Source organism: Lathamus discolor, chromosome 1, assembly GCF_037157495.1.
Source record: "Lathamus discolor isolate bLatDis1 chromosome 1, bLatDis1.hap1, whole genome shotgun sequence".
In the NCBI taxonomy this organism is placed as follows: domain Eukaryota; kingdom Metazoa; phylum Chordata; class Aves; order Psittaciformes; family Psittacidae; genus Lathamus; species Lathamus discolor.
Window position 1 is genome coordinate 62,796,949 of NC_088884.1, and position 218,470 is coordinate 63,015,418.

Sequence of the window (218,470 nt, forward strand, 5' to 3'; positions counted from 1 at the left end):
AGTAGCCAACCACAGTTAAAAGTTGGAAACTAAACCTGCAAGGAGAGGGTTGGTTTAGTTAAGGACACCTTGAGAACACTGGGCAAGTTCTACCAAGTGGAAAAAACCTTCTCAGTGTGCAGAAAGAAAGACCACATCATCCACCAGCACCAGTGAAGAGCAAGCTGCGGGGCATGGCACACTAGCAAAGGATCCCCTGTCACGGGCAGGGCCTGCACATGGGAAAATTCAGACCCCAGTGTTACAAATGCACATGGGGCTATAATGTTTCAGTTGGTTATGTTATACCCCTGTCTAATGATACTCCCTGATAACATCTGGAATTTCTGAGCACTACAGGGACTTTGTAAATGAAGTCGCCACAACAGTGTTTGTCCTAGACTGAGTATGCCGAGGCAGACAACTGATAAGGGACCTACAAGCTTGACATCAATACACAGTTGTGCTGTCATAACAATACAACCTCAGCCTCTAGCTTAGGACTTCTCAGAAACATGGAAAGCTCGTTAAGGGGAAAGATAATTGGGAGCGGTTTCCTCGAAAGGAAAGCCACTCCAGGCAGCGACAGTGTGGAGGGCAGGCCTTCACAATGCTGGCATTGTTTAGAAGCCACTGACGTCTGCAAACAAAAATCTACTTAACTCGGTGTTACAGTCTAAGAGAGAAATATCAGGAATCTGTTATCCCTCTGCTCCAGAGTTGGGGGAGATTCAGCAGAGCTGCCTACTCTGTAGATAAAGGAGGGTCATGTTTCTGAAGGCGTTAGTATGAACACCACAGATTCCCTTTGAGGTATTTTCTCCTACGCTGGTAGATGTGTGACTCGGCTATCTTGGCAAATATGATAAGTTATGTGAGGCCAGACCAAGAGATATATTTTTCAGCAATGACTGTAATGCAGAATACCGTGGTGTCTTTTCACTTGAAAATATTTATATTTAGGTTTAAATGAAAACATTTCTTTGAAATCTCCTAATCATCATATGTCCCAGATTCTTTGAATTTTACAGGCAGAAGATGAAGCCGTTTTTGTAAAGAACTTAAAACTGAATAAAAAGTGTTTAACATGCTGACAAATACCTCTAATATAGAGACACAAAGATGGATGATCTTTACCCTTGAGCTCTTTATATTAGATCTAAAAAGCAGTGTCTGAAAAGCCTGCAAGCCAAGCAGAGATATCTCACATCTCTCAGCTTTATTTGTAATTATTTTTTCCAGTGCTACAGTGGAGACTGCAGCCATGCTCTTTGGGCCATATCCTGCACATGCTCAGTGTCTAGTGTAATTCCTTTGTTGACTTCTACACCACATAATATTTTAGATCTTTCATTATGTGGAAGGTAGAGAAGAATTTATCTTTGGTTATTAGAAACTTTATTAGTTGAAGGTGTGACAGACAGAACCTGTACGGCATGTGCTACTTTCTTACAGAATGGATGAATTGGAGCATTTGTGGTGGTATTCTAAATCTGTGCCCTTTTGTGCCACTGTCTCTGTCCACACTGATCAGTAATTAGCACCTCGGGGAGAAGTTTCCACCAAGAGAACAACTACCCAGACAAGCAGCTCAACCCTCCTTCCCCAGTGGCCCTCTCCAGAACCTGCAGAAAAAAAAAATCATATTTGTGAGGCCACACTTTAATTTTGTCAATGGTATAAGTTATGTTGTGGGGCATCTGTGATCACAGGCTATCTCTGTTGTTTCGGTAGAGCAACTCTCTTATTTCTCGCCTCATGCCTATGGAATTCCTACTGAAATCAAAATTTGCTCATGATCTTGTATGTATGCCAAATTAAATTCCTCTATAAGAAATACCAAGACAAACAATAGCTCTTCACATGCAGAGGAGTGTTGAGTTAGAACGTCAGTATGTCCAACTACATACACAAAGCATGCATCTGTGTAGGTCTACTTCATCCTTTTTTATGTTAAAGTGAAGTTGATTCCTTTTTATCAAATTAAAATAAATAGGGGAGTGGGGAAGGATTTTAAATAAACCCAGTTATGTCTGTATTTATTCTAACTCCTTTCCTCTGTCTTTCTCTCCTCCACCTTCAAGGGCCCGCTCCCTTCCTCTCTCCCACTCCTTGCCTCTAACATGCATGCATTCACATACATTATAGTCAAAAAATGAGAAGACAGGAGTGAAAGAAGCCTTAGGAAACTTCTGCATGTTTCAAACAGCAAAATTAAGACAATTTAGTGCCTTTGTGGAAACAACTTCCTTTTCAGTTTTAACATTATGGGATTCGCAGGTACGCATGTTTCCTTGTCAGAAAAAAAAAATAGGTAATGGGAAAAAAAATCATTGATAAACACCAGTTGCGCATCAGGAGCTCCAGTATGCTCAACACTTATGAACAGAGAGATAGAAGTGAGGTATAAGTTGTTTTGGTGTAAGACAAATAACCATAATTATGAGAAGAGATAGTATTATGACATTAGAAAATCCTTTCTTTTTCTGTCCCGTGGTTTTTTTTAGTGGCTGTTTCTGGAATAAGAAACAGAAAGATGAGGAAAACAAAAAGGAAATCCTTCAATCACATCCTTTATTTTTAATCCAATCTGTATGACATGGAATAAATTATTTAAAGCAGAAATTTGTATCTGAGGTGGCACTTTCAGTTCTTGGTGGGAGAGCTGTGCTGCCTGTGCTGACCAGGGGTGATATTTCCCCCTGCAGTCACACAGTACACTGTGTCTCTGCACTACAAAGCTGGCCAGAACAGTCAAACTATATCCAGTGATAGCTAGATCTATGCCTGGAAAAAGTGGGGGGTTTTATTCTTTCAGCTTCCATTAGATTAATTATGGAGTTTTATGGGCTGCTTTAGACAAAATATGCTCCTTGTTATGAAGATTTCATCTTCTTATATTCTTTCTCAAGGCGTGTTAATGGGTACAAAAGGGAAGGATTACTGTGATAACTCCACAGCAGGAAACCCTCATAGCATAAATTTCTGAGGCAGTCTGGATATTAAAGCAGCCCGTATCTCCTGCTGTTTCAATCCTGCTGGATTTATATCACACACCTCAGCGACCACACATTACTGAGGAGTTCTCTGAGTAAACACAGGCGACTTCAGTCTCTGGCAGTACAAGAGACATTGCTGAGCTGAAACTGTTGTGACAGCAGCCAACTCCTTTCATTTCCATTTCTGACTTCTGCCAGAATCCAGAGGAAGTGCCTTTATCATCACTGTTGTAGTCACGTACTATACAGCCTGAGGACTGAGAGATGCTTTTGCTGGATCCAGGGCTTCCCATCTTTAATGGTGGCTTTTACCTGTCTTCACTGGCCATAATCAAATCTGAGCTTGATCTTACAATACTCTTGCACTCTTAAATGAGAACAGAGAATTTCTTAAATTACCTTTTAGTCAGAAGAAACAAGGTGATTATATGGAGCCTAGCAACTTCTACAGTACCTGTGATTGATGGATGGAGATGATTAGGAGAAGCCCTCTCACTTTAGATAGCCCACTCTTCAGCCTCAAAGCACGGGTCAGTGACTGAACATAATCACTGCATTTTGTCTGGCTTTTGAACAAGCAGTCAGCACTTTGGCAGTAGAGAAATTAATGTACCTGAGTGCCAGCCACGGAACAAAATTACCACATCTGAACCTGTGAAGGAAAAATGGCATATAGATATAGCTGGTTACCCAATGGGAACCAGAAGAGGAAACAAATAACTTCAAATACAAATAAGCATGTATCAGTCTCTGTCTGCAAGACTGGGGTTGGAACTAGATGATCCTAAGGTTCTTTCCAACCCTAACTATTCTATGAGTCTCTGATTATCTATCTCACTAACTTATCATGGACAGCGGGAAAATCACGCAGAATGAACACAACTGGAAATGATCTGAACTCAAAAGATCAGGTCAATTCTAATTGAAAGTGCCTGATCCCGTTCAAAAACAATTCTTTCTTTCAGCCACCCTGCTTGGGAGGTAGAACAATACACATTCTGGGCTACATGTCTCTTCTACATATGGCATATGAGCTAAGATACTGCAAGTTTTGTCCAGTATTTGCATCAAATGAAGAGTAAAGCATGCTGCTTGCTTATTAATTAGCATAGAAATTTAATGCTGGCTGGCTTACTGGCTTGTAAATAAATTTTGGCAATTACAAGGACCTACCGTGTACACCCACAAGGTGATATCCTGAGAATTTTTCACTTAATTTAAATAAAGACAAAATTGACCTTAATTCAGTAGAAGGAATCTGACATTTTTATTTTGAGCATCCTTCCACGTTTTGAAACCTCTCCTCTTATGTGTAGTGTTTCACATATGAATGCATATAACATCTTATGGTAAGCTCTTGGTGTGTTTAATTTTATCTGTATTTTTGAAGTTTACAATAACTGGACATATGGAAGTGCTTGGAAATAGATGAACTTGCATAAGCTCAGTGTTCCTGATTTTCTTCACTTACGAAATGATAGTAAATATGCCAGTGAAACTTATGCTCAAATAATCTCTGCTGTTCTACTACATTTAAAAAATGCAATACTCTTGTTCCTCTCTGTTCACAGTACAGGCATTGATTTAATCTTATCCTTACAGCTTTTATTACCAAATATAATTTGTGCTCCAGGTTCTGATAGCAGATACTATTACCTTGGAAAGCATTGGATATACATAAGGGTAACAGCCAGTTCTATAAAATGTTTCATGAGTTCCTGTGTTCCCATGCAGCATTGACAACATTTAAGTAGGAAAATCAGGTCTGCCCAAGGAGGGAGAAAAGGCTATCAGTATTAATAATGGCAAGATCTTTCTTTCATTGCCTCAATCACACTCTTCATAATAAGGATCACAAAATGATGTTCTTTGAAGTATGGAAAGAAAATGCGTTTTGCCAGGCATCTGTTGAGCAAGGACAGAGAGGTAATATGCAGATTGTGATGAGCAAAGTATTTGTTATCTGAAGTGGACATACAGCAGCACAAGCTTTCAGACGTGATTTCAGGCTCTAAGAGGAATTATGAGACAGCTCTGCTCTCAAGAACTGGTCAGTGTGGCCCTAGCAGTGAATATAACAGAGCTTTTCATTTATGTGAGGCAGCTTTCCTAAGAAAGGAAGACACTGATGTCCAATTTGCAAGCACACAATAAAAGAATAAAAATATGCACATGGCAGAGCCCACAGGGTATGTGATGATCGTTGATGTCTTTGTTTTTTTAAAAGGAGGGTTTTCAGATGATACCAACAACGCTGTAAGGAAATACACCAACTTGGAAACAGCAAGGCACCAAGATGTATTGAGGGTACCAAGCGTTGCCTTTACAAATGTTGTAGGAAGGGAGCGAATAACCCAGGTGGAGGATAAACAAGAGGAATCTTTGCGGAAGCAATTCAGGCAGCATTTGCTCAGTAGCACCAGCAGATTTTGAAACTGATGTGTATAACAGCAAGGATCTGTGCTGGTTATTACCTTGAGACTTCTTTGTTCAGGAACAAAGGAATGGGGGAGCAGCCAGGCAGTACGGGTCTGGGTAAATTCTCCTGTGGGTGAGGAGTGGGGAAAGCCTTAGCAGCCTTCCTGAAACTACAGGCACTTGCTTCAGGGCAGGAGGGGGCACACAAATCCCCCTGCAGCAACCTTTGCCAAGAAAAATACACTTTCAGTTTGCAGCATATCACTTTAATGCCAAAATTTATTTTACAATGAAGCAATGCTTGTGGAATAAAGAAAAAAACCCCAAAAACGAAAGGAGTCAGTTTGCTCTACAGCAAGACATTATAATCCAAAGATAATGGGAGGATCCTAATCAAGGTTTCTAAGCTATTGTTCCAATAATCAGTTACAAACTACTGTTTTTCTACATTTAGTCATCTTTCCATATCTATTACAAATTCCCCAGAATATCCCGTTTGACAGTGGTGAGAAAGGTGGTGCACACAGATTTTGCTTGCTGCAGAATTTAATTGTGCCTTATGGGGATTCCCTTCTGTCAATGATTAGTTGGATATTGATCCACATAACTGGAGGACCTTTTTAAAAAAAATAATTGATCTATAATTGGATATTTGAAAGAAAACACACTAGGAAAGGAGAGCTTTCATCTTTCCAAATTCTGCCAGTAAAAATCCAGCTAATAATCTGTCAATATCTTGACCATCTCCTTTGCTGATAGAGGAAATTGAATATTTTTTCAGGGAGTGAACTGTAATCAGAGTAATGGCTTTGGTTAGTGTTTTTTTATTATTTTATAAGACATCCCATTAATTTTGTGGCACAGAACAGGTTCAGGGAAGATTATTCAGCCAAGGGGAGAAAGACCTTAACTACAGGGCTGCTGTTTAGATGGTACCACCTTGATTACCAAATGTCAGGGGGACACTGAATATGTTTGCATAAATAAGGCCTTTGTTAATGGTACTGCTTTTAAATGTAATTAATAGCTTTATGGGGATACTATTATTTTGAAAAACAAGGAGATTGTGGCAATTGAGGTTCAAATAATGGCAGTAGAATCAACGAGCTAGGGTGAAATGCATGAAGAATTATGTGAAATATTAATTAATGAAGAAATATGAAGCTATCATTAATTTTTGAGGCAGTCCTGGAGCAGGGGCTGGGCAGGAGGGACACAGAAAGGTAGCTTTGTGTCCAGTACTGTTTGGAAATATAGTCCATCTTTTCATATTCCCACATGTAGGCAGAGATGGCGAAAGGGAATTTATGTAGATGCTCCAGGAAAATACCAGGGGTAATAGGTTTTTGCAAAATCTTCAACTTTTTTTGCCTCATTTTAAAAAATAACAGAGAGCTACTGTTCCCTGCTGGGGCCAACATCTGGTGGACAATTAAACCCTTTTAGACTCCAAGAGCAGGGAAAATCAGAGGAACTGGCCCTTTTCTACCCTATCCTCTGAAGGATTACAGATAAGAGAAAAGATTTTGCAAATAACTAGGCACGTAGATAATTACAAAAAGGTCCCTTTGATCTGTTTTTAAATAAATTTGGTTAACAATGAAGTTTTATTTTATGAAAAAGACTTATAGATATTGCCACTTGGATGTGAAATGCAGCACTAACAACTTTGTCGTGTCCCGCTTTGGTAGGAAGCCAGATCTAACAGGATAACCAGCTGAACAAATCCTTGGGTTTTATTCATCAGATTTCACATGAAATGATTTATCAAAACTTGATTCACAATAATATGACACCTAAAGCTCATTACATAGCATTCTGGTTTACTTTTTGAAGTATCTCTTATTTTCTTATTTTTTTTGTCTTTAGCCAGGGCTAGGAAACTGATACAGAATGTTTCTGCAAGGTATTTTCTCTAACTAAAGTTTATACCTGGGATTATAATTAAGAAAGGGACTCCAGACAATGAGGGGTGCCATTATGATGTGAGTGATTTAAATGTGCAGTGAGCTTGGTCCCTGTTTTAATGGGCTTAAAATCTAAATTAACATGAAAAAAAAAAGGAAACTGAGGAGTGCTGCAAATGGAAGATAAATGAAAAAGACACAGTTGCAGACACTATTTTGATGGCACTTTCTACTGAAAAATGCTTCTGTCAAAATTATCCTGACCCAAGGCTGTGTATTAACAGCTCTTAGCACTAATCACTGCACTGGCTTCTTAGTGCACATACTGTTCTGTAGAAACAGAAGTCCATGCATTTATCAAATTGCATTTTGTTCTGGGAAATGCCCCCCAGCAATTCCAGGTTTCCAGGCAAACAGGCAGATTAGCTGTGGTTCTCCTTCCCCACATCCACCCTGTCAGCCTGTGCTCTTCCTCACACTGCAGGAGGGAACTCAGAAGAACTGGTGGGTGCTTAGCACACAGCGGTTTTGGCAATGCTTGGTTCATTTTGAGATGCAGAGGTTACACTAAAAAAAGTACTGCCTTCAACATGACATGACAGTGTGTGACACCTCCTACCAGAGAGGTGGCCTTGACAAATTCTGGCCGTCTCATCCCTGGAAGTGTTCAAGGCCAGGTTGGATTGGGCTTTGAGCAACCTGGTCTAGTTGGAAGGTGTCCCTGCCAATGGCAGGGAGCTGGAACTAGATGAGCTTCAAGGTCCCTTCCAACACAAATCATTCTGTGATTCTATGATACATACACTGCGAGATGCAGACCTTGCCTCTTATGACACCATTTTTTTAATTTTTTTTTTTTTTTTTAAAGCCCAGTACTAGTGGCACAATGTCAAGAATTGAGGTTTATGCTGCTTCAAAATTGTCAAGCTCAGTACAATTCTCTACATAACACTTCAGATTTGAAACAGCCTGAGAAACCCTACTGGCACAGATTGCATGCAGGAGCAGTTTGCCCCCTGTGCTCTGAGCAGACACTTTCAAAACTGATTCACCCTGCGAGGCTAGAAACATAAACATAGCAGTTCACTCTAACGCCAGCAAAACAAAACTACCCCTACAGAGTTCGCATAGGAAATGGAAAATGGTAGGCATTAAGACAAGTCAGGCTATTTCTTCTTTTTTTCTTTTTTTTTTTTTTTGTGAACTTCAAGAAAATGCAACCTGCAGCAGGAACAGTTCAACAGTGAGAAACCCCAGGGCAAGGGAGGGAACTATCTCTTTGCTGTGGTACTGCACCTGGCTCTCTGCCCCAGCAGCCATTTGTCCAACACCAACATTTCCATGTTACAGAAAACTGGGGGCAGAAATTGGGCAAGGGCTGTGCCATTCGCTGGCCAGGGGCTGGATGCCAGCTGCAGCAAGGCCACCATAACACACTGTGCTCTTCTTCCAGGCACACAGAGCAAGGAAGTTGTGCCCAACCAAAGGCTTCTCTGCCTTCATGGGTCTTCTGTATCCCTTCCAGGCTTTGCATCCTATTTTAAGGCCATTGCTCTGTCACAGAAGTTATAAAGTAAATTTGAAGGTAGAAGATAAGGTATTTAATGTTTGGATACATCCACCGCATAGCCTGCGCTGTCACTAGGACAGTGGATATGCTGGGGTAGAGCAAGCTGCAAACCTCACTGCCTGCAAACCTGAACTGGGCTGGCAGGAGCACCCCCAGAGAGAACAGAAGCCCAGAAAGGAAGAAGAGTTTACTTATAAATGCACACCCAAACCTTCCTTTCTGAAAGCATGATTACGCTTCATATTTAAGCATCCACCTCAAATGCAGGCTAGTGCACAATAGCAGCATGACATGAACCGATGGTTTCAGGAGGCACCAAAACTGGAGCAACGAAAATTATATGAGTGTGAAAATATGGGCTTTCCTGATATTTAGTCTGTATCTAACTATTTGTTTCAAAATGTGGCTCCGATTATAAAGACAAATATTTTAAGAGCAAATAATTGTTTAATTAAGTTTGCACACCAGGTTAACTTCATAACAAGATTTATAGAACATGTAATTATGAGTGTCACCTAATAAGTGATCACAGGATGAAAGAACACCCCTGCCAAAGCAGAAACAGCCAAAACTTAGGCACCTGCAGTGCCTCCCCATGATTAAGCATCTGCTGTCCCTGCTCTGGGCGAGGACTCTGGCTGAGGGACCCTCTGCTTGCAGGTTCAGTGTGTGTGAAGGATGTAGTTATGTTTGTTTTCATGAAGGGACTGAAAAGCATTATGACTCTTCCCTGCTGTGCCTTGAAACAGCGACTCTTAAATCAAACACAAGCTTTCGGGTGACAGATGCGTTAGAAAGGGGGTTCTGGTAGGTTTGCTTTGTAAGGAAGCCAATCCTTCTGGTTCTTCCACTGACCTCCAAGATCAGACAGGCCAAATACAGATGAGAATGTGCCTGTACAGCTCCGCATGCCACACACAGGCCATCCACTGCCGCTGCAATGTCAGCTTCTACTTTTGCCAGAGCTTCACAGGAATAGAGGCAGCTTTAATCCTTTCTCTCTTCAGTGTGAGTTTTGCCTTACAATTCCTACCGATTCCCAAGCCTGACATATATAGGAGGCATAATGGGGAGTAATGGAAAAGATCACAGTAACAGAAACATCAACAGCGGAGATTTTCATTCTCATTACCTCAAAATTAAACGGAAGCAGTTAACTGGAAAACAGAGGATGAGTCAAATGTAATATCCAGACATGTATATGAACATCCTGAACAAATTTCAGGAGAAACTTCTTATTTTGCCCAACTCCAGGTTAATCCATCATGTTGGTATTTTCAAATTTCTCTCATGCTCCAAGGGGCAGTTCTGTACAGAAAGGTTAGAGCAATGTTCTTCTAATCAGAATATACCTATTTCTTCTCAGATCACTGCTCCCAGGAGTGGCTGTTGGCATTTAATATGTAGTCAGTTGTCTGCTGTGAACAGGAATGACATTGCTGGAGAAAGTGGCTCTCAATCACCCTTTGCTCAGGACTCAGCCACCCTTCTAAGGAAATATTTCTTATCTTTTCAGTGAAACTGAGCTTGAAAGTGTGTGCGCAAAGGGTGTTGTGTGGCTTTTCCACAGGAAGCCCACTGTTGTTTCAGGGATGTGAACTGCCCTGGTATCCCCAGTGGATATCACCTCGCTGTAACAGCACTGTTACAAAGGTCAAGGCATTGCTCTTGAAATGTTGCACCGTTTTGCCCTGGGAGAGGATCAGTGATTCCCTCCAGGTCTGTGCGGCTGTTCTGCCACGGGGATTCAAGATCATGGGATGCCACAGAGGCATTACAGCTGCTTCTCCAGCGAAAAGTAGTCATTCCTCATTTAAGGTTACCTCATGAGAGTTCAGCTTCCCTTTACAATTCCCTTTCAGCATTTAGTTTGTTATAATTTACTATAAGTTAATTAAAGTACTTTCTACGATGACGTTAAGTAGTGAAATAAAGTGACTATGCCTTGCCCTTAGGGTCCCTTCAAATATGTTAGAATTTTAATATCACTGGCATTTTTTGTAAAAATACAGTTCTATCTTAGTTACTTAATCAGTGAAAGATGAAACATTTAATTAACATAAGACATGATGTATTTTGCCTTCTGTACAGCCTGAAGGCTCCAAGGTTTTCCCTTTTAGTATCAAAAAGCCTTCATAGCAAATCATCATATGATACTGAAGTGAAGACATAAAAGGCATGTTCTGTGCTATTCTGAACCCAACTTAATTCTGAGATCTTTATTCTTTTATTGAGTGTGAAATACAGTAAATTTGCTTTAAGGTGCTGTAGCATAAGGCCTATTCACCACTCAGATCTCACACAACTTGGTACACAGCCTGCGTGCTGCTTGCACTTGAATGTTTCACAGCTTTAATAAGGTATTTAAAAAAGAAACTGAGGGAGGTGGGGTTTTCCCACCCCTATAGAGAGTGCACATTTCTGAGTGTTATACACGCTTTTGCTTAAATTTAGTACCTGCTTGTTCTTTACAGATTATTACCTATTAGAAACTGGGGTTGAGCAACAAAATATCCCAATGATGAGTCTGAGGAGATAATCAGCAGGGGCTGAGCCCTGTTAGCTGTCACTGCTTCAACAGCTCAACATGCATTCATTCAGTTGGGTTTATAAGCAGGTGCAAATAGAGCCTTGTAAAAAAAGGCTAAGCTAGAGGTTTTGGTTGTTTTGGGGGCTTTTATGTTCTGTTTTACAGTATCTGACCGGAGGATGTAGGATGCTGGGAAGTGGGGGCTGCTTCTGGATGTTGCTCTGTGGCTCAGCAGTGCAATGACTGGTGGAGACAACCCTTAGCAACTTCAATTGCGGTAACGAAGGTCAAAAAACTTTTTGGCTATGCTTTTTCCTATTTTTTCATACTTTATCCTCTAATTTTATCCATACTGAAGTAACTGTCACTGTAGGCCAAATTTATGCCAAAATTTTATGAACTTGAAGTTGTTTTGACATTAATGGCTTTACTGCTTCAAACACAGCATTTGAAACATTATGGGTACTTTATTTCTCTTCCTTGAACAGATAGCATCATAAGAGAGTCAGTAAAGCACCACTTCGCATCAGGAAAATTATCAGTAGAGCTGTTGGACTCCAAGGAACAGGTTTAACTTTCAGATTTGTAGATTTGCAGAGCTGTTTTACTGGATAATAGGCTGTATTTCTGATTTAGAGACAAGGGGGAGGTTTAATGAGGACTGAGTAAAAGCCCTGCATCTTCACAGTAACTGATGTTCTAAAATGTATTACAGATCAGTGTATTCCAGACAAATAGTCTCTTTTCTCTATACTTCCCTGTCAGTAGCTGCATCCCAAACATTACCAAACACATCAGGTGAGAACTCTATCCAGAGTATGGTACAGATATGCTTGAAGGAGTAATGAGATACATACATGTTCCTTCACATAGTTAGAATCATAGAACAGTTAGGGTTGGAAAGGACCTTAAGATCATCAAGTTCCAACCCCCCTGCCATGGGCAGGGACACCTCACACTAAACCATGCCACCCAAGGCTCTGTCCAGCCCAGCCTTGAGCACCACCAGGGATGGAGCATTCATAACTTCCCTGGGCAACCCATTCCAGTGCCTCACCACCCTAACAGGAAAGAATAACTTCTTCCTTATATCCAAACTTCCCCTGTGTAAGTTTCAACCTCCTTGTTCTGTCACTACAGTCTCTAATGAAGAGTCCCTCCTCATTAACAATGCAAGCAATGAAAACATCTCCAAATATTTACAGAGATTTTGAAAAAAAAAAAAAAAGTTAAAATTGAGCTGCCGGGGCACTGGCAAAATCAGATAATAACCAGTTAACGATGCTGTGTGCACATGGTTCAGGCAACACTAACGGAGTGTAGATTGTCTTCTCAGCTGAACTCTACCATCTTGTGGGTTCCCAGGAAATTACATCTTCAGTGTCAAAATCATCTTTGTCAGCCTAAATTGCTGAAAGCATTGCTATTTTTAATGAATGAGTGACGTACTATGAACAGAGCACTATTAAAGCTTTTCTGTAACTCGTGTATTCCATTTCTGACTTTCCAAGCCACAATAATATATATATATCCTGCATTTTCCGCCCATTTTCCAAATTTTTAACTTAATCTGTGGAAGTTTCACAGCGAAAATAGTGAAGAGAATGATGCAAACCTTCTGCTGCTGTTTGGGCTTTTAAGTCTTGTGACAGAGAAAGCAGAACAACAACATAAGGAAGAAGTGAGCAAAAAAGAAATATTAGCAATCATTTGAGAATCCCCTTCTTTCTCCTGGCCAGTTAAGTTGTCCTTTAAAGTGCCAGAGATCCAGTACAGTTTTGCCTGAGAACTGCAGGATTTCTACTTGTTTAGGGTTTGGGAGGACGGGGTTGGAGATGAGGTGGTGGTTTTGCTTTTTCCTTTTTCTGTTCAGAAATGATGGGACTCTTCTGTTTATATGTTGGGAAATTGATTTTGAGTGGGATAATGCTGAATTTAACACTCGAATTTTAGCGGAAGTTTTTAAAATCCTTTAAAAATGTGGCAGCTGCTGACTTCAGGAGGTTTCACCAGCAGCCAGGCCATGAGCTATAAGAAAAAAACCCAACATTTTATGTACCAAAAAAAAAAAAAGCCCCAGCCACAATACACATTCAAGAGCACTGGCGAATACTGTAGCTGTTAAAGGCAAAAGAAAACATACTGTTGCAGGCAGGTGTTGAAAAATAAAACTACTAAGTTCAGACTAGTATATTCCTAGACTATAAAATATGGCTGGAAAAACATTTCAATGTTTTTTTTCAAAGCACAGTGGGTCTATTAAGTGCTAAATATCTAAAGACTGATTCAGCTTTCATTAGTGTGACTGGGAAGGCAACCGAGCATTGAATCGGACTCAAAAGAGCTGATGCTGCTGTCCCTCTCTGGGATGACATGATCCTCAGTAACACATTACAACTATCGTTGTCTAAATTCTTTAGTGTCAGAGCAAGAAAAACTTGAATGTTATGAGAATGAAACATGACATATCAATAATGGGGCTTCATTTATTTTTATCAACACTCCCACTTAGTGATATATGAGCCATAATAAGTTCCCTTGAAGCCTTGATAAGGAACAAGTGCACTGATCTCTGCCAGCTCTTTCTGTAATCAATGAGAAGTGGGTGTGCATGTTGAAAATAAGAATGTTGACTACATCTGCAGATAGGATTTATCGTATTTCCCATATCATATCAATTTCCAGAAAGATTTTCTGCACTGGGGTCATAGCTCTGAGACCCGTGACAGTGTTTATCAAAGGGCCTGGGGTTGAGCTGGTTATGATGTCTGTTCCAGGGAACCAACTCTACCTCTCCTTTCCAGGAATGTAAGCAATTGTGTATCTTCACATTTACAGATTTTAAAATATCTTTCACCTGATGACATGTGGATCTCAGGACATCCATGAATGATTCCTGAAGGTCCCCGTGAAAGGCAACTGCAGAAGAGCAATCCTCGGCTGAACTGCATCCTGAGAAAAATATTGTATTTCATCCCCATAACATCAAAAGAAAAAGCAATGGAGCCAAGGAGTTTTCCACTGTATCTGCACCTCACCAAAACACACAGTGGTGTTACAAATTTAAACACAGTTAGTAAAAGGAACCAATGGAGAAAAAGCTCAGTGAAAGAACCGAAGATGTTCACGCACCTTCTTAAGAAAGGTCTCGAGGTAGAGGAATAAACCAAATCCATTTTCAGATAGAAAGCTAGGGGAATATTCTAGGAAATCAAAACTTTGAACAAGTAGGTAAGAAAAGGTGTGAAATTCTTGTCCTTTACAACTCTATATTTAGCAGAATACAATTAATAAAACCCATGTTTGCCATCAAGTTTCTAGAGGGGAATTCACAGTTTTATAATAAGGCCTATAATTTCTGATTACCGTGCTAATACAGGGCCTGAAATGACACTTCTGGGGGAAACAGATTCCAAACTATGCCTGTAATAAACCAGTCTGAAGCCTGATCTCTTAGGCTGCTTTGAGGATGTTCACAATTCTCAGGCAATTTGGTCGTCATAGCACCTCCAAGAAAGTCCTGCCAGAACATAGCAATATCACCTCTGAGGGGTTTTATAGGCCAATAAAACAAGCTGGCTTGGACAGGTATTGAGACATGGAATATAGGTTTTACCAACCACAAATGAATAATTATCAAATGTTGCTTTATGTGAGTAATGACAAGACAGGTTCTGTAGTAAAATCTCCTGGAAAAAGACATACTAGACCATTGATGAGGAAAACGTTTGTTTTCTTCAAACACACACAGAAGAAATATAGCAGCAGTATTTCCTGTACCACTAACGAACTCTCATCTCAGCTGCTGTAAAATGACAAAGCTTTACAAAACACACAAAATGCTAGTAAGCTGTGTAAACGGAAATCTACCCTGTCCTGGATTAATTCATTCCCTCCCCCAAATTTGCAAACAAAAATGAAACTAATTTCCCCAAATCAAAGGAACATAGACAATTGACTTCAAACGTGGACCTACAAAGGCAACTTAAATCCAAACCCCAGTACCAAGTGCTACTTTAAATCCTCGCATTGTATTTAGAGATCATAAAATTAGGCTTATTGGCTTTCTACTTAAGACTCTAAGGCAGCATGGCTTGAAGAAATGATTAATGGATGTTGATACAAGTATGTGCTTTATATTTTGACTGAGGTATAACTCTGCCAGAAAAACAAATATTTTTGTTAACTGCTTTCAGTGGCCTGAAAGATCTCCTCCATTCTTGGCAGCTGCTGTGGACCCACTGTACAATTTGCCTCTTTTTCCTATCGTCTGGTGGCTGGATACAATAATGTCAGCAAAGCTGCTATTCTGGGTTCTGTGCATTTAAATAAAAAAAATAAAAAAGAGTGGGGGGGCCGGGGAGGGAGGGAGGGAAGAACAACATTGAAATAATCCTTGGCTTCCAGGACCTGGAATGCACATTTTAAACAAATCCTTGAATATACCAATGAAATGCTAAAAGGCAGTCAACTATTAATACCATACATTTACACAGGCTGGAGAGGATAAACTGGTTAGTCTGTTGTGTGTCATGAAATCATGGAAGGCTCCTGTGGTGTGCAAGCACAGAATTTTAGTGATGAATGCCAAGCTGGTTTCTAATGTATTTAGTAATAGGATTTATCTAAGACAAACATATAATAAAATGTGACTTTGATACTGGGTTTGCAAGTAGTGATACTACGATTCTTTAGAGTGTTTAACTTAATCCCATATGAATCTGATAAATTATCCCTGCTCGTGGAGCAGACTGTGTCCAATACACTAATGCAAGTGGACTGATAGACCTAAAAAAAAGAGCTAATGAGTTATCCTCATCCAATTAAGGTGTTTTTAGTGGCTCTGGCAGGAACCACATAGTCTTGGTCAAATACCATTCCAGATCTTTATCGATGGTCTAGACGGAAATAAAATTAATTCTGATAAAATCATCAGCTGATAACAAAATATGTGGTGTAGCAAAATGGTAAGTTAGTTATTCAGAGCAATCTGGGATGCTTTTTGTCTGAGATACAGCACACACCATATAAAAACATAGAAATGAGTTAGAAACGTCCCCAGACAATCTGCGTTATTGGTTATCTTTACTTACTGGGAAGCTGAATTAGACCAAAATGCATTTTAATACAGCATAAAGCTGTGTAAATGGAGCAAGAAGCATAGCGCACACTGAGGGGGTAGCAGTTGGTATATCTCTGGGATACACTAAGATTTTAAAAGTTATCTGCTGAATTTCCTGACTACAAAGTTCTCCAGCGCAGTGATGAGAAGTAAATGCTGCGTGCAGGAGTACAAGGGTATCTTCCCGGAGCTGTGTAGCGATATTTTATTCACAAATCATCCCAGTGAAACTAGAAATTACTTCCTGAGAAGGCCTAGTTGGTCCTCTGAAGAGCTTCCAGCTCTACCATGTTCCCTTGCAGGAGTGACATTAGGTGGGTGAGAAGATCAAGTCCATCCTGAAAGGACTCTGACATCTCCTACCACAAACAATGCTGGGGTCTGTAGATGATCACAGAATAATTCAGGTTGGAAAAGACCTTTAAGATCATCCCATCCAACTGTAAACCATAATGGTGCAGGGGTGAGCAGGATTCCAGCTGCCTGCAAGGAATAATGAAAATGTCCAATGCCAAGTCCCGCACTACTCAGGAGTACATCAAACAGGGCTTTTGCTGTTTCGCCTTCAGCTCATCACATACAAAATAGAGAATACCTGCCAGATCTGCCCAATTCCAGCTGCAGAATAAAATTCTCTGCCTGTCATAATATCTGATATAAGCCTGAGAACTCTGAGGACCGTGTGAGATAATAGGTACATGTTCAATTTTTGTTCAGCTTACATGTGAAGAAAATGTGTAAGATTGTGTTTCTTTCTTCCCTACAATGCTCCTTATTACATTTATCAGCCCTTCACTTACTTTTCTACTTTCTGTGCCTTCCAGCACAACATTTCAGCAGCATCCTTGGCCACTTTTAGGCAAAGCAACATTGGAAACACATTAAGTGTGACAGCCAGATGTGTTGATCTGTTGACACTGGGCACTGTGAGGTTGCTATTAAGACTTTGCAGTGGAGTGTGAGCAGGACAGTGTTGGGATTAGATTGCTTGTTCTGTATCTGAAGGTGAAAGCCTGATGAAGTGTTGGGCTGTGTTATCAACAGAGCTGTAGGCAAGACGAAAAGTGCAAAATGACCTTTTCTTCACTTTATTTCTCTTTTTACAAGTTATGAGTGGTGGAACGCTTCCTAGCACAGCCTTAAATGTCTGAATTTATTTGTGTTAATCTGAAAGGGGTCAAAACTCTACCCAGACTTATGCTGATGTATCACCAGAGTAACTGCAGTAACAGGAGCAGAACTACTCCAGACTTAGGCTAATGCTGTAGGAAGAACTTGGCTTAGGATGTCTCTCTCTGTCATACTTTAATTAGTCTCTAAGAATTGCAAAGAGGACACAGATCTATATGTAATGTTTCCAGTGGGCTTCAGGGAAGCATTTGGGAAGTTTCCCTGAGTTTTAAGGCCTTTCTTTTTTCTTCTCTCTTCTTTTTTTGTTTAGCATGAGGGTGATAAAGACTTTCTTAAAGTGCAAAGAATTTTAGGGTTTTGAAGCAACTCAGGTAGCACTTGCAGTGGAGATGGTCATGGTTTTCACAAGCTTTGGTTCTTCAGCACTGTTCTCATCTGAGCCGCTCAGTGACAGATGGAGATGGAGAGCCACTGGCCATGACCCCATGGCAGGCAACACAAGATTTCTTTATTGCCTTTGTCTTTTTTCCTTCTGTCCTGGCCTGTTTTTTTACCACTGATATGTCGAAATAATGCAGTGCTTGTGACAGTCACATCCAAATCTTCACATAAGCAAATTGTTCATCTCTCAGGAAGCAAAATTAGGGGCACTGACAAAGGAGAGAATGGATCCTGACGGATTTATCACTGTTCCATGAAGGCATTTGAAACCCCTCTTGCTGGCAGCACCAGTGACAGCATAGGCAGATTTGTGTTGATATAGATCTCCTGTAGCTGCTTCAATTTCAACAGATTTTTTTCTTAACCATTAAAACAACTTCCCTTCTCCACCCCCCAAAAATAAAGTAAAACTGTTATTCTTAAATCATCTCCTAACTTTGGCTACATTTGACATAGAAGCTCACACTAAAAATATAATACAACAGTAGTGAGTGTTAGAAATTGACTGAAATTGTTTTGGTAAATTAGAATTACTTGTAAATTTTTATATAATCTTCTGTAAACATTTTGATTTTAAAAAGTCACTTCTGAATCCTAAGAAACGTAAGTTTGATATCCTGAATCATTTCAGGAATTTAAAGGTTGTGATTTTTTCTTTTGTAGGTGACTCATACCTAGAAATACATCTAGGCTAGCTTTACATCTATGAATACAAAAGATTTAAGCAAATTCTGTTTCTGAAACAACTTGCTGATATTTACAGTCATCATATTAGATACGTGATATAAAAGCCAATGTTAAATTACACAGCCTGTAAATTGACAAATAGATATTGTTGGGCTCATTATCATACGTGGGATGAAAATTTTTGCAATGTATCTTTTTGTGTTAATATAATGGGCATGTATCATAGTTCTGGTATCAAATATTGACAGGTGTTATTTGTGAGTGTCTGGAATAGCATAAATCTGGTGCTGTAAACCCTATTGTCTAGATTTTCTCCTCTTTTCTAGATGTTCTTTTTTCCAGAATTTTATGCAATGTGCTTACCTCAGGTGTACAGAATTTAAGAGGCTGATGTTCAATTTTCATTTATTTGAATTTCCATACTTTTATAGTAGCACTTTAAAGTTTCACACATGAGAGAAGAGCCCAGAGGGAAGTGCAAACTGTGGGTGCAGAAAAGCTTGAATAATCAGAACAAGATTTTGCCTGTTGCACACATAAAATAGTTGGTTAATGATTTATTCTGACCTATTCATTAGTGAATGGACCAAAGTCCTTTCAGGGGTGTCAGAATGCCCACTATGTTTCTCAGTGCTGTGTTTTCAACTCAGAGCTCAAGTTTAGTTGGCAGGTGTGGAAAATCCCATGTAGTGAGAAAAGCCTCTAGTGATAAAGCCATGGTGAATGCTTGAGGAGTTATTCTAGCTAGGACTGATGTTAATTTATGATGGTAATCCTCCCCTTTTACCCCATATAATCTCTTCTCTTTTAAAATACCCTATTGCTGTTGTTTTCTCATCTAAACTGGGGGCATTTTTATAATACAAATAAAGACACCTACATGCATAAGGCTGCTTTTGAGAAGAGACAGTGAATTGCTGACTGCAAGCAAAGGTCGATGTACGCCTGTAGATGGAGTTAAATATCAAAGAATTGGTGCAGATTTTGAGAGCAAGATGTGATTAGGGAGGTCAGACAGGACTAATGATCTTTTCTTAATTGCCCCATGGTTTACTGTCCAGGTACCTGTGAGAAGGAAGGAGGTGGTTCTACTAAGGTATGTAGGTTTGTAAGGTTTGAAGGTATACTTGCTATCTCCTGCTGAACCAATTCATGCAGCTGGCAGGACGCTTTCAGGCACAAAACTCATCCTCATCTGTAGCAGGTACAGCAAAGTGAAGAACTAAGTACAGGCTGTGGAGGGCTGCCCACAGGAGGAAATGTGCCCCGTGGTGATGGAGCTGGCAGGGATTTGTTTAAAAAGCCACCGTGTCAGGGCTGCCAAAAGGGAATGGGGATTGAAGGAGTTAAGGGCCTGAAGTCTGTTTTGGGGTTAGATGACAATACTGTCCAGGGGCATCTACCTCACCAACCACTTCCAGTCAAGACCCCTGCTGATGTTTATTTGAGCTCTTTTTTTTTTGCATTACACCCATCTTTGACACCTTACCCCTGCAACTCTTCCAACTCCATGTTACTCAGACTCTCCTTGTTTCTTTTCACCTAACTTCTCTCTTTTCTTACTTTTCCGTGTTGGAAAATTCACTGCCAGGTTCATTAACTACCTCACAAGGATAAACAAACTCTCGTGTTTGTTGATTTGTTACATGGCTACGCTGGGTTTACTTTGTCAGCTTAATTGCTGCCCGCAGGTTGGTCGACTGCCGTGTTTGTGCCTGAGCTTGCATTTAAAGGTTGACAAACTCAGAATCAGACTTCTGCTTCCACTGACACCCCTGGCACCGGGGCTGTCCCTGCCCTGGCGTTTGACGGTGGCCGGGGGCAGGCGGGGTTGGGGCTCTCCGGGCCATTTAAAGGCTGTTTTGGGATGAAGGAAAGCATGGGCCCGTGAGGACGGGGAGCCCGCGGCATGCTCCACCTTCCCCCCCGGCACGGAGCGGGGGGAACGCCCGCTCCCACAGCCCCCACTGCTTCGAGGGCCGGGCCGCGGCGAGACAGCAGAGGGCGCTCGGCGCCCACGCTCGGCTGCCTCGGGCCCCTCGCCACCCGGCGCCGTGCTGGGAAGTTTATCGCGGCGCAGCCGAGCGGCTTCGCGGAGACCACACGTCCCGGCCGCCGCGCTGAGCAGCCTCAAGCTCCCTACGAGCTGCTTTACAAACAGCTCCGGCCGCCACGTCCCTCGGTGTGCGGGACAGGCGCGCCGCCGCAACCCGGCCGGCGGGGACCCCACCGCCCAGACCCCCCTCCCGGCCGCCGGGGCGGACCCCCAGGTACGCGGGGCCCCCGCCGGGCTGGGCGGGCCGGTGGGCGGGCCGGTGGCGGGCGGGGCGGCCAATGGGAGGCCGTGGGGGGAGTCGGCGGCGGGCGTCAAGAAGGAAGGGATCAATGAGCGCCAGGCAAAGTTGGGGTCGGGCCGCGGGGAGCGCTCCGGCCGTGGATTACAAACCCGGCGGCGTCCCGCACCGCCGCTGACCGCCGCGCCGGCACCGGGCATGCTGGCGGGGCGGCGGCCGCTGCTGCCGAGCGGCGAAGCGCGGGCACCCCGGCGGTAGCGACGGCGGCGATGCGGCGCGGCGCCCCTGGGCGCCCCCCGGCCCCGGAGCGGCGGCTGCGGCGGGCGGAGCGGCAGCGGCTGCAGCAGGAGTGGAGCGCCCCGTGAGCGCGGCGCGCCGGCGGGTCTGCTCCCGTCCGTGGCGGGGCAGGGTGAGCGGAGCCTCCGTGAGTGAGGAGAGGGAGAGAAGCGGGAGCGGCCGGTGGGAAAGTGGAGCCCGGGGGGCGCCGCTGAGAGCGGCAGCGCCGGGACCCTGTCCCGGTGCGCTATGGGCCGCCCCCCCGCCGCCGGCAGCGGGGCCTCGCCGCCGCCGCTGCTGCTGCTGCTGTCGGTGCTGCTGCTGCCGCCGCAGCTGCCGCTGGGCGCCGCCGCCGAGCCCCGCCAGGTCTTCCAGGTGCTGGAGGAGCAGCCGCCCGGCACCTGGGTAGGCACCATCGCCACCCGACCCGGGTTCACCTACCGGCTGAGCGAGCAGCACGCTCTCTTCACCATCAACGCCAGCTCGGGAGCCCTGCACACCCGCACCACCATCGACCGCGAGAGCCTGGCCAGCGACGTGGTGGACCTGGTGGTGCTCTCCAGCCAGCCCACCTACCCCAGCGAGGTGCGGGTCCTGGTGCTCGACCTCAACGACAACGCACCCGTCTTCCCCGATCCCTCCATCGTGGTGACTTTCAAGGAGGACACGGGCAGCGGGCGACAGCTTATCCTGGACACGGCCACCGATGCCGACAGTGGCACTAATGGTGTAGACCATGGCTCCTACCGCATTGTGGCCGGCAACGAGGAGGGGCGTTTCCGGCTCAACATCACGCTCAACCCCAGCGGTGAAGGTGCTTTTTTGCACCTGGTTTCCCGGGGTGGGCTGGACCGGGAGGCCACCCCCACCTACCAGCTGTTGGTGCAAGTGGAGGACAAGGGTGAGCCCCGGCGGCGGGGGTACCTCCAGGTCAACGTCACCGTCCAGGACATCAATGACAACCCACCCATCTTCAGCCAGACTCTTTACCAGGCACGAGTGCCTGAGGATGCGCCTGTTGGGGCCAGTGTCCTCCAGGTCACGGCAGCTGATGCTGATGAAGGAACCAATGCTGACATCCGCTACCGCCTGGAAGGAGGTGATGGCAGCGGTGGTGGTGGGGAGGGGGCTGGCAGCCTCCCGTTTGAGGTGGACCCTGAGAGTGGGGTGATCCGCATCCGGGAGTGCTTGGACTATGAGATGCGACAGCAATACTCACTGACGGTGCAGGCCTTGGACCGAGGGGTGCCAGCACTGAGCGGCCGGGCTGAGGCCCTCATCCGCCTGCTCGACGTCAATGACAATGAGCCCCGGGTGAAGTTTCGCTATTTCCCAGCCACCTCACGCTTTGCCTCTGTGGATGAGAATGCAGCACCTGGCACAGTGGTGGCCCTGCTGACAGTGAGTGATGCCGACTCCCCTGCAGCCAATGGGAACATCTCTGTGTCGATCCTGGCTGGAAACGAGCAGCGTCACTTCGAAGTGCACAGCAGCAAGGTACCCAACCTCAGCCTTATAAAGGTAGCAGCTGCGCTGGACCGGGAGCGCATCCCGGCCTATAACCTTACGGTGGCAGTGGCAGATAACTATGGGGCCCCTCCACCACCCCCGGGTCCCCCTACTTCTGCCTTTTCCCCTGATGGAGTGGTGGCAGCTCCTGTGAGCCGTTCATCAGTGGCTAGCCTGGTGATCTTTGTGAATGACATTAATGACCACCCCCCTGTCTTTGGGCAGTCGGTCTACACTGTGAACATCAGTGAGGAGGTGCCCCTGGGCAGCTACGTGAGGGGCCTGAGTGCCACAGACCGTGACTCGGGCCTCAATGCCAATCTCAAATACAGCATCGTCTCAGGCAACGAGCTTGGCTGGTTTCGCATCAGTGAGCACAGTGGGCTGGTCACCACAGCTGGCCCCGAGGGTGGCACTGCTGGGCATGCTGCAGGCATGTCCACCTCCAGCAGGCTGGACCGGGAGACTGCTTCTCAGGTGGTGCTCAACATCAGTGCCCGTGACCAAGGGGTGCAGCCCAGGTTCTCCTATGCACAGCTGGTGGTGACCATCCTGGACGTCAATGACAATAAACCTCGCTTCAGTCAACCCGAGGGTTACCAGGTGTCCCTGGCTGAAAACTCCCCATCAGGAACTGAGTTGCTGGTCCTGAGTGCCACAGATGGGGACTTGGGGGACAATGGGACAGTCCGCTTTTCCCTGCAGGAAGCTGAACCAGCGGTGGCTGTGGTTGGCCCCTCCTCGGTCACCCCTCGCCGGATCTTTCGTTTGGATCCTGTGTCAGGCAAGCTTAGCACCATCTCGCAGCTGGACCGGGAGGAGCAGGCTCATTTCTCCCTGCAGGTCCTGGCCACTGATTTAGGCTCTCCTCCCCTTTCTTCCATAGCTCGAGTTAACGTGAGTCTCCTAGATGTGAATGACAATAGTCCTGTGTTTTACCCGGTTCAATATTTTGCCCATATCCAAGAGAATGAGCCAGCTGGAACCTATGTGACCACAGTGTCTGCCACGGACCCTGATCTGGGACCCAATGGGACAGTCAAGTACAGCATCTCGGCTGGAGACACCTCCAGGTTTCAGGTTCACGGCCAGACAGGGGTCATCACAACAAAAATAGCTCTTGACAGGGAGGAGAAGACTGCATACCAGTTGCAGATTGTGGCCACTGATGGTGGCCATCTTCAGTCGCAGAACCAAGCCATTGTCACCATCACTGTCTTGGACACCCAGGACAATCCACCTGTTTTCAGTCAGGGTGTGTACAGTTTTGTTGTCTTTGAAAATGTTGCCCTAGGTTACCACGTAGGTACTGTTTTTGCTTCTACCATGGACCTCAACACCAATATGAGTTACCTTATTACTATGGGTGACCAAAGGGGCATGTTTGCCATCAACAGAGTGACAGGGCAGATCACCACAGCCAGTATTATTGACAGGGAAGAGCAAGCATTTTACCAGCTGAAGGTGGTTGCTAGTGGTGGGGCAATAACTGGAGATGCTGTGGTCAATATAACTGTCAAAGATTTAAATGACAATTCTCCACACTTTATTCACGCGGTAGAAAGTGTAAATGTGGTTGAAAACTGGAAAGCTGGGCATACCATATTCCAGGCCAGAGCTCTTGATCCTGATGAAGGTGTTAATGGTCTGGTTCTTTACAGCCTTAAGCAAAACCCGAAGGGCTTGTTTTCAATCAATGAACAAACGGGGGCCATAAGCTTAATAGGGCCACTTGACATAAATGCTGGGTCTTACCAGGTTGAAATCCTGGCCTCGGATATGGGGGTGCCGCAGCTGTCCTCTAACTTTATCCTGACTGTATCTGTCCATGATGTAAATGATAACCCGCCTGTGTTTGATCAGCTTTCCTATGAAATTACTATTTTGGAGTCAGAGCCTGTGAATTCCAGGTTCTTTAAGGTGCAGGCTTCTGACAAAGATTCGGGAGTGAACGGTGAAATAGCTTATAGCATAATTGAAGGAAATACTGGGGATGCCTTTGGCATATTCCCAGATGGTCAGCTGTATATAAAAAGTGAACTGGACCGTGAACTTCAGGAAAGATATATTTTACTGGTCGTGGCCTCTGATAGAGCAGTAGAGCCACTCAATGCTACTGTGAATGTTACTGTAATTCTGGAGGATGTAAACGATAACAGACCCCTGTTCAACAGTACCAACTATGTATTTTATTTTGAAGAGGAGCAGAGAGGTGGATCATATGTAGGGCAAATAAATGCTGTAGATAAAGACTTTGGGCCGAATGGTGAAATCAGGTATTCGTTTGAGCATATGCAGCCAGATTTTGAGCTGAATGCGGTAACTGGGGAAATAAGAAGTACTCATCAGTTTGACAGAGAAGCTCTTATGAGACAAAGGGGAGCTGCAGTATTTAGTCTCACGGTAATAGCAACAGATCAGGGATTGCCAAAGCCTCTAAAAGATCAGGCAACCGTACAAATCTACATGAAAGACATCAATGATAATGCCCCCAAATTCTTGAAAGATCTCTACCAAGCTACTATATCAGAATTGGCAGCAAATCTGACACAGGTTCTGAGAGTTTCTGCCTCAGATGTTGATGAAGGGGTTAATGGATTGATTCACTACTCTGTAATCAAGGGAAATGAAGAAAAGCAGTTTGCAATAGATAGTAGCACAGGCCAAGTTACATTAGTAGGCAAGCTAGATCATGAAGCTACTGCATCGTATTCGCTTGTCATCCAAGCAGTAGACTCTGGAGCGGTTTCCCTAAGCTCAACTTGCTTGTTGAGCATTGATGTGTTGGATGAAAATGACAACAGTCCTTCCTTCCCTAAATCAACCTTTTTGGTGGATGTCCTGGAAAATATGAGAGTTGGTGAACTTGTGTCATCTGTCACTGCCACTGATTCTGATTCAGGCGACAATGCTGAACTCCACTATAGCATTACGGGGACGAACAATCATGGGACCTTTAGCATCAGTCCCAACACTGGTAGTATTTTTCTTGCAAAGAAACTGGACTTTGAGACACAATCGCTGTATAAGCTAAATATAACAGCAAAAGACCAAGGAAGACCACCACGGTCATCTACAATGTCGGTGGTAATACATGTTAGGGATTTCAATGACAACCCTCCTAATTTTCCTCCTGGGGACATCTTTAAATCTATTGTTGAGAATGTACCTGTTGGTAGCTCTGTCATTTCTGTGACTGCTCATGATCCAGATGCGGATATTAATGGACAGCTAACATATGCAATCATCCAGCAGATGCCAAGGGGTAATCATTTCCGTATAGATGAAGTGAGAGGGACAATATTTACCAGTGCTGAAATAGATCGCGAGTTTGCTAACCTCTTTGAGTTAACTGTCAAAGCCACAGATCAGGCTGTTCCTGTGGAGTCCAGACGATTTGCTTTGAAGAACGTGACCATTTTGGTGACAGACCAAAATGACAATGTTCCTGTGTTCATATCACAAAATGCTCTCGCAGCCGACCCTTCGGTTGTGATCGGTTCAATTCTAATGACAATTATTGCTGCAGATCCTGATGAGGGCGCCAATGGAGAAGTGGAATACGAAATAGTCAATGGAGATACCGAAACCTTCATTGTGGATCGCTATAGCGGAGATTTAAGAGTAGCGTCAGCTTTGGTGCCTTCTCAGCTCATATACAATCTCATAGTTTCTGCCACGGATCTTGGCCCTGAAAGGAGAAGATCCACCACTGAGATGACTATCATTCTGCAAGGGGTTGACGGGCCTGTTTTCACTCAGCCAAAATACATAACCATCTTAAAAGAAGGCGAGCCTATCGGGACAAATGTGATATCTATTGAGGCATCAAGTCCGCGGGGCTCTGAAGCTCAGGTGGAATATTACATTGTGTCCATCCGCTGTGAAGATAAGAGTCTTGGGCGCCTCTTCACCATCGGGCGCCATACTGGTGTCATGCAGACCGCTGCCATTTTGGACAGGGAACAAGGAGCACGTCTCTACTTGGTGGATGTTTATGCCATTGAAAAGTCATCTGTTTTGCCCCGCACCCAACGAGCAGAGGTAAAGCTTTTATTCAGTAATTATTTACCTGTTTGCTTTCTAAATGAGCCGTTTTATGTATTTTTTTTTAGCTGCTTTACAGACAGTAGTGTACAGCAGAAGACAGGAAAGCTAAGTCTGCTGATTCATTAGTTAAAGATGACCTTTCAGTTGGTATCCCTCGAACAGTTTTCCTCAAAGCTGCCTCTAGAAATTTGAAAGAAGATTAGGTGGAGTGCTTAAATTGGCTACGCTAGGCCCAGGGTTGGTCAAACAAATTTTAGGGACTAAATAACTGTAACAATATTTAATCATGTCTTGTGTTTTGCATGTGTTTTCTTTTTAGCAATCGTTAATTATTTGAAGTCTTTCTATTCCTATGTGAATTATAACTAAACTTTTTTCACTGCAATAATCGTGTCAGTATTTGTCTGAGAACTGACCAGTAGGGTATTGCTCCCTGAGCAGTGCATTGAGTGTCTCTAGTCTTGGATGTGCTTGGCGTCCCTGCTTGGTTAAGTCTGTCAGATAGGTCTCCTCATGCACCTCCAATTCAGGCCATTTCTTTGCACACATGGATGAGTACGAGAATGAGCTTGTTTCTGTTCTTGGGTGTGACAGACAGTACAAATGCAATGGTTTAGCTGGCAGTGTTCCTTATCATAAAGATATTTGCCTTGACTGAAGGGTCCTTAAATGTTCTCTGCCTGATTAGCTTGAGGACCAAAGGGTGGAAAACACGTTCGAAACACACCTGTGTAGTATGAATATTTTATTCGCTGTCTAGTAACTGAGCCACAGAGCTGATCATTTAGGTTGTTCTTGCTGTCTTGTGTAGGAATAGTGAAAAGCTTGGTGTGAAAGGGAGTCTTGTGTTTGGTTTAAGTTGTACCATGTTCTAGAGCTGCGTCCTGCATTTTACTATGAGCTATCTAACTTGCAGTTCCTGGAAATTTGGGGCTGGCACTGCTGAGTGGGTCAACCTGCAGAGGATGGTGGTAGTGTGTAGTGATTCAACTATTTCCCTTGCCAGCTGAATGCTTTGCCTCAATACTGCATAGCTTGCACAGATCCCAGCTAGACTTGCCCTTCGGAATTATGTCTTAGCTTTAAGCCATCAAGGATGCTGTGGTGGTTTGGTTTCTCTTGTTGGTTGGGATTTTGTTTTCCTTTTTGTTGTTTGTAGATGTGGTATTTCTAGTTCTTTAAGCGCTGTTCAAACTCATATTTCTTAGCACTTATGAGAGAGCTTAGCTTTGTGTGCTGTGTGCTGTTGATTATCATGTTTTGAAAAGCAGTAGTGTATTGGAAAGAAGATTCCTGATATATGGGTCTCTGTATCACTGCTAGAAATTTATAAAAGATTAAACCTTTATCATTTTTTTTCTTATTATTGCATCATATTTTGTCTTGATGGACAGTGTTTTGAGGGTTCAGCCTTTGTCAGTGGGTGTTTAGATCATAATCTTTCAACTCTGTGTCTGTCCACATGACCAAAGAGTTTCTTGACTGGAGAAGACTCAGAGGACGCCATGTGATTGCAATAGTCTCACACAATGTAGAAGTATTTAATATGAATATTTGGTGAGCAGGGAAGAGAACAGCCTTTGAAACTTTAAGCAAATTTTACATTGTTGAATACAAACCACTCCTGAAATCAAAAGCAAATGTTTTATTCTTTAAAGGAACATTGAAAGCAATAGTTGGAAGCTAGGATTTCATATTGCTGGTTGTATCTTTACAGCTTCTAAAATGCTGCTACTTCCAAATGTAATTAGCATACTGTGCTTCTTTAGAAATACATTATAAATTATAATCAGCTATCAACTTTAAGAAACTTAACCATATGCAGTCTTTCTCTTGACTGATGGGATTTCTCTGGTACAGCTTTTGCTGTCCTACAGTTGAACAAGAACTACTAGAGTGACATTCTTTGTGCAAGCTGACTGTCAGTGGGGCTGAATAAACAATGCAGCTTTTTTCCATGTTTCTTTTGGATGGTAACTTTTGTTTTGTTTTTAGCTTGATGTATGTAGTGCAAAAATTGTTGGTCTTCATTTTCTGCCAAGCTACTGTCGTGAAAAATCAGCCTATATCCAAGTGTGTAGACACTATCTCTTATCTTTGTAAAGCCACCTTAAAGCACACTTTTGCTAGAGTTTTGGGGAATCAAATGTGCAATTTGGAAGGTTTAATGTTTTTTTCCAGTTTTTAAGGTGATAGCTTGAGTGACGGCATAACCACAACACTGACAAGAGACAGTGAATGTGTGTGGACCTGTACAATATCTAAAACTACGAAGCTTAAGTGTTCTTTTGCCCACAACGTCTTAAACTTTTCTTGGTATATACATGGCAGGGTGAAGACTGATTTTTATTATTTGTTTTTTGAGTCCTGCTTGAGAAGTAAGTTGTAAAGCATTGATGCAGGTGTGCAGACAAAGCCTAGGAAGTCTGGTACCTGACAGCTTTCTGAACAGATAAACTGGATATAAACTTTGTTTTTTCAGGAAAAAGCTCCAGTATTGTATATTTTCTTTGTTCCTTCTATGCAGAGTATGTTGGATTTAGTTTCTGAATATGGTTAAAGAAAAGGGAAAAACAGTAACAGGATTTGCTTAACGACTTCTACTTTCTTCTTCACTGCCTGCTATGCTTTCTGCCCTGATGCCAGACATCATCCTAATTGCACTGTGGCATGCGAGTGAAACATTGAGCACGCAGCCACCCAGTGCTAAGCTTGCTGGCTGAGACTGAAGAAAGCAGAAATCAAGACAGTTAATAGTCTTTTGTCGAACGTACGTTTTGGGAATCATTTTGGGTGGCAGATACCTGGTGTGAAATAGAGATATTTACAGCTTTGAAGCAGTGGCTAGTCTTTGTCCGGCTGGCAGGCAGTATAAAAGAAGAGCAGGCTTGCGTGAAGCCAATTGCTCTATAAATGAATCAACCGTTGTCCCTGGGAAATGGTGTGGTGTTTTTGTTGTTTTTTTTTTGGGGGGGGGGGGGGGGCGGGGGGGGTTGTTGTTTTCTTGTTGTTTTGTTGTTGTTGTTTGGTTTTGGGGTTTTTTAGGTTTTTTTTAGGTTGGGTTTTTTTTGGGGGTTTTTTTTTTTTTTTTTCATTTTAAATTTATATCAACTATAATGAAAAGATCCACCTGTGCTCCAGGTGAAAAAGTCTCTTTCCAGCCTTTCTCATCCATCCCTGGTGCTTGCCCTTTAGGATCATAGGGCATAGCTATGGGGGTTGTACACTGCCGTTTTCTGAAGAGAGGGTCCAAGGGAAGAGCTATGCGACAACAGGACTGTGGAGAATCCTCTTCTGACCCAAAAGCAGCTGGCATGCCTTGTAATTGGAGGATTACATTTTCAGTAAAGCAGCAGCTAAAGAGTTTATGAAACAAAGAACAGTTTATTTGCAGTTTGTGGATTATTGTTTTTTTAGCACTAGGTTTCATATTTGTGTATTTTTCTGTGCTTATTATTACTATATGGAGAGAAGGGGGGGTGGTGGTGGTGTCAGAAAAGTGCAAGTTGCGAGGTATTTATGCTCAAAGTACCAAATGCTTTGAGACTTGCAAACTCAAGTAGTGCCTGTTCTATTTTACAGCAAGTGGTGTGATTTTAGATAGTTATTACTGAAGTAGAAAGCTTTTTTTCTTTTGACATTAGCCAATTTCTGTGTAACCTACAGTGACAAAACAGGTGATTTGATGTTGTGTGAGTGTGTTCTGTGATCAGTCTTGTTTTGCCCTGTCTTGTGTTAATCGTTAGGTGTGGCATTGTTCTTCTCGGATAAGAAAAAATAATGTAGGTGTTCCTGAAGCTCTTCTGTTTGCCATTTTATGCCTTTTTATGTGTTTCTGCTGAAAGAAAAGATGCAGTAATTGCTTAGCTCCTTTCTCATGGCTCTCCAACAGAAATTATCTTTTAACCTCTTCAGGCAGGGCTGAGGGTTTCACCATCATGATTTTATACTTAATATAGAATGACTAATGCATATTGGCATCACTTGGTAACCATGTGACTTTATTCAATCCTGCCTCCCAAAACAATGATTGTATGCTGTGGGAGACTTTGGGTGGTCGTGTGTTATACCCTGCTTCTTAGCTGGCAGTAATAATAGGAACCCAGGGACAATACCTCATCTTCTGTGCTCTGTTACTAGGGATTAAATGGAATTAGACAGGATTTCTAGCTTGCATGTTTAACCCTTCAGTGGGCATGTTTGCATGTTTAACCCTTGAGAAGAGCAGTGGGTTTGCTAGGGATCAGTGGTGCTACCATGTATGTTGTATATGATGAATGAGAGGATAACAGATTGGGATGTGAATTATTTATATATGAAAGATGTTTAACTGAACTTTAAACAGGTTCATAATTTCCAAGGAAGGGAGAGAAGGGTATAAATATTTATTTATACACTTCATACCTTTCTTAATACCCTGGAAAATGTATAAACTTTAAATGAAAGTTTTATTGATGGTATTGATTTGAAAATGGAAATACTTGGAGAGGCATATCAATGATCCTATGAATGTTAACGTGCTCTCAAAACAGGGGCAATTCCCTTGATTTTCAGACAGGGAAATATGAGGCACCAAGTTTTCTTTTGCATCTGTGCATGCATAGCTGCTTCTTGTGGTATGTTTCATGACTGGCACTATTGGGAAACTTGGACTTCCAGGTTGGCAGAGGCTTTTATCTCCCAAATCCATAGTCTAGGCAAAATACATGCTTTCTTTTATCAGGCAAAATATGGGGATTTTAGACAATGCTTACTGGTGGCATAGTGAAGATCTGGAATTTAATGAAGACGGAAAGAATGAATGGTCCTCTCCTCCTGGAAAGAAAATCATAGGACATTTTGCCTTGACCTGGTGTGAACTGCAGCCATGACCATAAAACCATGACTGCATGGAATGACTTTATGTGGAGCTTTTAAAGTCACCCCAGCCTAGGTCCTGTCACTCCTGTTACTCCTCCACCCACTAAACCTGGGAGGGAGGTGGAGGTGCTCAAAAACTGTCTTCTCTGCGGCAAAGAGCTCCACAAACCCAGATTAAGAAAGGGAAGATGCTGCTAAACAGAAATGACAGAATATGTTGCAGGAGAGGCTGCCCAAACCGTAGGAGCACAATGCATCCCTTGTGCTGTTTGGGTTGGGTACCACTTCAGGGGTGTGGGGCTAGCCCTAACGTCCCTGAGGGAGGAAAGGGATAGATTGCTGGGGCAAAACACTGATGGTGTTACTTCTCTAACCGAGCTGGCTAATGGTGGAGGGCTTTAAATTTAGTAAGAGAATTTGAAACCCGCTTCAAAGAAGTCTGTTATCTGGCATATTTACCCGTACGAATAAGAACAATGGGATATTCCTTGTATTCATACTATTTATAAATCGTTTTATTCTTTAATGATACATGGCACATTAATTATAGCTTGACAAAGGAAACTACATATGAAAAGTTCGAGTAAACAATGAAAATCTGCTGCCTTGTCCAGCTACAAAGCCAGGGTATTTTTCTTCCTAGTGCTGATATTGCTGATTCTGAGTAACTTACAATTATTTAAGTTATTGCTGTCATTTGCACTGATCTGAAAAGGGATCTCTAAGTTCTGCTTGAAGTGGAGCTGGAGATGAATGCACCTTATGTCGAAAACTGTTCAAAACCAATTTGTGGGGTTTGGTTCAAAGTTGTCTCTTTTTTTCCGTCCTCTAATTTCATTAATGATTCTGCCTTGCTACGTTTTCTTAATATCTAGAATTTCTCATTTCTTTGCTATTTTAACAGCCTCTGGGCATTTTTGCATGTGAGGTCACTTCATGATTTTTATGTTAAAAAATCACTAGACTTTAAAAACAACATTCTTTATTATGGAAAATAGTTTTTCATGTGTCTCTTTTGGCTATTATGGCTAGTGTTTGCATTAACCATAGCAAAATTTTCATGTGCTTGTTTTTGCTGAGTGTTAAATTCTTCATACAAATCTCTAAATTATTCTTGGGTTCTATTGATGTTAATAAGCAAGTCCTTTTCCATGTAAAATGATACCCCACAGAGCTGCTGGAGTCCAGGTTTCTTTCCATGTTTTAGTCAGGTGAAGCCAGCCAGTGGCTGTTCAATTTGGATAACTCCAGAAGTAGGTCACCAAAGCCTGCTTATCCTCTTGGTGTCTCCAGCCCTCACCACTGGCTTTACTGGGGCAAGATTAAGTTGTTGTTGGCTCCTGAAATCTTTGCTATTGTCTTTTCCTATTTCCTGTGCATATCTTGAACCTTGAGATTGTGTCTCATCAGAGGATGTTGGTACCCTTTTGACTGATGGAAGAAGGCTCCAGATGTTTCCATGGTCTCATCTGAGTCTTTTCAGAGATTGGATTTTGTTGAATCACCACTCTAAGGGCCACTTCCCACCCTCCAATAACAAGATGCCTGTTTAATTTACATCAAAACAACCCCTTAGCATGAAATAGTTCTATTGACATAGTTGTTTTAACTGTGTCTAGGATAGGGAGTAGCATTACTGTGAAGTTAGTTTGGTTTCTTACCCATGTAATTGTGTCTGTGCAAATCCTGTGTGTAGACAAGCCCTAATACTCTTGGGTTTTAATTAGAGAAGAAATTTATGATGACTAAAATTGAAGTAAAACAAAGAGTTTTCCTAACGTATTCCTGCAGTGAGGAAAAGTGATGCCAGATCAGTATGGTACATCAGTACTATACAGATTTGTTTCAGTAAATTTATAGCCTGACTTCACTTTGCCAAGAATAATAGCAGATACGTTAGAGAAACTGTGTCTTTGTTTTACTATGATGTTTCTCTCTATTCCAATAAATCTTATTTTTAATTAGACCCTTAGTCTAGACTGTCACCCAGGTTTGTTTTTGTAGTGATCTATTTTTGTTTACTTCCTCAGAGCAATAACATACCAAAAGGACAGTAGAACAGATGGAAACTGATAGCTGTGTTTGCACTGTAAAAATACATATAGTTGGGTTAGTTAATGCAAAAGAATTTCAAAGAACCTATTATGAAGTGGTAATTTATGTGCCAACAGCTATGCAAAAAAGAAATGAAAACAAGCATTTGCCTTAGCGTTTTATGTTCTGCAGTCTTTGCCCATATATGCTGTTAATAGGCTGTCGCTAGTAGTGACATAGTGATATGCAATTAGCGTATAAGGGTTCTACTATATTTAACACAGCCATCCAGACATCCAGCTCTACAGACAGAAAGGAGTGCTCACGGTGGTGGAAATATTCAGCTGGCTCAGACAGATGGATGGAGCTTTGGGGGCTCTTTCTTCTGGAGAAGAACACCTTCTTGCAGTGTGTCGCCTTCCACCTCCACTCTCCCCTGTGGCCCAGAGGTGGTATCCCCTGGCCAAGTCTGGGTCCCCAGCAGTGACCTTGGGAAGGATGCTAACTCCTAAATGTCCCATGAAATTGCTCTGGATACCCTATTAGAGGTGAGATACAAAGAAAGGATTTTTCTCACAGCTCTTGAAGTGAAAAAAAAAAAAAAAGAGTAATAGCTTTGAGATGTGCCATTATGGCCAGTAGGTGAAGTATCATCAGCATTAAGATAAAATCGTAACTTTCTCAATTTCACATATCCTCATTTTCCAGCCTCATGGCTAGCTGTGCTCTTCTAAATATGCATATACATGCATGTGTCAGAAAAATTCTGTCTTCAGCCACTCAGTTGGATGTGTCTGGAAGGCAACCAAACCGGATCAAGCAGTGTTGTAGTTTTCTTTGTAGGATCTGCCTGTACCATTTTCAGTTCTTCTCCGGTACCTATTGGACTGCTCCCAAGCCTGTCAAGCCTCAGCTTACCATTACTAGCAGAGAATTACAGAATCACAGAATGGTTTTGGTTGGAAGAGACCTTAAAGCTCATCCAGTTCCAACCCCCTGCCATGGCAGGGGCACCTGCCACTAGACCAGGTGGCTCCAATACCTGTCCAACCTGGCCTTGAACACTTTCAGGGATGGGGGCAGCCACAGCTTCTTTGGGCAACCTGTGCCAGTGCCTCAGCATCTTCACAATAAAGAAGTTCTTCCTTAGATTTAATCTGAGTCTACCCTCTTTCGGTTTAAAAGTGTGTAAAAGGTGAGAGAAACGTGGCAGTGTGATTCTTTAAGTTAAGTTAGTTTTCTAGGAGATTCACAATTTATCTATTGTTTCTTCCATAGCACAGTTACTGGCTACAGTTTGTAGCCAGTAACCTGATTTCTGGGGTTTTGAGCAACCTGGTCTAGTGGAAGGTATCCCTGCCCGTGGCAGGGGGTTTGAACTTGGATGATCTTTAAGGTCCCTTCCAACCCAAACCAGTCTGTGGGTCTATGAATTTTTAAAATAACTCATTTATTTAATAAGAGAACACTAAAGCTGCTGTGCAAGGATTGGCGTTGGTGTCAGATCTGCTGGGCCTGTGCTGCACATGCACTGCTGCAGCATAGTAAGGTGTCAAGTACTCCTGCCTTCCCTGGGAGGGAGATGGGGTTTGTACCAGAGCTGTACCAGCGTGCCCAACCTACCATGCTGTCCATGGAAGGAATGTCATCTACTTACTTAATTCTGTATGGGCAGCACTGATAAAGCTGATGAGACTTTGGGTCTTAGAAGTTCCTTCTGACTCATTTCCAACCCCTTAGTTGGAGGCATCTTTTATGGGGCAGATTATTATATTAGTACAGAGCATAACAGTCATTGTCACAGATGGGAAGGAGGAGTGGATTTAAGAGCTGTGCTATGGGAGTAACTGCTTTTGGAGGTCTCTGTCAGAGCTTTGCAATCCACTTAAGACTTTTAAGTGCTTCATATCTAGTCCTCTTTGGGTTTTTAGGCAAAAGTTTTATTTTTGGTAGCTGCAGCATTTCTTGAAATACAATCCAGGAAAAGACTATTAATTCTAAGAATGTGTATAAGATGTTTCACCCACCTAAGTCAGTAGTCTTCTTTTTAAGCTATGAATAGAATTTTTATCTGCTTGGACTGAATTAATTTAAATAGCATCCAACTCTAGATAGTGCAGGATTAAGTTCAGCAATGGCATTTTGCTATAGGTATATTAAGATAGAAGAAGCACTACTTAAAACTTTTAAGCTGGAGGGGTGGGTTTGCCACAGGCCCTGTGTGTGGTGAAATACGTGATTATGTTTCCCTTGCAGTGTACTGGAAGATGAATTGTTCCTTGGAGAGCTAGAAGGAAAACTGAGTTGAGGGCTTTTCATGTCAACTCCTTTTTGGATCATTTTTGATAAATAAAGAGAATTATACCCAAATAGTTCAGAAGAATAAATAAGATGTCTGAGCTATGGTACACATCTGTAGTGTATGCGCTTAAAGCTTGAATTTTCCGTAGGGATTTTGTTCTATATTACACTTCAGGTTTCCTGGTGTTTTTCCCCATTCCTTATTCTTTTCAATACAGCAAATCTTTTTAATCCATCAAAATGTCATTCCGTCTGAAATATGAAGACATGTTGCAATTACAAGGCTGTTTAGAAACAGAAGGCAAACTCAGTAGTTTATTGCACTCTTATTCTTTTGAGACCTGCATTTTTGTTTGTGTGATTTAAATGACTTTTTTCTGAGCACGATTCTATTCCCTTTGAAAGTTGCCTAATAAACTTTTTATGCCTGTCTGCTTTAGAAAAGAATTTGAACCTTCATGATTTCAGGGAAGAAATGAATGAAAATCCAGATTTTAACCCCAGTAGGGTCATGTCAGATTGTCTGGAAAATAATTTATGGTGGTGGTGATCTTAGATGAAGTAGAGGTTTTCTTTCCACTGTTTTCTCTCTCTAACAGCACTCTTAGCTCTTGCACTTCTGACTTGTAAGGGGTTGGCTTATTTTCTTTTTACATATAAATTTCTTAACTCCAAGTAATTTCTATGGCCAGCACTGAAAGTTGTGTGGGGTTTTATCCACCTGTTTGTTTCTCCATGCTGTGTTATCAAGCTGGGATGTAGCTACTCAGAATAAGTTTAAGTGATCATGTTGAGATCATAATTAATTAAACGTAAGCTCTGATACCTTGTTATTTCAAGACGTGCAATCAACAGATGGAGAATGCTGCCTGACCCACGTGCTGGTGGAGAGGGGAGGAAGTGGGAGTGGACTTCTTGCAGGGCAGGATGATATTGGGTAGGAGCAAGCTGCACTCATGCCTGCCAAAATACTTGGATCAGACTAAAGGAACACAGATGGCTGAGGCTGATAAAGGTGTCTTTTATTGTTGGTTTGGTTTTTTTTTTCTGCTCAGTACTGTTTTGAGTTTGTGTGTGAGAGGGGCAAGAGGGGAGGAATATGACTGTGAATATGTTTGTTTTGATACATTTTACAGTGTAGGAAGGAGTTGCACAAATTCAATGCTCCTGCTCGGTAGGACGCCAAAGGCTGGAGCTAAGCCCTCCTTTTAGGTTTCTGTAACAAATGAACAATAATGTGTCCTCAGGGATTTATGTCATGCTGTCCAACCTTTGGCTCTTATCTGCTAATAGAAAAATCCCGATGCATTGCTGAAAGTAGCTCCTACAAATTGGACTGAGAAGCCTTAAAAGCACGCAACTGCCTCTGCTCATAACCAACCTCAATGTTAGCTCTCCCCTGTCATGGATTTATGTGATGTGTGTGTATAAATAAACCAGTATATATGTATGTGTACATATGTATGTATAAATAATGTCTTGCCCTGGAGGAGGTAGCAGTGCCTAAGTCTTTCTCTGACAGAGGAGGAAGCCAAGCCACTGCGGGACAGGGGCATGTAAGGGAAAGCATGTCCCGCAGGCACTTAATCTGAGGAAAGTCCTGTTCTTCTTAGCATTTGTTATTTATTGTTGTAGAAACTGACTGGTCACTACTATCTAAAAATGGTATGTCTGAACTCTCAAGTTGCTTGCAGAAATAAATCATTGTCACCAGACATAGCGGTTGTTCCAAGTCTGTTGGATCTGTTACACCCATGGACAACACCATCCGTCATGGCAGGGCTGAGGAGAAGGGAGTAGAAGCAAGAACTTCAACTCCATCTATTTGAAGCAATCTAAACCAGGCAATTTCATTAGAAAGCCTTAAAGATTCTTGTTTTGTGAATGATGGCAGTAATGTTCTCCTGCTAATGACAGCTGGAAATCCACAGGATATTGTTGCTGGTAAGCATGAAAGAAAAATGGTACATGAGACTTCATTCTAGGGCAAATAAATTTTATTTTGAGTAGCACTTTCAATTTGTAGTCATTAAGTTGAGCTACTGCAGTCATTTTTCATAGAAACAAATATATTAAGAAATCTAGTTGCAAAGTCATGCTCCTAATGGTATACTGTAAATGACTAAGACCAAACTTCATTCGAAACAGTGCTGTTTTGGTCTATTGTCTTCAAAATGTTCTTTCTCTCCTTCCTTGATCACCCCATATTTATATGTTTTTTAAACAGACATTGAAATTTTTTTATTTTATTTTTCTTTTGTGAAGCAAAGCTGCCTGAAATTGGTGGAGGGAGACATTTCATGCTGAGGTTCGGTGCTGTAAAAATGAGTGTGCTTTCCTGATGCTTTGTGGTCTCACATGTGCAAACAGCTTTTCTATAAATACACCATAATATTATGAGTATTAATTGTGGCTACTGCTATACAAATGGAAAAATAAATGCAGCTACATTCACCCTGAGGGGGAAAAAAAAACAAAAACAAAAAAACCTTTGTGGGAGCAGGAAAATGCTACTTTTTTTTTTTTTTTTTTTTTTCCTGCGAAAATGTATCATTGTTATTACACTTTGGCTCTATAAAGGATGTATGAGCATGAGAATCTGGAATTTATAAAAGAAATTTTTACAAACAGTGGGCTGTCTTTTTTTTTTTTTTAATTGTCCTGATTTTCCATTGCTGTAACTATATTTTATTTAATTGAATTACTTTTTTTTTATACCAATTATATTAGTATAACCAAGCAGAAAATGTGGCCCTGAGTAAATAAGACTGAACTTGGGTTCATGTAAATTGAAATCTATATTGAAAGTGACACAGGGTAAACACTAAACATACAACAAAAATCTTGCTTTTGCCAAGGCAATAAGGAAATCAAGACATTCTGCAATCTATAATTAGGCACATGGATGTAGCTCTGTAAAAAGGAATATAAGACGATGGTACTCAGTACTCCAAGGGAAAGAGCAAGTGATAAATTACTGTGCAATGTGGGCTGCAGGATCACTTAATAGAGTACAGTTTTGTAGGAGTGTCCATTTAGAAGTCAGTTTAAACTCTAGACATTAATCGGTAAACATGTATTGCTTGTTCATATAATTTAAAAATAAAGGAGAGCTTTATCTAGTATTAATATAGAGTGCTTTCTGTTGTGGCATAGTTTTAAAAAGACAAAAATCAGCTGCTTTATCTGACCTAAGTCAGGGGTAGGTACTTGACGTTTACTTAGGCTGGTAAAAAGTAGAAGATGTCTAAAGTAGTTTGCTGGGGCTTGTAAACAGAGCATGTTTTCTTGCTCAATATTAGCTTAATGTGGGGACTATAATGTCATGTTGAGGCATTTCCTCATTTGGCTCTCCAGATGCATGGTTGAATTCAGAGCATGTAACTTCAGCTTTGAAGACTAATAATCTACTTTTTGAGGCTTTCAGTATCTCCTCATGGTAGGACGATAGATCACCTGGAGACTGTCCTTCAGGGGAAATCAAGAACAGGAATATGCACATCTACCATGGGGTAGGACACTCCCCCTCCCAAAGTGTCCACGCAGGGACCTGTGTGTCTTGCTTAAAGTAAGCCACCATATTTGAGATTTGGTTAAATTTGTGCAGTGAATCGCATAGCAGATGCGAGGTTTTGTTTACATCAGGAAAAGCAACTGCAAACACAGCATGCTTGAGAGCAGGTTGGTGCTTACAGGTCTACCTTTCTATGGCCCCCAAGCTCACCTGCAGGTGGAAGGGTGTGAAATAGATGTGCATTCAATGGTTCATAAACATGCAAACAGGTTTACATGTCAGCCTCCTCTTTGAAAGAAATTGAGTTTATTAATGGGATTTTAATTTTCATTCGAGAAAGTTGCTTTGAAAAGAATTACTTTCACCACTACTCCAAAATATATTTTAATATGGTTATAGCAAATACCTAGCTGTCTGCGTATTTCTTAATTTAAAACAGAAGTCTGGCATTTAGAATAAAGGGTTCTGATACAGAAACAGAGTAATAGACTTCCTTTGCAACTGCCACAGACATAGATTAATTGGGACAGTCAGCATGGCTTGCTTTTAGAAAGAAAGAGCTTAATGATTAACTAAGTTCTTTTTCTGTGCCCCTCACCGAGCATATGAAATGATTATAAAAGAATATAGAAAAGAGGCAGTTGGAGTTGTTGTTGTGTACAATTGAAACACAGCCAAATATTTCACAATATACTATATATAGTGAGAAACATTAATTTCCATGTGCTAGCTGTCAAGATCTGAGTATAGTAATGTATGCTCCAAGTCATTCTGTGTTTTTTGGAAAGAAAACCCTGTCATTCTCCATGGGTTGTAGCTGAAGTAACACCTATGCTGAATGATCTACAAACACTTAGTTTTGTGTGTGTTGCAACACTGGAATGGAAAACCAGTGTTTGATAAGTTCTTATCAATTTTGAGCCAAATGATGGCTTGATGTTTCTAAATGCTTACTGAGAGGTAATGAGACTTGAGATATGCCCTCTGTGAATGTGTGATTTTTTTTTTTTTTTTTCATTCGTGTTATCTGGGGAAATGAGAAATTTGTTCTATAAGTAAGGGAATGGTCAGGAACTCTGTCTAATGCAGTTAGCAATGTCTGTCATGTCCCACTTGTAATTCTGTGTTCATGGTGACTGCCAGCGATGATTGCAGCATGCTGCAACGTGTAATTAAGCATCTCTTGAATGAAGCCTACACAATATTGAGTATTTCTTTTACCTGGATCAAATTCAACTCTGTTGAAATTACATTTTCAAACCTGAGTAACATAAAATTTGGGCATATGCTTTTTCAAAGCATGTTCTTGAGATTTAGTATATCAAAATATTTATCTTCTTGTCTCTCTAAACTGGGATTTGATTTTTATCTGAAGGGGTAGTGGAATGATAGCTGAGCTTCTGTTGTGCTTTAGGAAGTAGTTTGCTTTTACGTCACGTAAATCTTCCAATATTTAATAATGCCCCCTTCACGTATGGGAACCTGCAGCGTCAAGGTGCATTCAGGACGGAATGGGACAGAAAGAGCATCGATTGGTCTTGTGTGACTTGGATTAAGCAGGAACAGCCCAATATATGTAATAGATGCAAAGCTTTCAGAGATACTGTGATTTGCGGGGCTCCAAAGTTTTTGCTCGTGTTCAGTGACATTGGTTGCATTTCTCTGTTCTGGTTCCCTGGTTTACCGTCTGGAAACTCTGTTTATTAGGATATAGCTATATGATTCATCAAGCTTTTAAAATACAGAAGTTTATGTAACATTGTAATCTTGAATCCATTTAACAAATGTATAGATTTATGTGAAATTTACAGCAGGGTAGTTTCAATGTGGTGACTTTGATTTATATGTTTTGAAAGATAAACTGTTTGTAAAACTACTTTATAAATATGGCATTTATATGTGGGTTTAAGCAGTCAGTGCCTGTCAGTAGCTTCCAGCTCAATGTTCTCATCTTCTGAATCCCCGAAAAGTAATTTTTCCTGTGAGTTATTAAACTCAGCAAGTGGCAGTTTTTTAACTGCCAGCTCACGCACACCTAACCATTTGAAATTTAATATTATCTTGATGGGTGCTGGAATTAGGTCTCTTTCAGCATGTGAATAGTATCGTCAGAAAAATTTACAACTTCAAATCCAAGCCTAATATATGCTTTTGAGGGAAGGTTTTGTTACAGGCTGATAGGTTTTGCCTGGCTTTCCAAAACATTGGTGGGATGATGACACTGCGATGTGATGGTCTGGTAGTCTCTCATCTCGAGGATTTACTTCTGTGTGAGGAACATAAATTCTCCTCCAGGCTTTGTATTAATATTTATTGTGACAGTAGCTTTATTTTCTGAAAGTTGCCTTCATTGGGCATTAGTATAGCTTTCAATAGGCTTGGAGTGTCCAGGCATCTTCTGGGACTTGGTTCATGCGTTTTGGGTGAGAAGGGGTACCTCTGTAAGGCTGGACATTGCTGTCAATGGAAAAGCCACCATATTGTGTCCTTGACGTAACTGGAGGCACAGAAATCCCATTTTCTTTAGAATCTTCTCTGTACTGAGCCTTCCTCTGTTTTATTATTTTCTTTCAGCTTTCTATAAGATTGTTATCTGTCATATATATATTTATAGATTTTTGTATTTTTCTTTAGCTAACAGAAAACCATGTTATTCACATTTAAAAACTTAATTTTGTGTTTAATAGTTATAATTTTGAAGTCAGAAATGTTGTAGTAGTCGAGTTTTAACTGTCTTGCAGCAAGTCTTCCAAAAAAATAAGGAACTTATCAAAGGATTTAATTAGTAGTGCAAGTGCTTCCTTATTTCAAATGCAGACCTGCATAGGTGGATAATGGGTTCCAGGAATAGGTGGAATGAAAGAATGCAGCTGGATCCTGTGGCTCCAGGGCAAGTCAAGGTCATCCAGAGCCAGGGCTTTGGTGGTCCCTGAGGATGAGCACTTGGCTGATTGCAAAGTGATTTTCTCAGGCACAGAGGTGTCTTGAATATTGACTGTCCTGGCAGTGGAAGTGGATAACCACCCTTATCCCTCTTGCACAGTATAGAGAGCCTCTGTACTGTGGCGAGAGAGGAGAGAGGAGGTCAGGGAATGGGATGATATGTCACCTGCTCTAAGGGCAATGGTGAAGTGGAGCCCCTGAGCCAACTATGTATCATTGTTCACTCTCTTCTGCATCCTGCTTTTGCCCTGGCTCAAAATCCTGTAGCCCACATCTCTGAAGCATCATTCTGGGAGGAACATCAGGCCATGAACTCACTGTGTGCGTGATGTGATGGTGCTACAGAGTGGAGAAGGCTTGCCCCAAGGGTTCCCACCATTGCCAGCCTCTCACTCGCACTTTCGTGAACCACTGACTGGAATGGTCACCCGAATTGAAATCATTGCAAGGTAATTCCTTGTGTAGAATTCAAGTCTTGAATCAAGAGGATCACTCAAAACCAGTAAGGTAACATACCTTTACTTTAGAAAGCAGGTGCTCGTTTTTGCTTTCTATTGTACTCTAGTTTTCACTGTCATTGACAGCACCCATGGGTACTTCACTCTTCTGTTAATTTCCAAATGTTAATTATATGTGTGTGTATGTTTATTTTAGTGTGTTTATTGTTTTTATTTAACATTTCTTCCTGCTCTATTACTGGCAGCAGTATTTGATTTATTTATGTGATTAATTCTTTTCCCTTTGAAATCTACAGAGCATTTAAAAAAGAAGAAAGAAATCCTAGCAATAATAATTGCATTCAAGCTCCTTTATCTTTATTTTGTTCCAGTGCAGTGGTGGATATTCCAAATTCTCCATGGTAATAGAGAAGTATTTCAGAAGCAAATATCTTGCCAGATCTTTGCATTTTCATTACAATTATTGCTCAGGAGCACAAGTACTTTATCAGCCATAGGCTTTGTAGCATTGAAACATGGATGTTTAAAGCTGATGCAAATGAGCATTCTCTTTTCATTGTGAGTTTACTGCTGAAGTAATGCAATTTTTAAGAACCAAAGATCTTTTCTTAGCAGAACTTCACTGGCATCTCTTTGGTAAGCAAGAGGCGCAATGCATCCCCGTGGTTTCTTACAGGCAGAACAGAAAGTTCTCCTTTACCCAGCCTGTTTTGTTCCTTGCGGATTATGCGCATTAGTTGTTATCCCATTATATGGTACATTCATAACTGTTCTGTTCAGGATCTGAAGTAACCAGGTTGGGACTGTGTATAGTCCTGCTGACATGAAAAGAGCACAGACAAAAAAAGACCTGAGTGTTTGGCAACCGCAGGGACAAGTAATTAATGAAAGATTTTGATTTACTTAAATCAGTTTGATGTTTATTTGTTCGTGTATGTTTACCTGCCCAACTGCTAGTCTCAGGCAGACATCTCCCCTCTTTGGTTTCACATATCACATCTGGCCTCAGCTGCAAATAGGGAAATAATTTGCTGCTTCTGAAGGTTCCGCCTGATCTGATGATGTTCCTACGCTGTAAACCTTACAAAGAACAAGGTTGGAAAGTGCGGAGCTTCTTTCCGAATTAATCAAGGACACAGTCAACTTGCAGTAGCAAGTACGTTTCTTTTCCTATAACAATGTTGTACTTTAATTTTGTTTCATTCTCTTATATTAATACTGTAATTTAGGCCCTATTTTGGGCTGAATTTAGGATTGGTACTTGTAGCATTAAACCATTTTAATATACACTTATTCTACTTAGGGAATTTGTGGTACAAACACACTAACATTTCAAAAGAAATATTTTTATTTTTTTAATCTAAGCTTTCTTAGACCAAAAATAGTTTTGGTTGAGTAAAGGCTTGGAATGAACACAGCACTGTCCTTGACCGGGCTAATTACGGAATATTTCAAATTAAGGATCTTGCTTATGTAAACTCACAAAAGAAGTGATTTAATAAAAAATAATTCTTGAAGAGCTTTCACCTCCAGTGAGATTACTTGCATGAGTCAGTTGAAAAACATTCACCGTTGTTCACCGACATTTAAGAAATTAAGTAGCTTGGAGCTACTCCTTATGTTGTATTTACTTGCGTAACTACTGACTGATGCATCTGTAATACAGAAGATTAATTCTGTACAAATCACATAGGATAGCTAATTTGATATTTAAGATTTCCTTAATTGAGAAGCTATATAATTGTTAACAATGAAACTTTAAAAAAAAATAGTATAATAAAACTGTTATGCCTGTGAGGCAATAGAGCTTTGGGAGGCTTGGGCAAACATTGGATCTGAGCCTCTCAGTTATGCCTGGGGCAAGTATAATAAGGCCAGGCAGAGTGCATGGATTTGTCTGCATTTGAATTAATATATTAAGTGCCTTTTTATTTATTAGACTGCTCTTTTCATCAGGGCTTGTTGTCCATTCTTGGCAGCATAAGAATATGTATGTTGGTGGGAAGAAGAAAATTATAAATTGTTTTCTGCAGTTCTGAGACTTGAGCCTAGATGAGAACATTGCAGTGAGGTCTGTCATGTATGTGTGTCCCTGTATCAGCTAAATGTGTGGAATAATATATAAGTGAAGGGCTTCATACTTAGGAATTTTCATGTTGGATTATTTTTGAGACGTCCTTTTTAAGTAGATAAAAATTTCAGTCCATATGGTAGTATCTGCTGCAATGATGTAGCAGCACACATATGTATTATGTAGAGGAAGCCAAGGAATGGATGTAATTATCCTATCGTCACCCATGAGAAATCTGTATGTCACTGCTGTGCTCCTGAAGACAATAGCGTGTCTTCCTATGGATAACATACTGGTAACTCTTGAAGGTATTGCTGAGTAATCCTTGAAATGTTATCCTGATACCTTTCTGTCATAGCTCAGGAAAATTGACAAAGCAGAAAAAAGCTACTATAGGGAAGGATACGCTTCTGGTTGAGGTCTGTGACACTGGGCATAAATTTCAGTGCCAGACTCTGTCACGCTAAGGAGGTTGCTCAGTCTGTGGCATAACAGTTCACCCAAAATGTTTTGGAAGTATTAGTCACCTGTTAGTTTAGGTTAATGAACTTTACAAATTTGTATTTGACAGGTTTGGATAGATGGTGCTATTTTTTTATTTATTTATTTTTTATCCTGTAATTTGAGAGGTGGTAAGTCACACAGAAACATGTCCCATGGGGCAGTTTTGTATACCAGTACTCAAAACCTCTACATCTGTCCTGTTAGCTGGGGCCTGGTCAGTAAAGATCAGAGAGCCACAGTATTGCCCATGGTTCTGTCTGAAGGCAGTTTTCTTCCCCTCTGACTCTTTAAACTGCTTTTCCCTGGTCATTCTTAATACTTGCGCACACCTTTTTATTTCACAAACCCTGCCTTGCAGGTCCTCCACTTCTCTATTCACAAGCTCTCTGAACAGTAGGAAAACTACCAGTTCTTATTAATTTCAATTCTTAATTTTGATTGATTCCAATTTTTACTACTTTGACCTGAAACGAATATTGGTACTAAAGGTTCCCTAAAGATTACAGCTCTATTAGTTAGATACCGTGCTGCTTTGCTGCTTGGTGTAGGTAGGGAGCTCCCATTACTAAAATAAAACCTTGCTACTGAAAAGGAAAACATTGGTGTGGTCAGCATGTTTGTGCCATGCTACTTCTGAAGCACAATGAAGACATTTGAATAAACAAACTAAATTTGTTGCTACCTTCTGTGTCTTATTCAGTACCTGCTTGGCACTGAAGCATATTGTTAACTTTTTAAAAGGAACAAGGTTTCTAATTAGTTGAAAGCAAAATTGCATTTGTCAGATGATCTTTGTGAAGGGGGATGTTTAGTTAGAGCAGGACGTGCATTTGTGGGTCCAGAACAGGTAGAGTTAAGTCCGAAACAGTGTGGGACAACAGATGAAAGTATGTAAGTATATGTAGGCATATTCCTGCCATGCTAAATGCAATGGGTTAGGTAAGTGAAGTTAGTTCTTGCAGTGAGATAGGATACTGCATCAGCTTCTGCATATCAAGAGCGTAAGTCTGTGCTTGTCAACAGGAACTGCCCATCTTTTCTTGTTTTCTCTACTAGCTAAATTCAAGTGTGCATATACCTCTTCTATCGATACGCTATGCAGGGTTTTTTTCCAAGGTAAAAAAATTTGTTTGCTTCAGTAAATCAAAACAAAAAGTACCAGCACCCCCCCATTAAACAAACAAACAAACAAACAAAAAAACCCACAAAAAACCCAACCAAACAATAAAACCCCACAACCTCCCCCCAACACCTCCCCAAAACAAACAAACAAAACCAACCCCAAAAACACCAGCTAAGAAACAATGGTAAAAATATTTCACTGGAAGCATTTAGAAAGACTTGAATAAATAAAATGGAAGGAAGATGCAGTAGTTAAGGTTCAAAAGGATGGTGTCCTTGAGAACGATCTTAGCTATAGAACTGCAAGAACTGATCAGAGGGGCAGGGTGTTGTATTGCGAGCATTGTTGTAACTCTGGAGACAAAACTGAATGAGAGATGCTGGGAGGAGCTGTGGTGCCTCAGGTGAGTGAATATAGTCAGTGAGCTGTGATTCGGATAACCTTCTGATTGATGACAAAAGGTGTCATGTGGATGTAACTAATTTTCAGTGACTTGTCAATGTCTGCTTGTGCCTCCCAGCTGCTGATATGGATAAACAGTATTTCTTAATGCAACTTGTTTGATATTTGTCCTTATGCTCATGTTTCATTACATTCATTACATTCAAATTAATATTTCATATACTACATTTAAAGATAATCTTAAATCATCACAAATAAGAACAAGTGCTTGGTTGTCCTCGTATGATATTTAAAAGTTTTGGAGTTTTCTTAACGCAAGCTGTATCTTACTGTTTTCAGAGACATAGTTCAGTTGTGTTCCTGTGAGCTGCATGGGATTACTCATTTCTTAGAGGCAGTCAAGTTTTCCCTGTTTAACTTGCTGTTGACAAGAGCTGGTCTGCTTTTTTGGGGGGATTTTTTTGGGTTTTTTGTTGTTTTTTTTTTTAAGATTAACTCTTAGAAGGTCATTTGACTTTTGAGGGTTATTCACTTTGTTAGCCTAAACACTAAAACCTTGTGTCCTTGAGTTCTGATTAGTGACACTTTAATAAAGTCATTTGAAGTTCAGTAGACTGAATTTTCCACCTTTTCTAATGTTTCTATGGTCACAGGGAAGCGACCTGTATTCAGTCTTTAAAATGCAAATCTTTTAAAAGTTTCTGTGCAATTTTGTGTACCAGACTTCTTCATGGGTTGTAAAAAGTCCTTTTTATTTTTGTAAACAGCTACAGCAGTGTCTTTTATCTTTCTCTTCTGTTTTCCTCCTCTCTTTCTTTCTGGTGATGTGACAGCAATTGACTAAACTTGGGTCTTTTTGGATAACAAAGGATGGAGAAAAATCTTGAAGGTTTTTATCACTGAACTTTTTTTTTTTTTAGTTGGACCAGGGCAGACAAAGACCTTTCCACTTGATTAGATAATAAGGCTAACATGGGCTTTGACTGAAAAATATCTTTGAATTGTGCTCTTCTTTTTCCTCTCTAGCTAAAAAAAAAAACCCCAAAAACCAAAAAACAACAAAAAAGAGGGGGGTGGGGAAAGAAAAAACTATGCCTAATCAGCCACAATTAAATCTTTCATGGTGAACTCACTTTGGAGGAATTAATGCATTTTGTATTGCCTTACAACTCGAGTGAACATTAACAACACGTGAGAACTGAGGGAAAGAAAAATTATGGCTGTCTTCTTTTGGTTCTCAAGGAATAGGGAAGGGCAGGTCATTGACTTGATTTTCATGGGAAGATTGACTCTGGAGCGCTCGCATATCCAGGAGCGGAGCGAGGGGCATTGACAGCTGGGGTTTGGGGAGGGGAGTGTGCGAGAACAGTAACTGTGACATGGATTGTTGGGGAAAAACAAGGGAAGAGGAAAACAAAGCCCAAAGGGAGAGCAGTATCTGCAGTGTCTCAGGGCTGAGGGACTCCTTGACAGTGGATACTTGTGCTTGGACTTGAGCAATTGTGGCAGAGAAATATTAATAGAGTGAAAGGGAGCTACCATTACATAAGAAATAATTCACTGCTAAGGAAGCTGAAGAAGTTGTACTGTGCTCCTGTGTGCATACTGTGAGAGGGTACAGAAGATGCTCATTCAGCCCTCTCGCCTCCCTCACTGCTGAAGAACAGCTCATGCAAAAGAAATTTGGGAATCCAGATGTGTTTTTCCAAGATTTCCTAAGTACTACAGGCCAAGAACAATAACTGAAAGTGATCTTTGTTATTTTAACGATTTCTTTCTTTTGACACCTATTTTGTTCATAACTCTGTGATTACAAATAATCTGGACACTGAGGCGTGTTCACATGAATACATCAGTCCACTTTCACCTGCATAAGTCCTGGGCTCTGATACAAGGATCCAAACAGACCTTTTGCATGCTTGGAAATTTAGCTAGTCATACAGTCTTCTCGCCCCTTCTCCTCTGAGGGTCACGTGGACATCCCGTCCACTGCTCCTCGCGCAACCATGTCTCGGACCTTTTCCTACTCCATCTCCACTCATGTGTGCTCATTCCCAAAACTGTCACAGCCCTGTTTACTCATCTGCAAGACCTTGAGTCATCATTTTCCTCCTTTCACCTGATTAATCTCTTGTCTTTCTTATCCCTTCCTCCACCTCTACCATCATTTCCCACGCTTGGTGGATGCCAGCAGCTCTACCCCCAGCTAAGGTTCCTTCTGTTGCAGTGGTTTTTCCAACTTCTTCCAGGGGAAGGTTTTTGGTTCGTTTTGAGCATCACACGCAGGATTCAAGGTTGTCATTCAACGTATGTTTTTCCTTTAAGAATCCTCTCTTAATGTTGAATTGCAATACAATAAAGATTGATCTTGTGAGTTATTAAAATAACATAAACCAAACCAAAATGCAAATTGTATCTGGTATTGTAGGTCAGAGAAACATGGCAAGAGCCAAACTAGCTTATTCCATAAATGCTGCCTGAGCGAAGGCTCTAGCCTGTTCTTAAGGCTTTTATCTGAGCATCCAGCCTCTAATATGGGCTCTGAAAGGTGGACATACCCCGTAGCAGCCAAGCCAACATCTATATTTTCTTGGGGTCATATGCCTGGTTGTGCAGCCCAGTCCTGAAGGTTTCATCCCTGCATACAGAAGAATCAAGGGTTTGTTTCTTTAAATACTTAACCAGGTTTTGGCAGCAAAACCACTGTCTGCTACATAAGTTTCTTTAGTTCATTCAACTAATCCAGGTCATTTAGAACTGGGAAAATGATTGGAAACTGGGAAAAAATCAAGAAAGCATACTTTCCTTATCCAAAAATAATGACGAAACTGTGAGAGAATGAGATCTGCTAATTGTGGGTTTCTGGAGAGCACAGTGATGGAGGTGATGGCTGGGATTTTCCTTCCAGTCTCTGAGGCCAGAGGCTGCTGGCTCACCATGGTCTGCTGTAAGCTTTTGTATGACTAGCAAAGAAGTAACTGGATTTTATTTTTTATATTTCTCTGTGTTTTCAGACCTTCTCCTAGCATGTGTTGTGGGATTAGCACGTTTTCACTGGCTGTGACTTCACAGGTGACAACAAAATTAGCTATAAGTAAATCTTCATAGTCCCATTTTACAGCTTTCATTTAATTCTTTTCAATTGCTCCTAGTGGGCTTGTGAATATGTTTCAAGATATGCAAACATATGAAAGCTATTTGTTTTATTTAGGTGTATAGATGATGTTCCTCTGGGATGAGCTACCTTGTGGTTTTTTTTTTCATTGCAATACTTACTGCTGTTTGGGGATTTTTGGTTGGGGTTTTTTATTATTCTTAATTGCTTAGCTGGTCTTTTGCAAGTACTTTTGTTTTTCTGTTTTATTTTTAAAAAATTTTTCTAAAATCCATTAGCCGAATTTTCCTTTTTGGAAGGCAGGAGTTACTGTTCATGTGTGTAGCTCTTAGTTTACAAAGTTGCTCTGAATTTGAACAGCCCTCTGCAATGGCATATCGTGGCTATCCAAAGCAAAGTCCACAGGTTTTGATGCTGACTGAAAGCAAACCGACCCACACTCCCCAGCATCCAAAAAGCCCTGGGGTTAGTGCTGCACAAAGATCACTATAGGAAGTGGCTGAGGGTTTTTTTTACCACTGGCTTTTGTCTGAATCCCCGCTTTGCTTGAGCTTTAGAAGTCAAATGAGCAGAAGAAATGCAGTAGATGATTTTAGATGTGTGTGGGAAGAATGGAAGCTGAAAGATTGCCTTTCTGAAGGCTTCGCTCAGTTCCTGCCTTCCCAAAGAGACTGCGGGGAGTTTATTCTTCCTGACTGCCTCTCTGCAGCAAAATAATTGCCTCAAGGATGGCACTGTGGAAAAATGCTTATTTCTGATTATCTTTGTTTTAGTGGAGGCTAAAATAAACAGGGGTGAAAAATACAGAGGTAGGGAATAGTTTTGGATAAATTTAAGTGCTTTATGGATAATTTAATAATCATGAATGGCATCATTAAAATCAAACAGAAGTGTGGATTGCTAAACATGATGGCTTTAACTGACAGGCTGTATTTCACAAAGCGGCAATTGTGAGCTGGAAAATAGCTGTGCTTTGCGAGCTCCTTAGTCCAGATGGGAATGGGGATATCTTTATGCTTTTAATGTGTTGGTGGGGAAATTGTGCAAGTGAAGGAGGAGGATCAGGTAGCAGGAGGTCCAGGTGCACTGAAAGGTTGAGGCAGCCTGTGGGCACCACAGAAATGGGACTTGAATGTGGAATCTGACAGCAAACGACTTCTACCTGTGTTGGATACATCTCACTGGACATCTTCCACTGATCTGCTTGAAGACCTGGGGCAAGCCTGGATCTCATGGAGGCTTGTTATGCTCCTGCTCACCCCCACCAGATCAAATACTGCTCTCGGCTTAGGCCTCCAGTGCCTTAATCAGTTAGTCCTGGGAAGCACTTCCGAATGTAATTGATCTTATCTGTAATCTTATTACCTCACCTGGCAGATTATCCATTTTTAGCTGATTTTTGGGCCAGCAACCTACACGTCCCAGTAAGCCGGTGCTTCCAGGTCATTCCTCCTGCTTGCAGCACTTCGATAGCTGCCTTCTTCCTTTCTGGCAGTGCCCCACAAAATTAGGGAAAAGAATTGACTGAAAAAGGAACATGAGGAGAAGATGACATTTGAGTATTCAGAGAAAGCTATGTGTTGTTGCTACTTATTCAAGCAAAAGGAAATATAAATCTGCTTTCACTGAATTCAGACCTAGAATATTCAAATGTCAAATCATGGTGCTGTGTGTTGTAGAAAATGTAATGTAGTGACATTGCATTCAATGCATCAATATCTGTAAAGAACTAAAGGCACAAAAAATGTAAATTCATTCTTGTGTTTTAGTATTTCTGCAGGCAACTGTCATTTTAATTCGTAAGCTGTTTCATAGTGTTATGGCTGTTATCCACTGCAGTTCTGGAGTCGTAGCCCTTTTGTCTGAAGTTAAATGAGAAATCTCATTTCCAAGCCACTGTGCATATTTAATGAAATTATTCCAACAGGAGGGTAGGGTGGAAAGTCATTCCTAGACATGTGCTTTCTTCTTAGAATGTCAATGATTCGCCGCACCTTCATTTCTGCCCCAAATGCAAAAGCATTTTCATTGCCAGCCCCGAGCTCTAGACCTTACTGCTGGCCTTTCTGCTCCCCCCGCTTTCTGACTCTTTGGGAAGCCTGGGTTTTTTGTGTTTATATCGCTTCCTAACCTCATGAGCACTGAAAGGGTTGAATCTCTGATTTGTCACTTCCGTTGTTTGTATTACTCTAAGCCTTGAGTAGATCTATTCCCTATCTTCAGCTTTTCTTACTGACAGTTTTCCCAAGTTGCTTGGCGCTATATTTAGTGGTGAAGTTTAACATGGGGTATTTCTAATTTTACTGAAGTTAGTAAAAAGCCCATTGCTGTTGGTTGCAGTAGGATTTCAGGATCTCAAAAACCAAGCTGATTCCCTATGTAGTTTCTCAGCTTTATGCGTTATTAGAATAAACACACGTATATCTACTTGCAATTTGGGACAAACAATTTAGATGATGTAGTTCTTGTAAGTTAGACAGCTTTTATTTAAAATGCATGTAACTAATTAAGTAGCTTGGCAGCCTGTCCGAGTGATTGCTTAAGTACTGCAGCTTCACAGTAACTTTAAAATGGAAAACCAGACAGTAATTTAGTGTAGTGCTATCGTTGAGAAACATAGCATTCTCTCAAAACAAGCAAAGATGTTAAACACAAAGGATAGACATCATCCCTGCTTTTGGCCATTGCTGGCTCATACATTCATACACACTGCTTTGCTCCATGTTAAGCAAAAATGAATGTTGAGTATTCTTTAGTGCAAACTTTCCACCTGCTAAAGCCATGCAAGATCTTAGCATGCATGCACCCTAGAATTAAAACTCTTGGTTTGTGCTGTCTTAATTGGATTAAGTTGTTACTGTTTTATCTTCAAGGAGAAGAGACAAAGCTCTCTGATAGTGTTAGTATGGGACATCTTATGTATATAGAGCGGCCGTAATTGCAGTAATTGTTGGGAAGCTAATGAGGAATGCTGGCTTGCAGGGGTGATGCATCTTTCTGCCTACAGAGAACAGTGCAGATTATGATCCAAAATCCTTACCATTCACAAGATCAGTAGCAGCATGGGAAGACACAGGCACAGAGAAGGGAGTCTTCTGAGTCTCACTGCAGTGCTGTCCCCTAGTTTTGTGTCATTTTATATTCCTACTGATTTTGTTACTGCAGGTGCTGTGCAGCATGGTCCAGTATGGACTGGAGAATTTGTGTTCTAGCTGCAAAACCCACCTCGTCTTTCTGCAGTGTTGCTCTAATTGCCCACTGTTCATTTTCAAGACAAAAATGAATCACTGTCAGGCTTGCACGTAATTGCATGTTTCGTCCTAATACAGTGATTGAAGAACTTGGCTGTACCCACACACATTTGTATCATGGGAAATGTATTTTCTTAAAAACAGACAAGGGGAAGCTAACAAACCACAGTTTACTCCAATTTTCTTTTGCAGAAAAGCTTAGTTGTATAAATAATCTCTTAGAAGCTACTGTCTGGAGGCAAACATCAGTGTGTACCAGTTTAACGTGTTGTACACTCCAGAGAGGATTGCTGCAGGTCTAGCAGAGGCTGTGCCAAAGGCATTTGGAGTGGGTTACCTGGTTGTGCTTTGGAGATGATGGCACGCTGCTGCCTTCCTCACAAAACAAAGTAGCTTTTAGGTCGTGCCTGGCACAATTCTTAGGTCTTATTATTCCTAGGAAGGTAAACCTGTCTAAAATTGGCATGGGCAAGCAGGCAGGAGGCCAGCTGCTTTGTCAAAGTGCTGCCTGCGTCGCAGCTGCATCCTGTGATTGACGCAGTCACATCCGGAGAGGAGCAGTCCTGCTCCTTGGATCACAGGGTGTTTTCAGTCCATGGTGTGTCTCACGCGCTCTCCTCAGTGGGTGCTGTGGACCCTGAGTTGATAAAAGGCTTCTGTACTACCATATCCATCTTTATTTGGGAGATGAGGTGGTAGCTGTGGCAGTGGTCTTGTTGCCCCCTCCTCTCCAGTATAGCATTGCATATCTCTAACTCACATCTCCACTCTCTGCTTTATTTGGCAACAACTGGAGACACCAATTACTGAATAATTTGCTTTTGCTTGAGAGAATGACAGATGAGATTTGTGTGTGTTATGTTTAACAATGCCATAGCTTTAGGGGAGGGGATGCCAATAGTTAGATGATCTGTTCTAATTTGATTTCAGATCATGCTTTCTTTCAGATCAGGGCTTGCTTTCTCTGTGTGGCTTACAAGGCAGAGCAAGGGGTTTTGGGGAGCCTGGTAGTAGGGTATGGCCTCTCCTTCACTGCCTGGGGTTGCTTGCTGCATCCCCCAGGATAGTATCCGTCATGGGAATGCTCTGCTCTGCTGAAGGCTGAGGGGAGCAACTGACCCCAAGGGGTTTGAAAATTCCCCCAGAGGAGTTCCCATAAGTCAAGGAGCTCTTCATGGTTCTGAGGGCAGGAGTCAGCTTGGTGTTTAGCAAGTTAGTGTAATCCAACCCTCTATGTTTACCAAATGCCACTTGCTGTGGTTTTGGTCTGTGTGATGTGCGCTTCCTTAAATTACACGTATTGAGGGCATTGCGATAACTTTTTTTTTTTCTTCCCTCTGAATGAAGGTGTTTCCTGAGACAGTGCCAAAAACATTCCCGTTTGTTTGATAGGAAGTGTTTGTGATGTTAGAGAAATTACAGCTTTGAGCATTCAGAGCTTGTTGAAAACAGCTTGCTCTTGAGAAGATTTCTTAGCAGTATAAACTGTTCAAGCGCACAAGTACCCTCAGTAGTGACAAGTTAAGAAAAATGCCCAAATCGCATAACTAGAAGACAAATTAGGCAAGAATCTGTTTCTGAAGCCCAGTGCTTCCAGCTGATGATTTGCCTGTAGTCAGGGGTATCAGGCAACCCCTACCAGATGGCAATATCCTGAGAGCTAAAGCTGTAAGGAAAGTTCTTGGTTTTTTTTTTTCTTCAATAGCATGGCAGATTGCATCTGCAAACCACATTGCTAATGTACTGCCATGGGGCAATTTGTTCTGAAGAAAAATCTACCATGTAACAGACAAAAATGAGGAAAAAAGCTAGTTTAAGGCACAACTTTTCATCCTCTGTCTCACAAGTTGAAAGTACTAACAGAATAATTGACTAGCTACGTACCAAAAAGACCTTTTATAGTCACTTATATGACAAAAAACATGTGATCATACAATATTAACTTGCTTTAAAAAGAACAAAACACTATCATAGCAAACTTCTTTAACTCGAGTAGCCCTCTAGCACTACTGTCATTCTTCTTTCTATTAGCAAAATGAAATCTTTAGACCCTTCCTCCAGCTAATGTTATTCTTCACATGGCGACATTCAAAAAACCATTGACAAGCTGCAAATGATGTGTGAAGCAAACTCCAGGATTAAGTTTATAACCTTTCCCCAGGGGAAAGAATTTGAAGGCAGGAATGAACTCAGGATAGTGAAACAAAAGGGCACAACTGAGCTAGATCAGGAGAACTCATATTCATATTTAGCTAAATGAAAAATACCTTCCAGTCCTAGTTTATGTGGTATACCACGGGTTATCCGCACAGGTACGCAAGACATTATTTTATGGCTCCTTCTCACAGGTTTTACTGCTCTGGCTAATAAGAAACTGCATCTCTCCCTCTCTCTTCAGCTTTGCATCTGGGATTTGAAAGCGTGATAAATAAAATATAAACGGTAGAAGATGGACGGCTGTGGATGTGTTTGCATCCTGGGTTTCGAAAGGCATGTACCTTCCTCCTGGGGGATTGTCATTTTCTACTGAGTTTGTTGTCAGATGGGTGTGAATAAGATTTGTGGGCCTTAAGACACTGTTAAATTGCAGATGTTAATGAAGTGATGGAGCTAGAGAACTCCTTCTCCACAGTAATCAAAGAAACAGTGAGTTCCTTCACATATCTTTAAGATTATTTCCTTTCATCTGCCAGTATTACTTTCTTTTGAAGTCATTTAATCTTTGCTCCCTATAAATTGAGAAAAGTTATTTTAAGCAGCTCAGTGGGCAAAACGGTCTTGTGACCGAGCATTCACAAAAAGAGGTCCGACCACAGGAGTTAAGCCTTGTCAACCTGGCATCTGGTGCCAGACAGAAATGTGGCTTTACTTGCAATAGGTAATTGTGGAGAACCATAACATAAAGGAGTATAAGGCTTATCAGTACTGCCACTTCTTAAAAATATAAAAAAAAAAACCAGAAAAAATCAAACAACAGCTTGGGTTGTCAATTCAAAATGGTGCAAACTGGGCTTTGAATAATTCCTAGGAAAGCTGACAGAAACTCAGCTTTACTCAGATAAGTAATGAAAGCCTGTGAGGTTAAAATGGAGTTCAGCCGTGCCAATAAAGTGGGGAGTGCACTTCAGTCATAGAATCATGCAATAATTTGGGTTGAAAGGGACCTTTAAAGATCATCTAGTCCAGCCGCCTGCAGTGAGCAGGGATATGTTCAACTACACCAGGCTGCTCAGAGTCCTGTCCAACCTGATCATGAATGTTTCCAGGGACGGGGGGCGTCTATTACCTCTCTGAGCAGCTTGTGCCAGTGTGTCACCAACCCTTATCTAGTCTCTCTCCTCCTTTAATTTAAAACCATTACTTCTTGTCCTATCACAACAGGCCCTGCTAAAAGTCTGTCCCTGTTGTTTTTACAAGCCCACTTTTCAGTACTGGAAGGCCACAATGGTCTGACCAGAGCCGGCTTCCCAGCTCTCTTCTGTGCACATACTTTACTCAACAAAGTTTGACACTTGGGCTTTTGGCTTGGTTTTGTTTCCTGACGGCACACTTATGAAAATGAAAAATCATGATGATTTGCTAATGGCTGCCAAAAATGCAGAGAACTCCTATATAAAGCTGAGGTCCAGCAGCAGGACAATGCAGCAGGACAAATTCCTCTTGCCAAATTAAGATGTATGCTTAGAATGAGAGGTCAAGGCTCTGTATCGTTACTCCTTCTGAAGCTGCGTTATCACCAATATGATGAATTATTGTCCTCTTAGTTAGCAAGCATTGCCTCTACAGGCAGCAATGCTCCACCTTCTAGATTTCAGAGCCATGGGCCATGTTTAGTGTATCTTCATTTATAAGGAAATTATCACTTTTCCTGTTTGGGTCACTGCATGCTTTTGGCACTTTTGCTCCTCCTGCATGGGTCACTTTTTTTAAGGAGGGACTATAGTTTAGAAAGACCAGAATATGCTTGTTCAGGAATTCAAGTCAGAAAATGTTTGGCAAGGTTTTTTGTTAGATATCCTTTGGAAATATGCTAGTTCAAAAGTAAATAATAAAAAAAAAAGTCAGAAAGGGGGCTGGAAAGTCTTTTGCAAGTAAGAATGAAGTTGTTGGTATTATCTCTCTTTTTAATCTTAGAGCATGAGTTCATGTTTGTGTTTCCCCTCTTTCTCTCGACTCTCAGCATCCACAGCCTGGATCACAGGCATTCCTGCTGTGTCCACATTAGGCATGATGGAAAGAGGCAACAAATGATTTACAGAAGCTAGCCAACTGAACTATGGAAAATATGCAAACACACGTGTGTTTTCTGCCATTCCTCCAAGTACAAAATAGTTCCTTGGAGTTGTAATGCCTCTCAGAAATCAAGAGCTGGGCTCAGTCTTGGTGGAACAGTTTGCTGTGGACTGTGCAAGGTGGAATGTGAGGGTCCTGCCCTCAAGTCTGGGTTGTCTCCTTGCCGAAATGTGTCTTAGTGTTTCTGTGGTCAGCTGAGGTGTTGAGGTGTGGAGGCTTGGGATGACATCTTACAACCTTTCACTTAACTAGGCTTGTGTAAACAGTTTCAACTTGCTGGTTTTCAGAGAAAGGAGCTTACGTTTGGGTATCTGCTGTTGTGAGTGTTGTACATCCTGAAAAGAAACTGAGTTATTGCAGGGCCTGCTGGGTTTTCCTTCCCACCAGTTCTGATTCCTGAAGTGCTCCTTAAAAAAGTCAAAACATACAAGTGCAGTCTTTGGGAAGTTAATATACTTGAAAATAGGCTTTTTTTTTTTGTTGTTGTTCCTTAAAAAAATAAAAACCGTTGTGCCATCATGCTTTGTAAGCACTCTTTATGGCTGAGATTTATTTTGTTAAATATTAAAATGTCTTCAGCAGTTGTAGGTAATTCAGCATCTGTGTTTCTCAGTCTGTGGCCCCTGGAGTGCTGTGGCTGACCTTCTCCTTGGGTGTCAGAGGGTGGTGGTTTCCAGTGACCTGATACCTGGCTGGTATCTCCAAGTGGTGACCTGAAGGTGAACAGGCAGGCTAAAATGAAACTGCAGGAAGGGAAATTACATCAAAGTGTAATACCATGATCAGGGAAAACAGCTGAACACTGGGTTTTTGTTTAGCACTCTGGAACAGCTTGGTCCTACACCCAAGTATTTTTCCTGTAGTGATTATTGAGCCCTGAATGTGATGATTTGACCGCATTTACTAAACACCATGGTAAAAAAATCTCAGTTGTGTTGAAAAGCATGATTTTTGTTTGCACTGTTGTGTTGGATGGTTGTGTGTTATCCTGTGGCTTTGAGCTGCAATATCCATCAAGTGCTTCCTTATTATTACTTAAACCCTTACACAAGAAAACATGCACATTCCTTAGGCTGTTTCTTTCAGGTTTTGGTGTTGTTGCACCTGCTGCTATTGTCTAAACCAGAAGATGGAGATGATGGTAAAAGCAGATGAAAGCCACGGCCATCCAGAGACATGGCAGCAGGCAGCTGTGAGATTTCCTCAAGCTTGGCTGAGAATCTCATGTTGGTTGCCTGGCTGCCTTGTTTTCAAACACACTTTGTTTTTCCTTGCTGTTCATTTGTAGTCCTGTTTTATAGTAGAAATAAAAGAGCAGATTACTGTTCTCCATCAGGAGAAAGGAAGGGAAGAGGAGACTCCTGTGTGGTTCTTCTTTGGAGGTCATCTCAGATGGTTTTCAGATAATCGTAGAAGCGGAGTGTGCCAAAAAGTTGAATCACTGCTGCAGTGTCATACCAGAGGCTTGTCTTTTCCAGAATACTTTTGTGTCACTCATAATGCCCACATTTTGGATGCTGAGCTCTGAAATGTTTCCTCGGTGATCCTGCAGTGCTTTGATGAGAAAAAGTCTTTTTGAATTACAGGGGTTGGTTAGCTGTCTTTTAGAAAAATAAATTCCAAGTGGTCTTTGTTAACCGCTGAATGATAGGTTATTGTGGCACAAAATAGAAGTTCACTTAGACCGCACATTTTTGCTCTGAAATCTGCAGGAGGAGGAAATGTTGATATGGGTGTATACATGGGAGGAAGATTTATCAAAGCAGCATACATTCACACACCCTCTCTTTTTTAAAGTTATGGTCAGTAAATGATAGGCTTCCTTCCCTTGTGTTTGAATGCCAAATAGATTTCTAACGAAATTATTTATATACACATCCCTTTTACAAAAATATAAAGCATGTCTAGGTCATGGCAAGGCCTCAGTGTCCAGTTTGAAGTGGGAGATGAGAAAAATTCAGGCACAACCTTCAGCCTTCCCTGTCAGCACAGTTTTTCTCCAGGAAGGGAAGGTGGATAATGTGAACTTAACATTTTCTTATTTGCTTATAATTTTCTTTCTGCTTATTTGAATATGTATCAATTGCAGCAGATGTTTGGTGCGGTTGGATGGCTTAAATCTGACTGTTTTAACTTTGACTGTCTTTATGGCTTTCTTGCTGCTTCTATGTAGAATAAGGTTTGTGGTGGCAATGACGGTAGGGTTGGGTGTGTATGAGCACAGCGGGGTGTGGGTGCTGGTACCTGCTCCCTTGCAGCATCTCCTGCCTCCTCCATCATTATGTTCCCTCATGAGTTATGAGGTACCTTAGAGTTATTAAAAAAAATAAATAAAAATACAAGCAAACACAGAAAGGAGAAAACTATCCAACCTGCAGCCCTAAAATTCTAGATTCTGAGGGAAGTATCTCTTCCAGACCAAGCAAAAATATATGTGTAGAAAGCTTGTGCTTCATTGCTAGACCTATTAGATGTAGGCTATTTTTATTGTTGAACTCCCTGAGACAGTCAGGATGTAAGTTTCAAAGCAAATGAATGTGTATGTGTGCTCCCATGGCCTTCCTTCTTCGGCGACATTCTTCCTGTTTCCTTTACAGTGTTTTTCCTAAAATTAGTTTGTTTAAAACAGTAAACACTGTTAGGTTCTTTTAGATAAAATATTACAAGTAAAAGGGGAAAATGTTGCTGGTTTGAGTAGTCTTGCTGTGGGTCTGAGTGGTACTGGCAGTGATTAATTAACACAAGTGCCACTTGTTTTACTTGGTAGTGTTTAAGTTGTAGAAACCAAGGGCATGCTTAACCATAAATGATCAAACCACCTCCTGAAAGGCTTTGTAACTGGGTTGAATGATACTTTATTCTGCAGAAATGTTTCTTTCTTTAGACTTTGTTGCCAAGCTTTAATGGGCAACTGTAATTAGTTTTATGGTTACCATTTCTCTAAAGTTTCTGAACTTCTTCCCTCCCTTCTGCCCCTAACACATGGTGCCCCTTCAGGGAATGTGTCCTTGCCAAAGGCAGAAAGATGGTCTCCCCAAATCACTGCATTAGAAATGTGCCTGCAGCAGCAGCAGCTCTGCAGCAGCAGTGAGTGTTTTGCAAGTTCAGGTCCCTCGTACATGCTTTGACTAGCTCTGCATCCATCCTGGGGAGGGGACACATAGATCCCCAGTGCATGTCACCTAACACAGCTGGACCAGAAGGACTTTGGGGTCCTGGGCAGTTAGGCCCCAAATTGGATCTGTCATCTCAGAAACCGTTTTATTTAAGACCCTTCGTATTTGCATACTTCACTACTCTGTTTTATTATCTCCTTCTCTTCAAAAAATTGAAGGGCAGAAAAATTTGTGAAATAGAAAGAAGCGATTGACAGAAACCTCAGTAATCTTTAGGTTCGGTCAAGCTGTATTTTGCTGTACTGCACTGGGAGCAGCAGAGGGAGCACAAGTTAACACATCGTTCCTTTACCAAGAGCTGTACTGTCATCACTGATGATATTTTGCTTGATTGATGAAGATCAAGAATGAAAAAAAAAACCAAACCAGCCTAGTAAGCTTGCCATAGGACAGGAGAAAATGTCCTCTATATTAAGTCTGGAGGGGTAGCAAATGAAAATGTATCCTATTACTACTGCTTCTGGTTTAAATTTTCAGTTGTGCTCTCCATGGAGCTCTCAGTACGGTTTCATGCCAGGATGCAGCCAAGGGTAGACTGATACTGTGTGGTTTCAGAGGGCTGTGGTGCCATCCTGCTTCACGATATTCTCCTGGTAGACCTGAAGCAGCAGATTAATAATTGTAGGCATTGAAAAAAAAAGATGACAACGGCAAACAACCAGCCAAGTTGTCTTTGGTGAGTGAGATCAGAGCCATGACCTGGTCAGGCTCTTGCAGCACATAACAGCATGACCTGGCTTCTAGGCAGTATTTAAAGCAGAGTTTAATTTTCCTTGAGTTTATAATCAGGTACAAAGAATAATCTTTCCCTTGAAGTCCATTGTGTCCTTTCAGACCTGGGCGGTGTGAGCTCTCTTCATCCACACAGCCCTTGCCACCCCGTTAGGGCAGGCACGTGGGCTTTCGGAGCAGATTGCCATCATCAATGTCACCAAATCACATTTATCACTGTCATCCTAACCCTTAGGCCTGCAGTTTTGTACAGCTGTGTTTCCCATAATCAAGACTTTGGACAGGGTTGAATTTCCTCTTGCCAGTCCCCAAAGCAAAGTCCTGGATAGGGTCAAAAAGTATATATATATATATATATTATTTTGGGTTTTTTCCGCTCCAGGACTTTTGATAAACAAATGCAAGCTTTAAGTTTTTCATTCCAACTATGGATTGCCAATAGCACATTTTTGCTTTGTTGAATTATTCAGAAGTAAAGGTTATTGAAATGTGCATAGAGAGGTGGCTGGAGACCCAGAGTAATAACTTTAAAAAGCCTTGGCAACTCTGGGGGTGGAAACCATTTTTGGTCTCAGAGAATAGAAAGAGTAGAAATGTCTTTGTGTGGAAAAAGTAAACCGCTGGTGTACTTGCACGAATTTGCCCTTCCCACTATGCAAACACTCCTTGCTGTTTTATTCAGTGGTCCACTTTGTTTCCAAGGCCACTGCTGACTGTACACCGGAGATAGGCATAGGCTGCTAAGAAACGAGAGGTTATCTGAGCAAGTCAGGCAGCGAGTTCATTGTTTTCCAGGAACACTTGTCCAGCGTGCAGTTGCGTAATGCTCAGAGCTAGAAGTTGGATGCACAGATGGTGGCCTTTGTTATTCATTACCTATGAAATTAATGGCCAACTCCGTAGATTTTTAATGTCATTTCCTCAATGCTACTTTTAAATACCTTCTGGAAGTGGCTATTTATGCTTCTAAGTACTGATTCTTCTGTGGCTGTGAAGACATGAGTTGACAAACAGCTTCAGGACCAAAGGGACCAACACTGATGCCCAGCTTTATCCCTGTCTTTCACAGGCCACACAAAACTCCTGCTTATCCTAAAGATATATAATCTTTTCTAAAAAGCTGTGTAACTTCAGCACAAGTAGGAAAATCTTGGCTGTTTTTACTTATTTCAGTGGGGGTTGTTTTTCTTATGGGCATTTGCATAATAAGGTAGACCAAAGTGAGATGCTGTTACTGACTCATGAAGAATCTGCTTCTAAAAATGTTTCAGGTCTAATGCAAGATGTCTTGCCTTACATATCTGATATGAAGCAAGCTTGCTTGTTGTAATCTAATTTAAATTACTCCCTCTCCTTCACCAGAAGCAGGTAACTAGAAATCAGAAGCCACAAATAAGCGTCACCATGGCCATCCCTGTTACCAATGATGGACAGAAAGGTGACTTTGTCCTGTATTGGTACTTTTTTCATCTAATACTCTTCAATGTTAATAGTTTTAAGGAGAACCTCCAGATGCTGATATTGGAGAGGTAGATATATATTTTTTTCCTTTAAAATGGAGTTGGCTATATTTCTGCCATGAATGTGAATATAATTTATCATATGCCTTTGGTTAGCTTCAGCCAGCTGTTTTGTATTGAAGAGCTGATCATGTTTCACCAGCAGGATTGCTCAGAAGTGATGGAAGTAGCACCCAAAGTGCAAAACACAGAGTCTAGTATCATCTGTAAACTTTGAGCACTGGCTATTTTCACTTCTAACCTTTCCTGTTTGTTTAATATAAAAGATGGAGATTGATCTGTGACATTTTTGTGTGAGTGAGCTGTGAAGGTAGTTCTCTTCATATGTGCCTCTGTCTTACCAATATCCTGTGTGGGAAGAGAAAAATGTATGTTTGCAATGAAAAACCAAAATCATCGTAATTTGTGACTAATTTATTTTTTGAGGTAGATAGTGCGAAAAGCAATATATGAGCATGTCCACCTGTGCAGATGTAAAACAATTCAGAGCTTTGGGACTAAATATATGCAGATATTTTTGCAATTGAAAGACATCTGCAAATAAGGAGGCAAAGGCAGTCAGGTTGGTCACTTCTTGCTTCTTTCCATTCTTCTTCTTCTCACCCAAGGAGCAGGGTTTGGTATCCAGAGCTCTGCTTATGTTCAGTGTTTAGCAATGTTCCTCTTGGTGCTACTTCACCAGTGTTAAGTGTCGATAGGTTGGTCTCTTCTGTCAAGTCCCTGGATGGAGGTGTTTAGCTATCTATGCGAAGAATTAAACAGTTGCACACCTGCTAGATCCATTTATTTTATTTTATTTTCTTAAATCTGGAGAGTAGTTTGTTTTATCCTAATCCAGTATCCATCTGGAGGGATGGGGAGGAGAATCGAAAGAATGTAACTCCCACAGGTTGAGATAAGAACAGTCCAGTAACTAAGGTATAACACAAATCACTACTGCTACCACCAATAATAATAATGATAAGGGAAATAACAAGGGAAGAGAATACAACCACTCACCACCCGCCAACCGATACCCAGCCCGACACGAGCAGTGATCTAATCCTTCTGGGTATCTGGCCCCAGTTTATATACTGGGCATGACGTGCTGTGGTATGGAATACCTCTTTGGCTAGTTTGGGTCAGGTGTCCTGTCTCCGCTTCCTTCCGGCTTCCCTTCCTCCCTGGCAGAACATGAGACTCAGAAAGTCCATAGTCAGAGTAAACGTTACTGAGCAACAGCTAAGAACACCGGTGTTATCAGTGTTGTTCTCAGGCTGAAAGTCAAAAACACAGCACTGCACCAGCTACTAAGGAGAAAAATGACTGCTACTGCTGACCCCAGGACAAATATTCAGTTTGTAATTTCTGTTGAGGCATTGATCCTGTTTCCAAAATGATTTTCCTGGGTCTTGAGGGACAGACCATCAAGATGATTGTAAGACTACTTGGTCTGTCAGAACAGTACTTGAAACACCACCTATCGTGCCAGTTTAAAGAAAAAAAAAACCATGGTACAAGGAGCTAGCAACTTGTTTCATCTGCAGAAGAGATGGAAGGAGGTGCTTCTCTACACAATTGATGGAGCTCCCCCCCAAAAAGCATTGTGCAGTAAAGTCAACATAGGTTCAAGGGGATGTTGGATGATAACTACATCCTGAGAAGCCCTTAAACTGAAAATGGCTGGAAACTGGGGCAGTGCAGGAGGAATTATTCTTACATGTGTCCATGTGCTTTTTTTATTTCCATAGTTTTAGACTTACCTTTTCAGCCCCAGCTTAGGGGAGGGAGATGCAGGAGTAGGGGGGTGAGGGGAAATCCAACCCAAACTCCAGCAATAAAACATATTTTACTTAAAAAAAAAAATTCTATGCATGCTTTTCATACATCACAACTTACATAAAGAAAAAGATGTATGGAATGAAATCGGGTGCTTGCTTACAGCAGTGTTGAAGGCTTGAGCAGGTGGAAATTTGGTATGATAATACTCATGTTGTTACATAGCAGTGCAGGCAATGAAAAGACTGGAAGGCACCAGGAGAGGTACAACCTGACAAAATGTTTAAATCAACCATATTACTTTGAGAGCATCTATAGAGTAAGCAAAGGTCAAAGAGCTTTTGATCATCATTGCTGTTTAAGATGAAAATCACATCAGTGTTCTGCAAAGACAATGTTCAAATAATTGTTGTTGGACTGTTTGTGTTGAAACTGAAATTATTTTCATTCCTACTAGTGGAGCAATGCCATTTTTGTGCCTGTCACCTATACAACAGCAGACAAGAGAAGGGAAGACTGAGAGGAGATGTGCCAGCCCTCAGAAACCAAAGTGATTCCTGCACCTCCATCTCTTTACTGGACAACAACAACAACAAAAGCTATTTTTGGCTTGCTGTGTCAAGGGAGGGATTGCTTAGTCACTTGAACAACTTTTTAACAGCAAAGTTAGTAATGCCTTGTAAGGGTATGTCCAGAGAGTTGGTAAAATTTGTTTTAGTATTTATTTCTTAGAGTGGTTACAGAAGTGCCCGTCTGGGATACCACAGGTACAGCTGATCCTCTCTGAGCACAGGGATGAACCAACTAGTTGTTTTCCAGATTTTTCCAGCCTTATTTTTTATGTGTTTGCAATGCAGGACAAAATAACTTGGCATTTTTTTAAGGAATGATAATCCTAGCAGGGTTGAATGACTCAGACATACCCAAATCTTAGGCTGAGCTGAAGTACAGTTAATAAATAGCAAATCAAGCTGCAGTGCCCCAAAATAGGAACAAAAGTATTCTGAGCTGGAAAATTAATTAAGGCATTTACAAATGAACTGCTGTTAATTGTAGGAATTTTTTGAATGGCAGCTCACCTTCTACCTACTAAGGACTGTTGGTCCTATAAACATTCTAGGCAGGTTTGAACAAGCAAACAAACAAAAAAGTACAAGATTATTTTTTCTCCCCTTTTCCTCTTCTCCAGTAGATTTGATGAAAAGCCATGGCTCACTTCCAACTGTTTGTCTTTCTCTAGCAAACACCTACCTGAGAAGTGCTGGTGGTCTGTTAAGGCATGTGCTTTCTCTGCAGCCCAGGGCATTGCACTGTTCTGGTGAGAACAAGGACTGCCAAAACAAATACTGAACTGAGATTTCAGATTAATTTCTTATCCACTGTTGCCTTTTTGGTGTGCATCCCTTTCTCAGTTAAGAAGGATGTGTTTCACAGTGTCAGGAAGGGCAATGTGTTTCTTGCCTCTGGGTTGATGTCTGAATCTTTTTGGTCTGTTAGTAATGAAAACTTCATGCAAATGTGTATTTTGGGTTTAATTTACAGTTCTTCAGCTGCTGCATATTATGTGTTTTGCCATTTGCAAACTCATGTGGGGATAGAACAGAAATGCATTGTTTCAAAAACATGGACAGTTAACTGGCTCCCTTTCTCATAGCATCTTCTTGAAGGTAAAACCAAGGGTTGCTAAAATATTCGTGTGCTGCCATACCTCAAAGGAGGAGGATACCTCACCCAAAGATGTCAAAGTGTGGATAAGTAAAGAAATAATACACATTTAGAAGCTGTTGCTGTTAAAGGTTCAGCAAGCCCTAGGTTTTATTTGGCTAATGTGAAGTTTATTATAAAATCTGTAAATTCTGTGGTGGGAGATCTTTGATCTTTGCAGTGACAGGATTTGGTCAATATTGTGTCTACAAACTATACCAATTCGTAAATTACAGCTGTAACATCATAGTGTCAATATTTGCTTTTAAAGCACATAGGTTTTGAAAATACTTGCAGGTACATTTATATACAGTAGCTAAAGACAGCAAATAGATTTAAAACCCACAAAGGAAGAACAAAAGTAAACCTGAGATAGTATTTATGTATTCTCTTTGCATTGCAACTTAGTCTCTGTTTCTTTGATTAGAAGTGGAAGAGGTTCTCTTCCATCATGTACTCTGTCACCTAAAATGATGTTAATAGTTTCAATCTTGAGTAAAGTAACAATTTGGAAGATTTGTATTCTTGTGAATGTTTTGTCACAGATGCAACTGAAGCTAGAAATACTAATGTCCTTTACAGGTGGTGTGCCAAAATAGATGAATACTGTTCTATGAGCTTTACAGATGATAATCTGTCTGCCAGGGACAGAATTCATTAGGAAAGTGATGGGGGTAATTAGAATGAAGGACAGACTTGCAGAACTGGGAGACATTTGTTACTAAGAGCCCTATAAAAATATTTCCTTCTGTAAACACAGCTGCTGTATGAAATGTTATTTTTAGATACATTGTAAGTGTCATGTAAACGTCTAATTGACAGCTGAGGTATTACAGAATGTAATCTGTGTGTATAGGTCAGGAAAAGAAAGTGATAATTCAATGATGAGATTGTTTTTGACACAGTAGTCACAAATTCAAACTTTATGTATGCCTGTTGTTTACCGATTTGGATAATAGGTACCTTTTCTTATGGGACTTAAATCTTCCAGGACGTTCTTCCTTCCAATAACACTGGTTACCGTTTCACCAGGAGGCTGTTTAAGTTAGTTAGTTGCTTGTGGAGGGGAGCAGATCAGTGTTATTTCCCTGCATTTTCATGGCCAGTCCTGGCATAAATGCCTTCAGCTGACCATGTGTAGGTGGCAGCATTTACCTACTTCAGGTGATGGGGAAGATTAGTTCTCAGTGCTGGAATAAATATTCTTAAAAAATAATATACTTTTATATAAAATAAAAGGATAAAAACTGATTTTGTCCTAATGACTGAAATAAACTGCGTAGGTGAGCAGGAAAAGGATGCATATGCACCCCTGATGGCCTCCTTATGTTTGCTGGAAAGACAGCTATGGGGATGGCATTTTTTCTACAAAGAAAAAATCAAAACCACTGTCTGCCTTTGAGGGTTTGGCTATTTGGGCTAAAAAAAGGTCAGTGCTGGGTGTTGGTGGGTCCTAATGAGAAGCGTGGCCTTGGGACCTTGCCCCTTGGCTGCCATGCCCACAGCAGTGGCTTGCCTTTCCCAGAAATAGCACTGCTATCAGTTTGGGTCTCATCTGAGTCTCTTGTTGGTTTTCACTGTGAAAAATCTATCTGTATTCTCTCCAAACTGTTTTCACCTATTTTGAGGTTTGACTTTTATATTAAATGGCTTATTTCTTGTTATTCAAATTTAGTTTGAATAACAAATGTGAGTAATACAGAAATTCTTAGAGATCCCTCTGTAGGATTTTTCTTATTTAGAAGAAAATCTTGCCATGAAGTCTGACTTTTGGACAACTAGGATGCAGTTTTTGGAAAGTAAACATTATATGGTACAGAGTTTGAATGGCTGGCAAGCACTGCGTTTTGCAGCACTGTGAAGACTTTTAAAGGAAGAATTCAAATTGTGTTGTTATTTGCTTTTGACCTAGTTTATTCCTCAGCTCCGTAACATGCTTATGACCTGTTAAACTACTGTTATTTTTCTTCCTATTACCTTGTGCTAAGCAATCCACTGCAAGCAGTATTTCCTGTGCTTGTGGAACATGTGGCAGGCAAGGAGTTGGTACATGTGTGATGCTGTGAGAAATGCTCTGTGGTGATTGTAGGGTCACCTTTTACTCTGGTGAGCTGTAGACTCAAACTTAGCCTAGGACAACACAGGTCAAAGGATGAAGCAACATTTATTGTGTGCTAGCAAGGATCACAGTTCAGTATTCTAGCTTCTTCTGTAAACTCAGATAAAGAACATACAGTATAGACTGCCTCTGCCCCAAGGAGTTTGCAATATAAATAAAATAATCAGAGCAGAGTGCCCTGGGGAGAAAGCAAAAAGGAAATACCTAAGATTGAAAAAAAATTATCTTCAAATTATTATTGTTGACTCATATTTCTGGTTATTATATTAAATATAAAACGAGATGAGAACAAAAACAATACCTGGAAACCCCACAGTGTCCAAAAGTAGGAGGAATCTCACTCTACAGAGTTTTAGTATTATAAGATTTTTATAAGAGCCCATGACTTTGCAAGTTCTGTAGCCATAAGGATTGGCAGTGAAGCATAGTGAAGTAATAAAAGGGCAAGGCGTGGAGCCAAATACTTCTGTTTGTAATTGTGGTGGTGATGTGCAGAGCAGCAGGAAGACCAAATCAAATGCAGATGTTTTTTGTATGAAATCTTGACTTTTATTGGTGATAGTGCTCAAGGTGGTGTTGATACTGAAATATCCCTGAATAAAGGCTTAGCTTATCCTGCACATTGTGGATGGTTCCATTCTGCAGCCTAAAGCTTCATTTTGGTTGCCCTCTCACTTTTCTCACTGAGGTCTCTACCAGGTTGGTCTTATCAACTGCTGGCAGTAACTGTTCAGCTAAACTGCTTCCTGAACTGTTGTAGAACTGTATTGTGGAGTGTTTTCCAGCATGGATACAAGACCTGGTGTGCCTTCGTTGGTCCAGGCAGTGGTTTCTCCTGCTGCCTCCCTTCCAGCACTGCAGCAATTCCTCCCTAAGTTGCTTTTATTACCATTTAAGCCCCCTGTTTTTCAGACATGCAGGATAATTTATTCTTTATTCTTTTTCATACTTTAAGATTATTTCCATATAATTTCTCCCAGTCTTCTTTTTCTAGACTGAATCTCAGCTCTTTCAATATCATTCAGTTGGTGGGTCAAGTTTAATGATGATGTTCATCATTGTTCCTCTCTTCTGAGCTCTTTCCTTTGGATCTACACTGTTACTGGATTTCTGCACTGCAATTTGACCCCCGTTCTGTAGATAACGTGAGCCTATAAGTAGCAGAGCAGAAGGATTATTTCTTATGCCATACATATGGCACTCCTGGTTTTATGCCGTAGCATGTTGTTTGCCTTTCCTACAGCTGGGGCATGTTATTGGCTTGTATTCAGATGGGAAGACCCCCTCTAATAGAAAGATATGACATGTGTGGCTTTTCCCCTATATGCATGGTCTCCATCACTGGAAGAAATTAGGCCTGGTTTTTGCAGTTGGCTTTCTGTTTTTTTTATCTCCTTGTTGCTTGGGAACCTAAGCCTTAGCTGGTAATCAATCTGCCTACTTATATACAGATATGTAAGATATAACAGTGATAGATATATATTAATGACAGTGGAATAAAAGTAGCGAGGTTAGGAAGAGACAGTGGTACAGCCAACAGAAGGAGATCGGTAGGGTTTTGGAGAACTGTACCTTCTGTACAAGGGGACAAGGGGGAATGACTTTAAACTGAGAGAAGATAGATTTAGACTAGATACTAGGAAGAAATTCTTCCTGTGAGGATGGTGAGGCCATGGCACAGCTTGCCCAGAAAAGATGTGTCTGCCCAGTCCCTGGCCATATTTAAGGCCAGGTTGGATGGGGCTTGGAGCAACCTGGTCTAGTGGAGGGTGTCCCTGCCCATGGCAGGGGGTTGGAACTGGATAAGCTTTAAGGTTCCTTCCAACCCAAACCCTCCTGTGATTCTGAGGTACTGTTCCTAGTAGTGGGACGAAAGGCTGAGAAAGTTGGGGCTGTTCAGCCTGGAGAAGAGAAGGCTGCATGGAGACCTCATAGCAGCCTTCCAGTATCTGAAGGGGGCCTATAGGGATGCTGGGGAGGGACTCTTCATCAGGGACTGTAGTGACAGGACAAGGGGTAATGGATTAAAACTTAAACAGGGGAAGTTTAGATTGGATATAAGGAGGAAATTCTTTCCTGTTAGGGTGGTGAGGTGTGGGAATCGCCGGGAGACGAGCTCATCCGATGATGACCGACAAGTCTCATTTATTGCTAAGCAGATGGACACTTATATACCCTGCATACAGAGATCATTGGCTCATAGCTTCCACATGTTACAAGATCATTGGTCTGTAGCTTGTACATGTCACAGGAACATTGGTCAGTAGCTTCCACATGTCACAAGATCATTGGTCTGTAGCTTGTACATGTCACAGGAACATTGGTCAGTAGCTTCCACATGTTACAAGATCATTGGTTTGTGATGCGGTAACAGAGTACATCAGAACAGGGTAAAAAAAATAGAACCAGGAACGAGTCTAGTAGTAAGATAAACATTAAACAATTTGAAGGTCACAAACTTAATTATCCGTTTGCTTCTGCCGCAGTCTATCTCCAGGGCGCGCTCTTCTTGCTCCCTCGTACTTCTTCATCTGAAATCTACTCCAGCTGCAGTATGTCACTATGACCTTTATCTTTTAACCATTCAGCAACATAGCAACTCTCCACAGTGAGGCACTGGAATGGGTTGCCCAGGGAGGCTGTGAATGCTCCATCCCTGGCAGTGTTTAAGGCCAGGTTGGACGAAGCCTTGGGTGGGATGGTTTAGTGTGAGGTGTCCCTGTCCATGGCAGGGGGTTGGAACTAGATGATCTTGAGGTCCTTTCCGACCCTAACTATTCTATGATTCTATGATTCTAGGAGGAGGGAATGAATTGTGGGTGAAGTTGGGAGTGATAACTCGGGTAATCTTTTCTTCTCGTTTCCCTAAGAAAGTATCAGACCCTGCAAATCCCACATTCCAGTGTGCAAATAGGTGAATACTCTGCCAAGGAAAGCAGTATTAAACTCCTCCCATGTAAATCAGATTTAATTAATACTGTTACATTCATAAACCCATAGTCATGTTAACCTGTTTATAACTCTGCAGCTGCATTTTGAGCGAGCTACAAACAATGGAGGAGATCTTGCCGCATTTTCCAAAAAATGGGATATATTAGCAAGTAGAAGTTGTACCGCTGCTGCCTCAGTCAGATGAGAACACAGATAGTACAAATTGCACATCTAGCAAAATATTTGGACCTCCTCCACTTGGTTGACATGGACTTTTGGCAGAGCTGAGACTGAAACTGAGATAAAAGCTCTCATTTGCCAGCCAATAAATAATCTCAGGAGTGGGCACCTGGGGGTGGGAGAGCAGCCATTCCTGCAGGATAACACTTGGTATGGAGCTGGCAATGGGGAATAAACAGGTGGTCTATATTAAATACCAAAATAAATTTTACCTTCTGTTTGAAATCATATTTCTGAGACTTTAGGCTTTGAGGATATTCAGTAGCTTTCAGCTTTGAGATATGTCACATTTCAAACTCCCACTGAAATAACTCAGTTATCCATCCCTCCTACTGAGATATCCCTGCAGCTGGCCAAGGTTTGCTCTGAACTAAGTGTTAATTTGAGACCTTCTTCCTAATATATCAGAGAGGGTTAATGTTGACAGCTCTTTTTGGTTTAAAAGGTGGCACTTAGCTTTTCCTTACCCTTACATTTTTGTTTTGAGGAGACTTTTTCCTAAAGTGTGTTTAACAGAGCATTTTTGTTAAATATTTGTTTGTAAAGTACCATTGTTAGCCGATGAACACTTACGCTGAAGCTCTCCAGCAGAGATTATTCTTTTGCTAATACATTCCTGGAAGGTGGCTCTTCCAGTTTTGTACAAACCTTTCTGTATCTGGAAGCGTAAAGCCCAGTCCTTCTACACACACCTTTTTTAAACTGAACTTTTGTCCAGTGGATTATTAACTTAGTCCCATCAGTGGCTTCATACCCACTACATGAACTTAATATATTGTTTTCCACTTGGCTTGAAGAAGTGTGAGGTGATGTCTGGTCATGTGTTTAAGGTTATTGTTGACAGTTCTGGTGCACGCAAGCATATGGAAAGGCTTAAGAGCAGATGCTGCAATTACGGAATTACAAATGTACTAATTCTTGTTTTTAAGATGTGCATTGATAAATTGTTAGGAATTATATTTACCTTTTTTTTCACTTTCTTTTAAACTGTACCCTCTATCTGCAGTGTATGTTCCAATAGGTTCTGCTGAGAGGATGGCTCACCTTAAATCACTGCCCTGAATCCGTTGAACTCTAAGGCTGTTTCTGCTAGCAAATGCAGTAACAACCTGGTTTTGTTTTTTGTTTGTTTGGTTTTTTTTGTCTTGTGCATCAGCTCTGTAGAAGTTATCTGGGTTATTGGAGCATTTGGCACTTGGCAAGCCTCACCAGGCCTTATGCCAAATAAGACACGCAACTTTTGTTGCTGTGGTGCATAAATTGTACAAATAAGAAGGTTTTTATGCCTACAGGAAAAAAACACGTCAATTGAAATTCTTAGTCATCTTTCCTTAGTCACATTTTAGAGAAACGAGATGGTATCATAGCCATTGTACAGTGTTAGACAATTCACGGGGGCCTGTGGTAAGAGTAAAATAAATCTTTTTAGTTAGCCTGATTTTGTTACATGGTTGCTGTTTTCTGTTTTGTAGCAGATGACTAACATAACGGACCATTTTCTGTCATAGCTATTGAAGTCAATAGGATTTACACCAGCAGGAATTTTGGTGTAATTTAATTATGATTTCAATACCAGGAACTAAGCTCAAGCTTAGAAGAAAGGCATTTAAAGTGCTGCTCTGTTTCTGTGTAATATGATGATATTATTTGTCAAACTGATTATTGAATTTGTGGTGTTAATGAAGTTACTCTTAATCATGTGCACTCATACATGTACTAAAAATCAGAGGAGCTCTCTGCATAACTATGTCTACATAACAAAGCTCTAGTTATGTCTACATAAGTTAGCAAATTTGATAATCTCTACTATATGAAGTGTGGTACAGAAAACTTAATTAGGAACTGTACAGTGAAAAAGTGCAGCATTTGATATGCTTTCTGTGATGATTTTATTATCATATACATATACAGCATATACAAATACAGCAATGTATTTGTAATGTTGTAGCTGTGTTTTAAGTTAGAGAACTACAAATACTGGAAATCACAGTTTGCAACACATTTCCTAATCTGCACAGTACATAGCTATTAAAAAGACACTATGTACTGAGCCCAAGAACTGTAAGTTTAAAGTTCATCAAGTGCTTACAGAAATACAGTGGATAAATATGATTTTGAGGATCCTTGCATGTTCTTAACGATCTTTGATGCAAAGTAAGTAATGACAATATGCTTCATAAGCTGTTTTCTAATGCTGTTCTGACATCTGTGGTGTTTTGCCAGGGACTGCGAGAAATGTAGGGAAATACTTTTGTCTAACATTAATGGAAAAAGGATGTCTTCATATGTGTCAAACTACTTTAGATAATTATCTGTCAGTAGAAAATGAAGTTAGGATTCCTATTTGCATTTCTACTATTCATTAAATACATGTTCATCAGCCTGAAAAAAAAGAGTTGGGGCAGCAGGTTTGGATTTATCAGAGGTGCCACCAGGACTTTCACACCCCAGGTATATGGCTTGTATCTCCTAGGTGTGGGAACACCCTGAGACCCCAAAATGCTGCTTGAAGGGGTGTCAGAGCTGTTGGACTCCACTGGTGAGTTTAACACTCCCTTCTGCTCAGTTGGAGCCCACGACATGCCCCGGAGTGTTATGCTGTGGGTTTGGCCTTGCCAAGCCCCACTAGGAAGGTTATTCTGCTTCTGAAGGTTTTTCTTTGTAGAATTTGGTGGGGTTTTTTCATTGGCTTGATTTTTGTCTAAGGGCCAAGATGGGAAAAGTTTAAAGACTGACATAGGGTGTAATTAGTGTAGGCCTCAATTATGGCTTTGCTGCTCCCCTACATGAAAGGTATTGCTGTCTGAAGCCTGCAGATTGTGGGGGAAATGAAAGGAGTTTGATTTGTCTGGTTCCCTCCAGCTCTGGGTCAAACCAGTGTACTCAGAGCTGTGGTGGCATCACTTCAGTACATACAGTAGAGTTTTTTGGAAACCTCCTGCCTGCTGTGATCTGAAATTATGGCATAAAGGCTGCAAGACTTAATGCTGCTCTTAGTTACAAAGAAAGTAGGAGGAATAACATTGGCTAAAAGTAGCTGAAAAAAATTATTACTGAAAAAACCATAAAATTTTAAACCTGCTTAATCTTGAACCTGCACCCATCTTTAACAATGTTCAAACAAACAGTTTTAGACAGGAAGAAAGTTAATTTAACTAAGCATTCAACAACTAAACATAAATGCAGACATTCATTGTTTATTCTGAATTCATACAAGCTATTGTAGCTGTTAGTAACCTTAATGCTTTGCAAAGCACACACTCCCCTTATTTTACAATACCGAGACAAGTGGGTAGGCAGAAAATTTCTTCAAGTATAACCTATTGAAGTAAAGCACTTGCAAGCATTTGTAGGTTTTAAATCACCTCATGAAAGCAATACTCTTAATAATAATTTTTTTCTGTTTGCCTTTATATAATGTCATCTTCCATATGGCTTAGAAGTCACGTTATGTCAGTGCTCTAAGTGTAAAGTAGGTAGGTGGTGTGTCTCATGGTAGCTGGCTCTTGGTTTCCTTCACTTTATCATTTTCAGTGTATAAAATGGGTTAGAAAGTGTACTGCAATTGCAGCTGGACTGTTGCCCCAGAATACTAGCAAGTTGCACCCGTTGTTTTAGTAGTGGAGGAGGCTGGCAGAGCAGTAACTTCTCATGAAAACTTTCTGTTCACGCTGAAGCATGACAGTTGAAAGGAAGGCTGATGAACATTAAGTGCCAGAGAAGAGTATCAAATGATTTCAATAGAGTATAAATTAATAAGTTCAAATATGGAATGATCAATATATTTTTTTTTATTCGGAAATTTCTAGATCAATATAATGTAGTGACACAGCAGATGAAGAGCAAGTAACATCAGAGTCGATCCTTCCTCTTTGACCAGTGTGTTGTGAGACTTGACGTTATTGAGGATGATTGCTGGAGACTCAGTAGACTAAAGATGCAGGGATTCAGGGTGGTACATTGCTGTGAGCCAAGTACTAGAAAAATTAATTATTAGTCTCCCAGCTGTCTCCTGCTTGCTTCATACCTCCTGGGCTTCACATCTATCTTTCCCAGTGGAGAGAAATGACAAGGGTGAAGGGGATCATTCCAGTTGCAGTCAACTCAAGTGAACTTGTGAGTTCTATATGCTAATGTCTATTTTGCATTTGCACAGAGGTTCGAAGTTAAATCAGCTTCTGGAGGCATTCCCAGTTTGTTCAAGCCACATGGGACTGGTGGACAGCAGGGCCGTAAAGGAACAGAGCTTTATAGGAAGCAAGGCTGTGTGACTTAATCGTAACTTTACAAATTAGTAGATTCTTTCCTTACCATGAGAACTATTTTCCCGTGGATGCATTGCTTTGAAATTAATATCCATTACTTTTTTCTAGCAGATAAATAAACTGAATAAAGTTATCCAGCTTCTCAGCCTCAGTGCTGTCTTGAGACTCTTCTGAGCATGAGCACAAGTTTGTCTTCTTGCTTGCCTGGTAGCAGCCCAGACCCCAATTTGGATGTTCATTATTTTTGTGTGCATGTTACTAAAAAGTCTGGAGTTTTACTGTGGCCTTAAGAGTGTGGGTTAGCAAAGATGATTAAAGCAGTGGTGGGTTCCATTGCTTGATGAAGTCCTCTCTGTTGCATTAAAGGGATAGCAGACTGTAAAATATAAATACCACAGCTAGAAGAAAGGGACAGATTTTCTATAGCATTTATTAATGTGAGGCAGACTGTAGGTTCTGGCAGTCTAGATGGGAGGACTGTAATGTTTCTTCTGGTTTTTCTCATTAATTTTGACAGTTTTGAGGGCCTTTCATTTCTGCACAAAGAAGTTTCAATTAACCCTTTAAACTTGCCTGTATCATAGGCTCATTTTGGTTCAAATACAATAGTCTGTGCAACACATGCAGAGAAAGGCATTAACCTTGCTGGAGTCTCTCAGGATTTGTTTTGGGGGTAACTAAAACCAGAATGTGCATCCAGTCATCAATTAGCATTGCTGCAAATATTTCTCCTTCATTTCTTTTTACTGTTGTTATTTTAACCTGATTACTGTAATCATAACCTGTAACTTTCTCCCTGAAGCATAGTGCAAATACTTACAGCATTTTGCACACCATTTCATGTTGGGGAGTTGCTATGGCCTGTTGGAGAGCATTTGCGAATTACTGGTTTTCAAGAAGTAAGAAAGTTGTGTGGAGTTTGGGGATGCCTGTGTAAGGAATATGCTTGAAAAAAAATGCAGAGGTAATAGCTATCTGGAAGATGTTTTGAAAATACCAGCAATCTATAGTTCATAATATTAAGAAATCTTTAGAGACAAAATACAACATGAGCAGATGGCACACAGCAGGGTGTGTGCTACTGATTCATAAAGGAAAGGTAAAGGTGACTTTAAACAGGCATTTAAATACTGTATTGAAAACATTGGGAATAAGCAGGTAGAAACCACAAAGCCAAGGCAGTGTATCTAAAGTTATGAGAAATTTATATTAATATTTGTAAGTCAGGATGGCAACATAAATGCTGGTTTTTTTTTATGTTAAATGCACTGTCAAAAGCAACCTCAAATATTTGGTTCTGTTTCAGAAGAGAATTTTCTGGCTATTTTTAATTTCTGCATCCTTAAGTCTCATTTTAATGAATTTCTGGTCATTTCCACAACTAATGCTAATGATGAGTTGAGAGTGTTAATGATGAGGCTGAGAACCAGGCTGTGCATTTACTGTATTTGTTCCCATTTCAAACTTCCCATTCCTTGCCTGTTTCATGATCAATTCAAATTTATAGCTTGCTACTAAATGTAACAGATGAAAACATTTCTACAGTACTGTAGAAAAAGAACAGCACTTAACTTCATTATTTGTAGCTATCAAAAATCCCCTGGGGAAAGCTATTTTAGATTCAGTTGACCTGGAAGATTAAGACATTAAGAGTTATGAATATAATTGTAATTTAGGCTGCAGTGTAGAGGAGGGACAGGTGTTTTCCAGCTTGTCAGGTGCTTAACTTTTGCCACATGACATTTGCAGGGGTTTTTACAATTTAGGACTTTCATTGTATCCATTATGTCCAATATAGATCATGTGGTCAGAAGTCACTAAATGCTGAATTCACACAGAATTTTCAAAAATGCTAATGATCTCCCCCACTTCTTTTTTGTTCCATTGCACAGTAGTAACAGGTAGTGGTAATGGTATCTATGTTTAATCAAGCAGAAAGATTCAGATCCATTCAGATCCAGGTGGAGGTACAAGCTCAAGCTCTTGTGTTATTTGGTTTGTGACGATATCAGTTAAGACGCTGGATATTGCTCAGCAAAACAAAGTCAGTTTGCTAGTGGATTAATTGAGCCAGTTCACAAAAAGTTTTTGCTTTGGTTTGTTTCTTCAAATGGTGTTTGAAGAAAAAGAACTGAGTAAATTATGGAAAAACACTGCAAAACATTTAATGTATTCTGAACTTGTCTGTGCCTGTATACATGGTTACTTAATAAATGGCGTAAAAGTGTAATACGGTACACAAATTGGGATTTTATTTTGTTCTATAAATAGAAAAGCTTGACAAACTTCTATCAGCTTGATTTTGAATATATTTGGGGATTGGGGGGAATTTTAGCTAGCTTCTTTCAATGTTGTGGTCATCACTGTAGCAATAGACAGTGAATAAACTTTGACCATGTGATAGTACCTTTCTATGGTAGTTTTACAAATCTGAAGTTACTGTATGATTAATTTCTCTTCTTTTTGCTGCTTGCAAAATGTGGGGTTTCAGTTTGTGGTGGTATGTAATTTTTTAGGTGATGTACCTCAGGATTCCAAAATGAGGATACTTTTTATCTTATCCCTTGAAATATTTCCAGTATTAATAGTAGATTCTGCTTCTCTGTGCTGTAGTTTGGTCACCGAAATAACTAAAGGAATAACTGTGTTATACGCACACTTCTGGGGGCTCTCTAGGGGCTGAGATTAAGACAGATTTCTTGTCAGACGTTTCTTTCTGCCCTTCATCATTAAGTGTCCACACAGCTTTTGCATTATGTCACATTCTGACTGTGAAAATGAGAAATGGTGAGGGACTCTAGGTCAGCAGCTGTATCTGCCATAAACTGCAGTATACCAGTCAAGTCACCTTATTTCTCTGTCCCTTATTTTTTTTCCCCCAGAAGATAAATACAGTAATCATTTCACTACTACAGGGATGTCTTTAAATCATGTTTCAGAAGTCTGCTGGAAGTTTGTAGTAGGCAGCTACTGATAAATGAAGAATGCAACATTATTAACTCCTTACAAATACTAAAATAGTGCTTTTCAAACTCTATGTTTCTAGATAGGTATCTATGTTTTGAATTATACACTCTTTCTAAGCAGAGCGTCCGCAACCTCTGCTTCCTATGCAATTACTTGTAGAAATAGTGTGCTGTAAAGGACACTATGATGTCTTTGAGGCATAACGCTTTCCCAGTTTGCCCTATCACCAACTGCTCATTATGAAATCACATTGCTAATTAAGTTGTCACTATTAAACCTATGAGCTAGCAGAGACTTCTGAGTTGTTGGCATGGAAGGAACAAATGAGACTGAGATTTGAGTATTTTGTATGGTGGTTGGGGAAACAGTCTTAAAAAGTGGTGGGGGGTGGGGGGAGACTGGGGGTATGGATATGCAGCATTACTTCCTAGACCTCCCCATGATGCCCAGGTTTGTTGCTGTGATTTTCTTACTGTGAGTCAATGTATTGCTTTCTTTAGTTTAATATATTAATTTTTGCTTACCCTCTGTTACTATTTTCCTTCCCTTTAATATAATATAATTTCACTGTAAACTATTCTATTTTTGTCCTCAAAAAAATTAAATTTTTTCTTGATTGTTTGTAAAGCTATTGAAATGCTGCAGTTGTCAACACACAATGAATGATCATCCTCTAATCTGTTCCACGTGGATAGTGGGCCAGTTTGTACATCCAGTACACAGAAATTCTTGATTCACTTAAAACCAGCAAGACTGATGCTGTTGCAGTTTAACCTACAAGAGCACTTAGAAAAAACACGCGTTTCTTAAAAATCATATGCCACAGCATAAACACCCTATTGAAGACATGATGTACATAATCACCTATGAGGAACAGAGAAAAAAACTAAGGATAAATGCAAAGAAATTGAGCGTAGGTTCAATCTTCCAAAGAAAGAATTATGGTTTTTGTCACGTCTTTAAGGGTGCTTAACTGTGCAGAATTTCTGACTCTCTTATGGTTACATTTGAATTCTGATTTTTTTTTTTCCCCTATGCTCCTTAGAAGGAAACTGGTGATTCTCAGCACTACTAAAATTCTTCCCATACGTTTTTTAAAAATCCAGAGGCTTGTAGTAATGACCAGTGGTGGTGAACTTTCAAAGGATCAAAGATTTGGCATGATCAGGATAAAAGCTGGAAAACCGAAGTGCTATAATGCAGGGGAAAGCTGAAGGCACCTAAGCAAGAAAAGTCTCTGGTTTCACTTGTACTGGAAATACCATGAGAACTGTTCTTTTGTGGTGTTTCTGCTTCCTGCCACACTGAAATTAAGATATGCAGAAATGCCAGTGTATTTCTCTCTTCTTTTTTCTTTTCCTTGAAAGTTTACTAAGATTATAAAAACTCAGAGTTAGTTTTGACTTGATTGAAGGGAGGCTTTGGTTTGGTTGTCTTTTATCTGGAGTAGTCCAACTGGCCTTCCAAACAGCTGTGTTTGTATTATAATTGTCAACTGCTGGTGATATTTCTGACTCGGTAGTCAGCGCTTGCTTAGGACTACCTGCAATAAGACCACATTCTTCTAATGTTCTTTGGGAGCAGGTGGCTGTGAAGTGTCCCCAGGTCAGTCGTGGAGTGTTCCATAGGAGGGCTGTAGGATAGCATGTGCCCTCAGGCGTTAACCTCTGTCCTCTCCTCCCACACACCCTACAAGTGTACTACACTAAAGCTAGAAAAAGAATAAAAGCATACCAGCCAATCCTTTGAGGAAGGAATTAACCACAGAAACCAATAAATAAATTCACTCCGCTCATGTGTTTATGTATATGTAGGTCTACAGTCTCTCTTTGCTCTTCTGTTAAGGTGTCGTCTTTGAACACGTTGAAGTCTATGAGAGACTGACTGTGTTGCAAAACCATTAGTACTGGTTGAGAGAGCTGTCATATAGCACTTGGATATTGATAGAGGATTTGGACTATTTTAAAGTTCTCATTATTGACTGTAGTGGCCAGAGAGTGTAACTTCATAAGTGGAAGTAGGTTCTACATATAAGAAAAGATGTAGCAGATCTTTAGGAACCAATAAAAGTCAAAACTCTGAATTTATAGTCAAATAAAACACTTCATATCCATTATTAAGGAAGATGACTGTAAGAATCCCACATAAGCGCACTGTTTGAGCTATTCCAGTGATTTCTGTGAATACCTCTTGTCTTTTGCTTCATTTTTCTTCAGTGCACAAGGTCGTATATATTTATAAAGTGATGAAACTGTAAGTTTGAAAGGTACCTTTTAATTAGTCTTTAATGCTTGATTTTCTAATTTTTCTATATCAAATCCAAAGTCCAATGGCTTGGTAAGAAAAAAACTAAAGAAAAGCGTGGGGAAAGCCTGGATGGTCAGCTGGGTCTGCTGAGTGCAGCTACAATGAGAAGGTCTGTCTGTGGCCACATGAAAAAGACTTTTTGGCCACAAGTGGCCTGTGGCCACAGGGAGGGAAGCCCATCCCCAGCGCTGCAGGAGCAGATGTGAAGCTGCTGCAGAAGAATAAGATGGGGTGGTTTCCTGGAAATTCGTAGGAGGATGCAAAAACTTTTGGAGTTTCTAGCCCTGCAGTTCCCTGGTAGCAGCCTCTAATGCTGGGGAGGGGGAAAGCTATTAGGCATTTCTAGAAAATTGCGGTGTTCTAAGTGTGAAACTAGAAAGTAACTTTGGCCTCATGTGGTTTATTTGCTAAAATCTATTAGACTCATACAGGGTTTCTTCTCAGAAAGGTGTGCCACTATAAAGCCTTCATACTGCTGCAAAACATCAGTCAGTCTTCAGTCCTACATGTTTAATTCCCTTCCACTCACAGAAAAATCCCTATGGTTTCTTAAGTGACTGAAGCAGCACTGCTTCTATCACGGCTCTGGGTAAGGAGCTTTTCTTCTGCTATTTGGGCAGCCTTCAGTCGGGGGAACTGGATTTTTCCGATTGTCCTGATCATAGAATCATAGGATATTTTCAGCTGGAAGGGTCCTTAAAGATTATCTAGTTCCATTCCCCCTGCCATGGGCAGGGACACCTTCCAGTAGACCAGGTTGCTCAAAGCCCCATCCAACATGCTTTGAAACCAACCTTGAAGCTAGCCTCCTTCCATACAGCTGCCCATCAGACCCATACTATCCATGTTAGGATTGACTGTGTCTTAAATGTCACACCTGTAGGTTTAACTGATTCATTTAATTTGTATGTGTGACATTTCCATCCTCAAACTGCTAATGCTTACTTTTTCTTTTTTTCTTCCTTTTTTTTTTTTTTTTTTGTCTGGCATGGACAGGAATGTTCTTACCAGTTCAATCCATTTCTTATTACATGGCAGTAGACCTCATTTAATTAAGTGCAAAGTTATAAACTAAATGGTTCCCAAATGTATAACATTTTTTAGTATTTAGAAAAAAAAAAAAAGAAAAAAAGGAAGCCAAACCAAAAAAGAAAAACCTCATGAGCAAGTGTTTGCCAAGTGTTTGTATTGGTTTAGCAGGTGTTTGGAATAGGTTTTGTAGCTAGAGGTACTGCTAGATACAGAAGAATTAATGTCTTTATGAGGAAATCACCCATTTTATCTGAGGAGGTGACACAGGACTGCATGTGTGCACATGGAGGGAATTCTTTACTGTGAGGGTGGTGAGGAGCTGGCACAGAGTGCCCAGAGAAGCTGTGGCTGCCCCATCCCTGGCAGTGCTCAAGGCCAGGCTGGACAGGGCTTGGAGCAACCTGGTCTAATAGAAAGTATCCTTGCTCGTGGCAGGGGGTTGGAACTGGATGAGCTTTAAAGTCCCTTCCAACCCAAACCATTCCATGGTTCTGTGTCCCAGCAGCCATGGGTAGGCAGGGAAAGGATGGCTGGAGGAGTTTTTCTGGTCCATGCTAAGGCCAAGCAGTGCTGCTGATGGAGCACTTGAAGGACAGATGGATGGAGCTGTTCTGCAATCACTGCCCTCCTTGCCATGCATAGTGCCCTGGCAGCAGCAAAGCATGAGGCTGTTGTACCTCTCATCTTCTGCTGCAGTAAACTGGTTGTGCTGGTACCCATAGTGGTTGTTTTTGTAAACTATGTGAATATTGGCGGAGCTACACATGTTAGTCGTTTACCAGTACTGGCAAACTCACCTGTATTTCATTATGGTTTTGGTGGTGCAAGAGGGAAAAAACATGACTGCTTGTAGCATTTCTTACCATTTGTATTCCTTGTACCATTTTGATGTTTATATCTTATTTATTGTGAAGCTAGATTACTTTGTATTTCCATGTGTATGCTTATGTGTTTTGATGTGTTTTAAAATCAGCGTGCTGTTGCTTTCTTAAATTAGCCAAGGTTTGAATAGTGCTTTCCTTAACCTAGTCTTAATTCCCTCTGTTACATGTGAGACCTTGCCTATCTTTAGAGAGCAGTAAATAATGTAACACTTAAACAATTACTTTAAAATACTGATTTCAGGAAGAGCAGGAATGGCAAAATGGCTTGCTTCACCTTCAGAAAAACTTTTTTTTTTTTTGTGTTCTGGGTTTTCAAACAACATAGTTGGGCCCCAAAGCCCAGCTCAGTTGTTATTGCACCCCATCTTCCGTGAACCAGCACAGGCATTTGGAGACTGGGATAGGAGGTACCAATGTACTGTCCTGACTTTGTGGCCTTCTGTTGGTTGGCAGATGTAGTTGCTTTTGCTGTAGGAATGCTATTAGCATGGCTATATGCACGTAACGTGCCCAAGCAATAAATAATTGGTAATTGAAACAGCCTGAATTGTTTGCTTTACTTGCATTTGGATATCTGACCCTTCATTTTCCTATGCTGTGGGCTGCATAACAGCACATCATAACAAAGTCTGGAGTGACCCAACATAGGGTATCTGAAAATGTGAATGGTTTGGCTGAAGTGGAGGCAGTCAGCCTGGGAAGCGCAGAGAGCATCTTTGCTTCTGACTTGGGACCACAGAGCCACTAAGCATCAGGGACAAGTGCCTGGCTCCAGTGCTTATTTTGTTAATGGCTGTGTCAGGTTACCACTTGTGTCCCCTTCTGTGATATATGGTATGCCTGAGAGGAGCAAGTGCTGCAAAGAAGTTTCTGAAGTTAATTTCTCTATGCTGCTCTGGTGTTTATTCATCTGTTTCTGTGAGCATGCAGAGGCACACAATTTGTCAGCCACACGTGTCTACTGACAGGCTAATAATGCTGTTTCCCACTTTGCTGGGTTTTAATAAATATTCTGCCCAGGTACTTATGGACCCCTAGCACAAATGGATAAATCATACTGCATGTCTACTAAAAGCAGTGTTTGCAGCTCTCTCATTACAGCAAGCCATTTCTTTTTCAGTGGCAGTATCATCTGGACTTTCCTGAGAAGTTAGATGTAACCACAGTAGGTACTGTTTCCAGACAATGCCTTATTGTCTGCACAGGCTGGATGCAGAGACCTTGCATACCTACTTAGAATCAAGATTAAATTACCAGCCTTTTTGGCATTTTTATGTAAAATGTTCTTTATTATGGTCTTCTCATAGCTAAAGCATGAGTCATTTGCAAGCCATAATAGATTTTGGCTATGCTGCATGATGAAGTGTTCTGGATGCAGTGAAACATTTAATCAAGACTCCAGGCAGTGCAACTCCCAATGGTCACCTTTAAAATAAAAAAGGGGAGTGGGCAAGGGCAGGAAGGAGAGAAAAAAGAAGTAAATTATGGCGCCTTTTCTTTGCAGCACTAAGATGAGTATTTATTTCAGACAGCACAAGAAAGTGACATCTTTTAAAATAATTATGAAAGCAGATTATGCTTGATTTAGCTTAGATATAAGGAAGAAGTTCTTCACTGTGAGGGTGAGGCCCTGGCATGGGTTGCCCGGAGAAGCTGTGACTGCCCCATCCCTGGCAGTGTTCAAGGCCAGGCTGGAAGGGACTTGGAGCAACCCGGTCTAGTGGAAGGTGTTTCTGCCCATGGATTTTAACTCCAGGAAAGTTACACTGGGTTAAAATACTGGAATTACAGCCCACATTTTAAAATTACTGGGAAATTCCAGAATTACATATAAATCTTATTAGTCATATTTCCATGCGTATGGAGGCTTAATGGAGAAAATGAAATATGTTGACAAAATGCATTGATCCCTAAGTTTCCAACCAGTTTCAAGGTTAGCTATCAGCATTAATTCCTGATTTTGTGAGAGGTAAAAAGAAATATCACTATAATCCTTCTTCTAAATGGGCTCAAACTGTTGTCTTTTGCTGGGTCAATATTTGGTCTGCATTGGGGGGATTGGAGTGGGCAGTCGTGTAGCACAGCACAGCTTTCACATCCTCTTTTTCCTTAAATTACTCTTGAGCTCAGGTATCAAAATTAAGTCTTGTGACCTGATCTCCTTCTGTGGAGAGATCCTAAATGTCTAAGGGTAAGGCTGACACATCTGTTTACTGCCTTAGTGCTTGTCTCTGTCACCTAAAATTAGGGACTTTGACTGTAATGTACTAGAAGGAGTTTGGATTATATTCACTACACTGATTTTTGTTCAAAGGTGTTACCCAAAAGCTCAAAGATCAAGTGACTGCTGCTGCCTCTGGACATTCAAAGTGGGATTCTTAACAACATTGTATTTCTGTTTAACAGGTTTGCTGGCCTGCAGCACGATAGACTAATGTGATTTTTATTGTACTAGCATGCACTGGGATTGTTTACCTGCTGGAAAATGGGATATTCAGATGCCTCATTCAACTTCTCTAAGCAAAAAGTGAGCAAAAGCTATTGCCTTGTCCCATGGCATTTCTTTGTAAATGGGCTTTCCATCTTGTTGTTGAAATTGTAAATATGCGTGTTCTGTAGTTCAGGTTTTCCACCTTCCTGAGCTCTGCTATTATTGGTTATTCAACTAATTCTAAAGTTTAAGTGTTTATTTTTCACCCCCATGCTTAATGTTTCCCAGTATTTTATTAGAGCAAGGTGGGAAACTGGTTCAGGATAGCCTGTGGGTTTTTAGCATCATTAGAAACTATTTTAGAGATATTCTAGGAATATCAAGATATATATATATATATATAAAGTATTTTTCTTCTTTTATTTCTGGAAACACACTTTTGCTTGCTTGCACTCTTGATACTTAATCTTTCTGTTCCCTTGCCTTCACAGTTTGCAGGACCAGTGCATGCATGATTCTTCAAAGTGCTTAGTATAACCATAACTTCACTGATGCAAGTAGCCGATATGATTACTCACATCAATAAAGAAGGAATCTACCCATACATGTGTGTTTACTATCATTAGCAAAGCACTGTTTGCTGGATGAACAAAAAGGCCAAAGTGGTAGAGGCAGGAGAAAAATTACAAGTGTTGGCCAGGTTCTTCAGTTAGCTACATGGATGTGATAAATTAATAGTTGAATTTTTCTCTTTTATCAACATGACAGATATTATTTAGAATGTTTATCAAGGGATGAGAATCCTTTCACTTTGATTCTGTTAAAATTGGTAGCACACTACTGCAGTCTCCAGCAAAAAATAAGCTCCTTAAATTTGTTGGGTTTTTTTTTTGTTTTGTTTTAATATGAAGGATCATATGATGACCTAGGCATAAACAGAAGTCTTCAGGGCAGCATGTGCCAATGCTGCCTGTAGACTATTAGATGGTATCTTGAGAGAGGCAGTGAACTTCATGGCAGTGAGCAAAGGGAAGAAGAATGACTCAACAATGTACAAATTAAAAGTTGTCGCCTTTCCACTCTGTTTGATCTTTTAATCAAATAGCTGTAGCATTTGAAGAAGTATTGAACACATGAGACATCTGGGAGTTCCTTTCTTAGGTTGTGTTTCATCTATAGATCTGTGATCAAGCATGAAATGCAGACAGGGTGGCTGCAAGCAAGAATTTCTGCATGCGTTTTGGGGCTCCCGGTGAAACTTGCTGCTGCCATGTGAGCTCATTCAGGTTTTCTGTTTTCTTTTTTACCTCTTATTTTCATTTGGTAGATGTAAGAATTTGAGAAAAGTGTTCTGTCTATAAACCTTCCTCACCTTGAAATAAAAGAAAAATAAATGTTAATAGGTGTAAAAAGTCAGAGGGATAGGTTCTGGCCAAATGAGCCCATTGGTTTATAGAAATCATAATGATTGGATAGACTTTGGCATGTTGCCTTCCAGTGCAGTGTTTTATTTCACATACCTTTGTAGCTCATAAACCCGGTATGATTGGTCACTAAAATAATTCCTTGTTCCAGAATTAAACTCTCATATTAAGCTTTTTATGTTTATGGAATTTGTCTAGCCTGTTCAGTAATAATTGTCTGGGGTACTAGTATTTTTGAAGAGGATTGGTTCTTTTCTAAGAAATGAAACTGTCATTTAACAACTGCTTAATTCAACAAATTTTTTTGGCTAAGAATTGATTATTCAAATGCAAACTAATTTTGGCTAACCAGAAAAAAAAAAAAATCTTTTTGTCTTGATTTCCATCAGAATTGAGTTTCTCCTTCTCCCTAACCTCTGCCCCAAATAAATGTTTTCAGAACCGTGTGCAAAGTATGAAGCTATTGAAGACTTTACACTGCAGCATCACTCTTTGTAAAGAGTCTCTTTCACGTACAGTCTTCATAAATGCCATCATTTACTTCAAAGAGGGCATTTTCTACTTTCTTCAAAGTAAAGACAACATTTTGAAACAGCAGCGAGTTGCCCAGTGACTTCTTGTGTTCAGTTTCATACTTAAATAGATACTGTATGCTTTATGAAGTGAGGTCCTGGTATGGTTCCTGAAATTTGTTAAGACCTGAGGTTTGTCTGAATAGAGAAAAGAACTCGTATTTTTCTTACATCTACATTTAATGTAAATTAAGTCAAAACTGTTTGATGTGTGTGCTGCCCTGCCTCAATCTGTTCTGAATTTGTTTATGAAGAAGAAAACACAAGAGGCAAATAAGAATCCTAACAAGATCGAGGTAAGTAATACATCCTCTACTTTACAAATCTCCATGACAGCAGGCAGAGCAATCACATTCTCACAAATGAGGATAGGTTGACCATCTGTAACACTGGCAGGGGCATGATGGTTTTGTGAGAACAAGAAATTGGATTCAGACATGGGGAAATCTGTGGTATTGTTTGACTTGCTACTTTTGCTAATCTCTGTGGTTTGTAGTTTGTATTTTTGCATCTTAGTTTAATATAGGTTGAAACAAACATAAACACAAAAAACCCCCTCGTGTAAAGATAGTTTGCATAGAAGTTGGTCTGGAAAATGGTTGTGTTTACTTTACAAGGCATAGTAAATAAGCAACATGTATTTTTCTGCAGAACTTTAATTTCCAGTCTTTTTTTTTTTTTTTAAGATTTGTTAAATGTGAAGGAAAAGCATTATATTAGAAATGTACAAAAGTAGAGTGATTTTGTGGAGGTTTACACACACATGCACATGGATAGAACAAAGCTTTCTGTTTTTTGGCTTGTTTTTTTAGTTGCCCTTGAACAAATAAAGCAAGGCAATATTTTGAATCTATTCATCAGTTTTCCATCACAGTCTTTACAAATTTAGAAGTGTCTGTGACTATTTATATTCCCATAGCTTCTGCAGAAGTTCAAGGTTCTTCAAGGGAGCAAAGCCCTCATCAGTGCCTGGACCACCAGAGGGTCACGCTGACTGATGGTTTTGAGGTCAGGCAAAAATACTGCCTGTGCTGAATGGATTTGGAAAGGGGGGTGGTGGTTATCACTTTCCATGTAGTCTGGGCATGTTGCTTCCTAGAGTTGTACAGATGTTGTCACCTAATGGTTCCTTCCTGTTCTAGGGACCAAGGTTTGGACAAATCCCTTAAGGACACTGTTTTTCTTCCTGTGGCATATTTCAGGTTTACAGGTCTTTGGTTTTCTAGATGTTTATTCTTGTATTGATTTTTCTCAAGTCCTTCTCAGAGATGTATTACTCGAGTGAAATTTCTGCAGACGGGAAGGTCTCAGGATCGTATTTCTTAGGTTTGCAACAGTCTATAAGCTGAAGTAATAACAGAAGTAAAAAGATAACTTTACACAGGGAAGCCAGTTAGACTTAGCCAGCAATGAATTATGAAGGAATATGCATTATCTAAGCCCTGTGGACAAATAGTGAATCATAGTGTGAAGGTGTGCTAAAAATATTGTGGTCTCTTTCTAAAAAATTCTCTCCCTTATTTGAGAATTTCTTATTTTTCCACCGTCTGAAGCAAGTCTTCAGTATAAAATACAGTGTTTTTTTCACTTGTGAGCTGATTTTTCAGGATAAAATTACTTCTTCTATTATTCTTTCTTCTTTTTTCTTTTTTCTTTTTTCTTTTTTTTTATTTTTTCCCCCAGTTGTCTGGAATCTGACTTTATTTTATTTTGTCCCACAGCCGTGAGCCATCTGTATTCTTGGATTCTGGCTACTCTACATCGTGTAAGCTGTAGGCAATGCACAGCTCCTAACCTGAACCCCCCAAAAGTTGTCGTATATTTTTCATATGATTTTTACAAAGGGTAATTTCTTGTCCTGACAATGGGTTCTGGTGGTGAAATATCACCTGCATCTGAAACACTAGCTCTGTGTGACACATATGGTATGAATAAATAAATTGCAGAGCTGTGCAGCTGCTTTACCTTGACACCGTATCTGGGGAAATGCTACACTTAGAGCATAAAAGCACACATAATATGCTGTGCCAGCTCATGGGGCAGGACCCACTTGCAAAATCCTTCCTCTGTCATTTCTACTGCGTCTCTTCCATTTCTGTGGTTAATTGTCACCCAGATGCGTCAGTCACCATGAAAACTCTTTTTTTTTCCTTTGAGAGTTTGTGTCTGGTTGGTTAGTTGTCAAATCATTGCTTGCGATGCTCCGGTCAGCACTTCTTTGGCTTCTGTTGTCAGGGATTTGAATTTAACAATAAAACCTTCTGGGTTAATCTGTCTCAAGCTATGAAGTGGTTTTGTGTGTCATTTGTGAACAGTCAAAGGAATTAGAGATGGTATAAATACATAATGGTCTTCTATAAAAGACCATGTAAGGCTGATAGGACCAGCGTTTTGTCTGCACTTCCAGCAGATATATCTGTAATATTAATGTAATATTTCTTCTGTTTTTAAAGACACTTCAGTTCTCTTTAGTATTGTGGGAAAGTTCTGGCAGGCTGACTGTAACAGTAACCTACTGTGGGCATTAATACTGAACACAAACCAAAAAAAGATGAAAATAAACATGGTAACTTACTCGAGGTGACTGAGGATGACTTAGATCCCAGGGTGGAAGGTGTCTCCCTTTGTGGTGACCAGTGCAGCCACAAGGTGTTCATGACAGTCCACATCTCTCCACTCTCTGAAGAACTCCTGTGGGAGGAAAAGTGTTTATCAGAGAAACAACAAAGCTCCTTGTAGCCTTTTCTGCATTAGAAACATCCTCTGAGGCAGAAGAGATGGGTGTGCCATGATCAAATATACTTTCAGAGTATTTATGGATCTACAGCAATTTATATTTTCAGGGTGCTTAATGAAGGAGTATAGCATGCATACCAAATCTGTTCCATCACAAAGTCTAGCACTGGTGGAAATGTTAGGCTTTCCAAACCAGTTGCCTTTGGGAAGAGGACAAAAAGATGAAGCACCCCTCAGGATGTGGTCTCAGGATGCGCAAGGAGGACCAATGGCCCTAGGGTGCAGCCAGTGAGAGCTTGGGGAAAGATACAGCAGATGAGCCTGGGTGACTCAGTTGCTCTGTAGGGACAGCCAAACTTTCATCACCAAACTGCTTATCTTAGGGATCGTCCTGTTGATCAAGTCCAAATGGCTTGCCGATTGGTGGTCTGTATGAAAACAGCATGAAAAAAGAAAATATTGTAGCAGGTGACTGGAAAGAATAGAAATTACAGATTTCAGATTCACCAGAAATGTGTGTGTTGATTATATCGAGAGCAGTCTAACCCGCACATTTTCAGCTAAGTGCAGGGAGATCCGTTGTGGGTAATGGCATGGTAGGCACGGTAGGCACTGTAGTATACATAACATTTTGCCTGTCAATCTAGATATCTTTGTCAAGTCATCCATACCTTTTCCTACCTTCCTGTGCAACAGCTTTAGTTACCTTTCTCTCTTCTTTGAAGAGCCATAAAGACAGACTTCCTTCAGCTCCTCAGTTTTCCTATTAGGTCTTCAGATTTTGGTGGCCATTTAATACTTTAGGTCCAAAACAAGCTGCCTTTTTGCATGATGAATGTAAGCCAGCTGTGTCCTCTCTTTCTTTCTTTCTTTTTTGCAATGTTACGTGCCGTACCCAGCAACAAAGCAAAACAGAACTTTTTGAATTAGCATCAGCAGGGCAGCAATCTTGCTTGTGAAAAACTAGGAATAAAGAGCACAAAACAACTTTTCAGGAACTATCACTACTATTTGGAAAAGCATACAGATATTGTGCGTAAAAAGAACTTCAGTTGAAGTGTTCATGGGTAAGGAGGTGCTAGTGGGTGCTTCTAAAGTAACACTTACGTTTGCATTTACAGCAAGAAAGAAAAAGTGATTATTTTTTTTTTAAACCTAAAGAGCAAGGGTGTTTTTTGCTCCCTCAGAACGGAGGGTTGCCAATATATAAACATTTCAGGGAGAATTTTACACCATCTCATCTTTATGTCAGGCAGCATTTTATGGTTGAATGATCTCCTGCCCTGGGACTTGGCAGCTATACTCCAGGGGCCGACTTTGAGGCTCAGAGTGACAGTCTATCAGTGGATCTTTTCCAATATAAACTAGACTAGGAGAATTTAAAATCAGTTGCTATCATCAAGTCAAATTAACTTTATTTATGTTAGAGGCTTTCCTATGAGTATTTTACAAGAACGTGGAATTTTAATATCCGGAGGGACTTTTCCTATTGTTGGTGTGATTTGGGAATGTTCTAATTCATGTGATTAAGAATAATTTTCCTGATTTCTTTCAAAATTATGTGATTTGTAACATTCAGGTCCAATCAGTGTCTAATTCACAGTGTTCACACAACTTTTTCCTATTCCTGCTTTTTACAGGTGGAAATAACACTTCAGGATATCAATGACAACCCACCAGTATTCCCCACAGATATGCTTGATCTCACTGTAGAAGAGAATATAGGAGATGGATCGAAAATATTGCAGCTGACAGCCATGGATGCTGATGAGGTGGGAGTGTGGCTTCATATTTGAGTATCTGTACTAAAAATGCTATACTGAGAATACGTGGTTTTACCTGTTCCCTTGTTGCCTTTGTGAGAGCTTGGCCTGGGGAGTCACTGTGGTCATGCTTTGAACTGCAGCTGGCCTATTCACAAAACTGCGTTCGGTATCACGGAGTCATGCAGAGGCAAACACACACGAGCAAGTGAGATAAATACTCTGTTACTTGAAGGCTACTCGCTGGTTTGCATATCATGAGTTAGTGTTTTTCTAACATCCCTTAATGAGCAGTTCCGCTAATGGCAAAAAATCACAGAGTCATAGAATGGTTTATGTTGGAAGGGACTTTGAAGCTCATTCAGTTCCAACCCCCTGCCACAGGCAGGGACACCTTCCACTAGACCAGGTTGCTCCAAGCCCTGTCCAACCTGGCCTTGAACACAGCCAGGGATGGGGCAGCCACAGCTTCTCTGGGCACCCTTGCAATAAAGAATTTCTTCCCAATGTCTAATCTGAATCTACCCACTGTCAAAGGCCATTCCCCTTCATCCTATCACGACATGCCTTTGTGAAAATACCCCACATTTTCTTTTAAGATGATTTTCTTGTTTTCAGTCTTGTCTTACACCATATTTGATGACTTGGCAAAGATGCTGGGATTCCCAGCTTGGGATAAAGATATATTGACATTCAGTTTAAGGCCACAGCTTGAGATCTAAACTAGATTTGAAGCAGAGCTGTTGTATTTGAGCCAAATTTCAAGGTGTGTAATAAAATCAATATCGGAGGAGCCTTGGAGAGCAGGAAAGCTTTTGATAATGCTTGCTCACCCTTGGATTAGAACTATTTAAAACCAGTATTATCCTTTCCTAAAGAAGGATTTATTTCACTAAAAAAGGGGGAAATAAATAATGGTAAAATATGTGCTCTGTGCATGAACCTATTTGCAAAATAGTTTTGCCTCCTTAGATTCATTACTGTGAGGACCCTGCAACCAAAGGTCTATTAAGAAACTGGCAAAAACCTTTGAGCAACTGATGTTAAACAGTTGGCCAATCGCTTAGTTGGGGGATATTGCAGTCTTGTATGCGTCAGGCAAATATACACACATAAAATTTGGTGTATTCATTTCTTCTGGAAAGTAAGTTATAAGAATGTTAATCATATTGTTTCATTCACTTGAACTGATTCTTTCCACTGGAGAAAGGCCTAAAATATCAATATGAGCATGCAAAGAAGTTGGTGTTGTCATTAAAATATAGGGTTACACTTGACAACAACAAGCAATTCTTCCATTCAAATAATAAGGTAATTCAACCTCCTCAAGAGAATTTTATTTCTGACCTATTTTGTGTTAGCTTGGTTAGTTGTCCTGTGATTGTTAATTGATGTACTTAATCTTACTGCTACAGAGGGAACCACTGGAACACCCCCAGGAATGGTACCAATGTAATCATGAGCTTTTTGTTCTTCCCTTTATTTTCTGGTAGCAGCCTGACAGACAGACAAGAAAGAGGATTTTGGAAAGGTGCATATTTGTAACAAAAATTCAAGCTGCTTGTATTCAGATTTGGAAGTAAATATTGAGCTACCACTCTCTGCTGTGATATGGCAAACAGATATCTAAGATTTTAGTAATGTTATGCTCCAGCCTCTTCTTAAACATTACTAAAATGCACCTGATATTTTATCCATTCTGAAGCACTCCACACAGTGGGAATTGATTTGTTACCTTAGAAATCAGTTGAGCTTTTTATAAAAAAAGAATTATTTCAGTTTCCCTACCAGAACATTTGTAACTCAAAGCCTTTACAAAGAGTCCAAGGTTTTTTAGCAGTGTGCAGTTTAGGGTTGAGATCCTTACTTTTTCTTTCATACAATATTCCTGTGACGTTACGTTTTTCTGGCTTCCTTCTTTGCACCTGCAACCCATATATGCCCCTCAGTAAATCAGCATGCAGCCTTTGCTACATGCACAGGTACTTTCAGAATCCAAGTTTTAGCTTCAAAAGGGTAAATGAGCCATTAAAACTCATGGCTGAGTGGTGTACAAGAACTCTCTTACAAATATTTTAGAATGGTAGTATGAAGGCAGAAAACTTCAAACCCTTGTCTGTTGTAACAGGGACATTGTACAGAGCTGAGGAAACATGTAAAGACATTCCCTAAGTGCTAAGTGGTACTAAAAGCTTTCACAACAGCTTCTAGCACTTTGCAGCTTTTTTAAAGTCAGTTGTCAATGGGAAGTTTTTATACAGCCTTTTAATAGGTTTTACATGCCTGTATTTTGTTTTGCATCTCACCGAACTCATGTAAAATTACTGCTTTGATAAAACAATATCACACATGGCTGCATTTTTAGCTGCACTGTCTTAGGAGGATACTGGTTAGTCAAACAAGAGATGAATGTGGTCACCTCTGAAATTCTCATCAGATGTTTTCTGCTAAGCTGCACAATTGGAGGAAGGCATGGGCCATCCCCAGGTACACCTGGGCACACAGAGGCTGTGTACACTGGAGCCCTGTGAGCAGCAGTTCAGGGCTGGTACTTGCAGAAGCTTGTTTTCTTTCTAAATTTCATTTTATCAGTTAGCTCAGGCCACCTCTTTGAAACAACACCCCAGACAAATGGTTTGGCACCAGGCACTCCCGTGAGGTCAGGTATGTAACACATGTCTCCCATCTCACAGATACAAGTGGGTGTTTATCTCTGTTAATTTGCTTTTTTAGGCAAGAGTGTTTGAAACAGCTGCAGAATTTCCTTCTCTCTGGTCTCTTTGATCTGTTGCTTACCTCAGAAGTGCCACTGGTGTGCAGGTTTCAGTTGTGAAATCTGAGGGGTGCCACAGTAAATATCTCCTGTCCCACCAAAACACATAGCACATGGGGTATAGGTACATGTGTCCGATGCTGGAGGTTACCAAAACTTCAGTTCCCTTAAGCCTATCTTGGACATCATAGATCGTAGGTCTCTTTCTGTTTTCCCTTAAAGCTGGTTCTGTGTGTTCTAGCCAGCCCCTTGTATCCCCTGGACCACCCGCTGGCTGCCAGAGCCAGCTTTAACCACCTCCCCAGCCCCAGGAGGTGGGTAGAAACAGATCTCAGGTAGCATTCCTTTTCCCAGGAAATCTCAGTACTCCTGTGGGCTAAGACCTGTAAGATGGGTTGATTTTGTTGTTAATAATCAATGATACAGACTGGCTGCAGGTGACTTTTCTCAGTGTTTGGGACAGAGCAGGGCTGAGGCAAAATGCAGTGTGTCAGTGTTTTTTTAATTGAAGTTTCCATATTTTTTCCCCTAAGTTTTAATTTCAACCTGTAAGGGGAAAAAGGGAAAAAAAACCCCAAACAAAACAAGTATTGATCATTTTTTAATGTAACATTAATTTTCCTTTTAACCAAAATGCTCAAAGTTCGTATGAATCCTTTTTTTCTGCAGATGAATGAGATGCTTTCTTTGATGCAAAAGCTGATGCTTTTGACTTCCAGCACAGCCCAGAACTATGATTTTAATGGCAGATGATTTGTCACTCTGAGGCTGATTATTTGCAGGGGTAAATGTATTTCCATGCGGAAAGTGGCCTTTGAGAGGCTGCTGCAAGCACAGCTCCCATGAGTTTCTGCTGACTGGGGGCTGCAGCTCTGGTCATGCTCTGGTGGAGCTGCTGTGTGGCCATCCTTGGTCCTCCCTCTTTTCATCCCTTCTCCCTCTGCTCCGTCCTCCATCCCACCTTCAGAATGCGAGAAAAGCAGAGCTGATCCCACTGGCAGGAGCAAAATGTATCTGGGTAACCTTGTAATATGTCTCATAAGTAAAAACCGTGTGCGCATGTATCTTTACTTGGGATCTGAAGTAGGGACTGGGCAGGAAAGCTGTTTATTAAAGGAAACTGTTCTGACAAATATTCGCCAAGTACAGTTACTGGAATGTTTCTTGTCTTACAGAAAATTATGGTGTGGTTTCCCTGGCAAATATCTTGATTTGACCACTTCTGTTTTTACTTAGGGAGCCAATGCCCTGGTCACATACACTATTATCAGCGGTGCGGATGATAGCTTCCACATCGACCCTGAGTCAGGAGACCTGATAGCCACCAAGCGCCTGGACCGGGAACGCCGCTCCAAGTACTCCTTGCTGGTTCGTGCTGACGACGGCCTGCAGTCCTCAGATATGAGAATAAACATCACTGTTAGCGATGTTAATGACCATATCCCCAAATTCTCCAAGCCAGTGTATTCCTTCGACATCCCAGAAGATGCCACTCCAGGTAAATAGGAAATTATTCTAAAATAGCCTTGAAATTTTCTTTTTGTCAGTCCACAGGGATTTGAATGGGAAGGGATAGCCAACCTGTCTGACTTGGCCAGGAGGCAGAAGATGCTGAAGGATTTAGATGGGACAGGGAAACAGAGGGAATCACATCATGCTGTTTGCTAGGAAATCTGTATCACTAGTGGGTTCAAATTTCTTTTCAATGGGAAATGGGGAAATGATTGCCACTCGAATAAAGCCTAGGTGCAGAATATCAATTATGCCTGTATCCCAATGGAAGTCTCTGAGTGAAATTATTTTCAAAAATAGCAAAAAGAAAAGAGGATGAACAACTTACAGGATACAAACAGTATAACCTGCCACGAAGATGCAATAGTGATGCTAATACTGATTTAGGGAGCCATCTTCAGTGAAGGTGACTTACAGTGCTTAATTCATCAAGTGTAGGATCAGATAATGGGTGACCACTGAGCAGCCAGTAATATACTGATTCCTTAAGAATAGTCCCTACATGACCTCAGTTACTAACCCTAACATCATATTTCCTTGATCTTAGCTCTGACTCCTGTTTTTGACATGCTTTATTTTTTGTAGAAAATCTAACCTTTGCGTAATTAATTGTGGTTCCTAAATCTGATCACCAATCTCTTAAGTTGTTGTTTTCTCCTTGTAAATCTTGTTTTGTATCCAAGAATGCTTTGATATTTAAAAGTTAGTTCGTAAGCTAGAAAATATTTAGACCACAAAAAATTTTTTGAAAGATGTGCTGTATTATATGTCTCCAGAAATTAATATTACTGGCAATAGAAATTTTCCAGTATTTTATACAGACTGCTCATATAAAAGCAGTGTCTGCCAGTATTAGTAACTGAAGCACCTTAGAAGCTTGTTCTAAAATGTGAATAAACAAAGGGGATACAAATGGCATGGTGATAGCTTTCAACCTTTTAGTTTAGGGCCTTAACTTCTAAGCATGGGAGGTTCAGCTTGGGATAACCAATATTATCCCCATGCCTCCCAAATTTTGCACCCTGTCCCACGCTCACAGTCCCATAATTCAATGGTGTTTTGTGTTAAAGGATTACATTGCAATCAGCTGTACCTCAGGAATCTGGTATAATAGTAATTGAGATGTCTGTGGAGCATGGGCTGGCTTGGTTGCTGATCCCCAGCTATGCTCTCCTGTCTTATCATGCAGAGTCTTGAGACTCTGTCTGTTTTAACAGGAATAACCCTGGAAATGGCAAGCATAATTCCCTCCACATTAAGATGAGGCTTCTCTGTGATCATTTATGGGGTGTACATTTGTGTCCTAATGCAGCTCAGTGGTGATAGGTTCTGAAGAAGAAAAATCTGATTTTGTACTTTTAAGTGCTGCAGCTTCTCCCATTCCCCTTCAGGGCTCTGTTCTCTGTCCCAGAAAAGAATCCCTGTTTTCCTTGAAGCCTGGCAGCTGAGACTGGGAATTGTACCTTCCTAGGGCTTGTACCTCTGCTGAGCCTCTCTGATCGCACTGTGATCAAAATTGCTGGAGGGCTGATAATCCTGACCGGCTTTTGGACAGTCCTCTTTACCAATTAATGTGCAATCACACAGAATCATAGAATGATTTGGGTTGGAAGGGACCTTAAAGCTCATCCAGTTCCAACCGCCTGCCATGGGCAGGCACACCTTCCACTAGACCAGGTTGCTCTAAGCCCCATCCAACCTGGCCTTGAACACTTCCAGGGATGGGGCAGCTGTATCTTCACAGCAACCAGAATTGTTAGAGCATGAAGTGATCAAATGGGTGTAAAAGATACTAGCATATTCAGCTGGGTTAAAGGAAATTGTAGCACTCCTCTTCATCCTGATGATAAGTAACTTTCATTGTCATGTTGCTTGAAAATGGTTAACTGTGGTACAAGTTATTTGTCTGGTTCCATGGAAAAAAAGATGAAATCTTTTATTTTCTTGGAAATTAGCTGATCTTAATTATAATTACTGTCTGAAATACTAGAGAGTGACATTTCCAAAATTTAGTAAGATAGTGCAGTCATGTGAATGCAGCTATGCAGAAATGAAAACAATTCACAACAAATCCACAAGGAGCTGAATTTCAGAAAGCAGTGAAGACAGGACGCCTATAAGGTTTTTAAGTTTTCTAACCACAGTTACCCTGAAAAGGCACTTTTTCAAAAGTGGAGCTGGGAAATTTGTTATGTACTGACATTTCAGTTTCTGCATTTAGAAAGAAATATCTAGAAGATTTCAGAGCTGCTGTTTGTTGGTGAGGAGGATAGGGTCCTCTGAGTTGTAAAAAGAAAATGCATAGCAGGATAAAAGGTATTTTTGCCCCAGTTAATATCTAATCTGGTTATGTTCCTGTTTAAAGATAAAAACAAATATCCCTTGCCATTTCTTGGGGTTATTTAGTAGCCCTTTAAAATAAACATCATGCTGAATACTGTTCCTTTCAGCTTTCAAAAACCTTTTATAGCTGGTAATCATACATTGTTGGGGCTCAAATCTCTACTGGAGGACGCCTCTTATTCTACAGGGGTCCTTGATGATGAGCTGGTTCTGACCAGACCAGTGAGCTGCCTTTTGAGAATGACCGATGTTGTTGTCCTGTCATGCTGTGCAGGTTCCTTAGTGGCAGCTATTCTAGCCACTGATGATGACTCTGGTATCAATGGGGAGATCACGTACACTGTAAATGAAGATGATGAAGAGGGTATCTTCTTCCTCAACCCCGTTACTGGAGTCTTCAACCTGACCCGTGCGCTGGACTACGAAGTACAGCAGTATTACATCCTTACTGTTCGTGCAGAAGATGGGGGAGGCCAATTTACTACCATCAGAGTATACTTCAATATACTGGACATCAATGATAACCCACCAGTGTTCAGCATGACCTCATACAGCACATCTTTGATGGAGAATCTGTCTCCAGGATCTGCTATTCTCAACTTCAGCGTCACTGATGCAGATGATGGTAGGTGTTTCTTCGTATTCTGTATCACTGATGGTAAATACATATTTCACCTTAGCACCATATTAGAACACCTAGTAGCAAAGGCAAATTAAGGCTATCCTTTGGATGCCAACATACGCTTAAATGCAGTTCTTGCTGTGTAAATAGAAGTTAGTTTTCTCACATTTCGCATTAGGTTTAAGTGGGTGGTTTCTTCCTTATTTTTATTTGTGGTAAATTAAAAATCCGTTCAAATACTGCTTTTAACTGCTGTTGCAGAAATGAGTTGCAAAGCTGTATTTTACCTAGCACATATTACAGCAGTTGAGCACCATGATTTCTCTCCTGGTGCTTAGGCTGCACACATTTAAATTAGACCTATGTGTACATGTGGCTTTGTCAGGGATTTTAGTGATAGGAAAAGGGGCAATGGTTTCAGACTTAAACAGGGGAAATTTAGATTGGATATAAGGAAGAAGTTCTTTCCTGTGAGGGTTTTGAGGCACTGGAATGGGTTGCCCAGGGAAGTGGTGAATGCTCCACCCCTGCCAGTGTTCAAGGCCAGGCTAGACAGAGCCTAGGGCAACACGGTCTAGGGTGAGGCATCCCTGCCCATGGCAGGGGGTTGGAACTAGATGATCTTGAGGTCCTTTCCAACCCTAACTATTCTATGATTCTATGATTCTTAAAGTTTATACTAAATAAGGTTCTGGCAATAAAAGACATCATCTGCCATCATCTTAAATGTGTAAATTTAAGTGTCTCATGAAGAGAATTGTGATCTATAGGGTAGGTAGTGGGGGTTAAAAAGCTGATTTAAAGAGATCGTGGGAAAAATTTCTCATTAATATAAGCTTTGATCTTGGGATTATTCATGGCATCCAGAAGGTGTTAATGTGCTGCAGTGTAAAAGATACAATTTTTATCACTTGCTTAACCATTTTGCCATACAGTTTTTGTCCAGGCAAGAATAATTATAAAATATGGCCGTAAAATACATAAAAGTCATTCCATAGGATACTGACATTAGTCAGTGTGACCTAACACAAACTTATTCATAACACTCATAGTGACTTTACAGGTAATTTTTGTGACATGTTAAGCAACCTTGTCTCCTCTCAACTTGACACTGGCTCAGCAAAGCCCATAGAAATATCTTGGACTGAAATGTGTGCTCCAAGCACAAAGCACTTACGTGCTTTGAGGAATCACAGTTCATGCACATAAAATGACTGAGCTGGTCAAAATTATTCGGTAAAGCAATTTTGCCTCAGGAAATGCTTAGTTATTGAACTCAAACATTTTTGTGGGAACATAAATTTTGTTCTGATGGATAGAACTTTCCATGGTAAAAATTGTGCAGCTGGTTTTGAGATCAAACTGAGAAAGTGAGTGAGAAGTGATTCCATCAGATAAGCCAACAAGTCAGAAATTATAGCCTGGTGGCACTGGCTATTCTTGCATGGATCTCTTTCACGACTCTTGTTAAAGCTTTTACTTTACATAACCTACCTATAAGTTGGAGGAGGAACTTGTGCTTGTATCATGCATATCCAGGGAAGGGATTGTTCCTTCAGACCCATAGCTAAATGGGTTTGTGTGAGGTGTATCTCCTCTTTTATTTCTTATTTTCCTGTTAGGAGTACATTTGGTTTAAATCTTCTTGGAAGTTAATTTCAGTTAACCATTATGGATCTGTTTTCCTTTTCTCTTCCACCTCATACATTAATTTTCATCTGCGCACAGTGGATGGGAACTATATCATAGCACTGACATATCATTTTACATTCTCCATGAGCTCAGTTATCAATGAAGTAAATGAGTATTTGAGGAGTAATGCAATGAAAAGTCAGATATCTTGCCTTCTGTATTTTCTGGCACACTTACTTTTCTAACAGGCTGGATTTAAAATTAATAGGGCAGAAATTTCATTCCAAGAGTGTGCCAAGTTGAGTTCCCTCATAAGACTGTAACTTCAGGAAATGTTATGATCTAGTGGTGTTTCTGTTTCAAGCCCAAGCTTGTTATCCTCTGTCATCTTATATTTATCTGGAGTACAGAAATAGCTAGTACTGTATTCTTCTGCAAGTGGCTCACAGATGATGCACTCAATGCACACAAATATAATTCTGTTGATTATTCACGTTATATGATTATATATATAGTCTGAAGGAGCTCTGAAAAGACATTGTTTTATAGTGAGGTATGCCTGTTGTTTTAAGATAAACACTGATAAAATACAAAAGCATGGTAATAGTGAAACTGCTCCCATTTTCATTTTCTTTTCCAACAGACCCCTTGGGAAACTAGCTGCCTAGCTCAGCTTGGGCAATTTCATATAGAGATGCATGGTAGTTATAAGCAACAGCTCCTGGTTATTTCCAGGGTAATAAAGAAGTTAGTTTCCTTAAACACATTCATTTTCAAATCAGATTTTACTTTTTTTTTTTTCCACATTGAATTAACAGGAAAAATCTTAGGCAAAGTACGAGCTTGTCTATTTGTTAAAAAGTATAGTAAGATATTCCTCCAGGCAAAAACTGGTGGGATTTCCCAGTTAGACTCTACAGGTATTTACAGAATAGGGGAGGGTGTAGGATATTATGTCTTGTTTCATTAGTAAATAAATAAAAGCAGAAACAAGACCTTTAAAAGAGCATCATCGTGAAATTGCTTGCTCCGTATCTGACCTCTCACTCAGAGTTTTAACAAATTAACCCTCAGATTAAACAAAATCAAAGTTAAGCCAAGAGACTGCCCCTACATTCTCCCTAAGAAAAGCCCAGCTCCAAACCTGGGGAGAGAGGATGGATGAGCCACACAATGTGTTTAAAAAGAGCACTTAATTAAGTGGCAGTCCTGGCTCCACTGATACTTAAGCAACTTTCCTTCTGCTTCACAGTTAAACCTATATAAACATTAGCAGCCTCAAAACTTATGAGTACAGGACAAGGTATGAAAAGGTACAGGGAGGTGAGATGAAGAACAAGCAGTAAATTTTATAGGAACAAACACCACCATAGAAAATTCTGGGGGGAGGAGGAGAAGAGTATTTTAAAGTAATTTTCTTCATTAAGACCTAATTCCTACCCATCTCCAAAGTCAATTGACAAAAATCTTGAATTGCCAGAAAGTGCTTTACTGAAGTCAGAAGACTTTCATCCATGGAATTAGTCATTTGAAAATACAGCTGACCAAAAATAGACTGGCATTAAATTTTCACGCTGTTTCACTTGATCAAAGTAATGTAGAAACACTAATATCTGGCCTATAAATGTATTAATTTCTTTAATTGCATTGAAATATTTTGTCTTTCATGTTTGGTTCTATTTGTTTTATAATTAAGTTCCTACAAGAGAAGAAAAGAGAGGGAAAGATGCCAATTAGAGTACCCGTTGGGGGAAAGATAATTAAAACTAGTGCTCCTGAATCTGAGCATAATCAACAGCAGAGATTAATAAATCTAATGCAGGAATAATTTTGTTATCTAAGCAATTCAGTCAGAAGGGAAAGAGCTTCTGAGCAAAATGACAAAACGCACAGCAAAGTAAACATCTGCTTAAGCAGAGAGCTCAGTTTCTTTGCATGAAAAAGCACATCTAGTCGTGAACAGTCTGTTAATCTACTAATCCTAAATCATACTCCTTATGATCCAGAACAAGAAACCAATATTTTCAACACTAATTATAATAGGAATAAGATAGATATTTTTATATAGATATAGTTATCTTGAAAGAGAGATATATCTGTGTGAAAGAAGACTCATTCCAATGGGGAATTCCCAAAAATGAGCCATTTAGAGTGAACTCTGGAGTTAAAGCGGTAACATACATTTGTTTCCTGTGTGGCATATTTAAGGTGATATTGCAGCCTTGTCAAGATTCAGGATGCATTTCCCTTACCAGAATTATAAATCTCTCCCTAGACTATAATTGCTAGTTATGTTTCGATCACAAGATGAGGGCTGTTTATCTAGTATTTTGGAATACCATGCCGTATATGGGAAGCATACCTCTCCCCAGTATTCACACTTGGCTTGCTCTAACTAGGCTTGGGAGTTTCTGGTTGTGGCTTTTTTTAATTGGGTGGAAGAATTCATGGGATAGTTACATGAATAATAATGTTGCTTAGATGAACTGGGAAAAAGAGAGGAAAACAGCTGTTCAGTGAGCAGCAGAACCGTTGAGTCTTGGTTTCCCAAGGAAAACCCTTCAAAACCTTTATCCCTAGCCATTGTAGACAGGGAAGAATCATGCTGGTTGCCACCATGCATTTCCTGCTGAATGAAATGCAGAGACAAGCTCAGCCGGCTGCTCCCTCTGTGGCTGCTCCAATTAAAATCCTTCCCTCTCTCTTTCTTCAACTCTTGTCAGAAAATAATTATTTCAAAGGCTTCTGCTTCACTCTGAAACTTGGCTGAAATTAGCTGATGGATTCAGAAATGGTCATAAGGAGGCGGAACAGGCAGCACAATTATACAGTTCTCATTTCCATAGAAAATGAGGCCAGAAACACATATATCTGGGACAGTGGGAGGAAGTCATGTTCTCTACCTTTCTTCTCCCTCTACAACAGGCTCCAACTCACAGCTGTCCTTCAGCATCGCCTCTGGGGACAGTGCCGGGCAGTTTGGCATTGACAACAGCGGGGTGCTGAGCATCAGACAGCCTTTGGACCGGGAAAGCCAGTCTTTCTACAGCCTCATTGTGCAAGTCCACGACATGGCCACTCTCCCGGCCTCCAGGTACACAAGCACAGCCCAAGTTTCCATTATTCTGCTGGATGTGAATGACAGCCCTCCAAGCTTTATCTCCCCGAAGCTGACCTATGTCCCAGAAAACACGCCAATAGACACGGTTGTGTTTAAAGCACAGGCGACCGATCCCGACAGTGGCCCAAACAGCTACATCGAATACAGTCTGCTCCGGCCTCTGGGAAACAAATTCAGCATTGGCACTATTGACGGTGAAGTGAGGCTTACCGGGGAGCTCGACAGAGAAGCTGTGTCCAACTACACCTTAACCGTGGTAGCCACAGACAAGGGCCACCCATCCCTTTCTTCATCTACAGATGTAGTGGTTATAGTCCTGGACATTAATGACAATAACCCACTTTTTGCCCAAAAGCTTTATAAAGTAGAGGTGGGAGAAAATACTTTAACAGGGACGGATTTAATCCAGGTGTTTGCTGCGGATGGAGATGAAGGTACAAACGGGCAGGTCCGCTATGCCATCGTGAGTGGAGATGCCAATAATGAGTTTCGGATCGATTCTGTGACAGGTGTGATAACAGTTGCCAAGCCTTTAGACAGAGAGAAAAACCCCTCCTATACCCTGACTGTTCAGTCGTCTGACCGCGGGAGCAGCCCCAGGACCGACACCACCACTGTCAGTATTATTCTGAAGGATGTCAATGATTATATTCCCACATTTGAACTTTCTCCCTACTCTGTAAATGTCCCCGAGAATTTAGAGACGCTCCCAAAAGTTATTCTTCAGGTGCGTATGTTCAGCAAATAAATATCTATCTCATATAATACTATTAGCATGCCTCAGGGTATGTTACTAATATATAGTGTTTTCCTCCAAAATTAAAAAGGTGGGAGACAAGTTGCCTCTTGGCTGTAATCTGATGTGCTGTGGTTGTTGGCTCCTTTACCTTTTTGTTTGTTTGGGTGGGGTTTTTTGATTGGTGTGGGTTTTTTCAGGGTTTTTCGCTTGGCTGGTTTTGGGGGGTTTATTTTGGTTTTGGTTTTGTTTGGGTTTTTTTTTTGCCAGAAGTTTATATAATGATTTGGAGTTTCGTTTGTTTTCCCTACCTATCTTCCTGCCTACCCCAGGACTTAAAGAATTTGCTTTGTATCTCAACTCAGTCTCAACTTTCATGCAACAAATCTTTCAATCTGATGATCATTGCCTACTTGGGATGGGGCTCTGTGCCAAACACTGGAAGAGCACTAAATGGATCTAGCCAGCAGGACATGCAATTTTTGCTTTGATATGGGGCTCAGCCTATACCAGATCATCTGTGGTTTCCACTGAGCCCCAGCACAGGCATTACTGTATTTACGCTTGAGAAAAAGAAGTAATCAACTTTTTAATATTTTCAAATTATGCTTTTAAGTCCATCATCACGGTTTTAAGTAATTTTTATCATTATAGCTAATTTTTACTAGCCCTTAAAGCATTTGTATTAATTCAATCTGTTAATTTGGGTTATAGATAACCTTAGAATCATATAATGGTTTGGGTTGGAAGGGACCTTGAAGATCATCTAGTTCCAACCCCCTGCCATAGGCAGGGACACCTTCCACTAGACCAGGTTGCTCAAAGCCCCATCTGGCCTGGCCCTGAACACTGCTGGGGGTGGGGCATTTATTTCTTCTATCCCAGATTTCACAGACCCCGCATTCAGTGGCTCTTGATATTTCTTCCCACTTTGTTTGCATTGCTTTTATAGGTTGTAGCAAGAGATGATGATCAAGGCCTAAACAGCAAACTCACTTATGTGCTGGTGGCTGGGAATGAAGAAGGAGCCTTCACCCTCTCTGCCAGTGGAGAGCTGCGCTTGGTGCAGAGCCTGGACCGGGAGGCAAAGGGGCAGTACATGCTGCTGATCACAGCTGCTGATGCAGGTAAAGCAAAGTGGTCACTTGAAAGCATTGCATTCAGGATAGAAAAGAAATATTTTCATGATGGTTTGAAATTTTAGTGGATGGAGATTGGTACCCAAACTGCAGTTTAGATCTCTGTAGGGAGAGGTGGGCTTACCTGATGTCAAATGATTTCTGGAAATCAGGGTTGTTTTTCTCCTTATCTTTAGTTTTCTGATAGTAGGACTCACTACAAATTTAGGTAGGTTGGTTTCTTGCCCTTCAGTAGTAAGTGGTCCTACCTAGGTCATAAGAGCCTCATGCATTGCAATAAAAAAAACCAATGTAAATAACAGTAAAATCCAATATAATGTTGTCATCAGAAATGTGCAAACAGGTCAAATCAATGGCCAGAAAACAGCTATGGACCACTCAAATAATCTTACCAAAATCTTATGCTGAAAAGTAACATAATTTACTTATCAAATTTAAATTTTCTGCTTTCCTCAGCCTCCAAGTCATACATTTGCTCCAGAATCCTAAGTATAATACAGTTTTTCTCAGTTTAAAATGGGATGTGGATTCATGTTATGAAGATTAATTACACTTTCACTTGGGGCATCAGAGCACAATATTCTGTTTTCAGTTTTGGTATGAATATTAGTAACAAAGTCATCCTGAATCATATTCTGGATCTATCTACAGTCCCCCACGGTCTGACGGATTTAATTTACTGCGGAGCTTGTTCTTACTTTCTAATACCAAAAATAGAAGGAAACTTGTCAGCTTGTTGACAAGTGGATACAGTTCTGTTTTCTGCCATATTGTGTGCCATATCTTGTATCAGTGACAATAAGTATGGCTTATATTTTCCTATTGCAGCAGCACTCAGGTATTTCACAGCCTGAGCACAGCTGAATCTGCAATACACGATTTTAGGACTGGATGTATCATTTATCTTGCACTTCGGATAGAGATAACTGTATGCTTTGTATTTTTTACACTAGCTTTCCATTACTTTATGGTTGCAAACTGCTCACTTGTGACTTTGACTTGCTTGGGCTTCAACCACGCTTATTATTCCTTCAAAAGCTGAGGCTGGTTTCGTAAGGGGGAGCATACCCTTGATGTCTGTTTACTCTCCCAGTCCAAGTCAGCAGGAGTCAGTTAGGGCTGTACATTACTAGGTCTACATACAAAATATCCGAAGGCTAAACTGATAAGGGGTGTCATACAGCCAACAATTATTATCCTTGGAAGAAGGATGGGAGCAGAAGGCAGTTGCATTCCATGCCTAGCACTGTAAGCCAATAGTCTGACAAGAGCACAATCTTTTTTCCTAGAGTATGGTTCCTAAAAATTATGAAATCCAGGAGGTTACCCAACCATACCAAATTAAAGTATTTATTTGTGTTGGGAGATCTCTGAGTTTCAGATAATCCAGGGGAGACTAATACATGAAGTGACTGAGGCATTTGCCCTAAGGGGCTGACAAGAACAGCAGCAAGTTTTATTAGTTCCTGTGTTTAAACATATAGATATTATGCTGAGTAAACACTGTATGAAGCTCCTTTTTTTTTTTTTGATTTTGCTGTGTTCTCATAAAGCTAACTCATGTTATTATTCCCTATTATCAGTGTTAAAAGGTGCTAGCAAATGTATTCAGAAGCAGATGTTCAGTAGTAGCTTTAAGTTAAATTTAACCATTCTGCTGTGTTGAAGTTTGCAATCTGACAAATCCACGCTTGGCTATAGTTTTCAACCAACCTGGTGAATAACATAACATCTTCTAATTAGACTGAAGACTTGCTCTGCATGTGTGCCATCAAAGAATACCAATATAAAATCATTTTAGTCACAATTTATCTAAACTCAAACATCAGAGGTAAATATCCAGCTTCAGCAGAAGTCGGTGCCAGAACTTCCCTTAATTTCATGGAAGCAAGATGTGGACCGTGGTCATAATGAACACTTAAAGTACTTTAAATATATTACATACTTAATAAATTAAAGTGCATCCCTGCCATGTTGGAATTAGTCATATGGAGTTCAAGCAGTCTAGATGGTAAAGAACACTCTGGTAGTTTGTTGGGGACCTCTTATAAAGCTGTGTATGTCACAGTAATGTGGAACAAATGGACCAAGTTACAGGTTCTGGGATTTCCATTGATCTTTATGTCTCAAAATTTATATTTCTGTAAATTACTTTATCATACATAACATGCTCATGTATTTCTGTAGACATTTGGCACTGAGTTAGAAAAATATTCTGTGGGAAGAAGCCTTTCTAAAAGAATTGCAGCTTCTGAAAGAAAGATGGCAATGCCACAATCTAGAAATGGGTAAGAAAAGTGTTTTGACTACTACATGCTTGAGCAGCTGCTAAATATTTATAAAAGAAGCTCACTGGTGTGTCCAGCTCTTTGCCTAATGTAGCTATTTCTTTAGAGTGTCTCAGTTTGTATTTGTTTGATTATGCTTAGAAAGAAGGATTTTGTGTAAAGACAATACAATCTGAAACACACACGGAAAGCTTCCTTCTTTTTTCAATGAAGCAGACACAATACGTACACAGAAGGACTTTTAGACATAAGAACTGATGGATTTCAAATTTGGTTTTGGCTGTCGTCCTGATCTCCCTATAGATAATCAAGGACTTCTTAATTTTCTTATGTTTAATGTCACTTTAGCAACTTGTGACTGTGGTTCTTACAGTGTTACCCTAGCCTGTGGGGAAGCTGATGGAAGGGTTTTTGATTTTTCATTGTTTTTATCTAGAGGTATCAGTCCAATGTACTGTAGACAATCTGTGGCCTCAGAAGGGGCAGCTGCTTTGGTAATGGTTGTTATTTCATCCTCGGTACCTTATGGGCTTTATAGCCTGTATTAGCAGGGATGCATAAGGTGCAGTGCCTGCGATGGCTCAGAAATCTCTGTGCTTTATCATGCCGTGCAGCCATGCTCTTCCAGAGGCCAGATCTCAGCCCTGGGCACTTGAGAAGAGTTGTTGCGTTATTAACAGTTAAGCATGCCAGTCAGATCAGATGGGGAATGCTGGTGGGACCACATGCACCAGCAATAGAAATTCGGTCAGTAGTTGAAAAAAATGCTTTCCCAAGCAAGACTCCCCTCAGGCCCAGAGAAGTCAGTCATGATATATGCATATTCCTGGCTCTGGCCCAACTATTCCTTGGCCCTGCCTGCTAATCCTCCACCCGATCCTCAGGGTAGATCTTGGGTCGGCAGAGAGTCTTCCCTCCACTCTGGGGGAGGGAGAAGACTGATAAAACGTTTTTCTAGCACTTGGCTCAGTGATCTGTGATGCAGCCTGCTTCATGCCCAGTTTCCACAAGACAGCCTGCACAAAAGTTCTTGATTTCAGTCTTGTTTTATCATCACTCTTCCCTCACTTCTGCGCTTCCAACCCTGCTCTATCTACCACTGTGTCTCAGATACAAGTCTTCCACTCTAGACAGTGGGGATTTACAAAGACATGCAAAGTGTACATCTCTAGGAATTCATAGCATCTTCCAGAGTTGGACACCTGTAGCTCTCCTCAAGAAGTAAAGCATAATTCAATCCCAAAGTTCAGCCATCCCAATTCAGAGACCCTCTTGCAGCACAAGCAATGAATTATAAATATGATGACAGGCAAAAAGATGGACTGTGGAATAACATGATAGTGTTTAGATTGCAGATGCTCCCCCAAAATGTTTGCTAACATAAACGCCAAGAAACCTACATATGACTGTTTGAATGTGTCTTTACAGGTCTGTTTCTACCACATAAATCATTTATGCTATGCCTTTCTTTATGGCAAAATGGTTGGGAAAAGAGACTTTCTAAAGTTTGGGGTTTTTTCACCCCGTCTGGTGGGGATGCAGTGCTGGGTAAACATTCAGCTCTGGCAGCATGACAAGAACTGGTGCAGCTGCTTTTATCATCCCTGTCTTTAACTCTTTGAGCAATTTTCTGGACAAATGTTAACATTCCAACAGTCCTCCTTTTATTTATTGGCTGCAGGGATGTTGAGTAGCACATCTGGAAGCCTGCTAGCTGCCTGGGACTACTGTTTAAATAAACTGCAGCCACCATCTCTTGATTTGGTTTGTCAGAATGCATGTTTACACAATAAAATTAAAATCAAAATGTGATGTTTCTAATTAGAATCTGTGTTCCTGTGGGTATTTTAATATATTTTTATAAATAATTTAGTGATTTAGATAAAAAGCTCTGAAAGAAATTAATTAGTGGACTGATTATTATATTTAGTTAGCTGCTCTGTGTATACATCCCTGGCCTGTATATAAAACAATCATGTGTTTTTTTTCCTTAGAAAATGGTGGTCCCTGACTTGTGTATTCTTTCCTTCAGTAATGCAGGAAGGCAATCAAGCAGAGAGGTTATATTGTTCTCAGGAATTGTCTTCCAAGTTCCCTTCAATCCTAAAATCAAATGAAATCTGATAATGTGGTTGTATTGGGGTTTAACATATTTTCATATATTTCACAGTTTGGGGTGACAAGTAAAGGACTTGTAAGCAATGTTAAGTAAGTAAAGTATTTTCTAGTAATGGTAAGAAAGAATCTTGAGGGATAACATTGTGTGAGATTTATGTGGCTGGGCTTAAAAGCATTTATACTCGTAGTGTTTTCTTAACATGCACTGTATTTCTAATTTACAGGCAGTCTTCTGTGCAAAAAGATGTTGCCTGGAAAGACTAAGTTGTATTTTTAGAACAAATTCAGGTATTTTTAAGTCTTGGTGCTGTCAAATGAAACAAGCAACTCACAAATTTCAGTTAGAACTGTCCTGTTCTCCATGCTTTCTGTGCTATGTTTAACTGTACACATCACTTTAGGCTTTGGTGAGCTGCATGAACTTGACATATGCTTACCTTGATGGTTAGCAGGTGGCATAATGATTTCTCTCTTGTATGGTCTTGTTTTATGCTTTTTTGCTTTATTATTAGTTCTTAACTTCTTGGTATAGTTTGAGGGGTGAAAAAGCTGTTATATCCCTGAAAATTGTTTCAGGTAGATTTATCAAAACTGGAAAACAAGCTAGAATATAATGCTTTATATGAAGGATTTAGTACATAATTGAAAATATCAAAGATTAAATTGTTGTAAATTTTCAGGCTGTTACCTTTCTTCTCTTATCTCTCCATTCATCTGTCTTGCTATGATTAGTTTAGAAATTTTAAACAAAAATTAAGTTAAAATTATTATCCGCCTGATAACATCACTTTTATATGAAATTCTTTTTCAAATGCACTGAATTCACTGAATGTAATCTGTTTTGTAGAAGAATAAAGTAACTAGAGCAGTCATTATGCTATGCAATTTCTCAGCCTTAGAGAAATACTAGATTTTTTCCAGTCTTGACAATCTTAAATAATTTTTAAAATTAGGCATTGCACCTAATAGAATCAAACCCTGCTAGCTCTTTCTTCAAACACAAAGCTACGATTTCGAGAAGCCTTAATTGCAAGGATAAAACAAGTAAAACGTGTACATATGGCCCAAACACTTACCCTGCTGGTTAATCTTCACTATTTTTACAGGGTGGTTTTAAAGCATAATTCAAAATTATGCATTACAGGAATTTCACTGTGGGATATTCAGGAGTCACAAGCACTCAAAAATTGCCTCAGTCAGCAGTCTCTGCAGGAGCCAACTTCTCTCTTTTTTCTATTTACAGCAATAACTTATAACAAGGAGAAGTAATTTGGTGGTTTTAAGAAAATATTTTTTAAAATGGCTTTGCCTTTCTAAGTCGTGGTTCCCCTTTCTTTGAATCTTGCTTGGGTGGCCAGAGGCCTTGGCAGTGCCATCCATGGTCATGCCCATCCTCCCGGAACTGCCTGCACTGCGGGCACAGGGAGATGACCAGTCACTCACCAGGTTTTGTTATGAGCTTCATATGCAGCTGTGAAAGAGTTTCCTTAAAGATTTATGTTCTGAAATGTATTGGGAAGAAGACCGCTTCTTGCTCTGAAAATAAATGCAGTACTGGCTAAGAAACCAATGATACCTACATGTGTCTTTTCTGAGCACTGTCTCCAAGAAGCTGTACCTTTGATGTTAATAGATTGCAAGTGTATGTCAAAGGGTTATGGCAAATGGGATTAGTGCTTGTGTCTTCTGTGGAAGGAGAACACAGCCTGACAGCCACAAGTCGCTAACTGCCATCTGCTAATGTCAGGAATCCTGTCTCCAGCTCACACAGAGTGTAGTGAAGCAGGACTCTTTTGGCCTTTCCTTCATGCATTTTGAGATTTGCTAAACAAAAGCAACAATGGGGAAAAACACTGCACTGGAGGGATATATTAGCTACCATTTTTAAGACGTCTAAGTGGTGAGCTTATGATAATGTGCGTGTGTATGTGTAGAAAGCGATTGTTAAATGGAACAGCTTGAAATTGTGCTAAATATATACTATGCATTTGCTTTATTGCAAGTGTTCCTGTGTTCCAGTAGGTCCAGCTCTGTAACAGTGCCACAGTGGGTTTATTTTTATTTTCCTTTTCAGGTAAACAGCTGCAGGTAATGTAATGAAGAGGTCAGAGGAAGAGAACAGGGATAAGGAAATGTATATCCACACTAGAGGACTGAAACCGGTCTCTGCGTGGGGGTGCAAGTCCTACCCTTTCAAAAGCACTTTAAATGTCTTGCAATGTAATGTTGCTCCTGTTGTGACATTGCAAAGTGCGGTGAATTCATAGGATTGCAGTCATTCAGGAATTTTGATACGAAACTATCCAAATTTAAAAATCATGTGGATAGGAAACAGATAAGAGATCCCATCTCGCATCATTATTTGAGACAAAGATTTCTTTTGCACTGTCATAGCCTTTGTAAGTATGTGTGTTTCTGCACGAGCATCAGTCTAAGCACGGCTCAATGTCATTGCTTGAATAAGGTTAAACTCTTGTTCTAGTGATTTTTTCTTTTTTTTTTTCCTTTTTAATGGCTTATGTTCCCAAATTTAGGTCTGCTTTCTGCCAGCTTATTTAGGCTGGTAGATGAGGGAAAATATTGAGTTTTCTAATGAAGTACAGAAAACTTTTTTTTTCTCTTGTCAGATAATCCTTGCAAAAGTACAGCTCTATCCCAAGAGGTCTCTTGTTTTGTTTTTTTTTTTTTTGAAGTACAAGTTCTGTTAAATCAGCTTTGGGAATAACTGTTTTGTTTCTAACGATGAGAAAACCCTCAGATTTGATGCACTTGGAAATTTTGAAAATCTGGGTTCCTGCAGACTCTCGATCACCAGTCGAGAATGAACTGAATGCGAGTAGTGCTACCTTCTAAGCTTCTGAATATGTTTGTTTCTTAACTACCTATATCAAGTTCTGTTTCAAAATATACTATGTTCACCAGTTTTTGAAGACTTAGTATGAAAGCCTGTAGTGAAAAATTGAGTAAGAAGAAAACAAAATACAGTCAACATATCCATTCAGCCCGGATGAATATTTGTGGTACAATCTTGTAAAAAGAACTACTTATTTTTCTCATTTTGCAAATATGCCATCTTTTGTGTTCCCAGTAATAAGTTAATTTACGATTATCCACGTTTCAGATTAAGCTTTGTGTGCACTAGAAGTCCAAAGCATAATGCAGGCTAGTTGCATTTCAACTTACTCTGGTTCCATATTTATTTTAAAACTCAGCTGTTGTGTCAGGCTCAGCATGCTTTGTCTGCGTTTAAATGCATTTAGAAGGTTTGACCGCTTTCTTTTGAGAAAGGCCCTGTTTACTTGAGTGAAAAAGTTAATGCTCTGTAATAACACACACAACTTTTAGTCCTGGGACTCATTCATCGAGTGTTTGACTGGAGAAGTGAAATCCGATTTGTTGCAAAGGAACACATTTCGGCGAGGCAAAAATTCCATTTCTGTTAAATCATTTTCCAATTTTCAGGATAATGATGTGTTTAATTTACCACAAAACATGGTAAACTGCCTGCAGTATGAGTTTTGATTAGTCATTTAGATTCATTTTATTTAATTCTAATCCCTTTTCTTCATTTTGGTGAAATATATCTGTAGTTTTTTTGCTTTATTGTTAGTTTTCTATCACTTAATTTTGATATTTTAATGCCGGCAAAGCCTTTGAGTTCCTGGTTTCTGAAAGGAATGATAGTTTTACTGTCTGCTGTTCTAACAATGGCATGGACAGGACTAAGAAGCCATTAAAGCGTCAGACAATATGTGGATAATGTGCTGAACACATTCTCCTATTTCTAATTTTCACTGTGAGCCACACAGTACTATGCAGCCAAGATAATTTCCAATAGCATCATCTTTTTCTGAGCTTTTTTTAAGAAGTTTCAGGCTTTGCAAGTTTCCTTCAATTGTTTTCTTTTATGACACCAGTCCACTAAGTACTCTGATCATTCCCCACTTATGCTAGTGTCCAGCTATGGTGTGGAGAGCTGAACATACACTGGAGCAGATCGTGCCATGCATTTGGGGATACAGGGAGCCCCAAACCTTCCTTGTTCCCCAGGAGAAGGGCAGATGAAGACAGCAAGTGGCACTCCCTTCTTTTAAGGGTGCATGAGTAGCCCTAGGCAAAAGTGAATGCAGTCTTCAGGTTCATCCTAAAAGCGCAAGAGCCACTTTGTGGCTCCTCAGCATTAGCACAAATTAGGGGAATGAGTGAATTACGATGCCCAGAAATGCGTATCGTCCTCTCTTTGCTGGTTATCCTGCATTTGAGGAGTAGAAATCGTCAGATTAAATGATACTTCTTCCCACTGTCATAGAATTGTAGAATCATGGAATGGTTTGGGTTAGATAATACCTTTAAAGCTGATCCAGTTCCAACCTCCTGCCACAGGCAGGGGCACCTTCCACTAGACCAGGTTGCTCCAAGCCCATCCAACCTGGCCTTGAACACTCCCAGGGATGGGGCAGCCACAGCTTCTCTGGGCAACCTGTTCCAATATCTCACCACCCTCACCTTCCTGCATTTAGTTTCCTTTCTTCTACTTGCATTGCTGCACATAGCCAGTATTTCTCATCTTCCCTCTCCTGGACAGAGGGAGGAAAAACTTGAAAGGGCTCATTATAACTTCTAAGCTAAGACATATTTGCTATCATCATATTTTTGTGGTGATCAGTTGCATCAAGCATTGGTGAATAGGGTGGAAGACAGCTTGTAGGTCTTTTCCCAGTTGCTGGAAGGAGATGTTCTGCTTTTGTGCTGCTGCCTGCCCACCCCTGAGCCCCCTGCAGCCATTTCTTCATGTCAGCTCCTCAAATGTCCTGGCAGTGAGGGGAACCACAGCCCAGCACTGGCCAGGCCTGAGGTGGCCTCTTGTAACCTCTCCCTGCAACTCATCTTCCACCACGGGCCTCCTAGGAGCAGGCTCCCAAGATCTGCTCCTTCTCTTCGTCCCAGACACATGTTTACTTGCAGATGTAAGCAAAAAGCTTAGATTTTTGGAAGAACATCCGTGGGAAGCAATTTTCTTCGTGAACTCAGCGTTACTATTTTGACACTATCCCAGGTTAATCTTTATTTCCACAATGACGTGTGGACTGTCTGCTTAATGTATATGTATGGCTGTCACCTTGAAAATAAACTGCTCAGTTCATAGAACAGACCACAGCACACAGAGATGAGAGAATCAAAATAATAATAATAATAATAGTCATCATCTTTTAAATTTTAAAGATTTTATATTCACTGAACTTGAACATCTTGAGTATTTGGCTTATATTTCAGGATTTACACAAAATTTGCTATGCTTCTTTATGCAAAGTATTAAGTGCAGTTTGAAGAAGAAAGGGGTGATGCTCTAGCATGATAGGAATAACTGACTTGGGGAAGATTTGCTATCGAAGCAAAACTAAGAAAGCTGGGAACCCAGCTTGACCGTGGAAACTACTTCTCTCACCACAAATATGACATGTACATTTTATGAAACCTACTTATTACCAGGGTCCGAATTCTGTGGTCCTTATGCAAGCATAACTTTCACTGAAAGTTCACTGAGGACGGTAGAATCAAGCCCCAAGCCATTTCTTTTCTGTATAAAATTACTTCATTTGTAATTTCCTCTTCTTATATTTCTCGGTAACTGCAGAAATGTGAGCTAGTCATTTCAGTTCCAAGTGAATAAAAGCATTGAGGACTCTGTGTGAAATCTCAGCTTTATCTTTCAGTGTAATAGAGTGAAGGAGTAAATTTGTGGACGTGATGTTTTACTTAGAGGAATAAAACTTATCTGGATAACTACATAGACAGGAAACCAATGTAAATATGTGAGTCGTTCCATCTGAGCAAAATTAAAAAGATTTGGGGGTTCGAACTGAAGAGCAGTGACTTGGGATATTACAAACAGCTGAATTAATATTGCACTTCTGGGATGTTTCTGTGAGCACAATGCAGCCACAAGCTGGTGCTGAATGGGAGCTGGGTTACTTATATTACTCTAGCTAATTTTATTAGTATGGTGCTCAACTGTGGCTGGTTTATTCACTTCTCTGAGGCTAAATATAAATATGTCCATACAGTGCAGTACAGCACCTTGTAGGTGAATCCAGTCAGGAAGGGGAGTCGAAGAATAATGGAATGGAATATATAAGGGGCTAAGAGGCGAGGGATGGGATTTGACCTTTGGAGCATTTGTTTGGTGTCCTGCAAATTCAGATTTCTCAAAGAGGAAGAGGGGACTGGAGATGGATGGAGTCAAATGGCCGAGTCAATAGCTGCTGCAGCTGGTCCCATTGCCCCAGTGTTCTGTTACCTTTAGAGGCACTGCCACTGCAGTTCATTTTTGTGAATAAACTGACAGTGCGAATTTTCCAGTGGTGGCTCTTTGTGTTAGCAAATACATTTAAAACAATGAGTTTCAGTTTTTAGCTGCCATTTAACCTTCTTTTCCAGACTGAATTGCATTCCTGATGCTCTTTGAATGGGACTTACCCAAGATTAACTTCTGAATTATATATAAATTATTTAATCATCTGTGAAATTTAACAACTTTCAACTTTTCATTTCATTAGCTGCAAGATGAATGTCAATTAAATGTGTTTGGAAGGACGGAGTTTGATGACACATGCAGCAAACACTGCTGAGGACTTTGTTTCATTTAATGCAGTAATAATAAACACTCCACAGGCAATATTTCAGCAATCAAGAACGTTTTTGTGGTCTTTTCTATCTATACGTGCTTGGCTAAATGACAAAATTGTGGTGGTGGGAAGGGTAAAAAATGAGTAAGACTTATTGCCTTAATGTAACCTTCCTGGCTGAAAGTATATTAATTGGGAAAATGAATTACCTCAAACTAGAGCAGAGAAAGGCCTCCATTGTGCATGGCCATGGCGTGAAACCTATACTGTTTGGCTTGCATGCTCCTTCCTTGGCATCATGATCCATCCTGTCCAATTGGCAGGCTTAAAGTCAGTCTTGTGAGATTTATAGCACCTTTCAATTGGAAGCTCTTTTGTTCAGTCCATTTGTTCATTAAGCCAAGTTGCTTTGAAGTATTTCACAGCGAAAAACCCCCTTCCTGTGCAGGAGCTGCTCTTGGCTTCTTCCCTCAATGCAGCATCGTGGTACTTCCCTGCAAGGGTTAATGTGTAGGGAATGGGTCATTATTTCTTCTTTTCTGCAAGAGCTTGGTGTACAAGAGCCCTTGGCAGGACCATATGAGACCTGAAAGCAGAGCCTGCCTCCTTCCCAGCATTAAGGTTGAGGTACAGCAATAACCTCAGGTAGCAGTGACCTGATCATCGGCGGGGTTGGAAGGACTAGGGCAGTCCCACGGGTGCTGACTGTGTTCCATCAAATGACAGCTCCATGTACTGTGCTTGCTTGCAGCAAGGACTTGAACCAATCTCTGGCTCTGAGCATTTCATTATCATCACTTTTTTTCCCAGTCCAGCAAATGCTGAATTTTGTTGTACCTGTTTGAGATTGAAGGGGAAAGTGACATAATCTTGGGTGAAACAGGCATGGTCATCATCTGTGTTTTGAGTTAAAGGGGACATAACTCAGGTGTTTTATGTTCCACTCCTCCTTTTTGTTTTATTTTCACAGAAAGAAATGATCCCCCTTTTTTCAGGGATGAATTTGGTTAACAGAAGATGTCTTGCTGATTCTTGCCCAAAAATAAGTATAATAGACGTGAAACTAATATGAACTTGTAAAACTCTTCCATTGACTTTTATTTTTGGATTTGACAAAGAAAAAGCTTAAGGCAATAAATACTGAGAGGTTACACATGAATAAACGTGCTATTTCTCACTCCTTTTCTGCTCCTCGGTTAAGTATTAGAATAAAAAGGAGGATGAAAGCCATAGGTTAAATAAGTTCAATCTGATTTCCTGTAAGTCAATATCCTATCTGAGAAAGCATTATTTGCTGCTATAGATGGTTGTTTCTGTGGAGAGATTGAGTCAGAATAGGGCTGGAGTCTCTGCAACCTTCTCACCCTGTCAGAGAAGGTCTCCCCAGGTCAGGGGTGCAACCAGCAGTGGAAAAGCCATGCGGAAAACTCGGGTTTGCTGCTGTTTCCACTCTATTTGTTCTGTGGATAAGTAAATTGAGGGCTGGAGTCTTCACGGCTGTCAGTGTGCCACCTTTGAATGTCTTCTCTCAGAGAAATAAGAAGGACAACCACATGTTCAAATTGGTCCTAATTGTTACAGGAAGGCTTCTGAGCAGTTCCAAGACCATCTTTTTTCCACTGAGCTAGTGTTACAAAATATTTCTGGAATTATATGGAGCAAGAAAAATAACTTCTTTTTAGCTTTATTCTTTTTTTCCTTTCACAACTTGTATTTTGAGATGCCTTTGAAACAAATCTGCCCTGTTCTGTGTGTTGAATTGTCTTTCTTGTTCTGTGAACTGTGACATGCTCAAGCGTGAGGCTTTAAATCAAGGATGGCAGACCTCGGATTAGCATGGTGGTATTTGTAACCTCTAGCATTTTGTATCCCGCTTTTCCTGCAGGCTCTCCTGCCCTCACTGGCACTGGAACCATTGCTGTCACAGTGGATGATGTCAATGACAATGTCCCCACATTTGCCTTTAACATGTATTCCGCCACTGTTCCTGAGGATGCTCCTACAGGGACAGATATTTTGCTCGTAAACTCCTCAGATGCTGATGCTTCTACAAATGCTGTCATTAGGTAGGTCATTTGCTGTGTGTAAATATTGCCTCATACCTTGCCTGAAGATTCTTTTTTTCCCCCGTTGTCCATCACCACCATGCCATAAAGCTGTAAAACACAAATGTACAGCTGTATGTGTGCAGCTATATAATTTTGGCGTATCTGTTTTTTGGGGATTTTAATTGTTTGTAGGCTTTTAGAATTATATTAAGGACAAGTATAGTTGCAGTGTTGTTTCATTTTTTCACTAAGTAAAAGCAAATGAGTTTAATTTGCACCTGAATGTGTTGGGATAGATTTATATTTCTCAGTAAGTGTAGAGATAGACGAATTTAAAAAATACAAAAGCTAAGAAACCCTGAAACTCCAATAATGTCATAAATGGATTAAGCACTTCAACTTGCAGTCTTTCTGTATACCTTCTCTGCATAAAGAAATAGTATATAGGCTGTGAATGATTATTATTACTGATGCTATCATCTTGTGTAGCCTTTGGAAGGGCTTTTGCACTCTATTTAGCATAGCTTTTACAGTGAGGCCTTGTGATGAAGGATGAAATTAACAGATATAAATACTTTAAGATGTATTTCTGAAGAACCTAGAAACTGTTGTTCTTGGAGGCTGACAGACATCTTAAAAATTAATTGAAGGAGCTTTCAGGAAGGGATCGGTGGGGAAGAGGAAGATGTACTTTTCAAATGTCATCAATGACGTTGCTACAAAAATTGACTTTGGGGCAGAGTTTAATTTATTATTTTTTTTAACTTTTGTTCAAGTGAAACCACTCAGTCTAAGAAAAGTACAGAAGGTACTGTTCAGATCTAGTCATCTTTACCTTTTTTGTTCATAAGCTAGGCAAATCTAGAAATCAGTATCTGTTTTTTGCATGAAAATGTCCAAACTGGTGCATAGTATCAATTTTGTGATAGCATCCATATGTCTGGTTGAAAGGCTTTAGTATTTTATTTTGAACCTTAAGTGGACTTTCAAGCCAAATTGTAGTTTAGATGACTGCTTCTGCAGAGTTGGATGTATTTATAATAAACTGTCTGAGCCAACCTGCTAATACACGTTATGGGAGATGCCACAGACTACTGAACAGTCAACAGAAAAAACTACCTGCCGTGCTGCTGCATTTACATCTTTTCATGTAGCAATCAATTTTCAGTGAAAGCCAACATGTTCTTTGGGTAAATTTATAGTCAGTTAATGTCTTCAGTTTAGAATGAAAATTCCACAAGGCAAGGCATAAAGTTTATCCCATTCAAAAAACCAGTGAAGTTATGATTTGATATTTTTGCTTTAAATGCCAAATGGTTTGCCAAGCGCAATCAATGCAACTTAACTGGGCACTAAGCTGAACACTGTCCATTTCCAGTTTCTCAAACAATGGTAATGAAGATGCTGAGTGGCAGTGGCAAGCTGAAGATATCCACTGAGGACTGATTTATTGTGAACACAAAGCAGATTTATATAGTTATTAATCAGAAGGAAACGTAGGTAATCTCATCACACTGTACTATTGTGACTGCAAACACCGGTCTCTCTGATTCCAACCTTACAAAACAGGATATAAAAGTAACTTCTTTGTTTGTCTCTGTTGGTTCACTTCAGTCCATTGTTAAAACTGCGTAAGAATGTTAATAGGATTGTCACTTTTTTACAAAAAAGAAAGTAAAATAAAACAGAACCATGTTATGGCAAAGCAAGTGTATGTAAAATACTGTAATACTCTCTTTCCAGCTAACTACAGGCCAAAAATAGAAACTTGGTGTTTTGGCATCTTTAAATATTTGAAAAGCATCCAAAATTAGCATTTATTAAATTGTGAAACAATGAAGCTTTTAATTTTATTCACTCTTATTCTAAGAAACTATTTCTGGCAAGCTTCTTTAGAAAAAAAAATTCCATACAAAGCATAAATGACTGTAATGATTGCATCCCGTAATCAGAAATTATCAGGGTGCTCTCAGATTTCTTTAGTATGGCTGAATAACTTTAATATCTCGGTTATTAGTCTTTGTCATTCACTCAGTGCTTCATAGTAAAACAGTTGATAAAAATATCTTTTTTTTCTTTGTAAGTAGCTATTCAAAATTGTTTTCAGGTTTTGTTTTAGACTCAGGAACATACTTTGTTTTTCTTGGACAGAATTTGTCCAGATTCAGCATTTAGAGTAATGCAAATCTTAAAATATGAGCTGTATTACAAGTCTGGGAAAAGCCAGAGGGACCAGAACATGCAAGATCATCTTGTCAGAGGTGTTGAGTGCTCAGAACTCCTTTTCAGTCTCATTAGAGCCTGTTTCAGACTCAAATCTTTGGTTTCCAAAAGTAGTATGTAACTATGCTGAGACACACATACATTGTCCAGTTGGTTTGCATACAGATGGACTCATATAAATCAGACTATCCTATAGAAAATGTTGCTTGTCATTATTCTGGGAGGGAGGGGTTGGTTGGGGTATTTATTTTTTTTTTTTTTTAATTTAGTTTTTTTTTTTTTTTTTTCAAAGATTTCATAGCATCTTCCCAGTGCTGAAGGTTCATATGGATATATGTGTATATATGGATATATGTATATATGTATATATGGAAGAAGAGGAAGCCTCTGTCTTCTGCAGTGCTTCACGCAGGGTTAAAACAGCACAAATCACAGATGAAATTTGCACATGCTGCTGGTATTTAGGGAGATTTAAGTGGTGCTTTAGGCTTTGTGCATTCTTTCCACCCTGGATGCACATTCCTATGGCTCAATAATAATTACGTATGGCCATCATATTACAACATAATTAAGCAATTAAAGTATGCTTATGGCATTCTGTAGAGATTAATGATTGAACAGGGAAAGTTGCCACAGCTTATTACACAGGCTGGCTATCAGTCCTGTAAGTAAAGCTTCTGGCCTTTGTTGTTATTTCTGTCATAACCTGCTCTGATTTTAAGAAGGTGAACATAGGAATATTGCTCTCTTTCATAAAAGCCATTTTCTTCTGAATCTTTTATAGAATCACGTACCTCAAAAAAGCTGCTACTGTGCTGGACCAGGCTCCACTGAAGAAGCAATAATAATCACAACTCTGTTAATTCTTCTCAGGATTAAAATATTAAATAAGGGAATTGTTCATTTTAGCCATTTTTTGTTTCATTTGCTTTGTAGAAAATCCGTAGTCTGAATTAATAAAATACGTAATATTAACCAATTACCTTGTAAAACGCAACCTAGGGCTACCCATAGCTTTGAGATCCATTCTGTATGAACATAAGCTGTGTAAGCATTCAAAGAGAAAGGACAAATTCTCTTGCGCTAGTAAGGCAGAGGTAGCCTGTAAAATGCATTGCAGTAAGCACAGAGTTAGTTCTTATCAAATCACATTTCTGCACACACATGCAAATGTGTGCACATACATATACACCAATCAAGGGTTAAAGTCTGGTCCCAATTAGTCTCTATTAACATAGATCTGTAGTTACTAATTTGCTACGAATTTCCATGAATTAACATTGAAATCTTGAATAGCAAGAGTCAGTGTGGGGAAACAAAATATGCATTATAAAACCTCTTAGTAGCAGAATACAATATGAATTATAAATCCTCATATTATTTTGTAAATTCACAGTCCTTTTATTTGAGAGTAAAGTATTTTTTCTTATTATATTCTGCAGATTTAGTTAAGAGGTATGCCAGCCTTTTGGAATAAAACTTAGTAGATTAGGTCAGGGAAATCAGCACTAGAGGATGCCTCCAGCAGGCTATTTTGATAGTATGTCTGACTGCATCACCAAAGGTACAAAGGCTCAGTCTGCTCCTTATTTATTAGAAATCTGTGTTAAGCAGCTACACTTGGAAATCCCCAGAAATGTCATTTACGATAGGTCTTGAAATACAGAATAAAAAATAAAAATAAAAATGAAGACAGATGGACAGTCAGAGGAAAATCCTCATGTTGATACCCACCATTACGGTGTCTGAAGAATACAGAAAATTGTTATAATCTTAAGGCAGCAGGCTGCCTATGAAATACTAATTGAATTTTTCTTCCTTTTTCTTTCAAACAGCTATAAGCTTACTGGTGGCAATTCGCAATTCACAATCAACCCATCAACAGGACAAATCATCACCAGTGCTCTCCTCGATCGAGAGGCGAGGGAGAACTACACTTTGGTAGTGGTGGCAAGTGACGGGGGCTTCCCCAGGGCTCTCTCCAGTTCCACCAGTGTGCTTGTCTCTGTTGCTGATGTGAATGACAACCCACCCAAATTTCATCACCATCCCTACGTCACCCATGTCCCTTCACCTACCACTTCAGGTAACCCTGGCAATATTTGGGATGTTTCAAATTGCATAAACATCTTAATGAACTGTAAAGCTGTGCTACAAGAAATGTTTCTCAGATGTTCCTCTGTAGCTGTTTTCCATGGTTTATCTTCATGTTGTATGGGAATGAATAATGGCAAGGATTCATATGTGACCTGCAGTTCAGCAATGTGGTTTTTTTTAGTTTGCTCCTTCCATCCAAATTCAATTATTTTCCTGCATTTATGTAAAGAAAACATAGTGTAAGTGAGCATCGACTCAAACAAGGGATTTGACTATTTTGACAGGGTTAGTAAGGCAATGGCTTCTTTTTTAACTCTGAAAGTCTCCTGAATGTAGATGTTCTTTTTCCACCCTGATTTTCTTGAAGAGAACTATGTCAACCTCCTCCAAACAGGCTGTATCAGATGCTGATTATGTTGCTTCTCCTTGAGCCAAGTGGTGAAGTAAAGTAAAATAAAAATAAAACCAAGCAGCAACCTTCCTATTGTGGAACCTGAACCCAAATTCAAGTGACTTCACTAAATGCAGTTAATTAGTTTCTGATTCAGTTTGTTTTATCAAGCCTGATATTTAAATACATTAGAAATCGGTAAGTCCCAAATACTAGTATATTCTGTTTAAAGAATTGGCATTGCAAGGGGAAAGAAAGGCGAATATGTGTATTTGCATGAGGGTGGAGAAATATTGGTCTATTTTGAGATATTTCCCCCCAAGATTAAAATGGACTAATACCATGGCCTCTACTATCTCAAAACAATAAAATGATTTTATAATATGATGACTGTATTACTGTAGATTCACCAAACCACAGTCAGAGTGGTTGGCTGTGGAAGGCGGTGATGCTGAGTGTTTTCACATGCATACACATACATGGATATATGATGCCTACAGAGAGGATTCCAAGACAAATGGTTTGCAAATCAAATTTTCCTTTAAAAGAACAAAAATAAAGGCTTGTTTCCATGTCTTGGGTTTTCTCTCTAAATTTTAAACAATTGCAAATACTTCTCCTTTTTATGGAAGAGTGAATTTGTTTACATTTCTTCCCTGTTTCCAGAACAACATTATGAAATTATTGTATTATTGCCTTGGTGAATCTTTGTGTATTCTGACTAAGGCGCAGTGCCTTTGTGTGGTTCTTTTGGGGGTATTTCTTTAAATGTGTCTAATAAGGAATACACATAGGTTTAACTGATATTTTCTGATCTTTTTGGATGCTTTCTGTATGAAACCCTTTACAACTAGCAACATGTAGAAAACCTGAGCTATGTTTTTGACTTAACAAAATCCTAGGGATGCATGCAGTTTTTTATTTGCAACTCCTCAGTTGATAGTTCACTTTCATTTAAAAGGAAATGTTAATATATTTTCACATTGTTTTGAGAGGCTGTTGACAATGATGTTATTAGCAAGCATGGCATCTATTTAAAAAAGAAAAAAGACCCACAACTTTATTGCAGTCCAGTGTAGCATCTGAAATAGCTTTTCAGAAATACAGAACAAGCCTTCATAACTTGATCAAGACATTTGCATTTATTCCAATCACAGAATATCTCATGTATGTTTTGAGAGAAAAAGCTTAATTTCCTTGTTTTTTTTTAATCAAATTTAAAAGGGGAGCTAGTACTACTAATAATTAATAATAATAATTTGCTTAACTGAACCAATTTTTTTTTTCCTGTCCCATTTCTCACAAGGGTTTGAATACTGTTGTTGCGTAAATATTCCTCCCTGTGGAGTACAAATTATTGCACATGACGAATAGTGACATGAAGTACAGTTTTAAGGGGACGCTGTCATATTCATTCCTGCCTGTAAATGATTTGCCTTAAGATGCTGAAAACAACATGATTTTTATATACAAGTGGGTACTTTCTATATTTCAGTACCAGTAAAACATCAATAGAGTGTTCTGCAGATTGGTTGGACAGTGTCAACTTGGAAAGATGTTTTGTGCATTAGATCTCTAAAGTCTAGTGCAAAAGAACATCCTGGATTCTCCTTGCAGATAGGCACCTATAGAGGTTAACGCAAATGGTACCTGTTTGTTTGAGCTCATTGTGAAGAATAAATTTGAAAGACCTAAACTGTAGTATATTCAGGTTATTGCACTAGTACAAATAGTTTTGTGTTTCTATGCAATTTTACCCCTATCTCAGAGTACCAGCTTGCTTTTAAAAATGCAGTCCCCTTAGTTACTGTCCTCAGAACACTTTCAAAATCAGGAGGAGCAAGCTGTTGGGGACAAAGGAGCATCATCTAGGGAATATGAAGAGAAGGAGCTGCAAGGGCTTTGGGTGTGTAGGGTAAATGACCATGGGTGCTGCCTGTTCACTTGCATAACCTTACTAGTCATGGAATTACAGGCTTTTTTTAATGATGTGCATAAATAAACTACAAGCAATTAAAAAAAAAATAAAAATCAGTCTGGTTAGATTTCTGGCTTTCATAAGGTGAATGTTCTAGAAATAGGATGCCATACTATCAAAAAGTGCAGATGTGTGTGCAGCCAGTGACATTTGCACCTGCAGTGACATTTTTGGCTGTGTGCATGTCTTGCAGGCTCTCAAACTCACCTAACCCCTTGTTGAACTTAGCATCTTACGAAAAGAGCAGTTCATCTTCAGAGCATTGTAAGGAAGTGCATTTTGCTTCAGGATGTGCTTCCGAGTGAGAAGCTGGCATCGCATTTCCTGCAGTCAGTGCATTGATTTAAAGAACTGCCCTAACTTTGTTCTCCATTTCAGGCTCATTCGTGTTTGCTGTGACCGTCACTGATGCAGATGCTGGCTCCAATGCCGAGCTCCACTATTCTCTTGTGGGGAAAAACTCTGAGAAATTCCACATCGACCCAGCAAGGGGGGCCATCCTGGCTGCGAACCCGCTGGCAGGAGAGTCCGAAGTCACCATTTCTGTGCATGTAAGGGACAGCGGCCGGTACCCCAAGACAGACTCTACAACTGTCACCGTGAGGTTTGTGAACAGAGCAGAATTCCCTCGCGTTCTGGCTGATCAGGAGACTTTTACTTTTCCTGAAAACCAAGCAGTTGGTACACTTGTCACCACCATCTCTGGATCTTCAGCCAGAGGAGGCTCCTTGTCTTACTACATTGCCAGTGGTAACCTGGGCAGTACCTTCCTGGTTGACCAAGTGACAGGACAGCTATCTGTTGGGCAAGCTTTGGATTTTGAAGCCATACAGAAATATGTGATTTGGATCGAGGCCAGAGATACAGGCTTTCCTCCTTTTTCCTCATATAAGAAACTGGAAGTGATGGTTATAGATGTCAATGATAATGCACCAGAGTTTGAGCAAGATCCCTTCATTGCAGAAATAGTGGAGAACCTGTCCCCACGGAAGATTCTGACAGTGGCTGCTGTTGACAGAGATAGTGGGCTAAATGGACAGCTGAATTATGAAATAGTTGATGGCAATACAGAAAACAGCTTCAGTATCAATCGAGCCACTGGTGAGATCAGAAGTGTCAGGCCCTTGGACAGGGAGAGGTTGTCTAGATACACACTGACCATAAAAGCTTCAGATAAAGGCACCCCGCTCCAGAGCACGACTGTCAAAGTTATCATTAATATTTTAGATGAAAATGACAATGCTCCAAGGTTTTCCCAGATATTCAGTGCTTCTGTGCCTGAAAATGCACCTCTGGGCTTTACGGTAACCCGAGTCACAACATCAGATGAAGACATTGGGGTGAACGCAGTCAGCAGGTACTCCATCAGGGATACAAGTCTCCCATTTACCATAAATCCCAGCACCGGGGACATCACCATCAGCAGACCACTGAACAGGGAGGACACAGACCGCTACAGAATCAGGGTCTCTGCACACGACTCTGGGTGGACAGTGAGCACAGACGTCACCATATTTGTCACGGATGTTAACGACAATGCCCCACGATTTACAAAGCCATCCTATTACCTGGAGTGTCCAGAGCTTCCTGGGATTGGGTTGAAGGTCACCCAGGTTTCAGCCACCGATCCTGATGAAGGGTCTAATGGCCAAGTCTTCTACTTCATAAAATCCCAGTCTGAGTTCTTCCGAATTAATGCAACCACAGGGGAAATTTTCAACAAGCAGTATTTAAGGTACCAAAACTCCAGCGGTTCAAGCAATGTCAACATAAATAGGCACAGCTTCGTTGTTACCTCTTCAGACCGAGGCAGTCCTCCATTAATAAGCGAGACAACCGTCACCATTAACATCGTAGACAGCAATGATAATACACCACTGTTCCTTACTCAGAAATACTTCACTCCTGTTACAAAGAATGTGAGGGTTGGCACAAACTTAATTAAAGTTACCGCAGTGGATGACAAAGATTTTGGCTTGAATTCTGAAGTGGAGTACTTTATCTCTGATGAGAGCAAAACTAATAAATTCCAACTGGACAGGAGTACAGGCTGGATTTCTGTGTCATCTTCACTAATGGCTGATTTGAACAAAATCTTTCTGTTTAAAGTGAAAGCAAAGGATAAAGGTAATCCTCCACTCTCATCCGAGGTAGCTGTTGAAATAGTGGTCACAGAGGAAAATTACCATACACCCGAATTTTCTCAAAGCCGCATGAGTGTTACTATCCCAGAGAGTCACTCTGTTGGAACAGTGGTCAGGATGGTTTCAGCCCGAGACAGAGACGTGGCTATGAATGGGTTAATCAGATACAATATTTCCTCTGGAAATGAGGCTGGCATCTTTGCTATTAATACAACTACCGGTACACTGACACTAGCAAAACCACTTGATTTTGAGCTATGCCAAAAGCACGAGCTAGTTGTTACTGCCACGGATGGAGGATGGGTGTCCAGAACAGGCTACTGCAGTGTCACTGTTAATGTCATTGATGTGAATGATAATTCTCCAGCATTCAGCCCTGAGGACTACTTTCCCAACGTGTTAGAAAATGCCCCCAGCGGGACAACTGTTATTTGTTTAAATGCCACCGATGCTGACTCTGGATCTAACGCTGTGATTGCATATGCTATTCAGTCCTCAGACAGTGACCTCTTTGTCATTGACCCCAATACAGGAACGATCACCACCCAGGGATTTTTAGATTATGAAACAAAGCAAAGTTACCATTTAACGGTAAAGGCATTTAATGTTCCAGATGAGGAAAGATGCAGCTTTGCTAGTGTCAACATCCAGCTAGAAGGGACAAATGAATATGTGCCCCGGTTTGTGTCTAAGCTTTATTATTTTGAAGTTTCTGAGGCAGCCTCCAAAGGTACTGTTGTAGGTGAAGTTTTTGCAAGTGATCGTGACATGGGAACTGATGGAGAAGTCCACTACCTTATCTTTGGCAGCAGCAGAAAGAAAGGCTTCCAGATAGATGAGAGAAGTGGTCAGATCTACGTTTCAGGACCTCTTGACAGAGAGAAAGAAGAACGAATCTCTTTGAAAGTCCTTGCAAAAAATTTGGGGAGCATTCGTGGTGCGGATATAGATGAAGTAACTGTTAATATCACTATACTGGATGCCAACGATCCTCCTGTTTTCACCTTGGCAACCTACAATATACGAATCAGCGAGGGTGTTCCTCCAGGCACCCACGTCACATTTGTGAGTGCCTTTGATTCAGACTCTGTTCCTAGCTGGAGCAGGTTTTCCTATTTCATTGGGTCTGGCAATAACAATAGCGCCTTTTCCATCAACCCACAGACAGGACAGGTGACAGTAACTGCAGAGCTGGATCGAGAAACATTGCCTGTGTACAACCTGTCAGTGCTAGCCATCGATTCGGGAACACCATCTGCTACAGGAAGTGCCTCTTTATTGGTAACTTTGGAAGACATCAATGACAATGGTCCTACCTTGTCCACCAGCCAAGGAGAAGTCATGGAGAATAACCGTGCAGGAACTCTGGTGATGACGCTTCAGTCGTCAGATCCTGATCTCCCTCCAAACCAAGGTCCCTTTACTTATTACTTGCTCAGCACTGGCCCTGCAACCAGCTACTTCAGCCTTAGCACCACTGGTGTGCTGACAACCACTAGGGAGATTGACAGAGAGCAAATCAGTGATTTCTACCTGTCGGTGATTACAAGAGACTCTGGCGTTCCTCAAATGTCTTCCACAGGAACTGTGCAGATCAAGGTAATAGACCAAAATGACAACCCATCTCAGCCCAGAACAGTAGAAATCTTTGTTCACTATTATGGCAACCTCTTCCCAGGTGGAATTTTAGGCAATGTAAAGCCTCAAGATCCAGATGTGCTAGACAGCTTCCAGTGCTCCCTCACCTCAGGAGTCACCAGCCTTTTCAGTATTCCTGGCGGTACCTGTGAGCTGCACTCACAGGCAAGGTCCACAGATGGCACGTTTGACCTGGCTGTCCTCAGCAATGATGGGCTGCATGGTGCCGTTACTAGCAGTGTCCGGATTTTCTTTGCAGGCTTCAGCAATGCCACCATTGACAACAGCATCCTCCTCCGCCTGAGAGCCCACAGTGTGCGGGATTTCCTGACCAATCACTATCTCCACTTCTTGCGCATAGCCAGCTCCCAGCTGACGGGGCTGGGCACTGCCATCCAGCTCTATGGGCTGTATGAGGAGAGCAACCACACCTTCCTGATGGCAGCCGTCAAGCGTGGCAGCAACCAGTATGTGAATCCCAGCGGCGTGGCTACCTTCTTCGAGAGCATCAAAGATGTCCTCTTCCGCCAGAGCGGGGTGCGGATTGAGGCTGTGGACTACGACTGGTGCCTGCAGAGCCCCTGCCAGAATGGAGGGAGCTGCCAGAGGAGGTTGGCCGTCAGCCCGGCTCTGAAAAGCCATGAGAGTGTCCCTGTCATCATTGTGGCCAATGAACCCCTCCGGCCCTTTGTGTGCCGGTGCATGCCAGGGTACGACGGGAGTCTGTGTGAGACGGACATTGACGAATGCCTCCCTTCCCCCTGCCACAACGACGGGACTTGCCACAACTTGGTGGGGGGCTTCTCATGCAGTTGCCCTGAGGGCTTCACTGGCATGGCCTGTGAGAGGGACATCAATGAGTGCCTTGCCAACCCATGCAAAAACGGTGCCGCCTGCCAGAACTTCCCAGGAAGCTTCAACTGCGTTTGTAAGACCGGGTATACAGGTATGCTTTTACTTCTCTAGATCTTACAGTCCAGAAGAGATGTAAAGAGGGCGGATGTCATGCAAAATGAGCTGTTTGTAGCTATGAAACTCAGAAGACCAGGTGCCCACAGCATTATTTTATTTTAGTTCTGTCTTCAGGCAAATCTACTTACCTGATTTGCATTAGAACAGAAAGATTTTTTACAAGAGCTATTTTAATTTATTAAATATGTAGAATCCATTTCCAGTGCGTAAGTATGATTTTTCTGTTCCTGTCATTGTTCTGCATTTCAAGTCTGCTAGGAGTGTGCCAAGCAACAAAATTGGCCTCTGCCCCCAATTGCTTACAGTCATACAAGAGAGAAAACAGATTAAGGATATGGGAAAAAAAAAAAATAATTCAGGCAAAATGATCAAGCATTTCTGTTACGTATTTTGTCCCTTTGTAATTATTTTTTTTCATTAACAACAGAAATATCTGCAGTATTCCCAACTCTTCTGAGTATTTTTTCTCTAACATTTATTACACTTTCAAACATAGCAGTATTTTATCCCTAGAAAAGCAGGCTGATACTTGCTTCTGTCATGAATCTTCAAGGAAGGTTTGAACAACTTCAGCCATTGCTTATGACCAACTTTTACAGATGTCATTAAAAAAATCTAACCAGAAAAGATTAAGCAAGGCTTCTGGTACCTTTTTCTGAAGAATAGTTCTCTCCTTATGGTAGGGTGGGAATTGTCTTGCCACCACTGATACCAAAACTCATTTGTAGCTGATGGAGTGACCAGGAGGTTGATTATTCTTTTTATTTATTTATTTTTTCTTAAACCAGATTAGGACATGAGATGTGATACACTTTATTACAAAAGAGAAAGTTAATCAAAATAGAGGTTTTAACTACTTCATTTAAAGCACAGCTACAGCAGTAGATGCATACTCAGTTTGAAAGGACTGTTGATACAGAAGTACACTGATGTGACCTTTTGCGTGGACCTCACAAATGTGCTACTGAGCCTCAGGTCAGGAGCAATTACTGTAATTGACAAGCAGTTCTAATTAAGTTACCAATCCAGGATTTTATTTCATGTTGTATTAGTACATCAAATTATTTTGCCAGGAGCATGGCAAATAATTCTAGGGCACCTATCCTCTCTTGAGGTCATTAGCACCAAAGATTACTTTGGCATATGTTTGCTGTTGCAATGAAGCAAAACACTTCATTAGCTCTAGCAACATGTTGTAGTATGTGCCTCTAGCCTATAATTTGAAACATTAAAGAAATGTCCAGCTTATTTTTTCTGCTGTTAAAGCTCATATCTTAATGTTCAGCCCTCATGTCAGCTAAAAAAACAAGTTCTACATGTGACAAGCTTGAAAAGAAGAACGTTTTAACTAAGATAATGCAATGAGAGACTCCTACAGTTTAAAATGTTTGATTGCCTTCACACCATGAATTAAATGTGGCATCTGATATGAGCTTTCTTAAACTCCTTGTCAACACAAATAAATTTTAAATAGACTACCACTGAGGCAGACGTTTCTACCTGGGGGTCAGATCTTTTTTAATCTGTTGGCCGTTGCAGAATCAAGAATTATTTAAGTGTCTGAAGATTAATTGATCAAGACAAAAAACAAATGGCACCAAAGTATGTAATTAAAACCCAAGATATCTTCGGCATTGAATATCAGCAGAACTTATTAGATAAGATCACAAGAAATATTCAGTATATTTAGACATTTTATGTCTGCAAAAGCATGTTTTAAATTCTGCAAATGTAATATTCAGTAGGTTCTGCAAACAAATGTCAGAATACAGATTGAGAATACTTGACATGGCGACTATTATGTCGTTATACTGCCAACAGAAGGAGAACACAGCTGCTTGGACATTTAATCCTGATTCATGTATGATTAAAGATAGTCGTAGTGAATGTAAAAAAAAAAAAAAAAAAAGCTTGTTTCTTTATGAATACAAACCTTAAGTGCCTCAGAACAAAAAAATGAAAAGAAAGAAAAAAAGAGACATCCAAAATAATATATTTCTAATTCAGTTTACCATGTTCATAGCTTTGTTGCTTCTCTTGGAATAAAAATACAGGCTTATAATTGAGTTTGCATGCTCAGTATAAAAGTATGATTTACATGGTGCTGCATATAAATAGAAATTACTGTTTTCTGAGACATACTCTCTGTTCACAGTAAATTAGAGTACATATAGACCTTTAAAATGGCCTACCTGGAAACCTAAAGTCTTACTTTTCCTTGATTTATTATGTTTTGTCAGCTGCATTTCATTTCATCATACTGTAAAGGTAATGTACTTCTTTTCACTGAATAGGATTATAAAGACTGATTACCTCAGAGCAACATCATTAACAGGTTTAAACAATCTGTTATAATTACATCTCTTAATGATGATCAGGTTTTGGTTTTAAAATAATCACTTCCTGGAGGGAATATACTTTATGATTTACAGTAGTTGTCTGCCCTTCCTTTAAACCCTTTGGTTCCTGTTTTCCAGGACTCATTAAGATGAAGGAATGTAGGTTTGTGAAATTGCTTCAAATGCAAGATTAAAATATTAGAACAACCACTTTAAAAGATGGACACAGAGAACCACAAAACCTAATACTCTCAAATCAGCTGAAATCTAACCCCAGAGCATTCAGCTGGTACCTGTTCGTGTTACATTTTTCTATTAAAAAGGAAAAAAATTATCAGGAAGTTAGATTTTTGCATAAGCCCCTGCATGTGATGATATCAGCTTGAGGTGATGAATGCTGAATGCTGTCTGTTATCAATTATCCAGCATTACCTTAATTTTCATGGTCTTCAGAAAAAGATCTTTCTAACACAAAAATGAATACCCCAAATCTTTCAACATTATATTTCTGGAAAGCAGTAAAATGGAGCACTTGGGTTCAGACGAGGATGCTTTTGTGCATAGTGGCAAACAGTTTCTTAGTTTCTTACCCTCTTCAATCGAGTAAAGTTCTTTGAATGATTTGTTTTATCTGTGCAAGAGAGAATTTCAAAATAGATAGTAATCGTATAAAATCTCTACTCAGGAAGCACATTATTTTTTCTAATATTGAGATAAGACAAGAGGTAGTGGCTTTAAACTGGAAGAGGGGAGATTTCAACTAAATATAAGGAATACATTTTCTACAGTGAGGTTGGTAAGATACTGGCACAGGTTGTCCAAAGAGTTGGCAGAGGCCTCATCCCTGGAAACATTCAAGGTCAGGTTGGATGGGGCTTTGAGCAACCAGACTCTAGTTGAAGGATGTCCCTACTCATTGCAGGGGAGTTGAACTAGAGGACCTTTAAAGGTCCCTTCCAAAATAAACTTCTACGATTCTAAACACAATTTTATTAGCTTCATGAATTATTCAAACAGTTGTTAAATATGAAGATGCTGTTATTCACCGGTTAAAATATGTACAGCTCAAATAAACATCCATATTCTGTTGCTGGCTCAGCAAATATGCCAGCTTTAATGTTAGCTGAGAAAAAGAAGAGTAGTTAGATTAGATTGCAAAAAAAAGTTTAGTAAGCCTTATTAGCTACACTTGATTTTTGTGTAAATTAAGAATCATCAGTGAACTATTTTGAGCATCTCTGCCTCACTCTTGCTACATATTCTCCTCAGTAAGTCAACAATCTGTACTATTCACCATAATATTGAAACAAAGAAAACAGCAAAATGTAAGATAAAAAGTTAGCTCATCCTTCAGTCATGCCCATTAGAGAATAAAATATAAATAAATACCCCCAAAGCATAATTAGATTCAGACACTGGAAATGTTCCCTGGATTTATGATGAATCTACAAGTTATGTATTAACCACAGAAATCCTCCAGTGCTCTGTTTCCATCCTGCTTGCAGTTGCACATGGAGTTCTGCTCACTCAGAACTGCCTGCAAACTTCTTTAGGTTACACAGAAAAGTAGAGGGAGGGGAATAAAAAGAGGCAATCTTAATTAGGTGACCAAAGTTGTGACATTCTGAAAAAGCTAGCAGAGTTAATATAGCACAGTCCTGATTTTCTACAGTTTAGGGACCAGCAATCCCTAAGGACTGCATGTTGTGCATTGTTGTCATGTGAGATGTAAGAATTATGTGTGTGACATATAAGAATGGACACCCTTTCTGCAAGCTCATGTTGTACTTTTAGCTTAAATATATGTTATAGTTATATGGTGTGAGGAATGCAGTAATTCATTATCAGTGCAATAAGTATTAAGGCAGTATTAGCCATTGCCATAGATGAAGTTCAGGGAGAGGTCTGGAAGAGTGTGGCTGATTTTGCCAGGTTTTGCAGAGAAACATGAGGGATAAACTTCATGATATTTCCATGTTTTTGCTGAGCAGGCAGCAAAGGCGGGCACTGTTGGCAGAAGAAAGGAAGGCAGGCTCCAGGCGTGGTGTATAGGTGAAGTGTTCCTAAAACTGATAAAAGCTAAGCAATGGAAAATGCAGAAGAGCAATACTTCTATAGTTAATGTTTCCATGCAAAGAAAATTTTAGGTTTGTACAAAGAATCCCCTTGTCGGTATTCAGCATCTGTTAAAATCTTCCCTTTTTCTCCTGGTTCCCTTCCTTGTTGAAGTGAATTATCACTGAAGTTATTTCAGTTTATTCTCTGGTGAATAATATTTACCACACGTGACAATGTCTGCTTAGAAAAGCACTGTATCCAGGGTAGCTTGTTTTAGCTCCAGAGGACTGGTGTCCTTCTGAGTCAGGAAGGAGGTTGTAATGGATGAGGAAAAATAAGAAAATCATATAATGTACAATGGCAGCCTGTGTTCAGTGTGCCATGTTGATACAGGGTCCAGCAAGGGCTGTCTGTGTCTCTGCCACGCTAGAGTACATTGCATTCAATAGGGGGGGGAAAAGATTATTTTTTTTTTTAGTTCAGCATCTCCTTTCATTTCATGTTCTTTTACAGACACCAGTTAATAAAAAATCCAATTAAAAAACAAACCACCAATACCTATAAGAGATAATTACAATGAGACACTTGAAAAGCAGAATTAATTTCTCTGGGCCATGCATAACGCAGCCCAGTATCGTGCCTGTGTTTCTCTCTCTATCCCACAGCCGCAGTGGGTTCCTGCACCCTCCCTCCTGGCTGTGCGTTCAGCATTGGTTCATAAGCTCGTTACCTAAATACCAGCCTGAATTTCCTATCGACCTGAATACTCTGACCTGGAAATTGCTCTTATTCCCTAATCGCAGGGAAGACGTGTGACTCCACTGTCAATTACTGTGAGTGCAACCCCTGTTTCAATGGTGGATCCTGCCAAAGCGGGGTGGAGGGCTATTACTGCCACTGTCCCTTTGGTGAGTACACTTCTCCCCTCTGCTCCATCTTCCCTTTCCCTATTAATATTTCTTAGATCTCTGTTTTTGTCTGCATAAACCCAGTGGGTGTCTATATGGATCCCAATCTGTGGGCAAGTGTTGGTCATCTCCTCTCTATTTTCCTCAGCTGCAAGAGGGAGAAACCAATATTTCTGGCAGCATGGCAGGAGATGGAAGCATGAGGCAGTGTGGGGGGGTCACTGTGGCTTATGGAGGGCCACACCAAAGGCTCAGAGCAGTGCTTGGGTCTCCTGCCTAATAACAGATGCTTTTAGGAAAGCTGAGGAGTGATGTCGCTGTAAATAACATTAGTATTCTTGCATCAAATTGCAAGGAAGTCACATGTTAAACTGGAAAAGGGGACTTTGGGATGATATTGAGCAGAGAGGACTTGGTTTTCTTCTGAAAAATTTGAATAATTTGCCAAAATATTTGTAAAGCAGGAATTGGAGGGCACCCACATTTTTCTGCAGTTGAGGAGCACCACATTAGATGTTGGCACTTTCATATTTGATAGATTTGATTAAGAGAACTTGGCTGAATCAGAACAGTTTTGCTAGACTACACCAGGACTTGCCCATTTCATTTATTGCATATTAATAAAGTTCTGAGTTCCAAAACCGGAGTACTGTTCCAAGAGTCAGAAAAGCATATAGTACTGCCAAAATTATTAAATTATTAGAATTTAATTGTCTCAAATTTGGTTTGTGGGATGAACCCAATAAAGACATAAACCAGTACATGTATTTTAAGGTGTCATGATATAATTGCAGCAATATTGGTTCTGAATGCAGGTTTGTCATTGTTTGTATAGAAAAGCAGGGAAGTAAATGCAACTGTTTAACCGAAAACCAGGTAAACCTGAGAAATCATCTAAAATGTTTTAAGGCTGCTGAAAAGCATCACACACAAGTATGGTTCGCAATACACACTTGTAACTACCTCTACATATGGTTTTGTACTAACATGTGGAATAACTTTTTTATTCTGTTTTATTTCCTTTGTTTTATGTTTCCTCAGAGTTTATTCATTTCCTATATAGTACATTGTAAATGTAACTAATAGTCATAAATTAAGTCTGAAATCTTTTCTCATTGCCACTGCAGTAAAAAAAAATTGCAGAAAATTATGTGACAGAGATCCAAAAAGAAATACGTAGGATGCACCAAAATATTCAAATCAATAAAAATACAGCAAGGCATAATGTTTTAGTCACACGTATGCTTGTATCGTAAGTAATGAACCACTGATTGAGAAGCAGTTCATATAACAGCTGAAAAGAGAAAAATAAGATCAAGTCGCAAATTTATTTCCATAACTGGGTTAATAAATGCCTGATAATAATTAACAACCCTGTCCAACATAACTGTGAAACTCACTTTTTTTGTTGTTTTCTAAAGAAACCATAGGACTCAATGAAATGTACTTTGTGTTTCAATAGATGTCACTTGTAACTCAATTTTTAAGTTTCAATATATGTACTTCAACATTCATCTGCGAATAATAAGAGTCTTCTGTTCAAGCTGGACATTTTTAATCATGCATTAGAAGTTTCACAGAGAACCTGTGTGTCACAGCCATGTCTAGGGCACATCAGTGCTTTGTTTTTGGGAGAAAGCACAGGAAGGAAAAAACTGACACCAGATTTTACTTTTCATTTTTCAGGTGTTTTTGGGAATCACTGTGAACTGAACAGCTATGGATTTGAAGAGTTGTCCTATATGGAGTTTCCCAGTATGGATCCAAACAATAATTACATCTATATAAAGTTTGCCACTATAAAGAGTAATGCTTTAATGTTGTATAACTACGATAACCAAACCGGAGACAGGGCAGAATTTCTGGCTCTGGAAATAGCAGAAGGGAGGCTAAGATTCTCCTACAATCTTGGCAGTGGCACATACAAGCTTACCACAACTAAGAAGGTGTCTGATGGACAATTTCACACAGTGATTGCCCGACGGGCTGGAATGGTAAGAAATACTAAAATGAGAAGATGGAATTTAAGACAAGTTTTTAAGCCAAGTGACTTTGGCTTCCATATGAACTCAGAGGAGCATAAAATTAGTAACATTGCATTTACTAGCAGAACCTCCAGCTTTGGAAAAAGCCTCCTCGTTTCTGTCTTGCTCCAACTGACTCAAAGGACTATAATGGTTTGTTTAATATGATGGTGATAAAGAATAATTAAAAAAAATATGCAATGCCATGTACTCTAAATGTGAAAAATGAGAACCAGGAGTAACTAATGAAATAAATTACTACACGTGAGGCTAATTCGCTGATGCAGATTACAGGGATGATTATTAGGGAAGACTAATTAAGGCTAAAACCCTCAAAATAATTTTTCTCGGCATTTGGAAAATACAGACAGACAAACTTAGCATTCCTTGAGGTGATTTTACCAGTCTCATCAGACTGGAAGCCTGTTTTTCCTCTATAATACACATGTAAAAAATTCAAAGGTGCTACACTGAGAGGGGGTACTGGGGGGAAGGTAGGAAGTTACTTTTCCTTTTGCCCCCAGACAGCATCTGAGGGGAGGAATTCTACCAGAAACTGGACTGGGACAACTGATTACTGCATGCGTGATACTCTGACCCCTCTCCTGCCTTCATTTTTTTTCAAGTAAATGTTTTCTGTTCCTCTTTTCTCATTTTTTAATAATATTTCCAAAGCAGAACATAAACCAAATGCTCTTTGAGTTCAAGCCAAGCTTTTTGACTCCACAGTGTTTGAGTTAGAAATGAAACAAAATCTATTCACCATAATCAGTAACTATTGCCCAACAGCTCCTTTCTCAGGCAGAAATGGCAAGCATACGTGGAATCCCATATTCTTCCCATGTTTGAAATTGAAGTTATATAAGAATAATATATGGCTGGGGCTTCACATCTTGTTTTATATATTTGAAGCCAGAATTGATGTAGGGAATAAAAGAATAAACTGTTCTACCCTAGAACTAGCTGTTCTATTCAAGAGCTTCAGATCCGGGGTGAGACGTCTATAGGCACAAATGTCCTGAGAGCAGCAGAGGAATGCATTACCTTTTGGTCTGTGGTTCTTTGTAGGATCAGGGTTGTCTGTTGACCTGGTGCTTTTTTTCTTCTCTCTTAGAGTCTTGAGCCTGAAACTGCGTTTCAGTTGTGTAGTGCAAGAGCTGATTTCCCCATTTATTAAAGGTGGATGGTTTAGTGTACAGCTGGATTAGAATCCAATTTGTGTGTTTACAGGAGTTATATATCCGAATAAGATGAAAGATAATTGTGATGTTGAGTCATGACTTAATGCGGATACTTCATGATTTGCATCACAGCTTCCAAATGGAAAGCCTAAATCTTGAAAGGTACCAGGTTCCTATTTTAGTAATTAAATTAGGGTGATATTTCTATCAATAAGATTTAAATGGCTAAGTATAGGAGCGCACATGTAACATTACAATAAATAAATTGTACTTCAGAAAAAAATTGAGCAGTAAAATGTTTTACTTGTAGATATGCCAGAGGGCTAGACTATAGAAGAGATAAAAAGGGCTATTTACAGAAAAAGTGAGTTATGAATACTTCTCTCTGAACGCAGACACTTAAGACAACTTATACCTTTGTGTGATTATTTATTTTCAACATTTAAACCTTCTCAGTAATGTCAGCTGTTTACAAATACAGTATGTGAAAAGAATCGCCTTTGTCTTAGATATTTCTGCTGCAGGAAAAATGTCTCCCAGGTGTCCAAAACTGTATAAAATAGCCCCCCTTCAGGATTCCAAATCTGTCATTTCCTACGGCACAGTGGGGTTTTATCGGAAACTGGTAAAATCATTAAGTTGTCAGTCCTGAGCTATTGAGGAGTGACAGGATAGAAGTCTCATAATGCAGCAAGGTAACCGTAGAGTAATGCTTAAGTAACAAGCAGGAGCATTTGACTAACATTAGAAAATAAGTGAACTCTGGTCCAAGTAAAACATACTCTCAAATATCTAGCCTTTGAGCTGGGGTTGAAGTCTGGCTTTCACAGTGCATAGCAATGTAAGTTAGGGAGATTACACTGATTGAGCTAAGAACAAAAAACTCATTTTCTGTTTTTGATATTCTGAAGGAAAATATGGATCCATTTGGTGGCATACAGACTAGCCACCTTATTACTCTTTCTATGAATTGTTTCATCTATAATCTGCTTTGGAACTGCAGACTGATGTTTCTTGGGAGAAGCAGTTTGCTCATTATTTATGGAAAGAAATTCAAGATAAGCTTTCATTAAAATAGCAAATTGAACAATTTGGGTGTGCTGTAGGGCATGATTTAGGGCTAAGAGCTATGAATTTATTTGGTCAATACAGTGCATCAGCTCACAGTATGTATTTGGAATGGACATGGACGATCTATGGGGATTTCAACAGGATGCAGTTAGTGAACTTAGTTGCAGGCAGAAAGAAAGCCATTGCAGATTAATGAAGTACTGATAGCTAGTGCTGTTCGCTCAGCTCCAATAGAGTAAGCTAAATCAAAATATAAACCAAGACATTTTTAAAAGTGACACTGGATTTAAATTTGCTGCAAAACAATACCACACATTTAGTTCAAACATGAGAAGCTGATATGTACAATTTGGATATTATGTTTATTTTTCTGAAAATTTGTTTTAAGGAATAACTTTCAGCGAGTTTGGTTTTGGGTTTTGTTTTGTTTTGTTTTCCAGTGCATCTGTTATTAATATATCTCTGTGGGGAAAATTCATTGCTAAATAAGGAATAAAATAAAAGCTCCTTTTTAAATCAGCAGAAATTATTTCATGATTTTAGTGAAAGCTTTGGTTAGACTTTTAGAGCTTACAAATAAAAGTGCCATGATTCACTTTAGTGTGAATGACTGAGATTGGTGATGAGGTAACCCCAGTGTATGGGGCTTGATGGCTTGGGGGTAATAATAAAGAGGGAGTGCTGGCAATGCTTGGTACTTTTCCAAACATCAGCTTGGTCCCACTGTAGGTATCCTTATTTTTCACCATTATTAATGTCAACAAACATCCTTCATGACACGTCAGCCTAAGGGTTGCCTTAGTCACATCCACTTGGTTACTCTTGGAATATTGTTGAGTGGTTGGTTATTATTTTTAACTAGTAATCTCAGTGATTGTACTCCCTGCTTTTGTAACATGTTTTTTATCAAGTTCAAGCAATATGTTTAATGTCATGGTCGAGCCGCTGAAGGAATGCCCTTTGTGTTTGGAGGGAGCAGCTCTCTGTTCAGATCAAGAGCAGGATACAGTACAAGCCAAAATAATGCCATTTCAAGGAGGAAAGCAAACAAACATGAAAGAAACCCTACCTCTGTATGAAGCAGTCAATTACCTCACTCTCTGCTAGTGTCCACTTCTTGGTGTTCACTATATTGATGCAGATGATGCAGGGAGTTGATCAGTGGCTCTGAAGCACCCTGCAATGCTGAGTGACAGTAATACACAAGTGCTCCATTCTAGCCAAGTTCTTGATATAATGTTTTTAATCAGTTAATGTGGTCGGTGACTGCAGCCTTGTAATATTCAGCATATGTGTGTGTGTGTGGCTTTTGCAGGCAGCATCGCTGACGGTGGATTCCTGCTCTGAGGATCAGGAGCCAGGCTACTGCACTGTTAGCAATGTTGCTGTTTCTACTGACTGGTAAATAATTCTTCATTTTGTGGGGATTTTTTTTTTTTTTTTTAGTAAAATTTAAAAGAAATCACCCTCTAAAGCCAGAGAAATTTGGAGTCATGATGACATGCACTTAGCCCAGCCTCAAGCAAGGGATCAATACCTCAGCTGCTCTCTGTCAGAGGCATGCAAAGCCAAGGATCCCAAGTGTCATTTCCTCCTCTCTTTGCAGAAGCAAATTGAATTTTCTACATGTATCAGTACTTGCTAATTTATGCTACATTTCTGCGTAGAGTTTATTCAGAAATCCCCAGTTCTTGGCTCCATGTCTGGCCCCAAGCTTTTGTGGGACACAAGAAATGTATGACCATGGGTAGTCTGCACTGTGGTGTAAATGGGGATAAGACTTATCGCCTAATGATTTGGGGTCCTGTGTTTGTTTATTTATTTAAACTGCACCTCTCCTTTCCTATAAAGGTGTGAGAGATAACATCACCTGATTATTTCTTAATAATAATAATAATTATTATTATTTTGACATTGTTTTCAGTCATTTCCAGTTGCCATCTTTTGCAGTTTTCATTTCTTAAGCATTGGCCAGTACAGAAAACAAATCTTATTTCTTGTGTTTACCCTAACTAAGCCTTTCTGTTGCATCTTTAGATCCTCTTTGGAGATAACAATAGCTTCAGTCCCAATCACTTTGGCTAATTTCTTACAATAATCACAATCATATTCCCTGTCACATGTGATATCCCTAGCAAAAGTGTTATATCTTTGTAAAATAATGAATCCATCTTCCAGCTATGTCAATATCATCTACAATTTAAGAATAATTGAGTAAAAAACTTTATGATTTCATGCACACCACTCAGTCAAGTCAATAGAAATTTTGACATGTAGTAACTGAGCTGGAATTTAAAGTCATACCCATTAAAACTCTTATTTCCAGCACTACGGATCTGTCTCCCCTTCTAAATATGAAATGTGAATTTGGAAGAGGAATTTTAGCTGCATACCATAGCTGATGGCTACGGTTCCTGTGTTGTCACTGCTATCTTAATGTCTGATGCTGATAAATTGTTTTTCTGCCTCTGTTATAGGACTCTTGATGTACAACCAAATCGGGTTACTGTTGGTGGCATCAGGTCTATAGAGCCCATCCTGCAAAGGAGAGGACAGGTGGAAAGTCATGATTTTGTGGGCTGTATAATGGAGTTTGCAGTCAATGGACGTCCCTTGGAGCCCAGCCAGGCTTTGGCAGCTCAAGGAATCTTAGATCAGTACGTCTGCTATATGTGGTATCAAATGGACCGCATTTACAATAAAGGAAGCTGTCGTGAAAGTCAGATAGTGTTCCACTCAGACAACATCAGTTATTTCTTGTTTAAAAAATGACTTTAGAATTTCTTGTAAATTGAGAAAAATGTAGGAAGAAATGAATTTGGCTGAAAGGGTCACGAAATATTACAGAGGCTTCAAAAAGCAACATCACTATATTTCTATTGCCAATTATTATTAATGGTGCTTTGAAGGCTGAAGTAGAGTAGCCTTGTTACTGAGTTTCTTTATAAATTACACCTGGGTTTGACTATACTCATACTGTTTGCTAACCCTCCGTTACCTCTTATTTCTTTTAAATCCACAATGTCTGCTGTATCACTTTGCCTCTCAAGCGTCACTGAATTTCCCTCATATCCTCCAAGCAGTCTTTCATTAATTATGAACCATCTGATTCTATCAGTTTTTCCATCTCAGTATGTGAAGTCACAAGTTGTAGCAATAATGTCAGTCTTCCATCCAAATTTGCTAGCCCCTCTTTCAACCCCCAAGCTTGTGCTGTTCATTGTGATATGGTCTCTGGGGGAAGGCAGATTAAAAAGCACCTAAAAGGCTTTCTTCTTTTCTTGCATAACAGGAAATAGGAGCTTCATTGTCTCTGAATTCATTTCTCTTTCAAAAGACTGTTCTAAATTGTCACACTGAAAATCAGGATCTGTTTAGAAACATGATCTGTTTGAGAAGAGCCTCTCCATTTTCGCATCTCTGGGGGGAAGAAAGGGAGTATAGTTCAAACACAGGATGCTTCCCAGTGCATTTGCTCCATTTATTTGTGCATACATTCTTCAGCATCTACGTTTCTGTTTTGTTTCAGGTGTCCCAGGCTAGAAGGTGCTTGTACAACCAGCCCCTGCCAACATGGTGGCACCTGTGTTGATCACTGGTCATGGCAGCAGTGTCGTTGCAGAGATGGACTGACGGGAAAGCACTGTGAAAAATGTATAAAGGAGGTTTTACTGTCTTTCTCTTTAATGTAAACTCTGGTTTAACCAGATGCCATTAAGAGTTCCTTTTCAGGGGCATGAGATAATGAATTTTATAAGCTCAGGAAAACAAGCAGCGTGCTTGCCTCTTAAATAATTTTGAAGGAGAAGCGCACAATAGACTATTTTCCTTCCATAAGCTAAATAGAGCAACAAGTTACATATATTATGTTTTGTGGCATGTATATCACATTTCAGGTAACTTGCACTCATTTAAAACTGCTGCTTCCCGCTAATGTATAATATCAGTACCTAAAATAAAGCTATCCTGTAGGATGGATTTGTCTGCTACAGGGAGGTAAGATGGTAAGGGAAAAACCCTTCCTTTCACATTAGCACTATGTGAATGTGCTTATGTCTCCTCTGGACTGTAGGACTTTTTACCAAACAACCATCAGATTATAGGCAAGAAAATATGGTAAATGTAAATGAAAGCAAGCCATTTACACTTTGGGATTATTAACTTGCATGTGGATAACTCTGTAAATCAATATGGAATTGTCTAGGAGAGCAGAGAGATTTATTTCCGTGTAGTTGTAGTATAATTTTTGGGCTTTGTTTTCTTACATGTCCCATTATTGTTTAGCTGATTTATATGCTTTTATTGTGCCGGTTTACAAAATAATTTAACCATAATTTTAACAGCATTTGGTAATCAAGGCTCTGCATTTTTTATTCTTTTTTTTATGCCATAACAAATAGAGAGTCATTATCTCTCCCTTGAAGAGCTTGCAGTTCAATATATCATGAAACCCTGCTTGCAGTAATGGAAACAGTAACATCCCTGGGAAGGAATTACAGTTGCAGGAGCCAAATTTTTTTCCCTACTCCCTCACTTGTTCCCTAGGGAGTTTTAATTTACTATTGACTGATAGCAGCAGTAAATTACCAGCACACTCCTACTCTCAAGCACACATTCTGGTTGAAGCCAGAGAACAGAGGGGCTGAAATTGCCATTCACTCCTGCTCTCCCCTGTGACCTGCTCTGAACTTGATCTCTGGATCAAGCTCTGGAAGACGATGGTTGTTAATAGGCAGATGGTGGCTATGGCTGTAACAAGCTATGTACTCAGCAGTTTCCCATCCTTGTCCCAGATATTACTGCCGACACTGCCTTATCACTAGAAGGCAAAGGACGACTCGACTACCACATAAGCCCAAACAAGAGACGAGAATACATGATGAGGCACAGCACTAGAGGCACCAGCCTGGGACCCCCAAATGTGGACCGCTTGGAAGTGAAGTTCAGGACAAGGAGCGAGAATGGTGTTTTAGTTCATGTCCAGGAAAGCAGCAACTTCACTACTGTGAAGGTAAGATTACAGCTAATGCTGAGCCTGATTTGACTGGACTGCTTCATATATGGTGATAAAAATCACATTTTTCCATTACTCTTGCTGTTTCCTTTATAAAATATTAGGTCTTTAACTAGGCACTGCTCCAATATCATTCATCTTCTCAATAATTCCCTTGCTATTTGCCAAGGTATCAGAAGATCTTGATGGTTTTTTATCTAATCAGTTTTGTCTAGACTCCAAATAGTGACAGCAAGAGCAGTACTCATTGCCATATTTGTTGTCATCATTAAATTACACTCTATAGAACAAATCATTTGTTATTGGCGTTTTATCTTCTGATTTTTCAGACCTTGAACCCAGACCCTCCATAAGCTAGCAAACAATTGCCATAAAGTTTTCATTAATTCCTGCTAGCATGGCTCATGTTTATCAAACCAGGAAGTGAGGGATAACTTGAATTCATGAGGTTACCCATGAACCAATGTAAATTTTAAATTATTTTGAAATACATAGCTGAATTAATGCTTCACATGCCACACAGTTTTGGTTTTTTTCCCAAAGAGTTTATTACTGCAGAAGTTACCTTTCTCAAGAGAACGCGATGGTTCGGTTCCTGGCTATGACTCAGTCCATTTACTCATAACTCTAAACGAGTACAGCAGTGATTTTGGCAAGCCCCTTTATTGGGTTGGTGTAAGCTCCAAGTTTCCTTGACTGCTGTAAGGCTTTCCAAGTTTTTTTCCCTGACTTTTAAAGAAACTCATACAGAAATTCACACTTTCTAAGCTTCAGCCCCATGGACATTCTCCACCTGCCTGATCAGAGGGACAGAGCTTTCCTTACATACCAGCTGCATTTAAGAAGCAGGCCTGCATTACTTCCCCAGTGTACAGATCATTTGATAGGAAGTTTCTGCCTTGGTCATTTTAGCAGATAAGATCTCATTATTTTGAGTTGTAGAGGGAAAACAACTACTACCTTTTTCTGTAGTAGAATTTGCTAGGTGAGCTCTACAAGTGTTACTTAAAAAAAGATAAAGAGAGTTGCCTTTCTTGGCTGAAAGCACTTGTGGTGTGTTTATGCAAGCACTCTTCTTATTGTTAATATTGGTGAAGTTATACAAGCAAGCAGAGCGTGTCAAGTCCCAGCCCCAGCTGTGCAGTGGAGAAGAGCAGAGGTTTGTCTAGTAACAGATGCAGAAGTCTGAGGAAAGAGAGGTAACATCACTGTGCTGATTATTGCTAAAAAGTTCCCAGATGATGATAGTTAGTAAAACTGTAGTAATTTAGCTGTAGTTAGTTCAGCATGGCTTTTACACCACCACTCATACCCAGAGTATGAGCACTTCATCACAACGAGCACTTCATCTGAAGTGGCCCAAGATACCAGTGAAGCCAACACGCTTGTCAGTCCCCATGGCATCCCAGCCTACTCCCAGTACAAAAGATGAGTTTTAGGGTCTTCTCTTATCCACTCTGGTCAGTCTTCAAACCAGACAATTTTATAATTTGCTTTTTTGGATTTTTTAATGTGCTTGTTACCCAAAGTGTAAGCATTCAGAGAAACCATGCCATGTGTTTTTAATATTAAATTGTGCCAAGGTAAATCTACAAGTCCTGCGGCTATTTTCATGCCTCGACATTTTTCTTCTCATAGTTAACTGTTTTCAGTGTAAGGAAGATTGGGGTAAAATTGGAGAAATGGTAATAAATCAGATTCTCCGAGATTGCAAGCAGCTGATTCACTAAATGATAGATGTAAACTAAAAGATGAGAGGTCTTTATAATCTAAAGGGATCCTTAATCCAGGAAAGATAAAAACCTAGCGGATTAAATTAAACAGCAGTAAAATTCAGATAGAAAGTAACCCTCTCAGAAACCCACGAAGAAGAGGAAGGTAGAGGATTCACAGCTTATTTTCCTAAAAATACACACTGCAACTAATTTAATTAGAAGTAATAGGACAAATACAGCATGTTAAAGGTAAATTGCCTGCTTTGTTTCATTTTCCAATCTCATCTGAAATCAGATTAAATTAGCATAACTGTAGCTCTAAGATCTACTAATTGCACAGGTAGAGAATATGCATTGCATATGACCTATATGAGCTAACATATGTATATGTGAGGGTGGTGAGACACTGGCATGGGTTGCCCAGAGAAGCTATGGCTGCCCCATCCCTGGTAGTGTTCAAGGCCAGGTTGGATGGGGGCTTGGAGCAACCTGGTCTAGTGGAAGGTGGAACAGGATGAGATTTAAGGTCCTTTCCAACCCAAACCATTCTAATCACATATTGAGCTATAGAGCTGCAGGAATAAATCACAACATAACTCCTTTAAATGATATCTCAGCCAATCTTCTATAAATCTGTAAAAGGTAGTGCTCAGACTTAAATACGAAGCAATATGTTCAGTAAAGGAGACCTAGAATATTAGTAAAGTTGAATCATCCTTGTAGTTAGGAATATGTTTGCTCTAGTGGTTCATTCTTTTCATTATATTTTACATGTCAGTTGCTCTGCCATTTAAATAAAATGCAGAAATGGGTGTTACTCAATAATGTCAGCATCAGCATTTGTTTCAAATTTAGTTGTGCTTCAAGGAACCAAGAAGAACACTCCTTATTTTTTCCTGCTTGAAGAAGTCATGGACCAGCCTTGTCTCTGGAAATTTTGTTTTCCAAATGTCACTAGCATTTATGATTCTGTTAGTATTAGTCATATGCAATTTTAAAGAAACAGAAATAGAGCTAGAAAGTCATAAATCTGTATGGAAAAGATCAGTTGCTGACAGGTAAATAATTCTACAGTTCCCTCTAATGTGGAATTCAAAGTTACAATTCTGTGCTTAGTCTTCCCATAAGTTTAGAGGATGTTGTCTGATATGGTATATTTCTTTTCATTTACATAAAGGCCAAAATGCAAGGCAGTACTTTCATGGAGCATAAAAGGCAAAATAAGATGGAGAAACCAACTGCAGATTACAGACATAAATATATGTATATATCCAGCCCAGTTAATCCTTTTATGAATACTTTTGATTGTGGCAGATGGTGTTTAGTATGTTGTAATTGTCTGTGTGACTGCACTTACAAATTTCTTTGGGCTGTGTGATAGTTTAGATGTATGCCACCTGTGTTTGCCAGTAACAAAAGCATCTTATCTTCAAGGGGCAGCTTTATCAGAGGCACCCTCAAGCAGTACATTTTCAAGTAATCCAAATTATTGCATTTATAAATGAAGTGCGTGCACATATTAACCATTGTAGCTCTTGATCCAAGTGGAGTACGTGCTAGATACATGCAGTTCAGGCTGCTGCCAAGACATGAGCATGGTCTTACAGCCATGTTAAAGCTGATGTGAATGAGCAAAGTCCTCAGCTTGCATCACTAAAGAAGTAAATCCAGAGCATTGAACAGTTTCTGGAAACGAGAGCAGCATTCCTGTAGCCAGTGTGTCACCTCACAGTTCTTCCCAGGTTAACATTATTTTTCCTGGAACAAAGCACGTGAAGCTTGGAGAGCTTTCAACAAACCTGGGGCTTCAACCTTGCCTGGACTATCTATGTGTGTGCATGTTCTGCATATGCATGCTACAGACTGACTGAGAGGAACACAAGAGGGAAAACAGTCATCTTATTTAAGGTGTATGACCAAGCCTGCAGAGTATGGAAGGAAACTTGCAACAAGTTGCAGAGCTACTCTATACAAGTTGTGCACAATGTGGACACCATTAGGAGGTCATCTGACTACCTGACTTTTCTGCAGTATTTGAGAAGCTGGCAGATTTTCCGATGTTGGGGTTTTTTAAATCTTAAATGCACAATTTGCACTGATCTCATTTTGGGATCGTTTAATATCGAGCTATAATAAGAGGTTTGAAATCCTACTTTCTCATGATTCAGTAGAATTGCGAGGTGTCATTCCTAGATGAAAAGCCAAAAATATTTTCATGGAATATAATAGTACCTTTTCTTCTTAAACAGCTCACAAGTTTAAAAGTAAGCTCACGTAAGCCCCAGTTGAAAATTCACACAAAATAATACACTTTGCAACACTTCAAAGAACACAACTATTTTCCTGCAAAATGCAAATTAGCAGGAAAAACAGATTATGAAGTGGGAAACCTGCTCAGTTCCTGCCATGCTGTATATATTCTTACTGTGTGGTAATGAAAACTAGCTGCAAGGTTTTAGGGCAAGGACAACATATGTTTACTCAGCAAAGCATTTTCCACACTTGAATTGAAGAAGGAGGAGAAATTATTCTTTTGACAGATAAAATGTTTTGTCACATGCATGCCCTATTTGTTGGCCTGTTTCCTCACTTCTGAGGTTATCCAGGGAATGAGTGGAGGGCACCTCTTAAGTTTTCTGCAGATGCAGTGGCATATTTAATTGCAGCCAAAATTTTAGTACTAAATTATTAATATGTATACAGTCTTAATATATATTAATATTTAGCTTCAAATAACAAATAAATAAATATGTAATTGATACTTTTCCAGTACAAAACAATTATTTCGGGAAAAATACTCCCAGGCTTTCTATTGTAACCAAAGCCATGTGCTTTTGTACCTGTAATGAATTGACATTGCATTGGTTATGTGTATATATTAGTGATTATGCCTATATCATTTTAAAATCATGCCTTTTGTATTCTTCTGGTCAGATAAAAGGTGGGAAAGTGCATTACATATCCGATGCTGGAACTGCTGGGAAAGTGGAAAGAAATATCCCAGAAATATACACTGCAGATGGCCAATGGCATTCGGTACTCATTGAGAAGAACGGGTCTGCGACTATCCTGTCTGTCGACAAGACTCATAGCCGAGACATTCTCCATGCCACGCAAGACTTTGGTGGACTAAATGTTCTTACAATTTCTTTGGGAGGGATCCCGTCAAGCCAGCCTTTCAAGAGCACAGTTGCAGGTGATTTCTATTAATTTGTTTTAATATAGTGCAGATAAACACATTTGAACAGACTAAAGGTCTCTGCTTAAAGGTTGTAGAAAGTACTGTAATTCTTTTTCAAGAATTAGAATACTTCTATCCTTTGCCAGAAAAATTGCAGTATGAATGAGTAAGGATTGCAGACTTTATTCCTTCAATGCACATTGCACCCTTGTTGTTTCCAAAACCAGGCACTCCATCTGCAGGGCTTTTTGGAGGCAGGGGGTGGCTGTGCTTGCTTGTCTGTCAATCAGTTGTTATCACTTTGTTATGCTAATGGAGAAGAAAGGACCTACTCTTTACCTAGGTCAGGATCTGAAAAATCAAGGCAAACCCTTCACTTGGACAAAAATACTAAATAAGAACTTCGTCTCTGCAGGGTTTTAGTAAGTACTGCAGAATTTAGCCCATTATTAATATGATTAAAATATATTCTGAAACTCTAACTTCCTCCTGCCTTATCCTGCTGTCGAATGAAGAATCAGATTTATGAGTAACAGAAACCAAGGACAATAAGGAGCCACCCTCTTGACTGACATCTAGCTGTTAAGAAGTAAATCAGTCTCTCTGAAGAGTTAAAGCAACCATCCTAAACCCTGGCAAAAGAAGTAGATATCATATGTTTGATATCATTCCCCCAATGACAAGTAAAGATGGAAGTGATTTCTAGCTACAAACTCTGAGATACTCCAGACAATGCAAACATAGGTTATACAGAGTTTTTATATTGAAAAAAATCTTCCTGACATCAAGAATTATGACCAGATAAAGTATTTTTGGGTAGAGCAAATTCACACTTCACATTTGTGTATTTTGGATATATGGATGCTGTGACCTTTACACTTTTTGCATGTACATTTTATGAGTAATGCATGCATAGAAAAATTGGAGGCTTTTAGGAGAGCTGGAACAAAGGAAAATGAGGACACTAACTTCTCACCACTGCCCAGTGCTGTGGCAAACAAACAAATTAGGAATGTCTGGCTTCCATTAGGAATACACAATCCAAAATTGCTTATTCATGTGATTTTATTTTATTTTAATACTGGATTACATTTTGTACAACATACCAAGGATTTACAAAGGGGTAGAATAAAACTCTTCATGAACTCAGAGTCAACAATGTCTGCAGTACTGTTAAAGGCAGACAAAGACATATATGGGTGACAGTTCCAGTGCTGTGAAGCTGGAATATCCAGTAACATTTTCAAACCCAGGCAGACCTGACAAAATCCCAGTTGCTGTTAATCACATCATTGCTGCAAGGGACCACCAAGCACACAGCAAGCTAATCGTCCATTTTGCTGGTGCTTCCACCTGAACCTAAATCATCAGTCTGGAAGGCTATAAATCTGTAATATCACCTCATACAACTTGAGTATATTTGCTGTTTCATGACAGAGTAAATATTCATACTGAAGTTGTGGCTGCCCCCTCTGTGAAAGTGTTGAAGGCCAGGTTGGATGGGGCTTTGACCAACCTGGTCTAGTGGAAGGTGTCCCTGCCCATGGCAGGGGGTGGGAATCAGATGAGCCTTAAGGTCCCTTCCAAAACAAAACAGTCTGTGGTTCTGTGATTCATAACATTTATCTCTGTGCTACCCAGTTTTACAGAGATTCCCACAATTACTCACAGAGTTACTGTTCATAGCAGCTGTTCTTCCATTCCAGCAGTACTGGAATGGAAATACAAAAAGGTTTGCAGAAATAAACCTTTCTCTGACACTACTAATGCATGAAAAATTTTCTCCTGTTTGTTTTACCACCCAAGTGTGATGCTTCAGAACTTTCCTTCTCCTTGTTGATTAATTTTATTGATAATAGCTGATACATTTGGTCTTTAATAATATAATCCTGTAAGCCTGGCACCACAGATAGCATCCCAAGGGGAAAAATCAGAAGTTAAGGAGGAATAAAGCATGTTTCCTACAGCAACGACACATGTGAACACTGAGTACATAACTTACAATCACATTTCTGCATACCATTTTGTCACAGCTCTGAGAGGTCAGCGTAAGGCTGCATAATCCTAAAACCCTCACAGAAAGGAATAAGTATGGGGGACACAGAGAATTTTTAGCCTGGCAAAAGGCTGGATTTTCCTGTGACCTCAGACACAACCACCACACAAAGGCCAGGGATAATCCCAGCTCCCTAGGCTCTCAGGCACTGAAACTCCATGTCACTGCTATCAGGGTAGCACCACAACCAAGCTACAGGAAGTTTGGAACTTTGGGCCACTCCAGATTGAGAGACATGAAAGTATTGCCATGATTTTAGGAAACAGTAAGACAGGAGGCTTAACTGAAGCATGAAAAGCAACTTCAGCTCAGAATAGGAGAGACAGCAAAGCACACAAGTAAAGGGGGATGGAAGCTGATGTTCACTGCTAGCACAGCCAAGCCAGCTGCTCACAGGTCTCTGTATGGATGATAAGAAGTTTTAGAATGATGGGGAAAATAGGAACCAAAAGCATTTAAGTATATTGAATGTAGTCATTAGGAGGAATATTTGTTAAGATTAATTCTAAAGACATGAAATACTATTAGAACAGATGTCTCCCTATGGTAACCATTTGAATCCTTGGCTTATTTGCTGAACAATAGAGCCTTTCATTTAGCTTCAGTGAAATGGGTCTATAAATTGAAAATTGAGTCAGTTTAACAATATATTTTTAGAAAATATAATGTTACTGTGAAAACAAACCATTTGCTCATTGCTTAGTATTTTGGCAAAATAATTTTGCTTCAAGGGGAAACTACATTATAATAAAGATCTGAGAATATAACCTTCAGACTTCCTTCAATGAGTATATCTGTAAGATAAGCACACTACAATCACAAAAAATACCCATTTGCATTCCAAACCTCAGGTTTAATCTGCTCAGTGAGCAGCAGAGTTGAGTCTGTGTATGAGGAACCTGGTTTTACCCAAAATGCATTTTTTCATTTAATTTTATATTTTCTCCTTGATTTGAACTTCATTCCCAGTCTCCAAGCATGAAGTAGAGACTTCCTCATGGGACAGTAGCTCCTTCTCCTGTGCAGCCTATATAATTCTTAAAAACCAGATCAATGTTTCAAAATACATTTAGGCTTCTGCTTACATTTGCCTGTTTTTTTTTCAGATTTAATGAAAGCAAAGGGAGTGCAAAATGTCTTATGGGTCTTCTAGAAAACCTGACGTTAATTTCATCTTAATTGCTGGGTTGATACATTTTATGTACTTACCTAAGAATGTTTTTGTTGTTCTGAAATCTTAGTGTGGAAGTTAAAAATACTGGTCTCTTTCAGAATTCCTGTTTGGCAAACTTGAAAGAACCAGATACTTTTTACAAGATATATTGGTATCATTTATGTAAGTGCCACGCACGTATCTTCAGAGAAATTAGTTACTTTCTTATCTTTAATCTCCATTTCTAGATGTGAAAATCATAAGTTTTGAAAGGTGCATATATAGAAATTATGTGAGGAGCTTCAGGCATGCCAAGCCTTTGCTTATCTTGCTCTGCTTAAAAGTAGATTTCAGTTCCTATCTAATATGAACCCCCAAAAATTATCAAAAGTTTATGAACAAAATAGTCATTCCAAACTAAGAGGATATATTTAACAAAAGCAACAAAATGTAACATTCCTTACTCCAGAATCTAAAGGATTCAGATTCTTAAGTACTGAAATGTCTGTGAATGGGGTATCCTGCTAGCAAAATGTGAAGCTACTCAGATATTCCACAGTTATGTGGTTAATATTGCAGATATTTTTACATTAATCACAATACAAGGTAAAAATGCAGGGAAGCAACTGCAAGCTCAGTACCCTTAAGATTCAGTCATGAAAATATGGAGTATCAAACAACACGATTTACCACTGTCCTGGTTTTGAGCAGCAGCAGTCATTTTTCTCCTTCTTAGGAGCTAGTACAGTGCTGTGTTTTGATCTTTTGGCCTCGGAACAGTGGTGATAACGCCGATGTTTTCAGTTGCTGCTCAAATGTTTGGTCTGGCCAAGGACTTTCTGAGCCTCATGCTCTGCCAGGGAGGAGGGGAGGCCGGGAGGGAGCAGAGACAGGACACCTGACCCAAACTAGCCAAAGAGGTATTCCATACCACAGCACGTCATGCCCAGGATGTAACGGGGAGTTACCCGGAAGGGTTGGGACTGCAGGGTTGGAGGAGGTATCGGTCGGTGCTCGGCTGGGGGGAGTGGGGTGAGTTATTGGTTGGCTGGTGTTGAGGTGTTGTATTCTTTCCTCTTGTTATTTCCTTTATCATTATTATTATTGGTGGTAGCAGTAGTGATTTGTGTTATACCTTAGTTACTAAACTGTTCTTATCTCAACCCGTGGGAGTTGCATTCTTTTCGATTCTCCTCTCCGTCCCTCCAGAAGCAGGGGGAGGGCAAGAAGGGGGGGGAGTGAGTAAACGAGGTTTGTGGTTGGGTTTAAACCACGACAACCACTCATGCTGCTTCAAACGACATCACAGAGTAAGGGTGTCACCTCCATTCTAGCACTGGGGTTTCCATTTTTTTTACTTCTGTTTGTATTTCCCTTTTCATTTGAGGGGGCAAGAGGCACACCATAGATCTGGCCATCTGCTGATCCAAAAGGTTTTCTCTTTAGCGTGACATTAATGCTTAGTGACTTTGGACTCTGTTGACAGTGCATTATCAGTATTCAGGTCCTGACGTGACTGTTGCTTTTTCTCCTAGGCTTTGATGGCTGCATCTCCTATATCAAATATGGCAGGGAGAGCCTTCCCTTTGCTGGCAGGCACAGCCTCGCCACTCTCTCCAAAACAGACCCCTCGGTGAAGATTGGCTGCCGTGGCCCCAACGTCTGTGCCAGCAGTCCCTGCTGGGGAGAGCTGATGTGTATCAACCAGTGGTATGCCTACCAGTGCGTCCCGCCGGGTGCCTGTGCCTCCAATCCCTGCCAAAATGGGGGCAGCTGTGAGCCCGGGCTGCACACCGGCTTCACCTGCAGCTGCCCTGAGGCGTATGCAGGACGGACATGCGAGGCAGTGGTGGCATGCCTGGGGGTCCTGTGTGCCCCAGGACATGAGTGTAGAGCAGGGATCAATGGTGGCCACATCTGCCTCCCAGCCCCACACCCCACCGAGCTGTCCCTGCCCCTCTGGGCCGTGCCGGCTATCGTGGGCAGCTGTGCGACGGTCCTGGCGCTGCTTGTCCTCAGCCTCATCCTCTGCAACCAGTGCCGAGGAAAGAAGTCAAAAGGTCCGAAAGAGGAGAAGAAAAAGGAGAAGAAGAAAAAAGGGAGCGAGAACGTGGCATTCGATGACCCTGACAACATACCACCTTATGGCGATGATATGACTGTTCGGAAGCAGCCTGAAGGAAACCCAAAACCCGATATCATCGAAAGAGAAAACCCATATCTCATCTATGACGAAACTGACATCCCGCACGCCACAGAGACGATCCCCAGTGCCCCGCTGGCTTCTCCCGAGCCTGAGATTGAGCACTATGACATTGACAACGCCAGCAGCATTGCCCCCTCTGACGCTGACATCATCCAGCACTACAAGCAGTTTCGGAGCCACACGCCCAAGTTCTCCATCCAGAGGCACAGCCCGCTGGGCTTCGCACGGCAGTCCCCCATGCCACTGGGAGCCAGCAGCTTGACCTATCAGCCTGCCTATGGGCAGGGCTTAAGGACAACGTCTTTAAGCCACTCAGCATGCCCTACTTCCAACCCCCTGTCTCGGCACAGCCCCGCGCCCTTCTCCAAGTCGTCGACTTTCTACAGGCACAGTCCAGCAAGAGAGCTGCACCTTGCCATAAGGGAGGGGAGCCCACTGGAGATGCACAATGATGGCTGCCAGCCCGGCATTTTCAACTATGCCACTCGGCTGGGGAGGAGAAGTAAGAGTCCGCAGACCATGGCGAGCCACGGCTCCCGACCAGGAAGCCGCCTGAAGCAGCCCATTGGGCAAATACCTCTGGAGACTGCTCCCCCAGTGGGGTTGTCCATTGAAGAGGTGGAAAGACTGAACACCCCTCGGCCCAGAAACCCCAGCATCTGCAGTGCAGACCATGGCCGGTCCTCTTCTGAGGAGGACTGCAGAAGGCCCCTGTCCCGCACAAGGAACCCAGCCGATGGTATTCCCGCACCTGAGTCTTCCTCTGACAGTGACTCTCATGAGTCCTTCACCTGCTCAGAGATGGAGTATGACAGGGACAAGCCCATAGCGTACACCTCCAGGATGCCCAAGTTATCCCAGGTCAATGAGTCCGATGCGGATGATGAGGACAACTATGGTGCCAGGCTGAAGCCCCGGCGGTACCCTGGCCGCCGTGGTGAGGGGGGCCCGGTGGGGGCACAGGCGCCTGCCACCAGCACTGGGGAGAGCTCCCTGCCTGTGAAGCTGGGGCAGCAAGCAGGAAGCTTCAACTGGGACAACCTCTTGAACTGGGGCCCTGGCTTTGGACATTATGTGGATGTTTTCAAAGATTTAGCATCACTGCCTGAAAAAATAGCAGCAGCAGCAGCAGCAGGAGCGAGTGAAGACAGCAAAGGTGGTACAACGAAGCCTCTTTCCAAGGATGGGGAAGCAGAACAGTATGTATAGGCTTTATCTCCTGGTATTGCCACAGTGCAAAGCCACGGGGACTGGTCAAACCATTATATGGTTGTAAAAAGCAAAGGTCAGCATTCGAACCCCAGGCCAGTTTGGTTGGAGGAGACTTAAAAAATAATAACCATTATGCTGCTGAAAGAGACTTAAAAAAAAAAATAAATCATAAACAAAGCAAACCATTTTTAATTTAATTGTGCTTGGATGAATTTATTTCTCCTGCATGCATTGTATTTGAAAGCAAGATATTTGGCATGCAGCCTTTGAAAAGGGTTTCCTATTTACCATTGTTTGGTTTGTGATTCTTAAATTAATAATGCTTTGTTCTGAAAATGAACTTTTTTTTTCATTGTGAAGGATGTGCATATTGTCTCCAGCTACTAACATGTTTTACGATGCAAGGGTATTGAGGATTTAATTTTCCTTAAGAAGTACATGGAAGAAGGGTGGTGAATGAAGGAATTAATTATACTAGTAAGGTGTCTCAGAAAACGTAGTTACCATATCCTGCAGTTGCTCACATGTAACTTTATGGATGAAATCAGCTTGAATAATTGCTGGCAACAGTGCTGTAAGTCTTATTCCATACAAGAGGTGCTAGAAGCAGCTCAAGCCAGTCAGCACTTTAGGAGTTTTTTAACTTTCAGCTTGTTTGTCTGGTTGGGGGGGGTGGGGGAGGGGAGGGGGAGGCGGTTCTTTTGTTTTTCTTTTTTCCTTTTTTTTTGTTTTGTTTGTTTTTGCTTGTTTGTTTTGTTTTTGCTTTCCTTTTGGTTTGGTTTGGGTTTGGGGTTTTTTTGACAAAGTTATGTGAGAGCTTCTGAATCTCTATGAAGTATTTTGGGGATGCTTAACCCTGGTCCCTGCCCACCCCCTTCAGTGCTTCCAGTGGGAGGGAGCATTCAGCAGCCCAACCCAGCCCGCAGCAGCAGCAGCACGGTCAGTGGGAGCATTTCTTGGCCTCTTGTCTAGGCTGTGCTGCTGCTGCTGCAGTCTGTGCTTCTCCCCAGAGTTCATCTTCCCATCTGTACTATGGAAAGGTAGAAAAAACACCTACCTACCTCACAGGGGTGTTGTGAGATTAGTTAATTCATCTGAAGTGCTTAGACATTATAAAGCACTATAATAAGTATTATCATAATTATTATTAAAGCACTGTCTAGCCTTTGTGACCCTGGAGTGGCATTTTCTGCATTATATGATTTCTATGATGGAAACTTGGAAGAATTATTTATTGTATAGAAAATTACTGCACTCTAGCATTTTGGAGCGGATATGAGGGAAAACTACTTGTAGATTCATTAATGTAGCTTACTGTGTGTCCCAGATTCCCTAAAGTTTTAGGTAAAGTAGAACCTCACAAAGTCCTTACATCTTCATGCAGATCTGATGAACCTATCGTACTGTGTAAAAACTTAATTTTTTTATTTTGTTTTGTTTTTTTACCTAAGCTGTGTTTTTATATCAATATTTTCCTATGCTGAATAGTTTTCTTACTTTCAGGGAAGGTAAGAAAAATACTTTTTTTACATTTGTTACTTATGTAACATCCATATTTTTCACGTTTTGATAAAATTGTAACATACTGTATGCTTTCTACCTGTAAATGCCAATAATAGAATTAAAATATTTATTTAAAATCTTCAGTATGTGTTACTGGGAAGCTTTCATCCTTTCTTGCTCATTTCCACTTCTTTGTCTTTTACTAGCTTTTTACTCAGAAGTTGGGCTTTAAGAAGCAAGGTGATATAAAATTATGCATTTGGAGTTCATGAGTGACCTTGCTGTGACTGAAAATCAGCAGGATAGAGAAGAGATGGTATTGTGATGTTGTTGAGCCTAAGATAATGTCAGAATGTACCAAATCTTTCAGTTTTCTAACAACAGAATAAAACTGTATTTTAGTCCATAAGGGTTTATTAAAAAAAAACCTGGTTTTACATTTGTGTCTCTGCTCAAAGCTGAAGTTTTCCAGTACAGAGATAGTTAGGAGTGTGAGCGCAATAGCTTGCTTTAATAAAGCAGCAGTTGAACAATAAATAACTGCATTTTTGTATATTTGTAAAAAAGCAAATAAAACTTACACAACTTGTTAGAGAATGCAGAGTGAAAAAGTTAAGGCTTCAGGCAAGAGGTGAGTTCTGAGGTTACACTTTGAATTAGTGGTGTTTTGTTTAGAACTTAGCAAAAGAATAACAGTTCAAAGGGTTTTTTTCATTTGTTACTCATTTGGTATAGAGGTTTTTGATCAGTTTGTCTGTGAACCAGCAATGAAGAACCAACTCTTTTTGGCTAAAAATGCTGCCAAATTCATCTTGCTCCACAACAGTGAAAAGATAATGGCCCAAAGTAGCCCACATTTGTATCTAAGTAGTTTCATCTGAAATAACATGAGATCCACAAATTATTTTGGAGTTTGAGAAGCTGCTGTAATTAAACATCTGTTAAAAAGCTGTATGTTTAGTTTGAATATTATCCTTTAATATGAACTGTACCACATCCAAGCAGTGATTTTAATAACACATGAAAACTTTAACAAATGAAATCTTTTAAATGTAACACCAAACACATTGCCATCTGCAGTATGGCAGTTAGGCATTCTGAAATTATCAAAATGTTTTGTTAAAGGAAAATAACATACATTGTGGACTTACAGAAAATTTATATCATAACTTGAATGCAATTCACAGTTTATCGAGTTGTAGTGCATTCCCCTAAATGTTGACACTTTCTGTGACATACAAAAGTACATTTTACTGATTTCCTTGTTTCCCTGTTACTGAAAAACACAGAGATGTTTTTGACACTTAAACATATGATTTATTTCAGCCCTTTTTTTTTTTTTTTCTATTTTTAATTCTTTCACCATGAGGATCAGAAAAGGGCTCCAAGTGAATCATGTGAAACAATCATGCAAAGTTATTAGAGTCGTGAGGAGTGAGCTGCATAATTCTCCTGGTTCATCATCAGAACTGCATGGTCCTCTTTCAAGATCTGGGACATATTATAAGTCACAAATATGTGGAGAACAGTCTGCACTGCTCTCTTCAGTGCACAGGAGCCTCCAAACACATCTCATGTCAGCAATTTCACTTGGTGACCTATCTTTCTGCTAGTAGCTTGCAGAGAGACCTCCTGTTTCTTTCCTGTGAGATGAGGGAGAGAACTGTGCCACTGCCCACCTTCTTCTAGAGGGTTTCAGCTGAACTGTCATTGCTGTCTCAGATGGGGATGTTTTCTCCTGATGACTAATTACATGAAAATGGATGGGGATATGTCAGATTTACTCGCCGTTCTCTTATATGCCTATGAAAATATAAACTAACAGAGTTTTGAAATACTGAGATTTGTGGTAGGGGGATAAATTATTAAAAGAAGTGAAATCTAGATTTGTCTGATTCAAGACCTTCCAACATTTTTCATCAGTTAAGTAATTTAAAACCTCAAAATTAATAGAAAGACTACATTAAAAAGGAATGAAAAGAAGTCCCACATTCTGCTAAAAACATCCCCCGCTGACAAGCAGACAATGAATCTATGCTGCAGACCACGACCCGTGTCAGGGTATCGGTTAGCAGTGCAAAAGCCAGCTGGAGCCGCATTACTGCAGTCTGGAAATGGTGTGGGGAGGTGGTGCAGATCTCACTGATGCCTTCAAAACCAGAAGATGGAGTCAGACACTCCTCAGAGATGCACAGCAGAAAGACTAGAGACACCCGTGGTCATAAGGTAATGGATATGATGGAAATTGTTCTGGCAATGGGAGCAGCTAGGTGCGGGAAGAGGCTACCAAGTGGTGTTATGGCACCCCTGTCCCTGACAATATTCAAAACTTGCTTGAACAACATACTATAGAACCTCAACTGACTTCATAGCCAGCCTTGCTTTGAGCAGGGCATTGGATCACATGACCTCCAGCAAGCTCTCCCAGCCTGAATGATCCTGTGATTTCAGGTATGTTCTGCACCCTTCATTTCCCCTTCCTGTTACAGAAAGAAATGGGTGAGATGTGCTGGCCTGGGGCACCGTTCCACTAGCACTGATACATTTGAAGATCTTTCCATCAGAGTCACAAACGAGGAGTGCAAGGAGAACCCTGAGCTGATACCAGCAAATTAACTTAGCTTCTTTACAGCAGTTTACAGTATTTCATTAATTTCTTCCTTGCAACACTGATTGTGTTTAACTTTTGCCAGCCAGCTCCTACAGGTTATAATCTAAAGTGCCGCTGAGATGATACAGTGTGTGCTTTTACTGAGCACCTCCTGTGCCACTTCAGGAGTACTGTCTTATTTATTGTATTGTCGGTTATATTTCTGAAGCATATAATTTAAATAATAATATCCTTCTGATTAAGTATATAATTTAAACATGTTGCCATGTAAAGGGCACTTTCTTAACTGAAAACTGTCGGAGACTCCTAGTTAATGTTTTCTGTTGTGGGTCTTCTGACATTTGGGAAGGAGAATGAAGAGAAAAAGATTATTAAGAAGAAAGGTTGCTATTTTCTGAATTAAGACTGAGGGAAGAAGAAAGTGAAAAGGTCATTCTCTCTTCTTTCTCATGCTTGTGTTTTACTGTTCACCCTTTTATCCTTTTCCATATACATCTATGTATTCCTTCAACAGCCTTCCCTCTGTGAAGTCAGTGCTTTGTCCCTTTGGTCTTCTATAAATAGCACTTAATGAGGATGACTGACAGCATGTGTTCAAGTTGTTAGAGAGTATCACAGCCTGTCTTTTTAGAAAATTTGGATATTTGCCTTCAATTGGCCTTTCTTGTGTTTTATATGAACTTTCATCCAGCCAAGCCTTTTGAGAGCCTTTCCAACAAACAAATCCAGTTGGATTCTTAGTCATTTTTATAGCTTTTTCCCAGTGACTTCCAGGTTTCATCATCCTTTTGTACTGAGATGATCAGCCACAGATAAAAGATAGAGTGTTTCTAAGTTAGATTTAGTGTTTAAAAGTGCCTTTGACTTTCACAAGGTAAATTCTCCACAGAACTACTCTTCAGTTTTATGGCCACATGCATTTCATATAAGAGCATGTAAAAAATAAATAAATAAATAATAGCGTTGTAATAGTAGCAGGCAAATTTCTCAACAACTTCTAAATGTAAGGGGAAGAGTCCACAAAAGCAGTGCCAGAGACTACGGCAACCTGCTAACACAAAACCCGAATCAAATTTCATTTGATTGCGTTCTCCATTGGGAAGAAAATCCTGAGAACTGTTGTCTGCTGCTAAAGATGAAAACTGCTTGAGGTTTAACCAGCTAGCGGTGAGATACGCTTAGTAGAGACAGCATAGAAGCCGTCTAGTGCACAGTACCTGTCAGACCTGGCCACCCAGTAGGCCTCAGCTGGAACCAGCAAGCTCTGACAGCATGCTTTGAGTTATTCAAGAGCCACAGTTAAGGGCAAGTTTAAAAGTGAAGCTGTATTTTGACTCAGACCAAAGTGAAGGGCTGATTCCCAGGGACCACTCTGAAGTAATTCCACAGGAATGAACAAAATCTGTTCCTCTAATTTGCCATTTACTGGTGGGGAAGAAAAAGGCTCTCAATCTGTGGTCCTAAGGAAATATTTAGTTTTGGGGGATGGATGATGTTTTCAGAAGTTTCCACCAACTTGGCTTGAACTCTTCAAGCTCTTTTTCAGCTGAGAACTGGCAAAGAGCTGGTTACTGGAAGACCCTGCATGGTGCTTCATGCCAGTCTAACAGCAGCATGCTCTGCCTGTTCTCTGTGGTTGTTATGGATCATACTGTAGGTGCATGCAGCTGTACGTCACCCCATATCTAAAACAATCTTCCTGCTCTCTGCTTTCAGTGGAGGGCAAAACGAGGATCCCACAAGGTGTTGCTTTCCCTCCTCCCTTACAAGTGGAAAGCACAACTAACAATGGATGGAGAATGAGTAGAAATGACTCCTAACCACCGGTAAACAGGAAAGCTGAAGTAAATGCATTTAACTTTATTTTAAATCCTTTAGGGGGAGCATTTTTAGGGAGTCATCAAACAGTATCAGCTAGAACAAAACGAAGGTAAAAGCTCTTTATCCAAAAATTTTCTTCAGTCAGGGCAAATCAACAGTATACCAATGAAAAGCCAAAATCATTGCAGCCTTTCTAGACTTCTGTCTGAGCCCCAAGGACGATGTCTGGTATATCACACAGTTCACAAGTTGTGTCAACTACTGTGCTGAAATTGTCAAGACAAGAAAGTGAGAGAGCTTGAGGTGGAAACCATAAAGACCAGAAACTTCAGTGTGAAAAGATGTGCCAGACTGAAAAGCCAGGAGTAAAGAGATTGAGGGAGCAGCAGCAGAACACAGAAAGCCATGATGGGATCAGAATTTCCTATATATTTCCAAGGATCTCCACCCTCATTGCCACAATCAGCATATACAAGGGAGCAGTTCAAGTGTGTGGGAATAGCAACTATTGTGTAGCCGGAAAAAAATATGTCAACAGACATTCTAATTACAAAGGAGAATGATTTTATGTACATGTTTGTAAGTTGATGCATACACATAGCAATGTATGTATGTAGGCATTCATGAACATGCTTTCCATATGGCAATTAATACCTGGCAAATTCCCTGGCAAGACTCCATGATTGGAAAACAGATTAGCAACCTCTCCCCTGCCCTGGTAATAAAACAACAACAACAAAAAAAAGCCACTGTTCTGTATATTTCTGTGCATTCTCTTAAAATACTGTGACTCTTTGTGCAGCCCTTCAGACAAGGAGCAAGGAAAATAAACAGGTCTCTGTCTTCCCATTTGTTGGTTTATTTCCCCTGAGTCATTTAAAAGCCAGAGCCTGATTTAGTAATTAGTTTTTGTTCCTGCATATCTTGTGCAATTAGCTGAAACAGCAAATTAGGGAATAAGAAATAAACATTAATATAAGAAACAAACATTAATATAAGAGAATACATACCAAATGAGAAATTTATATTGTTGAGTCATTCAAAAATCACACTTTGGTGTAATGATCTAGAATAATTCCAAATATGGATTGTAATTTCCTTTAAAATACAACTCCCTCTTAATAATGTAAGTCTTTATTAAAACAGTTTGTTAAACCTTGGCAAAGACACTATATGGCAGCATCGTTGTGTAAGAATTCTTCGTAGTTGGTAGAAAGCTAAGTGAGAACTGGAATCGTTTGTCTCTCAAAATAACTGCTGGTAAACGTACTAAGAAGCAAAAGGAACAATTTTGACAATTTTCTTACACCTGTGGAATTCATTGTTCGCAATATTGTCAGGACTGCGTTCCTAACTGCCTGTGTATTTCTGCCTAAATATTTATTTATAAGTGAGGAAGTGCTTTTGCAATGGAAGTTAATTGACATTTCAGTCTTAACCCATTACTGTCACTAAGAAAAAGGATAAACAAAAGCTTGTAATCTTCTCAGCGTCCCTGTCACCTTTCTTGTTACCCATGTTCTTCTTCAAAAGCTTTTTGGCTGAACAGGTGAGCAAATAATACTTTGTGAATGCAGGAAATCAGCATGTTTTCTAATGATTGGCTGCAGAAGCCATGACAATCACTAGCAAGTAGTCCTTTTCTTTAGGAAACTCAACATGAATGTCTTCTGAAGGAGGCTAATCTGAGAGTTAATCAAAACTGAAAGCACTTAAGAGTTACAGCATGTAAGAATGAAATCCTTTTAAAGTGAAAAATCTAACCTACAGGAGCACCCCACCATTTCAGCAATTGTGTTATGAAATTGCATAAAAATCTGGTTTCCCAGAAATGCCACCAGAAAGCCAAATAATGAGATTATTTTATCCATATTGAATATGCTTCTGTTAAAGTTACCCACAGAATCTATAGTGCTGCACTAACAGCACCACCCAATCACTCAAAGCACAGCAAGTAGAAAACAGAACTTGATGAACAAATAGGTCCTTGAGGATGACAATTGTTATGTACCTCTCCTGAAGGAGTCATTCCTGGTAAGTGCCAGTGATGCTCAAAACTTGTAGCCCCAGTTCTATTAGGGAACTACTTTTCAGCTATGGCAAATTATACACTGTGGGTGTCATCTGGGACTTTTCTAATTCTCTTATGTTTATGGGTTTGGTCCATCTTTTATTCAAAAGTAGTTTGCAGCTTGAGACATGTGAAAGAGGTAAGAAATATTCTCTTTACTTCAAAATAACTGCTTTTTGTGATTGAATTTTTTGACTGCAGTGAGGAGTAGTTTATTATGGGGAAAATTATATTCAATGATATGCACTCTGACTTCTTTTCCCAGTGTTAGCAGAAATCTTCTTGTTGTTTGCTGTTCTGTACCCCAACTGGTTTTCTCATTGTTAGTTTTGTTCACCTGTTCCTAGCATTAAAACCTGTGTCAGGCTTTTATTCAGCTAACACTGCAAATAGGAATGCACATGAAACATTTCAATACTGCTCAGCAGTTTGCAGTGGAGGGGACTCTTCTTTTTCACTGATTTGAGTACACTTACTGAATAATTGCATCTGACAAGGTTTTGAAGCTTTGGCAAATTTTTCTTTGCCTTCTGATTTTGGTTGCTTCTGCTTTGACTTTAAGATGTCCCTGGATGTTTGTCACGGGAACTTGGCTGTTTGTTTTAAAGTGACATTCAAGACTCTGAAGAAAGAAATGAAGTATGACAAATCTGTAATTGTGTCAATTTTTCTTTTTCCACCCATGAAATAGCCAGACATGTGCATACCTAACTGTTGTACTCGTGCAGTACACTATGTCCTGGATTTTTAATAGGACTTCTCTGTAGCTAGTTTAGGAGTCTAGGACTGGGGGGTGGTTTTCCACTTATAAATTAACTTTGTGACTTCTGTAAAGCACTGAGAGGTTTTAATCTGGCAAATGTCAATGACAAGCGAGAAGCTATGGTACAATGAGTGCAAGAACCTTTTCCAGTTTGTCTCATCAGCTTTTCCCTGCCCGTTGGCAGGAGATGCTGTCACTTTGTGAAAACAACACTGCAGATACTATAGTGCCTGATAAAAAAGTTTATGCGCAACAAGCCAGCTTATGAAGCTAAAATCTGCCCTTAATAAATGCTTTTAATAGATCAAATAGTGCATATTCCTGGGACTAAGGGCCTCATACTGTTAGGGTTTTTTTGGTCTGAAGGGTTGATAGAAGGTAAATTTAGATTAAATATAAGGAAGAATTTCTTCCCTGTGAGGATGGTGACACTGCCACAGGTTGCCCAGAGAAGCTGTGTCAGTGTTCAAGGCTAGGTTGGACAGAGCTTTGAGCAACCTGGTCTAGTGGAAGGTGTCCCTGATGTTTTGATGTAAGAGAAGGGGACATGTTATCTCCAGCAGTGTGCTCACATCTGGTTCTTAACATCAGAACTGGACACATGGATGCAGTTTTGAGCTCAGGCAGAGCAAGACCGGACTTGCATGGGGGCTTTCCTACACCCTCTGTGTGCATAGCCTGGTGCCAGGGCCTGCTGGGAGTCCCTAGGGAAGTGCAGCCTTTGCTGTTTAGCTGATCACCACTCACAAGTTGTTGAGTTCTGGGGTTGGCAGCAGCGAGCTGCTCTGTGGCAGGTTCACCCACCCTTGACAAGGACCTGGCCAAAGCTGTCAGGATCTTCCCACCACAGGTAGATCCTGGGAGCACTCCCATGTGTGCAGCTCTTGTCCCAAACCCAGGTATAAAAAGAGCCTGTGTGCAGCCATGTGCAATTGCCATGGCACAGTTTACACACAGGAGGCATTTCCCTGCTAATTACCCAGTACCGTTATCAAAGCGCCTGATCAACTTTGGCCACAGTTATTATAACATTGTGGCGTTAATTGGTATTTGTGCCCTTACAGACGCTGACAGCATGTGCGGATCTCAGCAGCTACAGCCTGCTGCATTTCAGAATTATCACAGTCAGGGTTCGGTTGTGCTTTTAAAGAAAAGAAAAGGCTTAATATAGCAACAGGTGGGCTCACAAGCAAGCAAAGAAACAGCACACCAGGGGAAATGTGCATTTCAAACCCGTGTACTGTCACACATGGTAATTGCTGGTTTGGACAAGATGCTCCAGCTCCTTAAAAAGGCAGCTGACTTACAGACATCAGTGGTCTGTAAATGCTGGTGTTTTTCACTGAGTGGCAAGGGAGTTATTTAGATGTTTTGATTCTACACTGCTGTGGCAGTCTGTTGACTGCCATAGCATGACAGTATCCCTGAGGGGACAAAAAGTAGATTCGAAGCAAACAAACAGGGTTGCCACCTGTGAACCACTTTTGCTACCTAGAACAGATTTTACTTCTCTAGTAAGAATTTGTTAGACTTCTTCAATGTGTTTGACTTTAAAAAATATCCGACATGGCCTTGGCCTGGCAGCGGTAATCATGGATCAGGTAATGTAATTTGTGGAACCTAGCTGTCAGTTTGTAAGAGACTCCGTACGAGTTGTTGAAAGATACATCAAGCCTGACAGGAAAGAGGTCCAGAAGATTGCCATGGCAACAGCAACAGGTTTGCGATAATGGGATTTGTTGGTTTCTTTGTCAAACTGATCCAGATCCCCATCAACAACATCACTGCAGCCAGCTGAATATTTATCACGAAAAACAAGATGCTGTGACACTTGCTGCAAAGATTTCACAGCTTTAACTTGTTGGTTTTGGAGGTTTTTTAGGCTTATGAAAGGTGGAAGCAAAGACAGGTGGCCTGGGAAGAATACAGGGATGCTGTCAGGGAAGCTAAGCACCAGGTTAGGAAAGCTAAAGCCCAGTTAGAATTAAACTTGGCTAGGGTTGTGAAAGGTAACAGGAAGGGATTCTATAGGTACATTGTGAATAAAAGACTTGGGACAGCGTGGGCCCTCTCCAGAAGCTGTGAGGAGCTGGATATGGAGAAGGCTGAGGTTCTTAATGACTTCTTTGCCTCGGTCTTCACTGGCAAATGCTCTGACCACACCACCCAAGTCTTGGAAGGCAGATGCAGGGACTGTGAAAATGAAGACCTTAGGCCCACTGTAGGAGAGGATCTGGTTCAAGACCATCTTAAGAACCTGAACATGCACAAGTCCATGGGACCTGATAAAATTCATCCGTGGGTCCTGAAGGAGCTGGCAAATGAAGTTGCTAAGCCACTGGCCATCATATTTGAAAAATCATGGCAGTCAGGTGAAGTTCCCGACGACTGGAAAAAGGGAAATATAACCCCCATTTTCAAGAAGGGGAAAATGGATGACCCGGGGAATTACAGACCAGTCAGTCTCACTTCTGTGCGTGACAAAATCTTGGAGCATATTCTCCTGGAAGGCATGCTAAGGCACATGAAAAACAACAAGGTGCTTGGTGACAGCCAGCATGACTTCACTAAGGGGAAATCCTGCCTGACCAATTTGGTGGCCTTCTATGATGGGGCTACAGAACTGATGGACAGGGATAAAGCAGTTGATGTCATCTACCTGGACTTGTGCAAAGCGTTCGACACTGTCCCACACGACATCCTTGTCTCTGAATTGGAGAGACATCAATTTGATAGGCGGACCACTCAGTGGATAAAGAGCTGGCTGGATGGCTGCACTCAAAGAGTTCTGGTCAACAGCTAAATGTCCATCAGTAACGAGTGGTGTCCATCAGGGATCAGCGTTGGGACCAGTCTCATTCAACATCTTTGTTGGTGATGGACAGTGGGATTGAGTGTGCCCTCAGCAAGTTTGCCAGTGACACCAAGCTGTGTGGTTCGGTTGATACTCTGGAGGGAAGGGATGGCATCCAGAGGGACCTTGACACGCTTGTGAGGTGGGCTGATGCCAACTTCATGAAGTTTAACCATGACAAGTGCAGGGTCCTACACCTGGGTCGGAGCAATCCCAGGCACAGCTACAGGTTGGGCAGAGAAGAGATTCAGAGCAGCCCTGTGGAGAAGGACTTGGGGGTGTTGGTCAATGAGAAAATGAGCATGAGCCAGCTTCAGTGTGTGCTCACAGCCCAGAAAGTCAACCGTATCCTGGGCTGCATCAAAAGGAGCGTGACCAGCAGGTCGAAGGAGGTGATCCTGCCCCTCTACTCTGCTCTTGTGAGACCTCACCTGGAGTATTGTGTGCAGTTCTGGTGTTCTCAGCATAAAAAGGACATGGAACTGTTGGAAAAAGTCCAGAGGAGGGCCACGAGGATGATCAGGGGACTGGAGCACCTCCCATATTAAGATAGGCTGAGGAAGTTGGGGCTGTTCAGCCTGGAGAAGAGAAGGCTGCGTGGAGACCTCATAGCAGCCTTCCAGTACCTGAAGGGGGCCTATAGGGATGCTGGGGAGGGACTCTTCGTCAGGGACTGTAGTGACAGGACAAGGGGTAATGGGTTCAAACTTAAACAGAGGAAGTTTAGATTGGATATAAGAAGGAAATTCTTTCCTGTTAGGGTGGTGAGGCACTGGAATGGGTTGCCTAGTAAAGCTGTGAATGCTATATCCCTTCCAGTGTTCAAGGCCAGGCTGGACAGAGCCTTAGGTGACATGGTTTAGTGTGAGGTGTCCCTGCCCATGGCAAGGGGGTTTGAAACTAGATGATCTTAAGGTCCTTTCCAACCCTAACTGTTCTATGATTCTATTCTACGATTCTATAATATACAAGACATCAAGGGTGAAGCAAAGTGTATCTTAATCAGAGCCTCATCTCTGGGTCCAGTGTCTGGCTCATATGACGTTTGCAGTCTAGTGACACTCACAGCTCCACTGACTTGCCTCCTTAGTTGCATAAGGAAGAGATTGATCCTACTTTCCTGCTGCCAGCTCTCTTCTGTATTTTATACACCTACAGCTGTAGGACATCTGCTGAGACAGAAGATTCTACATAAATAAGATGTTAATGTAAAAAATGTTATTTACATTACCTAAAATGAGAACTGTTAGGGAAACGTCAAGCAGGCTGTGTATCTTTCCTGTGATGGCTGGATGGAGGTTTCTAAACAAAAAGCAGCAGGCAACCCTATGTTTTCAAGGGGTCCTTTACATTTCTGTAAACTCTAAGAACTCTGTGGAAAAACATCTTCTAAGGTTCTTTTTCTGCAGTCCTTTATGGACTTAATTGCTATATTGTACTTTCCTTTCTTCTAGTGAGTTCTTTCCCCTGCTTATTGAGGCTTAAAATATGATTGGGACATCAACTTCCAGATGACCTTCTATATTGAACAAAATCCACATGGAAGAGATAAATCCTTGTCCACCTTTGAAAGACAGCATGGTTCAGCTTCCAGTGCGAGCTTTCCTTTCTTCTAGACCTAATTTGATGCCAAAATAGTCAACCAACATGCAGAACTGTGTTTTGGTCAACCTTTTTTGATCCCATGTGGGGTTATGATTGGCACTATGCTGTACATCCAGGTTTTTGGGCCATACAGCCGCGTTTTCAGAAGGCATAGGTTACCCAGATAACTATTTTAAGGTCCTGCAGATCCCACTGCCAGCGGAAAGATTTCCCAGCTATGGGATCATTAAAGGCAACAGCTTGTGAGTTTTCACAATCAGTGCGGAACTGTGAGAGTCTGAAAGGCAATCAGCTCTTACATTGCCACAGCTACAGCTGCAACAAAGAAGCTGTACCACTCACTCTTGCTGCAGAAAACCAACCCAAAATGACCTTAGTCTTCAGGGTCCCTTCTTGATTATACTGATCTCACAGCTATACATGGGTGACACACAAGGAGTTGCCTGTTGATTATAATTGCTTTCTGTTGCAGAGAAAGCAGTCTCTTAGTTTGCCAGACTTCAACACTGATATGGCAAGTGCAATCAGCAGGGAAAAACGTGCCATGTCAGCAGAATAGTATGAACAAATAAACCCATTGAATTATTTGTGGTTGGATGTTTGTTTCATGACTCTTTTGTCACTTAGCCATCCTTCTCTTCATCATGTTTTTTATTTTCCTGCTAGACCTTTTTGACACATTTTCCACGCTATGTGTCACCAAAGATTGCAGCCCTGGGAGCAGCTGTGGTAGGATACATTCCTTCCTCTTTATCCCTGATTTCTGATGTTTATAGCAAGGGAATGGCCATCCAGATTGCAACCTGGGGTTTAGGGATCACCTTGATGCTTCCTGGCATCTCTTCTGCTGGGGATGTGAACTAGCACTCTGTAACTACAGAATTAAAACAAAATGAAAAGGTAAATAAAAGCAAAGCTGTGAGGTGTCCTGCTGGTGAGGCGAGATGTGAGGCTCTGGTGAGACCATGCTGTGTTGTGAGGATGTTCTGTTGCTCACATAAAGTCTGATCATTTCCAAACAATGTTGATCCCAAATATTTAGATCTTTAAACTTCCATGAGGTGTTCAGGTGGTTTAGGTTATTCTTGACACTTTGAGTTCAGCCACCAGTTATCTAGAGTCTCCGTGATGCTTTTGACATTTTACGTTTGCAGTTCACTTGGAGATGATTTACACAATCTTACACAATTTACTTCTCTGTTTCCCAGCTAATCAAGCAGAAGAGAACCAAACCTGGCTTCTTGATCAATCCTGCGTGTTCAGTGCAGCTCGCAGACTAGAGCTGGCTGTGCTCATTGTGACCATCAGTGCCCAGACCAGGGCTGCCTACAGCCATATCCAACCTCAAAGCAGTGTAAGTGGCACCAGCTTGGTGAAAAGAGGCAGGTTTTATTATAGGAGAGCCACAGGACAGCAGGGACTTTGCTGCTGAATGTAACCGAAAGACCAGAGTGGGACAAGAAGAGAAATAAAGGGTAGGTGAGGCTGCTTCAGGGTAAGGCAGTAAAACTACCTGATGGTCACAGATGTGCACGCACACAGAGAGTCCATAGGACCTTATTCAGTACAAGATCTCGACACTATTACTCTGAATGTTTCCTGCTGTTGGTTTGGCTCCTGAGCTAAGTGGTGCTGCAGGCTGCTTCCCTCCTGCCTTGGCAATGGGATAAGGGCATTGCTTTTATAGGCTCATTCAGTCCCACATAAAGAGTGAACCTTCCAGGTAAATGACAGAAAGCTTATGAGCTCTGAAAGCTGGGTTTGATAGCAGACAATTCAACCTTTGGTCAGATTTGTCTTTAAAATGCTATAAATGGCAAATAAGTTTCTCAGCAGTGTTTTAGAGTCCCTAAGTATTTTAGTATTTGCTATTTATTCAGTCATAAGATACCCACTATCATGAAATCTAAGCATGCAGTATTGATTTGTGTCACTTCCAGCACTGGCCTCCATTCCTTGCAATGAGTGACAGCAAGCAAACTGCTTGTCTTCAGATGCTTTAAGGACCATGTGTTTATGGTAGTTGCTGATCCTAATTTTAGTGTTTCCACCAGGCCTGTGCTGAAAGACACACCATGTTTAGCAAATGTCTCTTTTGGACTCTCAGTCTTGCAGAACGGGCTAATGAAGCTCTTTGTGTACTGCTTTTCATTTAGTACTGTTTCTCCATCAGCTGCTATAAAAAGAGCTCTGTCAAACACTGCACTCCAGGTTTGCATGCATAAGGAAACATGCATGTGCAAAATGGACAGAGAACTTTTGGCTTTTTAAAAATTCAGATGCCATTGCTTTTTAGCTTAATGGAATTCTGATTATTCCACAAACTAGCCTTTTCAGTCCCAGCTGTACCTGGACCTACCTCTCTGGGAAGTGGTGCAGTGTTTAGGGGCCACGCTGCATGCAGCTCTTTACAGTGTGCTGCAGCTCTTTGCAGTGTGCTTCAGCTCTAACCCACATCACACATCCAGGCTTCTGGGCACAGAAATCAGAGATGCATGCCCAGGATGGTGTTTATACCTGAATTCAGTTGTTGAGAGAGCCCTCCTTAGAATAAGAGCATTCACAAATATTTGTAGGCTGAAATGGAAACACAAGAAGTGATATTGGGTTGAGAGGTAGGACTCAGCTCAAAGCACTGAAACTTTCTCCAGGTTGTGCACAAAAATACTGCAGTAGACTTCATTATTGTATCTAATGAGTGTCTAATGGCTCAGCTTTTCCATGTGCAAGTGGGATTTGGAGCCAAGAACAAAGAGGAAAATATGCATGAGCTATGTTTTACACCATAATACTCTGGTCACCCACTAACCAAAAAAGCTGAAATAGCAAAGTAAATCAATCGTCTGATGCAGAACCGCATGAAAGACTGTCTTAAGGAGCTCCCGATTTCAGACTTGCCACTCTCCTTTTTTTTCCCTAAGGACACCAGCTGTGGGTTATCCTCTCCTTCCCTCTTTTCCCCACTTAAAAAGTACTACATTCTTGACGAAATCTCCATTCCCAAAGCAAAGAGAATCATTGGTTACTTGACACTTAAAACCTACTAAATCTTCCTCGGCTGAACCTCATCTCAATAATATATGAGGAGGATGAACCACCCTTGGCCAGAGCACCTAAAAGAACTCAGACTACAGAGCCCTATCAAGACATTCTTTTGGTCCTTCTTAAATGAATGGTTACCCTTCAAATACTGTGCTCCAAATCCCAGGCAATGATAAGCAACGATAAGCAATGATATGGGGGCAGCATAAAGGCCCATTTCCTAGTTCCACAGTCTGCAAAGGGGTTTTGTTGTTCAATCTTTCCTGGCCTTAGGTGACTTTTCCCACTTATTTATATTGTACTTCTTTTAGCAGTTTAGGTGATCCATGTATGGCTGATCAGTTATAACTAGAAGCTGTAAATATAGGGAAAAAAACCCAGAGAAAACACAGCACTCAGCAAAGTACTGATGGAGGGACACCCAAACAGAAATTTAACCCTCTCTTATCTGTAGAAGATCCTGATGGTGCTCAGAGTTGCTTGACTGGACAATGAGGAAAAAGTAGTGCTGTGAAGAGACTGTGTTTCTCCGTGTGACCATTCCCAACAACCCCACCTTGCTAATTAAAGCAGTTTTATTTGGCTTTATCGATGCTAACAGGGTTTAGAGCTGTATTTGTGGATTTTGTGAGAGCTTTTTCCCTTCTTAGGGACTGAAAGAGCAGCATTGCTTTGCCCACTTGTGTTGAAGCACCTAAGGCTTTGGGAAGAAACCTCCTATGTGTTTGGGGAATGATACTAGTCATAATAACATCCATTCAGCATTTCATGCCACAGAGTACTGATTTCTCTGGTGTGAAAGTTCAATGCTGTTAATCACAAAATGTTCCACTTTGTGTTTTTGACGGCTTTGGCTGGGAGAGCTGTTATATTCAGCTAACGAAACCTCTGCCTTGCTCGGAGGGATCATTCTTTAAACAACAGGTAGAAAGGGACCATCACAAAAGCAGATTTGATTGCATGCTCTGCTATGCAGAAAGGAAAAATGCCCATGCCAGCCTCTTACACTGCAGCCTGGTGTGAGCAGCTGTGATGGATCTTGGCTCTTGAGCAAACCCAGGACCCTTCTGTGTCTTACCAGTTACATAGTATCTTGCAGAAACCTTTTCTATAAAATGAGAAAGCCAAGCCAGCATCCAGTGATTCCAAAACATGGAGTTAGTGAGACCTAATTTTCATTTGCTTTCACAGTAACATGAAGGATAAGAGTGTTGTCAAATTGACTTATTTCTATAACTGCTGTTGGAAGAGTCTGCTGGCATTTATATTGTGAATGAGTTCATTGAAATAAAGATAGACTTATGGATTAACTGAGAGCAAACATTAAGCCTTACAACAGCAAAAAATAGCAACATTATTCTTGCTATCTGCACATTGCCTTTAAAAGAGCACTCCTATTTGTATTACTGGGTGGTTCTTTTCTTGTAGGGAAGGATTGTTTTTAATACTCAATGATAAGAAGACCCTGGAAAAATAAACAAGCTTGCTGCGATTGAGGGTGGGACTGCCCTCGGTAAACCATTGTTTCCAAAGCTTGACTCTTTCAACAGCCTGGCTCTGGAATCATGACTCTGTATGTTTATTATTGTATTAACATTGTATGTATTGACAGTCTGACCAGTAAACTACACTAGCATCATTCCACAAAATGTTGGTGAGAGAAAACAATAATGAACCATCCAAAACACTACTTGTTGAATCTATTTTCATCTGTCAAGGAATGAGCAAACTGCAGTGAGTTTGTTCATATTACCGCTTCTTTTCCCTCTCTTTCCTTTCCATTTTGCGACTTCTTCTCTCTGCCCACTTATCTTTTTTTCACCTGTGTGGCATCTGTTGGCACCACACTGGACCACAGATTATTTGGTTGTATTTTCCAGGAAGGAGGTAGGTAATCAAGCTAAAAACTCATCCCAGATTCACCAACAGACTTGGTAAGGGTCTGAGCTGGTGGCAGGGATGGGAACAGAAACTTGAAAGCAATTGCTGTCAAATTCTGGGTACTAAAGTGTAGTCAGGCCACCTCTGAGAGTGCATAAATTATGCACCCCACTTTAGTCACCTACAATAGCTTCAATACAATTTCTGTATGGCCTGTCAACTTTCAGAAAGGTGAGACAAAACACCCTTTTGGTTCTGGGTTAATGCTGCACCACCCAGCTGAAAGCCTTTCCTCTTCCTACCTAATATTCCATCCTCAGGGTTTTCTAGACTAACAGATTTTTTGTTGGTTTGTTTTTTTTTTCTTTTTTTTCATCCTATTGTTTTCCTTCCTGACAATCAGATTCTGAGCTAGTCAAAGCAGCAAGTCAAAGTGCCTGTTGCTATAGCCTTAAAATGCAAACAAGGTTGAAGGAATCCTTTTCAGAGGTGCAAACTGGTATTAGCAATGAGCAGAGGGAACCATCTAGCACCTATCCAGCCCTCAGTGCTTTGGAAAATGTGTTTGTGGGTTTTCTTCTTAGGTTATCTGAATGGTGAAGGTGGCTTTCACTTCTAGATGCCCCGCAGCTGAGCATATCTGTAGTGGACAGGGGTGATGTAGCTGGGGCTGCAGAGCCATGCTGGTACTGTGTGATGAAGAGGCAAAGAGCAAGCAGTGTTGGTTTATAAAATCCACCTCAGGCTTGTGGCCTCATAAGGAAAAATATGCCTTAATAGAAGGCAGTAATTGGCAGAAAATAAGGGAGTGGGAGAACTCAGCCCGAGTCTCTGCTCTCATTAGTTTTAAATTAGTGGAACTCCATTGGCTTTCACGGGAGTTATTTCTGATTTACACAGAGATAACTGAGATCAGAATCAGATGCAAAGTGTATTGAAACCCTGTGTATTTACAGATTTGTGATGGTTCTGCAAAAACAGCTTGGATAACGCTGCATTGTGCTGGGCTGCCAAGAGGCTGGTGCCCAACCAGCACCCAAGCCAGCATGTGGTAACCTACCCAAAAAAGAGAAGCAAAGCACAGTGATGTTTTCTCACCAGCCTTGCATTCTGTGAAATTCCACTGGTGTGCTGGGTATCACCATCAAGCACATGGTGCCTTTTGCACAGATATAAGCAGAATTAAACTCTGCTTTGAGAGGTGGTCTCTCAGCAAGGAAAAAAAACAAACCACCTCATTCAATTAAATACAATTTGCTGACCAATAGTTTATGATGGTGCTGAAAGCCAGCCTTGCCATGGTTATTTGCACTGGGTTATAGTGTTTCTGCTATGAACAAACTGCACTGATGGTCCTTCAAGACTTATTTCTTAAAATGAAATGTTCACTCAGCAGCCAAGTTTGTTTTTGCAATTAATAACGTTTAAAGAGACAGATGCTTAGTTTTCCTGTACATCTTTCCTTTCAATACTATTTACACCACAGAGATTCATTGACTTCTTTCAGTCAACACCAGTTAAACATAATCTAACATTACTGAGGTTTTCTGTTCCTTGGTTGTCTTTTTTTTTCTAATACTTTGGTTACACTGGTTGTGTTTTAATCGGATACAAAATCAGCAGAGGCTGAAAGAGGCAGAATAACTGAAACCTGAGCAAGTCAGTGTGTTACAGCAGGCCAGGCACAGTCAGCACGCTCTGTGGCAGCTCTGAAAGCTATCTGCTCTCTGCTGACAGACAAATTTTCGTAGTGTGGTCTTTGCTCGTGTTTACATCTGCACTTGTGTAGTCTTGAGTGGCTGGGGCTGCACTATCTCAGACAGTCACTGAGGTAACTAGGAGCAGGATCTGATTTGCAAATTAAACTTAACAGTGGAACCAAAATAATAACTCCTTAGTGAAGGCATTAACATAATTTAAAAGCCTTTAGTATGCTATGGGTAAAATTTGGACTGGTCTGCTTCTGTGCTCATTCAATGTCATCGGAACAAGGAAATAAGTGATCTATATTTTAAAACCAGAATACCAGATGTTATGCTTTTATTTTGAAAATCTGCTTTTGCTAAACTTGTTAACGTATTATAACAACAAATAATTGTACACTACCTATACGTATATACATTCTGTATTGTCATGGGCTTGCTTCTTGACCATTTGCACTTATTTAAGGTTCCAGCAAGACAGCATTACTGAAATACAGCAAGAAAAACTATGTTTCAGAAGGCCCAAAGCTGTTGGGCCTTTTCAAGCAGAGTAAGGTCTTAAAAGTACCAGAAATCCTTCATGAAAGCATGCTTCCAAACTTACCTTTTAAGGAAGTTTATGATGATTCAGATAAGACTGGAAAAAAAATCCTAACTTTCAAGCACTTACCCATTTCTATAAACAAACCTAACACCTAAACTCTTGATAAATTACTCAAGGGTTTACTCACTGCACACTTCAATATATTCAGGTGCAGCATGACATATTCTGCACTTAGGTTCTGGTAAAGGCAGCGGGGAGAAATTAAGATGTGCTGCAGTGATTTCATGACTTGAACCATAGTTATTAATTTTGGTGTATGCTGTTGTATTTCTACCACAGTGTCTAACCACATGGCTGCAATTCAGCTGGGAAAATAGAAGGTTTGTTTGCAATGACATTTTGGTTAGCCTTAAAGCTGTCTTCCCTCAGCCTCAGCTGTATGAGCTCATTCACAGCCTGCCTCAGCATTTGCGATACAGCTGTTCACCGTATGTGTCCTGACCCTCCAGCAGATCCCCTATTTCATTTAGTCCTGCTTCTCTTTCTAGACTTGTCTTTGTTGATCAAAATTAGAGACGTGAAACATAATATAATGACATTACAGCCCAATAAGTATGAAAAAGAAAAAAAACACCAGGAAATCAGAGGTAGGGCTTGGTCTGATTGCTCCTGGTGGAGAGGCTCTGGTTTTGGGGTTACATATGGACTGGGACACTAACTCCATATGTCTCCAATATTGCTTCCTTTCCAGGCTCGGGCAGAAAACTGATCAGACATAACTTGTATTGTTGTTGTGTTTTCTTTTGTAGTGAGCTGATGACCCTGAGGTTGGTGATGATCTCACAACTGATGCTTAATTTCCATTCAGAGAGCCCTTACTGTCTAATTTGGGAATCAAACTGAAGTACACAGGTAGATCTGGGAACATATTTTTCAGGTAATAAAAGTCAGTTTGGCAATCATTGGATGAAAGTCTCTACACTTGTCAGCTTTAAAATGGGCTGAGATCACACTGAAGATTACTTACTGTTAAGTAAACTCAGATTAGCTGTGTCCTTCTGCCCTGGAAGACAAGGCATTATGGCAATACAGACAAAAAGAAAGATATTTCCTTCATGTGAGATATTAAATAATATAAATATATAAATAAATATATGTAATATATATATAATATAAATATAATAATATAAAAATATGTTAATAAAATTTTGGCAGTGAGTAAATTTAATATACAAATTGCTGGAAGACATTAAGTATGGACCTCCACACTACCACTCCAACAGACACTTCAGTAACAGCAAAGCCACTCTCTGATATTGCTTAAATGTTACTTGTTCTTTTTTGTACTCTGATCTAATTCTTGTTTCCCCCTAATGGCCAAAAACATTGGTCTAATTAAAATCAGGCAAATATTTTGTGTCATGTGTAATAGGTAATATAAAGTACATATGTAATGATTTAACTGAACATCTAAGCTTTGGATAAAGAAATGTTTTCATCTGGCATTAACTTCCCAGTAGATAGAAGCCAATGCCTGTTGCCAGTGCTGTCAGAGTTCTCTGATAGATGCTGCATGGGTAGCACTGGCCTTTCTATAGGGATTATTCAAGCACAGGAACTCAAGATTGTTGGGGGGGTGTGTGGTGGGTAGTTTTGGTAGCTTTCATTTACATGGGAAAATTACCCTCCATGATAGCAGAAGAAGATAGAGCACAGCACATTTCTGTGATCCTTCTGTGAGAGCGTCCCAATCTAATCTCCATTTGGTTATAGTATTTGGAGTAGCATGAAACATTAGCAAATTTGGTCTCTGGCCTCACAAAACCAAACACAAATATTTAACCTGGCAAAGATTTTCCAGTAACAGTCCCCAAAAAGTCAAAGAGAAAGTAGGCCTTGTAATACTTTTAAACTGATAAAATACTCATGTGCCAGGCTTCAGCCATTCTTCAAGAACAGCAGAAATGAATTCTCTCTAGCTAGAGAGAAATCTGTCTTCAGAAGCAGAGGTGTAAGCATTGCAGTCCCTTATGAATGCTGAGAAAGAGCCCACCTAAATTCCTACTTCAGATTCTTCAGATTCTGCGAGATGAAAAGTAAACGCAGGCAATTTTGTATAGCTCTGGTTCTGTCCAGTGTACCCAAGTTTTAAAGTGAGAGGAGATGGTTGAGTCAGTGGCCATCAAAGGAACAGTTAAAGGGAGAGCTATTTTACTGCTGAAAGAGCAGTACCGATATTTCTGTTCTCCCCAAGGTTTGTGGCAAGTGGGAGAGCCTACATTGGGAATCAGCACTAGCAAAACTTCCCCAGGTCCAGTCCCATTCACTGCGCTTCCTAAGGCAGTGGGGTTTATATTAGGAATTAAAAACCACAAGTTTAATGTTAGGGGGAGGAATTATTTCTTTCTTTTTTTTTTCTTTCAGGAGAGGGAGGTGACATTTAACAATTTAGACAACTATGTTGTTAAAAAAAAAAACCACCAAACTATTGTCAAATAAAACCTTTAACTTTCCTTAATTGGAATAAATAATTTGTATAGACAGTTTTTGGCAACTCCAAAGGAAATTAATTGTGATTTTCTTTGATTGCATGCTTTATTCTCCCCTAAAACTGTGCTCTGCACATGCACACTATTCTGTCATCTCCCATTCCTGCTTTGCTGGCTGAGGAGGGAAAAAGCCCCCTGACATCTCTGGCAGAGGGAGGAGAGCCTCTCTGCAGTCCTCACTCAAGCCAACCCTCACTACAATGAGGGCATGCAGTCAGGAGCAACTCCAGCTCGGTCTGTTCAGATTCAGGTACACTATCATTTCTGTCAGCTCTGGGTACAACTAGTGCCACAGCCTGAAGCAGACCCTCAAGGCAATGCTGATTTTTACGAATAAGTCTAGTCCACTCAGGTTCCTCCTCCATTCCCTAAAGCACTTATACCAGCACAGCAAAGGAGACAGCTGGGTGCAAGCAAGTGGCAGGGACTTTGCTGTGAACCGCATGAGCCGTCCAATAGCTTCAGGCGAAACACATACCAAAGCAGCAGAGAAATTCAGTTACCAAGAGCCCAGTTCTGTAAAAGCAAACAAACATCTCTTTTTATTAAAAACTATGGACTTTTAACCCATCCTGAACAGAGGTTTGAAAATTTCATTCGAATTACAGAGACTGTAAATGGCATGGTAATGTGTTCAGCCAAGGCTTTAGTCCTTAATTTCCAATATACCTGAAATTATGCTTTCAAGCATGACCAATACTAATAAAATGCACTGATTTTTTTCTTGTGGCAAGTCAGTACTTGCTGTTTTGGCACACCTCTCCGTATCTCCTCAGCCTGCGCCTCCCAGCCATTCACATGGGTGCTAAATGACCTTCATTGAATTTCTGTTTCTTTATACCTGCACTAATCACACCGTCACTGAATTGGAGTGAGAAGTTGAGTGACCAAGCAGCTCAGTAGAGGATTTTCTAGGAGGAAAATTTTTCTAGGAGGGGATTTTCTAGCAGGAGGAGGGAATCAATGAATCCAAGGCCAGCTCCAACAAATTTCGAATACTAAAAAAAAAATATATAAGATAACTGGAATAAGGGATGGAAACTTAGATCCGGCCTCCGAGCACAGGGCTGCACTCCATCCTCTGTCTACATAATTAACTCCATTTAAAGCGGAAGGGCTTTTTTCTATCCCAAATTCCAATGGCTCAGGCTGAAAGCACTGCTGTCAGATAAACCGTTGGTGCTAAGCTCAGGGGACTTTGGGTAGAGCATTGCGATGCATGGTTTGTGGTGGCCTGTGATGTACATGTTCAGCTGACTCCTGAAAACCTGACAGCAATCGCACTGTTGCTGCTGACTGTGAGGGGCTACATTTGGAAGGCTGGGTGGAGGCTTCCAGTCCTGTGTTACCAAAATCGGGGGATCTAGGAAGGAAGAAGGGTAAATTTATTGAGGTTAATTTGGAAATTTATCTGTTAATGATGGAAAGGGACTTTATTTTACTGAAAGGAAAAATACCCACCTTGGCTTTATTCACACCTCTAAGAGCCAGCCCAAGCCTGTGAATTGTAACAGGATGGAAATATCTTTTCACCTTAACAACTGAAGGATGCGGAATCCTGGATAGATGTCAGGATGGTCAAGGGCTGGTATGTGGCACAGCCAAATTTAAAACCAGTCTATATAGTTAGGTGCAGACAGACATAAATCCTTCCACTGACACTTCCAGCCAGCTGGACCCCTGCCAGCTCCTGCCTGGACCATGCAGCATTGTGTTAGTGCCACAGTGTGCCCGAGTTGATGTCAGAGAAGAGGTCATGCTATCTCCAGCAATGCATTCCTGTCTGCTCTTAGCATCAGAACTGGCCACATGGACCCAGTTTTAAGCTCAGGCAGAGCAAGACTGGGCTTGCATGGGGGCTCTTCTATACCTTCTGTGTGCATAGCCTGGGGCCAGGGGCTCCTGGGGGTCCCTAGGGAGGTGTAACCTTCGTCGAAGGTGTCCCTGCCTGTGGCAGGGAGTTGGAACTGGATGAGCTTTAAGGTCCCTTCCAACCCAAACCAGTCTGTGAATCTATGATTCCATTCTTTCTGTGACAGGTACCTCACTGCACATGCAGGACTTTTCCAAAATATCTGTAAAACAGATATCAGGGCAAGGTGCAATCAGTAACATGCAATCAATGACCGTTTTGTCATTTTGTGGCCTTGCATCTAAGGAATAGTGGCATAAAAACTGAAAGGTACTTGCTTCCAGTTTCTGCCTTCCCTTTGGCGCCATCCAGGTATGCATGGCTTATCTAAGGAAGAGGTGGATCAAATTCCTTTACAGCAGGAATGGGCAGGGTTAAAAAATTAGCCTTTCTCAGTTGAAAAATGAACCTTTCCCTTTGCCACAATTGTCTGTTGCAGGGAGAGGAGCCTCTCGTGGCCCTTCAGCAAAGGAGGCATTGGTGAAAACCAGTGGCTCTTGTCTCCACCAGAATACAAAGCTGAACCAGGAGGACCTCGGAATGGGGATGGTCATAGTTAGGTATGAAGTATTATTATTACTGCTATTACTATTATAATATCTCTTGCCTTTCTCCACCTTAGGAATTTTCTTGAACTCCAGCATGTTTGGGTTTTTTCCTCCTCATTTCTTTCCACTCTTTCCCTGTCCATCTGTAATTTGGACAAGCGAATAACAAGCATAACTCTGTAGGCTTGCGTGGTGCTTGACTTGAGCTAAGCTTTTTTTTTTAATCTTAGTTACTAAAGGTTGATGTCTTTATCAGTCGAAACAAAAGATCTGCACCTGAACCATTAGGATAGTAGTTTATGAGCATATAGCTTGCTCTGTGTTTCCTCCTGACAACTGCAAATAACAGATAACCTACTTCAAATTCAACCACATTTTTAAATACCATGCAGATTTTTTTATCTGACTATGCATATTGCAGTTCATCTAATTTTAAATCTTTAGTTTAAATCTAACAACTGACTTGGATTCGAAGGAAGCATTTAAACTCTCTGAATGATAGCTAAATTTGCAGAGCTGTACATGTGGGCCATACCTGTCTAACCCTCCTTTTGTAACCAGTTTTAGCAGCTGCACTATTCCTGTTTGGTCCCAGCCCCATTTCTCCCTGCAGAGAGGGAAAGGGATGTGTGTACGTGACCTGTGGGCACTTTGTCTTTGGTTTCTGCCAATCTCACACAGTGAGTTAGATACATCAGACACTTGTTTCCAGGTCAGCACCTTGAAGCATGTCTGAGGAGTAAGGCCGGGGAGACAGAAATGTGTAAGGCAAGCTTTGACTGCTGCTGCAGCAGTAGTACTGGCTGTATCTAATCTGCTGTTAAAGGCTGTTGTAGTTGCCAGCACTGTTATTCCGTAGCTGGGAGAGAGCTAAACCATCCAAATGCTGTTTGGGTAGGCAAAGTATTTAAAAAACTAAACTCAAGAAAACGTTTGGCAGCCTGTCCTATTGCAAATAACATTGCCAGTCTAAGATAGAGGACTTTGCTAGAGGAAGGAAACTGAGTGTTTACTGATGCTGATTAGTTTCTGGAAAGATTTAAGAAATCTGTTTATCCATAGGCTGGTGGCGATATAATTTTGTCTGCTGTCTGGGAAGAATGAAGACTTCTTTAAATTACTTTTTCAGACTTTAAGGTCTGAGAGGTGAACCAAGAAGGTATCACGTTGCCTCATCACATCAGTCAGAAAATTCACAATGAAAGCAGAAGGCCGCATAGTCTAGATTCAACAAGAACAGCTGACTTTGAAAGAGAGCAAAACCTTATTTGTGGCTCTCTTTTCAGGCAGCAGCCTTTGAGCAAACCTGTGTGACATGCATGCTGAGCAAAGCAAAGGAGCGAAAAGCTGTGCTCTGCAGTGTCTGGCATGCTGCTGTCTGCCTCCCTCCCACTCCTAATCCAGCAGGATGCTGGGGAAGGGGCTTTAAAACCAGTTCTTTGCAAGGGCTCAGCTGTTCTTCCCCAGGAGGCAGTGGCTGAACTGGCAGAGAAGCTTGCTCAGGAGCAGGAGGGTCCCTGGGGTGAGCAAGGTGTGTGCCTGCTACCCAGATCTTCCTTGAGCTCTCACTCCAGGGGAGAGCGGCAGATGGGTGAGCTCCCATGGGGCAGGTGACTTGCAGAAATAATATTATTCCTTAGAAGTATAAATATCTGGGAGAGTATTAAGGTTCATATTTACAAGGAGTATGAGCTGAAGTATATGTTTTACCCACGAGAGGGAAGGCAGACACAAGAAGGGCTGCAGGAGGTAAGGCTTAGCTCAAGGTGAGGTTTTGATTAGCTCAATACCAGGTCAAAGAATGGAATCACTTGCTTACACATCACTCAACACTACAGGGCAGAGGACCATGCTAAAAGTGCTGGGAGGCAATGGTCACAATGTGGGTGAGACAAAACCCAGGAGATCCAGGGAGGAATAAGAATTTATGGGTATAGTAATTTGCAAAAGAGAGTCTTATGGCGAGATTTTTAAATTGACTTGAAGGAATAATTAATATCTACAGATGCTGGGGCAATTAGGTGGCTCTGGTTTGTTCAGAAGGTAGAGTAAATATTTCAGTCCTCAAAGTATCAAACCAATATGAAATCCTAGCCAACACTGATGAAATAAGTCACTGATTAATACAAACTGCAGAAGTTCCAGAAAGTGTTTAACAGCTCCAAGTGCCATCTCCTTTGAATGCAAATTGATGTTGTGCCAAACAACCTGCAAAAGGCTAGGTTAGGTCGTAATTAAAACTGAAGATGCTCCTCCTACAAACCTAATCCCAAATAACATGCCTTCTGCTGTGGTGTATGACGGGAAATGTTTTTCCCACACAGTTGGGTCAGAAGTTGATTGCTATTCTGTAAAGTAAAATCTGGTTTGGTTTTCTAAGCCTCACTTCAGGTTTACTTAGAGTCTGTGTTACACAGGTTATCTTTCAAAACTGTGTTATGAAAACTGGGATGGAAATGCAAATCACTGTTCTGGGGACCCCATACAATATAAAGCACACTCTACCTCTCATGCCTGTCTGTAATATCTCCTTTATTACATGATTGTGTAATTCTCTTTCATGTAACATCCTGCTCAGCAGCAATCCTTTATGAATTTCAGGTAAGCAATAGCGTGAAGAAAGAATAATAACCTATCAGATGTGGAAAATGCAGTGTCAGTATTTGGTAAATCTGAGACATAAGGACTGGATTTGGAAGGGGGAAAAAAAGGTGACTGAAGGAAGCCTAGGGCCTGAATGCTTTTAAAATGCTGGCTCGAAGTCCACTGTGCTCTTAATTAAATCCTGATCCCCTCTAGCCTTATGCGTATGGTTAAGTGTCACTGAAGCCAAACGGGCTTAAGAAGACTCTGTCAAGCACATGACTTCTAGCGCTGGTCAAATTGCTGCCCAAGTTGCCTAAGTTACATGTTATTAGTAAGGTTCTGAAGAATTACATATTTCAATAGTTTCATTGTTTTATAGGGTTCTTCAGTGTCATGATGAAATTTATATCCTGTGTGGGGAAAACCACCTTATTCAAATCAACACCTTCCATCTCCAATAGAGCATAGATATGGGAAGGAGTAAATAAACAGTAAGAAAGTTTCTCTATCTTGTTGTTTTTACAGAATTAAGAACATATTGACCATTTAAAGCAAAAGTCCAACTCTGGCTTGTAGATAGCAAATAGCCAGCAAATGGAAATTAGTGATATTACAACATCATGGATATTATAAAAGTCTGCATTAATAATTGTGAGACTGATATTACTTTGAAACTGATAAACAATTTATGCATAATAATGACCTTTAACACTATAATCACTATGGAGCTTAGTTTGGCCTTTATTTTGCTTCCCTCCCTCATTTACGGCTTTTGCATCCATTATTTAGCCTGTTTGCTGGAATTGATTTGTGTGGTTTTAAGTCTGAAACATGTGTTTTTAATGTATTGGGAAGATAAAACACTCTCTTTTGTCAATCAAGTTAGAGTCTGTGACCAAATCATAACTTTGCAGAACAAAAATTAGGCCCCTGTTATTCTGGTTATATGGAATCCTTCTGTTGTGATTACTCTGCATCCAGCTTTGAGTTAGTATAAGGTCACCCACCTTGTCTTCCTTCCAAACTCCTTCTCCTGGGGAAAAGTGTGGCTGTCGGTATTTTTCATCTTCCTGGGGCCTTAGATAGGCTTGAGCACATGAAAGGAAAGAAAGATTCAGGGATCAAACAAAAAAATGACCATTAAATGAAGAAGCCTTCTTCTCTTCTTGAGCAGATAGAGCATTCTGAAGATGATACTTTTTTGTCTGAATTATATCTGCTTTTTACTGAACAAAATTTCACGCTGTGTGCCCCCGCTCAAACACTGTTGCACGTATAAAAGTTGTATGTGCAATAAATGCACAACAAAATCCTGGCTAATCTGTAGGCAATATGCTTGACTTGACTTGAAGTGCAATAATATCTTTCAGTGATTCCCATGCAAGCAAGGTTTGTTTTACTTTGATTCTGCATGTGGTTTTGCTTTGTGTGTGTTACTTGGATCAAGCACTCCTATGCATCAGTATGAAAAACACTGAAGACTCAGCATCAGTGGGATGCAGGGCAAATACCCTGCTTTGGGATTTGGACATTATCAAGTCTCATTGGCAAGTTAGGCGAGTATGGACAATTCCCATCTTTTCATCCAGCCTCCTTCAATACTACCTATTTTTCTCTCTCTTGGATACTGTTTATTCAGGATATGGCTATTCTTGCTGTCAGTATGAGCCGCTTAGCACTTCCAAGGTCTCTGTAATAGGAATAATATTCATGCCTGTCCCAACGGATTGTAGACTTCACTGGATTGCAAAGTTTGTTGCTCTAACAAGAAGCTAGTGGTTCCTTACCTCATGAAAGTACATATTCACCCTGGTCTTTAAATTTAAAATATTTTACCAGACAAGTCTTTCAAGACTGATTATTTTTATTTTTTTCTTAAAACAGTGTATTGGGAAAACAATGTTTTATAACCCTAGTGCATAATTTCCAAAACAGTATATTCATAGGACAAATGCCAATAAGTTAGTATGTTACACAAACAAGAATGCTATAAATTACGTGTGGACTATTTACATAAAACCTTCAGTCTGAGAATTTACACAATAATTCATTTTTAAGTATTTTACAGCATATTCTGTAGAAGTTTAGAAAGGAAGATTTATCAGATGGCCAGTCACATTTTGAATAGTCATGAACAATAAACCCTAAAGTTACTACAGCTGTAGTTATTTAATGGAAAAGACCATTCAACTACCATAAGCTAGTAACACTATTTGTCTAGCTGTTGCTGTAAACTGATGTTTGTATGTTAAACTCCAGTAACTTCAGAAAGTAATTTTGTAGGGTATCAGGTATTTCGTGCTTAATATTGGTGGTGTTATACATATACATTAGAAGTGAAGAAATCTTATTGCCTATTCTGACAATAATACTTGCACAACTAATTTTTGATCTTTGCTATTGATGTTTCTCAAATCTGGCCAAGTTGGAGAGCCAGGACCAGGGATGTGAAGACTGTCCTCCTTGCTGCCTGCCTTGCTCCTGCCAGACCCAGAACTCCTCCACTAGTCATGTAATGTCTCTGACAAAGCCTTTTTCATCACAGTGGGCATTTTGACAGGATATTCGGTTTTAACAGATTCTTTCCTTTGCATCAGCTAAAAAATGTTAACACAATTTATAATCAAAAGTCTTAAAGCCACATGGACAGAAGGCCTACAGACTGCAGTTTAGGATCTGAGTTCTCCTGATGAACGAAGAATGCTTTTTATTTCAGTTCTGTAAATGCTGAAATATAAGCCTACCTTTGTATACAAAATAGTTATTATTTGTTTATCCTCTGTTGTTTCCTCTCCCCTGACATAGCAGGTTATAATAAACCAAATAGAGTTGTGGCCTACTCAAGCCTGCCATGTCAGGGGAGAGAAAAGAACAGTTTATTATTGCAATACTTTGATTTATGATGAAAACTTCAAAACTTGTTATAAAAACAAATTATAAAACTCATTTTTCTTCAACCAAGCGACCACAACAGCCCAACAAAATGTGTATCTAAATGATTCCATCAGACATCCTGCTTGAATATTTTCAAGAGGAAATGCCATCTTCTTTCCTTCTTTTACAATACAGTCTCTATTCCCTCTGTCTTTGTTTAACCTGAAAAAAAACCCCAAACTTCAGGGACTTAACATTTTACCATATCCCAGCACTCACAGTGTTAAGTGGTCTGGAATACTGTCTTCATCTTAACACCCACAAAAAACTATTTTTAGCACCTGACACTCCTAAAAGAGTCCTATATTCTTGGACACTGCTCCTATCCAACACACTTTTCACAGATTCAACAAGAAATGAAGAAACATGTTTTGAAAAGAACTCTTTAGATTTGAGGCAAAATCTAATCAAGATTTTAACAAAAGCCTTTCTGCAATCTCCCTTGTAATATGGGAATGGGTGGTTGGTGAATTCCTGTATAGTTTTTAGACCGGTTTTAGGCTTCCATTGTCTTCATGGTGACTAGCTTACACCCTCAATCGCATTCAATAATTTCTGATTTTGTTTAAAAATATGAGCTCTGGAGAAACATCTTAGGGGAAATTCAGTTTGTTTCTTTACAGATTCACTGTGATGCCTGTGAATGGCATGTCAAATTAATTAGTGTTAAATGAATTCTAATATTCAGAAGCATTTCTTTCATTTGTCTCTTTAAAAGCTAATTCTGTCCATTCTTTTTTCTTGTCACCTTTGTCAGAATTAAATGCACAAATACAGTAGCATGAGTGAATCTGTACCTGTATAAAGCTAGCATTTTGTGCAACAGGATAGGGCTTGTGTCTATGTATATATAAAAGTGTATATATGAAGTGAAAGTGAATTTAACATTGTTTTGACTGACTAAAAATTGTTGTTTGTATGTTTACGCACATCCATTTTGATTCTGTGACTGTGTTTATGGATGTCAAGCTGACTGGAAAACTCATTACAGCTGTGGACTGGCTTCTGCAGAAGACGTAGGAAGGAAAGGCTAGTTTAACTCAAAGATACATTTTTTGCAATGTTAGACAGAATTGATGGTCTAGTGATCCCTCATCACATTTTTCTTCCAAAATCAGTCTTAGTTTTGGCCACTCTTTTTTAGCACTAAATCTTGATTTAATGTATGAAGTGCTTGAGCTGTTGGATATGACCATAAAGCTTTTTACCTTAGTTTGAGGTTTTAAATCTTATCTCAGTAATAAGTACATACATTTTATTACATGTGAATGGGACTGTCTGACTATAAATCACTGCAACTGTTTTTGCTTTCTTAGTAGATGAATAGACTTCAGTCTCTTCCATATAGCTGAATTGCAGGGATAGGATGAGACAGAAAACTGTTTACTTGAGTCTCAGATATAAATACAAAGTCATCCTCTTCAGGATAAACTTTAGTCAGGGTTAATCCAAATTTAAATTGAAATCTGGCTTTGGCCAGTGTGGTTTTAAGTATAGTAGCCATAAATAAAATTCCAGAAGAACTAAACACATTGAGTGACATCTCTCCCAGTTTGTTCCCTGGCGTTCATTGTCCCAGCTCTGACGAACAGACTAATATGGTTCTTCTAAAGTTGTAAGCATATGTAGGTATGGCTGTATTTCATTAGATCCCTGTTGGGACACCTTTCTGTGCCATGTCTGAACCCTGGCTGGGGTGAAACCTTATGGTATTGGAAACCTCAATGGAACTCTGTCTGCAGAGGTCCTCCATGGGGTATGAGGACATCTATGTCTGATTTACCATATTTCTGGATTTTCTTTTTTTTCCTGAGCTCTGTGTTCTTTGTCCAAGATTTTTCAGTGTTTTACGGCTGTGACAGTCAGACTAATAAAAAGATACTGCGTCTTCTTACTAATGATTCTTCTTCTATGCCCTTAGACTGTTGCAGCTGCAACAATACTATTGCTATTAAATCTTTGCATTAATCTCTTTTGTTGTTCTTACTAGTGTTTCTATGAAATGACTTAGAGCTTACTCTGGTAAATACCTTTTTCTTCTGGAAAGTAGTAATTCTGTGGATTCAGAATAATTTCATTATGATAATTTTATGCGGATTTAACACTTTATTTTTTACCTTTTTAGTAAACTAATGAATTTCATGCTAACTTATGCAAGCAGAGTAGCTCTTCCTTTAGAAATGTTAATGAAAAAACTCTAACATAGATGCAGTATAAATAATATCCCATCTTTGTATTTTAAGATCCTATGAACCTGATAAATACAGCACAACATTACCTTACCATCTTACATTTAAAAAAAAACCATTCACCTTTGATTTTGAAAGAGGGATTCTTTAGTCAGAGACAGAGAACCATGTTTCCACTCTTATTTGCTGCTCCCTAACTAGTCCCCAACAATACATCTTGTGTGCTTCTTCATGGTAATTAAGGCTGTGTAGTGTAATGGTGTGGACTAATTGGTAAGACTGTTCCTGTTCCCTCAGACATCAAAGCAGGGACTGTATGTGGTCCTGCTCACATTTAGTGTGGGCTTGGTTTATTGCAAAGGGCTGCACCAGATCCATTTGAACATAGTCCTTTTTTTTCCTGGCATCGCACACAACCTCAGAGACAGTTCCATCCCAGCATATCCTGAAATGCTCTGCCTTTTGTTCCTGCCTTTCAGTAAGATCAAGTGCTGGATTAAATTCCCATGTTGTTCATGTAACATGTTGCTTTCTCTCCTACCCCTTTTTCCCACATGGATTGCTTTACACATTTTATGTGGATGTTGCATGTAATGGATCATGTTGGTGAAGGATTAGTACCCCTATCACTTAGAATGTTAATGCTGGGATGACTAACTGAGCAGCACTAGGCTGGCCATATTACTTAAATGATCTCCCAGACAACCTAAACTGCCCCCTGCTGTAACTAATTTCTGGAAAAGAAGATACATCATTTTATGATTTGAAGACCCTGAGCAAACTTCTAAACATAGCATCAAGGCAAATGCATGCATCTTAAAGGTTAAAGATGAATACTGTTAAACTTATAACAGATTAACCTGTTTAATTAGCATCACTGGAAAAACTGTTATAAATTCACTGTGGAGGGATACACCTATACATATGTTATCACAAGTATTTTCTTTTTAGCAAAGAATGTATTAATCTGAGATTGTTATGAACAACTTAATTTGTCTGGGCATGTGATATTCATGAACAAATAAAAGAAAAGATTTAATGGTTTCAGTCCTTGGCAGTATATTTTGTTCCAGTAACCACACAGAATTTAAGCTGTTTGTATTAAACTCGAACAAAACTAAACAGAAGAAAAGAGAGATCATGTTGATTTTCGCAGCCATTCAGAAGAATCTTTTTGGAAAGTTACAGAAGGATGAAATATCCCCTTCCCCAGAAAACTCTCTTTAGGTTGAATAAGCTCCCACTTGTGGGGTTCCTCTGAGGTTCTTCAGAACAGGAGGGTATCTTTCTTCTCAATCAGTCAAGTGGATGCCAGGTACTGAATGCTAGATACTTTAAAGCAAACAGGATTTTAATGTATTATTATTATTGTTCTTGTTGTTGTTTTTAGTTATTTAGAAGAAATAGTGTAATCTCAGACATGATTCCAACCGTGAACATACAAACCAGCACTCGGGTACCTCCTGCAACTTGGGTTTCCTACAGTTGCTTTATAAGCAATTTTCTACCAGCTTTTTACAAGTATTAGATGAATTCCCAAAGTCTTTCTGGTGCATCAATCATGTTACATCTTTTGCCAAGATTTTTAATCAGACTGAGTATAACATCTGCTGGTGAAGCAGAGGGAATAATAATTTGTGGAGGTATTGGCACCACTAGACCGTAACTTAGAGAGTGCATTAGGGCTTACGGACGTACTAGAGCATAGAGGAAGAAAATGTGAGAACAGTTATCTGGGCAATCAGAAGAGAAAAACAGCTGAACAATAATTTCATGCTGTCTTGAAACACCTTTACTTTGATAGCTGGATGTGGCCAACCACACAGGAAAGAATAGTCTGAGCAGCTCTTTTTCTCACTTGCTTTGTCTGACTTCCTTGGCTCTGCTGTATGTGTAACTAAATTAACATTTTGTGTAGAAAGGAATGGAGGAAGGGTTTTACAGTTACCCTACAATCGACCTACCATATAAACTGGGAATACAGAGCTGATTTGGTCTCAATCTTTCCTATACTTCCTATTGGCAACTTACCATTCTTCCTTGTCAGAGCTGAAGAAGTCATGAACCATGGCAGGGATCCAGATAAAGGGTTTCCAGCAAAGAAAAAGAAATTAGGAGACAAATATAATTTTCAGTCAAGTGTTGGTAAAGAAATATTCTGTGAGTTTGCTAAACTTCTCCTCAGCTCCCATGCACTATTAAAGCCACGTGAAACTAATAACTTCTCAGTACTGGCTGGCAGCTGACGAACTTCTATAAAGATGAATTAACTAAGAAATGAGAGAAAAGCTCGCATCAGAACATAATGGCATTATAATTTGCACAAGAACATTTGTCAGAGAGGAAGTTATTACTAAATGCTACAAAAGAGTCCTGTAACAAAGGAATCTTATGGGAGGAAATGTTCAGAGTTTTTTATGGTCTGTTCTCTATTTCGGTGCCTGATGTAACAACTAGCTCTAATGTGCATAGTCAAGGTCATTCAGTGGAACTTGAGCCAGCAGCCATTTGTTCCAACAGTGCCTCTATTTCTTCTCAGGTCTTACTGAATTCCTGAAAGATTTTCTTCCCATTGTTTAACAGAGGCTGTGTGAGGTCTAGGGGTTGTCTCCTATTCTTTTCTTTTTATTGCCTTCTTTACAATTTCTCATTCTCTGTTTTCATTACCCCTACACATTTTATTTTCTCCAATGGACGCTATATGAGAATTCTTCTTGTCTCAAGGGGATAAAAGCTGTAGATATAGGTGCAAAAATTTTGCCTTTATTTTCAATGTTTTATGCATCTTCAAGATGTATTGTTCCAGTTTGAATGTCCTTAGTATGCTTCAAAATAGAGTAACTTTTTCTAGCTGGGAAATTTCCTCAAACCAAGAAAGCTGGCTAGAAGTCGTAATGTATTTTGCCTCCTACTTCCGTGTCTCCAAACTTGTGAGGTCTTACACAGTTTTGTGAGTTCTAATATTTGCGATATAGTTTAGGACAATTCATTATCACCTTGGTTAGAAGGGCTGAACCTTCAGTCTGCATTGTTTCATGTAAAACACAAATCCTTCAGCTTTATACATGTGAATTTCATAAACATTCCTCTTAGATGTGTCACTGCCACTTATTGGAGGCATCCGAGCACACCAGCATGTCATCTTGGAAACCTGCCACAAATCCTAAAACAGGACCAGCAGTTGTAAATTTAGTCTAGAGTTGGGCTCTTCCTCTGGCGGGATGAAGGCAATGAGAAGAAAATCAAGTGCCAAAGCCAGTCCTGTCCTAGGGAAGATGGGAACGTAGCTCTTGACTGCGTAGCTGGTGAGGTGACAGCAGTGAGCACTTCCTAGCTGTGGCTATCAGGATCTGCAAATGATTACTGCAGGCAGCCAGTCTGAATTCACAATCCCCTCACAGTGTCTGCATGTGTTGGCGTACACTAATTTAAAGAAGCAGTATTTCTTAGGGGTTCAAGATATTTGGATCAAATAAATTAATCCAAATTCTTTCACAGAACTGACTGCACTAGAATAACTCAGTTTGCTCAGTAAAATATGTATTTTCACTATGAGTTGCTATGATTATATATTGCCAGTGTTTTCCTGGTTATTTCCCGATTATAATATAGCTCTGTTTGATCTAAATTAAAGCATGATATTTTGAATGTGGAGTTTGAAGTCCTAGGTAGAAAAATGATTAAAACTTTTCAGATTTAATCAGATCAGACCAATCCTTAATCCAGAATTTAAACCAGATTATCCTCTGTTTCATTTTCACTTTCCATCGGAAATGACCATGTAACTAAGGGATCTTTCAAGCCCCTGACATTGCAACACATGGAAAATAAGTAGCTTATAAAAAAGTCTCTCTCCAATCTCCAGAAAATTAACTACACCTGTTCTTATTCAGGAAAGTAAGTGCCATTAAATAATGAAATTGTTTATGATAAAACCAAAGAAAGTGAAAATGTAAACACAATGAAGACTTGGTGGTGCCAAAATTAAAGCTTATATTACATCAGCTGATAACTAGCTAGAAGTCAGAAATATAATACATTAAAATAAACAGTTCGAGATTAATCTTTAGCAGTCGGCAGAGCGTGAATTAAAGCCAATTTCAAATAATGTCAACACCAGTTTAATTCTCCACCCCTCTTCCATTCCCCAGCATTATACACATTTTTTTACTTGATTCACAAGGTAAGGGGATGGACTTTCAGCTGCTAGCCAGTGGACTCACTTTCACATGCCCAGAAGCCTGGGAGCACAGTATTTTAACAGGGAATTCCCCAGGTCATCTGGAAAGGGAGCAGGACTCTCTGTCATTTGCCAGCCATGCTGCTTTCAGAACAGATCACTGCAAGACCTTGGAGTTGTCCAGCTTGTTTTTTATCTCAATTTCTAGAAAAAAACCCCACTGACATTTAAAATTCAGGTTTCTTTTAAGACTCATTTGCTGTATATCACCTACAAGAAAACTTTCTGGTTTTGTTGCAGGGAGCTGCAGGCCAAGCAGAATTGAGTGGTGTTTGGATTTAATATTGGAGCAAGGGCAGATCATACAGAAAATAAAAACCACTCCCCTGTTGTGCAAGATATACTTATATGGCTCTGTTCACTTGAAAATCTGTTCTCGTTGATCTTAGTCTGACTCTCTGCAGGGTTTCCTTGGTCAAGGAGGCTAAAATTGATTCAAGGCCCAAAGCTCTTCAGCTCAGTGTTGACAAAACCTAGAATCCAACGTCCTTGTGTCAACACACTGACTTTCTTGGATCTTCAAACCACATTTTGTTGCATGACCAAAAATGGAAGGCGGATCACAATGAGAAACATATGGCTGGGAATGGAATTTCAAACTGGAGGAAAAGAAAGGAGGAGGAGGACACAGACGGAGAGGAAAAGAGCAAAGGAAAGTAGAAAATGAAAAGAGAAATTGAATTTAGGCTCCTCTATTAGGAAGAAGAAAAACAACACTCTCAACTCTTCTGGTGATCTTACATGGGAACCTCATAGAGCTTTATTTTTATGACTTCTCCCTCTTACATTTATTTCCTTTCACTGTTATTTCTATAATGTGCTAGACATTAGATTTGGGTATAAGCTGCAGAGCTACAAATTTCAAATTACTTACCTGCTTTCCAGGGTTTTCCAAAAAGATGTGCAATGCGTTTTAGAATACAGGCAGGAGCAGCTTTTTAAATTAGGAAGTTGGGCCACAACTCTCTAGTCCAAGGCTATTCACAGAAACATCTGAAACAAAAACTCACCCAATTAGTTCATAATTAAAGCTGACTGAAGGGCAACAACAGTTCTGCTATGTGGCAACTTGTGAGGTCCAGAAATTTGGTTTTGCTGAAACATGGCTTTATCTACTGGGAATTTAAAAACGTCCACTTTTCATTCTGACATGGATCAAAGTTTGGGGGTTTTTGTTTGTTTTTGCAAAATACCAACGTATTTTTACAGGGAAGAGAAATGGATTTTCAGCTAGCTGTGCTCCATAAGGCTTAGTCACAAGAAAGGACAACACAATGGGCTGTATCCATTACAGTGCCGCCTGCAACGAGCTCTCTCCTGTCCCTGAAGAGAGTGCTGGCCCTTGCTGTTGGCTGCAGAGGGTTTCCTCAGATGGCTTTCACCAAACTCAATGCCCTTTGGCCTTGGTGAAGCTCCACAGTGTGACTGAGGAGTCCTGCCAAACAGACATGAGGTGCTGAACGCAGCCAAGCATTAGGTCAGGCTGGGAAAGGAGAAAGCACATGGGCTGTGAGCCACCCACCCTGTAAGGACTGTATGGTCTGCTGATCACCCTCAGGAGCTGGGAAACCAGCTAGCAATGAAATGGCTGTGGCTGGGGTAAAGCTAGGGTGGCTGCAGAGAGCCAAGTGATGCCCTTTGTGGTCCTGGCTCCTGGGAGTCTGTGAGTGGGCTAGAGTTGCACTGACATTGCAGACACAGTGAGGTGGGGGTAAAGGGACTTGTCTCAGATGTGATCTCGGAGGGGCTGCCTGGCTTCTAAATAGAGATTTCAGCTGAGGCTGCCACTGCAGGGTAGGGGCATCTTTTGAGAAAGGACGCTGATTTCAAAATTGCTCTGCATTTTTGGCCAGGTTGCAGGAGAGTCATGTCTTACAGCATGTTACAGCTGCAGGTGCCCTGTGTTTAGAGAGATACATTTATCCTGTGCTGCTGTCTTTTGAGTTATAAATGCTGGCTGTTCAGAGTTGAGAAAGATCTATTTGTATCATATATAGCTACTGTTATCATGTGTTAAGTAGTTGTCTTCTTTTTATAAGGACCACAGAAACCAGAACTTTCCTGGCTAGACTGAGGCATTAAGTCTCTTGCTGTAGCTTTCCAAATTATATCATGCAAAGAAAAAAGGAAAAACAATACCAAATAAGAGATGCACATGATTCATACCCCATTCCCTGTTTCTAAAAATGATGATGCAGTAGAGATGCTACAATTACGCTGTTTCAGACCTAATAGCGCTTGATTGCCCATATCATGCCCCTTATTCTGGCAACACCCCTGTGAACACCATGGGAACAAGGGCTGAGAGGTAACATTTGAAATGAAGGAGCTGCTACTTCTAAATTCCCTGTACACCAACCCTGCCCTCATCTAAACTGTTAACAAAGTTCCCATTGATTGCACTGAGTGGTAATAATTGAGCTGAGTATAAATGATTCTTAGTATGTCAGCTGAGATTTTAGGGGTAGAACAGAAAATCAGGTTACTACTGACAGGTGCTTCTTTACAAGATTTTGACAGTGCAAAGAGATTTTTATACAGATAAAGAATGTGGTGAAACACTGATGTAAGTGTCAATCTGTGCTAAGATTTCTAATAGGGAACAAGATTATATCTTTAACGAGTAGATGCAATAACCACACTTTGGAATTTGATTTATAAAATTAACTTGATATAACATTAGCCAAGCTTATGTGAATTTTAAATGCTTTATACAAATGAGTGTCTTGTAGCATTCTGAATTTGCTTTTTTTTTAAAAAAAAAGTAACTAATCTGTAGACAGCCTATTAAATGCTACACAGTACAGACCGCTTTAAAAACAGCATAAGCTAAACATCGATAGTTTTTAAAAAAACAGACTACAACAATGGTTAAGTTATAAAGCGGATACTTAAGACAAGTATAATGAAAGGTGAAGGTCTGTTTTCTTTTTATTCTATTCCTTAACCTCTACTCTTCAATCCTATGTTTGGTTTAGGGTTTAAAATATATTATTCTCTTAAACGAAGTAATAAGAGAACGAGAGTGAGGAGCTGACCTGTGCAGAGAAATTTATTGCAGAGAAACTAGCAGGCAGGGAGAAAAAAGTTCTTATATTAACTACAAAACAGTAAGGGCTAAGACTTTAATAACTTTATTGAAATGAAAATGTTTTTCATAGAGTCAAAACAGATTAGTTGCAAGAAAAAATATTTAGACCTTCTACTTGAAGCCAAATGGTGAGAATTTCAGTTAATCTAAATAGATTTATGGCTCTCATCATAGTCTTTTCCCTCTGAACATTTGGCACCTTTTTTTCTGTAACTGAACACCTTGAGACTATGCTCAGACTGGAGAGAAAAGCAACCGTGCATGCCCTGCTGCCCTTTCATAGCGTCATGTCTCTCATCTCCCTCTGGTTCCTTACCAGCTCAAGCCAGCGCCACTGCAATACACTCACAGGTCTCTTAGCACCAGTTTGGAGGAGGTATGTGTAAATTGCTGCCTCCATCCCAGCTTCTACAATTTGGGGAGATATTTGACTTCAAATTTTATTGTGCATTGCCTCATTTTGCATTAGTAATTTTTGCAGCTGCTCTTGATTTTTTTTTTTTTTTTTTTGCCAGCACTACCAGACCTCAGCAACTGCAGAGAATTTCCCCAAAGCTTCTGTCTGGATTGAAAACAGCCTTGTACTCTGCGTATTTCAAACAGAACCGTTTATGGGGGAAAGAAAAAAAAAAAAGGCAGTTTCAACATAAAGTGAAGAAGACAGGAATAATTTTCAGGTTTATTTTCAGTTTTCATTTTACTGATTCCTAGTAATACTTGAAATACAAACAGAGAGAAATGCATATGAAATCCAGTTTAAACTTACTGTATGGGAACAGTGGTGAAGTGGTTTCATTAGTCATACAGCAATATTAACGTATTGCGTAAAGAAGCATCTCTTTGGAGAGAAGGTATTGCAAAGTCTTGAAGGCTGCAAACAATTTAAATTTGACAGGTGAAGGAAAAAGAGAAGGGTTTTTTGTCTGTGTACTTGTATATAGATGAGCACTCATTTATGTTTATTTATGACCTCTATCAATTTTATTGGGAGCCATCTCTGTATTTCACAGTCTTACAAGTTATAATTTGCAACCATTAGATAATAGCATTGTGGTAACATATTACTTTAACAGTATACTCCTTGTAACTCTTTTATTACTTTATCAAATTCACATTAAATCTAAGGATCAAAGTCAAAGTTGTCCTAATGGCAACATTCAAATTAGAGCCACTGGTATTAACAGGAGTTGATTACAGTGGACTCAGGTGACTGAGCTGGTGACTGGAAAAGATGTTCAAGACATACGTGGGGTTTGTTTTATCAAAACAAAATTTCAGAATTTAAAAAAAACAGAGGGATGCAAGTGCATGTAAAGAGAAAAACTGCTGACAAAGGTGTTAGTGGGGTTAACTAACTGTTTTCCAGTATCATTTTCTAATGAAAACATTATTTAGGGATTCTCTTGAGTTTTTTCCTACTTAGTCTGTTTTTCAGATGAAAAAAATCCTAATGAAAGCAAATCAGTAAATTCTGTCAGCTTTATGTGACATTCCCTAAATAGGATCTCCTTTATGTGAATTTGAAAGTTACAGATACAACACACACACAAAAAAAAAAAAAAAAAAAAAAGAAAAAGAAAAAAATTTCTGCATTCTTCTTGGTAAGGCAGTCCACATGTCTTGAGATTTTCAGTTTGGTTTGGGTTTCTTCAAGTAGGTATGTAACTCCCCTCTTAGATATCCCACACAAGCTTCAAATTCAATGGCTGGTGATCTGAGAAGAAAGCTCAACCGAGCTTTTGAAAAAACACATGGAACAATCAGCAAGGTGTTCACTTTTAGTTACACGCTGTAACTAAAAGTGTCAGGACTATCTTTCATAGAATCATAGAATATTTGAATCATAGAATCATAGAAATCATAGAAAGAGGTGATCCTGCCCCTCTACTCTGCTCTTGTGAGACCTCACCTGGAGTACTGTGTGCAGTTCTGGTGTCCTCAACATATAAAGGACATGGAACTGTTGGAACAAGTCCAGAGGAGGGCCACGAGGATGATCAGGGGACTGGAGCACCTCCCGTATGAAGACAGGCTGAGGAAGTTGGGGCTGTTCAGCCTGGAGAAGAGAACGCTGCGTGGAGACCTCATAGCAGCCTTCCAGTACCTGAAGGGGGCCTATAGGGATGCTGGGGAGGGACTCTTTGTCAGGGACTGTAGTGACAGGACAAGGGGTAACGGGTTAAAACTTAAACAGGGGAAGTTTAGATTGGATCTAAGGAGGAAATTCTTTCCTGTTAAGGTGGTGAGGCACTGGAATGGGTTGACCAGGGAGGCTGTGAGTGCTCCATCCCTGGCAGTGTTCAAAGCCAGGTTGGATGAAGCCTTGTGTGGGATGGTTTAGTGTGAGGTGTCCCTGCCTATGGCAGGGGGGTTGGAACTAGATGACCTTGAGGTCCTTTCCAACCTTAACATTCTATGATTCTATGATTCTATTTGACTGAAGGTTGCATTCTTTTTTTCCTCTGTGTGTGTAAAACCATTTTCCTATGCTCCTACTTTTAACAATGTGCTCTCACCCTCTTGATATTTTAAGTAGGAGCATTGTCTTTCCTGAGACATTTCACATGTTTGCTGTGTAATTATGAGTTCATGAAAATAATTTACAGTTGCCGTTTTCATGAAACAGAAAGAGAACCTTATTTTAAGAAAGATTAACACTCCTGTCAGGTGGAAGAAAAGATGGCTTTCCCTTTGACAGGTGAGGTAAGCATGGATGAACCCTTCCCAAAAAGCGCGTCCCTGCTCTGAGCTGTCAACCAGAACCCAGCTTTCTTTCTCTTTAGCACTGTATTGAGGCGAAAAACAAAAAACTTCCATGTTTTTCCAGCCACGATGTTGATAGGGAACTGCAAAATTCTGGTTGCAAGGCAGTAGCAGTTCAGGGAGTTTTGTTTCGTTTTTTATTAGTTCACTGTGACAACAATTTAATGCACTAGGGAGTTGGTCCTGTTGGAGAGGGGGACTTTTAGGAACTGTGAAAATGTGAAAGTCCTGTGCAGTATCACTGTGTTGGTTCGCACACCACTTCTGACAAGACTAACTGTGACAACATGCAGAGATGAATTTCAAGTGACTGTTTATACAAGATAATCTCATCACACAACATCAGAAGAACGTGACCTTCTCCCCAGTCATGTGAGTCTTCCCTGTCTCATCCCAGTGGGAGCTCAAGTATAATTTCATGTAAGCCTCACTCTCTGCTGGGTGAATCCGTCATTTCTGCCACCTCAGTTGTGACTCCTGAATTTGTCACATCTCACATTAAATAATTCCACTCCTGATCCAAAGTACAGAACTCTAGATACTCTGAGAAACTAAACACCATCCATTTAATCAGGTTCCCAACTTCTCTGCATATGTGGAAAAGCTAAGATGTTTTTGACTGTGTACCCACTGCATTTTTAGCTCCTTGCTTATTTTACCTGTGTTACTCTTCCACATCCTTCTTGTGTACCATGTGAGATGCCATGTCCAGAGAGGTGCCATACAATATCCTTGCACAAACCTGGCAGATGACTTCTCCTATTCTCACATGCGTGATTGCTCAGTACTCATAAACAAGGCCTCTTCCACTTTGTCTGTCCCTCTTTCAGACCCCTATTCTGCAATATGACAGTCTGCATGACCCCATTTATCCCTGCAAGGATCATGACTGTATTTCGTGGGGATCTCTGCCATAGAGAAGCTGAGATATGAGCTGGCACAAGCATGATGACCCCTGTGCCTGGGTTAGGGACTGCTTGCACAGACAGCTCTTCATGGTAGTCCTGGCAGCAAGGATGCTGTGAGCTAGGCTGGAGGGAACACAGCATGTGCAACAGAGGGTGTGAGGATCTGAGGATGTTCGAATATTCCCCTTCCAGGTTGGTATAGGCAGGATATAAATGTCTGCTGTGTCTTCATGTTATGGGAATGGGGATTGAAATGGCAGTCTTGGGCAGATGAATTATAACTTGAGCCATACATCTGGATTTTCTGGATTATTTTTATTTAAATATCTTTTATGTAAGTTTATTCTACCTGCAAACAGTACAGAAACATTGTCACACTGATTATTCTCTGGTGGTGCATATAGCAACTTATGCATATCATGCCACATAAATCATTGCATGAGGGATCCTGATCCTTCAGATGTTAAAGGGGATGTGATTGTGTTGATCTAATTTTGGTATTTTGAGTATTTCTCTTGACGTGTTTTTACACAGCCAAGACAGAGAAGCTGAGTTATTTTCTTCCTAAGACTATGAGAAACCTACAGTTTGCAGTAAAACTTCTCTTTAGTCTGTTTTTTTACAACAAAAAATATGTCTTAATATTTAATGCCTTTGTAAAGAACTTAGTTTTCTAGTGAAATAGGGAAAGAGATTTTGCAAATTCAGACTGTTTGTACCACTTACTAAATGCTTTGCACTTTCTGAAGGACTGCTCTGAGCTGCTCTAAGAACTGCTGGGAAAGAAACACAACGGCTGCTCATGGCAGCCACACGTTTCCTCAGCACTGGGACACTTTATCCATACATCTGGACTGTGGCTGGGGAGGTGGTGAAGCACACAGCTGTGCTGACTCAACACCAGCGTGGGAGCCCAGCTGTGACCATCACACTTGGTTTGTAGTTTCCTCTCTGCTGCTAGCAGGGAATTGTCACCTGGTAGGGCAGTGTGGATGCATTTCTGTCCCCACAGTGCCTGTCTTGAGCAAGGACATATGAAAGCCTCCAGAAAGTCCCAGAATTTTCCATCCATTCACACAGGATGGTGGCAGCATTCTGTAACAGGGTGGACAGGCTCCTGAGACGGGAGATTTCTCTGCTCCACATAATGATGCTTGGAAAGGCTGGAGGCAGCTCCAAAGAGGGTTGCACAAAGATGCTAACTTGGGGCCTGAAAACAGTACTGTCACATAGGTGACACGTAGGTGCTGGGCTCTGGCTGGGAAGCCTGCAAGCAAGTACAGCCAAACCCTGCAAGCAAAATACTGTTTCTAGCTTACACCTTTGATTCTGTGGAAATGCACTGCCCACAGTATGCAAAGTCTTTGGTAGCCCTATATATGTGCCAGCATTGGTATACTTGGCTCCCTGGCTCCTTTAGATTTTTGTTGTTTGTTTGGAGTTTTGGGTTGTTTTGTCTAGGCTAGGTCTATGGTGGGCATGATGGAATGAGTTACAAGGTGCCAAATTAAATTAGTTCACAAATCTGGAAGAAAGCCAGTCAGGAAATAGCAACTGCTTTTATAAGAAAGTGAGGGAGAGGGAGATGGGGAGGATCTGTCTGCCTGTGTGCATGTGCAAATGGAAACCCTGTGCCCAAAAATAAAGCAAGTCAAATGATTGTAAATGTTTTGGATTGATGCAACACATTTGTAAGTGATTTCTAATACTTCTTCCTGGAAATATTCCTTGTTTGTTCATAGAAACAGCCAGATGTACAGCACTCATTAGGAACAGTATTAATTTCTGTGCTGGTATTTTGTACATTTACAGGTTATGTTGCTATATTGATCAGCAAATGAGCTACCATCTATACCTTATTAACTTACATAAGAGTGGACAGTAGAAAATAAGGGCAACATATTCAGCCCACTAACTACATAATAATGGTCTACATTGCTTTAGCTGTCCTCTGAGCTTAGTAATGCAGCAGCCATGAGGAAATCTTTCCAGCTACAGCTTGCCTTTACTTTACAAGTTGATCTCATTTCATTTGCTCATGTGACTTCCAGCAAAGTTAAATCTGTGGAGGCTTCTTCTCACTTCATTTCACCCTGAACTTAAAATAGTCAAAACCCTTTTATATGGCTTGCAACAGAAAACAGCCATGGTGGCTTTCAATCAATTACATCATGATTATGCTGTGATCTGTGTTCAAAATGTATTTTTTGATACATGTGCCTGTTATAGTAGATATACGGAAGAAAAACGGGCACACTTTCTGCTTTGTAAACTGAATATTTTATTATATTAGGGACTTGACAAAGTTCTAACATATTTTGTGTCAGACTGTTGTGGGAAACAGTACAAAATGGAATAAGTTTCTTACTTTCTCATGATTACTAATCTCTGAAGAACAGTATGGACTATACTCCACCAACTTATTCTTGGTGCAGCATTACATATCTATATCAGATTATAACTCTTGTGTGAATTTATTGTACTCCTTTAATTCTCCATTATCAATGCCACACAATATATTGAACTATATTGCTTGAAATATTGAAATTGTGACTATTAAATATGTTTTGAACCATTTGCATACATGTACCTCTGCTGAAGGTCTTCAGAGTTCTTTACAATGCCTACCTTGAACATTTATTTATTTTACACTTTATAAAACAGGCAAGGTATGCTACATAATGTGTATTAGATATATGACACATGTTACATCAGTATAAAGTATAAAGGTAGAAGCCAGGAGAAACTGCGTAAATTAATTGCCAAAGCCAGAGAACAACTGTGCGGCAACATTAACAATAAAAATCAGGAACTGAGATTCTTGGATCTTTATTCTAACCATTAAGCAGTAGTTTTCAATTCTACATTGGTGTTTTGTAAAGCCTTATTGTTTTGAAGAGGAAATGCATAATGCAACTGCATTGAGGAAGTCTTCTTCAGATTCCCAAATTTCAAGTACTTTGATTGAAAGTGCCATATGACCACAGCTCCTTTAGAGAGTTGATAATGTGATAAAGGCAAACAAAAGACTAGGTGGGAAAAGCCTTCTTCAGTACAGGAATAAATGGTAGCTAGAATAGTAGTTATTTTGCTGCTCTATCCTTCCCATACTTTTTTCCGGCTTTCAGCCTCCCAGTGACATTTGTCACCAACTGTAAGAACAGAAAAAGGAGAAGGTTGGTTTCCTTATATGAAACTGTAAATGCTTGCTAAGGCTGAGACAAGGGGGAAAGGATATTTGGCTGTTCAGATTTTACTCATCTTTGCTCATGGTGTAATGAACAAAGTCACAAATTTCAGGTATATTTGCAGTTAATCTCATAATTGAGAGTAGGAATAGGTTAAGGTCGCTCAGCTGCAGAAACTGACTTCTGGGCTGGATGAGCAATGAAGTACAGATTGCTGAAAAGCCTCTTTCCTCTGAAAAGAAGAGAGGATCCGAAATAAAATATTGGTAATTGACTGGACAGAGGAGCACTTGTTCCACTAAGAGGAGAGATCAGAGCATCTTTCAAAAGAGAAATAATTCTGGACTTGACACTTTTGTGTTCACTTTAGATCCTGGTGTTCTGCTTACGTCTCTCATCTTCCTTCTCTGGTCTGGAGACCAGTAACAAGTGGTTTCCCTCAGGGATCAATGTTGGGACCGATCTTGTTCAACATCTTTGTTGCTGACATGGACAGTGGGACTGAGTGCTCCCTCGGCAAGTTTGCCAATGACACCAAGCTGTGTGGTTCGGTTGATACTCTGGAGGGAAGGGATGCCATCCAGAGCGACCTAAACATGCTTGTGAGGTGGGCTGATGCCAACCTGATGAAGTTTAACCATAACAAGTGCAAGGTCCTACACCTGGGTCGGAGCAATCCCAGGCACAGCTACAGGTTGGGCAGAGAAGAGATTCAGAGCAGCCCTGCAGAGAAGAACTTGGGGGTGTTGGTTGACCAGAAACTGAACATGAGGTGGCTTCAGTGTGCACTCACAGCCCAGAAAAGCCAACCGTACCCTGGGCTGCATCAAAAGGAGCGTGACCAGCAGGTCGAAGGAGGTGATCCTGCCCCTCTACTCTGCTCTTGTGAGACCTCACTTGGAGTATTGTGTGCAGTTCTGGTGTCCTCAACATAAAGAGGACATGGAACTGCTGGAACAAGTCCAGAGGAAGGCGACGAGGATGATCAGGGGACTGGAGCACTTCCCATATTAAGATAGGCTGAGAAAGTTGGGGCTGTTCAGCCTGGAGAAGAGAAGGCTGCGTGGAGACCTCATAGCAGCCTTCCAGTATCTGAAGGGGGCTATAGGGATGCTGGGGATGGACTCTTCATTATGGACTGTAGTGATAGGACAAGGGGCAATGAATTAAAACTTAAACAGGGGAAGTTTAGATTGGATATAAGGAAGAAGTTCTTTCCTGTAAGGGTGGTGAGGCACTGGAATGGGTTGCCCAGGGAGATTGTGAATGCTCCATCCCTGGCAGTGTTCAAGGCCAGGCTGGACAAAGCCTTGGGTGGCATGGTTTAGTGTGAGGTGTCCCTGCCCATGGCGGGGGGGTTGGAACTAGACAATCTTAAGGTCTTTTCCAACCCTAACTATGCTATGATTCTATTCTATGATTCTCAGTCATTTCTATCCTTCATATGTGAAGACCACTGAAAGAACTAAATGCTCTGACTCCAGAGCTCATAGCTCCTGTATTTAAATGGGAAAGAATCACAAAACAGACTGTGTAAAGATATCAGATAAGACATAGAATCATAGAATCATAGAATAGTTAGGGTTGGAAAGGACCTTAAGGTCACCTAGTTCCAACCCCCCTGACATCTTTAATGTGTTTGAGAACTGAGAATCTTTTCATCTACTTGACTTTGAAAAAGTATTAGCTGAACAGAATGCCCAAATTCTGGTCACTTTCAAATGCTTTCTGTTAACAGCACCTTCCCTCACTGAGATTAAAATGATAAAACTAATTCATCTGTTTTACATGGCATTGATAAAAGGTTTGTTGAATAAGGAGGTGCTGACTGTTTTGTGGTCTACATCACCAATGTCTCAACTATTTCTGAAGCAATCAAAAAATGTATTAGAGAATCTTGCTTCAGGTAGAACCTTTGAGGATGTTCAACTGTGAATAAAAATCAGATAAAAATTTGAAATATCATACATAGTGCATTTCTGGAAGGAAAAGAGGCCCCATAGTTTTTTGAGACACAGAGACAGATTGCATTTCATTTACATGAAGGCTTTGCCTTTTTACTCTAGTAGCCAACCTTGGGAAAACCTCATATTCTGAGCTTTATTTCAAGTTCAAATTAATTATTCATATGACTATTTTTCTCTCCTAGGTGCTACCTTTCCCCATTGCATAGTCTGACTGTAAGTAATACATCTAACATGCCTGTACTTTCAGACCAATGAAAACACACTCAACAGTGAGTTTACCTCATGTATGGCAATCAAAGTTCAATAAATATAAAGAATTAATCTGGTTTTCATTTACATAAGCACAAAAATGTATTTAAGAAAATTTTGTTTCCTTTACATTTTACACTCTCTAAACTCCAACTTGGCTTTAGTGACTTTTTTTTTCCAACTTAAAGCCTTGTTTGCCAAGTTTCAAACTGAGTGAGTTTTTATTGCACAGTTATAACCCATTGAGGGAGGAGAATTATATAATGGAAAAAAGTTGAAATAGCCTTAACTCTAAAAGTGCAAATATCATACAGCACCCATTAAAGAGAAAAAAAGGTCATCACTAATATTTTCAGGGACATACTCTTGTAATCCTTTAAAATGCACCCAGGGTGCATTTCACAGGTGGAATCAATGAACATAATTAAGGAGTAATGACCAATGGGGAGGGCATTTCCTGACTGCTAATGACTAGCTGGGGTAAAAGGTATGGTGAAACCACCAGGCCTGAGTTTCACAGGTCATTAACTGCCAGGAAATTCCTAACTCAAAGGTCATCATTACAAATGCAAGCTGTGAGAATCCAAAGATGTAAATAAAACTAATATTAATATTTTTATGTATTGAAAATGTAGCTGTGGAACTGTTCATTGTATCTGATGCATGTTTCTGTTTATGGGACAGGCCTTCTCCTTGGCTGCAGTCACAGGGAGCCAAGTGAAAGAGAAGTGTGATGTTAGCTGCCCCATCCCATGGAGTTCACAGTACTGGGAATGCCTGATGGGTGAGCTTGAGACTGTTCATGGTCATCGTGAAAGATCATATGCACCAGGTAAAGATATTAAACACATAAATATAAGTATGCTGCATTTATCATTAGGCTCAGCTTTAAGATCATGTTAAAATAACTAGATCATGTTAAAAGATCAGGAAGATCATGTCAAAATGACCAGTCACCAGGAAGATCATGTTAAAATAACTAGTCTGAAGGTCAACTGCCAATCTCAAAGTCAAGCTCAAGTCTTGTTGATCAGCACCTTGGTTATGCTTTCCTGAAAGCATTATTCCACAGATTTTGACCCTCCTTTCACCAAACTTACTGTGTGCAAGTGGTGGATGCAAGCAGAATGATGACATCTTGGAGAAGAGAAAGGGCAATACTGGGGTCCTGATGATGTTCAGGCTGTGGTGTTTCGATTCTGGTGGCCAGATGGGCATCCTGATGTTCCTAGCTGTTTGAGAGAAGGAAGAGGGGGCAGAAACACTCAGGGAGATGTCAGCTTTCTAATAATCACCTAGGAAAAGCTGGAAAATGTTTGGTCTCTGTTAACAGTAGTTTGAATATGCTTCCAAATTTTTCTTTTTGAGCCTGACAGCTGCCAAGACCTTCACCAGTTGTTGCTTCTTATACCAGGATGCAGGTTTCAGTACTTATTTATCCCAGCAGAGCACAGCCTCCAGTATTATTCAGCATAGCTGGTATGGTCAAATCTTAGGCTATTTCAATGATTTAAACTGAAATACCATTTGGCAGCAATACAAAGTCCAGTGCAGTCACAAAGTCTGGTGAGAGGTGAAACAGAAGAGTAGGAAAGGACTGGTAAAAAGATATGACTGGGAAAAAAGTTCTATATCAGCAACAATATCAGAGTACTGCTATTGTCAGAATACTGTCAGGATCATTCTAAGAAATTTTATGGTATGTCTTCTCGATTTCCCCTTATGGTTAAGTTTTATGAGGGTACTGTTCATGAAAGAAAGTACACAGCTTTCAGGAAAAGAACCAGGGCACTCCTGTTGTAGGAAACTATTTTTCTTTGGTGAAGGATGGCTATTACCATTTACAAATGCGTAATAATGAAGGGGAACAAATAACATTCATTGTAATTCTCTTGAACCAACAACCAGAGTCTGTTTATAAGTCAAGTGTCTAGCAGTACATGAATTAACTTGACAGAATTAGGAAAATACTATGGAAACTGGAAAATGTACTACATAAAGCTGACTCTGTTTTCCCATTCATAGTCCAGTGCATTTGTACAATTTTTATACATAAATGAAGCATTGTGTATTCTGTGTAAATCATTTCTAAGTACTGGGAGCTGCAGTATCTAGAGCATGTATGGAGCCAGAGAAAAGGCTCTGAAGACACAGTAATGTTAATGTGATGAATGAGAAGTAACCACATATCTTGACTGTAAAATAGAAAAATGTTAACTATTAAACAAGAGGCGTAATTATTATAGCACAGCTTTTTCATAGCTTTTGAGTACATTATTTTCTGTAAATTTACATCGATCTATGCACCAATTTGAGAGCAAACAAAACTTCTGATCTTATTATTTTAGCATCTATTTTTCTATTATTATTCTTCTACTAGCACTCTAAGAACGGGACAGCAAAATGTTCCCATCTCATGTAGTTTTGCTTTTATTAATATATGAACTTTAATTTGGTAAAACTCCATTTGTAATGAGTCTTTCCTGTCTTTCCTGTGAACATTATTTAAATACATTTCTTCAGATTTCACAGACATAATGTTTTAAAAAGAAGTTTCTTAATGCTTGGTGTATTCTGAAAGACAGTGATCAGCACAAAAGGAGTCTTAGGTTTTATTCTTTAAATTAAAAAATCCTGTAGAAACCTTCAGTTTTTGAGCATGTTCAGAAATCAAATATCCAAAGGCTCCATACTCAACATCTTGGCAAAAACCTCATGGCAAACTCTCTGAAGATAGAATGCACAAACCTTCTCCTTAATCAACAAAAATATCCTAATTTTAATTAATGGAGTGTTTACCTGCTGTAATTTTCCATTAATTCTGAATAACTGTTATTTCTTACAAAACTGATTTTTTGCCAGGACATTCTATGAAATACTATATGAAAGCAAAAAATCTAAGTATAAATATAACATATCATAACATAACAGGATAGATCCTCAGTAATTTTCAACATAAGAATATCCAGAAGCATAAGAATAAGTTGATATTCAGCCAATCAAACCAGTTTTTCATGTTGCAGAAAGCTTGAGGCTTAAAGTGTATGAAAAAAAAAAAAAAAGAAGAATGAAATGGCTTTAAAAAGAGTTGGGGGCTCAGATGTAAGAAAGAAGAGATGGTATGGGGAGAAATTGGTAAATTTCTTCTAAAGGCTAAGCAGAACGAAGAAGAATAATCAGTTCATCAGGTTTACCAACCAATTATACTGTTTGAAAGCTTTCAGATGATCCCACACAATTCCATAGTGTTTTCTTTTTCTTTGGGTAACTGCAGTTCACTCTTCACAGACCGGGATTCCTCATACTGACATCCACAGTATGAACAGTGGATCAGATCTCTGGCACAAAACACCAGAATAACAGTTTGCATGGGTAAGTAAATAAGGACACCCATGGTGAATTTACTTCAAGTGAGCTGACTTGCGAATCTTGTTCTGGCAACATTATGGTGCTTTAGTCTCTAGTATGGGCCACCAAAGGGTTCCCTGTTGGGTTTCAGGAGCAAGCTCATTCAAAAACCTTGTCTTCATGGATATCTCCATAGTACATGCAAAGACCAACCACTTTCCCCAGCTTTTGGCAATGTATGAAGTACCATTACTCATTTCCAAGCCAGGGATATTTGAAACTTAGTTGTTAACAGCCTAATAAAACCTTTCTCTCAAAAAACACAGAATACTGGTCCAAATTTTAATCCATATTTGTCCATTAAGCATCATTTCGATGTTTGGTCATGGCTGTAAAAAGGTGTCTCACTGTGATGAAACTTTTGCTAGATTCTTCTAAGGGGTAGAGTTGAATCCAGCTTTCTTACTTGCTCTTTTTTAAAAGCATAAGGAACAAGGAAACTTGTAATTTCACTGCTTGATATACAGCTATGCTTTCCACAGTAGACAGCTTCTGAAAAGCATCAACCCACCCATTTGCTGACACAGGTATCAGATTAATCAGAGTCTGGGTTTTTCCCCCTGACATAAGGTTACACAATCTCTGCCTCCAAGAATTACATGGGTCAAAACAAAGTTTTCTAGTTAAACTTTTTGGTTGGAAGTGGGATTACCATAGGAGAGAGTGGTCCTACAGCAAGTAGGCAAAACCTTCAAAGGCATACTTCCCTTTTGAGGTTTTGCAAGTAGAAGACAAGAAGCGTCTGCCAAGCATCCTATGTCCAGCACTGCCTAGCATCCTACGCAGAATGGCATTGAGTGAAACATTTGATACGTTAATGAGCTAAAGAGGCCATTAAAAAGTAGTGTTTATAACATGCATGTTGTGCCAGAGACCAAAATGAAACTACTTGTTCTCTCCTTGTGCAAAGGATAAAGAGGGAATTCATGGCAGAGAAATAAAAGAAATTACCTCAGGCTTACAAGACATATTTTTTGTTTGAAATCTTTTTATATGCCTTATCAATTACTTAGCATAAAGTAATGTTTATCTTTGTTGAATTTCAGTGGCAGTTCTGGCTTCTTATGATTTCTTTCCAAAGTAAATGTTTGAGCTATTTCAACTGAAATGACAGAATATGCCATTTCCATTAAAAAAACGAAGTTGTAAAAGTGATGTAAACAGTTTTACAGACTCTGTCAGTCACCTATCCGTGTTTCTATAAGCAAACCAAAGGACACAGAGCTCTGCCAGAGCAAAAAGATTAGCTGGTGATTTCAGCTGGCCAGTGGCACTGCAGCCCTGTCCCAGCTTACTCCTCCACTCCCACAGCCAGAGCAAGGTCCCCTGCACCTCCACCTGAGGCTGATGCCCATGTAACAAGTCCAGGTCTGCTTTCTCCCTCAGCCAGAGTTGATGGGAATGGTTTTCGTGACCTTTGCAGTGCAGTGAGATACTTAACATGAAAATTTTCATCAACAGGCTGAAAGGCCCATTAAGAAAAAATACATTTTCACTATGCACTGAGGCAGCCTGTTATCCAGGGAATTTCATTGTTCTTTTCTTTTTAATGGTAACTTAAATATATTTTTATAGATATTATTTTATTTTATATTTATTTATACCCATTTCTATTATGTAACGTCACATGCACAAAAGCCTGTGAAGCACAGATATTCATCAACAGCAGCATATTCATAGGAATATAGCTTGTATATGTGATTTAATATGTATACATATCTACTTGGTATATCATCTCACCACTGTTTAGCTGTCATTCATAATGTCAGCAATGTGCTGACTATGTTTTGAACTTCAGCCTACTGAGCCCTTAAAGTAGCTCACTAAAAGCTGCATGCTTACACAGAGGAGGAAGTTGCTATACTGTCCCAAGTTTTTATTATGAGAGAGCATATATTTTAAAACTCAGATTGTCTTTTTGATTTACTGGGCTAAGACTAAGATGTTCACAGTGGTTTATAAGCTTTCTGTGGGAGAGTCTGTGGATAAAAGACCAATTCAAGCAAATTGCCTTTACTGCTGTTAACTCACATACATCCAGAAGGTAGCACGAAGCTTTCCAAACTAGCTGGTGGTTTAAATCAATATCCTTTTACCAGATCTCTTCTTTTGTATCGAGGAGCTCTGACAGAAGAGCACAGTGGGCCCTTGTGTCTCAGAAGTCACCTCAAAGTGAACCTCAAATTAGTAAATCTCTTAGACTGATTTTTTTGCGCTTTGGGTTCATTTGCTTTGATGGAAGTGTGTCTTGAAGCATGCTGTATAAGCTATGCTTCAGTGGGAAACACAAATACTTTCTTAACATGCAAAACAGTATTTTGAAGTAAAGTTGTAACAATGTGTTAAATAGATTTGTCAGCTGTGTCTCACCTCTCCTTTCCCTTCTTTTCCCATTAATGCAATGCTGAAGGGTTGAAACCCTGAGCTTGCCACCTCCTTCAGGGGGATTAATTGTCTTACTGCAAGAGAAGTTTGGGGGAAAAAAACAACGCACAATCATTTATTGATGTTTTGTGTACTTTGTACTGCTTAAATTGCAAAACTATGGTGCTTGGGTGGAAACTCTTTCCTCACTGACTTCACCACCTTAGTTTAGTTAGTTGTTACAGGCTTTTCCCTAATTTTCCTCTTCCATTCATCTCTGGTGCCCAACTAATAGCTGTATAAAAAAAGCTCCACTACTTCTGTTGTCCTTTCAGTTGAAAACTTCTGCTGGATAAGTGCTGCTGCTAAGAAACAAACCACAGGCATTTTTCTGTAGAGTCACTCACAAATGTTTATTACTGTGATAGGAAGTTATCAAGGCAACTACTGAGCAGCATTGCCCTTTTGAATCAAAAAAGTCACTTGCTGACATGATGCATCATTACCATGTTGAATGTCACTTTCCTTGATACAGATTCCTGCCCAAAGGGCTTTACTCAGGATTTGCTCTGAGAAGTCACCAGTGCCATGCAGGCAACTGTTCGCAGAGGGCATGTGAATCACAAGAGGGCAAAACTCCGGTGGTCTGAGTCTGTTTAAAGCCTTAGGTCAGAGTTTCCATCTATAAACATTCTCTTGTATGTTTACGTTTTTATACAGCTTGATTTACTGGAGGTGAAACCCACTGTATACTAACTTTCTCAGACTAACTGATTAATTACTGTTGATAGTAGAATATGATCATCAGCAATAACTCAGATGATCAGTGCATAACACCATATTATCAAGTTCATCTGCATGATGAGCTCTTCAGTTAAATGTTAGAAAAATGGCCATGGATTTTCTCGCCTTTTGGAAAAAATATCAATTTCATAATTATAATGTTGTTGTTTAAAATACATGTCTCCAGAACAGACGACATGTCTCTATTAAGTTTCTTTCTGGGTGAAATCACAGATCTCTGGATGGTCAGCAGGTGTTTTGTTCACATATTTTCAGTGTAAAAAGAAATTTATGCTGCAAGCTGAGAGTCATTCCTACGTTGTTAGACACACAGACATACTTCATGTTCAGGGTAAGACATTTAAAATTTGAGCTGTAGTTACAATGGCAGTAAAATAATATTTTGCACAATAAAAGCTTCGTGTTTGAAGTGAAAGTTATTAATTTACAGCAAGCTAGTTCTTGTACATGTACACTTAAAATGTACCTCTCTGTGCAAGGCAGTTTAAACATGTGCTACTAAAAGAACTGTTGAGTGAGCTGCGTGATTTGGTCCCAGCTGAGTATTTTATTCCCAAAACAAAAGGGGCTGGCACAGCCGCTGGTCAGACACAGGAGGTTTTTGCAGATCTGCCTTATGCTCAGTGTAACCCTCCTGTCCTTCAGTCTCCCTTGCCCCAGGATAAGAATGTGAATTTGTGTGGCACTGACGTCCAGTGTGATCTCCTTGCAAGGCTGAATTTTTCAGTAGCAGCTATTTAGGAAAGGCAGCATGTCTTCCACTAACAACACAATTTTTCTTTTTTTTCCTTGTATGCCAAAGTTTAATAACTTTGTTTTGTGTTCCTGCATTATCATTGCTACTAGAGCAGCACAAGCAAGACCTGTAGCCTTTCTGAGAGATTTCTCTTTCATTTCCATATCCATAGCATAAATTGTTCATATTTTGTAACTTATTCAGTGTGTACCAAAACAGACGTTCTTTAAGACCAAGTTTCCTTTTTTCTCATCTGCCATATTCACTTCCTTCAAATGCAGAACTTCCTAACTTTGTAGCTAACTTGAAATGTGGAGCAGAGGGTATCACTGTTGCTGTTCAGTCCTAAACGGTTCAAGCTAAGCTCCAAGTACATAAATGTAATGAGGAGATAATACAGGAATGAAAAAGATTGTTTTGACTGTATCTAGAAACCCAGTGCTTGCTAGTAAAAATAAAATCAGCACAAAATGTTGCTTTGAAATCCAAAATATTTTTTTTAATTGTTCATATACTATTTTGAAAAAAAAAATTACCACAACCAAAACAACACCAAAAAACAACAAAACTAAATTTTTTGTTTGTTTTTTTGGTTTTTTTTTTTTTATCCATTTGTGTGCAGAATGTGTTTGTTAGTTATTTTATGGTGTGTGATCTGATCACAGGTACAAACAGTTTATGGCACTGCAGTCATATGTAGGAAAACATCCAACATCGAAAAGCAAACAGCCTCTCTGACTTTTACTGTTACACTACTCGGAAGAAATTTAGTTCCTGGACCTGAAGTAGCAACCAGGCATGAAATGCGATATTGTTTAATGGTGAATTTCAAACCTTTCACAGGGGGAATCCAAGAGAAAAATGACCTCTGAGCAGCCAGAAATCACTGGCTGCCAACTGCTGACATCTGTACTTCTGGTGATGCTCTGAAATTCCTGACATATGAGGTTGAGCAAACAGAGTAAATTAATAAACCAAACGTAATAACTCTGTATTTCAGCTCAGTTTCTTTATATTAGAAATAGTGAGCAGGAAACCTCAGCCTGGCAACTTTTTGAAGAGAACAGAGTTTGCTTTGATATTACCCCAATCCCAGTTCAGCTCTGTGTTTGAATTGGTTAATACCTCTAGATTCAAACTTTCATGCCCTCACAAGGAAGTGTTCCCTCACTGACCTGATCACGCATTCTTTCAGTGTGAGATTTTCTCAGTCTCAAGATATTCTTTACTAGCAACCCAGAAGTTCGGGGCCCAAATCAAAACTTTCAGCAGGGTCAGTCCAGCTCCAAATGTTACAGCTCGGTTTCTTTTTATTCATGACTTTCATACCAATATTCAAATGGCTAAGAGGAAATCCAGTATAACCATCATTTTCCACTTTCTGCTACAAAGTTTTTAGTTTTCTGCATTTGTTTTTATGGTAGGATAGTTTCTGGTTTGAATTTTATCTAGCATAAAAACTGCCTAAAGGAGCAGGACCTAGATATTAGTCTATTATTCCTTTCAGATTTTGGCTGAAACTGAAACATGGAGGAAAACCAATTTTCCTCCTTTTTCCTGTTCTAAAAGATAAGTGTGACATGAAGCACATGCCTCTCTTAAACGCTCTCGCATGTGCCTAGCATTTTTAGGTCAATAAACCCAGCTCTGGAACATGGCTGAGGCAAGCACTATGGATTAAGGATTTGTCATGAGGGCCGGATTCCAGGCAGAGGTTTCTTTGTTCCCCTCCAGAAGGATTTACTCATACACATTACTCCTCTTTTTATGTCTCTGTTTTTCTGTGCTTAGCCACTAGATACTAACAGGATGCAGCCATACTTCCCCACTGCCCCCGTGCCTTCCCCACATGCTTCGCCCCTTGCAATGCAAATGTTCAAAGCATACAGATATGGATGTCCATGTCAAGTCTCCCTTGGCAGACCAGAGGGTGTTGTTGCTCTGTGTTTCCAGGACTCCCAGCAACCCAGAACTTGCAGCTTCTTTGTTGTCTTTTACACATACGTTGGCCTCAAGAAGTATCTGAGCTTTTAAACAATTTAGAGTTGTAACACCTTGAAATATTTCTCAGCATCAGAGGTGCTAAACTTGTTCTTGGCAACCTTGCTTTGGGCCACTTCTCCACTTGGGCCCAATGCCAACCATCTGTGTGATACCACATAGTGTCTCATTATGGGCTGAGTGACAGAACGGCTCATGTGCTACTAAACTGACTGACTGAGACAGCAGCAAAGAGGTGGTACCCAGTGCAGCCACATTAGAAGAAATAATTAAATAAATAAAAAAAGATACGGAACTCCACATTACTGCTCCAGGTAGCCGCTACTTCACATCCTGAGAGAAAGCTGCGCACTTGCTGAGTTTCATACTTCATCCACACTCTTTACATTTAAGATTTCCATGGGTTTGCTATGTCTTGCTGAAACCTCTGTCTTCCAGGAGAGGCTGAGTTAGAGTTTGTATTTGTTGTATTCTCATATGAAGTGAATTGTATTATCTAAGCAGACTCTATCTGGATAGCATTGGTATTTTTGTTACCTGCCTAAGGATACCAGGAATAGGTACCCCAGACACTCATATATTCAATTAACAGTTAATCAATTAACATTTGATCCAAGCTTTTAAAGAGAAGATCCACACAAAGTAGCCCATGATTTCAGCCAGCTAAAGCAAATGAATTTAGTATCAAGGAACCAAGACTCCTCATGTGGCTTTAAAAATTACAGCCACTTTCTGCTGCCTTGTTTTCAAGCTCCCCATTCTCTTTTACTTCTGCTGGTGTGATTTTCATCCCCGGAAGTGAGGTGGCAGTGGCTGTGTGAGCCTTGTTCAAGGAGCAGAGTATCGGGGCAGGAGAGACAGGAATGCTTAGCTGAAGACAGGCTTAGTTTTGCTTTCCAGTGCCTTCACTCCTGGAGATTTTCTTTTACTAAATAATGCTCTTAATGAGATTTAAATCTCCCATAAAAATAATTAAATTAACTCTGTTGAAAGACTTTTCCTTTCTGACAGTAAAAGGGGAGATTAATGATCAATTGCTCGTCTCTTCCTTTCACCCCCTTAAAAAATATTGTAAGTATAGATTTAAAAGGATGTGAGGGAGGTGAGAAATGGAAATTATGGAAAGACTGGAGCCTTGTTATAGCTATGAAGAGTCTCAAGCAGTCTGTGGCTCACCATAGGAAAAGCTGAGTGGCCAGTGTTGGCAGTCAGAGCTGGTTACCTTACGCACTTCCCTGTGGTTTGGCTTAGCTTCTCTTCCATCCACATTTTTGCTGTTCTTCAGCCTTGACATCTACATCATTTTTATTTGTGCGTTAGTGACATATCATTCACAAATTTCTCCTTGATCTCAGCCCCTGGAACTGCTGGGAAATGGTTGAGGATTAGTGAGCAAGGGGCAGGGACTTGTACAATTCCTCCAAGTTCTGCTTGGAGAGCAAATGACCCTGGATGAACCAGTCCTAGAGGGACTGAAAGGGAGAAATCTCCTTACCCAAAGACAAGGAAAATTAAATAATGTACTCTGAAAGAAAATGTCTGGCTTAAAGTTTGAGTGCCATCCTAACACCCAGGCAATGCAGTAACTCTTTCTAGTTACAGAGATGTGTGCCTCCACGCAATATCGTGACCAGCATGCTGAACTTGTTATCCTAAGAGAAACAGATCAGTAGGAGACTACAGAGCAGTCCAGTAGATACATACCATCAGTGTTGGGTGCTGACAATGGTTTAATTCTATATCAATGGGACCAAAGAGTGGAATTTAAGTTGGGAAATAAACTAAGCCCTAAGCTACATTTACCATAGGTCACAAAAACTGTCTTGATGCAAAATTCCACATTTGCTTTAAAAACTCCTATTATGAGCAGCATTGGAGTAGACCCGGCGATGAGAGTTAGTATTTACTCATTGCTCCAACTTGGTTCCTTCTTATTTAGTGAATGGGTAAAATATTTGCAGAGCTGGGGGGAAGTCATAGTAACAGAAAAGCAGTAAATACAGTGAGCATGCACCCTCCCCACTTGCCTTATTCCAATAATGAGCCTAGTGTCACTAAAAGTGGGGAAAAAAATACTGAAGAGCTATAAATTTGTGATACAGCTTTTCGAATTATCTGGACAGAGAGCAGAGTACATGGCAGAAGTTTTGCTTCCTGAGCAGTGAGGGATGTTAGGAGAGAGAGGAAGAAACTCAGGCCAGAAAATTTATCTCCTGGCCTCTGGCTCTATAACACTGAAGACCTAGCTCCAGAAAAAGCAGGGGGCACCTCCAGCAGATCTTTCAGGGCTTAGCAGCCAAACCTGACATTCTAGCCTTCAGAATGTCTAACAGTTGTATAAACCTCTACAGTTTGGATGTGCTTTACGTTTAGAAGCTCAAGTTCTGATTTCGCCTTGCAAGTATTTGATACCCGTGTTCCTTCCTGCCTGCCTCAGCATGCAAATATATAAATACATATACAGAGGCATCTACCGTATTTTACTTCATGCGAATATACTCGCTTTTAACATATATCCCTCAAAAAGGTGAAAGCAGTACTCTGCTAATACCTTTTACCCACAGTGAAATGTTCGATGCTTCTACAATGTAGCTATGACATTCAGCATAGGAAACTGTACTTTAAGGAGGCTCCTGTAGTATTAAGCAATTGTGTAGAGGTTCACATTAGAGTGTACATAGCAGGTACAGGAATTCAGATATTGAAAGAAGCATTTTTCCTCCCTGAATTTTGAATGCTACATGGAAACAGAATTAAAGGACCCAAGAAAAAT

The 218,470-nt window shown here is 40.3% G+C and overlaps 1 protein-coding gene and 1 pseudogene across 1 annotated transcript; both read left to right on the forward strand.

The window, feature by feature from the left end:
- The first annotated feature begins 21,463 nt into the window (after window positions 1-21,463).
- Window positions 21,464-157,817, forward strand: FAT4 (FAT atypical cadherin 4). The gene is made up of 17 exons (XM_065674352.1): window positions 21,464-26,907; window positions 92,221-92,352; window positions 96,353-96,614; window positions 99,246-99,596; window positions 104,151-105,073; window positions 106,035-106,209; window positions 119,139-119,319; window positions 123,360-123,610; window positions 126,369-130,718; window positions 135,945-136,049; window positions 137,736-138,043; window positions 141,641-141,726; window positions 142,803-142,982; window positions 143,855-143,979; window positions 145,119-145,336; window positions 149,989-150,250; window positions 154,980-157,817. Exons 1-17 carry the CDS (start codon window positions 21,604-21,606, stop codon window positions 156,857-156,859), a joined length of 15,093 nt encoding a protein of 5,030 aa, XP_065530424.1. The 5' UTR covers window positions 21,464-21,603; the 3' UTR covers window positions 156,860-157,817.
- A 9,406-nt stretch (window positions 157,818-167,223) lies between these two features.
- LOC136007163 (protein transport protein Sec61 subunit gamma-like) lies at window positions 167,224-167,429 on the forward strand (annotated as a pseudogene).
- The last annotated feature ends 51,041 nt before the right edge of the window (window positions 167,430-218,470 follow it).

Excerpts from the sequence above, each read along its gene's own strand:
- FAT4 (XM_065674352.1), top strand. The coding sequence starts at position 21,604 with ATGGGCCGCCCCCCCGCCGCCGGCAGCGGGGCCTCGCCGCCGCCGCTG. Across the intron at positions 99,597-104,150 it reads CGTCACTGATGCAGATGATG|GCTCCAACTCACAGCTGTCC; the intron begins GTAGGTGTTTCT and ends CCTCTACAACAG. Across the intron at positions 130,719-135,944 it reads TTGTAAGACCGGGTATACAG|GGAAGACGTGTGACTCCACT; the intron begins GTATGCTTTTAC and ends CCCTAATCGCAG.